At 40.6% G+C, this 226,091-nt stretch overlaps 11 protein-coding genes and 1 long non-coding RNA gene across 44 annotated transcripts; 6 read left to right on the forward strand and 6 right to left on the reverse strand.

The window, feature by feature from the left end:
* Positions 1 to 3,199: 3,199 nt before the first annotated feature.
* Positions 3,200 to 14,414, reverse strand: LOC101474736 (phosphatidylinositol 5-phosphate 4-kinase type-2 gamma). Its single transcript, XM_004544985.2, has 10 exons — positions 13,918 to 14,414; positions 13,732 to 13,829; positions 12,909 to 13,005; positions 12,234 to 12,383; positions 6,890 to 7,036; positions 6,545 to 6,583; positions 3,986 to 4,099; positions 3,654 to 3,909; positions 3,437 to 3,540; positions 3,200 to 3,358 (listed from the first exon to the last, which is right to left on the reverse strand). Exons 1-10 carry the CDS (start codon positions 14,065 to 14,067, stop codon positions 3,278 to 3,280), a joined length of 1,236 nt encoding a protein of 411 aa, XP_004545042.1. The 5' UTR covers positions 14,068 to 14,414; the 3' UTR covers positions 3,200 to 3,277.
* Positions 14,415 to 16,427: 2,013 nt separating this feature from the next.
* Positions 16,428 to 18,875, reverse strand: LOC101472896 (insulin-like growth factor-binding protein 6). Its single transcript, XM_004545359.2, has 4 exons — positions 18,376 to 18,875; positions 18,002 to 18,030; positions 17,755 to 17,874; positions 16,428 to 17,640 (listed from the first exon to the last, which is right to left on the reverse strand). The coding sequence occupies exons 1-4, from the start codon at positions 18,683 to 18,685 to the stop codon at positions 17,533 to 17,535; spliced, it is 567 nt and encodes a 188-aa protein (XP_004545416.1). The 5' UTR covers positions 18,686 to 18,875; the 3' UTR covers positions 16,428 to 17,532.
* A 1,982-nt stretch (positions 18,876 to 20,857) lies between these two features.
* LOC101474273 (SPRY domain-containing protein 3) lies at positions 20,858 to 42,310 on the forward strand. 2 transcript variants are annotated; one of them, XM_004544983.4, is made up of 11 exons: positions 20,858 to 20,965; positions 22,387 to 22,533; positions 22,631 to 22,706; positions 27,669 to 27,793; positions 30,548 to 30,680; positions 30,779 to 30,967; positions 35,980 to 36,129; positions 37,922 to 37,979; positions 38,604 to 38,723; positions 38,810 to 38,934; positions 40,034 to 42,310. In XM_004544983.4, the coding sequence occupies exons 2-11, from the start codon at positions 22,406 to 22,408 to the stop codon at positions 40,166 to 40,168; spliced, it is 1,239 nt and encodes a 412-aa protein (XP_004545040.2). In that variant the 5' UTR covers positions 20,858 to 20,965; positions 22,387 to 22,405; the 3' UTR covers positions 40,169 to 42,310. The 2 variants fall into 2 exon arrangements, with proteins under 2 accessions (XP_004545040.2, XP_004545041.2); XM_004544984.4 differs by having other exon boundaries at positions 20,867 to 21,003.
* A 1,779-nt stretch (positions 42,311 to 44,089) lies between these two features.
* Positions 44,090 to 59,658, reverse strand: LOC101473194 (LIM domain and actin-binding protein 1). Of its 5 annotated transcripts, XM_076883960.1 has the most exons (11): positions 59,586 to 59,612; positions 59,533 to 59,543; positions 55,051 to 55,193; positions 53,888 to 53,933; positions 49,836 to 50,252; positions 48,182 to 48,236; positions 47,991 to 48,079; positions 47,013 to 47,088; positions 46,844 to 46,875; positions 46,603 to 46,736; positions 44,090 to 46,526 (listed from the first exon to the last, which is right to left on the reverse strand). In XM_076883960.1, exons 3-11 carry the CDS (start codon positions 55,170 to 55,172, stop codon positions 45,449 to 45,451), a joined length of 2,049 nt encoding a protein of 682 aa, XP_076740075.1. In that variant the 5' UTR covers positions 55,173 to 55,193; positions 59,533 to 59,543; positions 59,586 to 59,612; the 3' UTR covers positions 44,090 to 45,448. The 5 variants fall into 5 exon arrangements, with proteins under 5 accessions (XP_076740075.1, XP_014264440.3, XP_076740076.1 ...); XM_014408954.3 differs by having other exon boundaries at positions 46,603 to 46,733; positions 59,533 to 59,658; XM_076883961.1 differs by lacking the exon at positions 59,533 to 59,543 and having other exon boundaries at positions 59,589 to 59,610.
* Positions 59,659 to 63,439: 3,781 nt separating this feature from the next.
* Positions 63,440 to 87,557, forward strand: znf740a (zinc finger protein 740a). 20 transcript variants are annotated; one of them, XM_004544963.5, is made up of 21 exons: positions 63,441 to 63,819; positions 66,221 to 66,383; positions 66,594 to 66,776; positions 67,384 to 67,530; positions 68,162 to 68,282; positions 68,524 to 68,607; positions 70,689 to 70,772; positions 72,572 to 72,655; positions 73,140 to 73,223; positions 73,698 to 73,781; positions 74,207 to 74,290; positions 74,941 to 75,024; positions 77,499 to 77,582; positions 77,955 to 78,038; positions 78,432 to 78,515; positions 78,921 to 79,004; positions 80,185 to 80,268; positions 80,670 to 80,753; positions 82,955 to 83,038; positions 83,519 to 83,637; positions 84,382 to 87,557. In XM_004544963.5, exons 2-21 carry the CDS (start codon positions 66,339 to 66,341, stop codon positions 84,553 to 84,555), a joined length of 1,965 nt encoding a protein of 654 aa, XP_004545020.1. In that variant the 5' UTR covers positions 63,441 to 63,819; positions 66,221 to 66,338; the 3' UTR covers positions 84,556 to 87,557. The 20 variants fall into 20 exon arrangements, with proteins under 20 accessions (XP_004545021.1, XP_004545020.1, XP_004545027.1 ...); XM_023152966.3 differs by having other exon boundaries at positions 63,442 to 63,815; XM_004544962.6 differs by lacking the exon at positions 63,441 to 63,819 and adding an exon at positions 63,880 to 64,180.
* A 1,134-nt stretch (positions 87,558 to 88,691) lies between these two features.
* Positions 88,692 to 91,772, forward strand: LOC101469528 (single-strand selective monofunctional uracil DNA glycosylase). Its single transcript, XM_004544960.4, has 2 exons — positions 88,692 to 89,193; positions 90,399 to 91,772. Exons 1-2 carry the CDS (start codon positions 88,870 to 88,872, stop codon positions 90,942 to 90,944), a joined length of 870 nt encoding a protein of 289 aa, XP_004545017.3. The 5' UTR covers positions 88,692 to 88,869; the 3' UTR covers positions 90,945 to 91,772.
* Positions 91,773 to 91,912: 140 nt separating this feature from the next.
* On the forward strand, positions 91,913 to 99,228 carry calcoco1b (calcium binding and coiled-coil domain 1b). The gene is made up of 14 exons (XM_076883967.1): positions 91,913 to 93,068; positions 93,593 to 93,741; positions 93,835 to 93,937; positions 95,210 to 95,412; positions 95,512 to 95,712; positions 95,814 to 95,962; positions 96,046 to 96,115; positions 96,259 to 96,513; positions 96,610 to 96,735; positions 96,994 to 97,089; positions 97,356 to 97,443; positions 97,519 to 97,703; positions 98,412 to 98,494; positions 98,663 to 99,228. Exons 2-14 carry the CDS (start codon positions 93,610 to 93,612, stop codon positions 98,688 to 98,690), a joined length of 1,719 nt encoding a protein of 572 aa, XP_076740082.1. The 5' UTR covers positions 91,913 to 93,068; positions 93,593 to 93,609; the 3' UTR covers positions 98,691 to 99,228.
* A 910-nt stretch (positions 99,229 to 100,138) lies between these two features.
* On the reverse strand, positions 100,139 to 154,105 carry LOC101468354 (retinoic acid receptor gamma-A). 5 transcript variants are annotated; one of them, XM_076883969.1, is made up of 11 exons: positions 153,954 to 154,105; positions 147,941 to 148,100; positions 147,550 to 147,682; positions 126,394 to 126,755; positions 105,547 to 105,695; positions 104,211 to 104,352; positions 103,946 to 104,109; positions 103,618 to 103,794; positions 103,232 to 103,436; positions 102,884 to 103,042; positions 100,139 to 102,500 (listed from the first exon to the last, which is right to left on the reverse strand). In XM_076883969.1, the coding sequence occupies exons 4-11, from the start codon at positions 126,560 to 126,562 to the stop codon at positions 102,181 to 102,183; spliced, it is 1,485 nt and encodes a 494-aa protein (XP_076740084.1). In that variant the 5' UTR covers positions 126,563 to 126,755; positions 147,550 to 147,682; positions 147,941 to 148,100; positions 153,954 to 154,105; the 3' UTR covers positions 100,139 to 102,180. The 5 variants fall into 5 exon arrangements, with proteins under 5 accessions (XP_076740084.1, XP_012773018.3, XP_004545012.3 ...); XM_012917564.5 differs by lacking the exons at positions 147,550 to 147,682; positions 147,941 to 148,100; positions 153,954 to 154,105 and adding exons at positions 128,072 to 128,143; positions 138,582 to 138,834; XM_004544955.5 differs by lacking the exons at positions 147,550 to 147,682; positions 147,941 to 148,100; positions 153,954 to 154,105 and adding an exon at positions 138,582 to 138,834.
* Positions 154,106 to 158,931: 4,826 nt separating this feature from the next.
* LOC101468050 (nuclear receptor subfamily 1 group D member 1) lies at positions 158,932 to 170,038 on the forward strand. Its single transcript, XM_004544954.3, has 8 exons — positions 158,932 to 159,735; positions 165,331 to 165,642; positions 165,752 to 165,840; positions 165,958 to 166,102; positions 167,496 to 168,061; positions 168,155 to 168,340; positions 168,434 to 168,644; positions 168,746 to 170,038. Exons 1-8 carry the CDS (start codon positions 159,717 to 159,719, stop codon positions 168,940 to 168,942), a joined length of 1,725 nt encoding a protein of 574 aa, XP_004545011.2. The 5' UTR covers positions 158,932 to 159,716; the 3' UTR covers positions 168,943 to 170,038.
* Positions 170,039 to 173,852: 3,814 nt separating this feature from the next.
* LOC101467849 (uncharacterized) lies at positions 173,853 to 174,972 on the reverse strand. Its single transcript, XR_001167446.3, has 2 exons — positions 174,096 to 174,972; positions 173,853 to 174,015 (listed from the first exon to the last, which is right to left on the reverse strand). It is a non-coding gene; the product is annotated as an uncharacterized LOC101467849 (long non-coding RNA).
* Positions 174,973 to 177,060: 2,088 nt separating this feature from the next.
* On the forward strand, positions 177,061 to 182,263 carry faim2b (Fas apoptotic inhibitory molecule 2b). The gene is made up of 12 exons (XM_014408919.3): positions 177,061 to 177,313; positions 177,744 to 177,792; positions 178,058 to 178,125; positions 178,226 to 178,290; positions 178,962 to 179,015; positions 179,128 to 179,178; positions 180,309 to 180,348; positions 180,446 to 180,483; positions 180,565 to 180,652; positions 180,736 to 180,831; positions 181,036 to 181,089; positions 181,202 to 182,263. Exons 1-12 carry the CDS (start codon positions 177,299 to 177,301, stop codon positions 181,349 to 181,351), a joined length of 768 nt encoding a protein of 255 aa, XP_014264405.2. The 5' UTR covers positions 177,061 to 177,298; the 3' UTR covers positions 181,352 to 182,263.
* A 735-nt stretch (positions 182,264 to 182,998) lies between these two features.
* On the reverse strand, positions 182,999 to 213,325 carry LOC101467052 (RNA-binding motif, single-stranded-interacting protein 2). Of its 5 annotated transcripts, none has more exons than XM_012917549.4 (14): positions 213,164 to 213,325; positions 202,820 to 202,983; positions 197,499 to 197,557; positions 195,725 to 195,816; positions 192,550 to 192,707; positions 192,318 to 192,397; positions 192,083 to 192,192; positions 191,867 to 191,910; positions 191,578 to 191,671; positions 191,219 to 191,269; positions 190,403 to 190,513; positions 190,198 to 190,278; positions 188,956 to 189,043; positions 182,999 to 187,236 (listed from the first exon to the last, which is right to left on the reverse strand). In XM_012917549.4, exons 1-13 carry the CDS (start codon positions 213,233 to 213,235, stop codon positions 188,963 to 188,965), a joined length of 1,197 nt encoding a protein of 398 aa, XP_012773003.1. In that variant the 5' UTR covers positions 213,236 to 213,325; the 3' UTR covers positions 182,999 to 187,236; positions 188,956 to 188,962. The 5 variants fall into 5 exon arrangements, with proteins under 5 accessions (XP_012773003.1, XP_004545008.1, XP_012773004.1 ...); XM_004544951.4 differs by having other exon boundaries at positions 202,820 to 202,986; positions 213,164 to 213,324; XM_012917550.5 differs by lacking the exon at positions 213,164 to 213,325 and adding an exon at positions 212,916 to 213,026 and having other exon boundaries at positions 202,820 to 202,986.
* Positions 213,326 to 226,091: the final 12,766 nt, after the last annotated feature.

Genomic DNA, 226,091 nt, shown 5'->3' on the forward strand with positions numbered 1-226,091 from the left:
GCATGCTGTTGAAGTCTTTAAGTTTTCCTTGGCAGTTTCCCACATGGAATAGCCTTCACTTCTTAGAACAAGAACACTCTAACGAGCTTCAGAGGAAAGTTTTTTATTTTTAAATGGGGCAATTTGAAACTATCATTGAACCCACAAGGCTGATGCTCCAGACACAGAACTAACCAATTCTCTACTAATCAGAAGAGTGCCAACCTAACTGTAAAAAGGTCTTGGTAATGATCAGTCAGCTTTACAATAAGTGACACAGCGTATCAACGGAGGACTAAAAGTAGCTGAAAATTAACCTCTGGAGCTATTCTAGTAAATATAATTAGTGATTGCGATGATTAATGATACTACATGCCATTATCTAAAATTTCGAAACAATTAAAAAGTTATTTTATGAGAATACAACGGTACACTACAGGGCCTCCTACACATTACACCTACAGGACCTGCTCAGCCATGGAAAACCATGCTATGAAGCTCCCAGTGCACAGTTTTTGTGCTGATGTTAATACCAGAGGAGGTTTGGAGCTCTGCAGTAACTGAGTTAACAGAGCTTTGATAGCACTGTGTGCCTCAGCACTCAGCAACCCAGATGTGGAACTTTATGTGATCCGGCATTTTGCTGTACCAAACATCCACTTTGCATTAATATCATTTACATTTGATGGTGGAATTTCACAACTCATCGTTGCAACGGCGGAAACCTATTACAGTACCACTCTCTTCAGAGCAACCCACTGTTTCAAAAATATTTGTAAAGGCAGGCTGCATGGCTACACCAATTTGCATTTAATCACTAATTATTATGAAGTTATTATTAAGCTCTCACAGAGTGTCTTTTGTCCTGTCTCCCTCCCCGGCCCCTCTGAGCATGGCTCTGCCAGAGGTTTCTTCCTGTTAAAAGGGAGTTTTTCATGTGATTTTTAGGGTTTTCTCTCTATTATTATATTAACTTTCAATATAAAGCACCTTGAGGAAACTGTTATTGTGATTTGGTGCCATATAAATAAAACTGAATTGAACTGGATCCTCTGTGTTTCTGTTTATACACCTGTGACGAGGAGACTGAAATCACATGAATTCAAAGATTAAGAAATGTGGCCCAACACTTTTGTCCATATCGTGTATCATCGTTAAAAACAGGGACATTTGTCAGCGACTACAAACTTTTGTAGTACATGGTCAGACACAAGGTTCCTGTTTTCAAACAAGCTGAGAGCCTTTTTTTCCTGACAGCCAGAGTCTTTTGGCATTCAGCAGAATCATTCAACACGCAACTACCATAAGATCTTATGGCGCAACAAAGTCCTCGTTAAAGGCCTCTACTGAGTCTGCCCTACTTCTTTGTAGGTCATGGGCTTATTTATATATCCATCTCTGATTCAGTTTCTTGGATGCATGATATACCAAATCCCATTTTTTTCCCAGAAAACATTTGGAGACAAAAATAAAAATGACCACTATGAGACTTCTCTATAAGTTAGGGTCTCTCTAAAAAAGATAAGAGAGATCTGTGTAGCACGCTATCAAGATCTCCTGGTTTATAGATTCAAGAGTAGATATGCACAGTCTTTAGCACAGGTATAATTAATATATGTTCACATGACAATGAAATCATAACAGATGGACCCAGACTTAAGCTCTGGAACATAGTACATGTAAACAAACCTATAGTGTGTTTTGCAAATGCTGAAAGAAAAATATCCAAAAAGTAAGTAGCATAAAATAATTAATATACTTCTTTTTGTTTTAGGTTAAAAGACAAAAATAAAAAAATAAATTTAAAAAAACATTTAATGTCTTTTCCTCTTATTTCTCATCTTTCTGTCCCTCCTGTTTGTCCACACAGCTGCTATTCCAAAGTGAAACCCTGCTGAAGGATTTTCAGGAATGTGTGCCAGGAGGACTGGGACAACTAAATAAAGACAAAAATTAATGCTGTACCACTGAGAATACAATTTAAAGGAACACATGTACAGCTAGGATCACATCAGTTTGCTTCAGCTTGCAGTAACTAATGACACTTAGATCCATCCTAAGTGGTTCCTACTTTACTCAATAGGATGTTGGCAAAGAAAAATGTAACAATATAAGAAGCAGTTAGGCCATTAAAGAACTTTGGTACAGTTGGTACATATGGCACACCTTGAACTTACCATGGTTACTATAGCCCAGACGTTAAACTAAGGTGACTGTTGGTTGTTGGTGCCAGTGGGCTGGACTCAATATTATTACACAACCTCTAAGCTATGCAGACGAGCATCTCCAACAACACTTCAAACCTTGACGCAGATGGGCTTCAGCAGCAGAAAACTCCACCCGGTGCCACTCCTGTCAGCTAAGAATGGGAAACTGAGATTACAAAAAGCAAAATCACCAAAATTAGACAATAGCAGATTGGAAAAAGTGTTGCCTGGTCCGATGGGATGGTAGGATCAAAATGTTGCGTAAACAGCATGAAAGCATGGATCCATCCTCCATTGTGTTAACAGTTCAGCCTGATGATGGTGGTGTAATGGTTGGAGATCTTTTCTTGGCGCACTTTGGTTCCCTTAGCCCCAACTGAGCATCATTTTAATGCCACAGTCTGAGTCCTGTTACTATGTCCATCCCTTTATGACCACAGTGTACCCACCTTCTGATGGTTGCTTCAGCAGGATAACACACCATGTCACAAAGTTCAAATCATCTCAGGCTGTTTTTTTGAACATGACTGCATTCAAATGCCCTCCACACTCACCAGATTGGGTATGGTAGAACAGAAGATTCAAATCATGGATGTTCTGAGTGATGCTATCACATCAACATTGACCAAAATCTTTGTTTTCTTTGTTGAATCTACACCATGAAGAGTTAAGGCAGTCCAAGCGAATACAAGCAAGATGTACCTAATAATGTGGCTGGTGTAAAGCTTATTTTATCATCTTTGGCCAGTAAAACAAATACCTTCATATTAGTGATGTTTACAGGTGTAAACTTGAAAGATGTCTTTCAGGAATCTTTTATTTCTTGCTGTCACTTAGACTCAACAGTAGTGTTGCCAAAACTTTACGTCAAAAGAAAATAAACCCATTAACAACATTGAGCTGCCAAGAAGTCCTTTTCGCAAATTCTTCACTTGGAATAAATGCACAGCTGTGTAGAATCCCATGAATAGTAAAGATGTTTTTTAAAAAGGAAGGGAAACAAAAGGATGCTATTAAATTATTAGTGCTTTATTGGTGATGCTTTGATGACTGCAAAGCTGAATTCTTCATGTATTAAATGAATCCCTGAACTAGGCAAAGATTTTGGCGATGAACTCTTTGAAGCGTTTAGCGTACTGCTCTGGATGAACAGTTGAGATCTCAGCTCCTGCCTACAAAACACAGACACACAGTCGATCAGAAATAAGTAGAAGCAGCCCTTTACACTTTGCAGAGCACTGATCTCTCACCCCGTGTTTGACAGCCTTGGCAGCGTGAGCGGCTTTCTTCTTGGTGTCGTACTGCGTCAGCACGTCAATCAGACCCATAAAATACACCTCCCTACGGGGCGCACCTACAAGGGAGCGATTCACAGTGTTTGGCGAGCGATATTGATCAGCACAGTGTGAGAGGAAGTTTCGGTGGGTGAAAAAGCGCAGGGCTCCTATCTCGGCTGTCGGGACTCACCCACAGCGCTCTGAATAGCGTACACATCCACATAAGGGTCGAAATCCCCGGGACCCATGGGTTTGAAGGAGTTCATGTAGCCGGTAATGCCTTCAGGGGAGGTGGAGTGGGGAGCAGGAGCAAGGCCATTTTCATCATCCTCTTCCTCCTCATCGGACAGCTCCATCTCCTCCTCCTCCTCCTCCATCTCGGCTCTTTCGACATCGTGGATACCGAGCAGCAGGCTGTAGTCCATGATCCTCATACGTACAAGAAACTGCAGTGAGAGAAATAATTACACACCAGAGACAAGAAACACAAAAATCCCCCACAAAAAGCAACGCCTCTCTTACCTCAGTGTCTCTGTTGAGCTTGTCCATTATTTTCTCCTTCTCTTCATCACTCACATAAACTTTCTGCATGTTATTCATAAAGTCCACATCCTTATAAGTGGGCAATTCCTTGACCTGAAAATATAGAAAGAATTACAACATTCATTCAACAGCATTTTTCTTTTCATCAAAACATTTATAGCTTCTCCATTTTCATATGATTAAAGCCAAATAACATTTTCATAATTTTGTTTTCTGAATCAGTACAGATGGAAATATCAAAGGTTCCCGCAGCTCTGCAGCTAGTCAAACTTCCTCTATTAAACCAGATATTTCTTCATCTTTTTCTTTTTTATCTAGGTCAGCGTCGCTGGAGGCCAAACAGAGGGCTTCTGATGTTTAAAACAGCCTGTTGCTAAGTGATTTTTCTGTGGGAAGATTCAAGAAAGTCTAATCTTAAAATCACATTTGTCACAATGCGCAAACAATAACAGTTACACATAGGAAAATAATTCCACACTCTGCCCTCAGGCGCACATTTCAAAGAGAAAAAAAATACATTTTTGGTTTGCAGTCTTAGATGTAGCCTGTCAAACCGGGGAGAGCAGCCAGAATACTAAACACGTCCACATCTTCAGACAGACTGTGGGGGCAGTAGCACACGTGCAGCCACTTCAGGTATGCTAAGTTTTTCTTTCTCACTTCAGCTTTTATCATTTTACTTGCAGTCGGTGATTGATGTAGCTATCAGTCCAAACGTCAGACAATGTTAGGCAATAATCAGATGGGTTTTTTTCACAGAAATGTTGCCTTTTAGTGGCGTATCATTATCATTATCATTATCATTACGCCAAGTACTGAACAATTGTTTGTTAATTTCAGGTTACACAAGTCTCAGTGAGCTAAAATCAAAGTTTAGGCTGAAAGACTCACAGTTTTTCAGGTAAAAGCTTTTTTGGAATCACCTTGTTGGTGCAGAAATGCTATATTATGCCTGTCTCTGTTATTGTTTTCATAGATTCAACTAAAGAAATGGGAAGAAATTATATGTTTTTGTGACAGACTGCTATTAACAAAGATGTGTATTATGTGTAGACACAACACTGGATCATCCCTTGGGTTAGGTGCATTTTTATGCTTGAATGATTCACAGGTCAATGTTAAGTAGCTTAACAAACAACAACAATATTCCTTTGAAAATGGGCAGGTACAAGGATTGGACTGAAAATGAATGAAAAAGCAGCCAATGTTCATAGAAAAATTTAAAAAGACCTTCAGAAAGCCTGGGCTGCTCAAGACTATTTCAAAGATCACAACAAAATCTGGTCCAGGAAACAAAACGTGACAAAATCGAGGGCTTGAAACTTTTGCACAGTACCATATAAATAGGTTGTTGTATCCTGCTCATTATGGCAGATAATCATGTGAGCTGACTACAAGATAAATAAATAAATGAACCATATCAAAGATGCATACCTAAATAAACCGATGATACATTGTAATCTGCACACCAGCTATGAATTCAATCGCTGTGCAACAGGCAAAGCGCTTATTTTAATGGCTTACAAAGTCAACCTGGCACTATTAATTAATGGACTTGATGAACCCTAAAACTTTACTGTGTTTGGTCTTCAGGCAGTTTGAGCTATTTACTGAACCTCTTTTCTGGACCCCAACAGTTTTTCTTTTTGCCTCACTGAGATATTTCTACCATTTTTATTGTAGTGTCTCTTTTCTGAAAAAGAAAAGAGCAAAATATTGTAGAAAAATATTGTAGAAAATGTTAATGATTAAAAAAAAGCATTTTCAAAAGTTTCTGTGACTCAATATATGTCTTTCATTTAAACATATTAAAAAAGGACACCCGCAGTTTTACAAGGGAAGCACTGGTAAGGAGAAATTAGAAAGAAATTCTGAAAATGAATCCTATGGAAATATAGCTGCGTAATGGCTTCGACTGCTGTGGAGATGCTTTTTTTAAACGCAAAGGCCTCTCCAAGCTTGACGCGTGGAGTTGAAAGACGAGTGTTTATCAGTCAGGGTCAGCTGCTGTTTTTGACGTTTCGTGTTTATCTCTCTCTCTCTCACGAGTCTCCCAGCTTGATGTGAGCACAGAACTAAATCACTTCAAAAACTAAAGACCAGAAAGGCACTTGACTGGTTTTGGAAATAACCACCTCATAGATTATATATTTTTCCTTTTAGTGCAACACGCTGTGTTGCACTAAAAGGAAAACACTTTGGTCCTTCATTTGAACAGGTACAAAAAAGAAACCAAACACATCAGACATCGCAATAAAGCTATTTGCCAAATAAAGGTATAATAATCGAGTGGAGCCGAGCTTTTTTTGACCATTTTCTTACTGGAGATGTTAGTGCAATAATTAAAATTAACAAGCTCAAATGTATTCAGCCACTCTTTCATTGAGCCTGAGTCAGAAGACGTAAAAATAACCATCTGTAATAGATCACTGCCTCTTAAACACTCCACGGCCACACGTGTGCTTTATTTCCAGTAAAGACAAACGTCACTGGAACTCTTGTGGACAACAGACTGACTTTACCTGAATCTGATCTCACCTTTTCTTTAAAACTGGCTTCACGAGACACCAGCGAGCCCTGATGAAAGAGAAGAAAGCGACCGGTGTTACTGTTGAGCCAAAGATCCATATTTGCTCATTACTTTCAAAGCTAGAATAGTCATTATCACTCATGTGTTCTCAGAGATGATACACGTGTGGCCATAAATCCAACAGTCTACTATTAATAAATGGTTTGGGGTGAAGCATAACTTTAATTCACAAGCATTTAACACTCTGTTTTTTAAACTATTGTCTTTAAATGTTTTGGTAAGTTAAGCATTTCAATAGCTGATAAAAGTAATAAGACACTATCATATGAGATACACTGCCTCTGGAGGATTACCTTGAGGTCATACTTCCTGTGTACGTGAAGTCGGTGGCTGAACATGTTCCTCATTACTAACAGGTAGGTGTCCTCACTCTCCACAGTGACTCTGTACATGGCCAGGAACTGAGGGAGGAGCGTACTGCCGTGGCAGGTGACAATATGCTGGAAGAGACCATCAGTACATGGATTTTCAGTCATGAAGAATAAACATCTGCACGTGAATATAATAAGTTGTGGTTAATGCTCTTCCTGAAGATCCTCCTGTGGCATCTGATCAGCACCGCAGATGTAATTTAGACTTGGAATAATTTACAGGACGAACTCCATTTGAAAACACTGCCTGCATTTCAAACAGATGGCTTCATTGTTATATGACTCTACAGCGTCGTTAAGACATTGCATAAGAGGTAAAGTATGATAACATAAAAGAGTTCCTAGTAAGATAAGGTTTTCCTTGTAACAGATATGATTCAACGCACGGGTAATATAAAGTCATTTCATAGCATCATAGCAAGAAATGTCAAGAAAGGCAGGGAGGATGTACAGTCCCAGCAAGTAAACGTGGATTTACACAATGCTCGACTTCATTTTTTAATCAGCTTTGTATTTTGAGACGTCTGTTATACCTCAAGTATGAAAACAGTTCATTGTGATGAGCAACAATAAGTGTCAAAGCCACTGAGCACAGCATTGTCTGCATTGCATTTGTGCACTGGAGCATCTACAAGTGAAACTGAGCTAATTCTGATGGACTTGGAGTTGGTAATATACTGAATGACATTTGTGTCAAACCTTTAATTAGGATGAAACAAATGGAGAATTAAAACTAAATTCATTTAATAAAATACTCTGTTAAAATCCATCAGATTCTCCTGTGTCCTATTGTTAGAGTTGTCATATTGGTAAATCTATCACCTTACAAAGCTAGTTAACTGCTGTGAGATTTTCAGTCTGTATTGCGTGTTTAACCTCTTTGTATGAACAGTCTGATGTCATTAACTTATTAATAAATGTGGCTGATTCTGCCAACAACACCCCTTTCACGTGAACATGGAATGAAAGCCCTGGAGGAAACCGGCTTATCTTGAGTGCCAGTGTTACAGTAAGTGAATCGACCCCCGGGTACGCTGAGGGAGCAAGGCATACCTGAATGCACTTAACATATGTCAGAACAATCAGACATCAAGTAAAAATGAAAGAAAACGAAAGTTAGGAAGATATGCTAAATATGGAGGCAAGAAGACTCAAATTAAATATGAAAACAGACTCATGGGGACATTGGAGGACAAAAACACAAGCACAGAAACTGAGGGAGGAAAAGATAAGGAGACAGCGAGGGAACAAAACACACAAGAAATATCCAACTCAAAATAAGTTGGGGTTCTAAGCAAGAGCCCCAAACTCCAAAGAAACTGAACTGGGAACCAGAAGAAAGTTCAAGCTCTCATAAAAAGGCGTGTTTCACATGTCAAGTGATTCTTCTCACACAAATGATCCCTGTGACTGTTGCCTGCTCCAGTTAGAGCCATTATCAGATGATCATGATGTAAAGTGGTCATAAAACCTATAAAGAAATGAAAAAATATAACGGCGAAATGCAAAGTCATTTATCTTGGGATTTGGCAGAGTGGTGAAGTAAACGTTTTAATTTGAGTTAATATATTTATGTTACCACTAAGTGTGCGCTCAGCGCTGCTGTTGATGTCTAATATGGTGGCTGCACATTAGACCTCTGAAACTTTAAACTGGCAAGTGCAAATCACTTTAGTTTGTCAGCAGACCAACGTGAATCTGATTTAACTGATTGATAGGTGTTCATGGTGTGTGTTCAGTCTTCCTGCAGCTGCGGTTCAAACAGTGTAAAAGAGGCAGCAGATTAGAATCGGGCATAACAACATTTAAACATTTTCTGCATCACCAGAATAATATATACACACTCTAGTGGCACCGTTTTCACAGCTGTACATTTATAGACCCCATTATTAAGAGGTTTTAGTAAAGTAATAGTAGTAGGCTTAACAAGCTGCATATGAAACATATAGCTCCGGCAGAAAATCTATATCACACCTTAAAATGTTGTAAATTAAGCAATCATTAAAAAACATGCTGTTTTCAAACAGTGACCTGTTATCATGATGACTTATCCTGGTAAAAAGAGAGCCGCTTTCATGACACTGAAAACTCTGACTTTAAGGTCAAGACAGCTCACTAACCCCATAATCTTGCTTCACAGAACACCTCTATGAGCTCATATAGCACAACAAAAACAAACCCCTCCAAATTACTAGAATGATAAGAATGACCGGCTGAGTTTATGCACAGCGTGTCTGAGCTGTCGATTATATACCTACACTGGCAGAGTACTGGCTCACATTAGCGTTGTGAACAAGCTAGAAACAATTCTAGTTTGTTTAACAGTAGCACTACACCTGTCCTAATCTACTGTGCTCACACAGCATACACAACTCTTGTGGTCAGCATCACTACAACATTTAGATTTTAAATAGCATCTAAATTTTTCATCTTTCCCTGATGACTATCAGTAACAATCTTATTGCTCTATAAGCATTTATATATGATCTTAAACAGAGCCCCGCACTGTACCTGCTGACCTTATTCTAAGGTCTGTTGGACATAGACTAAGCCTCCGTTTGAATTGAGTTTTTATATGAATTATTTATTCTCAGATCATGAAACATCACAGGGACTGCAGATGAGAGAATAAGAATGAAAAATGCCCTTTAAACATTAATTTAATGAAATACTCAATTAATATCAATATCTTCTTGCATTTTGATATGATAAATCTGTTAACCTACACAGTCAGTATGTTGCTGGCTTTCTTTTCAGGCTTCAGAAAGGCTAAGCGTTATTATTAACCAAAGTCCTTAACACATACAATTTTAATACGATATTACTCTTAAGCGCTTTTTCTCTTACATACCCTGATACTGCTTTGTCTGCAGCAGCTATGTTGCTTTCAGGCATATTACCTGTTTAACTTCTTCATATTTTTCCCATAGTATTCTCTCACCTTCCTGTGTAACATCAGCTGCTCTACTGCTAATGCCACCACTTTCATGTGACCACAAAGGGGAAACCCTGGGTTAACTTAGCAAGATGATTACCAGCTACACGTGACCGCTTATCCTGATTGCCAGTGTTAGGGTAAGTGAATCCAGATAGCGCAAAGATATCCTGGGTCTGTGCAACTGGGTCTGTAGTATAAATCTCTGATGGTGGTGCGTATTTGATTCTCTCTTGGTGATTTATGAGAAGGAAACATTTTGACAGGTCTGCGAAAAATCGTTATGCCTCAGAAGTAATATCTGTAGGAAGGAAATCATGTTGCACAGAATCTGTGGTCTACATCTGTGAGTCATCAGTGAATTTTTTTTTTTTTGGTAACCCCTCCTATATCAATTGATACCAGTGGTGCCAACTTCGGGCATTTTTATTGATTTTTTGGCACCAGGGCCAGTGTCTTTTCAGTGGAAATGCATTAAAGTGATCTGAGATTAGGGAGTGATGTTCACTGACTGTCACGGCGAGTGAGAGGAGCCGTGTGGAGGAGGAAAAGGAGGATCCACACGCAGGCAGTCGTGAAGGTGTAAAAGGTGATTTATTGAACACAAAAGGAGAGGCAAACGGCAACACGGAGAACTAAACTATACTGGGAAACAACTAAAACTACAAAGCACAAACCTGAATGAGCAGAGGAGACTGATGATGGACAGCAGGGAGAACACACAGGTGAGACATGGTAGAAACACAGATGAGGCAGGGTGGAATACACAGACGGACCAGCAACTACAACAACGGAGGACATGACTTAAATACACCCAGAGAAACACAGGGGAATTACACACAGGTGGTGGACACAGCTGGGAATGATCAACAAGACGAGACAGAGGTAAAACTGAACACACTCACATGAGACCCAGACCTTCACAATAAAACAGGAAATGAGAACACCACACCAAGACGCAGACCTGACACTGAGAGACAGACAGAATGACACATGGAACCTGAACTAAACTAAACGTGAGATACAACCGAGAACAAATCCTTAAACATGAAACTCAAATAATAAACATCATAATCATCATCATAAACACAACAAGAGAACAAGAAAACAATCCCTGATGCAAACTAAAACCAAAACATAATAACCTCAAACATGGAATAACAAAAACATGAAACTCCACATACTGGGTCCAACGGACCCAGACCCGTGACACTGACAGGCTCATGCAACAGTATCATGGCTTACTGCAAGCCCTTTTAAATGTCATTGGTAACATCAGTGCTCTTTCAACAACAACACCAACAACAAAAAGCTGTGTGAAGGCCTTTTGTGGCACTACAGAAAAGAAATACAGTACAAGCAAACAAACATCATGCTACTTGTTAATATGTCATGTGACTTAGCTTTCTCTGTTTGGTGTGTTATTTTTTTTTGTATCTGTATAACCAGAAAAAGCTCTGACAGAATCATTCTTCAATGTGAATTATTTAATATGCTTCAATTTAAATGTAAAACTGGAGCCATGAAATTCTAACACTCGTGTCTCAGCTTTGATGCTGTAAAACCTTTACCATGGCAACCATGGTTAATGTAAAAAGGGCACATTTTTTTCTTGTATAAAAACGACACAAGGAAAGAGAAAAGACTGGTAGATGTGTGCATGTACAAAAGGATTGCAACCATGCACACACTAGAAATACTATGTTCTTAGTTCAGTTCAATTCAATTCATTTTATTTAGCTCCAAATCGCAGCAACAGTCACATCAAGGCACTTCATACTAAAAGGTAAAAGAGTAAAAGAGAGAAAACCACAACAATCAGATGACCCCACGTGAGCAAGCATATGGTGACAGTGGGAAGGAAAAACTCCCTTTTAACAGGAAAAAACTTGCAGCAGAACCAGGAGAGGCAGCCATCAGCTGCAACCGGTTAGGGGTGAGGAGAGGGAGACACAACAAAAGACACACTGTGTAAGAGAGCCAGGGATTAATAATAACTAATGATTAAATGCAAAGTGGTGAACAACCACAGACAGTGAAAAGAGGTGAAGAAGAAACACTCAGTGCACTATGGGAAGAGCCCAGCAGCTTAGCCCTAAATGCAGGGTAACTAAGGGAGGATTCTGGGTCACCTGATCCAGCCCTAACTATAACCTTTATCAGAAAGTATAGTTTTGAGCCTTATTGTAAAAGCAGAGAGAGTGCCTCTCTCCAGTATCCAAACTGGGAGCTGGTTCCACAGAAAAGGGGCCTGAAAGCTGGAGTCTCCAATTTTAAAATTGAACCTACTCTCTGACCTTTAAAGGACATATAAACTTGTGTCAGTCCTACCTGGTGATATGCAGAGAGCGCATTATGCATTTCTGCAACCTCCTCACTGGAAATTTCTTTTATAACCAAAGTGCGGTCGTACGACGTCAGCAGCAGGCCCGCATATTTCCCTTCGTCGTGTCTGAGAGGAGGACTCCGAGCCAGAGAAACCTGCCGGTGAGTGAGAGAACAGCATCATGAGATCAGAAGGAGAAGCCTCCTGCCCTGGGAAACCTTTCACATTTTAAAGTGTTGAAACAAATGCAAATATCTTACATATACCAGAAATGTAATGCTGCGCAGCATCGGTCCATAAAAAGCTTTGTTTTAACATGCTTCTTACATTGATCTGAATGCAGGTCTGCAGTAAGCTAATGTGACTTTTATCAGCAACAATATGTTTCCCGTAATTGTGTGCTAAGCAAATGTGCACTTCCCAGACTGGAGGATGGCTGTGTGCCACCTGGCGCATGCAAAATACGACACAAAGAAATGCAAATGTAGAAGCGAGCAGATCAATATGCACATAAAAGTTCATGGTTTCGATCAAAGGAAAACACACAGAGCCTTGGATGTTCTCTGCTTGTGCGAGTCTATGTTTTTTTCTAATGGCCTCTACATTTTTGTGAAACGATAGATTTTATCCAAATTTATATTTTAGTGCACAATGAAACGCAGACTTGCTGTGAATCATACCTGGAAATCTTGATCCTCAATGCCAAAGCGCTCTCGCAGGTTTCTGAACACTTGAGGACAGTACTCTTTGAATTTAAACTGTCCTGGAAGAGTCTCCCTGAGGAATAATGACAATAACGCATAGATTTAGTGTGCAGCAACATTTTACAAAAGATCTATGCTCGTGACTATTAGCTGACTGAATTATATTAGGGATCCTGCTGCTTAACAGCTTCCAGATCAAAACAAGTTCAGAGAAATCTCACTACAGTAACGGCACTTTAACCTTGGGAAAATATTTTATTGGTCCTCAAACCTCTGTTCATAAGTCTTTACTGAACCCGGATTCCTGAACGGATTAAAGGATTATTGAAAGCCTTTCACTTTTCTAGACTCAGTGCTTATAGAAACCGAACCTAACAACAGACACTGTATAGGACAGCTTTTATAAATGATTATTATACTGTAGCACACTCTGACTGACACTCTTCCACCACTATTTCAGATAAATCCATCAAGCTAACCTTTTTTTGCCTTTTAAATTATGTTGCACAGCAAGTAAAAAAAACACAAGTTAATGCTGCACTTCTAACTTTAGCCCATAACATCATTCTTTCTCTTTCGAGACAATATTGCACTGCGCTCATTACTGTAGCTATAGTGTTGGTGAAGAAAAACACCGTTGCTCTCTAAAGGGGTCTGGATATTCTGATAAGCAGAGACAATAACACCGAGAAATAAATCCTGAGAGGAACAAAAATCTGTGCAGTTTACAGGAAGCAAAACGAGGCTCCTGCAATCATGCAGACAGAGCTGAGTAGAGCCTATGAGCAGAGCACAGTACTTATTGAAGAGGTGGTTGTTGACTTTGATCTTGGTGCTGGCTTTGAAGTCGTCTGGGAGCAGCATGACAGGTACGGGCACCTGGCTCAGGTCATTAATCTGCGCATGATCAGTGGATAAATAGTTAATAATGAACATTTTCATACCCAGGCAGACAGAAGTGCACATTAAACGGCCTTATAGCTACCGAATGATTGACTCCCCACATCAGCACGCTCAACACGGGGTCACTCGCTCGGAAAACCTTCACTTTCTGTTGAACAAAGTGTTTCTTCTTCGTCTTCCTTTTTGGCGCCAGAGTGTTCAGAGGGTTGGAGGTAGCACTGGGAGAAGACATTTTCAGGCAGGTATCCGCGTCTCCGTCTGTGGACAGGCGTTTTGTTGTCTCTGTATGTAAAGTAGGCTAAAGTCCGCCCTGCAGCAGCCTATTAGCGCTTTGATCCAACACCCTGCGAGCCCAGCGCCTTTTGGTCCTTCAGTCCAGCAACGAACAGGTGCAGAGCCTCCCCCAACACGGGCTGAGCCTTCATCATCTTATTTTGTGGCTCATTTTTAAGCTTTGTTAATTTGACATGCTGTCACATTAATGATCATTTTCGTGCAGGCTTGCTTACAGGCAGAACTGCAGTAATTACATCTAAATTACCAGTGCTGTACGATTCTGCAAAGTTTGGTATCCATCCGATACCAAGTAAATAAAGGGCTAGTATTGCCGATACCAATGTCGATACTGAAACTTTTAACTTGTATGTAGGGGAGAGAAGTGTATTTTTTAATGTGGTTTCTTCTGGAGACCTGGAATCTATAGAAACAAAGTATCCATCATATTCTGCTGGCCCACCTCTATTATTACAGCTCTTAGTGGTGATTTGTTAATTATAGTTAATTTTATAATTATATATATATATATATATATATTTGTTTGTTTGTGACCTTTAAAATGTAGCAATTTATGTTTATAATAGCACATGCTGTGAGGGAAATGTGTTTTGTTTCCGTTTACTTAAATAATTTTAAATTGCATCAGTTTTTTGTTTGTTTGTTTTTTTTATTCAAAAATACTCTAAAGAAGAATATATGCATTTTGTATTCACGTGTTGATGTCATTCATCTATCTTACTCAGTGCGGTGTGGTCAGGCTCATCAGAATATTTTATCATAAATAAATACAATAGTGAGAAACTGATGTAGAATTCAGTGGGTCATGCTGAGCCTGTGCCACTTTGTTAGGTACACCTGTACGTGCAAATATGTCATGGCATTACCATGGCATTTGAGCGTGTAGACATGGCCTGTATGACCTGCAGAAGTTCAAACTGAGCAGAATGGGGAAGAAAGATGATTTAAGGGACTTGACCATTTGCATGGTTGCTGGTGCCGGACAGGCTAGTCTGGTTATTTCAGAACCTGCTGATCTACTGATATTTTCCCAAACAAGGTTTACAGAGAATAGTTTTGAATGGCTGTTATCTGGGTGAAAATGCTTTATCTACTTCAGAGGTCAGAGGAGAATGGCCATACTCCCTTTAGGACGTCAGGGCAGATGGCATGGATACCCAACTTTGTGAACACGATAACTCGAGAACGAAGTGATGGTACTTTCAGATTGGTACAATATGTGGGTCTACTAAAAATCTTGGACAAGTTTGAATATTAGTGACCTCAGCTTCAGTGATCTCTGCTGTGACATTCAGGTGATAGTGTCAGAATAAACAACATGAAAGCACGTATCCACGATGCCGTGGATCAGCACTTCAGGCTGCTGGTGGTGTAATGGTGTAAGGGATATTTTCTTGGCACACTTTAGGCCCATTAGGCCCAATGGAGCATTGTTTAAATGCCACAGTCTGATTATTGTCGCTGACCATGCCCATCCATTTATGACCACAAAGCCATCTTCTGATTCCTGCTTACAGCAGCATAGTGCATCATGTCATTGAACATGACAATGAGTTCACAGTTGCTCAAATGGCCTCCTCCACATTCACCAGATTTGAAGCCAATAGAGCACCTTTGGGATGTTGTGGACCAGGAGAGTTTCATCATGTGCAGCTGACAATTCTGCAAAAACTGTGTGATGCTGTCACATCAATATAGACCAAAATATCTGAGAAATGTTCAACATAGAAATTACAGAATTAAGGCAGTCCTGAACTCAAAAGGGGACCCAACCCAGTACCAAAGAAGTGTACCTAATAAAGTGGCCAGTTTGTGTGGATGATATTATTTGAACTGCATAAGAGGTTAAATGTTGGTTTGTGATGAACAATTTTTAAGTAAATTAATTATCCTGATAGTAGTTATACTCATGATGCACATGCAGAAGTGCCCTGTTCACAGTCATACACTGTCTCATTCATGCATAAGCATTGTGGGGCCAGTGCAACCCTATGCTTCCTGCTTGGTTGTTAACCACTAAGACTTGTAACACAGTACTTTCTGGTGCAAATTACAGTGGGAGCTGTAATTTTTACACTTCACAAAACCACCAGGTGGACCGTATTGGACCATTCCACGGGCCAGTTCGGGCCTCCAGACCACATGTTTGACACCCTTGTTGCAGCAAATCATAATATTCTTTCTATTGTGGTTGCAGGAACCACTAGACTAAAGAGCTGAGACTTCCTGTTTAAAGGGCCAGATAAATTTAAAAACTAAAACATGTTTTATTTTAAAAAATCTTTAATATAATAACCAATAAAAATCTTACATTTATTTTTGTAATACTGTGTTTCGCCGTATATCAGTCTTGAAAATTAAAAATGCCCCCAAGTCCTTAATCACTAATGGCGCTATCAGTGTTAACATAAATAGAATATCATATCCGAAGTAACATAAATAGGATTACATGTTGAGATATTTTACAGCATTGATAGTTGTACAATTACAGTGGTTTCAAAGTTTAAAAAAAATATGGAAAATATATATAAATACACTGAAAAGATACAAAAACAAATTAAAAAAAAAAAGACAGACCATATTTTCTAAACTTATTGTTTGGATTGAGAAATTTATGAAGTTAAATGACCTTAAATAACTGCTTTTGTGGGTTCGACTGGGTGTCAAAATGGGGGGGAAAAGACTTTCTCCTGAGCTGATTAGAGAGGAAGAGGAGAAAAAGGGACTAAAAGCTGGCATACACCAGTGTGCAGGACTCATTCCTAATAACAAAGTGTTTCGGGATAAAATTATTTTGTTTTTCTCCACTTTGAGAATATAATTGAACCCACTGAGGCTGATTCCTCAGACACTCACCTAACCAAATTTATTGCTTCTTTAATCAGCCCTGGAGGTTTTAGCTATAATTGGAAAAGAGTTTTTTTCTAGTGATCAGTCAGTCTATAAAATTCTAAACTTGCATTAATAACACGATGTGCCACTGGTGGATGCCGAAAATGTGCCTCTCTATGCTTACATAGATATTCTTTTCAAGAAAAAAATCATAACTGATTTATGGTTAATCAATCCAATAATCAATAGCTGTCATTTACAATACTTAGAATCAGTTTCATGTTAGAACAAATGGGGTTTCCCTTCAAAAGCAAACAGCATTTTTAAATGGCCGCGTGTTATGAGGGTTAACATGAAAGGACATCAAACCAATAAAGTTTTAATGTGTTCAGCAGAGGGCGCATGGACACTAAAGTTTCACCTGATTGTTAAACAGCCTTGTAATAGCGATGTCCTTCTCTCTGCTGGCGCACAGTCACATAAGAGGCACTGTGTTCGGTCCCTTTACTGGTCTGGTGTGCCTTCATCGTAATCTCACACAGGGACTGAAGCTTCAGCCTCCTCGTTGCATTTAACAGCTCAGACCACCCTTCTGTTTAGTGTTTGTAGACAGGGGCATGCCGTTCTTGTCAACGCACCAACACTTTCCTCGCCGCCGCCCACCTCGAGATGACCAACACTGCCGAAAACACAACAGACATAGTAAAGAGTTAAATGCAAAGATGTCTGGTCTCTATAGAATCAATGTGAGATCAGCCCTTTTTCCTATAAATCATCTAATTTGGAGACTCACCTGCTTCTTTCTGAAGAAACCACGCTTGTCACAGTTGGGCATGTAGATATCATGGTTTGACGTAAATAAATGGGCATTAAGACCTTCGATGATTGTCGTTAGCAGCTGACGGCATGGAGCCTGAGAGAAGGAACAGAGTTAACCAGATATATGTAATGCCTACTTTAATTCACTGTCAGGAATGTGCTCTTTTTGTTTTGTTTTGTTTTTTAAACATAGATATACAGTACAGGATGAGCGTTTTTACCTCATCTGGATTCTCAGTAGGTGTACTTTCTAGTGTATGAAAGCAAATAAAAACAAACAAGAACATCAGTTTTTAAAATTTTAGCGTTTATGCCATTCAATTGAGGAAGATTTCACACATTTTGAGATCTTTTGCTTGGTAACACATGTTGATTTCTCTAGTCATACTCCAATTTCCATTATAACATGATAATAACCTGAAAAGCAGTGAGTTAAAAGCATTTAACTTTCGAGATAAATGTGATATTTAAGATTGTATCTCAGCCAACAACAGCAAAATAATAATAATAAGTATTCAATTACTCCTAAATCCATAATGTTTCTCTCTCACTGATTAAATCATAGCTTCTCCCAAAAAAGTAAGCTGAAACTTACCAGCAACATGGACCGGTTTAGTCGGGCTGGTGCTACTGGCATTACTGCAGACTCCTCTGCCTTCCAGCAGGGCACGCAGGGGCTTTGGCTCATCGTCTGGAGGTGCACAACGCAGACCGTGGGCGCAGCTCAGAGTGTAGACGCCACACGGCTCTCCAAGAGCCAAAGTTGTGGCATTTACCTCTACAGACGGCTGCCTCTGTGAGTGCTTTCCTCTGCAGGTAGGACATCCTCTGGACGGTGTGGTCAGTGGGCTTGAACAAGCCAGCTGCAGGAGGACCAGCACCAGGATGTTTAAACACAGCAACATCTTACACTAAAAGTTGTCTGCTAATAAATGGTTCCAGTGCAGCCTCGTAGCAGTAATAAACGGTTCCAAGATTCCCTTTTCTAACTCTGTTCCCAGTTTTGGATAATTTGCTCCAGCTGAGAGCAGCAAGTGATAATGCAGCTGACAGACGCCACTGACAGCAGCTTTTAAAGAGGAAAGGTATGGGAGGGATACGTGATGGAGAATGTTAGCTTTCCTCTCATTTCCACACAGCTGAGCACACCCCATTTGACTTGTCTCTGACACATACACGTGCTCACGCACGCTCATGCCATTTGTTGCCTGTCATGCCACTGGATAGCTATGTTTCCTACATTGACATAAATCACAAGTGATGCTGCGTTTGCTACACCATTGCTCTGCCTTTTCCCCACTTAGAGGATCATTTATCATCGTCATATTTTTACGGAGGTGCTGCTTTATTATGGCCAGTCAATCATGGTAGGGCTAAAAGATGAAAAAGACACTTTATTTTCTGCAGCATAAATTTAGTTTCATTACACCACGGTTTTCAATGGCATTCAAATCTCTAGCAGAATTTAATATTAAAATGATTTGAATATAAAAAAATAATAAAAAATAAGTAAAAATAGTTAAAACAAGGAATAAATCTGGCTTTATAGCCTCAAAAAACACTCCAAATAATAGAAGTTTTTCTCTGTTAACAACAGTAAAAGCATTTTGGCACTCCAACACCTCCAACCTTTTTATTGATATTGTCACTACTTTTTTTTTTAAACGCTATCTGCTAAATCGACAGTGTGTTCTCAGAGTGTGTTTACAGATTCTCAGGGCTGAAGCTGACACTGATTGACACCGGAAGGTTGAAGGAGTGCCGCTGAAGGCAAGATGACTAAGACATCAATAGCCACAAGCTAAAAGTCCCGCCCTGTAAATTCCGCATTTGTGAATCACAAACACATGAAATTAAAGGACAGGATCAAAGTATTTTGCCATAAAATTGATACGTTTAATATCTCATGGTTGCTAGGACTTGTAGGTTTCTGCTTTCATTTTCCCCACCAGAAGCAAACTTACTCTTAAGTTCAGTGTTTATGTCAATTTTTTTCCATGCCGGTTTATACAATTGTAAACCAGCTCGCAAACTGACGTTCAACTTCATAAGAAGCTGTGAGGGGGATGCAGTGTTTTGCTTGAAATTTCAAAATCAAGAAAATAATCCAAAAAAGAGATAAATAAGGTACTTTCAGCTGCTCCCTTATTTCCCAAAGGGTTGCCAAAGCGGATGGATCCACATGTTTGATTTGGCACGGATTTTATGCCAGAGGAACTTCCTAATACAACCCTCCTATTTATCCAGCCTTGGGACTACTAGGAGCTTTTGAACCCCTGAGGTTCGAATGGATTGGGAATCTTGGTGAATGTGTTGACTATTACACCACAGAGCCACTAATCCACTAGATTAAAATATTAAAATATCTGTTACAAAGTGAAAATGAAATATGTATAACTAAATTCATAAACACGTGGAATAAAAATAAATTCAATTTAAAACTAAGAATTACCAGGGTCCCGGACCCTCTTAGGTACACTCCCAATAGGGCTTAAAAATCTGGGATTCTCCACCAATTGCTCTTAGATCTGAAGAAGCTTCTCAGACGAGAAGTTTCAAGAAACTAAAAGAGGTCCAGATGCTTTTCTTTCCAAGCTCCTTAGACAATAATATATATGGTATTTTGATTTATATATATATATATATATATATATATATATATATATATATATATATATATATATATATATATATATATATATCAAGGACCACTTGTATCTGCAGGGGAATGTTCAGCAGGGTACCCAGCCTACATCCCAACATCGTTTTGTATGCTCTAAAACCAGTACTTCAGAGTCCGTTCCTAGGAGCAAAATAATTACCTACCTGGTCAAATAAAGCAAAACCAACCATTTATAAAGTAAAACATATATTTTATTTTATTTTTAAAGTATTGTTGAGTCGGTCACGCTACTTCTTTTCTTATCATATGCAAAGAGAGTTGGATGTAGACGTAAAAAACGCAAACTGTAAAATCAAAAGGGGGAAAATAAAAAAAACTACAAACGGCATCGCTGTCTCACGGCACTGCGCAGGTTAAATATTTCTCTCCGTATTCATCCTCACGTTTGATTGGTCGAGGAGGCGGAACTTCCGACAGCGCTGGCTTTGTATAAAGTGGCATAGTTCACCTCCTTAAAATTGGAAGAAAAGCCGAAGAACGACGCGTTACAAGTTATAAAACAGTAAGGAATCATTATAAGACAGGAGGACTTTGAATAGTGTGGGTATAAACTCTATTGTATCCATGTTTACGTCATATAATCAGCCACAAAGCGACATAATGTTGTGGCGCTGAAGCAGCTAGCCGGCCAACAGAGTCCTGTCTGTAGTTTGGGAAATGCAGTGTCGTGTTTGGGGAAGGCTCGTAAATTAGTAAATCGTAGTGGTTAAAAGGCAGGAAACAAAGTGATAGTACGACCTTACGGCTTTCATATTTATTTTCTTTGGCAAAACAAAAAAACGCACGCATATATATTATATGCATGATAGTGACTCGTATTTTACAAAGGTTTCAGTAGTGTATGGCAGCATTTTTAGACTTTTTCAACTCTGCGCATGTCTGTATAATGACCCACCTCTGACTCAGTGAAAAGAAAATATCCACATCACCGTTCACGACAAATATACCTCTATAGTAAAGGGTGAATTTGAATTTCAAAAAAGAAAAATATAACTTTGTGTGTAATGTCACGTGAGTCGGCACGGCTTTGATTATAGACTTGATATTATTACTTTCTTATTATATTCTTATAATATTAGAAAGTAGTATCACCGAGGTAGACCTGAGACATCAGCCGATTGGGTAACTAACAGGTGAAGTGCAAATCTATTTGTCATTTATAATACAAAACTTTCTGTTTCAACTCCTGCTTTTTAAGCTTTTCAGTTTCAGTTTTTTGTCTTGTTTGATAGTAATCTGAATATTATAAGAATAAAGTATAGTTTAGGAAAAAATATGTGTACTCGCATCCTTTTACTAGTAAGTGATTTGCCTTTATATTATCAGCACGTAATAAAGAAAAGTGAGCAAGAGACAAAGTGAATCTGGGAGTCATGTATTCATGGGAATCTTGAGATGAGACAGTCTATTCTTGAGTCAGCCCCAGTTCGGTTAGCGTGTAGGTCGCCAACGGGAAAAACCTGTCCGTCACGGGCCAACACAATGGGGGGGCTCACGTTCGTGCCTGTTGGCAGGGTGAAGTCCCTGTCCAGGCCTTTGCTTGTCTTTGGAAAGTAGGATTAAATGTGAACGGAAAAACAGAGTCTCCTCACAGGAAGGGTTTGGCCTGAGGATCAAACCCAAGTCCTTCGTATTGTTTGATTGCACAATATTGTGGTCAGAAATCATTACTGTTTTATTAAGGAGGTCCTGTGCTGCCCCTGAATTTCCCAAACTTATACTTTTGGTGACTGCATTTATATTTATTTTTTCCTCATAAACTCATGTCAGTTATATAGTAACTAAACCTCTGTGCCTTGTAAACTATAGAGTCAGCATAACAACACTTCTTGTTCATAATTTGGTGGAGTGGTCCACTTTTACAGTAACTTTTGGTGTTTTAAAACCAAGTATTTTATCTCAGATGTGCTCTTTGTGTTCTAGATTGTGATGGTTTTCAGACATGGACGACATAAACCTTCATTATCGCTTTCTAAACTGGAGGAGGCGAATACGAGAAATTCGTGAGGTGCGAGCTGTGCGTTACCGGGAGAGACTCAAAAGGATGTTGAGAGATGGTGACATACTCAGGTAAAAGCAATGCCACTTTGGGAGATGGAAGAGAACCTTTCTACTGATTTGGCATCCGATTTCACTTAAGTGCTGATTATTACGGATCTCTTTGTAGGTATCATGGGAATTCAGATGAAGTTGGCTGCTTTGTGGCGGCCAGGCCACTGTCGAAAAGAAACCGCTACTTTGAAGTAAGTGCACCAACTTATGCGTTTACTTAAAACACCATTGTGATCATTTTTGTAACCTCGCTGATGTTTGTGTTTTCACTTGTCTTGCCTATTCTGCAACACAATGTACGTGTCCATAACCATGATATCTTGGATTGATTGCCACATTAAAGAACTGAAATTGGGACCAGCTATATGGTTTTAATGGCCACAGTTGGGAACCATTCTTGGGTGTATTCACATCAGGCATCATTTCATGGATTTCCCCTCTCGTCTGCTGTCATACACTCACACTACACCTAAAGAAACGGGTGTGTGTACGCTTCAATTTGTCTCAGAAACTTGCTCTCTCTCTCTCTAATTGACTTTTGAAAGTGGTCACACACTGTCCTCTCACCTTACCTGTACATCTGTTAATTAGAAATTAACAAGCTCTTTGTAATAAAACTATTATTCCCATGCTCATACACTAATTCCCTGCCAACTGAACTGTACCTGTGCCCAGTTTTTCTCACACTCACACTGGCCAAACACACTGATCTTAGGGGGGTTAAACATGCTCAGGCACAGTGTGGATTGCCTGCTGTGAGTTCACTCTTACTGCTGTGAGTTCACTCTTACTGTTGATTAGTTGATGATGTAATGTTGGAAAGTCCAACAAGTTTTCTGCCACCCTCTTCATTTCTGAGCTGGACTGTTTTCACTGTTTGTTTTTTTTAAATCGAAGACTTCTGTAGACTTTCTCTAGTGTAGGCTTCTCTCAGTTATGACCTCTGTGAATGGAGGTTTTCACATTTCACAAAACCCAATTGGGTATTGAACAAAAAATGTTTTAAATGTATTTTTACTGCGCTGTCATTGTAGTTCAGCGTTAATAAAAAAGCCGTGGGCCTGTTTCCACATGACAGTGCAATTTTAGAAGACTTGAATATATTATGTGTTCATTCCGTAGTATGCAGTTTAATTGATGTGGAAGTTACGTTCAAGTAATGAAAGTGATTGTGCACAGAAGAACTTCTTTTGTGTGGTGTTAAGGAACAGAAATGGTGGTCCCGTCTGAGCCTGAAAGTAACTGAATCTAATCATCAGGCACTTGTAAAATATTCAGCAGTATATTTAAAACTCTCAGTATTCATACAGAGTCTGTCTGTGTTCAGGCCACTCAATCAATATGAATGCACAAAAATACATTGACAACAGTACAAATTAATAATAATTTCTGTTTAATTTTTAATTGTTTCGATTTGGTTGTTGCTACAGTAATTTATTCTTATTTTTTCAAATATGTAAAAAAAAAAAGTAAAAAATATTCTCCTCTCCTCTTCCATGCTTTGCACCTGTTGTTGGACTGTTAGCGCCAGAGGGAGTTTACAGCCAGCAAGGCTTTCTCTCACTCACTATATAGTAACATGCAGTGTTTCTGGGAATGCAAGAAGTTATCAGCACATTTTATAAACTGCTCATTTATACACTGAGCCTACAACTGCACAATTGTGTAATTGTACACATTAAACAAAGAGTAGCTAGAAGAAATAAAACCTTGTAATTGTCATAGGATTTTATTAAGTATTACTTACATACAGTATGAGGTTGCCTGTGATTGTAATCTGATAGCTTTATTGTAAATAGTGTAGTCATGTGGCTAGGTGCTTTACCAGGTATCGACTCTCTCAAGTGTTAATGCTACAAGATGACACTAAAAGCTCAAAGCACAATGATGCAGAGTTTCAACAATGAGTCGTTTTTTAATATATATATATGAAAAGATTATGAGTTCACGAGTGACGCATGAACTGTTAAACAGAATAGACAGACTCCTAAAGGTGAGAAAAAATTGATTATCAATTGTGTGTTATTATGAGTGTAAAGGTGAGGCTGTGTTTTACCCATCGGTTAGCGTTAGATTCCTACCATCACCTATTGTCTGGGTAGTGACTGAAAGAATGAGGTTATGGATATTAGCAGCGGGAATGAGTTCCCTTTAAGGGTGGCTGGACTGTATAGAGTTTCTATAGCTTCTATGAGGAGCTTGGTCGTTGGTCACCATGAGTGGCTTGGAGTAGGATGTCTCTTAGGTGAGGTGTTTCGAGCACAACCTACTGGAAGGAGCCCACAGTGCAGTCTGAGGACTCGCTGACGAGATTATATCTCTTTGCCTGCTTGGGAACACCTATGGGTGTCCCCACCCGGATGAGCTGGAAGACATGGCTGGGGAAAGGGAAATCTGGGCTTCTCTGTTTATAATGCTGCCCCCACAACCCGAACCCAGAAAATCAGCAGAAGATAGATAGACGATTGGATGGATGATTCATTTTGGTGGTTGTCAAAGGATCAAACATCCACAGTCACTGTGTGGCTGAAAAATACAAACATTAATTTCTTGTACATTTAATTTTGAAACTGTGTAATAGGAAGTTCAGTCTTGGCACTCCCTCTTTATTTTGTGTGACACAAGAAGACTTGGCAGGTCCCTTTCGTTTTTGGAGTCATGATGAGAGATGAATCATGAAACTTCATGGAAAAATGATGCCTTTGAGAAACGAAGATGTTTCAGCTTGCAGTGGTGATTTGTGGAATCACTTGGCAGGTTTTTCCTTTGTTTTGTTTTTTTACATTCTGTGCTGTTGAAGCCAAATTCTCAAAGTCATACCTGCATGTTTTTGAAACAACACTGTACATATTTCCAGTAGCTGTAATTTTCAGCCACAGCTCATTCAGTTTACCAGGTTTCACTTGAGGGTTCATTTTTTCTTTTGAACCTATGTTTTTGAATCAAGGGAGGACCTTGAAAGATCCCATGGTTCAAAATATTTGTTCTTGAAGCTTCAGTACATGATAGCAATCACATTTAATCATAATTCATGCTACAAAGAAGAAAACGCACTTTATCTAAAGGTAGCTAGTGTCATTTCATTTAATTAAAAAACTGATTTTTTAAATTATTGTGAGTATTCTAGAAAAATATTTGCAAAATCAAACTTCACATTTCTAGCAAATGATTGTCAATTTTGCCAGCTAACTACGTAGGCTAGTATTTGCCATCTTCAGCATGCAGTTTTTTAAGGATATGTTTGTTTACTCGAAGGCTACAAAATGCCTCTTTCTTCGTAGGGCTGCCAGATTTTACTGTCAGCATCAATAGATTCTGATTCTGATCGTTTACTTGAAAACTTCTTTAATCAGCACCAGCAAAAGTACCCATTTGGGTCTCCATTATACTTGTTTTGTAATTTAAAAAAAGAAAAACAGATACTCAGTGTTTAAGTTTCGGTGGTAACTTTTGAGCTGTTGAGTCTGATGATTCAGTCACTTAATCCCTGACAAATCAGTTCATAGTTCAAATAGTCACAGCTCATTTCAAGTCATGCACCCTGTATTTATTTTACATTTTCTGGTAATCTACATACTGTACAACATAAAAATCCCAGGACAGTGAATGTATCAGAATCTGCCATGTTCAAACTTGCCAACACACACACATCCTGCTTGCTCTGACGTAGAGTGAAAAAGTAACCAGCCCTCAAGACTGATACTTTCATGTGCTTCACCCTAGTGACTCACTCCCATACAGGGAGTTACCTTGGAGGAGGAAGAAGAATACAATTTGCACAAATGGGCTTTTCAACTGATTAATGATTAAGTGGATGCTAATTGTTGGCCTGATTGCAGATTTTAGGGTTCACCCACATGTTTTCCAGTAGAACAAAAAAAGAAATAAATATTGCTTCTTACTCTCAGGAGATGAGTGCTGAGGTCATGGGAAAAACTTAAAAAGTTTCCTTTTCTCTTTGTCCTGGATTTGCCAGCAGTGCTTCAGTTGCATTGTGTCCTTTAAGAGTTCCCCGGGGATGATGACATATGGTCACCATTTAGTTATCATAACAGTGGTGCAGCCCAGCTCGTTACTTAAGAGTATTCACTTTGAACCATCGTGTGGGGTTGTACAAAGATCTGGGATCAAGTTGGTTTGGAAACGTTATGAAGTGAAAAGACGAAGAGTGCAAGTCCAAAATAAAACATGTAACAGCATGTAAAAAATCTGCAGTAGAGGCAAACAAACCTGCAGGACCCTAGCAGTTGGTTTTTCAGATCAGTTTCTGTGCTGTGATAAAATACTTAAAAACTCTTAACTAGTAGGTAAAACCACGTTGAATAAAATGTATTAATAACAACAGGATATACATGATCAGATATCCATCAGCATTTGTTTTAGTGCTGTTCTTTACTTTATGACTCAATAAGGACTCATAAACAAAAGATGTTTATGTTGGCGCAAAAGTACTAACGTTCCATTAGAACCAGGTTCATATTGGTTCTAAATACAATATTTTACATGTATTATATTATACAAATATTAACATGCTAAACATGCTAGTCATTAACATCTCTTTTAGTCATCAGCATTATAATACATTATGCAAGAATTAGCTTAAATCCTGGTTATTTCTGAACATGTGTCTTTTTCTTAGTGATTAAATTGGCCTTGTCCTCCAACTGCCACCATAAGACAAGATATGCATATGCATCCTTTAACCTCCCTGCTTGGTCTCATACTGCAGCTCTTCTAAACACTGTCTCACTTTTTTTTATAAAAGCATCTTTACATTTCAAAGTATAATAACTTTGTTTCTATATCACATTTGAAAATGGAATTGAAAATTCAAAAGGCAAAAAAAGACAAAACTAAAAAATATAAGTCACATTTAAGATAAAGTTTAAAGATAAGAACATAGGACACAAAAATGCAAAGCTCAACAAGTTAATATGAAATATAGTACAAGATGAGTAATGATAATAATTCTCAGTTAAAAAAAGACAAGATCATTGTGTTGCAGGAAGCAGTTTAACAAAAGTCACTGATTCTGTTGCAGGTTGTTTCAAAGCTTTTGGATTTAGGAGCAGCTAGAAGGACCACACACTTTCTTCTTATTGCCATTAAAAAGTGATTTTAATAGATGGTAAAAGTGCTTTTGGTCTTTTCAGGTGACTATAATCGAAACAGGAGTGAGGGGAATGATTGCTGTCGGTTTGGTGCCTCAGTTTTACAAACTGGATCATCAACCAGGCTGGCTACCAAATTCTGTGGCTTTCCATGCTGATGATGGCAAGTATGTGACAATTATTTTCTTTACAGTTACATTCATGATATGGATATGCTCCACATTAAAGCACTTTTAGCAGTGTGTGCTCATGTGTCAGTCATGATTGAGGAACCAGAAACATAGCACTTTCGTTTGAATACTTTTGGGAACAGCCTGAAGGAGCAGAATAAAATGCTTTCAGCAACTGGACGAAGAATAGTCGATCTGTACATCAGGATTTATTGAGCAGGTGTGGTTATGTACTTTGTGAAGGTTTCCTGTATGTTCCCTTCAAAAGAATGAAGTGCAAAGTGATGAAAACTTACCAAGGGCACACTGACCTGGAACTGAAAGCCATCAGCTGTACACAAGCATGTTTTAGTTTTTTTGGATCATTAGTTTTCAGTTTTATATCGTGTGTTTTTGTTTGAGCTTTGACAGTAAATGATTGGAAAGAGAAAGAGAGCGAGACATAGATTATGACAGCGGTCCCCAACCTTTTTTGTGCCACGGACCGGTTTATGCTCGACAATATTTTCACGGACCGGCCTTTAAGGTGTCGCGGATAAATACAACAAAATAAAACTATTACCGGTTGTTACGTTTCGGTGTGTCAGTGTTTTGTTTTTGCGTGACTGTTATGTATTTCCTGCTTTACTTTGAAAGTCTGTGTTATCTTAGTGTGTTCAGTTTACGTTTTCCCTGTCTCGTCAGTTCTAATTTGCCCCAGCTGTGTTTCCCTCCTGTGGTCCATTCCCTGATTGCTCCTTCTATGTATTTAAGCCTTGTGTTTCAGTATGTCATGGTCGCGATCTCCCCCGTGTTGTAAATAGTTTGGTGTTTTTGTTGTAAATAAATAGTCTGTTGTAAATAGTTGTGAACACTTTCGTCATGGGATATTTTCGTTTTGGGATTTTGGTGGAGAGCCTTCGTGGTTTTTATTTTCCTTATTTTTATTTTCCTGCGTTGCACCCCGGTTGCCTAGGCCGGGGTGTAACATATGGGGGCTCGTCCAATCGCTGGAGGGTCCGAGGGAGGGGCCGCTTCAGCCTCCGTCTGTCTTCGCTGGGGGGCCCGGGGACCGCTTCAGCCGTCCGCCGTCGCTGGGGGGTCCGAGGGAGGGGCCGCTTCAGCCGTCTGCCTTCGCTGGAGGGTCCGGGATCGCTGGAGGGTCCGAAGGAGGGACAGCTTCGGCCTTCTGTCTTCGCTGGAGGGTCCGAGGACCGCTTCAGCCTCCGTCTGTCTTCGCTGGAGGGCCCGGGGACCGCTCCAGCCTTCATCCGTCTTCGCTGGAGGGTCCGTGGGACCGCTCCACACTTCATCCGCCTTCGCTGGAGGGTCCGTGGGACCGCTCCAGCCTTCATCTGCCTTCGCTGGAGAGTCCGAGGGACCGCTCCGGCCTTCGTCTGCTGGAGGGTCAGTGGGACCGCTCCAGCCTTCGTCAGCCTTTGTTTGTCTTCGCTGGAGGGTCCGAGGGACCGCTCCAGCCTTCGTCGTCTGCTGGAGGGTCAGTGGGACCGCTCCAGCCTTCATCAGCCTTCGTCCGTCTTCGCTGGAGGGTCCGTTGGAGGGACCGCTTCAGCCTTCGTCCGCCTTCGCTGGAGGGTCCGAGGCACCGCTCCAGCCTTCGTCTGCCTTTGCTGGAGGGTCCGAGGCACCGCTTCAGTCTTCGTTTGTCTTCGCTGGAGGGTCCGAGGCACCGCTCCAGCCTTCGTCTGCCTTCGTTGGAGGGCCCGGGGACCGCTCCAGCCTTCATCCGCCTTCGTTGGAGGGTCCGTGGGACCACTCCAGCCTTCGTCGTCTGCTGGAGGGTCAGGGGGACCGCTCCAGCCTCCATCAGTTTCATCTGCCTCCGCTGGAGGGTCCGTGGGACCGCTCCAGACTTCATCCGTCTTCGCTGGAGGGTCCGTGGGACCGCTCCAGCCTCCACCAGCCTTCATCCGGTTTTGATCAAACATTTCACTTGGGGTTACATGTTTGATTTTTGGGTAGGGGGAAATGTTACGTTTCGGTGTGTCAGTGTTTTGTTTTTGCGTGACTGTTATGTATTTCCTGCTTTACTTTGAAAGTCTGTGTTATCTTAGTGTGTTCAGTTTACGTTTTCCCTGTCTCGTCAGTTCTAATTTGCCCCAGCTGTGTTTCCCTCCTGTGGTCCATTCCCTGATTGCTCCTTCTATGTATTTAAGCCTTGTGTTTCAGTATGTCATGGTCGCGATCTCCCCCGTGTTGTAAATAGTTTGGTGTTTTTGTTGTAAATAAATAGTCTGTTGTAAATAGTTGTGAATGGGTTTGTTAATATTTTCGTTTGAGACACCTTCGTTTTGGGATTTTGGTGGAGGGCCTTCGTGGTTTTATTTTCCTTATTTTTGTTTTTCTACGTTGCACCCCGGTTGCCTAGGCCGGGGTGTAACACCGGTACCGAAAAAAATAAAATTTATTCATAACACACGTGAAAAGACCCAGGAAAACAGAGTAAACGATAAAAACGATAACAAAATAATGCTGAAAACCGATAAAAACCCTGAAAACTATACATTTCACACCTGAGCCTCAACGCTCACGGCCTGGTACCAAACGACTCACGGACCGGTACTGGTCCGAGGCCCGGGGGTTGGGGACCGCTGGATTATGACACAACTTCTTACTTTTACAGTTGCACATAATGCAGTACCTTAGATCAATGACTTAAGGCGTTTTCATCTGATTTTTTTTATTTTTTTGTAAAGATAGAAACAGTGACTGTAGCGAGGTAAATGGCCTCTCCTTTTTGTCTCTCTGCAGGCTGTATAATGGCAACACTGTAGGACAGCAGTTTGGTCCAAAATGCTGCAGAGGTGACAGAATCGGTTGTGGAATATCACTAGATGGTGAAGATGGACAGTTAACAGTGTTTTTCACCAAGAATGGTCACGAAGTAAGTAGTGCACCCCATAAGTGCCTTTGTATCACTTTACACAGATTTCATATATTCTCGCTGCTAATCTCTTAAAAACTGTCTGATTGTGTGCTCAGGTTGGCAATGTGGAGATCCCAGCATCTCCCGATGGTCTCTACCCTGCAGTGGGGATGCACTCCTTAGGTGAAGAAGTGCTGCTGGACCTGAATGCTGAATGGGGAATGGAGGAGGATGATGGACAGATGATAGTTGACAGTCACGAAGAGGACTGGGCTCGTCTCCATGATGTCAAGGTCACTGGCACGGTAAGTCCTTTGGAACAGGTTGGCCTTGAGGATGTGATGCTAAATTGCCTAACATGAGCCACTTCACTGAGCAACAAAGCAGCGTAGATAATGAAAAATATCAGGTGGTGTGGAATAGAAAATGAACGGAGCTTCATATGTCTCTTGAGGATAGCAGCTTGGAGCTATATTGGCAGCTAATGGCATAATACACTAAAATAGTGTATAATAGACTGTCAGAGCTGTATTGTAAGTAATGTAGGAAAAAGAAAATGTAGATCAAACATACAGTGTTGTCTGGTTCTGCTGAACTGGATGTGGTAATCTTTTCAAACTGTCCATCATGTTATTGCTAAATCAGGAAGAATCATGACTCTAACCCTAACTAACCCTTGCGAGATCCAGCATGTTCAGACACCATCTGAGTCTTCTTAAAGTGATTTAAAGTAAGAGAATCAATTAAAAAATATAACATAATGTTATGTGGTGTAAGCCTTTATCTAAGTATTAATTAATTATCATGAATAGAGGCAAACAGGATAATATATAATTTTATAGCAGTACAGTAACTGTTTGTAACTATTACGATGGCTCAGTGGTTACCAAATAGTCACCTGGGCTTGTGCTGGTTTTCTCTAGGATCTCTGGTTTCTTCTGTCATCATAAAACAAGTTAATGCTCTTAACCCAGGACACTTTCACAAAACAGATTCTAAATCAAAAGACTTTCACTTTGTGGTTAAATACTGGCTCTAAACCTTTAAGAAGCTGTAGCAACTGGTGACAAATACTATACGTTTATGCCCATGTGGCTGGGTACAGCTAAACTATACTGTGCTATAAACCATTTATTCAGTGCATGTATATTCCTTTAAAAGAGGGCTTTGAATTAAAGAGTTAACATAAGAAATGTGCTCACATGTATAATATCATTGATGGAATTAGTGCATCATCACCCACATTACAACCAAAACGTTGATGTTGTGACAGAAATTGTGACTGCAATACTCAAGATTGTAAAGACAAGAAGTACTAAAGTGAAACAAAGCAATAGAAAAATAAGCAACATTTTCTCCAAGCTGTTCAATGACAACTCTGGCTTTCTACATTTGCCACCCCCCCCCCCCCCCCCCCCCCCCCCCCCGACTGCTTGGCTGCAATGTTTTTGTTTGACTCAGCAGTTGATACACACAAAAACTGCACTCTTAGAGTAACCTCCATGCCACCCGCACATTTGTTTATCCATTATTTCTAAAAACATGGCCCTCTCCTGTGTAAGTGCAGGGCCTGCAAGCTGCAGCATGAACAGCCAGCCTGACCTTCAGGAACACAAGTTAAGGATAGCACTAGGATGCCAAAAGCACAATGAGTTTTAAAGTTCTTTTTTAATTTATTTAACCAGACAGGTCTTTAAGAAAAAAAATGTTATGGTCCTTTGGCAAAAGGCTAAGCCTCTTGAGGATTTCACACACAGCATTGCAAGGATTCATCGTTTTGATTATGCATCCTAGCTCTATAGCAATACTTTTTAGCTTTATAGAGTCTGACTATAATATATGTTTGTGAACTTCTCTTACACAATCAATAGTTGAGCAATCAGAATCAGCACACAGGCACAGCTTAGGTCCCTAAATATTCTTATCTATATCAGATGTTATCAAAGAGCCTAGCAACCATCTGTCAGTGTGATAAAGTGACCCATTTGTAGCATTTATGTACTTACAACACCTTCTAAAAGCATCATATCATTTTTATTTAGTGACAGTAATTTCTCATTTTAGCCACAAAAATCAAAATATGAACAATATCTTGCGATGTCTTCATGTTGCTTAGCAAATACCTAAATGGGTTAACATGCGCATGCATTAGTCAGACTAACTATAAAAGACTGAGATGATCAACCTTTATCTTAAATTAAAGCCATTCTATGTGAATCTCCATATACAGATGGGCAGTTATCAAGCTTCCCTAGTGCTGCAGTTACATTATGTTTAAGCACATGGCATTATCTCAGAATCGAGTAACTAAAGTCCTGCCAGATTTCCAACGTAACTTCTGTTCTGCTAATCTCAAAAACACAGTGAGGTCCATATGTTTTTTAAACAAAGGCACAATGTTGGTGCAGACATTTAGATTTGATTCAACAAAAGTTGAATGGCTGTGTGTGGGCACGCAGACAGACATCCGCTGTGGCACATGTCTGTCTGCTGCTGGGTCTTGCTTTTGCTTTACTGCAGTAGGTATGGAGTTGTTGGTATTATGTGTCACGTTAGTATCATTCTGTTACTCACTTTATTTTGTTGCTACTGACAACAGCAACAGTAGATCATTGCCAGTGGTATCAGTAAGAACGCCGCAGGACTTTTAAGATTGTATTCAATCAGAACTAATTCCTCAGATGTTTGGGTTTCTTTATCTACTTGAATCTCATTTTCGTTTTTCACAACAATATTATATCATCAAGTTCAATATTGTCATGAGCTGAAATCGGCACAGGTATTTATAGGTTACTGAATGATTAACTAGCAGCTGTAATCCAGATGATAGCTGTGAGGGAAAAAAAGAAGAACAAAAAAAATTCAACTTCTCCAGAACTTAATCAGGGGTAAATACTGATTTAACAAATAATAAATTAGATAAGATTTAAGAATGCAAAATGGCATCATAATAAAAATTTAATCCCACTTGTTCGTTGTGACAAAAAAAAAAAAGGAGTTCACTGGGTAACTGTTTTATTTTTAATGAGATTTTAGGCAGAGCACTTCTGGCTTTTTTAACTAATGAAGGTATCTTCAGATGGTCATATTATGTGCACATGTCCTCATCTGCTCTGATGACATTTTAATGGGTCCTGTGGAGAGAGAATGAAATTAGTAGGGCTGAGTTTCTTGGCTGCATGTACGAAACAGGGCAGCCCCTGTTTCGTACCCAGACAGTTAAATGCAGAGATGACAAATTAATTTCTGTCATAGAAAGAAAGATACGCACAGCGTTGCAGCCTGGGTTTTACCAGCGACAACCGAAGCGTTAAGTTTTCAGCTCGTCCATCAGCCAGCTCTGAATACCCTTTGGGAATTTCATGAAGTTTGGTATAGATGTTCACTTGGCCTCAGTAATTCTAACAAAATTTCCAAGATAAAATAAGTGGTAGTGTTTCATATCCAAAAGGTCAAAGGTCTTAGATATGGATATGAACTTTAGCTTGACTGGTTCGTGTAACACTGGTTTCTTCTTGCATTAATGTTAGATGGAAACATGCTCTCTCTTTAGCGAATGTTTATAGCAACCTGAAACAGAAGCTGTAATCAAGCTGGTGCAGAATCAGACATGCTTGCACTAGCAGTCAAATATAATGTAGTGGTTATAATCATTCGGATAAACTTTCTTTCTCCAGTTTTGTCTTTTAAGCTGTCAGAGTTACACATGCAATTTGACTGACCACCCACTTGACTAAAGCAACGCTGTTTAAATTCAACTATTGGAGAAATTATTTTGGAACGTCTCAGTAATCTCTGTAGGCTTCCAAAGTTTTTGCAATAAATTCTGAAAGTAGTGATTCATGTAAAGGTAGGTCCATGTTTTTGGACAGTAACACGTTTTTGTTATGTAATTTTGGTCTTTGTAACAAACAACTGTTATAAACAAAACAACCAAGATGTTGTGAAGTGCAGATTTTCAGATTTAATTCAAGGGGTTTAGCAAAAATGTGGCATTAACCATACCATTTTCTACATGGTCCCTCATTTACAGAGGCACAAAAGTAATTGGACTGATAAACCGTTTTATGGCCGGGTGAAGTCTGTTCACTCAATATTCAAAATATATAACGCAGATGAATTTGCATTTTGTATCTGTTCTCTGAAATTCTTAATACAAGGTCCAGGGACATGGCAGCACAAGTGAGGGAGACCATTGTTGGGTTGAAAATCCAAAATAGATGGCAGAGAAATGGGAAAAAAAACTTCAGGAGAGGCCAAAATCAACAGTACATTCTTAAAAAGAAGGAATGACCAGCTCAGCAACACCAGAAAGCCTGAAAGGCCACCAAAGATAACTAAAGTACATGATGACAGAATTATATCCATGTTTAAGAAAAACAACAACAACATCTAGCCAAGTGAAGAACACTTTCGAGGACGTAAGTCTACAGTCAGGAGACACTTGAATGTAAATAGAGAGGGTTTATTGATGATCTGACTGCTGATAGAAGTAAAAGGATCAATTCTGAAGGATACGGATAATGACCATACTGCAGAAGTAACCCAAAAGTTTCATAAGGCAAAGAAATGTATTAACTTAATGCAGAGACAACAAGCAGCAACTGGAGGCGGCTGCAGTTCAGGCCTGGCAGAGCATTTCAAGAAAGGAAACGGCATTTGGTCCATGGCTTCTAGACTTCTGGCAGTCCAAGACTGCAAAGAGGTTTCATTCTCGAAAAAAAAATCCTTGTATTCATAATTGTGTTGCTTTGATATGCTAAATTAATATTTATCATCTTAAAGTGAGGGACTGTGTATTAAAATGGCTGTTTCCCAAACAGCCATTCAACTTTTGTTGAATTAAATCTAAATGTCTGCACCAACATTGTGCCTTTGTTTAAAAAACATATGGACCTCACTGTGTTTTTGAGATTAGCAGAACAGAAGTTACGTTGGAAATCTGGCAGGACTTTAGTTACTCGATTCTGAGATAATGCCATGTGCTTAAACATAATGTAACTGCAGCACTAGGGAAGCTTGATAATGTAACTCGCCTCTAGTCAGCTGTAGCACCAAATCCTGAATGTGGTGAATTGACAGAAATTGTGTTTAGGTGCTTGGGGATTTATGTATAAGAGTGAAATACAACTTCATGTTTATTTTATCCTTTAAAATTACCTATAGACACATTTTTCATATTTAAAGGTATAAAGTACCTTGCTACCTAATCAGATTCATCTTGATACTGTTTTCAAAGTAATGTCTGCATGTAATATTATATGACTTCTCCTACTAGCTGTGCATGTTTAACATGTCTGATGGGTCATGTCTGCAGCTGCTGGAGTACGTAGGGAAAGGGAAGAGCATCGTGGATGTGGGCTTGGCTCAAGCCCGTCGGCCTCTGAACACACGCTTCCACTACTATGAGCTGGAGATCACAGATGCTGGAGAGAAGTGTTATATTGCACTGGGGCTGGCACGCAGGGTAAGAGGCTCCTCGTTACAGTCATCACGATAATGATCACATGTCACTGACATTGATACAAGGGTTAATTTACTATACACACACCGTGGTTATCTGTCAGTAAAGAAAACTTCTCTTTGCCCCTCTAACACCTCGTCATCGCTCTCCCTCATTTGCCCCACTGCTCTCACTGTTTCCAGTCTAAGTGATGGATGACCGAAAGAGGAAAAGCTAACAACAGAATAAATATTGTCTCATTTTACCGCTACATCTGGTTTTCCATAGAAGGTTGTTCCATATGCATGCTAACATGTTTACTGACTGCCCTCCTGAATAGGAAAGTTAGTCCTACTTCTTCTATATTTCCAAATAGTCAATCATTGTAGATTAGCAAAAAATGATTGCACAAGTTCCTCTGGCTTATCTATCTATCTATCTATCTATCTATCTATCTATCTATCTATCTATCTATCTATCTATCTATCTATCTATCTATCTATCTATCTATCTATCTATCTATCTATCCATCCATCCATCCATCCATCCATCCATCCATCCATCCATCCATCCATCCATCCATCCATCCATCCATCCATCCATCCATCCATCCATCCATCCATCCAGGATCATTTATGTGGAGTAAATCCTACATAAGTGGAAAATGATGTCCTGTGTTTTGAAACTAAATTAGATCTGTTAAATATTTACACATCAGAGATAAAACAAACTGCCTCTGGCCTCATGTGAACTCTGTGCACATCCTGTTTAATACAAATAAAACACTGTAATAATTGCTCAGGCTGCAGCGATTGCATCATTTGAATGAGCGATATGAAATGAAGTTTGGCTCAGATGTCGTTGTTCTCCGCCAGCTCGCTCGTGCTCGCTGTTCTTAGTTATTGGACGCTAATTGATTGAGCGTCACTCTTCATAATCGCACCACTGCTTTGCCAGCTGGGATAGTGCTCTCAGCTTGGGAGGTAATGGATTGCTGTTGCAGACACCCTTGACATTAAGCTCCCCCTCACTCCTCTGCTGTTAGTTACTGTGTGTGGGCACGCCGTGCCCTCGGGTCAGACGTCGTGGAGAATAGAGCTCTGTCATTGTGCTGATTGTTTTCCAGGAATTGTTTTTCTCAGTGTGTCTGCGGTTTTAGTGGAGCATTATAAATCCATCAAACGGTCATTCCTGAGGTTAAGTTCCATCCCCCGTCATCTCCTGCGAGATGCATCAGTCTGCTGATGGGAAGTATTACCTCTTGCTGCAAAAATCTAAACAAGGGTCTCTCTTTCTCTCTCTCTCTCTCTCTCTATCTCAAGGTAACAAATGCTTAAGTTACTAGTTGCTCAATCATTGCTTATGTTGGATAAAGGAACACTTGTTTATAGTGCATTCCTTTTGGTGTCACTGTCTGCTATTTACTTGCCTGTGGTATTGTTCCAGTCTTATCTTCTTCACTGCAACGTGCGATTTCTCTACCTGTGACTGTGCACACAATCACTCCAGTGCTCTGTGTACGTGGCTTTGTGCGGATACTTTAACCACCTAAATTTAGGCTAAACATAGACCTATAAAATCAGCGTCAGGCAGGTTTTATTTCAGGTAAAAGAATCCCTCGCAGCTTTGAATAATTGTAAACAGTACAAGAGTTCTGCTGGGCATCTCTGAACAGCACCTTTAGGACGTCTATTATGTCTAAAAAAGTCATGATAAGCATCCCATCTTAGAGAAATAAATGTATATAATAAAACAATCAGCCTAGCAGTAATTTATTCCATCATCAGCCACAGCTAATTTCTTTTTTGATTTTCAGGACTATCCAAAAAACAGACATCCGGGTTGGAGCAGAGGGTCCATAGCTTATCATGCAGGTGAGAGTGCTCAGTCTGATCCTGATGGTGGATGATTAGGTGTCACTGTCTGAACTCCAATCAAGCCCATGTTTGAGTCCCATTGTCACAATGTTTTTTGTAGTGGACACAATCATTGTGTTGCCATCAGTGACACAGAAAATGGCACCAAACAAATGTTTCCAGCGATCTTAAAAAGGGCTGAATGGTTATTATTCCTGATCATTGCTTTAAGTTGTATTAACGTAATGTTTCTGATTGATTCCTGAGTAGCTCTATTTTACTCCCAGCACTTGGAAAAAGATGTAAACTTCAGAGTGATATTGTTTCAGTGTAATTGGTGCATGGTCTCCCTTATGTCTATGTCTGTTTCCTCTGGTTGCTCTGATTTCCTCCCACAGTCTAAATCATGCAGATCAGGTCAAATGGAAACTCTAAATTGCTTGCTGGAGTGGCCGTGTGTTTGTCCAGAATCACTTCTTTGGAAAATGAACGATGGATATTTCTTTACACTGTTCACTGTTACATGTTGGCAGATGAGAGATGTTGTTTTATATCTTGATATCGGCATTTGTTTCTTTATTATGTAATACTCCTGTTAATGTGGAATAAAGTTGTAATCAGATCCCTTGTTGTTCTTCATAGATGATGGGAAGTTGTTCCACGGCAGTGGGGTCGGGGACCCGTTTGGGCCGCGTTGCCTTGAAGGGGACATCATGGGCTGCGGCATCATGTTTCCGCGTGACTTCAGCATTGATGGCGGAGGTGAACGTGTTTATATTGTTCGCACGTTTTTCAAAGTGCCTTCACACGTGCAGCCTCTGACTTGCTTTCTTACTGGGTACTTTCAGATGAGATCGACGACTGGGACTTCGATGGGGTTGCTAAGCCCTTTGAGGTTCACAATGATTCTTATGCAAACAATGAAGATGAGGATGAGGATGAGGGAGAAGGTTTAGAGGGGAGGAAGGTCATGGTGAGATCCTTTCACAGTGTGAAAATTCGAATCATTTCTTTACGTTTTGATAGGAAAATGGGAAACAGGTGCAGCAGTTTATTAAAACAATAAAGCCATAAATGAATTTACAGTATATAAGGAAAAAACAGAATTTATACAGTTTTGATGAGTTTGAAAGTCAGTATTTGGTATGATCCCCTTTTACTGCACTCTTTCTTATCACAGTGTGATAAGATGGCAGTGTGTTTGGGATCATTATCATGCTGAAAAATGATCTGGATTCATCACTCCTTCAGACCTGTTGCCACCGATTTTCAGTCCAGTTCTTGTGTAATTTGGCATACCCCAGCCTTTTCCCTTCCTTAAGAATGGCTTCTTGACAGCGACCCTTCCACTGAGACTGTTTCTGTTGAGGTTTCAGTGAACAGTAGATGGATCAGTTGAAGGGTCAGATGCATCTCTCAGGTCCTGTGTCAGGTCTTTACTGGATTTCTTCCTCCTATTTCTTAAGGATTTGACTTTCATACACTGGTCATCTGCTGTAGATATTTTTTAGACCTGCTATTTCCTTTTTAATCCTCTACAATCTGCTCATTTTTTTAAGTAAACACTACACACAGTGCATATGCCACGTTTTCAGCTAATGGCACTTTGGGAACACCACTGTAGGTACAAAAATGCAAATATACAATTTTATGTCTGTTAGACTGTGTTATCTTTGGCATTTTTATGTAGATTCAACTAAAATGGGAGCAAAAGTTGTGTTTTTGTGAGAGTTTTCTTGTGCAAAAGGATACCATTTGAAACTATTTATTTTCTAAGCTATCTGTTATGTGTAGGCACAACCCTGGTTCATCCCTTGAGTTAGGGTCACTTTTTTATTGCTTGAACTTGTCTGAAAATGGTGAGGTGCGAGGACTAGAGTGAATAAGAGTAGAAAAAGAAAAACTTTGAAAGACTCTGGAAAGCCTGGAGAGCACTTTAAGAAACTGCAGTAAAGTCTGGCTCATATGGAAGCAAAATATAAAAAAATAAGGGGTGGCTCAAAACTTTTGCACAGTACTGTATATGCCATCTTCCCAGCAGATAGTCTTAATATATTTTCTTTGTTGTTCAGGTGTTCTTCACCCGGAATGGAAAAGTGGTGGGCCGGAGGGAAGTGGCCTTACCTGTAGGAGGCTTCTATCCTACCATTGGCATGATGAGCACTGGGGAGAAGGTCAGAGTGGACCTGCACCCCCTCAGTGGATGAGCAGGGTGGAGGAAATGAGAGCTGAATGGTGAGATTAGAGCAAGGACAAGGGAATGAGCTTGTGTGCATTTTGGAGATCCGATGGTAAAAATCAACAAATTCCAGAATGTTCCCGGAAAAGTCATTCCAGTGTAGAAGCTGAGTGTGGCTCCCTCGTGCTGGAAGAATAAGTTAATATGCTGGCAAAAACTTTTATAAGAATTATGAGTTAATATTAAATATGTGCCTAAAAAATAGCTTTTTTAAAAATTGTATATCTTAAAAAATTGTTAAAATAATCTGAGATTTTTTAAGAATATGGAGTAATGCTGTAGCAATAATACATAAACATCTTAAAGTTAAAAAAGGGCATAAAATGTCAAAAAGAGGCTCAACAGAATAATGAATGTGAAAGTCCAGAAAGAGCATGAGCTAACAAATGAACCCTATTACTTATCAGCAATAATGCATGTCAGCAAATGGCACTCTCACAGCCTGCAGCCATCCTGAGTTTATCCTCACAGCTCTGCTGCTTCTTCCTACTTACAGTGAATTACTGACACTCAGTGGTGAGAGTCGTAGTTTAGAAAGAAAATCCTCAGAAAGTCTTCCAAAGAAACAGCTGTGCACTAAATGAACAGTGAGTTTACAGGAAAAACTAGCTGCTCCATTCCTTGTAGGTATGTGTGCTTGTTCTGACATGGAGACATTACAGCCTATTTTGTGGAAACGGTTCAAGCCACATGCTTTGACAGTTATGAGATAATTAAATTTAATAGCAATTTGTTGAAATTACATCAAAACTGTTTAATGGCCTTTAATTGCTGTGTTTTTGAAAGCTGTTTAAATAAGCAGAAATTTTCTGTAACTCTCTGTGCTGTTTACCTTTTTTGAAAATCTGCTATGATTAAAATCAAAACCATGTGAGAGGAAGAAGCTCAAATAGATTTGGGTGACAGTATGAGGTTCATAGTCCTGTTTATTCACTTCCCTTGAATGCTTGAGTGCTTGGTGTCAAAGTGTAACTACATACATGTTCTTTACTTTTTTCCATCAACCAACCAAGAAAATCACAGATGTTTATATCAATGAAAAGAAATGCCAAACTCATTGGAGACTTCTGATGTTTTCAGGGGGGAAAAAAATTATGTAATCCTCATATTGAGTGTGTTTTCTATGGATCATCATTAAGTGTTTTAGAAATGCATATCAAATGTCTCCAAAGGAAAACTCTGAAGAGCAATTCTCAGTTATCAAACTCTGTCAGGGCAAGAATTAAGGCCTTATATTTGCATAAAGTGAATTTCTCACTAGTTGGACTGTTGGCCTATAGATCTGAATGTGTAAAAAGAAGCCATACTGTAATACTACTTGCTGCTCTCAGGTATATTTGAAAATCAAATTTGAAAATGATATGTTGTCTTTTTTTTCTGCAGTGATGTTATCTTGGGCTGTACTTTGAATTCAGCCAAACGTTTTCATGTTCACCCTTTTTTTTCTTGCGTCACATTATTTTCCACTATAATCTATTACAAAAGTCTTTTGTTAAGAAATCTCTACATTTCCTCTGCCGATAGTTAAGTTGTAGCAGAAGACGGTGCATTTGTGTTACAGGTTGTGAGATGTTCATAAAAATATGGCAGTGGGTCTTCATTTGCTGATAACGCCACCATTTAAAGTTTTTAATTTTATGTCCAGTTCTGTAAATTAGGTCTTTTTATCAGCTGCAGTTGCACCGTCAATCAGTGAAGTCAAAACACCTTACAGTAGAATATTGATCACATTTAGATATCAAACAAGTGCCTCCATGCGGGTGTTGGAATTGATTCATGTAGATGTTTTTAGGCAGAAACTTCTTATGGATCTTGTGCATCCCAGATGTTTTTGTTTCTTTTTGGTCAGCAAATATTTAATTATGCTCCATTGCTGCTACTTGTGGGCTGACATAACGTTTAGCATACTGTCACATCAGCCTGTACTGTAAACCATTTTGGTGACCATGTCTAGCAGGAGCTGTTGCAACAGACCTATCCTGCCCTCACATCCCTTCTTATATATGTTCTTCTTTCATATCAAATTCACTTTTTTGTATTTTCTTGTCGTCTCTTAAAGCAATCAGATAAATATGCCAAAAATGTTAATAAAATATTTAAAGTCATCACACTACTGACTACATTCTTCTCTTTCCTCTTCCCTTCAGGTTTAATTTTAATGAGCATTCTGGCTGCTAACTTTAAATCTTAAGACTAACTTCACTTTTTTAATGCCAGCAAAAAAAAGTTGTTTCTTCATGTAGATGAAATGTTTGTCTGGTTTAAAAAAAATTTATTCAGCTTTTTTTTTTTTTTTTTTTTTTAAATGGAGATCATATTAATAGGTTTTTCAGATAAGCACAACATTTACGGGATGATTAAGGTAAATATCTTTCTAAGCACACTGGTTAGATAACAGCAAAGCTGTAAGATGACAGTAAACACTGGATGTTATTCATTCAGTATAAAGGGATAAAGTTCATATTTATCACAAATTAGAGCTTTCTTTGCCTCACTGTGAATCACAGATTGTCAGTTCTCAAATGGAAATCAATGACCTTGCCAGCATCAATAGCACTCATTTCGAGATAAATTAAGAACGATGATGTATTCTGACTGGTCTGCAACAGAATAAAATTAAAGACCATGACACAACGGTCAGGTCGGCAACCTGCGGCTCCGGAGCGCATGCCGCTCTTTAATCCTTTTAGTGCGGCTCCGCGTGGTTTGGGAAAATAAATTATTTTTTTAATTAGCTGAAGTGTATTTTATTTATGTTAGTTCTTTTTTAACTTGTAGTTCTAAATTGGAAGATTACTGTGATATTGAAATATAAATATAAAATTATATTCTATTAGTTTTTGATCGCTCAAAATAAGCGTCACACTTGCGGAAGCCGATATACCCGCCGAAACGCCGTGCATTTATCGAGACTTTCAACCCCAGGTAGGCTAATTATCGATCTTCGGATCCACATTATGTCAGCAGCTGTTCTCCACCGTGAACTATGTTCAAAACAAACGCCGCTCACGCCTCACAGATGACAGCTTACAGTCCTGTGTAAAGATGAAAGTGACTTCGTACAACTCCGATTTGCAGACGCTGTGCGCAGAGGTTCAGGAGCAGAAGTCCCATTGTAAACATATCACGGCAGACCCGACGATGTTTGCATGAAAACGCTTTTCAGCATCTCTTTATTGACCACTTTTCACACACGGTTGCTGTACGCATACAGCCGGTGTTAAAGCTCACAGCCCGACACATACCAACACAACAGCAGAGATAGCACAGACGTTAAGGCGGCGAGGCGTGATCGCGGGTGCCGCTCAGGCGCGTCCGCCTCCCGGCCACGCCCCGCCACACACATTAACCTGGTAAAATACATATTTAGGCAGACTTTTGCAAATATCTATTTTTCATCTTTTAGCAGCATAGTGCTTTTTTTCCAATTATTTTTTTAAAAGTCAGGTCAAGGCTCCAAAAGCCCAAAGGTGATATAAGTTTTTGTTTGCTACATGGATCATTTTAGTTCAGCTGGGTGTCTTTCCTTTGGTTATATTTCTTTAAGAGTTCAAAATGTGTTAATTACATAAATAAAATGCAATTCTCTCTGTAGCACTTCATGGATTTAAGCAACACACCTTAGTTGTTCACACAAAGCATAAAGGTAAAAAAAAAAACCAAAAAAAAAAAAACCCCCTCAATATATACAGTGTTCTCTTCATTTTAGATGTCAAAAAGTATTTGCGGCTCCCAGTGATTTCTTTTGCGTGGAAATCGCGTCCAAATGGCTCTTTGGGTGTTAAAGGTTGCTGACCCCTGGTCTAGATGAACCTTTGTGTTCGTGTGTAGTTTATACATTAAAAGAGTCCATTTTGCTCAAATCCTCCATTGAACGGACAGCTTAGACTGTGGTACCCAAGGTTTATTGTTCAATTTATTAAAAACATACATCCCACCAATATAAAATACAAAGAGTGAACATACAGTATAAACCGGATTACATTTGAGAAGAATGAAACAAAACAAAAAAAAATCTGAAGGCCCCAAGGGTATGCAACTGAAAAGTTTCCTACCAGAAAAAGTTCTGTACTGTGACAATGGTGATTAATAATAAAAATATTCTAACATGTAACATCACAATCAAAAAGCTCTAAATAAATAACATATCAAAGCTTTTTCAGCTATGATTGAGACTAAGGGAAGCCTTTTCTGATGTATCACTGTATCGCTAATTGTACTTCTATCAAAGCAAAAATCCCCCAGCAGCATGGTGTTGGACTTCACTCGCTTGTTTGTCTGTATACCTAAATATCTAGTTACTTTAACCAAGTAAAAGCAGCTGGCCTTGTGATAGTTGAATGTTCAGATGCACGCTAATCATAGTGAGATGTGGAGCCCTGCGTCAGGCTGGCAACCTGTCCAGGTGTACCCTGCCTCTCGCCCTATGGTAGCTGAGATAGGCTACAGCTAGCATAGTACGATTGATTGATTGATTGATTGATTGAGAAAATTAAGTGATTTCAATATGCCTGACGCTTGCAGAGAGGGGAAAAAAAAAAAAAATCAGAGTAATTACATAACAAAGGGACGGCTATTAGGGAGTACTGACACTAATGGACAGTATTTTCATCCTTGAGAGAAGACAAGGCTTTTGTTGTTGTATGGAGATAAGGTAAATTCTTAGCAAGCACATAATTGTTCAACTTCTGTTTAATTTTTTCTCTTTAATTTACTATTGAAATTAAATCAAAGTGTAAAACCTAAACTGTAATATCTGTGCTTTCTGACATCTTAGCAGTGCAGATATTTAGACTGTTTCTTGCACGTTGTGACTGTTTGGCTGCATGCAGTCTGGTACTCCCCGTAGTTAAAGAGTACTATTAAGTGCCACATAAATTATAATAGATTGTGGATACACCTCCTGCACATAATATGCTGCTCACGCTGCACATAATGACCACAGTCAATGATTCAATTTAACAGAGGCCAGCCTTCCAGTAATATCATCAGTCATAAACAAGATACATCAGATATGTTTAAACTATATAATGAAAATAAGTATGCGAAAATTTTGCATTTTTAAGTTATTAACTGTTAACATAAGGCAGTATTCAATATATAAATATGCATGAATGCGCATACTCTATTACACACTTTTGCATCACTATAAAATCTGGCAAAGCTAAAATTATAATCTACGTAGAAGCTGAGAATATGAAAAGGGGTTTTAAGGTGTAAGGAAGTGACAGTAAAATTGTAAGGTACTCTATGACTCAGTGTCCTCCTCCTCTTCATAACAGCGGTTCTTCTTGATTATATCCTCTGCACTCAGATCCTCTGCATCACTTCCTTCTTTGTCCTCTTCCCAGAAGCCCACATCCTGGGAGGTGCGGTTCTGGTTTGGCTTTGATGGTGGAGAAAGGTTGATTGGCATCTCAGGAGATAAGCTTCTCAAAGAGCCCTCATCCCCAGCCGCCTTGTCTCCTTTTGTATTTCTTTTTACTCCCTCATCTCTTTCTTTCTTTTTCTCAACCTGACTCGCCACGTCCCCCTCAGAGATGGTCTCTTTATCTTCACTTTGCATCTGAGACATCTTCTCTTTCTTTTTCTGCTTTTTCTCCTGCTGGACTTCTGGCTTATTTTCCTTGGTTGATTCTTCAGAAGATGTTTTTTCCTCAAAAGATGCTCTCCAATCCTGCAGAGATTTGAGATTACGACGAGGCTCGCGAGGACCTGTGGGGTTTGTGGACTTGGGTTTGGCTGCTATTGTAAAAGGCCGAATCCGCTCCTTAAGAGAAGTGCTCCTCCTCAGGCTCTTCAATTCAGCACGCTCTGAGCTCTGGAAAGTTGAAGGCGCTTCATCATCTGGAGGCCACTTGGCTCTCCAGGGTCGGCTTGAACCAATGTCCTCTGTGACTGGACTAAGGGATTCTGTCCCGGTGTGCTGCTCACCCGTCCGGGGAGGCCAGTCGATCTTCAGTTTGCGTTTCTCAGTTGGCTTTTCTGACTGAGCTTTCTCATCAGAGATCACATTTGTCTGCTTGCGACTCTGCTTTTCCAGTAAGGCGGTCAGATCTGTAACCTTAACATGTGGAGACGTTTCCACATCTGGGACAGGCTGCATGTCTGAGGCACTCTCAGCTGGACGATTCACTGTTGCAGTTTTCTCTTCTTCTTTTTGCTTCACCGCTTCAACATCTTCATCTCCGTCAACTCGCGGCTCCCACATCTCCTTATGAGGCCGATGACCAAAGCCTTCATCATAGTTGCCTTTGGCTTTGAAGAGCTGGTTGAAATGGGCCTTGCAGTAGATGTTTCCATGCAGAGAAGCATAATTTGCAAGACTATAAAACAGACAGGAATATTTACATGAGAGGAGATTATGATATAGAAGTGGAAGCATCTGGTGTGAATGCTTACCTAAGCTTTGTGCTGCAATGAATACAGCGGAAGCAGCTTTTGTGGTAGACATGCTGATGGGCCACAAGTCTCTCCAGTGGATACACTTGCTTTGTACAAGCGATGCACGTCTCCTTCTCTGGTGGGCGAAACTTCTAAAAACATAAATAGTGTCAGCTTTATTGACAATTAACACTGGCTGATTTTTTTTTTTTTTAAGTTAATGATATGTGCATGTCTACTGTTCACTGTGATGACTCACCCGTGGTGATTTTGGTTGCTCTGTGCTGTCCCCTAAAACAGACAGAACATAAACGAGCTCAGTTGCTACTCAATTATTAAGACTGGTAAAGCAGACTAGTAGCACAATATGCACAGTAAAAATGAAATTTGCACATGACTGTATTCTCCAAGTATCCTTTAAGACCAACCATTGCATTCAGGCACAGGCGTTACTTTCTCATTTTCAGATGCAGATGCTTTTGGAGCAGACTGTGGGGCCGAAACCTGGAGGAAAAAGAGAGAAACATTGATTGTTATATAATAAACAATGAGATGTTCACCTGTTTCTGGTACAGAAAGGTAAACATCTCAGAGAAGCATGAGTTACAAAAGCAAGGTAGAACAAATGGTCTGTGCTGAATGATAAAATTCATTTTCTGTGTGGGAAAGATTAGTTGAGTTGCTGGCAATAACAGCACCTGGATGTATTTATGCATGTAAACATGGCCACGATGACCTGCTGAAGTACAAACTGAGCAGAGACTGGAGAAATGTTGCATGGTCTCTATTTCTGCTGCAGCATTCAGATGGTGGGGTAAACAACATAAAAGCATGGATCAAGCCTGCCTTGTATAAACAGCTCAGGCTGCTGGTGGTGGTGTAATGTTGTGGGGGATATTTTCTTGGGAAACCTTGGGCTCCTTAGTACTAAGGGAGCATCATTAAAACATCACAGCACCTGAGTAGTGTTACTAACAATGGCCATGCCTTTATAACCACAGTGTACCCATCTTCTGACGGCTGCAGTATAACACTCCATGTAACAAAACTCAATCTCAAACTGGTTTCTTGAACATGACAATGAGCTCATATATCCACACAGTTAATATCCATTAACTGTGTGATCCTGTCGCGCCAACATGGACCAAAAATCTCGGAGGAACTTTTCCAGCAGCTTGTTGTCACTAACAAATAATGCAGCTCTGAAAGCGAAAGGAGCTCGAACTCAGTACGGGTAAGATGTAACTAACATATGTAATGAATAATGTTGGACTTTGATTGTTGTTTTGATCACTTTGAATCATGTTCATTAAAATTCTCTTAAAATCTCCAAAATACGAGGTAATCTTTTAATTACTGGGATTTTCACTGTTTTTGTTGTGAACCTCTTTATTACATGAACTCACAGAATGTGTCTGTTCTTGTTTAGCAACAGCAAACTGGTACTTGGCCATCTTTTCCTTCAGAGATGATGATCGCCTCAGCACAGGGCGACCTGAAGCAGAAGAGAGGATCAAATTAAGTGCCTTGCCTGACGTTGTTTTGCATTAAACCCAAATCTTTCTGCATTTCATTAATGCTACTGATATTTGCTTACTGCTTGGCTGCTCCACGTCATCTGATGAAGTACTACGAAGTGCTTCTCTGCCACCCTGGAAGAATAAAACAACTGATGGGTTCCGAAGATCAGTTTATGAAGGTGAAGTTATGAACTTTTAAGCATAAATTTGTTTTCTGCTCCTCCCCTGCCTTTAATTGTGGCCTAAATCAGTTCATTTATCTTTTTATTCATAGCATTGTCACTGGCAAGTGATCAAAAGTCACACTGCCTGTAGGACTGGATCAAACCCAAACAAGCTGCAAGTTTTGAGCAGCAGATATTGAACTCAGCAGTAAAAAAATGCACAAAATCAAGCTCATGTGCTTTTCAGGCATCCAGTGAATACCTGGCAGTAACCAGAGCGGTATCTGCAGAGACAGCCATGCAGCATGTGGTTAAAAAGAACCAAACACACGTTTGCACGTGGGCAAAGAACCAAAATTATTCCACTCTACTAAAGAGTGAGCTCTGTGCGTTGGTCTGCCAATATGCCTGTTTTACTCAAACAAATGAGAAAACCACACAGTTTCTCGCACCACCTATCCTTTACACACATGAGCTGGTTTGGACCAATTAAAATAGCCCATTTCTACAGACTGCTTCACTGGAACTTTGGAGTCCTGTTGTCTCGCAGACCGCCCCTGCCATGCAAATCAAACACCGACTAGAACATTAAAATATTGAAAGCTGCAGCCAGACAGGGGCAAAGGGTGCACTGCACTATATTTGATTATAAGGTTATATAACCATTTCAGTTATAAAGGCTCCAGTCTAATTTTTAAATGTTAGTAATGTAAATTTCACTTCTTCTTTACTAGCAGTGAAAAACACTACGACTTAGTTCATTTTATAGGTTGTTTCATGACTGCAGTACATGGTGTATACAGAGCTGCACAACAAAATACAATAAAAAAAATTAAATATGATTCCCAGGACTGGGAAAATCCCAGTAGAGCAGGGTACACACTGCAGCTAATAAAACGTGAGATAAAGACAACTGCTCCTCAGAAGGGATCCTGTGAGGAATGAGACGGCCCCAGGTCAGGAATGCTTCTGCATTCCTCTGTTACAGAAGATAAAGAGTGGCATACTTGTTGTTTTGGGCTGAATGAATGAAAGATAGAGATGAGTGGGTGGTGCTGAGGAGAACAAGGGTAAATTCACACGGACAAGCGCTCCTTCAGAAAACAGAAGAAACTGGGTAAAAATGGGTAATGCATTTAAAACAATCTAAATATGAAGGATGTTGAAAATCTGCAGAAACTACACTAAGCACTGAGTACTTCTGCACGTACAGGATGGTCACAGGTTTTTATCAATCATTAATATGTGACTCAGAGCTTCTTATCTCTGTTTATGAACTACGAGTCACTAGTATACTGTTGGACAGAGATTGTAGCAGCAAAGCAATTAGCATGTAAGATAGTTAATTAGTACATTTAAAACAATGGTCACAAAGGCAACATGGAGCTCACTACATGTGGGAAACATTGTGCCATCAGTCTTTTTTCTAATATTGCACAAGACTGGTCTGACTCAGCATTATGGTTACAATTATTTTACCCAAAAGTACAAAATCCTTACCCTCAGATCCTCATGTTGAAGATACAGTGACCACAGCTACAGGGATATCAAAAGCAAAATATTTTACCTTTTCTGTGGGCTTTTCTCCTTTCTCAAACTTCATCTTTAGGTTGTTCAAAGGCACTCTGGGCTTTTCATAAGAGGCACACGGGCTGGTTGGAACGTGCTGTTCAAGCTTTTCATTCATCATCTCTTCCTTCTCCAACCCTCTCTGGTCTTCAATCTCTGGAGCTGCTGAGGCCTGCTGAACACTATTGGCTGCGTGTTGACCTCCCTGATCTGTCAGTGGGCCAGGACTCTTTACCGGAGGCTCAGTAACGGAAGGAGGCCTGTTCAAGGTACGAGGCCTGTGGCGTGAGATGGGCTGGTGTGGAGGTGGAACCGAAGACGGCTTGTCCTGATCACCGGTTCCTCCTTGCTCCCAGCGCTTCTTCAGAACACTGAGGTTGCCAGATCGCAGGGCTACTGTTCCGCTCTCAAAAGACTGCAAGAAAGAAAAGAAAAGAAAATTTTATGTTGAGCATGTTATGCTTACCATAAAATCACTGTGTATAAGCTAAACTATACACGCATGCACTATTAGGACATACAGCTTTATCCACAGTCCCGTATAATGGAATATAGGAAATGCCTGAATCTGAACTTGGCTTCACCCAAGGATTAGGTGAACAGCTGTTCAAAGTTGGTCCAGGAAATAAATATTATGCTGTAGCTGCTGAATTTTAACAGCTGGCTCAAGATGGAGATATCTGAGACAGATCCTTCAGTTGCATTCCTTTCCACATGACAATTTCTACCTTACCCGAAGACACTGACAGCAACTCTTTTCACTACTTATCTGCTGCCACCAGTGACAGGAAGACAGCAGCAAGCAGCATGGCACAATAATAGAAGGCATGAACTTCCTTAATTATGAAAGTGTTGGAAAAAAAAGAGGATGTGAGAATGGCAAGATATCAACTTGTAACATGAACTTTTCTATCAAAGCTTCCTGTGTGAACATTTAAACAAGTTATGCTATTACTAAATTAAATTTAACTTAATTAAATCTCCTTGAATATAAGAAAGCAAAGTAGAGATTACAAGTGAATGAAAACCAAACCCAAAAAAAGAGCGCCAAAACCCCATCCACTACTAGACACCACTACCTCGGCCATAGTGAATAAAATGAATCTGGTACATCTGAAAAAGAGTTGAATTAACATTCGGACAGACAAAAGAAGAAATCTGTAAAAAAAAACAAAAAAGCAGCAAGGACAAAATAACAAAAGGCACAATGACAGTCTTTGTCAGGCAAGACCACAAGGAATATAAATAACTGAAAAGTAGTGGAGCTGGCCCTTGATTTTCAAGCCAAAAGGAAGAAAGTAAACCTTGAATGCGATGAAATGGCCGAACGAGGTGTAACCACAACTAGACAGCAAAAGATGTGGGAGTCCTTTGATTGGTCCTCTACAGGTCACAGTGCAGACAGATAGTGGGAGGCAGAGCCCTCCCGGATGCTAGCAGCAAGACAAGATCTACTTGTAAGAGCTAGTCCAGCCCCTTTAACAGCAGGAAAGTGAAAGAGAGAGAGTCAGAATACCCAGGAAACCAGAGCAGGAAATGATTCAAACAGGGAAAAGTTAACTCTTTGTTAACTGTGACGACTTGGACAGCCTTTCAATCCCAAACGATTTATCAAGATAATGTGACTGAAAACCGTATCTATGGGATTTATGATACCAGCCAAATAATACAAGTCTTAGGACAAAGACAAAATTTAAAAACATGGACACAGCCATTCAAATAAATAGTTATTAGAAAACAGCAATGGTTGTACAAGAATTAATCGTCAACAAATTCTTAGTAAAAAATGAAAATAGCTTAACAATGAATTGTGATGTTGTGGTGGAACATTTTTGTCATACTTTTCATATCATACTGGAGACTGTGTACATTTTTAGGAGTTTTGAGATTCATCGGTAGTACTCAGTGGAGACTTAATGGAAAATTCGTTTTGTAGTTTTTTTTTGTTTTTTTTGTTTGTTTTTTTTTTTTTAAACACAGGCAGTAATTATATACTGCTGAACAGGTTTTTTTTTTTTTTTTTTTTTTTAAATGTTACGCTTGACATGTAATAATTTACATCAGTCTGAACATTGACACCCTATTTATACTATATTTATACTATAAATATAAATAAATAAATATAATAAATATCACAACATTAAATGTCATGATTCAAACTGGAACTCACTCATACTCGTAGACTCACTGGATTAAAATAGTTTTTTTATTTCCCCTCTGCCATGATGAATCACAGTATCAGAGCTCCACAAATTAAAGGGTTTTTTATGGCTGCTGTGGATGAACTTCAACCAGGTTCAAGCTACTCAGAGCTGCCTTGGCTAATTATCCAGCTGCTCTGGAACTGGAACTACACTTCAAAAGTTCAGATTAAAGATTCATGTTTTGTTAAACCTGCTTTCTCCCATCAGAACACTGTCAGAAGAACCACATCACAGAGTATTACACCGTTGCCTTGATGGCCACTGATTTCTGAATTTAAAGGTACTTGCCGAATATTTTGCACTAATTATAGCATAGTATTAAACTAGCTGAGACTGCAAGACCCTATATCCAGTGCATTTCTTTTTTCTTCCCTAGTTTTTCCTGCTTAAGCTACAAGGACTGTGTAGAGTTATCAGAACAACTGAATTTGACTCACTTCATCAATATTTTGTGAACAGCTACACCATCAGATACCACAAAGACCCTTTTGACAGGCTTTGTTTGCAGATTCCCTGGTTGCAGGAGGAAAATACATGTTGGATAGATGATCCTGCCAAGCAATAATCCCCCTCACACAAAAAATTACAACATATAAAATATAATAATAAGTTGCTCTTATACTGAATTGTTACATCACATAAAAGGATAAAAACTGTGAGGAAAAAAATTGATTTCTCAGTTTCTTATTGTAACCATTTGTTGTTGAATCTGTGAATATTAACATAATATCACATCGTTTACTCTTTGCAGTTTAATCGTTTGGTCCCTCATAACTATGCAACAAAATTGTTATCAATTTTTAATGTAATTTATCTTGACAGATTATTCATTTCCCCCTTCCCCCACCTCTCACACACACACACACACACACACACACACACACACACACACACACACACAGACAGCCAGATGGCGTTTTTACGCTGCTCATTCAAACTTGTCTCAGACACACGTGGAGATGACTATTATCCTCTGATACTGTAACTAGACCTTTGTGGTACATGAGCTGTACACCTACCTCATAGACATACAAGTAAACCAGAATGATTCAGTCTAAAGCATGAGTTAGAGAAAACAGTGGTTAATCCAACTATTTACACTAGCAGTGTTTCATTACAGTTATGTTACAACAAAATAACACAGGGTAGTGTCTGTCTAATGCAGTCACATCATGTTTCTATGGGAGAGGAAGAAAGGCTGATGTCATCCTCATTACCAGTCATATCATTAAACACAGAAAAAAGAAGCTAACTACCCTTACTGGTAAACAATAACGATATTATACACAACCATGGCTACAATACCTCATATTTCTTCATGGTATTAGCTGGTGGGTTATTGGTTTAATCCCAGTCCAGGTTTTTGCCAGTCTTTCTGACAAGGCAGCTAACCTACAGTTGGAAACATTGCACGGGGATTACACTAAAGTAGGATTATGGGCTTGATAGCCTGCCCATCGCAACAAGTGGCCAATGAGATGTAAGCCAGGACAAGACATTTGGCCCAGACAGTGTGTTGGCATGGTGAGTGTGTGTGTTTGCATGTGCACTCTTCATACTGTAATTAGTTGAACACCATTACTAGGGGATGCTGAGCAAATGAAGCAAGACGTGCTGCATAGAAAAACATCATTTAATCATGCCGTTCATTATGACAGGATTATCAGAATGCTGTAAACAAGACGTGATGATCTTTATGTGAGAACTCTTTCTATTTTTTCATGTATTAAATTCAGGAACAGCTGCACAAAACTATTTAACTCATGGTAAAATAGAAATTACTCTAAACTGATGTCACTGGAAAATGAAATGTTGCTACTATCCATCTGTTCAGAGAAGTACTTACTCCTTTTTTCTTTTCTGCACTCAAATCTTCAGCAGCTTTCTGGTACCTGAGAGAGAAAGAAACAACACTGACATCTAGTGATTCAAAACAATAACAAGCAGATACACATAATTTTCTAAAAGGCCCATTTGTTCCTTCAAGAACCTTGAAAAAAAATGTAAACTCAATAAGTGATAGACTTGAATTTAATTTAATGTTGTTTTTTTTGTCTGATTTTGTTGTGTTTATATAAAGTTTTAATTTAGTTTATTTTATATTTTTATACCTTTAACAGAAAATATATAGTATTTTTTGTCATTTTTTAGCACTGTGTAACACAAACAATAAATCATAAAATATTAAGAGGTCTTATCCATACATCATCAACTAGTTGGTAAGTGCTTTAGATCACTGATCACTAGTCTTTAACTGCAAAAATGTTTAACATGTAATGCACTCCGCGACAATTAAAGTTTGACTTGAATAGTAGGGGCGATCGTGGCTCAAGAGGCTCTAAGAAATGTTTTCAGGACCTTGTTGAATCTAGGCCATGATGAATTAAGGCAGTTTTAAAAGCAAAATGGGTCTAAACCAATGCTAGCAAGGTATAACTTGCTAGCATTGGTTTAGACCCAATGCTAGCAAGGGGCGATCGTGGCTCAAGAGTTGGGAGTTCGCCTTGTAATCGGAAGGTTGCCGGTTTGCGCCCCAGCTCCGACAGTCTCGATTGTTGTGTCCTTGGGCAAGACACTTCACCCGTTGCCTACTGGTGGTGGTCAGAGGGCCCGGTGGCGCCAGTGTCCAGCAGCCCCAGGGTGGCTGTGGCTACAATGTAGCTTGCCATCACCAGTGTGTGAATGTGTGTGTGAATGGGTGGGTGACTGGATGTGTAAAGTGCTTTGGGGTCCTTAGGGACTAGTAAAGCGCTATACAAATACAGGCCATTTACCATTTAAAACTCAAATATAAGTCATTTTAGTCCCAATTATTTTTGATGTATTACACACAAAATACTGAAATTGTGACTGAGATCAAGAGACCACAAGAGCAAATCACATGGGTCTGTAGTGGGCTGTCGTCTACGTGGATTCAGTTTTCAGTACATAAGTGTATATTTAAGCTTTTACTATTAGGGTCATTTTAAAAGTACAAGCAAATATTACTGACAACACAGTGTTACTCACTTGGAGAAGCGCTCTGCAATGGCATTGGTTTTCCCTCGGGTGGTGACCAGAGACAGCTCCTTCGCAGTGATACGCATGGACTGTGCCGCCCAGTTCCTTCGACTGAATGGATTACTTTCCATGTCGGCCAATTACCCAAATACCTAAAAGAAACAAAACACAAATACTCCTAATGTAAGAAATATGTATTAGAATACAGACTGCATTTCTTAGCTTCTGACACTAATACTCAAACAATTTCAGGCATCTCAACACTACAGTTCATGTATCTGTTTTACGCAATGGCAATATGGTCCCTTGTGCATATAGTTAAGGGATGTCTTTAGTGGGCAACTGACTATTCTGCTGCACTGATTTACTGATGTTTCTGTTGTCTCCTATTTTCTCCATCTTCGGGGAAAAGTCACAAATACAGGGAGTGCAGAATTATTAGGCAAATGAGTATTTTGTCCACATCATCCTCTTCATGCATGTTGTCTTACTCCAAGCTGTATGGGCTCGAAAGCCTACTACCAATTAAGCATATTAGGTGATGTGCATCTCTGTAATGAGAAGGGGTGTGGTCTAATGACATCAACACCCTATATCAGGTGTGCATAATTATTAGGCAACGTCCTTTCCTTTGGCAAAATGGGTCAAAAGAAGGACTTGACAGGCTCAGAAAAGTCAAAAATAGTGAGATATCTTGCAGAGGGATGCAGCAGTCTCAAAATTGCAAAGCTTCTGAAGCGTGATCATCGAACAATCAAGCGTTTCATTCAAAATAGTCAACAGGGTCGCAAGAAGCGTGTGGAAAAACCAAGGCGCAAAATAACTGCCCGTGAACTGAGAAAAGTCAAGCGTGCAGCTACCAAGATGCCACTTGCCACCAGTTTGGCCATATTTCAGAGCTGCAACATCACTGGAGTGCCCAAAAGCACAAGGTGTGCAATACTCAGAGACATGGCCAAGGTAAGAAAGGCTGAAAGACGACCACCACTGAACAAGACACACAAGCTGAAACGTCAAGACTGGGCCAAGAAATATCTCAAGACTGGTTTTTCTAAGGTTTTATGGACTGATGAAATGAGAGTGAGTCTTGATGGGCCAGATGGATGGGCCCGTGGCTGGATGGTAAAGGGCAGAGAGCTCCAGTCCGACTCAGACGCCAGCAAGGTGGAGGTGGAGTACTGGTTTGGGCTGGTATCATCAAAGATGAGCTTGTGGGGCCTTTTCGGGTTGAGGATGGAGTCAAGCTCAACTCCCAGTCCTACTGCCAGTTTCTGGAAGACACCTTCTTCAAGCAGTGGTACAGGAAGAAGTCTGCATCCTTCAAGAAAAACATGATTTTCATGCAGGACAATGCTCCATCACACACGTCCAAGTACTCCACAGCGTGGCTGGCAAGAAAGGGTATAAAAGAAGAAAAACTAATGACATGGCCTCCTTGTTCACCTGATCTGAACCCCATTGAGAACCTGTGGTCCATCATCAAATATGAGATTTACAAGGAGGGAAAACAGTACACCTCTCTGAACAGTGTCTGGGAGGCTGTGGTTGCTGCTGCACGCAATGTTGATGGTGAACAGATCAAAACACTGACAGAATCCATGGATGGCAGGCTTTTGAGTGTCCTTGCAAAGAAAGGTGGCTATATTGGTCGCTGATTTGTTTTTGTTTTGTTTTTGAATGTCAGAAATGTATATTTGTGAATGTGGAGATGTTATATTGGTTTCACTGGTAAAAATAAATAATTGTAATGGGTATATATTTGTTTTTTGTTAAGTAGCCTAATAATTATGCACAGTAATAGTCACCTGCACACACAGATATCCCCCTAAAATAGCTAAAACTAAAAACTACTTCCAAAAACATTCAGCTTTGATATTAATGAGTTTTTTGGGTTCATTGAGAACATGGTTGTTGTTCAATAATAAAATTATTCCTCAAAAATACAACTTGCCTAATAATTCTGCACTCCCTGTAAGAAAAAGTTTTTTTTTTTTAAACAGCAAGGCCAGTCCTCTAGTTGCCTCTATTAGACACTTGAATGAAGAATTCTTGCTTTTCATGGAAATAAAGTGACAGACTCCCTCTTCCAATCTGCATTTGCTATCAGTCCACCAAGTTATCTGACAGCAACACCACTTTCTTGGCATATGCAACCTCTTGAGAAGATTTATGCCAGAGTGAAACTTTGCACTCGAAATACATGTGCAGGCCTATGACATGCACTCTGACAGATATCTGTTCTTGCTCCTGACATACATACGACGGAGAACAAGCACATGAAGTGTGGGATGCAAACACACAAGTCAACATGTTCAAACTTGCTCTCCAGCTTGTGCCACTTGATTGCAAGACAGCAACACAAACTGATAACAGCAGAGCGTGAGCCCATTGTCCTTACAAAACCAACATTCATAAAAAGGTCCAACAACCACATTCCCGGCAAACAGAAATGTCTTCTTTGTCATGAATAATGTCCTGACAAACCCATGCTTTATTGGTACAGTTTTCCAAGTCAGCAAGGATGGATTAGCTGAATGTTAGCCCATGAAACCCTGGTTTAGTGCTCAGACAGTAGGTTGTAAAGCCATAAATTGGAAATCACTGCACAGTCAGTAATCATTTATCATCCTAGCTGGACCTTTTCACTCAGGCGTCCCTATTACATCATAATCATAATTGGGACAAGCATAGTGTAAGGACTTTGGACTGAATTTCGCCATAGGACTGACTACATAGATTTCATAGTCCAATACAACTGGTGCTCATGAAATCACTTTTGGATAAACGTGATTAAACATGACTGCACATATTACATATTTATAAGATGTATTTCTAGTCAGTTATATATAATTAATTTCATTTAGTCTGAGGTTAGTGTTAGAGTTTTTAGGAGAGACACAGATTAACAACAGAATAACTTTTTATGAGGTTCTTACATCCGAGAGGCTACTCATTACTGCTACAATGTTTAAACCTGGCAGGAAAGTCAGTTTATCAATTGATTAATTGTATATTTTGCTGTAGCCAGTTACTTCTTCATTCAAATTTGATAGCTGTGCTGAAAAATGTACTATTCATCCTTTTAAACTGCAGATTCTTTTGCAGGTTATCCAGGGGCTGCAGTCCATACCTGCATGCACTGCGATTGAAAGGTAGGGACACACCCTAGACAAGCTACCAATCTGCCACAAGGATAATACAGGTCATTTCAGTTTAAAGTTGCCTATCTGCTCTTTTGCATATCCTTAAACACTACACGCCCGAAGAAACCAAAGAAAACACAAAGGACGTCTACGACTCAAAAGCAAACACAAATCCCTACTATTAGAAAGAGAGATTTTCTACTTGTACGTGTTCATTCACTCATCGACAGGCAGCAAAAATTGTACACTAATACAAAGGAAAGAATGAAATGCTTCATAGGTATGCAAAACAAATGCTCAGAATTCTGACTTCCTGTTTAGCAACCTTATATGGAAACCTGAAAGGGGAAAAAATTGCATTTACTGTTTAAGCACTTAATAAAACATAATGCAAGTCAGTTTAATGGCTTTTTAGTATGACAACAAATAATCTAATCTTTCAAAAACTGTCACTCTCTCATCTCTGGATTATATTATTAACTCTTAGCTGTCGTTTTCCAACTGATCCACAATTCTGACAGTTACTATTTGTGTTACTTGTGCAGGTTTTCAACAGGAACATCGACTGAATCAGAGGTAACTTGGATAATACATCTTAAACAAAGCCTGAAAAGAACTGAAGCTAAGATTTGGTGTGTGCGCTGTGATAAAAATACAGAAATTAGAATCTTTATAAATTTATCAAAAACCCGTTTATATACTGACCTTTATCCCTTATTTAAAGTAAAGTTCTCCGTGACAACAAGTAACCACAACACGGTAACAACTAAGGAGGAGTCCGCATTGTTTGACACATTAATGAGCTATGATGCAACTATTCTTAAAACCAAAACCACAAAATCAGCTGTTCAGACGAAAATAACCGAGTCTAAAGTGAAGACTCAGCACAGAGGCGAGCAACAGACGCGACTTTAAGAACGGCAGCCCTGTTCAGGGGGCATCGCGTCTTTTTGAATTTAAAAAAAAAAAAACTTTCATTACAGGTGCAACAGTAAGATGGTGGTTATAACTGCGAGCTAATGTAGTTAGCCTATAGACCTGCACTTTAACAAAGATTTAAACGCTCAAAATTTTATTCAAAGTAAGTTTCACTTAAGTTTTACACGAAAGAGCTCAGTGACTACGCTTAAGAGTACAAGCTTAGCTGCTGGGCTGGTTTGGCATTTTCCCTGGAAGACAGCGAGGAGGAGGAAGAAGTATGTGCACGTGCTTGACAATAAAATTCTAAATCTCGACCTAAACAGTCACCGGCTGCCTCAGTGTTTTCAAAATAGGCGTTATTATTTTGATAGTAGCTACAACGTATATTAAACCCCGTTTTATGCTATTATTTTAGGTTTCGTCTTACCTGTGCGAACTTCCGTTGAGTCACTTCTTTTTTCTTTTTTTCTTTTTTTGTGAAACCTGTGCGACACCTGACACTGCTGCCGCCACTGCGTCACCGCCCGGTGTGGCTCGAGCAGAAAGGTGCAGTGGAAGTACGCGAGACAAACGTCACGTGATTTTATGCACCAATGACCTTAGGTGTTAAATTACTCCTACCTGGTATGTTTGCGTTTGTGCTTGTTTGCAGGGTGAGCTGTTGTTCCCATCTAGAAATTCCAGAGAAAGACCGTTTCTGGCGACGGGAAAGCTCAGGGAAGAAAAACATGAAGGAAATAGGTTTGGGTGGTTTCTGTGCTTTGTCTTTTGACAGTTTTCAGCAACTGTTCCTCAACTTGCTAACATAATAGCTTGATTGTTAGTGTAGTACTAGTGTTATAAAATGCAATGTTTCATCCACAGAATGCAGTAAAATGCTTAAAATAGAAAAAACAGAAGTGAGACATACCATCAGTAATCAAGGCTCCAAAGTCAAACATAGCATTGTGCCAGCTCAACAACATTACTAAAGCCACTATTTAAGACCTGCCTGTGGAAAATAGCCTATTAAATGTAATGGGTGTCAAAACAGGTTGTGTCAGGGAAGGGACATTGAATGTTTGCATGATATTTGCCTTCTAAATAAGAGCAGCTGGATGAGCTACAAGAAAGGAAGATCACAGCTTTAATTTTTATTTTCCACCATTTTGCTCAAGTGTATGAGTCCTTGAGCAAAGTACTATCTGTTCTCTGTGCCAAGGCTGTTACGGGGAACTGAACTCATCTCAAATGGGGCCAAGTGAAATATTTAAGTTAGTGGCGGTTTTTCAGTTGAATAATTTGTGTTCTCTACCAAAGAAATGCATATTTGCTCACTCTTCTACTAATGAGAGGAATTTTTAGTCAGTTTCGTTATCTAATGAGGATCTGTTGCTATTTTGAAAACATTTAAAAATAGATTGCTTGCAACTTAAAAGAAGTAACTGGTATCACATTTTCGTAGTGAAACTATTAGAATTATAATAACACACTTCAAAAAGGCTGAGACAGGAGCACACAAGCCTCTTTTCTTTTAAGAACATGGGGGACATATTTATTTAAGTTCTACTTGTTGTTGATTATGTTGTGTCTGTGTTTGGGTTATTTATATAAAGTTTTGATTATGTGTTTCTAAACTAAACATTCCCAGTTTAGCTTCACGATTTTTACAGTTTACTTGGTAGTTTGTTTGTTTGTTTTTTGTTTATTTGTTTGGTTAAGTCTCGGTCTCTCTGTTTGGTGTTGTCATCTTTTTGTTCCTGTTTTATTTTGTGTGCATGGTGTTTCCCATCTCCCTGATTTCCTCATGTGTCTGTTTAAAGTCTCAGTTTGTCTTAGTTCTCTGTTGTATCATACTGTAATACTATTGCCATGCCCGGGCTGCATTTCTGTTTGTTTTACCTGGACTTTGTTTTCTGCTGGTGTCTTTGTTTACATGCTATGCCTAAATAAAAGGTCAGACATTTTTTGTTCCCTCAACTTATTTGACAGTCTGCATTTTGGGTCCTTTATCCACACAGGTCTGATTTGCAGACAGAATGCACCGTGCATCACACCACCGCAAGTGCCAACAATTGATACATGGGCGTCAGAACTTGACCAGACAGCAGTGGAAGAATGTGGCCTGGTGCTCTTCAATCACATGGATGGCTGAGTGTGTGTGTATTGCTTGCAGTATGGGAAGAATCAAGCAGGTTCAGCCAGTGTAATGCTTTGGGCAATGCTGGGAAACCTTGGGTCCTGATGTTACTTCGACTCGTATACCTACCTAAGCATTACTATAGGCCTGCCTGTTCTCATGAAAGCCCGCCTTTTCATGGGAACGGTATTCCCTGATGTCTGTGGCCTCTGTCAGTGTGATAACACAGCCTGCCACAAAGCAAAAATGGTTCAAGAATGGTTTACGGAGCACAACAACAGGTTTGAGGTGCTGACTTCAAATGTTGACCTCCAGTCCAGCATCTGTGTACAAACAGTTCCCATCCATGGAGGCCGCACCTCGCAGCTTACAAGACTTAAGCTTGATTTAGACTTCTGCAGGAAATTTATGTCCTAACTTACATAGTAACCGGAAACTCCTTTTATTCCTACAGCGCAACCATTGAAGTCATTGTGATATGAATTGACCTGACATGTAGTTAAATTCCTTGGGAGGCGCATGTCAAATTACGTATAAGGTTGCAGTGTAGGGTTAAAATGGAGTTACAGTTGTGACACAAGTTATGATATAGATCTGATGAAAAACTCTAATTCACATGTTACAATTAAATCTGTTGCTAACATCTTGGTGTCAGATACCACGGCACACCTTCAGGTGTCTAGTGGAGCCAATGCCTAGATGAGTTAGGGCTGTTTTATCAGCAAAAAGGGGGACCAACACAATATATGGCAGGTGGTCATAATGTTATGCCTGATTGGTGTATAAACTGATGTCTTCTACCTGTGATGTAAGGTAATCCAATTACATTTACATATTTCTATTTTTATATGGCATCAGTTCACAACAACTGCCTCAGTGTGCTTTACATTGTAAGGTAAAAACCCTACAGCATTAGAAAAAAAACAACAGTCACATGAGCCTCAGGCTATTACCTGATATGAGCACCACAGCCTGCTCTGCACCACTCCAACGATAGTGCATTACTGTAAACTTTACCACAAATGTGCAAACTAACCAGATTAGCCTGCACTAAATTGCACTAAACTGTCTAGTAAACTACTTTCACGAAACCTTGTCTTTAAATACCACCAAATTAGCATTCATAACACATCATATAAAAACCACTATCTTTAAAAACACAAAAATTTAAATAGATCATTACAAGCATGAGACTGTCCCCGTGTATATACTGTATGTATAGTAACTAGCTATTCATCCTTATTTATTCCACAATTTATCCCAACATCTTTGGGTCACCGTCACCATTAAACATATAAATATCCCATACATGCTGTTAATGTTTGTGTCATGCTGCTGTGTTGCTGTAGTCTCCACTGTTTGTCTATTCTGTTTACACTGAGAGCAAAGGGGGGAAAGGAGCTCAATTCCTTGAATGTGTACACAGTCTTGGCCTGTTGCTGATTTTAAATTTCCGCTTCACTAAAAGTTCACTTGCTGAACAGTCCTTTCTTTTGAAAGTAACACTCATCTTCCTCTCGTCTTGTCTTGCGTGCATATTAATTTCTAAAATGTATCACGTTAACGTTTTTGTTTGGGGTTTTTTCTCTCTCCCTGGGAAATACAGCGAGGAGAGGAGGAGCTACAGAGGAGGGGTTTGTGTTTGCTCCTCCTCTGTAGCCAGCTACTGTAGATGCTGAAACACCGCGACCGCTACCTTACATCTGCACCATGAACACATCACAGGGATGAGAAAGAAAATATCCTAGGTGTTGTGCCAAAATAAGTTAACAAATTAATAAAAGGTAATAATTTTCCAAAAAATTTCCTGCCTACACTAGCCTACATTACCAGTAAGGCTAGTTTTATGACACAAGCTACAAGATGCGATAAACTATAAAAGCCAATAAGTAATCAATGATATCCAGCATTATATTATTAATGAAAAATAAAATAATCATAGCCTATTCTAATCACCGATTGATATAGATTAATTAGAGGAAATGTGTTTAATTCAGGCTAATGTGTAAAGCAAATACAAAAGGAAGACTCAAAGTGCAGAATGAAACTGACTAAAAGAAATCAGTGATCCTTACACTACTGACAATGACGTCACCAAATCTAATATTGCTATAGGAATAAAAGCTGCAGGGTCCACAATAATAATAGTAATGAGCTAGTGATGGTTATTAATTTGGCCCCATGTGCACTTCAGCCAAGCATGTGCAAAGCGGCAGCAGACTGAGCTACTACTATAACCCTCCGGTGTTTGTGTGCACGTCCCTGTTTTCTGTCATTTTAAGCGCTCGCTCCTTTTCGTCTGCGTCTCTTCAGTCGTAGTCTGTATCTGCTGCAAACTCAGAGACCAGCAGCACCACAACAGTGTGGAGTGGGCGTCAAAATCCCCACGCCACTTATGAAAATGGACTGAGTTTTTGTCCGCCCTTTCGAGCCAAGGCTCTCTTGTTCACGGGGAGCTGATAGAAGATGACCCTTTTCTCTTCGCTTGAGGAGGCTTTGCTGCTGTGTGGGGGAGTGGGTTACATCCTGTGGCGTTTCCTGTGTTTGTAAACTAGACGGTACAGAAAACGTCGGGCGAGTGAAGCAGAAAGGTAGGTAAATATATTCTCATTTCTTCTCAGATGCTCCGCGGATTCCAAATGTGCATTACGCGGTCTGGTAGCTTTATCTGCAAAATCCACCGTGTGGTAGTAGAGCAAATGGGGGTTTGCACAAAATTACGGCGTCAATGTTAGCTCTCGCTAGGCCGCTAACAAATGTTAGCTTATTCGTCGGGAGGGGGAGGCACTCGCTGCGACGGCCATCACGAATGCCTTTATTACTCAGTCTTGTCTTGAACCGCTTTAGCTTATATCGTAAGAAGCGTCGTTTTGTAAAAATAATAATATTATTATTATTACATAAATCTAGCAAGATATATACTCTCGCTTTGCAGCTGTGTTACATCGGTGACCAGGTGGGCTTCAAAATTTGCTCGATTACTGGCAGTAACATTAGAGTGGGCGAGGGCGCCCGCGAGCAGCTAGCTGATGTTAGCTAGGTTGTTCCAGCATCAGCAGAACTAATGATGGGTTGGGTGGTAGTTTGAAGGCCACTCGTCGGTAAAGCTAATAAATTATATTATAGTCAGTATAATATAATAATATTGGCTCATTTAATTTTCTCCGCCATCACAAAACACAGCTACTAAAAACTGAAAATAACTATGCGACGTGTTCGTGTAGTGTTTTAATCAGTGTTGGCTGATGTTAGCATTTCGCTAGCTGTCTGTTTTCCTAGCAACGTTAGCCCTTTTTAGTTAACCCACGCCGATGGCGAAAACCTGTTATAAAAAATATTGTTGGCCACGGTTAACCTTTATAGTGTTGCACAAGCGTAGCATTTAATCCGTATAATGGTGAGTATAACAACGATCCTTCAAACTAACACAAAACCCCATGAGAACCCCTTTACAAGACCGAGCAGTGTTTCTTTCGGTAATTTAATGGCCTCCTCGTAACATTCGAGTTAACAAACCTCGTGTTTAAAAATACAAAACGCACGTTTAAATGCAAACGATCAGCGTGGGTGCAGTGGGAGAACTTTACGTGCTTTTTTTTTACTTTATTTAGGCTTATAATTTATTGCATTGCAAGCACTTTTGCATTAGTCTCCAGCAGCACACTAATAATCACCCTCGCTCATATATATTCCACAACAGCTAAGGTTTTCTCCATGATATCACCCCAAGTTGTACTTTACAAGGGGATTCATGTAATCTGAGTTATTTCCTTCAAAATAATAATAACCTCCCCTGATAGACTCGCACCCACGCAGCTGCTTCTTTTGTGCTATTAAATGTTGAATTCTGGTTTGTATTTTACATGTTTTTTTTTTCTTTTGTTACCTTTCGTACTTAACATATGTCCTGCACTACCTGCACTATAAATGATACATGGTTTTTTGTTTTTTGTTTTTTAAAGAACTTCCCATGTTTAAGTGTTTGGACATGCTAATTGTCTCATCAGTCATCCTGGTATTTTAAAATGTGATTTGTCTGACTCTCCTGTAGTTTCTCTGCAGTATGCCAATCTTCACACGTTTCTGTTTTTGCACAAATATATACTTAATTCTGAAGACCTGAAGGTTTTACACAAATTGAAACCAGCTAGACTAAAAATGACCTTTCATGATGCCTTACAAGAGTTTCGTATTTATTACCTAGAGCAAAGTGGACCTTTTTAGATTGTTGGCGCAGAGCTTGTTTTTTTTTTTAAACTACTGGGGAAATTTTCATAACCAAACTTCATCCAAATACATACACCAAAAATTATCATTTGATGTGCACTAGGCTTACAGTATTTAGTAGATTAACAGAAATGGTTCTCAAAACACGGAGCTTTACGATCCTTACAACCTATGCAGCATATACTGCATCTATATGCTGCACATAAATGAAGTGATGCTAACTTAAAATGTGTAAGAATATTTAGTTGTTATAAATTTGCATGCATTGTACTTAAAGCTACTGTAAAATCGATGCTATATGCATATCACTTAAATTCACCTCCACACTAATGTCTCAACACAGACAAATCTAATATGCAGAACTGGGAACAAAACAGATTCGAATTGTAAATTTTTGCACCCATATTAATGATCTCTTGCAGTCATAATCATCTCTGTCTGAGTTTTTGTATTTTTACTTTTTATCATAATGCTTTTTATTATAATGCATACTCATCTCATCTTTATGAGATGAGTATGATATCTGATCATGATTTGGCGTGTTTATTATAAAATGGGGAAAAAACATAGGTGTAAGGTAAAAATATAGCACGATTAAGTAAATCTTAGCCACAGTTAGTAAACCCTTTATGCAAATCGTCCAATCATTTGTCCAAATGAGACACATTTCTGTATTATATTTCTTTGGCATATGTAACGGTAAAGACAGCAGGTGCTGCTGTTGTAATTTAATGTTTGTCTGTTTCATCCACATCCTCCTCTTCCTCAGTTTTAATGCTTGATGAGTGAGGTGGGTGTGGCTTCCCACCAGCCCGACCATCCTGACTGACGGATCTCTGGATGACCTTGTCCCCACCCCTGCCCCTGCGCTCACATATACAACAGCAATGTCACATCTGCCCAGCAGCTCAGTCCGCGACCATATGAAATGGGTTTGTTTTAAGAACACCAAAGTGGTGACAAATAACTTTACTTGCAGTCTTGTGTCACTCAGGATGTTGTCGTTGATGACTGCCAAAGCACATTGCGTGCTACTCGCAGTATTGTCTTAGATGCAGATCATTTGAAATTGCAGACTGCTGATTTGTTGAAATGCTTGATGTGTTTGGTAAAGTGTTGTTGTTAACTCTCTTTCTTTGCAGGCGGGGCTGCTTGGCTGCGAAGCGGTCCTGTCCAGTATGGCCCTGATGCAGGCCAGCTCCATGGCCGCTCCACCCAAAAAAATGATGGCTCCACTTGGCCATGCACCACCGCAGAGAGAGGGACCTGACCGCGCTCCTCAGAGCCATATGATCCTCCCATCTGGAATGAGCTGTCCACCCCTGGTTAGGACCCACGTGGGAAATGTGGAGTGGAAATTGGGCTGTTTTGTTGTGTTACTGATATTCTGAAGGGTGTAAACACTTGGCACAATAGGTCATCCTATTGTGATTTCTCCCAGTTTAAAACAACTTTTGCTTTCTGTTTAGCATTTTAACTTATAATTTAGATTGGATATAGATTGAAATTGTGATGGAAAAGGGAATTAACCTAAGCACTAACAAGTTATACTCAAGGGTGCGTAGTTAGTTCCCTTTTTAGCCCATTTTCCTTTGTTTTCCACAACTTAGAAGTTTTTTTGTTTTGGCAAACGAAACTTGCAATTACCAGAAAATTAAAGAGCACTTATCAGTTCTCCATCAGAAGGTGTGCCAAATGGTTTTAAAGTATGTAATGGTTTAACTAAAATTAGAAAATACAAACCTCAACTGTTATATGTGACCAACCTCTGCTTCCAGCGTTGGCAGAAATGGACATAATGGCTAAACTGCATCATTTCAGCTCAGTAATGTCCATACTGTTTTGTCTCAGAGAGCACTTTTAACACATTCTTAAAAATAGGAAATAATTAACTTTTTTCTTCTTTTTTTTTTTTTTTGTCTGGCTTGGTAGCTTATCCGGAAGGAAGGTGAATTCCAAGCTCCCCGCCTGCTGGATGAGAAAGAGATGAGGGCCAACGAGGACATGCAGCAGAAAAAAAAGAACAGGAAATCAGTAACGCCCTGTAAAGTGAGAGAACAAGAAGGAAGGGGAGGGAAGGTCAGTGGCTCTGATTGCTAAATAGGGAATTGTCTCTGTTGCGTCTGTTAATTTTTGCTCACTGCAGAAAATGCGCCCAAGCCGCTTTGTACATATTTTGTAGTTAAAGCATTTAACTTTATTCGAGTGTGCCTGACTTGGATCTCTTGTGTGCACATTTTGTTTGTGTGGGGGTGGGGGGAGGAGCTCAGGGAAGATGTGGAGGGGGTGGAGGATCTCTGGAGAGGAAAGAGGGGGAGGGGAGCAGAGTGAAGCAGAGCACAATAACTGCAGTTGTGTGCATAACAGGGGGAGCAGTAACATGAGGGCATTAGGCCATTGGAAGGGGTTGTGGGGTATTTTGTCAATTCAGATGTAAATGACGTAGTTTGAAAAACAAAACAACCTTTTATGTTGTCTTCATTCATACTGCTGATTTTAAGGATTAGTGGTTATAAATAACTCTCATTTTATATCTTAGGAGAGTAATAGCTATAGGACTGCACTTGCTGACATTTCACAAAAATTAGAATATCATCCAGTTCTGATCAGTTGGACGGTGCTTTTTTTGGGGGTATAACTGAAATGTTACTACACAATGAAGGTGTAGGATTTAAACTGTTTAACCACTGTTCTTGACCATTCTCCGTAGGGCGCAGGTGGCGATGAGAATGGTCCATCATCCAAAGTGCAGAAAAACTTTATTTGTGATCACTGTTACGGAGCGTTTAGGAGTGGATACCACCTCAAAAGACACATCCTCATTCATACAGGTATGGTTTGTGTTTGGAACAGCTCAAGTGCAGTTAGGCCAGGACAGCCTTTATTGCCTAAATATGTGAATGACTTGTTAAAAGAGGCTTTGAAAGCTTGAGTTATACTGAGTCTAGGAGTGTGCAGCGACTGTGAAGTTTTGCAATGGCCTGCTTAAAACATTGTTTGGTAATAGCTTTTGCCTCACAGCCACTCGGTATCTGTGGGGACTTTAACTAAAACTGGTGCTCTTCGGTTTAGGGGAGAAGCCGTATGCTTGTGCCGTATGTGACATGAGGTTTATTCAGCGTTACCACCTGGAGAGACACAGCCTCATTCACACGGGTATGCGTCTTTTAACCGTACCCATATTACATAAGTCTGACTACTTATGTAGTCTGTCACTTAAGTCAATGGACAGATGCTCAGGATTCATTTTGTCAGTGGACAGTAATTTCCAACAAAGCCACTCCCAAAATCTGTTCACCTCAAAATGTTCAGTCTGATAATTATGTGTTCCCAATAACTGGAAAGTTTACAGTGGGAAATTGAATACTGTGTGGTCCAATAACCCCGAGTCCACTATTAAAAACTCTTACTTTTTCAGCATTTATAACAAGTTTTCTTCCCTCTGGATTATATTTTGATCAGCATCAGTTGTAGAAGTATTTGCAAAATTTTAGCATGTATATTAATTTAGTCTAACAGAAATGATGATACAAATTTCTCTGTGCTCAGTGTTAGATTTAGTGTTTAGAGTGGGTTTTTTTTCGTTGTCTTTAGTTGCACTTTTTTCCTTTATTTTTGTGTGTAAATATTAAGATACATTTTAGTAGTTTTCTGTTTTAACATTACAACTGTAAACATAATACAGTCCATTTCAGTCAATAAACTTGCACAGCAGAATCTTTCTTGCTTGTTTACAAATTTGACCAAATTACAAAGACTAAAATTAAACGCCTGTGTATATTAGTCAGTTTTGTAACACCGTATTGCTGTTAAACAATTCATTTTTGTCTAAAATCCAGGTTATGTTATTCTAATAAAGTAAAATGTGTTTTTGTTTTTAGTTTATTTTGGCTAACTCTACCGTAACCCTGAAGCAGAGTTCAGCTGTAGGTCTTGTGGAGGCTGAAATTACTACCAAAGCTCTGAAGCTTAGCGAATAATTACCACCACTGCTCAACCCATTAAAACAGCAAAGAAACAGAGGAAAAAAGGACATAGCAGTAGTAAGGTGAAGTCAAGGTGTGTAAAATGAGATGGCTTATCTAACAGATGAATAGCCAAACAATTGCATACAGCATCTATATTTTGGTACAGCTCAGGAAATTAGTCTGTGTTGTGACTTTGTGCAAATTCAAACTGATTTGTTGGGTCTTGTTTCCAACTTGTTGGCTCTTTGCTTAGACTTTGGCTGTGTTTCCTTTTTAATTAGCAAGATAAGCATTTCTGATCTGGACTTTTGTTTGTGCAGTGCTGTTTGATCCTCCCAAGATGTCTGTCTGACACACTTGTCTTAACATAGTTTGGGGTTTTTTTTTGGTTTTTTTTAATTTAAACTTCTTCATGGCAGATATACCCATGTTTTCTGATGTTACCTTATGCAGTACAGCATGTTACAGTGCAAAATGATGGAACACAAGTACAACAGACCACATTTGACTACCCTTTCTTCTACACCATCCTTTTTTTTTTCTTTTTCCCAAATATCTGCCAAGACTTTCTTGCATGCAGTTCCTATACAAGTTTCAATTCAGAAGCAGATATATGTTGGTAAACGTTCTCTAAACGGTTGTTTAGAAACCAGCAGTATCGGTACATAGATGAATGATTTATTGTTTTTCCTCCCCAATATTCTTAAATTTCTAAATGACAACACCCACAGTTCTCTTAAGACTTTTTGATAGTGGACTTAAAAGTGGAGTTAGACCTGTGGACCTGTTTCTGTGAATTTGAATACCTGAAAGCACAGACTGCAAAACATGCAATGAATAGTTATTTGTGCATGTTTAAAATCATTTAAATAATTTTTGTATGTAATTCTTTTTTTATATGTAGTAAAAATGACTGCATGGACATCAAAGGACTATGTTCTTAGTTTTTTTTTGTTGTGTTTTTTGTTTTGTTTTTAATTATATAAAATATAAACTGAGGATTTTATTTAAAAAAATACTTGGATTTTTTTAAAAACCTCATTGTTTTATACTATGCACTATGTGCAGGTCAGAGCTGCTGCCCCATTATTCCCCCCGTTTTATAAATGTAATTAAAAATTCACTAATAATCTTTAAGAGTAACCACTTGCACTTTGTGGCAAAATTGCATCTGTTCTTTGTTTTCTACATTATATATTATATAATTTTTTATATAATCGCTTATTTATTAGAATGAATAGCTAATAATTTTATGCTCTGTGTGTGTAGGGGTGAAGCCGTACGCTTGTTCCATGTGTGACATGAGATTTTTCCAGCGTTACCACCTGGAGAGACACAGACTCACTCATACGGGTATGCGTCCATTTACCGTACCCAGTTTAACTTTTAAAATCAGTTCTCTGAAATCAAAATTTATGCATTTAAAATCAGACACAAACAGCTTACAGGTAAACATGCAGCTGGGAAACGGCCTTTTATAGTTTTGCTTTTGTTTTGTTTTTTGTAAAAGGAGAACATTTTTTTGTGGGATTGAACTTTTGAGTAAGTGTTGAACACATTGTTTAAAGAGCCCTTTAGGGTATTTGTTGTACCATGAAAGGACTGAATTTTAATATATTCAGAAGAGAGGAAAGGGAAAGTATATCATGGTACAAAAATGCATCAGCATTTGATTTGCTTTATTTCAATCATTTAACGCTTGAAAAAGACACTTCAGTATACATCAGAATGTTAAATTACATGCACACAGCGACAAATATTAGCATTTAGCATTGCCCAAAGTGGTGGACTTGTCAAAGTACATAATCCCTCTTGTACCATTGCTGTGCACAAAAATCTTCATTCATGCAATTTTTAGCCAAGGGACAAGACTTTTGTACCAAAAAAAAGTTGTCCAAACATTTGAAGTTTCCAAATGTGCTCCAAGGGTTTGATCTGTCATGTTTGAACTTTAGCTGTATTTGGGTAAGTGCTCGTTGTGAAGAGCAAAATAGACAACACCTTTGTTGAAATGAAATTTAAAAATAATTGACTGTCATCTGAGAATAATTTCACTTTATTAACATTTTTAAATTGTATGTACATTTTTTATTTTTATTTTTTGTGGTGAATCTCTAAAGAACAACTAGTGTACGAAACAGGAAGTGTTGACTCAAACAACTGGGGGCTCTATTGGGGTTACCTGAAGCCACAAAATATTGGCCGTCCCTTAGAGGTCAAGTCATCACACACAGCCAGTGTAATCCCGGATTGATACTCTTTCTGCGGCTTCACTTCGGGCAAAATGAGTAAAGCTTGCCATCAGCTGTTGTTTATAGCTGCATAGTTGTGTACCAAGTAATCATGAAAAAAACAGACTTTTACTTATTGATAATTGACTTAGTTGATCTACAAACGAAGATTGAAGAGTTCAATTAGTATTTTTTTTGTTCTTCTTTGAAAAGTGACATTTCAGTAATGTGAAAATATTGTTGTCTAAATTTCACATTTCTGTTAACTGTATGAGAAAAGTCATATTTAAGTAGTTGCTTTGATTTGGCCATGGTATATTATGGGAATAGTCCTTTGATGTCCACATTTTAAATGTAAACTAATGGCTGAGGGCTTCATGTTTCTAAGCTGTAACTGCCTTGCTTTTTAATTAACATTCATACAGTTACTCAGTTGCGTCTCTTGTAACTTTATGGTAGAAAGCAGATTGTAAGCTTTTGCAGGCCATCATTTTGGTGTGCAAGAAAGAAGCACGCATCTAGCAACGTGTTTTCTTAATTTTGCTGTAAATGGAATCAATGTACACTGTGTGAGGAAAAACCATTTGCTAAAAAATGCTTTGTTTCCACGAGTGATGGTTAACTTTGGAGAATGTTTGTGCTTCGGCTGGCCGGTGTAATCGCGCTCACTAGTTGTCTCGTTGCTGACATGTATGGCTTATGCCCTGTTGCTGCTTTTTTTTTTTTTTCTTCCCCTCATAGTGCTATTCAGTTTATTTGAAAATGAGCTGCCCCCCTTTCTTTCATTGATGGAATGTAAAACAAATCGCTGTTTGCATGAAGCCTGGTTAGAATATAAAATGCCTGCTAAAGTCTTGAGTAACTTGATACCTTCCTTTGAAGGAAGGTCTTAGCTAATATGTTGATACTTTGTGTATGTAGGGGTGAAGCCGTACGCTTGCTCCATGTGTGACATGAGGTTCTTCCAACGTTATCATCTGGCAAGACACAGCCTCACTCATACTGGTATGCGTCTGCTTACCGTAGTTCATTAGGTAGACGTGTTTTAAGTGTCTTAGCTTTCTACCTTCATGCATCGTGAATAGGATTCCAGCCCCCCAAAAAATAAATAACATGTTGAAGAGCATGAGGATGTATCCAGACATGTAATAGGAGGATGGAAAAAGTGGTAAACCTTTAGTTGAAATCTTGCATACATAGTAGGGGTATGCAAACAACCTCAGCTTTTCCCCTGCTGAAAGCTCTACTTTATCTGTACATTTATACCGTTTTTGTTTATCTTGTTTTTTTTCAAAATTTCACTGAAATAAGTCGAGTGTTATCATAGTTCCTATAACCACTGCTAAATCTAAATTGTGCGTTGGCTTCTCAGGCCGATTGGTATAATATGTGAAACAAAAAGAAGAGCTATTGTAAGGGAAGAGTTGTGGTCATGTGTTAAAAATTGATGCCGTTTCTAGCTGATATTTACAAACTTTTATGTGTGTAGGGGTGAAGCCATACGCTTGCTCCATGTGTGATATGAGATTTTTCCAACGCTACCACTTGGCAAGACACAGCCTCACTCACACGGGTATGGGTCTGCTTTTTTTTTTCACCCTGTCTTGGTGCCCAAATACCCAATTTTAAGTTTGCAGGCCACTCCTTTTTATAGGACCAAATACTCATAAACATCAAGCATTTTTAACTGTTGAGGCATATAAGGAGTGCATTTCAGTTTTCTACCTCAGTGTTACAATAACAGTCATCTTGATGAGTACTTTGAGTCAATTTTGGCTCTCAAAAAGCTTGTTGGCATGAAAAGTTTTAAGTTTGGCAAAAGACATTTTTGTTTGCTTGTTTTTTTTCCCCCCCACCACCCACCCTATTTACAGACATGTTAACAGATTATGAAATGTTAGACATGTGCATTTAGTGTGGCACTGTACTGATGCCACTGCTTTTGGCATGTCTGGATACATTATATAAGTGAGTCCTTGAATTCATTGTGCTTATTTTATTATTGTTATTACTATTATTTTCAAAGGATTTTGCTCTGTGTGTGCAGGGGTGAAGCCATATGCTTGCTCTATGTGTGACATGAGATTTTTCCAGAGATACCACCTGGCAAGACACACTCTCACCCATACGGGTACTAAGTTTTACTTGTCCCTCTCACTTAACACCATTAGGGCTTGTTGATATTTGTTTGTATGTGTGTGAATCACCTACCCGACAGACACAAAGCAAGCTGTGATTTATTTTTATTTATTTTTTTATTTTTTTTGTTAGTTCATTTTCTTGACTGTTAGACGCTAAGAATTAATAGTTTTGTCTTTTCTGTTGTGTACGTTGTATTTGCTAACTGCTGTTAGGGTTTATGTGACACGTTTTTCTGTCTTGTATGTTTAGAATTAGCTGGTCATGAAAGTACTTGCTCTTGTTATTATGTAATATTGACTAGTTTATGTAGATTGACAAATTTTGTGCACATAGTTCATGAGAACCTTTTTTTTTTTTTAATTTTTATTATTATTATTTTTGTCCCCCCTAAAATTTCACACTGTATGCGTTTAGGGGTGAAGCCATACGCTTGCTCCATGTGTGACATGAGGTTCTTCCAGCGTTACCATTTGGCAAGACACAGCCTCACTCATACTGGTATGCTTGATTAATTGTTCCCCTTTCACTGTGAAACCTGATATATTTATAAACCATATACTCATTTGTTTTATGTTGATTTCACCGTCTTATATGATACTATAATTATCACATTGTTGGTAAATTAATTCCCCCTCATAAAAAAAAAAACAATGTTTAATAGAGCTTTTAGGCTTTGTTGGAAAACTGTCCACAGAAAAAGTGACTCTGTCAGTTACCTTGTTTTGTGATTAACACTGTAATGGCACTATTGCATGGTTATTCTTGACTATTGTATATTGAATGAAAGATACACTACACTAAAAAGCCTTTAAATTGCAGACATTGGTAGTATAAAATGTCGTTTGCAAGTACCTGTTTCCCCACATCTGGAGAAACTAAATGTTGGTGATTTTTCTTTTTTAATTTTTTTTTTTTTAGTGGGTAATCGTTAAGTTTCAACCAAACTTTAAGATGTAAAAATCGGTTTCTTTGATTATTTTTGATTTCTTAATACGCCTTTTAATGTCTGTATATTGTTAGTCTTTTCAGTGTAATGTGTTGTCAGTAAAAAAGCATGCTACAATAGTTAATCTGTCATTTATTTAAGTGGTGTTCATCACTTTCACCAGTGTGTTGAAATACATCTGATGTTGTTGTGCTGTCTTTAGGAGTGAAGCCATATGCTTGCACCATGTGTGACATGAGGTTTATACAACGTTACCAACTGGAGAGACACAGTCTCACTCATACAGGTATGCCTCACTTTTTAAATCTTGCCCCCCTCTCACCCTGACTTTCCCTTGCATGTGCCCACAAATAATGTTTACATGGCTGCTTCAAACTCGAGTTTGTGTTGCTTTCTATCACTTTTCTGACAAATGCTAATTTGTCATGATCTACCTGTAAGGATCTTCTGTAAGAATTTGTGTAGTAATATTTCCCCCATACTTTGTATATGAAATGACATGATGACTATAAAGTGAAAACTCAGTACCTCTCTAGTGTTTATTTAGCTATTAAAGTCATAATTATGTGTACTTTTTTTTTTTTTTTTTTTTTTAACCTAACAATTATTGTGGTAACTCTGTTTGATGCTTCGGCAGAGATGGGTAGTAACGCATTACTGTAATCTGATTATGGGTTTCAAGTAATGAGTAAAGTAAGGGATTACTATTGCAAAAAGTAATTAGAGTACTGTTACTTTCCCGTAAGCAGCCTGCGTTACTAAACTGTGATTTTGTTTGTGAGAGTGTCTGATGACAATGATAAGCATACGACGTCCGTGGCAGCAACAGACATGTGTAGATCAACAATGGATAATATGGAGAGAGTACGACCATGCAGCGTTTAAAGCTCCGAAGTACTGACATTACGTTGAGTTTGATTCCGTAAAAGTGACAAAAACATTAGCGTCCGCTGTACACTCTACATGCGAAGAAAACTTCTTTCAACAGTGAAGTATTAAACTTTAAATCTGAGCAAGCACATAGCACGCTGCCATGGGAATGTGAACTTCACAGAGAAACCCCTGGATACCCCCTACTGACATGACCGCTGCGTCACCGAGCAAACCTTCACTGGCCCCACTCACTGGAATATGCAGAAAATAGGTTTAAATGTTAAACAAATTTCTTCCAGTCAGAGACAGTTGCATATAATTGAATTTTTGCTTGATGCAATGTGCATAAAGTTAAAACACTTTTTCATTTGATTCAAATTTATATGATGGATAATGCAGAAAAAGTAGAATTAGGCTGAAAGGTCTATTGCTTTATCATATATTCAGGTTGTGTATCGTGTGGGGGGTTTTTTTGGTGGGGGGGGGTATTTGTTTTTTTGGGTTTTTTTTTTTTAAAGTAACTAAGTAATAAAGTAACTAATTACTTTTGAAAAATAAGTAATCACTAAAGTAACTGGATTACTTACAGGGAGAAGTAATCAGTGATTGGTAACTAATTACTGTTTTCAAGTAACTTGACCAACACTGCATTTCTAAATGAAACATTTGTGAAAAAAAGTAATGCTAGTTTATTTCAACTGTTTATTTTATTTTGTGGAATTAAACTCAAAATGAAAGAGCATGAAGGTGGTGAGTCTGCAACTAATGTTTTTATTCAAAAGTACAAAAGATGATATTGACAGCTATGACATTGTCATATTTGCATCATTTACAGTATGTATCAACTTTTTATATTAAACCTTGTAAACTGTGTGTGTATGGGGAAGAACAGAAAAAGGAGTTGTATTACTTGCAGCTTTGAATATTACAGTTAGCCAATTATCTTGATATAATGAAAACATTTCTTTTTTTTAATTAAAAGATGAGTGGGCTTTTTTGTTTTTTACATGTTGATACTGAATTTAAGATTTGTTCATTGGGAATTGTTGTGCAAATTTACAAACTGAATTAAGGGGTGTAGGTTTTGTGGCCTTGTTGGAAGAAGTGGGAGGGGACTTTAAGGGAAACATTATCTTTTCAGTTGATGGGAATGTCACTTAGATCGGGACTGCCACTATCCAGGCCAGTGTTTGTTTGTCCCCCCCCACATAATCGTGTCATTTCACATTCAAAGTGATGGTCAGGAACTAACACAAGCTTCTCTCTTTTAAAAAAAAGCTGTATATTTCCAAACTACAGATTTCTCTTATGGAAGATAAAGTTAATTTGTGCTTCGGTGCTAGGATAGGTTCTGTATGATGATTTTCAGAGCAGTTTCCTGTTAATTCTTGCTCCGCAAATGAATGTGCAAACTTAATGTCTTGTGCAGAGTTGTTTGCCAACTGCCTAAAATTGTCACACCTTCTGTGATCAGCGTGAACAAATCTATTCCAGAAAACCTGTATGTGGTATGTTGAAATTACACGATTAGAAGCACCCATTGACATAGTGTGAAAAACTTTTTGTTGTGCTAGTTGGAATGTGGACTTCAATTTTCAACCCAATTTTTTATTTCTATATATTTTTTTTGTCATTTTGATAGGTTTGGTTTTTTTGGTTAGGAAAATTTTAATTCTACTTTCTGCACAGAGGGCATTGTCCTTATTATTCAGAGATGCAAATGTTTTCAATTGGAATGACAGATTATTAAAGCACGCTGGAATTTCCAGTTTAAACAAAGCGCTGATAAGTGCAGCCAAACTTTACTAAGGAATTAGTAAAGTTTAACATGGATCAATTTTGGCAGTTGAGTGTTTTTATGCTAAAGCTGGTACTTTGTGTGTATAGGGGTGAAGCCGTACGCTTGCACCATGTGTGACAAGAGGTTTTTTCAGCGCTACCACCTGGCGAGACACAGCCTCACTCATATGGGTATGCGTCTGCCAATCTTAAAGCTGTCACAAAATTAGGATGCTGCTACATGTGTATGCTTGAGCTAGTCTTGTAAATCTGTATTCAGACACAGTTTATGATAAGATTCATTCAAAGTATAATTTCAGCTAGATGACATTATCAGCTCATGTTTAAGTGAACTTAATAGCCCCTCTGGGAAGTTTGTAATTTGAAACAAGCATCTTAGATTGTACCCCTGTAAGTTACTTCAGGGGTATGACATTGGTTATTAACCACAGATATCAATTTAATCCACACTGGCACATTTAATTTATCAGGCATAATTATAGATACTTTTTTTTTCTCTGTTGTAGAGAATCAAAAATAATTCTCTTGATGCTCTGCGTTTAGGTGTGAAACCTTACGCTTGTACCATGTGTGACATGAAGTTTTTTCAGCGTTACCACCTGGCGAGACACAGCCTCATTCATACGGGTATGGGTCCGTGCACCGTGCCCATGACATGTGTTGTTAGCAAGTGTGCACATTTAATTTAGTTAGTTTGTCTTATTACTTATATTTAGGAAACATGTCATGTATAAATATTATAAACATTTTCTTGTCTTTTGTTAGCTGTCAGCAGTCAGAATCAACAGGATAACCATAATTCAGTATTTTGCTGCTTTGATTTTTGTTGGCAATTATAATCTAAATTTATTCGGGGGGAAAAGTTCTGGTTTTGCATGAATTGGCCACTGTGTGGTTAATAACCAATAGCTTAAATATTTTTTTCTAAATTAAAAAAAAAAAAAGGAAAGAAAGAAAATAAAGGAAAAAGAGCGAGAGACCGTGAGGCAAAGTAATATAATATTGCTACTCTGCGTTTAGGTGTGAAACCTTATGCTTGCACCATGTGTGACAAGAGGTTTTTTCAGCGCTACCACCTGGCGAGACACAGCCTCACTCATATGGGTATGCGTTCACCCACCTTACCCATTTCACTGAAATCAGACTGTATGTGCATTTTGTTACGAGTAAGCTGTTTATGCTAGTTACTTTAAAGTGGCCAGAAGAATGATGTTGATGAAGCCTACCCTACATTATGTTCATAATTGTAACGTTTTATGTGACTGTGAGGAAATACAGGACTGCAACATCATCAGCTCATGTAATGTGTTAAGCTGTGGATTTGAGAATTGGTTCAGTTTGTATTCTTTACTGGAATTGGATGAACAACAAGTTATAGCTTTAAAAAAAGGAAATTAATAATAGTGGTTAACAACCCATCAATTCTGAATAAATTAAGTAATTTGCTTATTGATGGATTGTGAACACAAAAACGAGTCTGAAAATAATACCTTAATGCTTTGCATTTAGGTGTGAAACCTTACGCTTGTACCATGTGTGACATGAAGTTTTTTCAACGTTACCACCTGGCAAGACACAGCCTCACACATACGGGTATGCGTCAGTGCACCTGCCCATAACACTTTATATTGGTCACTGTCACACAGCTTTTATTGTACCAATATCAAGTATTACCAAGTACCACCAGTTTACATCTTGCATAGCTATATAGGGAAATTATAGAGATGCACCGATTGCAATTTTTCTTGGAGAATCCGGTTGCTGTACACACCTACCAAACAAATCAGGTTCAACAGATTTGTATAACAAGACAAATGTCAGGGCCTGCATCATTTTCCATTATCCTTGTAACTTCACCACATAACGGGTCATTGACTTTTTGTGTTTTTCACTTATCTCCATAATTTCCCTTGATATTAACCTCTAAAAATTGTTGCTTATACCGAGGCTCCTGGTTTGCAGATGGCTCTGAGATCTGGCTAGCTTTAGTCACTGGGATCAAAGTGATTTAAGTCTCAAACATTTTTGTGGTGATCCTCCCCAGTTTAGTTTGCCAAACTTTGTGCCTTGACTCACAGTGAGGAACTTAGATGCTAATGACATGTTAACGTGTGGCTGTGACCATGGATGTGAATTGATTAAGCATGCATGAAACTCATTAGTAACCCAACGTATGGGAGCCAGTCTGGGCAGACAATGTTGGAAAAAGGACGATTCTGCTCCTTCATGAGTCAATCGGTGCATCTCTAGTAATCTAATTAAAATAATAGACACCCTTTTGAGCACATAGCATCTTTTGAAACAAAATTAACTGTAGAACTCTGGACTGTAGAGACATTTGGCTAATTAGAAAAATCAGAGAATCTTATTTCTTGTGAAATCCTATTTCATTACTTGCCTAAAAGGAGAGATCAAAATGCTTAGTTAGTATTAAGACTAAACAGGGGTCCTGGGTCCACCACACACATCTCCGCACGGTCTGTCTCCACAAACTGTGACAGTACGACCATGCTTTTATAGAAAGTGATGGTCTTTATTAAAGTTTACCCCGAGCTTCAGTTGTAACACTTTGGAGTACTAATATCTTGATTTATATAGATAAAATGGTCCATTAACTGATTTTTGTGGGTATCTAGTGTTTCATGAAGAAAACATTTGGCATCTTTGTTTTGCATGCATTGGCAAATGTGTGGTTAATGAATAATAGCCTAGATTTTTATTGGTAACATGGAAACTGAGGTAAAGTAATATAATATTGCTACTTTGCGTTTAGGTGTGAAACCTTATGCTTGCACCATGTGTGACAAGAGGTTTTTTCAGCGCTACCACCTGGCGAGACACAGCCTCACTCATATGGGTATGCGTCCACCCACCTTACCCGTACTACAGTACTTTCATTATGTTAAATATAGGGACAGTTACTATTATTCTTACTAAGTAGTGCACTTATCTTAATCAAGGCTATCCTGTATTATCTGTGAAAGGAAACATTATTACAAATCTTGGCATGTACGTAAATCTTGGACTATGATATCATCAGCTCATGAGATGTGTTTAGCTGTGGATTTGAAATTTGAACAACAGTTTTAATGTATTCTTAATTGGATTTAGAGCGTAATCTTTGGCTAGATTAAACAAGTGAAGCATGGTTAACAACCCATCAATTGTAAATTGATGTTAAAAGTACAATATTGATTGATGGATTGTAAAACAGAAGCTCAAAGACCTGAAATTAACATATTGATGCTTTGCATTTAGGTGTGAAACCTTTTGCTTGTACCATGTGTGACATGAGGTTTGTTCAGCGTTACCACCTGGCGAGACACAGCCTCACTCATACGGGTATGCGTCCGCGCACCTGCCCTTATCACATTTCATACAGTACTGTGCAAAGGTTTTGGACAGTCAAAATAAAGCAAGGCTATTTTAAAAGATGATGCCACGAATAGTTCATTTTAAGTAACTCCATATAAAGACTTCATATTCTGCCTGTTAGTTATAGGAGAACGTGCCACAATTTTCTTGTCTGTATCGACTGTTTCAGCGCGTTCTCTCCATGTAATCCCAGACCATCTCCATGATGTTATGGTCATGTAGAGGGCATCTGTTGTAGAATATGATGTTCATTTTGTCACTGATCTTAAGTTCTTTGTAACTGTATTTATTTAGGGTTGTTTTACTAAAGAATGAATTGGGCCAATCAGACACCTTAATCATAATATTGTTTGATGTAAAAAAGATATTAAGAACTCGAGTTTCTAAACTTTTTCACAGTACTGTAGATGACTTTTATTGTGTAATATAAAGGGTACTTCTGTGTAGTTATAAAGTAGGCACATTGTTTAGCACTTCTTAGGGAGAATACTTTTGGATCTAAAACAGTATTTTATTCCCCTAGGGGTTTGGTTAGTTGCTCCGAATGTTTGAATTGCCATTGTTCACACTTTTTTTTTTTTTTTTTTTTTTTTTTTTTTTTGTAGTGTGTTTGGTTAATCTAATATATGAACTGCAGAATATCTGACCAACACCCTCACCCCATTTAAACCTGGTTGTGATGTGTATCTGGATACATTATCTAGATCAAGAAAACCCTGTGTATTATAATTGGATGCCAAAGGACCCTGAGGGGTTTCCAAGGCTGCCAAGACATCTAATTTTCCCAGTGTGTCTTCAGTCTTCCCCTGGGTCTCCTCATGCATTGAAAAGTCTGAAATTCTTGGCCTACAGTGTCCTGGAGGCCCTGAATCACCTCAGCTGGGTTCTCTTGGTTGAGATAAGGACTCTGCTCTGAGCAGCTCCCAAATGGCTGGCTCTTTGTCTAAGGCTGAGCCCTGACGTATGTTGGAGGCTTATTCCCATCATTTGTATCTGTACTTTTTTGTTCACTACACACAGAACTTGTGTCAACGAGTAAAATCTGATATTTCAACTTTAGAGCATCAACATTGATGAAAACAGAAACACACACGTACTCAGTAGCTGGGTTGGTATTAATACCAGGAGATTTAAACAGACCCTGGAACCAGCACTTAATCATGTTTTCCCGATTAAGAGCAGTACTGATCATTTAGTTTATCTGTTGAAAATGCAATTAATCTAAAATGTTAATCCAAAGGTCTATGGATCAGATTTCATTAGACAGATAATGTGTCCAGATTGCATACATTTAAAGTTGTAATACCAGGTGTTACTCTGGGTTTGTTGTTGAGAAGGCTTAAAGCTTTTTGAAAGAATCTCCTTATAGGTAGGGTTTGGTCATAATCATTTCAAACCCCGTTCCAAATCCAATACCTGAGATTGCCAACAATCAAATGTTTAGAACACGAAACACATTTTGTGTACATTTTAGTAATTTGTCCTTAAAGTCTTTTGATTCTTTTTAATCAAAGGTATGAAATGGCAATTCTGATACTTCTGTGTCCCAGTAATGGGTGCATTAGCTCTCACCCATAGCCTAAACCACAAAAAAAGTCAAATTATTTTTTTTATATTAGCTCAATGTTGCAAAATCCAATTGTCACTGACAAACCAGTGTAAAACAACTAGGTTAAACATAGTCCCAGTTACCAGTTCTACCTTAACTACCCTCATTTTATTTTTACATTTATGATTGTAGTAATTTAATCTGTAATCTATTAAAGTATTTGTTACACTACATATTGACAAAAGCCTCAAACATGAGTAACTTAGTTAAATATCTATAATATTAGTAAAGAGGGGATATGGTCCAACATCAAATTTGTAAACCTCAAAGGGAATAAATACTATGATTTCTATTTATTATTGATGCACAATGACTTTAATCTTATACAGCACACAGGACAGGCTTTGGTGATATTGTTTCAAAATGTGTATCTCCTGTATTATGTTAAAATCTAACTGAAGTCTATTAGTTTATCCAATGGTCGGAGCTGTGTAGTTGCAGTGTCTAAACATTTTGGCGTTATGTCTGAAAAATAAAGTACAGAGTGCATAGTTAGGTTGAAAGTTGTGTTTGTTGGACTTGTGAGTGGTAGGGCTAATATATTGCTCTGTGTGTGTAGGGGTGAAGCCGTATGCTTGTTCCATGTGTGACATGAGGTTTATTCAGCGTAACCACCTGGAGAGACACAGCCTCACTCATACGGGTATGCGTTCCTCTACCGTACCCTTATTTCGGAGAAAGGCACTGGCGCTTGAAACATAACTGGGTCACAACAAACTCGAGTTTGGATTGTCAAGTCATTTGATGGGATGTTGAACCAGTCTCCAAAAAAAAAAGAGAAAAAAAAAAAGTTGCCCCAATTTGTGGGCCCTCCATCATGTGTACATCCGGGCCACAAAAACATGAAATTCCACTTTGATCTACACATAATGAGTTGATGACGAGGCCTTTTTAGAACATCAGTTATCAGATGCTGAAAATTCACTGTTGAAACTTACTAATAAGGGAGTTGTTTTTTGTTTTTGTTTTTTTCCTGACGTTTTTCTTTTTAAATTTGTTTTGTTTTTTTTAAGTGTTGGAAATTTAGTCTGCAAAGAAAGATTTAGTAAGTAAAAATCTGCCTGCAGTTTGGTACAAGACGCTAAAATTGATGCATTGACTTTGTATTTGTGTGCTCTTTTAGGAGAGAAGCCATTTGCTTGTGACATGTGTGATATGAGGTTTATTCAGCGCTACCACCTTGAGAGACACAAGCGTGTCCATAGTGGAGAGAAGCCTTACCAGTGTGAACGGTGCCAGCAGGTATGTATGAATAAACACGGCGTACACGCGTGAGGTGTCTTACGTGCTGAATTTCAAATTTGGACTTGAGTGGGTCGTATCAGCACCACCAGACTTTTCAGTTCCTTTAGACATCAGGCTGTTATGTTATTTTTCTTAAGAGGTAAGATTCTCATACTGCAGATGAGCTCCAGCTCCACCGCCTTTGACTGCACCTAGCAACAGTAGTCCTTGTTTTGCTCTGTGGCGAGCTAACTGAAGCAGCACGTGCTGTGGGTTATGGTTTGAGTGAAGATGGAACTAGATATATACGTTAATACAGAAATAAATACAATTATCAGTGAAAGCCACAGTGGGTCTAGCTCATCAGCACAGACTGAATTCTTAGAAAAAAAGAAGAGGGGTTCTCCACTAGTGATTTGATCTTTGCCACTATCGATGCACTAAAACTAGAAATGCTAAAATATGCTGCCATATAAATACTTGGATGGATTGATGGCACTGCATCTGGATAAAGTCTATATATAGGGAACAACTGTTTTTCCACATTGTTAGTCACTTTTTTGAAATATTAGGGACTTCTCTGCATTTCCCACTCTTTGTTTGCCCTCTGACACGCCTGAGTTTAGAGTAATCATGTATGGTTTAAATTCCTTCCTTCATAGTTCCATTTTACTCTGACATTTTTAATTTTATCATATTTTTTAAAATGATGACCTTGAAATTGACCTGAATTTGACCGTGTCTAATATTTATCTTTTGAAGAACTTTTCGCGCACAGACCGACTGTTGCGACATCGGCGGTTGTGCCAGGGGCGCGGCGTAGCCAAAGTAGAGAACCAGCCCTGTTGCGAACCACGCCCATATCCCCAAGAACCCCCACCGGCACCCCCAACCTGGAGCCCCCTGCATCCACCTCCGGGTCGACTGGCGGTCTGACATTCAATCTTCTCTGGATCCACAACACCTCCAGAGACGGGACAAGCCACAGGGTTTCTTCTCAGCTCTGTGCAGAGTGCCATCACATTCTAGCACAGACTGATCTTGCAGCTCGAGTCTTGGGATTAATAACGACAGCGGGACATTTGTGGGTTTTTTTGTTGACTTTTTACTGTGTTTCTGTTTCTTCCCATTTTTTAAGATGAGACTTTTCTGTGATAAACGGTGGTCCTGTTTTGTACTTAATCTATTTGATTTTTGCAAAAAAAAAAAGTTTATTGTTCAAAAAAAAAAATTTGCATTTGGTGGTACTCGGACAGGAAACGGTTGACTGTGTGATGAGGTGGAGAAGAAGAGTATTTGAGCTTCTTTCTAATTTTTTGTTGTTGTTTATTCTCTTTGGCCTGGAAAGGATCATAAAAGCATTTTAGGTTAAAGTTATTAAAACTGAACTTTTCTTCCAGGTAAAGTGAGGAAACTATGTTGGCATTTCATGTACAGACCGGAGTTTACTTGCCTTGTATCAGACAGTGTTAAGCATAAAGACAGGTCATTGAAAGCATCATCATTATTATTATTATTATTATTATTATTATTACTGTGTAAATCTGATGTGATGCATAAAGTGTTTCCTGGCTTTTTCAGCTCGGAAGGTCCAGTTTTAATGATTATTTTGTAAGAAAAACAAGGTGTTGACGTAAATTGGAATTTGGCTCAAATGCAGTCTTTGGCCACCGTCACCATCGTATCCTGAGAAAACCCGAGTAACTTTGTGTGACATAAAACTAATATCAATAACTGTAAAACCAGGACTTCCAAGAAACGAAAGTGCGACCTGCAGTCGACGAGATGCGCACTTAACGTGTGTCGGGTCCCAGAGCGTCACACACAGGACGGCAGACTTGGCGAGCCCTCCTTCATGTGTACTGAGGGCGTGTGGTGGTGTTCAGCTGTAAATATACAGAACATGTATAGAGATCTGCAGCACTAAAGCAGGACATTTCCTCTGCTCGCTCATGCTGCATAGATCCTGGTGTATAATGATGCAGGTTAGCCACTTTTGAAGTCCAGTGATGTTTGTACAGATCACTTTGTGAGATTAGTGGGCGTATACAAAATCTTGTGGCCTTAGTATGTTTCTGTTGTTTTCTTTTCTTTTCTCATCTGCCTTTTTCTTGGCCGTTTATTATTGTGGATCAGATGTATTTACTAGCCTTTCGTCATCATCATCATATTATTATTATTTTTAATCCTTAAGCTGTCGTGGTTACTGAATGTGGATGGATTCAGTGGCGCTGAACCAGACTAATGTGCTCTTCTGTTTAGAAGTCATGTTTATGGTGATAACTGAATATTTTGGGTCATAGCTACTGGTGATGGTGTAACACAGAATATAATCCTTAAAAAAAAAAAAGGAGGCCCTTGCGCGTGGCGGTCCGTGTGAGAAGACAGTCGTGCTACATTGTTTTCCACGCGGCGGTGCTTTGGCTGGTCGCAGGCCACGGCAGGATCAACACCTGCTTGACTCTGCCGCACACCTAACAACTGCTTTTTCATCCAGACATTACTATACAGTTGGTGTGGAATAACGGTCACGTCTTTGGGTTTAGCCTTAAGTTGCGGATACACAAATAGTCATTGTAGTACTAAATGATAGCGTTACAAGCGATTTCTTTTACCTTTTGAACTTTTGAAAGTACTCGGTACAGCAAGGAGTGGCCCCACGGGGCCCGCTTTGCTGCTTTTTAATGACTTTCTCAAACACGCTCCTTTCTGTGACTGGTAAACTTGTGATCACGTCGTCCTGTTGTTTAACCCAGAAATGTCAGTGCAGACTGGGGCGAATAATCTGTTGGTAACTACGGTCTTATTCGGATAAATAGTGAGTGGTCCAGATGACACTTGTGGAGATGGGAGTCCCGCCACGCTTTCTATGGTCTGTGAATTGTAGGATGAAGAGATGTTTGTGTTCGATACAGAGAAGTGGAAGACTGAGTCGAGTGATGTTTTACCAAAAGTATTAATGAGAAGCTTTCTTTAAATGGTCCATTGATTATCAAATCTGTGTGCACAAAGATGGGATTCTGTTATCAGCGGCTTGGCCTTTTAAAGAGCAGAGGAGCCAAGTTTGAGAAATGAAATCCTCTGCTGTGGAAACACTATTCCCAATCTGTGGAAGGGACACTTCTGGTGTGAGCACATACTGAAAACGGCAAAAGGGCAATACAATATATAGTAGACGTCACTTGTTAATACGTTTTTGTCATTCACTGTTTTTAGTATTCTCATTGTTAAATGCAATAGAACCCTGTTGTAAGATTGAGGTTTTATTTTCTTCTTTTTACAGACAGATCAAAGGAGGCTTTTATTTTCTGTTTTTTTTGTCTGCGAGTTTGTCATCACATTTTTGATGATTGTTTCAAGGACCTTTTTTATTCTGATGAAATTGTAAACACTGGAGTGTAAGGAAAAAAGACAAAAAAAGAGATGGATATTTTTGTCCTTCAATCTGTACTAGATTTTAGGTTTTAGACAAAGCCTATTTCTCCTGAACTTGACACGAAAGGCGGACAGAACAATTTGGATCAGTACAGTTGAGAGCCCAGGATGTTCGGTGATTTTTGACACTAGAGGCAGTAGTACTGCAAGAAAATGTTTTCTTTCTTATACAAAGTCCCTGGTATTTGTAGTAAATTATATTGACAATGGTATTAGATGAACAACAGCATAACAGTAGCTATCACAGATTAGTTGTTTTCTTTATTAGTCTTGCATGCAGAGTTATGGTCCTCAGTTAAGATAGGATCTTGATATTGATTATTTTGTGTAGGAAAATGAGTGCATAAGAATAACTTCCTAAAAAAATGTTACAATGATTAATGTAAAATGGGCTAACTAATATGTACCCTTGTGATCCAATTAGTTTCAACTGTATGAAAATCAGAGGAGAGGCTTCTTACTATTATGCTGAAATAATAAAAAAAAAAGAATTTGTAAAGGAATATGATTTTTTTTTTTTTTAATTTGTGTGTTTTTGATCTCAGGTAAGTTAAAAAAAACACTTCAATGATATGTCACTTGTATTTGATTTAACATCAAGGTGGCTCCATGTTTTGTTTATTTTAATGTAACTTCTACTTAATACATTTTTATTTATTGTCCTTTTGACAGAGATGATTTCCTCTGGTGTTTATGTGAGCTTATTATGACAAAGGTTGTAACCCATAGTGAAGAGTATCAGGACAGTCACAAAAAAGAGGTTATTGTGATTTGTTCATGCTCACATTGTAACTGGTGTTCAAAAGGTAGAGCATGTTATTGACCTCTGTTCCTACCACCTGAATGTTGCAGTGGCAACTGAGAATCATCAGTCCAGGCAATGTTTTCAGTCTTCTGTTGTCCGGTTTTAGTGAGCCCGTGTGAACTGTTCCCTGTTTCCTGTTGTTAGCTAACAGGAGTTGTATCCCATCTGCAGGGCGTGTTGTGCATTTAGAGATGGTCTTCTGTAAATGCTTCTGATGGTGGTGTGGTAAAATCCCAGTATAATAGCAGTTTCCGGAATCCGCAGACCAGCCTGTCTGGCACCAAAAACCATGCCACTCTCAAAGTCACGCTTCTTCCTCATTCTAATGCTCACTTTGAACTTCAACAGGTCATCTCGACCATATCTATATGCCTAAATGTACTGAGTTGCTGACATTTGATTTTGCAGATTATATATTTGCATTAACGCACAGTGAAACAGTTGTGCCTAATGAAGTTGGCGTGTGTGTATATAAATTTAATATACACTTGTTCAGTTAAATGTATTTGTGTTAATCAGTCCACGGTGTGTTCTGCCATCTTTTAAACACTTCTGGGCATTTATTTTGAACTAGCATTCAAACTAACTTCCTTCTCAATAATTAGCTTTATATATTGAACTTTTTTTTTTTTTTTTTTTTTTTTTTAAGGGGGCGGTTTAAAAAGTTGGATGTTGCCACAAAGTACTTTGTAAAGTATTTTTATACTTCTGCCACCATGTTTGCTGCTGTGGTAGTCTTCTATAGATTTTATTCTTTGAGTTTCATCTCATAATAATCTCTCCGTCATAACTCTGCTTGTCTTTTTTTGGTGGCTGTAATAACACCATTGTTACTGTAGGTGGCAGCAGCCGACTCGAATCAAGTGACTGAAAGACGCAGAGGAAGAAAATAGTCTCGCTTAAAGACCCCGAACAACAACAAAAACCTGGGTTCAGTACTTTACCGGTTTGAAAACGCAAAGTTATTGCTGCTTTTTTTTTAATGGGAGCATATATAATAATTTTAAAAAATGTTCAATGAAAACTCTTCTGCGAGTGAAGCCGGTGAAGTCGCTTGTGGAGACGGAGAAGAGAATGTGCCCGTCTGTGAATCAAAGGAGCGGGGCTTTAATGCTGCTCATGAGACCCCCTCTGCCAGGTTTCTGCGGGCTGAACTGGAGCTGAACGCTCACCTCCGTGGCCTCCGCTTCAGCGACCCTGTCCGGTACATCTACAACCCGCTGGAGTACGCCTGGGACACCCACCGCTGCTATGTGGAGAAGTACTGTCAGGCCGGACAAAAGATCCTGTTTTTGGGGATGAATCCCGGACCTTTCGGAATGGCTCAGACAGGGGTGAGCACACATTTTGAGGCATAGTACAGTTTCCAAATCGCCGTGACCGTAACAGGAGCACAGCAGTGGTAAAAGGTTTTAAAGGGCTGTGAATGCGGAAGCTAACGCAAACAAAGGAGACAGCCTGCCAGGGGCGCTCCTATCATGTTTTCAGCGGGGTGTCGCAGCAGAGACCTGCAACATGGTGTATACTGCCTATTAAATGCAGCACACACCAGGATGAATGATTTAAGATTTAATTAAACAGTGTCACAGGACAGGAACTTGAACATTGCTTTGTATGGAATAACTGTTTTGCAAAGTGATGAAACAAGACTAATATGTAGCAATATTAACAGTTTTAACACCAAAATATACACTAGCTAGCCACTTTATTAGGTACGCATTGCTAGTACTAGGTCGGACCCCCCATTTGGCTTCAGAGCTGCCTTAATTCTTCGTGTCACAGATTCAACAAGATGCTGGAAACAATCGAGATTTTGGTCCATATTGACATGAGAGCATCACACTGGAGGATGGGTACACTGCAGTCATTAAAGCAACAATGCAAACTGAAGACTTGACAGGACTGGTGCCCAGTGTGGTCTTCTGCAGCTTCAAGCTTCAGCCTATTCAGAGATACTCTTGCGCATACCTTCAATTAATTAACACGCTGTCATTTTACAGCATGTTAATTAAATGTGTTGTTTAGCACAGCTGCATTGTCAGTCCACTGTTTTATTACGGCCTCATGCTGGATTTGAGGGTCTTACATGTTTATAACAGTAATTACCACAACCCTTATTTAGCGCTACTTTTAATTAAAATTCCCAGTGTAGCACTTTGACATTTTGTTATTGCACACACAACAGTGAGGGGGCAGAAAGTTTGATGAGAAGAGCTGATCATCTTAAATAACTGAACCAACTGACAATTAGTAGTCGTCTTCCTGTATGATGAGGATATTAAACTGCTGTGGCATCTGTAAAGGATACAGCTCTTCATCCTCTATTATAGCTCCTATCTCTCTCCATCCTGTTTCCTCCACATGTATTTAAGGAATTGAGACATCATGTAGAGAAAGCATGCAGGGTCACTGCAAGGGACAGAGAAAATGAGGAGCCACAAAATGGAGAGATGATAAAACCCCTCTGTTGCATCATGAAGACTCCCAGGCTCCCTCTGACCTCAGAGCTGCTTTAAATAATCTGTTTCTCTTTGCGCAGGTCCCGTTTGGTGAGGTGAAGTCAGTTGTCGACTGGCTGAAGATCACGGGGGAGGTCGGCCGCCCACAAAATGAGCACCCAAAGAGACGAATCACGGGGCTCTCCTGCGCTCAGAGCGAAGTGAGCGGCGCTCGTTTTTGGGGCTTCTTCAGAAAATTGTGCGGTGACCCGGAGGTCTTCTTCCAGCACTGCTTTGTGCACAACCTGTGCCCGTTAATCTTCATGAGCGACAGCGGGAAGAATTTAACACCCCCCGAGCTGCCCGCAGCTGAACGGGAGGCCCTGCTGCGCCTGTGTGACATTGCACTGTGCCAGGTGGTGGAGGCACTGAACGTTTCCATGGTGATTGGTGTAGGAAAGGTGGCAGAGCAACGGGCACGGCGGGCCCTGTCTGCTGCAGGTGTCAGTGTGCGTGTTGAGGGCATCATGCATCCATCGCCCAGGAACCCGCTGGCTAATAAGGGCTGGGAGGAAGTAGCTAAAGCCAAACTGCAGGAACTTGGTGTTCTATCCCTTCTAATTAAAACTTGCGCCAATAAGTCATGATTAATCTATTCACTCCAACACCAGATGAAGATGTGTGGCATTCCTGTGTATCTTTCAGTTCACAGATGGTTTGGTGCACTGTTGAGAAGGGCACACTCACTCACCTCTTCATGGCTCCATCTGTGTGTCCAAACACATGCTGGTAGCTCCAAGGAGAACCTGTAACACTACTGCTTTTCCACATCTGTTACCACAAATGCTGTAAACACATCTGCTCTGCAACTGCTTTTTCTTCTCTAAAGGTCTGTCTGCATTACTTCAAGACGAGACTCCTGCTGTGATCAGAGGCTGCAGCATGACTTTAAAATACGGAGCCAGAAATATTTCTACACTAATGACTGTACGGTGCTCAGGGTGTATGTGTATATTCCATATTGTATTTTTCTTTGTGCGTATGACAAGTGCTACATCTACAACTGAACCCTACAATTAAAGTTCATGTGGCCTTATATTAATCAGCTAATTAAGATGTGACCGATGACTTTCCTATAAAAGGACAGTGTTGCTGTGTTAATATCAACGAGGGTCACAAAATTAGATCGGAATAGAAAAGACCAGAATTTAGTGAAAGTCTAAATAATTTTAGCTGGCTGCACAGACAGCTTATTGTCATGTTGCACAAAAAATATATTCATACAGTGATAATTACATGAGCAGAATCGATCTGTGATGCTCTTTATGACATGTTTTATGGCTCTATTTTAAATTTTCGTTTAGCTTGGTATTTTATGGGTGTGCACACTGACTTTCCAGTTTCAGTTTTGTTTTTATTTTACTATTTTTTATTTTATTTTATTTTACTGTTGAAATAAATACTGGCTGATCAAATCTGATGCTGCAAACATGAAGTTATACTGCCAGTTAAGGCATATGTTTAGCAGGGAGCAGGTTGTTGAAACATATGCCAGTTGTGAAAGTAATCTGTCATTAACTGAAATACTGAGTTAATGAAAGTTCTCTGCTTTTATGGCCACAGAGAAATATAGAGGAAAACTGGGAAAACCCAGGTATAAATCATAAAAAGAGTAATTGTTGAAAGCACTATTATCAGTATGACCACACTGACATGTAAAATATAGCTCTGAAAAAAATCAGATGACCCCGCCCCCCATGAGCAAGCACTTTGGTGACAGTGAGAAGGAAAACTCCCCTTTAACAGGAAGAAACCTTTGGCAGAGCTGAACCTGAATTACATGAAAGAGACGAGATGGCCTTTTTTCTTTTTCAACCTAAATGCAAATTTATGAACTGCAGCTTTCTTTTTTTTTTTAGAAGAATAAATCATACCTACAGGTATGCTGACTCAGCAGGGATAATATTAAAAATTAAAATCAAATTATTTGACGGCAATAGGAAAACATCCCACAAGAGCCTCCCTGCGTTATATAGTTTTTCTTTACATAAAGACTTTTCCACCATGAGAAAGTGTGTGAATTAAGTGCTCACATGAAACCTACTCAGTTAGTACTTTGTGTTAACAAATGCAACTCTCTTGGCTTTGTGCCGAAGCTACACTGCCATCAAGTGTTCAGAGTGGGGACATGATTCTTACACAATCACAGGGGGGGGAAAGGTACACGATATTAGATTTGCAGTCTTTGCTTAAAAAAAACAAACTTGGATACGATGTGTTTATCACTGGTTCGGGATTATCAGATCAGATTCAAATAAGTGCAGAATATCCTCATTTTCCATATTAAAAACAAAACAAAAAAAGAATCTCTTTGCTGTGATACTCCTGGTTTTATGCTTCTTGCTGGTTTCTGGCTGGTGGGTGCGCTGAAGTTGTTATTAACATAAATGTGAAGCTCTGATGATTTCCTCACCCCCACCCGTGCCACTACTGAGAACTGCAATCAGCAGTAACACCAGGCAGAGGATCTCGTGTCCTGTGATTGTAATGGGAGTTGAAGTCCGCAGCTCCACCGTGTCAGTTGAGAAGCTGTGTACTCATGAACTGCATCTCCCGCGACTCAGCGAGTGTCACTAATTTTACTCTGGTTGCACATGGTTCAAGAGATGTTGTGAAAGTCTTGCACCTTCTCATCAGTATCGACAGACTGATGCACAGCTCCTGTCCCGCATGAGGTAGCAGAGCCATCGAGTTCATTTCAGAAGACTCAGGTAAGATTAACACCACTGAGTTTCAGCATTTAGGCCAAGATTGACCTGTTGACTTGTTAACAATGGGAACGAGTTGAGTTGTTAGCTGAATGTCTCGCCTGCAGACATGAGGGAAGATTGATTATAATTTGTTTGTTTTTTACATTTCTGTAAAAGCTTTATTTGTTATGTTATTATGTGTACCATTATTATATGATATTTATGTTTTTTTGGAATTAAATATATTAAAAAATGTTTTAGTATAAAGCTATTAGCTAACTTTGACTTTTTATAAATAAAAACAAATTTGAAAGACTTTCCATTAGTCTTTAAATAGAGTGGTCATTCTTATATGTGACGACAAAGAGATACAACCAGATCTCTCCGTCTCTGTTTATTTTGTAGGCTATATGGCATAATGTTACTCCTCAGTAGGTAAACAAGCTGATGAGCCGTAGGTCACTCCTGTTATGACCATGCTGCATTCCTGGACCGATGCTGCTATCGTCTTTCATCAGCTGTTCGCATGTTTTCTTCTTTAACAGCAAAGCTTCCTACCGTCATGGACAAACAGCCCAGGGTGGTGTTTCGAAATGTGGGGCAAGTGTACTTCCCCCAAACCAGGGTGGAGTGCCACTACAGTCTGACCTCAGACCATCAGTGGAGCAATAGTGACTGGATAGGAATTTTTGAGGTACGGTCATCAACTACAGCACCGTCCCATGTGTTGCATCGTGGTAGTCACATTGTGTGCTTTATGACATAGAGTGTGTTTATCCTATTATAGATGGGATGGACTTCAGTCAAACAGTATTACACATACACATGGGCTACTGTTCCTGAAGGCTACACAGAGGGAACCAGTGTTGACTTCTGTGCAGTTTTCCAGGGTAAGAACTGTAATAAACGCTCCTGATGGTTAATTGTCTGTTTTGTTGTTGTTGTTATTTGTTTGTCTGGCTGAAATTGCCCTGTCCTCCCTGGTTGCACATTTGATAAATACTGTGTGTTTGTTTGTTCCTGTAAGCATAGATTCATATTTCATAATAAACTTTATTGATGTTAGACCTGGCTCTGATGCAGCACCTCAGTTCAGCATCTGTCTGAAATAAGCCTTTTTAGCTCCTTTTCATTGGCTGCCCCTCATGAGCACAACGACTAAACTCCAAAACTGTGCCTCAAAAAATGAATACGATAGATATCCCTTCACTTTGACATCATTTCATCTCAGAGTGATTACTATACAACCACAGACATAAAAATCTGAAACTTTAATATCCACCACTGTTTATGTATGACAGAGAACGAGGAAAAGCATAACGGGTCCTCTTTAAACCTGCATTCTTTCTAATAGCCAGCAGGGGGAGACTTTGGATTCACCAAAGAAAAACTATTTTGTAGACGTCTCAGTATGCAGTATCCAGATAGGTTTATATTCTTAATTGTAACACAGGATGGTGAATATTTTGACAATTGTGGCCCCATTCGGGGAAAAAAGATCATTTAGGGTGTAGTTGAAAAGTTATGTCTGAAATATCAGTTTCTAAATCAGTCGCACCCTTTGCTTGTTGTCTACCTATAGACAAACAAATAAATAAACAGACAGATAAAACCCAAAATGTGGACGTCAAAGTGGTTATGTCCACCTCTCATATGCAGTCTGTCTCTGTGTCGCACCCAGCAGTGATATCTTAAACTACAGTCAACTACGCCCGTCAGTGGTCCCTGACACCCTGGGGGAAAACAACCTGCTTTCCCTGTAGCCAGCTATGTAGAGAATGAAAGTTTTAATTTCAGTTGTTCAGCAGTTGCTGGAAGGATTTGGGGTTTCCAGGCAGTCTGCTGACCGAGCTCTAGGCCTGTGTAACAGACACACCTCAGAGTGCACTGCTGCATCACCACAGCAAAGTGGTACCAGGGCGGTAAACAAAGATGCTGCTGTGCACTTTCATAGAAGATTAGCTGTTGTTTTTAATGTTTTCACTGTGATCAAATAAAACTAATTTATGCAAAGCATTAGGAGCTTATAATGAGATTGTACTGCACTAGTTTTAGTTTTTTTGTATTTGGGCCTTATTTTGCATTATCGTAACTGTAACTGACAGTAACTGACAGCTAATTTTAGGCACTAGAGGATAATAAGAAATGTCTTCTTGATACAGCATCATACCTGCCCCGCCCCGGTACTGTAGAGTACCAATTTGTGTATGTGGACAAGATAGGAGAGGTGTGTGCCCGTAGTCGTCCCTTCACTTTCTGTGCACCCAAGCCGCTGGAGGAGCTTGAGACCCTGAAAGAAGAAGAAGATGCAGAGGATGGAGAAGAAGAGCTGCTCTTAGTCATTCCCAGAGCTCAGCTGCTGCAGGTTGGAAGAGAAAATGTTTATTTCTTTTTATTATCTTTGACACAGGAATTAGAAATATGCCTGAAAATGCTTCATCATTTCTTTCTGTGTTGTCCACAGAGTCGGCTGGAGGAGTGCTTAAAAACGCAAGGAGGTCTGCAGCAAGCGTTGGATGTAGCGAAAAAGGAAACAGAGAATGAGAAAGAAAACAGCAGAGAAGCAAGAAGTGAATGGGAATATGAAAGAGAAGCAATGAAGGAGGAGATCATGGAGCTCAGAGACAACCTGAGACACAGCCGCGAGATGCTGAAGACAATTGAGGTAAAACACGAGGTGCACACTGATCACCAGTGTGCACTGATAGCTGATCATTGAAAATTGATGAAAAGATATATTCTCTTTTCTCTCCATGCAACTGAAAGGATGCGAAATACAGTCAAGAAAGTCTGGCCTCTGAGCTGAGTAAACTTGCGACTGAAAAAGCTGAAAGAGAGCAGCGCATCAAAGACCTGGAGGAGGATGTCGAGATTCTGGCTGAGCGAGAGAAAGAGCAAAACAGGGAACTGGAAAGGCAAGCCCTCGCAACACATGTCAGCTGAGTCATTCTCCAGCCACTTTGGCCTGAAAAGTGAATTTATTTAGTTTTTACCACAGGCTGAAAGAAAGAGTGAAGAAAATGTCCTGTCAAATGAAGCACGATGAGGAGAAGAGGAAGTCTCTGCAGGTTAACTGCTGTGAAGCTTGTCACTCTATAACACAATAACCTGTCATCTCACTAAAAACAGACAAGAATCAGATATTTTCCTGTCTTTTCTTCTGGCATATTCTCCCACATTGTTTCTCTTCATGCTCCTTGACTAACCGAAGATGGAAAATGAGGATGCTCTTGCCGAGGCACGACTGCTCCAGGAACGTCTCGAGGCCAGCGACCACGTGGCAGAAGGCCTGCGTAGGGAGCTGAGGGACCTGAGCACCCGACAGGGTCACACCCACACTGACCTGCACCAAGCCCGACTCCAAGTGGCCCAGCTCACTCTGCAGCTGTCTGAGGAGAACCTCCTCCTGAGGGAGGAGAGGGCCAACTGGGCTTTGGAGAGAGAGGCATACAGACACGCAGCAGAAGTGAGGATGCAGAATATGCATCAAAGTAAAAAACAACAACAAAAAAACCCAGAAGAAACAACAAAAAAACTAAACTGTTTTCATGTTTTTGTGCAGACTGACAAAAAGAAGCTGCAAGATCTTGCCTGCGAGGTGCAGAAGAAGGAAGAGTGGCTCCAGGAGGAGAGGATGGAGAGGGAGAAACTAGAAGTGCAGCTCGGGAGAGAGAAAGACTACAATAAAGTAAGAAACTCAAAGCACATCGCAATCGCCGTTCAGCTCTAAATATAACTGCTTATGTGCCGCAATTCTGCATCATGAGATGCTCAACTTACAGTACAGAAAGCTGTGCCAGACTTCTTTCATTACTCACATACTGGCACAAATAGAAAAGCTTCCATGAACACGACAACATGTGATGAACAGCAGGGAAGACAAGAAGACCCTTCAGATTGGTGGGCGTTCAGGCGGTCTGAGTATAAATGTTGCTGCCCCCTGTAGGTGCTGCTGGGTGAGGCGAAGCGTGAGCTGCAGGAGCTGAGGGCCAGTTTGAGAAAGGTCCAGAAAGAAAGGGAGGAGGAACAGCTTCAAAACCAGGCAAGGATTCAACACCGGATCAACAGCACAGCTCACGATTCTTTAATCTACCACAAGAAACAGTATAGGGACGCTAAGCCCTGCGCTTTGGCTCTGCTCTTCACAGGATAGGCATGAATTAAACTGCAACAGAACACAGCAAAATGTGTTTTTCCCCCAAGCTCAGTTACACATTTTAGAGAGCGACTGCTGATTAGTTTAGGTATTTATTCTCATCACCTTCATTTCCCGATCAAATCTGTGTTTTTGTAATTTGAACCTTGCAGGATTTGGTGAACTGCATCCATCAGTTAGAGCAGAGATTAGGGATTGTGTCAGTAGATGAAGCAAGCAGTACAGCTCCCACGTGCATATGTAAGTAAAAAGATCTTTTTGCATGCCACGCTGCTATTTCATTGAACTGTAATGAAAACTAAGGTAAAGACTCAGTGCTGGTTCGTACAGCTCCTGGCTCTACCCCTGCGAGTGATGAGAGTGCTTCCTCAGCTTCCTCCAGGTCAGTCTGTGCACCTGTTTCCTCGTCCAATGACCTGAAGCAGCCCGACAGAGCTGAGATCCCTCCTGAGATACAGATCCAGAGCGAGGAAGAAGACACACCAGCCTCTGACACACAGGTAAACCCAGGACTGATACACCTAGGTAGGGAAATATTTGACTAGTTGGCCAAATTAGTCTGCAATTTCTGTTTCACAGGTGAGTGCTGCCTGTTGGAAACCAACTACTAAAGTCTTAGACTTTAGACAAAGTCTAATGTGTCTAAAGTCACATTAGACAAAAGCACCAGATGTATCATCTGAGAGCCCCCATCGTCACAACATGTCTCCTAACTAATCCATTTAATCATTTTTGGCTTGTGTAGTGAGCTTATTTCAATTCCTTATAGACAACTTCCTCATATTTGAAGTGGTTTCCAACAAATAACTGCATTTTGCAGTATAATGTAGATGATATTTGATACGGATTATTAGTACAGCGCAAACGTTTGAGGCCTTTCAGTTGTTGCATACAGTCAGAGTCATGAAGAACTATTTTCTCCTGCACCAGATTATTTGACCCTCACTAAATCCTAAACTAGCGGTTTTAAAAAGGCAAATGATGATCTCTTCGAATGCTGATTCGATTTATTTCATCTACTGCGCTCTACTGGGTACTAATTGCTCATTAAAGACTATTTCTCAGAGCTCTTTTACACCACAGAAAATAAGATGAAAGTAAAATGAGTACCACACTATATTTCCGTTTTGAAACCCAAGTGTCCAAGTGTTCTGGGTGGATACATACCCACAGTTCACCTGCATTTCTGCCTCTGTCTGTTGAACCAGGATGAGGAAAGGGAGCAGCGTGAACCCTCCGCTGCTGAAAGAAAGAAACTGATCCTACCAGAGCTCATCAACCCCGTCTTCAGGTGACACGGCTGGCTTTCCAGCAGTTACACTTCACACGCCCTATTTTCTCCGCCACAGCTGAAAATAAGACTGAATAAAATAATAGGACGGTCATGCTAAGCGAGAAGGAGAACTGTGGAATTATTTTTACCTTTGCTTAAAACTTTCAACTCTCTTTGCCTCTGCAGTGAGCTGGCTGACTCCCCCATGTGGTAACACAGGGATGGATGGCAGGTTTCCCGTGTACCACTGCGGTATTATTTTATATGGGTCATAAGAACACTTGAGACCTATATAAAGTCCCCGTCACAAAGGGTATTGTGCTTTTACCTCAAGAGTGTCTTTTAGGAATTTGCAAGTCTTAAGTGGGCTAATTTTCGCCGTTGTTTTATGCTGTTTGTGGTTTTAATTCTGATTCAAACTTAGTGACACTCAGGATGAATCTTAAGTGCAAATTGAATTTTTGCTTTCCGAACTTTCAGATGAAGATTCATATTTTTGAACTTTTATTTCATTATTAGGTGTCTGTTTCACAGCTGTTATGAGATATCAGTTGCACACATAGCCTCCCCCCCCACCCCCCCACCCCCGGGCTCTGCATGTGAGTGCGACTGCACAAAGTGTGTCAAGTGTGTGGGTGTGGGTCACAGTCAAGTGTGAAATGCTTTGCTCCTGGCTCGTTTGGTGCAGTTCAGGTAAAAGTTTGTTATTCAATGGTGCTCTTTAATAAAACATAATAATGAATACCAGGTGAGTGCTGTGCCTAAACGTCATTATTTCACCGTGACATTTGATGATTTTTCCTAAAGTGACCCAGAAATGTGCAAAAATGTTCTTTGAAAATGTAATACCATTGTTCAGAAATGGTTGTACACCGATGCTGTTCCAGGTCATGTTTGACCGGCATCTCTTCAGATAGATTTCAAGGTAGCACTTTATAATAGTGTCACAGTATTAAGTATAAGTAAGCACTTAATTCATCATTTATCATTACTTCTCCTTAGTATGTCTTTGATAAATACAGATGTTTATCCATGTGTTACTGTTACACCATGTACAGCAATGATAGTTGTGTAGCTATATACAGCCTTCATTGCTACCACATCACTGCTAATAATAATCATAATAATTATATATTATAATGCCATGGAAATGACAACTTAAGCACTTCCTAATACCTTAATAAAACTTAGTAGTTTCTGAGGTAGTATTCTGAGGTGAGATTAAAGTGAAAGCCAAACTAGATTAAAAGAGGAGTTGTGGGAAGTCATCAGGTCATTAAAGAGCCTGAACTGCCACTTCAGTGTGTGCAGGAAAAACATATACCAGTCCTGCAGATGCAACATTTCCTACCGCTGCTTTCAATGCACAGACTAGTTTATGACAAGCATTTTTTTAAATGTTGTATTAATCTTGACAATAACAGATTAGAACATACTTAAATCACTGTGGCTGTTATGTTTTCATGTCTCAAGCGAAACAGGACATGATATTGTGCGATAGCATGCGGAAAAATAGTCGTCCATTTATTAATGTCAGACACTTATTATCAGGGAATTCTTGGCCTGGGTCACACTGAAGTATGTGAGTGTTAAAAGATGAGTGGCTGCTTGGTTCAAAGATGTGTAAAGGGATTTCAAAGAAGATGACAAGTGGAGACGCTATAAGGTCTGAGAACAAAAAGAGCATTTATCAAAATACAAGAAACAACAAATAACAAATCACGAGCCCCCAAACAGCAAAATATAGTATTGGCTTCTCATAAAAATGTAAAAACAAGAACATATCAACCCAGTTTTTGGATTTCCGTGTGTGTGAGTGCATGGATGTCAGAGCCATCAAAGCTATTTTGATACAAGTCAAGTTGAATTAAAACTCATGAGGAACCTGAATCCCTGAATACGATAGAGACAACGACCTTAATAAAAGCGGTAAGCATTGTAAATGTTTTGTCCAAATGTAACGTAAAATCCATATTTGATCTTTTTTAAATGCCGTACGCGTGTGTAGAGCTCTTTTTAAACTGCACCAGCTCAAATCCAGAAAAAACTAACAAGGTTTTAAAACAAATAAAGGAAGGAAAAAACCTGTTCCAAACTATCATGGTTATATGAAATACTTTTAAATACTGAACAGTTTGAGTCGGGCTGATCGTGTCCAAGGTGTGTTCTGTCCTTTCCCACGGTTGTTTGGTTCTAAGGTTTTCACAATAAAACAGCAAAATTACCAAATTTAGGAGCAAACTTGGTGGGCCTTTCTTATTTAACACGCCTTCTGTCTTTATCAACATAGCGCACACGAGAGCCCCACTCAGTCACTCAGTGCCTGTTTGTGTCGGACGGTTGTTGGCCAGAACTCGAGCAGTCCCAAAACAAGTGTACGTGCGAGGGATTTCTCCAACCTAAAGAAAAAAAGATCTAATATTTGTATGGTTTTTTTTTTTTTTCATTTTTAGTTGCAAAATCCATTTTATACACATTTACAGATGCTGATAATTGGACACTCACTCATGTGGATGATGGCAGTGATGTAACGTGTCTATTACAGCACCCTGTTTACTGGGACACGCTCACGCACACACACATCTGAGGTTTCTGTGATGTAAACGGCTTTTAATGGTTGTGTTTGCTTGGTGGAGTCTTTGCTTGCCTTAAAACAACAGGAAGAAAATCTTATGGCTTAACTTTACCTGGTTGTTTGAACGAGTGCATGTACTGAAAGTTTTAATGATTCCTAACCTGTGTGAAAGAAGAACGTCTGATGGAAAAGAAAAGAAATACTGTAAAAACAGCTGAAGCGTGGCCCTGATCAACTGGAGATATGTTTTCCCGCATTTCTCTGACATTTTTATTATTTGGCCCACAAGCACCCGGGTTTGAATTAAAGCTGAAGTCCTCTTGCATTTCTTTCAGATTAGCCAATCACCAATCCTGAATGATCACACTTTGAGTTTGAGTCCTGCTCATGACTCCCATGACTCTTTAGCTATTGCTCTTTTTCCTTTTTGTTTTCCTCTTTTCTTCTGCTATTGCTTCACTGTGTCCGATAAAACTAACGCATACGATAAAAAGCACAAATGTCCAGTCAGATGCGAGCACTGAGTGTGAAAATATACACAAGAAAAAAAAGCAACACGAGGTCCCACAAACAAACAAAAGACAAAACAGTAATGTGTACATGCTTATAAAAACCATACAATGAAAAAATAAGTAGCATATCTCTGAATAGTAATAAAAGTAATTCTGAGAAGACATCTGTGGCATCTGGACGCCACATAAGAGTTCTGTCGCTGCAATGTACTCTTACCATCAATTTTATACAAAGCATAGCCCTTAATAGATAGCAGAGGAGTGCTTTTTTTGTCTCTCAACAACTGTTTTTCCTGTCTTTGTGCGGACAAAACCTTTTTTTTTTAATATATATATATCTTTTAAACATTCTGGCACTGATTTTCTTTTTTAACTGTGCCCTCATCAATCCACTGAAATGTAGTGCTTTTGCGTCTCCAAATTCCTCACTTGCTACTATGAATTGAACACATTTTCCTTTCAGTCAGTATGTACAGTATACACGGATATGTGCTGTGCGAAACGCCGTTTTAACAGCTTTAATCTGTGAGGTTTCTACGAGCTGACGTTGCTCGGCGGCGGCGCTCGGCGAATCCGTGCGAGGCAGCGGTGTCGTCTTGTGTCTCTCTTCCTCTGTCTCACTGCGTCTTCCCTGTCACGCCTTTCTTTTGCGCGCCCGCTGCCGCCTCCCCCCGCGCCTCTCCGTCGCTTTCTGCCCCTCGCTCTTTCTCCTCGTCCCAATAGTCGTCCTCTTCCTCCTCCTCTTCTTCCTCGAAGGCTGACTCGTACGTGGCCTTGTCCTCTTGCTTGATGGCTTGAATGGCAGGGGGAGCAGCTGCGCCGCTGTCGCCCGAGTCGCTGCTGTCCTCGAAGGAGTCCGGGTTCTCCAGCATCTCCCTGATCAGGGGAGGCATGGGGCCGGGGATCTCTGTCTTTAGCGTGATGGCTCTTTCTGCACCTGCACACACATGGACATTTATTTACTCGTAGGTATGAAGAAACAAAGAACGTCACATGCTAACAGACAGGAGTCATGTAATTTAAAATATGCTGTCTGGCAGACCTTTCTTCCAAGCATGAATTTACAGTAATGTCTGTTAAATGTTACGAAATTGCTTTGAGGCAACATTTATTTTATTTAAGCGGTTGCCTAACAAGCAATAGGAGCGTAGTTTGAGACCAGCATCATCAGTCTTTTCCTAACCGCTAACTGCTTTGAGCCTGAGCTAATCGGAGCAAAAAATACAAATCTGAAAAGATATTTCAGTACTTATGCGTGTTGAGCTTTGACACTGAGATCTATTCCAAACTGTGGTTGTGCTATGAAAAAAACAAGCTAACCTTTGGTGCTGATTCCCCTGAGGTCTGTGACTTTCATCAGCATTCGGGGAAACATGTGAGGCTTGTTCGGGCGTCTGCGTCGGGTGTAGATCTTCAGGGCCTCTAGCAGCGGTTCCTGCAGCTTGTCCACCTTCTCCGGCTCTTCCAAGTCCATACGGTCTAGTAGTGAAGTGAAGAGAGCGGACACGGCAAAACAATGACAAGAAGCGAGACACTGTTACAGCCTTTATGCTACCGACTGACTGCTAAACTGTGACCGTACACTGATGTCTCTTTCTTTCCATCAATAATTCCACGACTGCAAGCGGACACGATGCAAACAGACGCCGAACAATGACCCAAGTTTACCTCCGCAGATGAGACAGATGGCGCTGAGCAGCCCCGTCTCGGTGTCGTCCATCTCCAAAGGCAGCAGCTGACCGGCAAAAGCAAACACCAGGTCTGTGAGCGGGCCAAAGCCGGCGTTATGCATCTGGGTCCTGTTTAGAGTCAGGCCATCTGAGAAGGTCATCGTGTCCTGCTCTGGTGTGTAGCGAGTGCATATCCTCAGCATCTAAGCAGGGGAAGAATATGATGAGGCATAAACATGAAATTTCTAGACGGAAGTTCACGTTGAAATTTTTTCACGGGAGCTGTTCAGAATCACAAAGCAGCGTGACAAATAGAGAATAGCTTAGGGATGTGGAGGTGTAGTCGATTAAAGGGGAGGAGTAATAGGAACGTGGCGCTAGTACCAGGATGTCCAGACATGCAGATTTGAGGAGGGTGATCTGGTCAGCGATGGTGAGCGTAGTGAAGCCTGGTAGCCGCTTGGCAAACTCCACAATCTTTATAATGCACTTAGTGGAGAGCTCACTGAACTTATCCCATAGGCCCAAGTCCAGCTGCACTCTGTGGTCAGCACTTGAATTCTGGGAGAGAGAAAGAGGGACACTTTTTTCTTTCTTTCTGTGTGACTGTGCAAACTCCACATAGTGTTTGTCCTTCCTGCAAAGCGGTGAGCTTAAGTGGAGCGCGAGTGTCGAGAAGTGGGTGCAATTATGTGCTAAAAAAAAGACTCACTGTGGTGTATTTTCCTAGTTGGCACAGAGACGGGAAGGTCTCTTGGTGAGCTTTGCTGACTTTGTTGACCAGCTCCTCCAGTTCTCCACTTAGTTCGTAGTTCTCGGGCAGCACCACTTCCTCCTTCACGTCCTTCTTCTTTTTGTTCCTGTCGTTACGCACCGCTACCGGGACACACGTGCACGAGATGAGGAAAAGACACAACTCCTTTTGCTTTTTCCTCGATAGCGACACACCGGCAGCCCGTAATATCTGAGACGCTTACCTTCTTTGGACATGCCGACCTCAAAGCACTTCTGCAGCCGACAGTACTGGCAGCGGTTGCGGGTAACTTTGTTGATCTGACAGTTCTTGTCTCTGTGGCACGTATACACCATGTTCTTTTGAATGCTGCGCCTGAAAAAACCCTAAAACAGACACAGGAAAATGTCTTGGACATGGATGCCACACGATAAATACATAAAAAACTTTAAAAAGCTACTGTTGTTAGTCAGGATTTGGTACTATTTAGTGGATCAGTGGAAAGACTGTCTAAATAATTTAATCTTCTGATGTCACAGAACTATAGCAGATATCGATCCCAAGTAGACGCTGAAAGAAAAACTGGCACATGTATTTTTCATGATTGCTTTTTTGCTAAAGCCCATCGGAAGTTACAAAATCCCACGACAAATGAAAACCGTGTCACAGCAGCCAGCCGCGTTAAAAGTACTTTGGATTAAAAAGCAGGAGAGCCTAAAGCATTAACCAGCCAACTTCATACTGTAGGTGGCTACATGAGTTAGCTGATACAACAGGGAGGTGGGCAGTGGAGCGGTGCATCAGTCATCTCACATCAACAAGGCTCTAGGTCGGTGAACTGAGTTGAGGTGATTCTGGATGTGTTAGTGTGACGGTAAGTGTTTAACCTGCGATAGCTGGTTAAAAAATAAGCAGTGATTACAGGGTGTGAAACCGTGAGAGGTAGCCAAGGGTAAAGAAATAAATTGTCCAAATGTAGTTGCATGTGACATAGTGCTATGGGACCTGGACTGGTTTTCTACTCTATTTGAGCGCTCAAAGCTCTTTAAACAACATGTTTCATTCCCACAAGCACTTTTTTGTTCTGACTCTAAGTTCTTTCACACTCTGGTTAACACATTGGGAACAACTTGGGATTCAGTATCTTGCCAAAAACACTTAGGCAAGCAGTCTGGAGCAGCCAGGGATCAAACTACCAACTGTCCAGTTAGTGGATGACTTGTTCTACCTCCTGAGCCACAGCTACCACAAGAGTAATGGCTCAAACAGCACAGCACTGTGGAGCAGCAATTGTTATCAGACCACTGGAGCAGATATCTTGTTTCACTTGAAACAAACAAGTTCTGAAGACATTTTTAGGTTTTATTTACTTATAGCCAAAAGAAGCCATTTGCTTGTCACAAACAGCAGCACACTGTTCATTTGTAGCTTTAATCATGTGCAGTTACGTATGGATACACTAGAGGGCAGCTCAGCGACAGCAAGCACATCTCTGCGCACATCTGTCTGCCTCTCTTTTCAGGGGACCTCAGCTGTTCACATTAGCTGTAAACTCCTCGTGTATCTCCAACTTCATTTACCTTGCAGCCCTCACAGGAGCTCACTCCATAGTGATAACCAGATGACTTGTCCTGGCACACAAAGCACGGCTTATAAACACGAGGAGGAGGAGGCGGCGAAGGAGAGCTTGGCACCATCTCCTCCGAACTGGTGCTCTGGGTCTCCACGGCTGCGGAAAAAGCACAGAATGGAGAAACAGTTGAGTACTCTTATGAATTCAGAGCATCTTGTTTATATTTATTCTTAAAGTCTTTGAAACTTTGATGAAAGCTAATACAAAGTGATTAACAGAAAGAGTGGTCAGCAAACAACCCCCCCAACCCCACGCAGGCCACCCCTCGGAGCCAGAAGGCAAGCTCAAAGGCAGACATTTTTAAGAGAAAAGGGAGGAGGGGTGGCACTGCTGACTGACAGGGACTTAAAAGAGACACAATTAGCTGATGGCCAGATGGCCCTGCTGATAAAAATCTGATTGGCAGCTGAGATTTGATTGGCTTTTCCATTTACTGGTGAGTGTGGGGGGAGGTGAGATACCGCTGTTGAATTTTTGACTGGCATCTGAATTTTTTGTGTGTTTGTGTGTGTGTACGAGTGTGTGTAAGCTCCCATTTTTATTTGAAAGGTCGTCCCTAGCCCCATGTGAACAAACAGAGATGAGATGTTTATGAGACTCTGCTGTCTCCTTATGTTCCTTCTCACTGTCGCGCTAAAGAAAACTGCACACTGTATAACACCATATGCTGACCCCAGGCAATGCCATTCCTCTGCCGCATGTGAAAACGCTCAAACCAAATGATACAAAATGGATACAATGACGCGTTTAATCAGCCGCGCCTCCTCGCGCTGCAGTCAGAGAGCAAAAACCGCAACACGCCTGGTACGCATTTAAAGGCGACGACTACGAAACAAGCAGATTCCTTTCGAACGTGCCTTTCAACTTTCACCTTCACTCACCCCAACTTCACCTCTCTCTGCCCATTCCCACCCCCACTCTCTTGTTTCCTGGCCCTAAATTCCTCAGTGCAGGCCGGACAGGGTTTAATAGTAGCCCAGGCTCATAAGCAGGCCTATAAACGTTGTGTCTCGGATGGGAAGGAGGCCCCCAGCCAGGGTGACGGCCTCTTTATTGGGATCCAGTCACCTTGGGCAGCTATTCACATCAACAGCTCCATCCTTGGATCCCTTCCTAGTAAAAATAAAGAATCTGGGGTCAAAAACCCAAAGTCACAGCCCCTCCTGTCACCTTCAATGGGTAGCACAGGACTGAACCAAATGTCTTGCCCCAACCCCAAACACTGCAACCCCAACCTGAACCCCCGCTCTGTCATTAACAAGAGCGGTAAGGTTTCAAAAAACAGAGGGGCAAAGGCACAAAAGGAATAATCTAATAAAAGTAGAGGGAAAAAATGAAAAGAGAAAGAAAGAGGAGGGGGAAAGGAGGTGAGCTTCAGGACAGAAACTTCCCAGTGGCCGAGTGGTTAAATGAAATCCTGACTATTTAACTTTGACCTTGACTGAAGAAAGTATTGCTAACAAGAGGAGCTCACGAATGTGTTCGACACGGTGTTATTTAAAAAGTGACCACTCAGCGTGCCTAGCCCATTAATCACTGGTGAATTTGGAGCGGTGGTGTGATGTTCTGCATTGGTTTTGCCACTGTTATATGGAAGTGTGTCATCAGTCAGTAGACGAGTGTGTACGAGTCTCTTTCAGTAACACAATGAATCTGACGTGGAAATACAAAGCACACCAACCAGAATCACTGCACACTACCAGCATCTCATCGTTCAACATTATTACTGTTATTACTGTTAACTTGTTTATAAGTACAGGTTTGCAGGTCTCTTTAACACACTGTATCGTCACACAATGCTGTGACTCGTTAGTCCCTTTTCTTAAAAAAGAAAAGATCACAAATGATGCAAGCAGTATTTTTTTCCACCTCTGTGTGTTGCTCTGATGTGTCGGATTTTTTATTGTTTACTAAAAAAAAAAAAAGATTCAATGACTTTTTCTCAGCTTTGTACTCAGTGATCTTGACTTCTTTTATGTGAAGAGATTGTGAAAACATATTTTCTTTGAGCACACTCTGCACATCTCCCTGCACATTTGTATTCACTGCACTCACGGCTGATAGACTTGTGGGAATTGTAAATGAAAGAATGAAAGGTTTGCTGTGTACTTTCTGTGTGTGTTCCCAACCTGCTTTAAACTCTTAGTGTGTGAAACTACACATAGATTTTGGACCCAACGAGAGGAAAACACAGCATAAAATGCAATAGATGCAATAACGGCACGAATGATTTTCTCTCCGGTGTTGATTGAAAGAAATCGTTTAACTTTAGTTGGAGGTTATGATTGAAAAAACTTTCTTTGGGATATAATATCAGCTCGATGTTAAAGAGGCGTGAGAAGTGAATCACGTCAGGTTTTTTTTGCATAGTTTAAGAAATGAGATCGATTGTATTGGATGTACTGGTGAGCACAGCGGTATTACCAGAACCATCCGAAATACACAAGTGGTTATCAAAAACTTACAAGAGCAGATTCTCTGTTGTGACGGAGTTTAAAGCCAGAAATGAAAAACCTCACCAATATCGTGGAAAACCTCTTTCTCCAAAACTAACAGAGAGGTATAGGCAGAGACTGATCTAAAGTTTGACGAATAAGGAAGGTCAAGATTTCTTTTCTTAATGAGAAGGCATACAATTGCATGTTTAAAGTAGGCTGGCACCCTCTATGAGACTAAACAAGTATTTAGAGTCGTTAAAATGAATGGACCATTTACAGACGAGGGGGGATGATAACATGTTGTTGGGGTGGTAAGTGAAACGGGCTCACAGTTATGAAAAACAGCCGTTAAGAGTGGGTGACTCATTATTGTTCATTGTAGCATTAGTTCTGAGAAGTGAGATCTTATCAAGAGGAATAATTAGAAAGCTGTCACAGTGCAGGAGAGATACTTGGAAAGACAAAGGTAATGGGGTTAAGAATCAGTTGTCCGGAAGAAGTCTTGTTTTGATTTGATGCTGTATCTAGTAATGTAGTGTAAGAAAAATTGTGTATGTTTCTGTTCCGTGTCCTGTTTGTATATGTGTCTTTTTGGCTGCTGTTACAACCAAATTTCCCCTTGTGGGACAATTAAAGGATTATTCTATTCTATTCTATTCTATTCTATGCTATATTAATAAAACCGAATTGAACTGAAGACGATTCTACTGGCACGAGTAGAAATCAGGTCTTGAGGTCTCGGTAGTCTCCTGATATTTGTTTGGAAAATGTCTTAAAATTTCATAAAACACTTGCAGTTTGTTCTTTTTCCACTTCCTTTCTGCTCTCCTGTTGTCTGAGTGCCCAAGTAGACTCAACTACCATTTTCCTTCTTTCTAAATTTTTCCATTCAACGATAAATAGCGACGAAACATAAACCAGCGGAGACAAAAAGTTAAAAAAAAAATGTAACAAATTATAGGCTTACTAAAGTCTGCAAGTGTTTTTTAAAGAAACTGTTACGGTTGTATTGTCTTTAAAACCCAGTGATGTTGTGGGTTCAGCAGACCCACAAACAATGGGGTAGGTACCAAAAACTCGAACGCTTACAAGCAGGATTTTTTGTGCTGTCGACTTCTTTGTTCTGTAATACATAAATTAACTAAAATGAATGAAACATTGTATTATGTTTACACTGCAAAACAGTAAGTCAGAAATAAAACAGGACGTATAAATTACTGATTGTTTGTATGTCTTACTCACTAAACAAGGGTTTTAAAAATTATGTTTAAATTAGCAGCCAATAGTTGTTAATGGTTGGATTCTGATATGTGATGAATAAGTTCCTAGTTCCTGCTTTTTATGGGCAGATAAATAAAGGATAAATATATCAAATATGAATGTATCCGGAGACACAAGGATTTTGAGATAAAAAAAAAAGACGGGTGCTTTGCACTACTGCATACAGTAACAATGAATAAACATGAGGATTCACTTTGCATTGTCTTCTGTGTGACTTTAAGAACGTCTCAACGTGCAGCTTCCAGCTTTTTCATCTGCATGGATTTGCTGCTTCTCTTCTTCCGATGCAAAACTAAATGGAAAATCTAGAAAAAGAGCAACTTGGGATTTGGGGTGATTGTGACAGACACACAATAGCAGCTATTGTATTTGTAAAAAATGATTTCATATGTATTCACCCAGGTCAGAAAACCAGACTAGTGACAATAGTCTCTTTCTACTTGCTTTCCTCTCAAAAGAAAAGGCTGCAGATAATTACTTCTAAAGCAACAGATGCAAGAATTTGAGTTTCTGGGTGTTTTTTGTAATAGTGTGCGTTCAATTTTGGGTTATTAGAGCAAAGGTGTGAGAGGTGGAAGTGAAGGAGTCGGCGCTGGATGAGTGGTGCTGCAACCCGATCGCTGTTTTCTGTTTATATAGTAACACTGTCGATGTAAAAGTGGCCCTGAGAGAACCAGTGGAAAAACAGCTCCCATTGAAACGGAGAAGCTGCATATGGCGCCAGGAGAGAGGTAGTGACTGACAGTGTCTGAAGGTGGTGAGAGCAGGTGAGGAGGGACGTGACTCAGAGACACATGACGGAGGGAGACAGGGCGAGAGACGCTCGGCTGAAGGCGGCGAGAGAGGGAGGGGGAGTGGGGGTTTTACCTGGCGTGGAGAAAGAGGGAGAGGAGCCAAAAACTGTCGGCAGCTGTCATCACCCTGAACTGAGCTCAGCCTCAGAGCTTCGGCTTGGGAAAACGAAAAAAAAAATCCCTCTCTCTTCTTAACCTGCAACTCACCCCCAAGTATGTCACAACATCAATCAGCACTCCGCTCCGCTGCTGGACTCAAAAGGCACGACACGCCTCGTGTGGATCAGCTTAATCAGCTGCTGTAACGCAACTACTACACAGAAATTCACATGCAACAAAAACGATAAATATAACCTGTCATATGACATATTTCACACTGTAGCTCAAGCCTATTCACGGGCCAAATGCGGCCCAGAAGCAACCTGCGAGTGGCCCTGCCTGTGGTCCTGGCAGAAACACAGAGAAAACGCAAAAAATGAATTCATTAATTAATTTTTAAAAAAATTAAAAATTCCTACAGCGTAGTGTAGACTGTGAATGCAACACTCCTAGTAGCCTAGCAATATTTAACCCACAATACACCGTGATGTAAACATATTAAAAAATCATCGTAATATATGATGCGACAACAGCATGTCTTTCTCACTCCAAAAGCGCAAAATTGACAATGAAAACTGTCGGTTTAACCCTGCCCGGACTGACAAATACTTATTCATTTTACCGAGTTTAATAATCTTACAACCGGAGTTGTACTACCATGGTGAGGGTCCTGTACAGCCCAAGAGAGAGCTGCAGCATCTTCCCTTTGTGTTTGCTTCTTGGCAAAGAAGAAAAGGCCTTTCACAGATTCTGAAGCAATGAAATACTGCATGCTGGCCGTGGTGGATGCGGTGAAAAGTGAGTGTGACATCTGCTATTAAAAACGTACCCCTGTAGGACAGTTCAAATATTCGTAGAATTGAAGTTCTGGCGTCAGACGAGTTTGAAATGCTGTTAGATGACCTGAAGAAAACTGATGTAATGTCCATAGCAGGAGATCACAGACAGAACTGATAATGCACAGTTGTGCGTATATGTCCGTTTTTTGGATGGGAAATTGCTCGGTTTGCTACCGTTAGAGGGACACACAGCTGGCGAAATGATGTTTGAGAAGATTTAAGCTCTTTTTGAGGAAAATGGTCTGGATATGAAGCGTGTCTGTATACTTGTGACCGATGGGGCTCCATCCATGGCAGGAAAAGTGAGTGGTCAGCGAAATATTTATTTTAATTTGAAAGGGAATTATCAAAATGTTTTTTGTTATTATTATTTCAAATGTGCAAAAAATAGTTTAGTTATAGCTCCCTTTTTTTTTAAATGGACCTTTTGGTGTGCATTTGTGAGAGGTCACCACCAGATTTACAGGAGAAAAGGGATAAAAAAAAATACTTGTTTTTCAGTACAGTTGTGTGGGTTTGAAATTGATCATGATCTGCTGCTTGCTGGCTTCAAAAAAAATATCTGGCCCAGATAAATTCCTCGGTTTGAAAATCTGGCCCAACTAACTTCGTAGTTGAATAGGCATGCTGTAGCTTATCGTCATGAACCGGAGAGCCATTAAACTAAACTTCATCTACTCACAGCCAGGCTACAACACAATTCGACTCCTGTCTTCTGCAGACGGCGTCACACTACAATATTCCTCCTTCACATGTCTTTTCCATCTTCCTCCTTTCCTGTTTCCTCAGTGTTTGTTGTCAGATCAGCACATCTCTGTTTAGACAACAGCAGCCGCTCTTCTTTATCAGCTCTGATGCCTGAGAGTCAGAGCTCAGGAATCAACATATCACTCCTGAGAAGTTTACTAGAGCTACACTGTCAAACTATCTTCTGACCAGCATGGCTTTAAAAACACAGGGGAAAAAGGAAAAGAAAGGCTTAATCGGGTTTTAGCTGTTTGTGAACAGATTTGACAGCAGGAAGTGATAAAATCCTTCAGATGTCAGTTAAACTGCAACAATAGCAACTGCTTTGTTTGTGGAATTTCTTTTTCACCACTCATAATTAGCTTTTTACTTATTTGTGTGTATGTGTGTGTATGTGTGTGTGTGTGTGTGGGGGGGGGGGTTCCTGCTTTTCCTCTGTGCACTCAATTTTTTGGAAAACATAAAAAAATGCGCCAACTGGCTGAATTTTAAGGGGATCAATTTTCTTGTAACAGATTATTGTAGACTGTTCTATTTTGCAGTTTGCCCTGCTGTACCACAATAATTTCCTTTGTGGGGTCAATAAAGTATTTATGCATGTATTTATTTTATTTCTGCCCTAACCATTCTGTATTAACAGCTACATGTAAATGAAAACAAAGTAACCACATGCTGAAGCAGCTTAAATAAAAACAATCGCACATAAAGAGTAAAAGTGACACTGCAGCCGTTCCTTGTGTGTGGTACATGCCCTGTAGGACCTGCAGCCTGGCTCAGCCGGCCTCCATCACACGTCTCATTGAACCCGACTTTGTCCTGAGGGCTCCGGCGAGCCTCGCATCTTTCTTGAAATGGGAGGTAAAGCAAAGCATGTGTAAACTTTAATAATTCCTATACTGTTGTTTGTGAGCCAAATCGGAATTCAGCGAAACAGTGACTCAGTTTACAGGAGATTCAAATTCGTAACCTAACCAAACCAATTTTTTTCTCCTCTAGCCGTTGAAATTTTTAATTTCGATAACAAATGTAGCTTTTACATAACTTCTCGCCAAACAAAATGTTCAGCAGCGTGCTGTGGAATGTGCATGTACACGCGAATGTGTGTGCGTGTGTGGGCTGCTGCACAAGTCCAGGGGTCAGTTGGACAGTGAGCGATGGTTTTCCGTGTGACTTGGAGTGCAACAACACTCGCAAACATGGCGAGAGGAGGGAGCGAGGGAGGAAACGCTGCCATAAATGTCCTTTATTATTAAATAGTTGCAACGCAGTCCATAAAAAACTCACAAAACTGATGACTTTTTTTTTTTATCTGTATTAATACATACTAAACTGTATTAAGAGCAGCAACAGAGGTGGTGGTGGGGAGATTTGGGGGAGGGGGGTTCAACCGCAAATATGCTGAGCAAGTAATTACCACGACAGCAGGGAGGAGACGGGGGAGATCTCAGTGACAATCCCTTTCATCAGCTGTTCTAAGTTCAATACCATTGCCCCCCTCCTCCTCTTCCCGAGGCCCTCACTAATAACCCTCTTCCCCCCTGTGTCCTCTCCTGCCTTCCTGCCCTGGCAGGAGGAGGAGTCCTTCCTGTCACTGGCAGTGCCTTTTTAAAGGAAGGGCTGTGAAAACCAGGCTACTGTCCAGGAGATGGCTCCATAAAAACTGCACCAAACACTAAAAAGGAGGCACACAAGCAAACACAGAGGCAACGGTGCACAAAGGCACACACACACATTTGCACAAACTCGCTTACAAAAACAGAAACCAAACCCTCCATCCTCGCGAACCCTTGCACTGTTGTAAAGCGTGCCAGAGCCTCAGTACAAACATGGCCCCGAAAGAAGATAATCTGCACTTCTCACACTTCACGCCAACAAAGTAATAACGCAAGGGAAGGTTTCAGAACAAAACCTGGAAAACAGCAGTCTTGTAATCATTTGTTGTTCTTGTGTTCACGGTCAAGGAGTTTGTCTTTGTCGCCACGGCGTGTGAGTGTGTGTGTGTGTGTGTGTGGGGGGGGGGGGGGGTGCATTTACGGGGCAGGTTGTTAAATTCAAGTTTGTCCCTTTTGTCCCTCCCTTCCTTTTTTTTTTTTTTTAAATAACACCCAATAAACCAAGCTTTATATTTTCCCACCTCCCCTGCTTTTGGATCTCACTCCACAGTCGGCTTCCACCGTTGGGCACCTTAAATGCAAAACTGAGACCAGCACAGTTTCTCAAACACATTCTCTTTTGCTAATCTTAGCACGCACATGCATGTGTGGTAGTTAAAACTGCATGACCCTATGGCAATGTGGTAAGATTTTGTATTCTTATAATATAAAATATAAGATCTGAGTCTTATCTTAATCTGATTTGCTAAGTTTTAATGTCCTGAAAACGTTCTGCTGCTATACAAAGACCTAATGATGCGGTGATACCGTTCAACCTGATTTACTTCTGAATGTTACACCCACCAGTAAAACAAGTGATTTGCACTAGGTAGTGTGAATGTAAATGATGTAAAAGAATGTAAATGAAATGAAATACTGTAGTACATTAATAATTCTGAATCATTTAGGCACGGAGATAATGGGGTGAAAGCTGGAACGCCACGACTGGAGACAAGTTTGAGCATGACTCCGCTGGACCTCACAAGAAGCTGGCCTCGAGCTGGAACAATCAGTAATCAGAAGAACTGGATTCAAAGCTTTCATTAAACTACAGCAAAAATAATAAGCCTTCCCCACATGAATCACGCCTAACATTTGCCACGTCTGGAGGTTTCAAAATCAAAAGCAATGACACTAAATTTGCATGCAAACTGTTGCCTAATTACTCAAAGTAATCAGACTGGAGATATAATCTTATTAGGGCACTTACACAAGTCAAAGCAATGAAATAATCTGTCAGGATACATTGATTTTATTTCACCAGAGAAAGCGATGGGAGAGGCAACTCTGTTAAAGGAAGGAAAGTTGGCATATTGTTTTACTAGCTGGGAAAGTAATCTGAACCTAACCCACTAGTAGCCACTCCATTCTACACAAAAATGTGTGGTCATATTAAAAAAAAATCTGAAACACAATAATATCGCCTAAAGCAGGAATGTCACACTCATTTTACATCATGGGTCACATACAAGCCCGATCTTAAGTGGGGATGAGTAACACTTTCTGTCATTAAACCAAATATTTAATATCTGAAATTCTATCTTAAAATGTCTTTTAAACCAAGAGAAAGCAGTGCACTTTCAACTGCACATCTCAGTTTTTTTCTGCAATTTAGCAAATGCAAAAGCACACTGCCCATACTGTCGCATATTTATCAAACAAGAAGTTTTGGTTGATTCATTTTTTTATAACTAAGATTTTTATAGTAAACAGTGAAAATCAGGAACTTTTCTGTCATTAAACTCTTTATATGATAATTTGACTACTTTGGTGTAACATAAATGGCTCTTTAGCTTTAGCTGTAAAAAAAAATACTAAAAACAGCTACAATTTAAAATAAAGTTTAAAGTCCCTTATTTATACCGTCCTTCATATTTTCCAAAGCTGTCCAGCCGCCTGGATTAGAGTTTTTTGCCAGACCGACTGTGGCCCCTGGGCCATATGTTTGACACCCCCGACTTAAAGTAAGAACTGACAAATATTAGATAACAATCAGCTATATATAAACACAACACATGTAGCTGATGTAGTCAGGTTATTATTAAACTGCAGCACACGTTCATCACAATTAAAAGAATCCGTTTTCTTCCAGCGGATATACATATACACACATATACTGAACTTGTGTTTACACATCAGCTGCTCTGTTTCCTGCTAAAAGCAACAGTGGAGACAGAACGCGGAGCTCCAGAGAAAAAGACTACTTCACACACACTACCAAACTGTATGAGAAACAAGTGACACTGCTGTGAGTACAGCCAACATAAATATCTAAGTCCTTCTACTCCAATAAAGACAACACACAATAAAAACTTTTTTATCTCGTGATTTAAGCACAATTCTTGTCTGTCTATAACAGCATCTTCCAGCTGTATCATAGTTAGCTTTGCTTCTTCAGTGTGATGATACGATGGCCCGTTGTTAAAGCAGCTTTGAAGAGCCTGATCTCAAAGAGGAGAAGATGCCGAGCAAAAACGGGGATTACTACTGAATGAAGAGAAGACCGTTTCCCCTCAAGGCTCTAAACACCAGGACACAAAGGGCAGCGGTGGGTTTAATCCCAACATCTAACTTCATCCTGCCACTCCTCTCTCACCCCGCTTCGCTTTTAAGTCCCCATGCCCCTTACACACCACCTAATCTCTTAATTGGGCCTTTTATAATTGTAATTGAATCATTAAAAGCTCTTGGTTACACAACACGAGGCCCGTAAGCTGATCCGTGTATGGGCAAAAGAATAAACACACTTTACTGCTGGGAAGAACACGCAACTACTGGAAGAAAAAGGAGATCTTCAAAAGAGGAGGAAAAAAAAAAGCAAATGTCACACCGCACAAGAGGCAGTGACAGAGAGAGCAGACAGACTCAGGCATGTCCCCGCTCCATTTAATGCCTCCTGACGTTGAAACAAAGGAAGGCAAAGAGGTGCTGAACTGCCTCGCAAAAAAACGCAGGAAAAGATGACCCCCCCTTACACACACACACACACACACACACACACACACACACACACACACACCAGAGAGAAGACAGAGGCCAAAATGCCCTGAGGAATTTAGCGCCATAATGTCCAACAGAACATGTTCACCCAAAGAAATGCTGAAAAAGAAAAAGTATTCACTTGTTCTCTTTCTAATCAGCTCTAAAGATATGCCATGCACCAGTTTATAGAAAAGTAGGAAAAAAATATCAAAATCATGTCAGACTCACAATAGATCCTGAGATGTTGAAATGAGCCATGGCTTTGGAAAATAGTAAAATAAAACCCAAACTCAGGTTCCTGAACCTATTTTTGCAACTGAGATGATACAAAATGTAAAATCTTGCAGAAAAAAACAAGAAATGCAAAAAACAGCAAAACCTACAATTTATTCAATAATAAGCAAGTGAGCATAAATATGACACTTTATGAGATACATGCAATCACTTTCTCTGTGAGTCAAAACATTAATCAGTCAAAGAAACTGTCAATCATTTTCTCTCGATTAATGAATCAATCAGTTAGTGATGCTGAAGTGAGCACTCTTCTAGTTCTTTCACACTGTTTTTACCAGACGATTTGGCTGATGCTAGTTGGAGCAGCCTGTATAACTTAAAAAAAAGAAAGAAAAAGAAACTAAAAATACATTGTATGCAGTTAAATAACAATGATTAATGAACATTTGCGGACATTTGTCTTTCAGTGTGGCATCTGGCAAAGCTCCGCGGCGAGTTGAAACAGGCCCTGCTGTGGTGTTTGTCATCCTGACTGCTCATCCATCATCATTAGCGAGCACTGCGGGCTCGACAGGGTTTGATGCGCTGGTATCTAAATAATTACTGAAGATAAATAGGCTCAAGGTGCTCGGTGGGGACATCTCAAATCGCGTCAGAAAAGTTTCAGCTCGGCGACGCGCCCGACTGCACCTCAAGTCGAGCTCCTATAAACGTTTGTTTTTTTCCAAGTCACCCAGCCAAGTGTAATCTGAGAGTCTGAAAATGGGCTCCGCGACAGTTACAAAAGGTGGCCTCGTTATTTTATGAGATAAAGCAAATTTTTTCCGCATTTGTATAACTGTGTAACTGTGTGGTGAGTGCATTGTACCTCAATGTGTGATGCAATTTTTGGTCAAACGTCAAAAGAATGTGTAGCCTGTGGAGTTGAGAAACAGTGACTGATAGCATGTCAAGCCATCCAACATCTATCTTTTAATAACTGTGCTTCTCATTTCTGCAGAACGCTGCTAAAATTCACATTTTTCTTTAACTGCTCCTGCATCAGTGCTCGCTCAGATCAAATCTTTTTAAAAGTGAAAAAGCTCCCCTCTCTGATAAAATATGTCTCCCTACTTATCTTTATTTATCTTCTGTAAATGATCCGTTTCTAACTAACTGAGGCTCTGTGTTTGGGTTTGTTCGCCTGATTGCAACCATGTGATTTCGAGGCCCATTTGCCTTCGATCTGTCAGTGCAGCGTTCGGCTCAGACGTTGGCGCTTGTTGTTTTCTGGACACATCGGCGGGTTAAGTCCCTGCATTGTTTGAAAGAGCTGTCAATCATGTGAAGTCATTCATAAGGAAAACAAACACCCTGATGTATAAATACACTCCCCAACTCACTCGCTCACACTCACAAAGCACGCTAAGCACATAAACAAACACACTGCAGGGTGAGAATGGGTACACATAATCGAAAGGAATCTGACTCTTCCTGTGGAGAGAGCTCCGTGATAACAAAACCAGGGCTCTGATAAGAACACACACACACACACACACACACACACACACACACACACACACACACACACACAGCTGCTCTTTTTTACAGTCTGACGGACAGGACAGAGTACTCACACTGAACACTGCTTGTCCCAGCCCAGGCAAAAGGGTCCAGCCCGGAGAAGTAAGGGGTGGCCTTGCTGAGCATGCAGGAGCCTTGCCTGGACACATCGAAGAGGGGCCGAGGGGCCAGCCCCAGAGCCTCCATGCAGTCGAACATGTTTCTTTGCTATTGAGGAAATCTCAAAGTAACTTAATGCCCTGAGTGGTCCAGGTGTTCCCTGTCTGTCTGTCTATCTGTCTATCTGCCTGTCTTTGACCCTGCCACTGCCCCCCCCCTCCTCTGCCTGGCTGTCCTGTCTTTCCAAAGTCCTCTACATGGACAAACTCCCCTCTTTCTGTTTTAGTTTTTTCCCCCTCTTCACCTTATCACCGTTCTACAAGTCGAGCTGCTTCTACCCCCTCTGCTCCCAGATCACTTGCTCGCCTCCCCTGCTGTAACTGATCTCAGTTCCCCTCTTGCTGGCTCTCTGGGCCTCTCACACTCCGCTGCAGTCACGACCAACTATCTGAGCGGCTCTCCCAGTACTGAGAAAAAAGGGGGGTGTGGTTAAGGAAGAAGAAAGAGGAGGGACAAAACAACACGAGGAGGCGTGTACCTGCTTTCCCCAACTGGCCACACAACAGTCCCTCTCTCCTGGGCTCTTTTCTTCTTCAACTTTTCAAACTCACCTCTTTATAATTCATATGCAACGAATGAAAACAAACACTCCTCTCCTCCCCCTTCCCCCTCCTCCCCCCCCCCTGCTCCTTTCTCCGCATTAACTTTGTTTTTGTTTCACCACAGCAGGGAAGAAATAGCCTCTCTCGCAAACATCTCGGTCAACTTTAGCAAAAACTTTAAAAAACAAAAATCTTCTCCTACTTGGCAGAGTGTGAAGCACAGTGTTGTTGTTTGCTTGTTTTCACGGCGCTCTCAAACCCCACAGCAACACAGGGACGTGGCCCCAGACACACACTTAATGCCTGTAATATCCCTAAAATTAAAAACCTATTACAAAAGGTTGCTTTGGGAATATTTACTGTGATTTTTTTTTAAAGAATGCAGCAGAAAAGAAACCTACTAAATCAAATGCCAATATTTTTTTTAAGTTACACGGACATAACTGTGTAATTACATATGGAGGAACAAAAATAGAATCCAAGACATGAGTGAGTCATTATTAAAAGGAATTTCATATGTGCAGATGGTCTGCTGTGTACCGACGACCGGCAGTTGCAACTAATCACAATTAATTAAACAAAAATAAACATCGTGTCACTTTTGCCAACAGCTGGTGCCAAATCATGTCATTCTTTCCAGAAAGCCTGTATAAGAACTCACGATCAGCCGATCATGTGTAATTTATGGATTTATGAAATACTGCCTCACAGACAACAAAGAGCGACTTTTCACCCGAAAGTTTATGAATAATCCATCCGTGGTCGGCAACCTGATGGGCTCTTTTTTTTTTGGTTCAAATGGTTCAATACATAAATAATTCACTTTTTTTCTCCCCAACTTTCTCATGCTGCACAAAGTTTTGACCGCCTTTTTAAGGTTTCTCTTTCGCCACTAATTCATTGCACGTGCAGCCGCAATTAAAATCTTCTGCGTTGATTCAAATGGATTCAGTCATCCTCCCTCCCCGAGCGTGCTGGATGCTTGAAGTGCGGCGAAGTGCGGCTCAGCTGCAGGCGAACCGCGCTGGCCCAAAGTCTAGATAGTTTGTATACGAGACACACTCACCCTCCTCCCTCCTCTCGCTCTCCTCCTCCCTTTCCTTCCCTCGTTCAAGAGGGATGAACTCTGGAAGAAACCCCCACTGGGGCTCTAACACCCCCCACACACACTTCATACACACACACGCATGTGCACATGCAGGGGTACACGCCTGCACACTGACTTTCCAACAGCCTGTGGCTTTGAACACTTCATATTCCTCTCGCGTATTACAATTCTCTTCTTTCTTTGTTTTCCCCCTGCTTTTTTGTTTATTTTGCTCTCAACATCCTGAACCCATTCTTCCTCATTTTTTTAACTTTATATAATATTTTGAAAACACCATACACAATCTCTGCCGGTTTTAGCAGATTAACTTTTATATTCATCTCGCCCCTTATCCCTCTAGCCATCCCCTCGGTCTTGGCCAAGCTGTGCACACAAGCGCACACCCGCTCACTACGATGCACTGTGGGGAGCGTAGCTGCACAAGCCCGCTGAACTCTCTCCACACCTTGAGACAATTACCCTCCCTGCCTTGCAGCACCCTGCCCCCTGTTGCTGCTTTGAGGAGAGAAGCACACAAATGAACGAGGGGGGGATGCGAAAGAGGGAGGGAAAAAGAAGACGAAGAAGTTGTATCATTTTCCTTCTATTTTACCAAAACACGGGCTCACGCCTGCTCTTTAGGCTCGGCAAATTGCCCCTCTTTGCCTTTGAAGCTTAAAACACAGGACTCCCCGCTCAGCTCTGTCCCTGCTCTTTTTCTCTCACTCACACACAACTTGTAGGAGGACCGAGTCGCATTACAGCTATTCACAATCAGGTTCTTCGGCTATTCATCCTGTCGTCATGTCTGACACAAACACACAGCGCCGAACAATGGCCCCTCTCTCCCTCTCTCTCTCTGTCTATTTCTCCACAGGCACCTCCTCCTGCTTGAACCACAGTTATTTGCACAAAGTCTCACTGCGGTCATCTGTAAGCGCACCAATACAGTCACAAATGTGAGGCAAGGAGCACAAGACTGCTGTTTGTGATATTCATGGGTGTTGGAATGTGCAGCCTACAGAGTGGCAGTGGAAATGTGTGTGTGTGTGTGTGTGTTCTGACACACAGACAATTATGTGTGTATGTGCTTAAACAGAGTGCTTGTGATGACAGACACAAAAGAAAAACACACAAGCCTCACTCTGAGCCATTAGGTTCATATTACTAATATCACACACGCGCGCACGTGTGCACACACACACACACACATTCAAAACATTACAAAGAACAAGATGTTACTAGTAGAGAAATTACGAAGGTACATTGTGTTCACCACTTCCCTGCGAGACTTTCATAACCAATTTTGTGTCCAGAAAACAAAAGGAGGCGTCAATCGATATTCAACGTGAAATCCAGATACCGTGCAATGTATTTACAGAACTTCTAGGAAACCCGGAGCAGGAGGAGCAGGAAAGGCTCAGACAAAATCAGTCGCATGTGTGTTTTGCCAAATTTGTCCAGCTATTAGGGGAAGAAGAGAGAACTCAGAGCATGATTAAACACACAGCAGGGGTCTTTTGATGTGGATATCCGCTAATTTCAACTCCAGGGATGTTCCGAGTTTCATCTCATTAGGAAACAAAGTCCAGTTTTCCACTCACACTGATTAGGGCATGGATTGAATTAATTTGCAAATCCCGCTCAAACTTCCACAGAAATTTTTTTATAAACTTTTGATTCACTTACTACACTACCGGGAGATAAGTAATTTATTGTAGCCTCACTTGAGGGTTATTCTTCCTATTGAAACCCTTCTTGGCAGGCAGCCACAGTAAACTCTGTTTATATACGGGATACCTGCAGAGTTAAAGCAATTAGTTTTCAATTTATTCACTTGGTGGAGAAACGTGTCAACGCCTTTCCCAAATTATAATGATGATAACTGAATTCCTTCTGCGATACCAAGCACACGCTTGCTTTGTATACCAAACACAGACGAGGAATAACCATGATAACGCTGGACAAATATAATCAGTGGCCACTTTATTAGTTACACGTTGTTAGTACTGGGGTAGGTCCCCCCCTTTTTAAGACTTGCCTTAATTCTTCATGACACAGATTCAACAAGGTGCTGGAAACATTCCTCAGAGATTTTGGTCCGTGTAATAACATTTATTGGCTGCGGATCTATGATGTGAATCTCCCATTTCCCATTGTATTCTGTTGGATTGAGATCCGGCGACTGTGGAGGCTATTCGAGTACAGTGAACTCATATGTCATATTCAAGAAACCAGTTTGAGATGATCGGAGCTTTGTGACGTGGCAGTTATCCTGTTGGAAGCAGCCACCAGAAGATGGGAACTCTGTGGTTATAAAGGGACAAACGTGGTCAGCAAGAATACTCGTGTAGGCTGTGGAAGTGCGAACTGATCCAAAAGTATGACAAGAAAATACATGTTTTTCCGATCTTCTGCTGTCCAGTTTTGGTGAACCTCAGTTTTCTGTTTTTTGCTGACCCTTGTGTGGTCTTCTGCTTCTGTAGCCATTCTGCTTCAAGGTTTGACATAGTGTGCATTCAGACATGGTCTTCTGTATACCTTGGTTGTAACTAACACTTACTTAAGTTACTGTTGCCTCCCTATCAGCTCAAAGCAGTTACCATTCTCCTGTGACCGCTGACATCAACAAGGCCCTTTAACAAACTGCTACTCACTGGATATTTTTTCTTTTTTAGACCATTCTCTGTAAACCCCAGAGATGCTCATGTGGGAAGATTCCAGTACCTCGGCAGTTTCTGAAACACTCAGACCAGCCAGTCTGGCACTAACAACCACGGCACGGCTAAATGAATTGCGTTGCCGTCATGTGTTTGGCTGATTAGATATTTGCATTAATGAGCAACTAAAAACACGTATCTAACAAAATGACCATTAAGTGTAAGTATTTGACTTCTACTCATCTTAATATTTGTGGTCAGCACACTGAACATAGAATATAAGGCATAGATAACATGAAGCACAAACAAACCTGAAATTTCCCACGAGTGAAACTCTGTGAAGCACAAAAGTTTACAGAATGGATTTGTATTTTTTGTGTCCTTCTAAAACTGACTTACATGATGAAACTCACGCACTTTACAGTGTTTGTTCGTCTGCATTTTATCTTTTGTGGAAACGTTAAATTTACATTTCAACACTGTTTTGCCCGTGGCCCCAAGACACCGATTTGTTTGTAATACAATACAGAGAGGAGACGATACCAGAGTGAGAGCTTCACAAAGACTTGGAGCGAACTCAAGCACAACTCTTTTTGCTGCCTTTAAAATAAATGTTGCGTACCAAGAATTTCCTCGACATGGCCAACAGCATTTCTGACTTTTGAGAGAATAGAGAGCCAAACTTGAGGCCATTAGCTTATCAGCTGAGTTCTTCTATTTCTCGTGCTTTTATAAAAATATAAAGTCTGCTCCACAAAAACCCAAATGATGTGCATATGGTTAGGAAAAGGGGAGTAGGTGGTGACTGAACAGGTGATCTCTTTATTTTCCTCACCTCCTTTGAATTATACTACTTCCTAAGTTTTGCCTCAAATTGAATCATGACTGCGCTGATGATGCTCCGCTCTGTAAATACATGTTTTATATCTCGGGGTTGAATGTGTTAAAGACACAAACACCAGTAATTCCTGAATCTTTGGTGCTGACCCACAACCTACAGTACAGTTTTAGGTCTCTGCCATCTATTAATAAGAGAAAACAGTAGAGACAAAAGCAGATTTTCTGACTAAAATGATTCTGTGTTACTTTGTTGCGCCATTACTAAACACTTTGATTCAATACTTTTGGACACTGTGTGTCAAAACAAATCAAAGTTACAGTTATAGCAAATATAGGCTTAAAGAGCACAAGCTCTGCTTTAATTTGAGGGGTTGGACAACAATATCACTATACCAGTTGCAGATTAATTACAGCCATTTTTTAAAAATTCTGTATTTTCAAGTACTGACATGTACAGTACTGCGAAAAAGTCACGTGTCATTCATTTCTTCACATTTTGCTTCCACGGAGCCAGACTTTATTGTCATTTTTAAGTGATCTTGAGGAATAGCTCTCCAGGCTTTCTCAAGGTGTTTTAAAGTTTTTTCGTGGACATTTGCTGCTAATTCTTTCTCCAGATCTTGTAACTGAACATTTCAGAGGAATTTTTATTGTCTGCTTGTTAAGATACTTAACACTGGCCAATGATGTATTCAAGCATTGAAAAGACACATAACTTAAACGTACAAAGCAGAAACTTAGAAGCAATTTTAATCTGTATCTTAAGGCACTTTGATACTAGCAGCCTGTCACAAAAACACATCATTTATTCACATTTCCTTAGTTGAAACCGTGAAAATGCCAGCAATAACATAAACCTTGGGAAATTTGGCATATTGCAATGTGGTGTCTCCTTAAAAATGGATAAACCTACCTAAAGAAAATGAACAGAATCTGAAACTCATGTCCTTAAGAAATAGAAAAAAATCCAGCAAAGACATTACACGGGATCTGAGAGATGCACGTGACCTTTCAGCTGATCCATCTTCTGTTCACTGAAGCCTCATCAGAGATGGTCTCAGTGGAAGGACGGCTTTCAAGAAGACATTTCATTAAGGAAATGTCCTTCAAAAAGCCTGGAGAACTATTCCTGAAGGTTTCTTAAAGAAACCACATGAAAGCTGGACTAAGAGCATTCATGTTGAAGAATAAAGGTGGTCATACCAAATATTGACTTTGAACCCTGTCAGAACTGTGCAAACTGTTTTTCCTTATATATCCTTATATCCCTTTCACATTTTCCAAGCAAAATATAAAGAGATGAGGGATAAGTCAAGATTTTTGCAACACAACACAACACTGTATTTGAACAATGTAATATTATATATCATAATATTAATCTTCACTTTGCACACAGAGGCTGAAGTAGTAAATTATACAGAAGTTAAAATGACCACAGATATGTGCACGTAACTCTAATCTAAGGAATGACATATAGAGTCCTGATAATGCCACATAACTGTAATCCTAGATTTTATTCAGGATCTTTCTCACACCTTTTCTTCTCTGTCTTTTCTACACTAGCAAACAAATTTGAAATACCAATATATCAAAAACGATTTGACTGATTTACATACAGTGTGCATACCTGGCAGTCTGTCTGAGCTTCATGCGACGCTAATCATCTATCTGGAATATTTCATGCTGTCCCTTAAATCTTTCTGTCTCTGTCTGTGTATCTGTTACAGTCCCAGAGGCGACATCTCAAAGATGTAATCACAGCCTGAGTGCCATTAGCCTGAAGATCTCCCTCTTGTAGAGAGAGGCTCCAGAAAATGACTAAAGATCAGCAGATAACTCAGTGAACACATCATCTGTGCACACACTGACACAAACTCACACTGATTGACAAGTGTGCTCAGCAGGGTTTTATAAACCTGATGTCAGCCTGACAGGGCATTTGAGACTGTAACTATAAATGCTTTCCAGTGTTGAAACAGAGGGATAGAGCAGCGTGCTCTGCAGACAATTAGAGATCAAACTAAGGTAAGACATTTTTTTTTGTGTATTGTAAAGGTTAGTTTTCTAATCAACAAAAACACAGATTTAGTATTTGTGGCTTGTTAATGTGTGACTAATAACAAAAGTGGATATAACAAAAGTCCTTTTCAACAAAAAGTATGTTGCAGAAGAAGCAGATTAAGTGCTTTGCATCCTTTAAGTCAACGGTTAGCATCTGTCTTTGTTCAAACCTTACATTTCAGCGTTTCGAGCGACTTTCTGTGTCATCGAGTCACAGTGAAGTGCAATAGCACCCCCTGTGACTCAAAAAGTGAACTTTTTCTCGATCTAGCACCGCTTACTCTGGGATCAAGTAAGAAACTCTTTTCCCTTTTTCCAGCCTGCCCTCATCTGCCTGGTTTACCACATGGAAGTTTTTTTTTTTTTAAAAACAAAACAAGAAAAAACTCTCTTCTCTTCGCTTCAGCAGTGCATGATCTAAAGCCTTATTATAACCTCAAATTTGCCCTAAAGACTTTTTTACAAAACTGTGGAGTCTCTAATGTCTTACACTGAAAAGCAGTGGTCAGGAGACAGACATTGGACACACTGTCTTGTCATGTGTAGGGGTGTGAGATTCTGATTTCTTGCCTCCTGACTGAACTTTACACTAGTTTAAACCGTTGTTATTATGTGACACTGTGGCATTTTTAAGACAGTTAAATATGATGTGGTGCTTTAAGGATAAGTGAAGTAACCGGTTACATCACGGTTCTCATACAAACAATTTTAAAAAATGCTTAAAGAAACATAATGGACACATGAACTGCTTCAAACTGCCAATAATACACATCTTCAGAGCAACATATAACAATTATAGTAAACTTTAATACTTACACAATGCAGCCATCTCTTTGGGGAGGTCTGCGCCAAAACGGCCAAAAAGGTGACTACTGGCCAGCAGGTCAAAGGGGGAGTGGCTCCGCATGGAGTTAAAGGTGAAGGGGTACATGGCACGAGGGTAACCCGTCATGTGATGCACTTGGTGCTCTCTGTTGGCCGCCATCGTGACAAGTACAGTGGTGGTTTAGATGACGTTTCTCAGAATTTCTTGCCGTTTCTTCTTCCTCGTCAGGAGCCTCTGCTGAGCTTGAAACAGACTAGTGCCATTCAGCCCCTCAAAGCTGCGGGCCCGTCTGCACTCACAGAGAGGTAAGAGGGATGAAAGCAAGCAACCAAAACCTGGCCGGGTCCAGACTCTGTAGAGAAGGAGAGAAGAGAAGAAAGAATGGCTAAATATGCCTATTAACTTTAAACTCACCTAACGTTTTAACAATCCCATCAATTCATTCAAAAATCTTTAACTTTGAGCACAAACCTGAGATACCTAAAAAAGCAAACTCCAACCACGAAGCCAAATTAGAGAAAGACGTAGAAAAGGAAACAGAAGTGTCGAAGAAGCAGTTGCGAGAGCTGAAGCAGAGGGGAGTACAAAACTTTCATCCTTCTTTTTGTCTGTCTTCCAAGTAGTGCAATAATTTTAGGCAATGCCATATGATTTAAATCAGCAGAACTGTACTATAAAGGGTCTCTCTGTTTCCCCTGCCAGCCTGACTCCTGCCAGCCTGCCCGAGAGCGGCCAGCTACAACATGGGTAAAGTTAACCCTTTACAGGAACACACACACACATGCACACACAAAATTACTCATTCACATTTTAACGGAAAAAAGCAAAAGAAAGTCACTTTTCCTCCACTGCCTTAAAGGTGCTCAATGAGTGCAACTTTTCTCACCTTTAACCGTCTCTCAGGATTAACACTGTGGCCCATCCAAAAAGTTAAATTAGGGCAGCCCTCATATCATCTTACTCTATGACTCCCATCCCCTTCGTGATTTCATGAGTGGGTGGAGCTTAAGTCTTTGTGGTTGGGCTGTGGTAAATACAGCTCGGCCAAAGAATGTCTTGTTGTTTTGGGCCTGCTTCAGCATGGGAATCCAACACCCAGGGTGGGTGAGAGGCACAGTGAGAGAATTATGAATTTACAAATGTCCTACACTGAACTACAACTGTATGACTAACGCTCTGATTCAGCAGATACGCACACTTAGTTCTAAGTAACAACAAAAAACAAAGAGGATGTATCAGCGCTTCGTCTTCAAAAGCAAGTCATGTCTTGATCGATCTATCTGTCTGTATGTCTACAGAGAGAAAGGTGTGAACAAAAGGTTGGTCAGCTAGTGCGCTGTCATCACTAACGATGTTACTTCATGTTAAATTTGGATCAGTTTGAAAGAACGAAAATTGCAGAGTTGCGCGGTGTAAGTGGTCAAGGGGACTTCTCGGGAGCAAGCTAAAAATAGCAGCTGCCATGGAAGCTGTGCGGCACACATCTTTTGGATGTATGCTTTAATCGTTCACAGTACAAAATCCAAGGAACTCTTAAAGGTGTGGAAAGTCATATATGATCAAACTGGTCAAACCAAGTAACTGAGCTAGAAGGCTTCTCTGCCAGAGGTGGCCAGAAAACTAACGGCCTTCAGACGGCCTCTGCAGAGAAGCTGCTGGAAGGACAACCTTTTCAATTGTGCTCCATCAATCATGTCTTTATGGCAGAGAGAAGCCAGCTTGGTATTTGCTAAACAGCATCTATGAGAAAAAAAGAAAAGAAAGCGTGATGAGTGAACACTGACCTCTCTAAACACTATCTGTGTGGTCCTCACCTGGCTCATAGGTGTCAAACATATGGCCAGTGGACCAAAACTAGGTCTAATGATGCCCATTTGAAAGTTTGCAATGTGTTTTTTTATTTTATATATATATATATATATATATATATATATATATATATATATATACTAAGAAGAATGCAACACCTATAGGCCCAGGAGCCATGATGACACAATTCTTTGGTGTTATAATAGAAGTATTTTTTAGTAATGACAGTAGTTGGACAGAAGATGGGAAAGGGGAGCGATTCTTTCCTGCTCAGGTCATCTACAGATCAAAGTGGACTGTACGTGGTCCACCGGTGACCCCTGCCTTTTAGAGGGAAGCATGGTGGTTGTAGCATCATGCTATGAGAGGGTTATTTTCAGCAGCAGGGACATACAGAAAGACACTTGAAGAAAACCCTTTTCCAAGGTGAGATTAGGAAACAGCTCACCTTTCAGTTCAATTTCGACCCAAAGTACACAACCTCAACAACCCTGGAGTCACTTAGAGGTTGGCTGATAGTGTTTGAGTGTCCTTTAGCAGCAGCCCGGCCAAAGCACTCACTGATGCTTCCCAACCAATCTGATGGTGCCTCAGAGGATCTGGCAGGAGGAACGGAACAAACTGCCCAAATTTAGGTGCGCATAGTTTGCAGAAACCAAAAACACTCAAAAGTTGCATCCGCTGCCAAAGGGGCCTCTACAAAGTATTGAATAAAGAGGTACTAAATACTTTTGTAAAAGAAACGTGAAAGGTATTAAAAATATGGTTTAACTTTGTTATTACTGATTATAGATTCACGTGAAGTGGCGGTCTGAATGATTTATCTGACAACTTTAAAAAGGGAAACACAGCGTAGTGCTACTGATTTTAATTCGTGTTACCACTAAAGTGCTTCTCACTGTCACTGACAGTAATAGGGTGGACCAACTATTCAACTAATCTACAGTGTGCGATTACTAGAGGAAAAAGTCTTTTACGTCCACTTTCTCCCACAAACGCACACATACAGTAGACGTTACACGTACACACAAAGCCACAAAGTCAGCGCAGTGAGTGTTGTTTTAAAAGTCATATTTCCCGTATTGACATATTTTCTGTAACTGCTTGGCTCTGCTGTGGTCAGGGAGAGTCCCTGCAACTGTTTTTCACAAAGCCGTTTCGTGTTTGACGATTAAAGAATGTCAAACACAGGTCGGACAAAGTGTGCAGGATTACACGCGCGGTGTGGAATGGCCACGTTTTGTAAAACTTATGCATACGCATGTCTCTCTGAAAGCAGGACACGGCGAGACAGTCAAGAACGGACACGCAGGCTGCCGCGGCGAGTGCGCACAGATGTTCTTTGACTTTAATCATGTTCATGGGCAAGTAATCAGTGGAAAACACACAATGTTCACACATGCCGAAGCGCCATTGAAAGCGGCAATTGACCTTGAAGAATGAAGTAGTAAATATAGGACAGAGAATCCTATCGCAGATGCAGCAACTTCGAGTTGACTCTTTAACCAATCGATTTCAAAGGGTGAAATCAGTACTATGAAAGCCTGAAAGCCAGATGTATAAAAGGATTGGGATGAAGAAGAAAAAATCAAGTGTCGAAAGCCGAGGAAAAAGATGGAAAAAAGAGGGAAACAAAGGAAAAGAGGGAAAGAGAGAGGGGGGGGGGGGGGGGGCATATGAGGGAGTTTCAAGCATCTGGCAGGCCATGTGTAAAAAGTGAGCAGAGTCCTGTTAATTAGAGCCATACTGCAAATGGCATTAATAACAGAATGAGCAGACTGTGGTACGGCAGTATGGGGGGGGGAGAGGAGTGGGCAGAGCGGTTGCAGAAAACATACATAAAAATAAAGAAACTACTTTATTTCCACTAATAAACTATGAAATAATGAGTGCCCAAGCCAAGGACTGGTTTCTTTCTCTCTAATGAGCGACACCCCCGCCCCCTCATTCTGCCTCCGGGGGGAATACACCTTCAGTAGACCAACAAAAGTGGCGCTGTGTCTCCAGGCCTCCTGGCCTAAACGCTGCTTTTATGAGACCTGGCTGGGTCAGGTCAAATTGGGTCATCTGGTCCTGGTCGTGCTGACACACACACACACACACACACACACACACACACACACACACACACACACACACACACACACACATAAAACTGATGCTCTTTTTTTTCTCCCAGATTTTTGAGGATGAAAAAACAGACTTGCTGCAAAGAAAAAAAGGATGGGGGTTTCCAGCAGTGTTATTAGCTTGTTTTCTCTTAACTTCCATCAAACCACACGTACTGGAGCCACATCATTGTCTTTGATGCAGTGTCGCAACACTTTTGTTCAGCTGTAAACAGACGAAAGTCAAAAAACCACTTTCTGAATAGCATGTTTTAAGCTCTTATTAGGAGCATTATCTGGATTCAGTTATCCTGGGTGTAAGTGTTACTGAACTTTATGGGTTTTTCCAACCCAATTCGGCTTGAGGTTATAGTTATGAAACCACACACACACACAAACGCATGCACACACACACACAGACTAGCATTTCAGGAGTTGGCCTCACCAAATCTAACATGTAAGCATCATGCTATTAATGTCTCCCTTTCCCAGGATTAACTAACCAGATGCAACACTTACGCAAGCCATGCGTAGGCATGGTACTACAAATGGTTGGAGGACTTTGCCAACAAAACTTCCAATCATCTGTGAAAGGGGACCCTGTCAATACTTGTGCTCTTTTCAGTTGGCAGCATTTGAAATTTTTTATATTAAACAAGAGTTTACAAACCACCCCCAGGTTGTTTTATGGAGATCTGTGTTCCTGCAAAAACGCCTGAACAAAAGGGCAAGTGCAATATTTTCTTTGGTTTGGAAGCCACAAAACCCCATATAACAGCCACCATTTAATTAAAAGGAAAGTGGGTTCAAACTGCACCCACACTGTGTTTTAAACTACTTTTTCTATTATCCTACGCTTCTAACCAGCCTAGCCTCTGTTTTAAAGTCTCCTGAAGAAAAAGAAGAAACAAAATCAAAGTAAACAAAGCTTAATAGCAGCACTAGTGATTGGCTGTATTCAAATCTAAAAACTGAATAACTGCAGTTTTGTGGCTCAGGAGGTAGAGCAGGTCATCCACTAATTGGAAGATTGGTGGTTCAGGTCCTGGATCCTTGAGCAAGATACTGAACCTCGAGTTGCTCATTCACACTCGTGCATGTTAGACAGAAAGCATGTATGAATGTGTGTGTGTGAATGGGTCAATGATACATGTTGCATAAAGTGCTTTGAGTCCTCAAGGTGAGCAGAAAGGTGCTATATAAGAACACAGAGATACAGCAGAAAGCTGTCCACACACTGACTAAACAGTCCCATTTGTCCACAAAAAAAAACCAAGAGTCATTATTTTAAGAGTTCATTTAGGCAGATAAGTTGTTTTGACAGGTGACAAATGGCCAATATACAGAATCATGCTGACAAAGGGGCATGTTTTTACAATTATCCACCTTAGCATGGAAATAAGCTCGGCTTCCACCATTGCTTTAAAAGAAAATGATTTCTTTGCCAAATTACCAAATGATTTCTTTTTCTCTGTGGCAAGGCGTTTTGTAAAACTGTAAAAACACATTATGCAGGGTGGAGTCGGGCTAACACTGCAGTAGCAGCCTCAGGAAATAGCCTTGGTCTGGTGACAGATCATCAGTCTTTGGCGTATTGACAATTTGGTCACAACTTCAATAAAAGCTCTGTTGGCGCGGAGATAATGTGCCTTAACATTTTCAGTCAGACAGATAAATTAAGACTTTAGTGTCTGAGAAAAGAGTGGTAGCAGAAAATGTTTCTAGCCTAACTCCTCTCTGAATCCTCGCTCAACATTTACTACATCCTCTCCTCTGGCCACAATAGGGACTGGAGGTCTGGTCCCAGCAGAAAGCCACAGTGCCACAGAAATGAAAAAGCACTCACACTAAGAAAGAAAACTAGCATCACTCAGAATCCAAAACTTCTGCTGTGTGCTATTGTGAAACAATACATCAGCATCACACCAGAAAAATAAGCTCCACACAAACCTATGTGCGAAAGCTCGGTGTATCATGCACACGTGTAACATTTATAACATGATTTTTAAATAGGCCAATTACATAAAAGAAAAGAAACTGAAAAAACATCGTTGCCCACATTTATGCTTGTGTGTGCGTTAGTTCCTGTGGTCCTGTTCATATGTGGCGACGGAAAAAAATAAAATGCTGGGACTTTTTTCCCTCCAGGTTCCCGGCTCTTTTTTGTGGCGAGCGTAATTGTCCCTCAGGTTTTTCCACTTCGTACATTCCCTCACATCCATTTCAGTAGTTTCAGCTATCTCCCTCCAGGAATCTGCTGACATTTGTGAGCCCTTATATTTAGACTGTGATTATTATTTTTTATACTGAGATGATGATTTTTATTCTCTCTGATGATGAATGATGTTGTATCTCTATGATGAATTAAAAAATGGAATTCCCAAAAACCTCATATATCAATATGATAGATCAGGCGTTAAAGAGCTAAGGTCGGATCATCAGCCACTCTGAATCCAAGCACAGCTTAGAGTTTGATCCTTCGATTCTTAAATCTCAAAGCCTTACTGCTCTTAGAATATCACCGCATTTAGGGTGAGCTGGGTTTCTCCTTGTAAGGATGATCTGGAATACGGTTAGGCAGTTTTTTGTGTGCCAGTGATGCAGTGTGGAAAGATTGACCACAGAGAGGTTGTTTCCAGTCTCTGTGTACTGTTTTGTTGAACGTTGCTCTTCATGCTTTTAACTACATGAGGTAAACACTGCATTTGTATCTGTGGCAAAACCATCACAGAGCTCTTGTGCCGGGGGGGGGGATTTGATATTGTCTGAGGTTTGAAAAATTCAGGGAACTTTGCATACATGGAAGTTTACTGAATTAAGGAATATATGACCAGTTTTACAAGGTAAATCTTAAGATTTTGTACTAACAGGCTTGGTCATGTAAACGCGTGTTGCTGTCTGGGTGGAGCACAGAGGTGACACAGAGCTCATGCTTGGAGGAGATCCAGCTACTACAAACTGGAGCCGCACACAATGAATGCTCTGCTCCACATCACCGATGCCCCTATCAGTGTTGCCAACTCCTCAGTAAGGAAAATCGCTATCGGTTGTCCTAAAAGTCGCTAGAAGTTGCTAAATGACGTCATCGCCTCATTTGCATAATTGGTCATGCTAATGTACCTGTAACCTATGTTGTTGGAGAGAGAAATAACCTCGTGGAAGAGACAAAGTGAGTAAAAAACGTCCTAAATGCATTTAGAGTTTATTTAGAACTACAAATTAAATTTCTTTTAGCAATTATTGTTTTTTTTAATGTCACAATTCCAACCCTGCTCCTTTACCTGGGCTTGGACCGGCAAAAGTGACCCGAAATAGGCACTCTGGTGGAGTTACATTGTGTGTGTGTGTTTATAAGTAGTTTTAAACCTTGTGATCCACAAAACAGCATAAGAGTAAAAAGAGTAAAAGAAGAACTGACTGCGTTACAGCACCCGCTGCTTGTTGAGAGTAAAAGCGATACGCGCTTTCACGTCTTTTTTTAGCGACTTTTTTTTAGGAAAAAAGTCGCTAAGGGGTCTGAAAACTCGCTAAATATAACGACAAAGTCGCTAAGTTGGCAACACTGGCCCCTATTGTATTTGATCAAGTGGTGAATAAGCGCTCAGTGTTGGCACATTTGATGTATTACACAACAGCGTTTTCTGTTTATTGATTATGCAAAGTGTGACAATGTTTCAAGCGTTTACAAAACATAGTTTATCTGATATTAAACACATAAACGTTGGAAGTTGGAATTTCTGAGTCCTTGGCTGGAATTTTTAACTGAAACGCCCCTTCAAGTCAGAAATCCAACGCAAAAAGTCGAAGCGGCCCCGTCAACCTCGGCTAAACAATCCAAGATGGTGGCAGCACATGTGAACAGCATCGCGGTGCATTTCTAGTGATGCATGGATGGCTATACTTTGCTTAGCAGCAAAGCAAATCCTGTTTTCCTCGCTTTTACGACTACTGGAACGCGCTCCGCTCCGACATCGAGGCCAACGAAATGCTCTGGTCTGTCGGGCTGAGAAAAAGGTCACTCAAACTTAAAACGGCCGTTTCTTCACTTCAATTTTTTTTTGTTTTGGTTTCATTAAGTTCAAAAGATGGTCTCACTCTACCCAACCATTTAGTCATTCTTTTTTTCAAAGCATCAAGTGTAGTTCAATCCAGGGCGATGTGCGTCAGCTGGAAAATAGGCAGGTATTCAATGGTAAAGTGCTACAGGCTTATTCTTGTGTAGTTCTTTTGTGGATCTGAGCTTTGCTTATCTGCATCTGTCCCCCTCTCTCTTTCTGTAATCTACTCGCCATTGTCACTGTAAGATCAAGCAAACAGTATTCTATGTATTCAGCTTCTTTTGGCGTGCAGACTAAAAATGTGCTTACAGGCTAGAGAGGAATTTCTAATGGAAACAAATGCAGAGAAAGGTTTTGTTGAAAGTGAACCATAGATACAGATGTATCTATGGAGACGGTAAGGAAATAAAGAGCCCAAACTCTGCTGAGTGTGAGCGGACACAAAGGTTGAAAAGTCCCCCGAAAAACAGCCAAATGCAAGGAAAAACATGACTTCAGCGGGGACAATTAGCTGTAAACCATAAACCACAAACTAATCTGGCTTAGTGAGTGCAGTCAGTCAGACATGAGCTATGCTGGACGGGGCGAGTAGAAAATGCATACACTGACACACAAACACCATTACAGAGGAGAAAAAACAGGCACCATCACCCATAAACAGCGTAATTAGATTTTCCAACAAATGACCGTACTATATTTTATGTCAAACTGACATATAAAAATGTCTTTTGAGGAGTACAAATACTGCTTTGCCATAAACCATCAGTGTCTGACAGCCATCTTATAATCTGGCTGTGGGGAACACATATTTTCAATTTATGCACGCAATTATGTCGTTCGCTTCGTCGACACTGTACACTCGAATGTAAATATTAGGTATCAAGATACTATTTCATAGCTATTTTTCAAGTATTGTTACTGATAAATATCCTTCCGAATCTTTGCAACACATCCATCTTATTACAGCAGGGGTGTCAAACATAAGGCCCAAGGGCCAGAATCTGCTCGCCAAAGACTCAAATCCGGTTGGCTGCACACTCGCATTGCATAGGATTAACAACCAAGTTGTGGTGAAATTTAGAAAAGACGTTTGGCTTCAAAGTAAAAGTTGTGCTTTACTGCTGAAATCAACAAGTTCTGGAGTGCAAGATTTTCTAAATGGGGAAACATAGTGTGCGATTGCAATCCTCAGATAGCGCTCATAGGTGCGGCTAGTTTTATGGGTGATTTACAAAAGTTGCGCTGTTTTCTAAACACAGGTGCAATTAGCAACAAATTGCAGGTTGCAAATGTTACTAAATCTGATTGCAATCTAGATTTAATCATTCACCTCCCTATATTTATGCCTTGAGAAAGGAACTCCCAGAAATACATATGCAACAGGTCAAACGGTCACGGTTTCTCATTTCCATCACACTCTTTACAGGTTCATGGTGATGACTATGGCAAACTGTTAGCAAACAAAACAAAGAGGAGGAATAGCAAGGTGGTTTTAAGTGCAACAACTTATGCCTCGGCAACTAATTTCACCAATGAGTTGCAGGTTGTTTTTCCCTGCCCACCAGTGGTTGCAAGGTGGTTGCCAACTGATCTCTAGGCCCATGTGAATCGAATTGAATCAAAATAAATCTCAGCAGACAAAACACTGATCCTGTGATGCTACTATGCGAACTTGCCAAAAAATGTGAATTGACTGTAATTCTTAGCTTCACTTTGGTGAACACATTTAAAAGACGAGACGTGGCATGACTTGGAATAACAGGGAGGCAATTCTGTGTTAGCGGCGCTAATTGGGATGATGCTAGTGATAGTAATGTTTCGTAAATGGCACAATGTTGTCATTATGTGAAGGTACCCTGTGGGCTACTGAGGCTCTCCATGTTGGCGCTGGGGTCAGCTCCTGTTGCTTGAGGCTCATCGGCTCAGTCGTGGGTCAGACCTTGCTGAGGCGTTCAGTAGGCAGCTTTTCACTTAGTATTAAAGTCAAATGTGAAACACACAAACACACACATACACATCCTCAGTCTGTTTCTCGCTGTTCCACCACAGAGAGGATTAGAAGAGCGTTTAAAGCCATAGCCTGTGCTGAAGAGCAGCCCTGGGCCATGATTAAAAACACTGAGATGCTCTTTAGGCACAGTGAGACACATTGAGCCTTGTTTGGGGGGAAAAGTGCAGCGAAAGCAACAATGAATGTTACAAGTTACGTCCAAATCTCTGAAGCCAATTGGGAAGGTTAGAGCGAACCACAGCCAGTGCACTCTCACTAAAATCTCTCTAAATAACTCTGTGGACAATATGTAATTCTGAGGAACAAGAAAACATTTGTGTCCTCCACTCTCAAAAGCAAGTAGCAAGCTCTCGCTTCTTTGTTCTGGAAGTTCCAAGTTTCCATTTATATGTAGTAACCAAGAGAGCAACCCATATAAAATGAAACTCAGCTGACATGGATAAGAAAAAAAAAAGATGGAAGCTGTGTAAGGGAGACGAAATAAAGGAGAAAGAAGTCAGTGAGACAGAGGGAATAAAGGAGAGAAAGAGAGAGGAGCCAGACATCCTTCTCAGCCTGAGGGGCTGTCAGTCTTGTACAGAACAATGATGAGATTGCAATGCAGTTAAACGCGTTTTATCTAACACACCCAAACACATGCACAGGCAAGCAAACAAATATCGTCTCTAGCAGCTTTTAAAACAATTAAACAAACAAGGCCTAACCAACTGCAGATGGATCATAAATATTAAACCTCAAATGCTGAAGAGAGCCAACCTGGAGTTAGCGGCGCTCAATAGCCGGCACTCTACAGAGATCTGCCAAGAGAGAAAATGAACAACTGATGAAAAGAAAGGTGAAGAGAAGAGAAGCCATATTCAGTGAGTCTCTCAACCGTTCTCCACCTTGTGATCGCTCTAATATAATATGCATCATTTTACACCCAGTTGTTTATGTCCTATTTGTAGACTCCTGCACTTTTCCTCCGGACATGCTGATGAACATTCCTCCCGACATTAAGGAAAATGAATCTGGAATAGATTTGTCGAGAGTTTGCTAGAGGAGCTCATGGTGAGGCCTCGCATTGCACGGTGCGAGCACTCCCCTAAGTGTAGTGTTAGGAGACAGATGCAGGAAAGCTCAGCTCAGCTGGGAAGAGGCACTCAGCATGCAAATAACATCTTAATCACGATCATCAATCAAGCAATGCATCTGTATTTATATAGCACATGTCGCACAAAGGATGCAATTTGGAATGATTCAGAGTGCACAAAAAGAGCTTGTGTTTCAATATGTGGCCATCACTAAGCTTATTCACACATACATGCACACTTTCTCTCTCTCACACACACAGATAATGCAAAGCAGGAGTGGTGATCAGACGCACACCAGACTGTCTTGTGATATCCGGAGTAACTGATTTCAGTGTTTCCATCCAACTAATATAATTGTGGGGATGGGAACCTGTTTATATAACCTTCAGCAGGGGATGAGTGGCTGTGTGTGTGTACACACTCAGGTAGTCTAGACCTCCTCGGCCATTTGTGATGTTGATGGAATGATCCGTCAACTCTGACAGTCAGGCTGTCGGCTGTAGGGGCCTGCAGGGTGTAGAAGCCACTTCTTCTGTTGCTGGAAGTGCGTCTGATAGTTAGGAAGCTTGTGTAATACCCCCATATCTGATGTATGCAGCACGTAATGCGCTGTATGGGAACTGTGCCATCCTTGAAAATTCTGGGGGAATTTCAACATCCATTTCAGCTGATTTCCTTTCCAAGATCGTGATTTCAACAACCGTGAATCAGAGTTTGGGAAGTCAGGAATTAACCGCAGAGCTGTACACTCATCCGAGAGCAAAAGAAATGAGGACGGACGCACACGGACACAAAGATTTACAGAAGTATTCATCATCTGAAACGGAGAGCACGCGCAAGTGCCGATCAGCTTTCATTCGCTTCCCGAGCTGTTTCTGTTGTTCTTTCTCCTTCTCTCAAAAGCTCTGTTCTCAATTAAAGCTGTCCTCGGGAAACTCAATCTCCCCACTCATGCTGCCCCAGAAACACACACACACTGAGAAAAAGAGGGAGAGAGACAAGAGAAACACGAACACATCTCACTCATGCTCTGACATGTCCTCTGTCTGTCTTCTTTCTCTTGCAAACCGCCAACTTGAATTAACTTATAAGGAAAGTAAGACTGAAAAGCAAACTTACCAGACCGGGGAGAGGGGGGTCAGAGAAGGAAACACCACACAGAAGAGTGGTTTGTAAGTCAGTGGAGAAATGAGCCGAGGTGTAGTTGTTGAGTTTGTCAGAAGTCGCTCTCGCAGCAACGTTTGAGCTCAGCCTGTTGCATTCCTCCTACCTCTCCTTTTCCCGTCTCTCTCGCTCTTTCTCTTTCACCAACATACACCCTCTCTCTCGCTCTCTCTCCTCCTGAAATCATTGTGTACTTTGATTCACAAACCCTGCCTCTGTCACGTGATCCAACACTTCAAATATACAGCACATTTTTTACCAGCCACAGAATGCCCGAAGGCAGGGAAAACAGGGTCTAAAAATCTTAGGTTTCAACTTGCTGAACCCCCACCACCCCCACCAACACCACCGCCACCTCTTACCCCCACCCCTCTCTTTCTTTGTCTCAAAGTCTGTGTCTCTCTCTTTACCTTCACTCCATCTACTGCATACTGTCAGTCAACACTCTTTTTGTTAGACTTCAACTGTGTGGCCGTTTGTTTTGAATTTCTAAATTTGTTCATCCTTTCCTCGTCATCCAAAGATAGACCTAAACCAACACACGTACGTGCGAGAGAGCGGCGCGTATGTGTACGTACAGCCGCCCTTGTGAAACAGTGACTAACTCACAGACATACACAAACACACACACGCCGCAGAGGGCTGCACACCTTTGGGGATATCGGTGTCAGTTTTTGGCATTTGCTCCATGTTTACAATGCCTTGACTTTGGGACTCCGGCCGGCCAATGTGGGAGTCCGGGGGCCTCGAGCCAATCGAGGGCTACTCAGTGGGTTATTGTGACTAAATGTTCCTGATGGGATAGAAATAAACCCTAGCATCCCTGTGACTCAGGGTGATGGGAACAATAGTTTAAAACCGTCAAATGCGATACTAGTAGTGCCAATTCTCAGATTTCCATTCAACATGTCCATTTAAAGTAAAAAGAATGTAACTGATTGCAATTGAGTAATAATACAGATAAACTGTGTACAAGTATGGAAATCAAACCTCAACGCACTAATGAAAATTGCAATTGTGCATTTAAAGTGGTGCAAATATGCAAAATTTGCAAAATTTACCAAGTGTCACGGGAACCCTGGCATACACATCAGTTTTCATTAAATCTCAAAAATGCAAATGCTGTGAGCTGTTTTCCATCTTGCCTAGCTTGAGAAATACAAAGGGCCATTCTCTTAGCAGTTACCACACCTTTAACTCAGTTGAAGTGGAGTCTTTTCCTCCTACAGGATTTTCCTAAGCAAATAAGCCCTGTCGTTTTCGGGTAAGGAAACGTTTAACAGAGATACATTTGATCCATGATGAGATCAAACCTGGCCAGACGGGCCTTGAGGGACAGAGCTAACTGCCTCTCCATGTCAGAGATAAAACTGTCTGCTACCGTCTGCCTGACTGGCCTCAGCGGTGAGCTGGCTCATTACAAGCCCGTCCACAACAGCAACAGCGAGCAGCGCGGCGCAGGTCGACTTCCAGCACAGGAGCTTTACCCTCAGGTTGACTGACCAATTTTAATCAGCCAAGTATTTAAGAAAATTGATTAAACACGAGTAATTCAGTGCCATGCTAAATATCTCTGAATAAGTGTACCTAAGTTTTTACACTTATTATCTATAATATCAGACTAACATAACTCTTTTTTTCATAAAAAATAAATAACTATAAAATTAAATAGTTCCTCCACACTCTGTCTCTGTAGGCGATTATATTTTCTAGTATAAAGGCCAACATGAGAATGACAAACAGTAAAGAACAGTACAATGAAAAGAAATCTAATCGCAGTCCATGTTACTTTAATTTAGTTAATAATCTAAATTTATTTGTAGTCAGACTCTCACTTTTGGTTTATGAAATATTAACATTAATGTAAAACGTGAGAGGAAAAAAGTTGACTTTTTGTTTGAGTACAGAGCAGGTTCAGTTTGGTCAATTACCTGATACCTGTGTGTGTGTCTGCACTGATCGGTTGCCATTAAATAGGTGTGGTTAGATGGAGATCGAGGGTGTCGGTTTTGATTTGTGTGTTTAATCTTTCATCTGCGTTTCCTCCTGGAAGCGTTTGGAAGTCTGGAAAAGACTTTGATGCTAAACAAGTTATATTTCAGTTCAGAATGAAGTGCTTCTATCGCCATGCAGAACTTTATGAACAGTGCGTGTGTCGGTGACTCCCCACCTAACCGGGGACGGCTAAAGAAACATGTTTTGGATTAGTCAGTACATCACGAGCTCTTTTCATACATGATATGAAAACAACAGACCTAAGCCACGGTGAAAAATGAACAACGGAATATGTAAAGAGATCTGTAAAGATATGTTTTGTGTGTTTAAACAGTAGAATGAATGAAATACCTGGAATGGATTTTCTGGGATTTAATGAACAAATAGAGGACGTTTTTTTCGCATGTTGCTGCCCACTCGGTCACACCAACACTTTTATTTTGAACTTAATGTAAAAAACAATAGAAGAGTGTCACACAGATTTTTATGGAACTATTATTATTTTGTTTTTTGGGCATTCATTGAACAAGAGGAGACAGGAAAGTGGAGAGGCAGCAAGGGAAACGGTCCAGGGTGGAATCAATGCATACAGGCTGCCTTCTCCACTAAGTGAGCTGCAGCACCGTATTTATTGAATTTGTGACTATAACGCCAAAAGGTAACAATCTACACGTTTAAAAATAGTCATTTACTGTATTAACTATTATACTTTGTGCCTTTTTTTAAAAAAAATTACTTGAGAAAGAAACAACCTGGAACGGTTAAAATCCAAACTCCAGGTTCACTCCTTTAACTATCAAGTTTCCCGAAACGCTTCCCAGCAACGGTGTCAGTGAGAAGAGGTGAAAGGTTAGTGCTGTTTGTGTTTCTGTGTCAGTGAAATGCACAAAGACGAGGTGAGTGTACAACATCTGAGTGTGGAAGGCACATTTGTGTATTTATGAATTTCAAGCACTTGCACAGAGCATCCTTTCTTGCACATGTATCCACGTGCTGATGCGTACTCACACCAGTGGAGACGGTTAAAGACACATTTTCATTTTCACTTTTGTTCCAGTGCGAGTGGCACTGTTAAAGCAGACTGACTGAGTAAGGGGATTAGAAATGTGAGAAGGGTTTCCTCTGAGGCCTGCAGGTAAAAGTTTTGGGGAAGTTCAGCCTGTGATAAAGAAGGCCTAAAGATGTAAAGCAGAGAAGAGAGAACAAAGAAATGGCCAAAACTGAAAAGGAAAAATGAGGGGAGCTTATAACTTTTTGCAGAGCTGGAAATGGGGCCCTTTTTGGCAGCGGGCAGTGGAGAAACCACAGAATGGTGCGACTCTGGAGTTGAGGGGTGGAAGAAGCAGGAGGGGGGGAGGCAAAGGACAAGGAAGCAGAGGAGAGCGGTGAAGGAGGGGGAAAGAAGAAAAGAAAGGGATAAGGAGGGAAAGGGGAGGGGGGGTTGCAGACGACAGGTTTTAATCAGCAACAGGCTGTTGGTAATGAGATCACTATCCCACTGTGCTCAGATTGATGTCATGTGAAGCACTGTGGCGCAGGGCGAAGCATGCAGAGGATGACAGGCACGCATGACAAGCTCACTCGCTTTCCCCGGGCACACAAACACACACGCACGTATGGAGAATGTCAGAAGACGGCGCAACGCTCGCACCAGCGCTGGCAAGTGCCCACAAACTAATAAACAAGGGCGCAACGGCTCACGCAGAAAATATGCACGCACAACACACAAAGAACCTTTAATACGCCACAACACCCTGCTGTTAATTTTCTTCAAGCGAGTAAAAGAGCTGACACAAATATAATCACACCCACACATACACTATAAACACATTTCGGATCCCAAGGCTCCTTTATGTCTTTTCTGTCTCTCAAACTGCTAAACATGCCTACACACAAAGAACATACTGTACCAGCGGTGAGGGTTGGCTAGACTAGCAGGCAAAAAAGAAAAAAAAGGAAAAAAAGGAAAGGAAAAAAAAAGAGGGAGCATAGGAGGAGAGAAAGCAAGGGCTGCTGGGGGAGAAAAGGTGAAAGGAGTGACATTCTGGGTAGCAGCTGTCAATTCGGCGGACACGAAGTTCAACAACAACGCGAGAAACGAAGGCGCTCTCTCTCGTTCGAACGGAGTCGAGACAGAAATATTCAAATAATATGGTCAAAATTTCATTTTGAACGAGCAAACGTGCATTTTTGATCTTGTTTGCAACAATCTGTGTTAGCGGATAAGCTAAGAGAGAAAAGAAGACGAGGGGGAAAAAAGCGGGGTGTACATGTGCATCCAATAGTTTTTCCTATATAAATGTTCCCCGAAAATTCAACCATGATGTCATCATGAACCTGTTGTGAACCCAACTCTGTCAACTACCATTACCGTCTCATTCCCTCTCCGTTCCCACTTTCCAGCACGGCCTCTCCATCTCCTTCCACTCTGTCCCCATCTTGTTCTTGGACTTCTTTATCTTTCACCATGCAATGTTGTCTGGCTGCATTTTTTCTTTTCTACTCATGCTGCATATGCTGCTACACCCTCCCCCCCTCCCCCCCCCAATCCACTTTTACTCCCTCTCTGAACCCAACCCCCAAATACACCAACACACACAGATACTGCTCACAGACATTTGGAGAGTCTCTGGTATAACAAGGACAGTTTTAATCAGAACAAGCTGGCATATTTTGGCCAAGACCTGCACTTATGGTAATTCAATCAGAAAGAAAGGAGAAGGAGGGAGAGAGAAAAAGTGAACAGGGGCACACAGAGGGTAGTGGAGTGTGAGACAGGGAAATAAGAAAAACAGAGGGAGGAAAAAGGAGACAGTGGGCGGATGGGAGGGTGAGGTAGGGATTGAGTGGTTTGAAGAAGTTTGAGCCACATGTGGAAGTGATTGTCTAATTACAGCAGATATGTATAAGTGTTACTGCCTGCAGGACAAATGCTGATTGGAGGGTGCAGCACCGTGAAAATGAGATGATTGGACGAGGAAGAAATTAAGATGGATAATTGGTGGAGGAGGGGGCAAGAGGAGGAGAACCACACTGGGAGAAGTGCTAGGGTGGCTCCTGCAATATTCTCTGTCCGAGTCTGAATAGAAATCAAATTTTTTTCTTCTAGTTCAGGTGGTGTCAACATAGCAGCTCCCTCAGGAGTGCTGAAGGCAAAAAGCTTCAGCCTGTAGATGGTACTAAAATGAGACAGTACACAGAAACTGAACATACACCTATGCACACCATCAGGCATAACATTAAAACCACTGACAGGCAGGTGATGTAAATAACACTAATCACTTGGTTACAATGTAACATTCTGCTGGGAAATCTTTGGTTATGGTATTTATGTAGGTGGGACATGTAACCCCATTTTAATCACAGTCAGTATAGACCATGGAAGTATGTTCTCAGATCACAGGAGCCTACCACAACAGGTACACACCCCCCCGCTACAGAGCTCTGGGATGGCTTGAGGTACATGACAGAGGCCGTGGTGCTAACCCAGCCTCCATACTCCACAGGTCCCAATTCAACCAACGTCTGTGGGACTGAAACCAGCCAAATCCATGGAGGCTCCACGCAGGACAGCAGAGGACTCTGCCAATATCTGAGACACCACAGGAGACCCCCAGAGGTCCTTGTGCCCTAAAGAGTAAGTATTTTGAAGACACTAGGAGGACCTACACAATATAAAACATGGTTTTAATGTGGCTGATGCACAATGCAAAACAATTTGTTTCAGGTGGAAAAGGCTTTATGGATTGCTTAGCTACAGCAAGACATTATACCGGAGGTAACTGGATTATGTTTTCCCCTGGTTTCAAGTGTTTTGCTAAGATTTTTTACCACAAAGACAAATTAAATTAAAATTAAATTGCAACAAGTTCAACGATACATCATGTGAAAAAGAAAGTGTTCACAGGACTCTGTGCTTCTGTCAAAAAATTACGTACACCCTTACTACTTCCATATGGATGACAAAGGTAAATAGCAACTAAGTGCTGATAATCAGATGGCTTGATTGATTAATTGATCCAGATCCATAGGAGGTTTGACCAAAATATATCTATAAAAAAATCTGGAAATCAGGTCTTTGTTAACACAATGCCACAATCTTCCTAGGAACAGACGTCCCAGCAAATTTACCCCAAGCTCTGATTGCACAGAGAATCATCAGAATTCCAAGGAGCCACATCTATGGTGTGTTTAGAAGAACTACCGAGGACCAGGACGTCTGCATCTAAACAAACGACAACTTCTAAAAGAACGGTCCTCGTCTACTCATATATGTGAGGAAATCTTTTTACCCTGCACAAAATCATATCAGTTTGCACACAAAAATCACCATCAGATTACGAAACATGCGCTCCGGCCTATTTTGTTCTAACCACCCAGCATATGTTAGTGAACCACAGTCATTCTGAACCTAGAGGCTTGTGCGGTCTGTATGCAATCTGCTACACCCCTATTTCTTTATATAAGTAAACATGCCTATCTTATAAGAGACAAGAGAAAGTCCAACTGAAGAAACCTAAACGATTCTGTCCAAAGAGGAACCCAAAACATACACACGGCTTCCTTAAATGTTTCCACCGGAGTGAAGAAAGTTTAGTAAACAAACAAGTAAACAATAACCCCCAAAAAACAACAAGCGAGACTCCAGCTGGAATAATGAAGTTTCGGAATATTGATTTCCCCTGAGATAGTCGCTGTGGCTCAGGTAAAACCCCCATAAATAAATAAAAAAAAGTTTGAATATCAAAGATTATATGAAAAACGACTACAAGAGAATGTAAGAAACAAGTGGAGGGCAAGGATCATGTGATCTGTCAGATGAGAAAACAAATAACACAAAATGTACACGGACCACCCCCCAAACATCCGGATTCTTCAGCATCCATGAGGTTAGGACTAAGAAATTAGGCCGGTATGTGATGACATCCAGCAATGATAAAAGTCATTTGTAATGAAATATAACATATTTTGAAATAAGGTAGATAAAGAATACTGAAATTCAACTATTTAGTAGTTAGTTTGCTTTGCATGCAATTTATTTATTTATTTTTTCATATAATTGTAATTCTGATCATTTTGTGGCTCATTGCATTCTGGAAAACTATAACTAATGATAAAAGGGCAATAATAACAACAACAATAATAATAATAATACTTGTTTTTATTATTATTATTATTATTATCAGTAGTAGTAGTAGTAGTGGTAGCAGTAGCAGCCAGCCAGGCCTTCAATATTTCAGGTAAACAAATTCAGGTATGAAAATATTGACAAACAACTGATTGGTGTGTGAAACGTTTGTACGCACCACTTTTTGAGCAGCATCAAACTTACAACACAATGGTTGAAAAACAGAATCAAGGTGTTGCAATGGCTCAGTCAAAGTCCAGACCTCAACCTGACTGAAATACTGTGTCGGGAGCTTAGGAGAGCTGTGCATAAACAAATGAACCCAGGCAACGCTGTGAAGAGGAGAGGGTCTCCTGATTAAGCCGTACAGATAACGATTACTTCAAGTTATTGCTGCTGACTGTGGTTCTACGAGCTACTGAATCATGGGGTGTACTCAGTTTTTCACAGGACTACACAGAGTCATGTGAAAAACTTTCTTTTTCACATGACTGCAAGTTTCTTGCACAGCCTGTGACAGTTCACTTCAACACATGATGAACAAATGGGAGCTCCAGTACCAGGGTTGGAAGGTACATATTCTTCTGTTAAATATTCCTCAGACCTTCTGTGATAACACTGCCTGCTTACCATTTACACCTTGTCGCTGTCTAAATTATACTGGAGCATGCAATGATCAGTGGCTGACTGTTGTAAACATATATGGATATATGGATCTGACACAGCAACGTAGGATTTCCATTCACTGGAAACTGGATGCTGTAAAAATCTACAGCCGCGGGTCTCATGCTCACATTTTTTTCATAGAGTTTGTGATAAAAGTATAAGTAAATGCTCCACTAGTCTGCAAAGTAATTAACCAATATTACCCTAAAGGTTAAATGAGTTCAGAAGATTCCTTTAGTTTCTTTTTTGGTCTTTTTTTTTGGCCTTATCAGCAGCAGCAGCAGCAGCAATCAACTTTCTTCGCTGTGTACTGAAACAAAGGTAAATGCATTAAACTGCTTGGATACAGTGGCATTGGATGTCCCCCTCAGGATAATTTGGCACCTCTTCACAAGAAGCCGCTTGTCAACAGATCTCCGCAGATCTTGGCTGCCTACTGCCGTGCCTGTCTGCCTGTCACAAAATGTATCCCCTCTGGAGGGTAAACAGGGGCAAGTATCACACATAGACTGTTACTGCTGTCATAATATTAAACTTTGTTTTCCAGGTACTGTTTATTAGTTACCCTGGATGCTGCTTAGAGTGTCCTAAGGACCTATATGGGCCCAAATGAAGCTAACGATCATTCTTCCAGTGTACCGCTGCTCTTTATCGGCATGTTTACTCTCTTTTATTAGCTGTTCCCGAAATTCCTCTCAAATTTTCCACCAGTTGTAGCTAAATATATTTCAGTTTAAATTAAACCACTTCACTGCACAGCACAACCTGATATACAAAACGAGTTTACGTAACTGTTTTTTATTGGCTGATTTAAACTGCCAGACACTTCTTCTTCTGCTGTGCACGTCGGCTACATGAACTGCACTGCCTTCAAACTCTGCCCTTCTTCTGTCCTCAATTTGATATTGACACTTCAGATTAGTAAAGTCTGAACCTGAGAAAACCACTTATTACATCACAAAAAAAATATTATTTTATTTACAATCCATCACACTGTTAATGTTAGCACTGTTGTTTGAAGGTAAAGTTGTTATATACTGCAGTTATTACTTCACTTTCTTCTGAATGGCTTTGTTTACGTTACAAAAAGTATTTCGAAACTCTTTAATTTACAGTGAGTACCTTTAAACTCACCTCTCATCCCCTGCAGGGGAAACAAATCTCCATCACTGATGGCTCTCTTCACTGTGATAGCCATCAAAAAGGAAACTGCTGCAGGACATTTTGGGCCTTAACATGAAAGTCACTGCCACTCACTGCACTTCATCTACAAAGGGAAAGAAAGAGACACAGTGTAAATTTGGATGCATATACTTTGCCTTTAGTTTGTTAGGCTTTATTTGTTCTATCTGTATTGTGCCCGAGAGGCGGGTGGAGGATGATTTTGTTACATAAATAGAGGCATTGATGTCATTTGAAAGGTTTTTCACAGTCCTGTGAAATAATAAGTACATATTTACTGCTTCCATAGGAATTAAGACGTTAAGTAGCAGCTAGATGCTGCTAATCAAATTGCCTTGATTACCTGATCATCATCAGCAAGCATGGGCACCTCTATGAAAGCTGACATTTTGGCAGCTTGTTGGTCTGGAACAGCTGCGTGTTAACATAATGCCACAGTTTTACCGAGAGTGGACGTCCTGGCAAATTCACCCCAAGGTCAGACCCTGTAATGCTCAGAGAAACTGCAAAAACAAACCCAAGAGCTAAATCTCAGACTCTACAGGCCTCAATTATCATCACAAATGTTAAAGTTCATCACAGTACAATTAGAAAAAGACTGGACAAGTTGTTTGAAAGGGATGCAAAGAGAGAGCCTCTTATTAAGTTGAAGAAATCACAAGACTTGTGGAACATTGTCTTCTGGACAGATGAGAGCAAAGGGAAGATGGCTGGCTGTATAGCACAGCACCGTGATTGGATTACATCATGCACTGCACATCGGCACAAACACCTCATAGCAACAGTCAAGCACGGTGGTGGGGGGTTGATGATTTGAGCCTTTACTGCAGACACAGGCAACTTGCAGTCACTGAGTCGCCATGAACTGTATGTCAAAGTATTACAGAGTCAACTGTGAGGTCATCTGTAAAAAAGCTGAAGCTTGGCCAGAACGCAGCCATTACAAAGGAAAATGATCCCAAGAACAGCAGCAAATCTACAACAGAATGGCTGAAAAAGAAAAGACAAACCGTTGCCAGACATCAGGATGATGAATTCTGTGGTGGTACCTTAAGAGAGCTGTGCAGAAACAAATTTTAGAAAACCTCAATGAAATGAAGCAATGCTGCAAAGACTCTGGGCCAAAATGTCTCCACAATGATGTGAGAGACTGAAAATGATCACTTCAAATTATCGCTGCTAAAGACGGTTCTGCAAGCTACTGATCACAGGGTGTACTTTGATTTTCACAAGGCTGCAGAGTCCTGTGAAGACTTTCTTTTTCCTGACTGTACTCACAGCTCCTTGACTTACTACTCAAATCCACACAAAATACATGCAAGAAAGGGGCAACGCTGTAGCATCTCCACAGTGTCGACATGTTGTGTAAACTGGGTAAATTCAGTGGGAAAATAATTCCTGCATTTTCATTCAAGCTTGAAACGTACCTAAATATGACACTATAAGAAAGGGCCAATATAACAGAATGAACTGTCACAGAGGAAGCAGTGGGTGATGGATGACAGCCCCAGGCACAGCTGTATTCATTCCCCCTGGAGTCACCTGCAGCAGTAAAAACATACCACTCAAACTGTAAATGCAGTACTGTCTGTTTTGACAACCCTCTAACACACGGGGCCTCGCCATATGGCATGCAGACAATACAAAGAGATTTACACAGCTTTTTTTTAATTTATTACCCTCTCTATAACTCTAATTAGAGCCCTGATGCTAATGTACTGCATCCCAAATTTAGTTCTTCTTGCATTTCTGCTATATACAAATACATCCAGTACCTCAAGTATGTTCAGTGCAAGGGCAGCTTAGGCTGATAGATAGTATTTCATCAATTTAAAACTTAGAGTTAGAAAGGTGGATAAAATGGCCAGGATTAACTGCTGAAAATACTTTAGTGGACTTACTCACGTAAGCTAGCACTGCCACCTTGAGGGAAACAAATTATATTAAAACATATTTTAAAACCACAGGTCTGACGGGGGAGTTGAGGGGATTTGAGGGTTGTTTTTCTTTTTTTGGTCTGGCATTATTAGACTCTGTATAGCTGATTGACAATTGGGTGACCCAAAAACCCCAAAAGATGAACTAGTTTTCTTTCTAAAGTGCAAGTTTTAAAAATAGAGTCCCTACTAATATACAAACAGCTTTCCCATCTCTGACACATTTTCACTCTTATCATATGCTACATAGCGGTGACCTGATTCTTTGTGGGGACAAAGGCAAGACCCACATTGGTCCACTTCGCCAGAAGGACCTGCCAGGATTTTAACCACACGGTGGCGTTGTTTAATTGCGTATTACACTACTACTACTGCAGGTTTTAAACTCCCTCTCAATAGAAGCAACCCAAGAAATTAGATGCTTATTGTTGTACTATTATTATTATTATTATTGTTGTTGCTTATATATATATATATATATATATATATATATATATAAGCAACAATAATATATATATATATATATATATATATATAAGCAACAATAATATATATATATATATATATAGTAGGGGTGCAACGATACACAAAATTCACGGTTCGGTTCGGTTCGATACTTTGGTGTCACGGTTCGATATTTTTTCGATACAAAAAAATGTTCATGCATTTTTAATTTGTCATTTATTAAAATTATAAATATATATTTTAACTCAAAAGTACAGTTTTTAAATTTAACCCTAACCCTTGTGCGTGTTTTTTATTGTGACAGCGAATGCGCACCTGCGGACCACTTATGTGCAGCCCTGGTTATTTAGCTCATCATATCGCAGCCACAGAAATTCTTTTGTCCATGAAACCATAAAGCTGCACTTTCTTTTTGCCTCATAGTCTGATTTGTCATAACTTCTCCGTTTTGTGGTAAGCTTTTCTTTGGCTGTCACTTCTTCACCCTGACCTGTCTTATTTGGCTCAGCAGAACTGAAATGGTTTTACACACTCACTCACATAAGCTCAGCGATTCTCTGCGCGATCAACCTCTCACATGTTTAAGCTTGCTGCGGGAGATTTCACTTGTCATGTTTGCATAGTAAGCTAACGATTAATAAGACGATGTCAGAGGAATTGGTGCACAAATTATCATCACTCACAGATCAGTGCTGTCGCTCTCTATACACAGTTCGCACGATTGCAAAGTGAAAGCAAAAAAACAAGCGCAAATTCAAACGCGACTTCAATATGTCACATATTGACAGTGGCTCACCGATGCCAATGACATAATTACCCAGCTATATTTTTGAAAGAATGCAAAAGCATTGACATATATTTTTCCTACAATAGCCCGACGGGCAGGGAAGAGAAAGATTTTGGTAGCCCGACTGAAAAAATCGCTAGCTCCGGGACGTCGGGCTAGCGATATTGCAAGCCCTGTATCTGATTGAGGAATCACTCATCTTTGGAAAAGAGAGTTTATTACAGAGAAATGTCTCTTTCCAAAATAAAAGCTATACTATCCGCTTCTTCTGACTGCGGTCAAGTGAGCCCTCACTTACGAAGTCGCAGTCAAGCTAGCCGCCCCGCCAGCTGCACCGAAAATGTGGTTGCACTACTCTTACGTATATTACGGTATGGGTGAAAACCGGCTTAGAAACGCAGACCCCCAATAGCGCAAAAAACTGCACATTCCAGGGTGGCCTTTTGTTGTGGGCAGTCTGAGGTACACCTGTGCACTACTCATGATGTCAGATCAGCATCCTGATGTGGCACACCTGTGAGGTGGGATGGATTATCTCAATATGGCAGATGTGCCCACTACCACACATTTGGACTGATTTGTGACCACTGTTTGGGAGGGATGGTTATATTGTGTATCTGGAATGAATTTTCGGTCTCTATGTCCATCCCATGGGGAATGGGAGCAGTAACAAAGGTGTTGCGTTTATATTTTTGTTGAGTGTATCTAAACTGTGTAGTAGTAATATGAGAAATCAGTAATCTGAGAAATGTAATTTCTCACCCTGACCGGTTGAGGCAGATGGCCGCCCCTCCCTGAGCCTGGTTCTGCCGGAGGTTTCTTCCTGTTAAAAGGGAGTTTTTCCTTCCCACTGTTGCTCATAGGGGGTCATATGATTGTTGGGTTTTTCTCTGTATGTATTATTGTAAGGTTTAACTTATTATGTAAGTGCCTTAAGTTGACTATTGTTGTGATTAAGCACTGAATAAATAATGTCTAAAACTGAAGTTGATACTTGAGGTGGTGTGTGAATGACATTTTGAAAAATTTAAATTGTGTGTGGAAAGACATTTCTTGTAGTTAAGCAAATACTTCAATGAACTCATTTTGTTTGGTAATGGAATAGGATTTAATTTTATCAGAAATCCGTACAGTAATTTTGGCTGTGGATCACAGGGTGCAGAGTGGGGGTCACCCAGAGTCATAATCCAGTGAGATATCTGCGTCACCTCTTATAGTTTTCCTGTAATCTTAGCTCAAAGATGAGAATATTAAAAGTACAGTAGAGTAAATTGTGCAAAGTTTACTATCAATTTTCTCAAAAACCGTACAGTAATTTTTGCTGTGGATCACAGGGTGAAGAGTGGCGACAGCCTAGAGTCATAATCCAGTGAGATATCTGCGTCACCTCTTACAGTTTTCCTGTAATCTGAGCTCAAAGATGTCAATATATAAAGTACAGTAGAGTAAATTGTGCAAAGTTTACTATCAATTTTCTCAAAAACCGTACAGTAATTTTGGCTGTGGATCACAGGGTGAAGAGTGGCGACAGCCTAGAGTCAGAATACAGTGAGATATCTGCGTCACCTCTTATAGTTTTCCTGTAATCTGAGGCCAAAGATGTCAATATGTAGAGTACAGTAAAGCAAAATGGGAAGATTTTGCTATGAATTTTCTCAAAATCCATACAGTAATTTTTGCTGTGGATCACAGGGTGCAGAGTGGGGGTCACCCAGAGTCATAATCCAGTGAAATATCTGCGTCACCTCTTACAGTTTTCCTGTAATCTGAGGTTAAAGACGAGGATATTAAAAGTACAGTAGAGTAAATTGTGCAAAGTTTACTATCAATTTTCTCAAAAACCGTACAGTAATTTTGGCTGTGGATCACAGGGTGAAGAGTGGCGACAGCCTAGATTCATAATCCAGTGAAATATCTGCGTCACCTCTTACAGTTTTCCTGTAATCGGAGCTCAAAGATGTCAATATGTAGAGTACAGTAAAGCAAAATGGGAAGATTTTACCATGACTTTTCTCAAAAACTGTACAGTAATTTTTGCTGTGGATCACAGGGTGCAGAGTGGGGGTCACCCAGAGTCATAATCCAGTGAGATATCTGCGTCACCTCTTACAGTTTTCCTGTAATCTAAGCTCAAAGATGAGAATATATAGAGTACAGTAGAGTAAATTGTGCAAAGTTTACTATCAATTTTCTCAAAATCCGTACAGTAATTTTGGCTGTGGATCACAGGGTGAAGACTGGAGATGGCCTAGATTCATAATCCAGTGAAATATCTGCGTCACCTCTTACAGTTTTCCTGTAATCGGAGATCAAAGATGTCAATATGTAGAGTACAGTAAAGCAAAATGGGAAGATTTTACTATCAATTTTCTCAAAAACCGTACAGTAATTTTGGCTGTGGATCACAGCATGCAGAGTGGGGGTCACCCAGAGTCATAATCCAGTGAGATATCTGCGTCACCTCTTTCAGTTTTCCTGTAATCTGAGCTCAAAGATGAGGACATTAAAAGTATAGTTGAGTAAATTGGGTAAATTTTATTGTTAATTTTCTCTGAATCATACAGTAATTTGGGCTGTGGATCACAGGGGTGAAAGTGGAGATTAACCAAAACTGGGAGTGGATTGTGAAGTAAAATAGTGTCAGGACAGAAAACACTGCGTTTCTAAGCCAGTCGGCACCTATACCGTAATATGCGTAAGAGTAGTGCAACAACATTTTAGGTGCGGCTAGCGGGGCGGCTAGCTTGACTGCGACTTCGTAAGTGAGGGCTCACTTGACCGCAGTTTCTTCTGGGCTATATTCTCAGCAGCATAAGGAGAATCATGTGCTAACAGCTGTCTAAATGACTCGGCTAAAGTTAGTAGCATGCTTGCTTTTTTTTGTCTGCTTCCACTTGTCTTTGCACTAGGATGATGTCGGCGTAAATGTGCAGTCATATTCGTTGTGTTCCCACTAGTGCTTTCAGGTTAATCTCGTTGAAATGACCTTAACGCCACAACACGGCAAATCTCCGTTAACGAGCTACCGCAGATCGCTCCGTGCATGGGGCTAGACGGCCAACACGTTAACAAGCTAACTGCGCTAACACACTAGTTCACACCAATGTAATTGAGCATTGCATGGCACATCCAACATACTGTTTTACTTTAGTCCATGACTCGCTTACCTTCAGGGTCATACGTCACATGAAAACCAAAATAATTCCAAACGCCAGATCTGAATGAGGTTCAATTTGCCTGTTGCAAGTAGAGCTTAACTTCTGTCTCGCTAGCTTGCCCTGCGCTCTTCCTTCTGACTATGCTGTCTGTGTTGAGCGCTCAGTGGATCTGCGCTGGACAGTGCAGCCTAGGCGGAGTAGTCGAACACAGATTCACTGAGCGCTCAACACAGACAGCATCGTCAGAAGGAAAATTGATAAAATAAATTACAAATGTTGTATTGTTCATACATATGCGTACCGAACCGAAAGCACTGTATCGAACGGTTCAATATCGATACGAATATCGTTGCACCCCTAATATATATATATATATATATACACACACATATATACATATATATACACACACATATATATATATATACACACACACACATATATATATATATACACACACACATATACATATATATACACACACACATATACGTATATATACACACACACATATACATATATATACACACACACATATACATATATATACACACACACATATACATATATATATATATATATATATATATGAGCAACAATAATAATAATAATAGTACAACAATAAGCATCTAATTTCTTCTATATATATATATATATAAACACCCAGCACGCCCCTGCGGGCGGTTTATCCTTCAAGCTCGGGTCCTCTACCAGAGGCCTGGGAGCTTGAGGGTCCTGCGCAGTATCTTAGCTGTTCCCAGGACTGCGCTCTTCTGGACAGAGATCTCCGATGTTGTTCCTGGGATCTGCTGGAGCCACTCGCCTAGCTTGGGAGTCACCGCACCTAGTGCTCCGATTACCACGGGGACCACCGTTACCTTCACCCTCCACATCCTCTCGAGCTCTTCTCTGAGCCCTTGGTATTTCTCCAGCTTCTCGTGTTCCTTCTTCCTGATATTGCTGTCATTCGGAACCGCTACATCGATCACTACGGCCGTCTTCTTCTGTTTGTCTACCACCACTATGTCCGGTTGGTTAGCCACCACCATTTTGTCCGTCTGTATCTGGAAGTCCCACAGGATCTTAGCTCGGTCATTCTCCACCACCCTTGGGGGCATCTCCCATTTTGACCTCGGGACTTCCAGGTTATACTCGGCACAGATGTTCCTGTACACTATGCCGGCCACTTGGTTATGGCGTTCCATGTATGCCTTGCCTGCTAGCATCTTGCACCCTGCTGTTATGTGCTGGATTGTCTCTGGGGCATCTTTACACAGCCTGCACCTGGGGTCTTGCCTGGTGTGATAGACCCCAGCCTCTATGGATCTTGTGCTCAGAGCTTGTTCTTGTGCTGCCATGATTAGTGCCTCTGTGCTGTCTTTCAGTCCAGCTTTGTCCAGCCACTGGTAGGATTTCTGGATATCAGCCACCTCCTCTATCTGCCGGTGGTACATACCGTGCAGGGGCCTGTCCTTCCATGATGTATATATATATATAGATATATATATATCTATATATATATATTGAATTCCTTCAAAATTATATTATTATAATATGTTGCAGGCAACGCTTTTAAACATGTTGAGTTTTCAATATAGTCCAAAGGTAGATGTAAGGACGGTATTTTATCTGTTTTTTTTGTTTGTTTGTTTTTTGTTATACAAGAAAATATCTATAGATGTTAAACAAACTGATAAATTAGAGTTACTTCGGACAATGCCTTTCTCACCTTACTGACTCACTTCCGTTTGAGCATTTAGTTGACGCATAACAGCAGACAGAGACAAAGCTCGTGTGTGGATAAAGACGCAAATGGAACCATGATGGGGGGTGAATAACAAGTTAATATAATAACTGAAACCGACACAAGCTGATATCCAAACGACAGGTGATGAGTTTTATATCCCTGTGACCCCATAGCCTAATTCCCCACAAGTACACCGTAGTTTTACGATTCAGCTCACCTTTCTGTAATGAGAAAAGGGTTCTGAATAAGCACATCCCACCCAGCCCCAACCCCGAGCCCAAGCTACGTGACCTAAATTTAATTCGCCGTGTGCCTATCAGCAGCGGCCACACGGCGTCTATCGAGCGCTAGGACACGTCGGTTTTAGTCACATTTGAGCTATTTTGCGTGGCTCGTGTTTGCACAAGCAGCTCCTGACCTACATTCGCTGTGTCCCAGCCAATCTCCGGCGATACTTTGGCTTCTGGCAAACACAATCTGCACAAAGAAAGGAAACGTGACGGGGAGGAGGGGGCGGCAGGCAGAGGGGGAAGGGGGGGCGGCGGGAGTCACGGTGAGCGCCGCCCTTCAAGCACGTGCCGGCGCTTCTCCAGCGAAGATCGTCTATCGCGCGAAGACCTCCACCGCTCGACTGAGAACACGCGGCGCTGTTCTATGGGTAGAAAACGTGCTCTCAGCTCGAGCAGCTTTGACTACACTTAAAAGCACGTGGACTAAAGCTGAATATTGGTTTGGGGTTTATTCTATTATTATTATTTTACTTCTCACCTAATATTTATATTTTAATCTGTTGCAACATGCGGCTGCATTTATAAGCAATTAATACAGCTACATATATAAAAAACGTTATTTATCAGAGCTATTTCTTATATTTTGTAAATTTTGTAATATATTGTATTATTGACTTATTTCAGCCTCTTACTGTTATTGTCATGGAGCAACTGTAACCCACATAATTTTCTTAGGGAATATTAATGTATTCTGATTCTGAAACTAACACGGGCATTAAAGCCACTCAAACGGGTACAAGGACATGAATTTCATGCAAATCAAAAATAATGACAGGTTCATTAATTATCTTAAATGTTACTGACCAAAACAATGAAATGAGGATCACTTTAAAGTAATGTAAAAACTAAGTAATAGTGTTAAATAAATACAAGCATTAACAAAAGCACATTTGCTTCTCCTTTCCATTAAAACTTAAAGTTGTTACCCCAATATTCTATTCTATTTACATTGCATACAGGTGCTGCTGATCCACTTCTACACTGCAGTCATTGAATCTGTCTTGTGCAACTCAATCAGGGTCTTATTCAGTGCAGCCGCAAAACAGTGTAGAAATATACAAAGAAAAAATTACAATTACAGCTAACAGGAAGGAAGTGTGAGCTGCTCCCTTCTCTTCACCCTTTAGGACTTGTACTCAAAAAACCAGGAAGTGGGCAGTGAGCATCATCACATATTCTTCACTTCACATCCTGGAAACAAGCTTTTTAAACTCCTCCACTCCAGCTGGCACTACGGATCTCCCATACCACGGCAACCAAACACAGAAACAGCCTGTTTCCCACTACCACCATCCTTATCAACAGCTTACATTTATTCTTCGTTATTCCAAGATGATTATTGCATTCTGCTTCAAATCCACAATTACTGGATTTTACCCATCCTCAACATCACAGCCAACTCCATGCACATTGTGCTGTTTCACTAGTTTTTTACACTGCACTTCATATAAATTGGTTGTTATATCTGATCTGTGTGAGGTTTGTGTTAACCCTGCTGAACACTGTAATAAGTTTGTTTGTATACATTATGTAATACAATATTCAGTCTGTAATAGATCGTCTTATATGTATATAATCTACCTGCCAGGATTTACTTTGTGCACATTGATAACACCGTATAATATGGCCCATGTGTAAGGGTGTAATTTCACTACAATTATATAATTTCAGTGTATTTCACCTGAAATTGCAATGTAACTATCCATCCATCCATCCATCCATTCGCTTATCCTTTTCAGGGTCGCGGGGGGCGCTGGAGCCTATCCCAGCTGTCATAGGGCGAAAGGCGGGGTACACCCTGGACAGGTCGCCAGTCTGTCGCAAGGCTAACACACAGGGACAGACAACCATTCATACTCACTCGCACATTCACACCTAGTGACAATTTGGATTAATCAATTAACCTATCCCCACAAGCTGCATGTCTTTGGACGGTGGGAGGAAGCCGGAGTACCCGGAGAGAACCCACGCAAACACGGGGAGAACATGCAAACTCCACACAGAAAGACCCCGGCCTGATGTTGGAATTGAACTCAGGACCTTCTTGCTGTGCGGCAACAGTGCTAACCATCGTGCCACCGTGCTGCCCCGCAATGTAACTATATTAACCCAAAAATTCTTAAGTAAAATTAATTATGAACTTTTTAAAATACTCACAGTATATTTTGTCTAGTTTTTATGTAAAATACTTGAAGTTACACCCTGCTTATAATTGCTTGCAGTATGAATTTGAATTGCTATCCCCCTTGTCTACCTGTGAGTAAAATTAGGCACGCACTTCTTAACATTACTTACAATATATTTACTTCTTCTTTCCCGTAAAATACCTAAAAGTTACACCCTACTTCAAATAGCTTGCAGTATAATTACTTCGTCTTTCTTTCCTTTAAAAGTTACTTGGATACTTAATGAACTGTCAGCCCTTGTTCTAATGTATAGAACTGTAAAGTAAAATTACTTGTGCACTACTTAAACTTGCAATATATATACTGGTTTCTTGTAAAATACCTGAAAATTCCATACTACGTAACACTGCGTACAGTATAAATACTTCTTTCCTGTAAAATACTTTAAGTTACACCCTTATTTTAGTGGATCTTCTTGTAAGTATTAGTGGCTAAATATAACTGTATCATAATTTCAAGACTGAGAATCCGTTTAATTCTCAAAGAATTACACAGTGACATCTTCATTTTCTACACTGCACCACCAAATCCCGGAACCAAATCCTTGTGTGTGCGGCAACCTCGGCGAAAACAAATTTGAGTCTCATCCTGAGGTCTGAAGACGATGCCCGAGTGAGACCTCTTCTCCTCTTTCGCCGTCTCTCCCTTGCTTCACCCTCTTATCGCCGAGCCCAGGCAGCTCATTAGCATAAAATGTGTGTCAGTAGGGCAGCGCGAGCTCACATGCAACGCGCACATGCTGCAGAGCTTTAACCTGCATTCCAGTGTCGAACGAGCCCGATGTGCCGTCTCCACGCGGGGCTCTCGGCCAATGAGAAAGTGAGAAAGAGTAAAGAAGAGTGGGGGGTGTGGAGGGAGGAGTGGGGGTGAAATGTTGTCAGAGAGCGTGACACAGAGAGGGAGGAAGAGAAAAGAGAGAGAGAGAGAGAGAGAGAGAGAGAGAGATCCCTGATGCACACCAACAAACAGGAGGGACACACAAAAGGAGAGCAGGGAGGGAAGAAAAAAATGGTCACATTTCTCAAGCACCTGAAAACGTGCTGGTTATTTTCGGACGCGTGTTGCTTATTGATGAGTGTGGGAGTGTTTAAACTACTTCTACTGTGATCATGTTTTCATGGTGACTGTACATGGCAAGCAGCTGAACGCGTTGGGACCACTGTAATTCAGAGAACACCCTTTTACACAGAGATCCGTCTGACATCACACTGTGCAGACAGAGAGTCGAGCTTCCCCGTGCGTCTGTTCACCTCGAGAGAACATCGGGATCAATAAGAGACCTGATCTGAATTGCTTTTAAATAGTTTCTTTATTACTTTTGTTATTTCTTCTTCTTCTTTTGGGCTGGCCGGGTTTTCTCAGGAACCCCAATGCCCTGTGCACGCTGCTTTTGGTCTGAGCTTTGGGATACACTCTACATGCCCTGGCAGTTCATGACTCTTTCACCCGTATCAACAAAACTCTTCGGTGACAAGAAGTGGCAGTCAGTTCAGCAGTAAACGCCTACTGTAATACGGAACAAACGAACAACACCGATCGACTGGGAAACATGGAAAACAGTCCAGGTGGTAAGTAAGCTTTAAATTGTGTGGTCGATGCTGAAAGCTGCTGGCAAGCAGCGCTGTCAGGTTTACTTTGAGGGTAATGGTGCAGGTGAGCACAGATGCCAGTGAGCTGCATTAGATCAAATATTGCTAATATTTAAGTAATATATAAAGTTTTACTGCCATTTAATTATTATAATTTTTATTTTTTTTAAATTGTCTGTTTGAGTCATGTCAGATCACTGCAGTTATTGGACATGTCTGATGCTTTGGGATTTGTATCCAGTTTAATTGCATCTTATGCTCCTTCTATATGAATGTGTGATATCCAGAAAACTATTTAAGCTATAGGCAGTTGGAGTTTCTGTGCACTGTACTCTTGCCTATGACTGTAATTCAGCTGTGCAATCTCTGGCGTGTTGCCAGGTGCTTCTGGGCTGCGCAAGTCTGAGGATTTTGAGTGAGTGAGCTGAGCTCAGAGAGGGAAGTCCTCTCCTCCAGTCTTTGCGGCGGACTTCCGATTCTCTGCATGTAAACAAACTCACGTGAAGCGCGACCCTGAACGCCCTCTGACCGGGCACGTTGTCATCCCACAGCCTTCCCCACGTTTGGTCGCCCCACCATTAGAGGCTTATCTGCAGACAGATAAGGAACAATAACGTGCTGACCCACCCGCGTTGCGTCCGCGTTTTTTTTGGATCTTAAAGTTCTTGCTCCCAAAACCACTTCTGGATGTTTTCATCCAATGGGAGGTTGTCAACTAACAAACATGTGATTCATTAGAAGTTTGCTGGTCACAATCGTGGCACTTTCCCCCAAACACAAGTGAGGAGGCGATGTCAGGGAGGAGTCACGCCCACTGCTCCACAAACATGAAATCTGTGCCAAATTCTCCTTCCACACTGGCTCCAAGAGCCGCGCTTGGAGTAAACATGTAGTTCTGCCAGCCCCTGAATCACGATCTAAATGTAGCGAGAGCTGATGATGAATGAACAGATCATATCTGACTCATGAAATCGATAAGAGTTAAACCGCCTATTTACTCCGTGGCTCACTGGCTGAGAGCGCCATTGTTATAGGCGAACAGATAGATAAAAAAGCAATAAAGCAGTGACGCTCTATTGATATAACGCTTTAAGCCATTACAGCAACTTCACGCTGCACCTAGATCTCACGATATAATTTAAATCTAAACATCAGGGACATAGGTCTTTGGTCGACTGTGGCCATGGCCGTGCACCCTGGGTAAAAAACAACACATAAAAAACCCGTTCGTGATGTTGCGAATCATGCACCTGATTTTAATACGCAGCCACCCCGCCTCGAGCTGACAGCACGTGTACACAGCCTCAGTATCCACGTGCCGCGCATGATTCCAAGTACACTGCTCCTCTCACGGTTGTTCCTCTCTGTCGCGCGCACTGTGCGCGCGCTCAGCTCACACGGGGATTCCTCTTTATTCGTTGGTAGATTGGTCAGTGGGTCAGAGGGGTTTAACCAGCCTTCTGTCTCATATTAGTTACTATAGCTGATTTTAAATGTTCATTAGTAATTAAAAGGAGCGTCCTTTTTTGGGGGGTAGCCTATCACAGGACGTGGGATGTGAAAGAACACATTAACCTACATTTGCCAGCATCAACTAGTTTTTTGGGTGACAAGGCCAAGCCGTTTCAATTACACTCTGGTATTTCTGTTTGGGCGGTGTAATGGAACAAAATAAGACGATAAATACCAGACTGAAGTCATTATCATAGGGGCACTGAGCAGTTGTCACATGAACTAAGGCTAACCTTCACAATGTTGTCAAGGAAATGATAAAAAGGTCACTTCAACATGGACTGTTGATTGTTTTTCTTTTCATTCAGAATAAATAAAGTTGTTTAGATTGGTGCTTTGATGGGGTGTTGTTGGTAATGACAGCACACAAACCCTTTCTGCAATAGAAAGACCAAAGCATGTGAAAGGTTATTTATTTCTAAGGGTTACAGTAAAATCAGATGACACAATAAAACCTGTTCTGACTTCCTTTCACATTGTTTCAATATTATATGGATATTTATTTTAAAGCTGTCTCTATCAATAGTACCTAGTCAACCTTTCTGGATGATTTTCAGTCCATCCATCCATTTTCTTCCGCTTATCCAATTCAGGGTTATGGTTGGGTTGGAGCCTATCCCACCTGTCACACGGAGGGAGGTGAGAGGTGGGGTACAGCCTGCACAGGTTGCCATTCTATAGCAATTCTAACACTCAGAGACAGATAACCATTCATGTTGACAAAATCAGTAAACCTAGACTCTCCAGTTAACCTGACGTACATGTCTTTGCATGGTGGGAGGGAGCTGCAGCACATGTGAGAACCCAAGCAGGCAAGAGGTGAAAATGCAAACTCCACACAGAAAGGCCACAGCTGGCCGGTGGATTCAAATTCAGGGCCTTCTTGCTGTGAGGCAACCATGGCACCACCATGCTGCCCATATTCAGTTTCACAGCAGTCAAATGGAAGATGAGTACTTTAATAAGTGTTCATCGTGTAATTGGGATATAATGTCATGGTATCAACCCGCTTCAGGGTGCCGTGACGTGTTCAACCTCACTCCTTTCAACTGAAAAAGTACCAGAAAGATTGTGGGTGCAGTAGTTGAATGACTAAGCTAATCAGTAGCAGTAAGAATCTGCAATAGGAGTGGTTAATGGTATGACTCTGTGATGAGAATGAATGCAGAGAAACACTGCAGCTGTTCATGACCAGCTCTCATGAACCCTGTAGTCTTCATGGAGTTTTCCTCTCCTTGATCTCAAAGCGTGATTATTGACCAACTTACAAAAAAATGCAACATGTTTAAGCAGATGAATGCATATGTTGGGCACTAGCAGGAAAATGAAACCAGATTCATTGTGTTAGATTAAAAAGATGTCACTCCTGAGAATAAATGCTTTTTTTCTAGGCTACATTTGCATTGCTCAGCCCCGAGGATCTACATGTAATCCTTTGAACTTGAGAACTCCTTAAACAAAGTTCAAATTGGGTCAGCCTCTTCCATTATGTTAATTAAAAAAAATCTTCTCAACTGCTTCTAATGTGAAAAAAAACCTGCCCGCTGTTCCTTCTAAGAACTATCCTCCATGACAAACGCTTCATAAATGAGCAGATGACACGAAGCCAGTAGTTGCACGTGGAGGGAGGCTTACTGCCCATGCACAGAGGTAAACGTTCACATGACAGAGGACAGTCAAGTTGCAAATGGAGCATGATTTCCACATTTTCTACGGGCGTCCGTGCATGCCCAGGGGGAGGGAACACACGAGATGGGAAGTCAGAGAGGACTGGCAAAAAAGAAAGAAAGGAAAAAAAAAAAGGAGGCGGTTGTATTGTTTATTCCGTAGTTCTTGTGGCTCTATGTGTATCCGCAAGTCACATGTTGTAACCTGTGCCTGAGGACAGCGGGGGTGACATTCCCGGAGCTCATTCCGTAGCCCAGTCAAGCCATATTCCAGGAAATCGTTACAAGCGTTCAGAATATGGAATGTTTTTCTACTCGACGAGCGGGGCGGGGTTGTGACTTCTGAGCGTAGAAAGTGGGTGTGGAAGAGCCAGTGTGTCTGCAGCATGTCACCCTGCCCTCCGCAGGTGAGCCACATGCCCAGAAAACTACCTCTCTCACACATCATGCAGAAAAACTTAACAAGCAACATTTGCGTGCGCAGGGAAGTAACCGCCTGCCCAGAGCTGCCACCCCACACACGTCCACACACATACACGCATACCCTGTTGGAGCAGTCAGTGTTGACACGTGTAAGCGGTGGAATTAAGGAGGCACTTAGAGCTAAACAGCAATCCAGCACGTGTTTTCTCAAGAAGAGAAAGCAAAAGAGACAGGGCACACTTTTCTCAAATGATTCCAGGTCCTTGAGAGGAAATGTGCACAGAATTACAGAGCAGACATTCTAATTATATTTACACCGCTTTGGATAATACTGCCACACACAGAGCAGGCATTTTTGACTTTGACTACATTAACCTTTTGGGTGGTATATTCACAGACCTGATACATTACAAGTAGCTTGATACTGACCCACAAGGTATGATCACAATCATAATGTGAGAATATCTGATGCAGTGTCTGGGTGAAGAATTGTGCGTGCAGGAAATGTTACAGTTGGCAGGTCTTCTTGGATACTTGACACAGTGATCTGATAAAAAATGAACAAGTGGTTCAAACTGTGAGCTAAATAGGGGGGGGGGAGGGGTGTACCAAAGTAAGCCTAAATCCATAAATTCTTTAAATTATTTGAAGAGATAATCACTCACTTATATTACCATAAATTAAAACAATTATGGTAGCTTTAAAGGTAGGGAAGATTGCTTGGTGGGTTTTTTCCTCCCTCTAGCCTGATTCATCTGAACACGCACACACAAAAAGCACAATGTCAGCCTTTGAAATTGTGTTAAAGTGTGAAAACAGTGACCGGCAACAACGTGACTGTTGCCCTCTGCGCAGTTTCTAGTGACTCAGTGGAATTCATTAACTTGTTCCGTTCCCCGCTTGCTCTCCTCCGTATCTCTAGCCACAGCATTAAAAGCCTTCTCCACTCCAAACGTGATCTGCCCTAGCGCTTGTTATGGCACTGCTGCTGTTGTTGTCTACACGGGACTGCGCAAAGAGCCTTGTGAGCCAGGCGGGAACTGTGTCAAGAGTCCATGTGAGCTCCTGGTCAGGTGGCTGGCGGATAGATGGGTCTGCAGGCCCGGAGCCGGAAAGGGGAGGGAGGAAGGGAGGAGGATAAGAGAAAAAGGGAGGGGGGAAAGGCGGAGGGAGTGTAGAAAGGACTCAGTTCTGAAAGCAAGCATGCAGGGAGCTGGCTGGCTCAGCCTGCACGTGAGGGGCAGTCTTTCATCTTGCGGGGAGGAACACTGTCTGCAAAGGAAAGGGCGGGGGTGGTGGTGGTGACGGAGGGGTTTGGGTGTTGTGTTTAGAAGTAATAGGGCATTTCCAACTTGATCTGATATCCATAAACAAAGGCCTGTTTGTGAACTCTCTGTGGCTCTCATTGTGAACATACAGTGACTTACTGTCATAATATGATATGATGTATTTAATGGTGTTCCCTATTCCAGAAGGTTTGGTGTGTGTGATGTGATATATCGTAGGCTATTTTATTAGTTTATGATTGTTTGTGACAGTTGAGAGATGTAGATCTTTAACTAGATGGCATGCTGTGTCTATTTCAGTTACTACCTCTCCTATTTTTCCATCACTCATCAGTAAAAGCATTGTCAAGCAGGTTACTTGAAGGTATGATTCGGCAGGACTTGGGCATTTTTTCCCTTATCTCATTCTTATCAGATTAAAAACTGAAAAGACTGCACAAAAATATCCCGGTCAGAGTTGTTGTTCCTCAAGCTGTCACTTTTCTTTCTTTCTTTTTTTTTTCTTCTCTTTTCTAAATTGTTCATCGGATCAAATTTCTGTTGTCCCAACAAGGTCAGGGTTTTGTGTCTGTGTTTGCAAAAGTCTGCCAAGTAAGCTCAGATGAAAGCAGATGATTGCTCAACACTTCAACTCTCTACTAGTTTGTGCCTGTGCACTGAGTTTTGGACCCTCTGTGCTCTTTCAGGTGGTGTTATCTTGTACGCTGGCTCGTCTGGAAGTGCCAGTCCGAGTCCTGGCAGCCCGTCAAGTGGATACCAGACCCAGTCGCCCTCCTCCCACTCGCAGCCTTCATCCCCGGAGGGTGTCTCCTTTCAGGAGATTGGAACCTTGAAGCAAAGAGGGGAGCCAGGGGGAGGAACACCTTCCCCGAAAATGGTCTTTCAGTTTCCCGAAGTTAACAGTGCTCCAGTTGCGCAAATTATGACGGTGTCATCACCGACCTACAACCATCCCACCGTTGCCAAAAGGCCTTGTGGCTTCACTGGCACGTTCACCAGTAAGTACCTACTCGCCACCCTCCTCCCTGTTCTCCTCCTTCCTTGGCCATCAGCAGTTTTTCATTGTGTTTCTTCACCTGACAACCGTTGTGACTTCCTCTTTCACAGAAACCGGAGGTATGGTGCTTCTGTGTAAGGTGTGCGGGGACATCGCATCTGGGTTCCATTATGGCGTGCATGCCTGCGAGGGCTGCAAGGTGAGACCAAAGAAAGGTTATATTATGCCACGTCTTTCCTTTTCATTGTGTACAAAAAACACAATGACACAAAAGACACCCTTCACAGCCTCTATTCTTCCTACCCTCCTTCCGCAGGGTTTCTTCAGGCGCAGCATTCAGCAGAATATCCACTACAAGATGTGTGTGAAGAATGAAAACTGTCTCATCATGCGCATGAACCGTAACCGGTGCCAGCACTGTCGCTTCAAGAAGTGTCTCTCCGTGGGCATGTCCAGAGATGGTGAGAGATCATGTCATTGCATGAAGATATTTAGACATAAGTAAATTCTGATGGATTTATTCCCACCAGTATTTTACACTGGCTTAAACAGTGAATCTCTTTAATCCGCTTTGTACAAGATGCGAAAACAAAGTCCAAATTCATTTCTGTCACAGCTTACAACAAAGGCATAATCCCACTGTCAAAGCCACTTGCCTTACTCCTCATCAAAAAGTTGAATTTTCTACTTATCTCCTTTCCACTATTTCCTCCTCTTGTCTTTGTCCTCCTCTGCCTCCCTTTCTCCTTGCGCTGCTCTCTGATTAATGGCAAGAGGAGCTGGAGAGTCCCAGTAGTCATCAGTCATGTAGAAACTGTGAAAAATACTAGTTTATTTTAGGAAACTGGGGCACAAAGTTGTTGATTACCCTTCCCGTTCGCAGTCACGTACGCTCTTTCCCGACACGGGCATTTCAAATCATTTGAGATTTAATGTTATTCTGTCCAGTTAATCACAAAAACATACACTGCTTCAATTTGAATATTAAACATATGATTGCAGGTAATCAGCTTTTGTGTGTTATTTTCACCTTCAGGAGTTAAATCTCCAGGGGAAGATGGCTAAACTAGGTGATAATAAATCACGTTTTTTTTTTTTTTTTCTTTCTGGTGCAAACATTTTTAGCTGACCCCCCCCAAAAAAGCCAGAAGCGAGAAATCAACTGCTAATTCATCAGATTTGAAACATTTATATTTTGTGAATAAGCACACAAAACACCGTAAATGAAAAATACGATAATAACAACATAACGTTCATGGGAAAGGTAGCTCCACCCACTTTCTGGTTTTCGGCTGATGTCTGCGACTCGCCAGCATGAAATTGATTTTTGATCAGCCGCCTTCGACCCTTTGTCTTTTCGGCTCTCTCACCTGCCTTTCTGTACCTCTGACCTTTCCACTCATCACCCACTGTGTCACTCTGCTAATGACACCACGTTTGGTGGTATTGACCCAGTGACCTACTTCTAGAGGGAAAAAAAGAGAGAGCCTGCGCTTCACTGAAAGGCAGAAAGAGAAGGACTCGTGGGGGAGGAGGAGGTGGTGTAGCATACAGTGTACTATAAATAGGACTGTCAGTGGAGGTAGGGCATCGAGGTGGGGGGAAGGGAGGAATGTAAAGGCTGAAGAGGATGAAAAGATGGAGGCTTCTGGGTCTGTAGTATGGTGTAACAGCTGTGATGGAGAAAGAATAGTCAGAGACAGATGAGAGATCTTGGGATTAGTAATACATCTAGATTAGAGTTTGAGAGCCACATGTAGGATATTTGTTTGAATGTGAACATTTTACGCATACAAGTGTCAGTGCTGTAAGATGCTAACAGAGATGCTCGTTTCTGTCTGCTTTTGTCCTCAGCTGTGCGTTTTGGGCGTATTCCCAAGCGGGAGAAGCAGAGGCTTTTGGATGAGATGCAGAGCTACATGAACAGTCTCAATGAATCGGCTTCCATGGAAATGGAGGTGTCACCTCCTCCCGACGCGCCGTGCAGTCCACAGAACCAGACGAGTGAAGGAGCCGGCTCCATAATGCAGTCTTACCACGGTAACGAGAAACCACTCAAGATGGCTGCTGGCAACGGCAACCTTGGCGCTTCCTCTTTCCAGAACAGCGCGGCGCAGGAGCCTGCCCTGTTGCACGCAACTGCCCAGACGCAGCACGCAGTTCAGGTGGAGCAGGCGAACCTGACAGCTAACTACCACGTCCCCCCTAACTTCCCCGTCCCACCTACAGGCAGCGAAAGCACCACCAACGCAAACGTCGACAACGCCAAGTACACGTTCTCCTCCAATCAGAACCAGTGTCCTGTCAGCGGTAACATGTCGTCTCAGGGCTACACAGCCAATCAGAACAGTTTCCCAGCCAGAGAGTCCTCAAACCAAAACCAGTGTCCCTGGAAGCTGAACGGAGGAGCCAAGGTTCTGGTGAGTCTCCCTCTCCTTTTGACTCTATGAAAGCCTTTTTAAATTCCAGTCAATAAAATGCCCATAATGCTTCTCTTTCTCTGTCTTCTGCAGGCATGCCCACTTAATTCATGTCCTGTGGCTCCGGCCAGTCGCTCCAGTCAGGAGGTGTGGGAGTCTTTCTCCCAGTGCTTCACCCCTGCTGTTAAAGAAGTGGTGGAGTTTGCAAAGAGCATCCCAGGCTTCCAGAATCTCAGCCAGCATGATCAGGTCATGCTGCTCAAATCTGGTACTTTCCAGGTATGCCTCTTTGAATACGATTTGTGTCTTTGGGGCTTTTCTTTTTACGTTTCTTTTTCCCTCGATGCTGAACTGCTCTTGTTTTGCTGACAGGTTCTCATGGTGAGGTTCTGCTCACTGTTTGACCCCAAAGAGAGGACGGTGACCTTCCTCAACGGACATACATACTCACTGGCATCCTTGAGAGCCCTTGGTATGGGCTCATTATTGGATTCCATGTTTGATTTCAGTGAGAAGCTAGGATCTTTGGGTCTGGAACCAGATGAGATGGCACTTTTTATGGCTGTCGTGCTCGTATCTGCTGGTAAGAGTCACGCAGCTATGTGCATACAAGCTCATACTTCTCACACAAACACATTTCTTATGTCTAATGCTACTTTGTTTGCTCCTTTTTTCTTTTTTTAGATCGCTCTGGTATAGTGGAGGTTGGCGCAGTAGAGCAATTGCAGGAGAATCTAATAAAAGCTCTGCGTTCACTCATCACCAGTCGCCGCCCAGACGACAGCACGCTCTTCCCAAAGTTGCTGCTTCGTCTGCCGGACCTGCGCACCCTGAATAACCAACACTCTGACAAGCTTTTAGCTTTCCGCATAGACCCTTAAGTTCAGACAGCTTAATGGGGTAACTGCCTTTGGGAACCGCCTTACTCCATATGCAGGCCTGGCTTGCTACTTTCCCTACACCGGCCGCTGCATGATGGACGGCAATTTTGAGAGATCTCCCAGGTCTGATGTTCCAAGAGAGCCGGGGAAATATGAGTGAAGAACGCAGGCAGAGCAGAAGGTGGTGGAAGCTGATGAACATAAACCGATCTGTGCTCCAGTTGCTTCCAATTGGACTGCTAGAAAACTGTTAAAACTGTAGAGTTCTTCCTTGAGTTTTTCAAGACAAAATCAAACCACCGTCGCTTCTCCCTCTTGGAGTTTGTTTTTGATGTAAAGACCAAAAAAAGAAGGGCGAGCCCGTTGATCCTCACCAGACTTTTTTTTGTTATCTCACAAAGCTAACGGAAAGGAAGCACATACTTTTTTGCCCTGAAGAAGAAAAAAGAAAGGACAGACATTCACCAATAATGATCTCTTACTGTAAATTCCTGCCACAAATGTAAAGGCACTTTTCATACATTGAGAAACCTCTGAAATCAATAAATATATATATATATATATATATAGCAATAGAAATGTTTAACACAGTTTGTGTTTGCCCTGTTGAAATGACATAAGCTATTTTCACATCATGTTATCATGTGAGGAATCTTTATAGAAAAAAAATCACCCATTTGTGATTGAGAGATGTATACCATTTTTACGAAAATGAGACTGAGGTGCAATGTATTTGTACGCGGTGATCAGGGAGAAATTATTGGTCATTTTAGACCATGTCTGATGGCTTATATGATAAGATGTTCTGTTGTAAATTTTGTACAGGGCCGTTATTCTCGGTTTGTACCGGCGTTTGTTTGCAGATTCTTGGATATGTAAATGAAATTAGTATGGAGATTATTGTATGATGTCACACATGATTGATTTCTCTACAGGACGCAGCGTCTGAACGATGTGCTCCGAGTATAAACTTTTTATTTGAATATATAGCGTTGAAATAAATGTATTGTCAACGGACAGCATCGGCCTGTGAATATTTTGTAAATGTTTTATGGTTACGCCATAGATTACCATTATTAAATAATGTTATATAGCATCTTCTCCTTGTTCTCATCTCTTTTCATTTTCCTCCTTAATGCGATGCCGAGACATACCATACAGCCGTAGCCTAGCAACAGATGCAATGAGCCAATCGTGCTTCAGGTCTGAGAGCCACTGGGGGCTTTTATAATAACAAGAAACACCACTTGATTTTTGAGTGTGTGTGTGATAACAAGTGAATGTAATTCCAAAGACTTATGGGAATACTAGGTGTTATTCTTTGCTGAGAGAACACAGCGACCTTTTGCAGAGACGAGATGATAAGCAAACTGAAAGAGATAAACTGGATTCTGGTGAAGGATGAATGCAAATGTAGGACTAACAAGGCAGTTGGATCAAAATGCTCTTCATGAGTAAAGTCTTGTTACCAGACACGAGGAGAAATCATATTGATATAAACATTTAGGAGCAAGTTCCATAAACTGCAGCTCTGCCTTTAATAAGGCTCCATAATGTGCACAGTCACTGGCATTGCTTGTTTTAAAAGGAAATGATTTAGACAAGTGCGTCACACCCAGAATCATGCATCACAATAGCACAGCTTCAATTATATTTCTAGGTCTGACAGGCTTTTGACTGACTCTTGTATTTTTGAAACAAACATACTAAAGAAGCTGTGACTGCTTATAAGAATATAGCAGTCACGGATCCAACAGTAGTTCCACATTATGTGAAAAAAATTAGCAATAGTACACATTTTCCTCGGTGCCAAAAAATGAAAAATGAGTACGAACCAGAAGCTATCTATCTATTTATCTACGAACGCACCTGCACTTTTACTGTCATTGATCCATCAGAAAGAAATACTGGAAGCCTGCAATGAGGAGAGCCTATAGTCCCTAGGGGTGCTTTGTTCCAGTCATGCCCATAAATCATGTTGGTCTACGCCTGCCGCCTACTGGACAGCACAGTAACGGCAGGAGCACGTTTTAGCCTCCCACTACAAGTGTTACAAGTTGTAACACATCTGTCATATGATAATCGTACAAAAATACTGAATGGGCTGCAAGACCATCACCAAAAAGCTTGGTGAGAAGGTGACAACTGTTGGTGTGGTTATTTGGAAATGGAAGAAATATAAATTCGCCCTTCAATCCCCCTCAGTCTGAAGCTCCATTCAAGATCTGGGGTGAGGATGATCAAGAGCAAAGTGGTGCATCAGCCCAAAGGAGGAACGAGGACCTTGCTAAAAATCGGAAAGCAGTTGGGACTGCAGTCACCAAGAATACCATTTGTAACACTACATTTTAATGCATTCAAATCCTGCAGCGTCCGCCAGGTCCCCTCAAGAAGTACAGATCCGTCTTAAGAAAATATAGCGGTCAGATGAAACCAAAATCAAGCTCAACACCATCATACTTTCATTTTTACCAGGCAGATTAATCAAATTGAAAGTGGGCTGTTGTTTTCCTTTCCTTTTTCACTTTGTTATTATGTAATGGAATTAAAGGGCCCACAGAAACCCTTCCACCTACAACTTCACAAAATGATGACTTTAGTCTGCTGATAAAATCGGTGCTTCCTAATCATACTTAGTAAACCCTGCAGGAAAACCGTATTTTCGTTTTACTTCCTTACTGTCAATTTCAATTTACAAACATCTCTGCAAGCAGTAATCACAGCCGAGATTTCCTTTTAAATGTTCCCAGTTGTTTCAGTAATAGCAAATCATGCAAGGCCAACAACATTAGAAGTCTGGAGGTTTAGGTTGAGCCTAGACTAGACTACATCCTCTCACATCACGATTTGAAACAAACGGAACATACTGTCTTACCCCCCTCTCTCTCTTTCTGGTTGACTTTTCTCTGGGGAATAAAAACAGAAAGCTTGTAAAAGTCTGGTATTTACTTTGTCAGTGATGCAGGTCTGGCCGCCACATGGGACATATTTCTCTTGGCTTCTTTCGCCATCTAGTGGTCACAGGAAACTTTGACGTTAGAATTTGTATGGAGTGAATCTGGGATTGTTGCCCCCAAGCGGCGGACAGACTGTCCTCTGTTGTGTCTTTGTAAACGACCATCTCTCTGTCTCTCTCTTTTTTTTTAGCATTGTGTTATTGTGCTCTGCTTTAGGGAATAGCAAAATCAGAACAGTTTTATTATCATGATTTTTTCCCCAAACATTTATGACATTACAATGCAAAAAAATATGAAACAAATTCATCACCATCAATCATCATTGGTTGCAGTCAAATAAGCTCCATCACTCTTAATATATAGTATATAGTGTACCTCCAACCTTTCTATTATTATATGTTTTCAAATGCTCCAGCTACCCATCTCACAGGCCCACCTTCAGACTGATGGCACTCCCTTTCACTTACAAACTGCCGAGAAGAATCTGCCTTGCTCTCATAATACTAGACTGAATCCAACTTCTTTTCTTTTTATTTTTTTTCTTTGTTTTATTTTTGTTGTTGTTCCTGCCTGCTAATGTAGCAATCAGAATTATTGTCTGACGGCCAAAAAAAAAATGCCATCTGAGATGTTCTGAGAGAGGCGGAGGTGGAGACCTGACCTGACACATAGACACGGACACAAACATGCATTCTCACCCTCACGCTCACACTTTCCGAACATGAAGACACACTCACGCTCCCCATACACACACTATACTCCCTGGTGCCGGCACCTACACCCCCAGAGGGGCAATCAACCTCCAGACTCCAGACAAGATGGTCCGCTTTCCTCTAGGGTGGAGACAACAGACCGACCTGGTCCACGCAGCAGCAGAGCAGCCCACCAGCCTGCATGCGTTTGCCATCACCTGTCCAGTTTGACTCGTCTCCCAAAACAAACAATCAGAATTTTAGAAATCTTTCCCCAGAACTCACCTTATCACATGACCATAAACATGAATTCAATTTCTTTGTTTAAACTTGCGTCTCCAACAGTTTGCAGTAGGCCTTGGCGCAAGTCTCAAGAGTCTGGAGGGAGTCCAATAAAACAGATGCGTAATCTGAAACTGAATAACACATGTCCTGACAAAACAAGTTTTACCTTAATGTGACATGACACACTGCTTTGCATAGGTCTTCATTTACCCCTAACTACTTTTGCTAAGAAAATGGGAAGGTGATGCTGTCATATATTGAAACAAATGCAGAAACGCATGGACATTTAGTATATAAGACTAAAACAGAGTTAGCAAAGTACTAATGAGCTTGAAAGTCAATATTTTAGGTCTGTTTTTATTCACAATTTATTCACACAGCCTGAAGTCTCTTAGACAAGCTTTCTAAAATAGGTAGTCTTCAGGAATAATCCCGTGGGCTTCTTGGACAACATTTAAAGCTCTTCTTTAGATGTTTTCTGCTTTCTGTTCTCTGTCAAGATGAACAGAACAGAAGCGGCCTGGTCAAAGGCCCGACTCAAACCTGATAGAAATGCTTTGTAAGACCTTGAACACTTCGTTCATGCTTGAAAAAGATTTAATGTTGCTGAAATTAAACAGTTCTGTAAAGAAGAGTTCTTACTGCCACATGTCTTAATAACAAACAGATATTACGTTTAGGGAGAAATTACTTTTTCCACACAGGGTCAGACTGGTTTGGATAATTTTTAAAAATGAAATCACCATTGAAAAAGTGCATGTTATATTTACTAGGGTTAATTTTGTCTGGCTCCTTATTGATCTTGAAGGAGAGGTCAGAGGTCAAATGTGACATATCTTAAATCTTTAAATAGCACTTTCTATATGTTGACAACACACTTCTAAGAATGATACTTTCTAAGCTATGAGGCTGTCACAGGGCCGAGTGGCCTGTACTGAACAGGACTCAGGTGCAGAAACCCAGAGCAGAGACAGCAGATGATGTAACAATTTATTAGGCTAAAGTGCAAAAAAGAAAACGTAGCAAAGACAAAAAAACAATAAGACGTGGAGTTTGACGAGGCGTGGCCTGGGGAACGTGGCTAGGGCGAGGGAATGAGGCCTGAGATGCGGAGTGGAGCTGAGCAGGGAACAGTCACACTGAAGAGAGAAGATAGAGGAGTTAGGGAGGTAGTGGAGGCAGCTCTGAAGTGGCTAGTTGTAAGAGTAGCAATTCTTACTTGCAGTAGGGGACATGGAGTGTTGAGAGGGGGGTGATGAGAATCCAGGGGAGGCTGAGTGGCGTGGAAAGGCTGGTCTGAGATCCGGGGCTTCAGATGGAGTGTGATGGCAGGAGGGCAGGCAGGTGAGGCACAGAGAGATTTTCAGAAGGATTGCTTGGTATCTTGAGTTCGGAGGTGGAGCGTGAGCCAAGGTGAATACAGCAACTGCAGCACAAGAGAGTCGTGTTAACAAGATAGATCACAGCAAGAACTTGAAGTATAAGGCCTGTTACCAACATGTGTTGATGACAAACTGGCGGTGAATGAACTAGTGATGGGACGTTCTGTATCGAGGCTTCGGAGCGTGTGTCGAGTAATGGAGGGGGCGTTTCCGCGAAGCGCGTATCGAGGCTTGCTTCATTTATGGGAGGAGCTGAAAATGATGACGTCCGAAGCCTCGCTGCCCGGCTGTACCACGTGACTGGTTCATGAAGTGGTTCGAACTTTGCCGCGAGATATGACAGCGATATAAACCCCTCAGACTTCATTCAAAAATGTGGGTGTTTGATGGAGAGTTGCGGTTAGTGAGAGTTTGGAGACCGTATGGAGGTTTATGAGAGTGAGGAAAGTCAGGAGAGAATGGAGCCAGCTAAGAAGAGGAGGATGTCCTCCCCTGTGTGGGAACATTTTGATCTTATTCCTCCCAACAAGGTATGTAAATTTCTACAGAAGATGTATTTTCATGATACTGATGGTGCAATACAATTTATGTTGAGCTGTCTTGACTTTTGTACAAGGTGAAGTGTTTGCTATGTGCCAGGGAGCTGGGATATAACAACAACACCTCATCCATGCTTAGGCACTACAGAGCTTTGCATGAGAATAAGGGGGACACCGATCGTGGAGCAAGACCAGGTGAGCCATCAAATGCAATGATAATATAGGATGCAGTAATGTTACTAAATGATATAACAATATTATACAACTGTTATAAGTTACGTGTGTGATATTTATATTTGTGCTTTGTCTTTATTGTCTTTCCTCAGGAGAACAATCTCAAATAGATGAAGACCTGGTCAGCATGGTGATTGAGGACTCCCAGCCATTTAGCATTGTGGAGGACAAAGGATTCAAAAGATTTGTTAAATCATTAAATCCTAGCTATGTTCTCCCCACTAAAAAGGTCATAAAAGCAGTGAAAATTTAGTTTTTACAGAATAAAATGTGAACAGGCAGGACAAAGCCTCAGTGTGTAGCTGTCCATACCTCAACGTTACAAAAGCACAACCACTGTCCACACCCCAACCACACCTCACCTCACAGTAAATGATCATTTCCATTTCAAGCATTTCCAAATAATCATTTCCCATACTGCCACTATAAATATACACAGTATACTGCCATCACTACAATATACATGTTTTACACACTCCTTTTGTTGTTGACATTTACAGGCTGTGTGCAAAATGCCACACTCTTCAAATTCATGCCAGCTATTATTTTTACGTCCAGTAGGTGTCCTGCTAGAGCAAATGAAGCTTCATGAAGCTTCGCGTTGGGGTGAACCAATTGGATGAAAAGCTTCAGTGCTTCATGGGGCTTCATCTGCCCATCACTAGAATGAATATCAACGTGTGGTTTAAATCCCTCTGGCTTGATTGTCTGCAATAGGCTCCAGGTGTGCAGGAGCTGGAGTTGGCCCTGCCCAGGGGCGGATCCCAGGTCAGTTCAGGAGCCTTATGAAAATTCCAGCCACCCACCGCAGACCATGACAGAGGTATCATTAAGTTGACCTTGGCAACGTTGGTGTAAGACAGATTTTAATGGGTTGTCAAAATGACCCCCTCTACACCCGACAAAGTGTTCTCAGAATTCATTCAAAACTTTCTGAGCTGTTGTGTTTACAGGCAGAATGACATCTACACAAAGCAGACACCAAAAACCAGTTCTTGGAAGCACGTTATAAAATCTTGCCAAGAGCAGTTCAAAGTATTGTAGAGAGGCCTTGAGGTAACAGTTTTTTAAATTTTAATATTTATCTATTTATTTTTATAAAGATCTGTATTTATTTAAAGTGTACACATTCAGGGACTTGTTGTTGCAGCATTTTCTAGATCCTGCATGATTTCCTCCTTATGGGAGACAAAGTAATCTCATCCTACTGACTGACGATATTTAGTTTGTGGCTGGAAACAAACTTCCAGTTGTGCATTTGAGAAAATATTGAATATCAACATAAACATTTTAATAAAGTATAAATGATTACCCACACAACTGTGCTTATTAAAGAGGGGAACAGTACAATACATCTGAGTAAAAGCAGATTAGAGGTGATCACTTGCCGGTAAATCTCAGTGTATTCTCCATAATGTTCTTAACTCCATGCTAATTAGTGCCGTGTGTCTGTTACTAAAGCAGTGTCTTACATAAAAACATGATGTCATTTGTTTACCCAACCTGTTTGCTAAAAATAAGCAAAGAAAGAAAAGCTACTTCCAACTGTACCCTACTGTACTTTTACACCCACGCAGACAAAGATGTCACCAGACTGATGGACCCACATTAATTGATTGGTAGTTTTTGATGGGTATAATATATCTCAATTTTCCAAAAAATCTGTAAATATGTGTTTTTTAAAAATACATTTTTCTGTCATATCAACATTGCTGCACTGTTCTCTTTGTATTTTTTATACCTCAAAATGGATTAAAATAATAATGTAATATCATCTGTAGCTCAGACATGTAAATCCCTCTGCTTGCTTTACACAATTATGAGTAATTGACCCTGAATACTGTTCAGAACAATTGTGTCCACCCCCCCTGTTAAGCAACAGCAGTGGCACACTCTGGTGGGATCTGAGGGTTATGGGCCTACCTGGACGTTGCTAGAACGACCTCTTTAGGGCTGGGACAGGGGTGGTGTGGGATCAGGGTTAGAGGCAGATTAACTACATGGCAGCCTATAAAGCTCCAGTGTAATCCGCACACTGCAGACAAAATCAGAGCAAAAACTACTGCGCAAACAACCTTTTTTTCCCCCACTCACAACAGCTTTTGGAGCCACAGAAGCGACATCGAACGAAAGAAGAAGCCTAGGAACTGTACATATTTGGGATTTAACAGCTTCACATCATTAAATAAACAAACAAACCCATTTCACCAAGGATTTCAGAAGAGTGTTCCTTCATCAGAACCATAAAGGCGAAAAAAGGGAAAAACATGAAAAAGGGAAAGGTATGTTTTCATCTTTCCTGATTTAAAATAAAGCTGTAACAAAATGCCTTCATTAAAGTGACAGATTTGTTTACATATGAGACGTGTTATTGTGAAAGATTGTTAGAATTATTCATATTTTTTTAGAGGTATGCTCTAAAAAAGCTTACAAACTCGATCAAAATCCAACAAGATCAGAGAAACAGTTTAACAGTATGTCTATGAACATACATACATACAGTTTATGTATATAATCCTTTGAGTTAATCAAACGTGGGGGCTTTTATAGTCAGATCTGCAATGAAAAGTATCTCCTGTACTATTTTGTTTTTTATTTAAATGTGCATATAAAGCAATAGCTTTAGAATAGCTGGCACATGTGTCTAACACTGTACTGTGGCTGTAAACGCAGTTATTGTTCATTCATATACTAATTATGATTGCGTACCAGCAGGTGAGCAATGACAATGAGCCTCCCAGCTATCAAGAGGCAACAGCAGGTGAGTAAAGTATCCTGCTGGTTACAGATATGCGAACACTGGCTGTCCTCTAGTTTAGACCTGTAGTAGTCAAAGCTGCGTGGTAACAAGTGAAACAATGTGAATGAAAAATAATGTTAGTTTTTGTTTAGCTTCATTTTAAATGCAAATAATAATATTTTCATGACATTGCACTTAGTTATTAAAAATGATGTAGGTAATCAGAGCAATGCTACAATGTGATGTCATGAAGTTCAGCTTTGAAACGCCTCCACCCCTTTTTCAGGCTATGCTGAGATGGAGGCCCAGTTCGCCTGGGATGATAAGACCATCCGGCGGACTTTCATCAGGAAGGTACTGGAAGCAAAATAAACCCCAAACAAAACCCCATGAAAACATAAATTAATAAAAGGAAATGCCACATCGCTCTGACACAGCGTTTGTCCACCTGCAGGTCTACGCCATTCTCATGGTTCAGCTGTTTGTGACCGTGGGCGTTGTTGGTCTCTTCACATTTTGGTAAGTACGTCTGTATTTATTTGCTCAACTTTACTGTCATTTTCTAATAAAGCTTTTTCTACTTTATTCTATGAAGCACCAGTTTACTTGAACAATGCCAGACATCCTCTGCACACGGCCATAAACAACCAGAAGAGTCTGTTCAGTGACAGGTTGCTTCTCCCAAAGACAAGAACTAACAGACTTAAAAACTCCTTTGTCCCACACGCCATCAGACTGTTTAACTCCTCCCTGGAGGGGAGAGGGAGGGGAAACAGGAGGACAAAGGAGGGGGGAACAACTAAGCTGTAGTGCCTCTTCACCTCACTGTGCAGTACCTTTTGTGCAATACTTTTGTAAATAGTCAACGGTGCAATAGACTCAATACTTGAAATGTGCAATTCACTTGTATTTTTATTTTTATTCCTATTTATTCTATTTATCCCCTTCGTATATTTTATTTATATTGTCTCTGTATTTATATATATATATATATGTGTGTGTGTGTGTGTGTGTATTATATATATATATATATATATAATATTCTGTAACTCTGTAACTTCTGTCGGTGCTGTGCTTTTTTGGAAATCGAATTTCCCAGAGGAACCCACCCGAGGGATTAATAAAGTTCTATCTAATCTAATCTAATCTAATCTAATCTACTTTCTTTTTGGTTGCTGTTTTGATTTCAGTGAACCAGTGAGGTTTTTTATTCAGACTCATCCTGGCTTGTACTCGGCATCCTAGTAAGTAAAAAAACAAAACAAAAACGAAAACAACACAGATGAAAACTCATCTCACACTCACATAAATTTCATGTACATTTTGAAATTGTCTCTGATCCTTTTTTTCTTTTAGTCTCATGTTTTTTGCCACCTACATTGCACTGTCCTGCTGTGGAGACCTGAGGTAAACCGTCTTTGTAGAAATAAACAGCACAAAATGTCATTGTTACGCTGATGACCTGCAGCTCTATGTTCCTTTAACCATTGGAAATTGTGCTGAAGTCTCTAAACTAGAATGTTGTTTATGTGCAATTAAGGGCTGGTTATCGGATAATTTCTTGCTCCTAAATATTGATAAGACAGAGTTGACGGTCATTGGGCCACACAAATTTCAGCACTTGTCCCAAAATTTCATCTTGAAAATTGATGACAGTGCCATAAATTGCAGGAACAAGGTAAAAAACTTGGGTGTGTGGTTCGACATGGTGCTTTCCTTTGAATCTCATGTGAAAGAGATAACAAAGATCGCCTTTTATTATTTGAGGAACATCGCCAGAATCAGACAAGTTTTGTCAAGTGACACTGCAGAAGTTCTTGTCCCTGCATTTGTGTCTTCCCCTATTGATTATTGCAATGCTCTTTCTGGCCTACCAAAGAAAAGTTTTAGAGGTCTACAGATGGTGCAAAATGCAGCTGCTCGCATTTTAACAAGAACTGGGAAATTTGAGCACATTAGCCCTGTTCTGAGATCTCTGCATTGGCTACCTTGTCAGGTTCGAGCAGATTTTAAGGTCCTGCTGCTCACCTACAAGGCTTTAAACGGATTGGCACCTTCATACCTCTCCGACCTTTTACACCTTTATGTTCTATCTCGTGCTCTCCGATCTCAGGACTCTGGCCTTCTGAAGGTTCCTAGAGCCAGAAAAAAGACTATTGGAGAGCGTGCTTTTTCTTTTCGTGCCCCGTTTCTGTGGAACAACCTCCCTCAAGATATTCAGCAGGCATGCTCTGTGGTTGTTGAAGACACATTTGTTCACCTTATCCTACATGTCTTAATTCTATGGCTTTTAGTTTTTAATTTTTTTATTGTTTTTAACTTGTATTGTGTCTCTTACCTGTATTGCTATGTATCACTTTTATTTTATTTATCCCTTTAGTTGTACAGCACTTTGTTTGAAAACGCTTTATAAATAAAGTTATTACTATTATTAAAAATTCAAGAAACAACTGAAAAGATGCTCTTTTGCAAAAACTCTATAAAATGTGTCTCTGTGTGCATAAATAACAAATCTACTGTCTTTTCTGTCATAACAGGAGGCAGTTTCCTTGGAATATAATTCTTTTAGTTCTCTTTGTGAGTAACATGCAGTGTAAAATACAAACCTTATACAATAATAAAGCCGTCACTCAGCCTCAGCCTCTAAGCTATTTTTATCAACTTTTCCCTACAGACTCTGAGCATGGCCTTCATGATGGGATTTCTGTCAAGGTAAATACACCTGCGGATGTAAGAACCATCCGTGTCTTTTCAAGCTGAAAGAGAAAATGTATATGTTTGTGCTTCCTCCAGCTTTTACAACACCAAGTCGGTGGTGCTGTGCCTGGGAATCACAGCTCTGGTGTGTCTTTCTGTCACCATCTTCAGCTTCCAGAGCAAGGTGCGAACTGCTTCAAACTAGAACTTCAAACTGCTTTGAACAAAAAAAGACAATAAAAGACACATCTTCTTCTTCTCTTGCAGATTGATGTCACCTCTTGTCAGGGAGTCCTGTTTTCATTGTGTATGGTCATGCTCATCTGTGCCATCGCCATCTCTGTTGTCGTCCCTTTTGGATACGTGAGTTTAAACATGTACATCCTTCTAGAAGGAAACCAAATTAGCTGCAATTAATGAGTTAAACAAAAGTACTTGGGTTAATGCATCAGGTACTGCATTAATGGAAGAAGGATTAGCCTCAGATAATCTTGCACTGTGTCTTGCTTAAATTAGCATCCCTGCTAGCCTTCTTAAAAGTGTTTTGTAATGCATTTTATCTCACAGGTACCTTGGTTACATGCCACCTATGCTGTAATAGGAGCCATCCTCTTTACTCTGGTGAGAATCACACAGCCTACCCCCGTCTTAGTTTCCAGCTAAGTTTTCAAATGATTACCTCGTGCTCACCTGCTCTGCTTGTTTTCTCCATTTGTGCCTTTCTCTGCCACAGTTCTTGGCGTTCGACACTCAGATGCTCTTAGGAAACAAGCGCTACGCCATCAGTCCAGAGGAATACATCTTTGCCACGCTCAGCCTCTACCTGGACATTATCTACCTCTTCAGCTTCCTGTTACAGCTCACGGGAGAAGGCCGGGAGTGAAGCCTGTTTTACACGTTTCTCCTGCATACTAAAGATGTTTATCAGCTGAACTATTTGAACACTTGACTTGGATTTACCTCTCGACAGAACGACATGACTTCAAGGCTCATTGCAGCAACCTGTTTGCTCTTTCTTTAAGTGATGTGTTATCGATCTAACCTTTGTTTAACCTTCAAGTCTCTTCAGTTCATAATCTTCTTATCAATGGAGACCCTGAAATCCCAGCTTGAAATCCCATAGACTACACCGTCCAACTACTGCTAGGTGTTACCTTGGGAATCTATAAGTGTGTGTGTGTGTTTTGAATGGCACTTTGGACTCTTAAGTGGATAAAAGCAGGTACAAACAGAGTTGGATGCATCACTCTGTTTATTCAGCCTTGAGCCAATAATGGAGTTGAGTTTATTTTAATCATTTGTTTCACATCCAATATGTAGATGCACTTTTATACTTGTTTTTATTTTTATTCATTTCATTATATATGATAGGTTTAGTGTATTATCAGTATGTACTGTATGTGTGTAAGCTCAGACTGGGCATTGGTATTTCGGAAGTAGCAGCTACTGTATGAGTCAACAGACTTTAAGATGTAAAGAAAGCAAACAGCAACCACAAAGGGAAAATGTATTTAGAGTAAGTCAGAGTAAGAGAGTACATTTGGCTGTTAGAGATCTGTTTACACTGGTGTTGAGAATTTACCGTGGCCTTTCAGCTGTTATAGAAAATAGTTTTAGATTAATAAGTTATTAATGGGAATGCTGGAAACTGTGTGTAATGAATAAAAAACACTATACATTTCTTTGCAAAGAACACGGGCTATGGACTTGTAAGTGGCAATGTAATTAAAGTAACACATGAAACCTATAAAAATTGTTAATTTTAATGTTACAGAATTAAACAATAATAACATTTCTTTGTATTGTATGTTTCTACAGAGCAAACTACACCATCCTTGTGGGGTTTGGAGTTGTGTGTACACTGACCAGTATTAGATACACCAAGCTAATGGCACAGATTCAACAAGGTGGAGGAAACATTCCTCAGAGATTTTAGTTCATACTGGCATCAATGGTCTCTGATCAGTGGTTGTTCATCAATGGTCATAACATGCATATTAATGATCAAGAAACTGACCTTACAGCCCATTTTTCATCAGTGGTGCTAGTTTCAGTCATTGTGTAAAGGTTAGGGAACCCTGCAGTCAGCTGAGCCTGAAGAAGTCACTTGGACTGAGTGATGTGGTGACTATTCAGGCCATCTGAGTACAGTGAACTTATTGTCACTTGAGATGATCTGTGCTTCGTGGCATACTGCACTAACCCTCTTGGATCAGCCATCAAGATTGGCACACTGCTCATAAAGAGATGGAAATGGAAATTGCTATCCTATTAAACCAACTTTCTTTTCCATGTGTCAGAACATCAGGAGGTTGACTCGACCATATCTACGTTCCTAAATGCAGTTGTTGCCATGTTATTGGTTAAGTACTTATTTAAGCAGGTGGACTTTAGCTTCCTGCAAAAACTAATTCAATTTAAAGATTAAGAAAATAAGACTAATGATACTGCAAGATCAGGCATCCATAATATGTAATATACACCCCTAATTTAGCAAAAATTTAACAGCCAATAATAAATCACTCACAAAAACATTGAAACAAGACTTTTATTAAAAAAGAAAACTGACATATTCAAATTCAAAGAGAAAACCAAGAAAGAAGTAAAATCTCAATCAATTAAAAAACAAACAACAACAACAAAAGAAAAACAAAAACACAAGTTACAGACAATTTAGCAACTCTGGCACAGGAAGACAAAAGTAGCCAAATGGCATTTGCAAAATAACCAAATATCAAAACCTCTTTCCTCTAACAAAACTGTACAAAATGAGTTCTTGTATAAATAAGAAAACTATTCACAAACAGATAGTGAAATGCGCCAATCTGAATTTTCAAAAAGCTTGTGATCCACACAATACAGTTTATACAGTGTAGAGCTGTGTTTGTGGATCAAAAATGTTACTTTAAGACAGCATTTCTTGCTAAAATGATCGAATATTTATCTAGTTAAACTGCTCACTACTGCAACATATAGTAAACTGTAGTATTACACAACAGTATGACTCAATTGTTTAAAAAGAAAAAAATTGAGACACTGGTATTAACCAAACTGAAATAAAATGAAACATTTTGAAAATCCAGATGTGACGTTATTAAACCAGCTGTTTGGAAATCCTGTTTTAGCAGCAAAATGTTTTGAAACTATGAAATAAGCTGTCAAATTGACATTAGGATGGATACAAATAGCATTTACAAATCTATGCGGACTAAAAATGCAAGTGCAATGAGTATTTTTTATTTTATTTCAAATATTGTGTACTTTCCATGTAGTCTTAGTATTCCTATATTTGTTATGTCATTTAAAAGGCCAGTTCCTTTAGTTTCCTGTCCTGTCATCTCTGCTTTAAAAAAATAAATAAACACTGCATTGTAACAAGTGGTCATTTCATAGTTTCAAAATCTTGTTTTGTATTAAAAGTGATGGCTAATATATGGAATAGCATTTCTCAGAACATTTTCCTTCATGGTGCGCTGAATCTGAAAACTTGCAAGTCACTGTGTTTTCTGGACAGGTTATAATTCATACTAAAAAATTAAAAATCACAAAAACACACAAGAAGAAAGGGAAAAAAACGGTGAAAGAAGTGCAAGGAAAGACAGGCTATTTACAAAATCTGCTTGTGTCTGAAAATGTTCGTGTTTGCACCAATCGTAAAATCTGTGCTCCGTTTTTCTTAATGTCCATTGAGTCAAGAGCCCGACCGATATAGGATTCTAAGACCGATACTAGTACCGATAGCTGGTGATTCAAATATCGGCTGATACTTTTTTTTCTTTCAACATAAATTTTTTGGTTTGTAGATTTGTTTTTGTGTCCTTACTAAGACAATATGACAATGCTATCTAAAAATAATGTTTTCTTATCACAAGTTGTGGATTCCTTGTTTATGCTGCTCGGATCAGCCGGTTGTTGTTTTGCAGAATTCCAAACATGTGCCCTCTGGTGGACAAACCATGCAGTGTCAACACATAACATGGTGGAAAGGTGTTTCTCTCGTCTCATCTTCGCTTAGCGGGCTTTATAAATGTTGACACCGACATCGGCAATCAGCTAATAATATCGGCAGGCGATATATCGGTCGGGCTGTAGCTGAGTTCGGTAAAGTCTGCTCGCATGCTGTCCTGCACTCATTATGTAAGCTAAGGGGAACTAGGGTTAAGCAGCTGGATTTGTTCTTTTCAAAAACACTTTCTAAGACAGAGCTGAAAAAGTCCTCAAACTGTAGTCATAATTTGGAATATTGAGTGTACGTTAACACTCTTATTGCCATCTTTCTCTTTCTTAGAGTCAATAAAAGGCATTTTATACCATTACACAAAACATACGAGCATCTTGGGAGATTGGAGACAGCGGTGGGTGGCTAAAACATCTTTGGTTGCAGAAATGTACAACAGAAAAATTGCAAAAAAACAATGTAAGCCTTGGGGAAGATGTTATCTCGTTCGTCTTTTCACTGGATTCAAACATGAATGGTTAAAGAACAGGAAGAAAAGCTCCTGGTAATTCTACGTCTAACTCAACTGACTCAAAGTTCAAACAACCCTGCTGCCATTTCCACAGTATATACAAACTCATGTCAAATCTATGTGAAACCGGGCAGTTCGTCCAGAGGAAAAACATTAAGGCTTAGCTAGAAAGAGTTTTTGCAGACTTTTTTTTTTTTTTATCACTCACAAAGTCATTCAGACTTGCTGTCTCACTAAAGGCTGTAAGAATCATCTTTAATGGCACTTCCATGGTCTAGTGAGCACTCCTTTGTAAAACCATTATTTCTATTATCTACATATGTACAGTTTTTGATATCCGTATAAATTAAAGTTCAACATGTTTGGATGTACGTGGTGACAGCTTAACTCGGTGTGCTGACTTAAAAAGCTGAAAACAGCCCAGGTTTGTGTGTTTATGAGCTTGTCCGAGCCCGATGCAGCAGCATCAGTAGAAGTGATTTGGATCAGCACTAAGTAAAGTCACTGTTTGGTTCAGCTCTCCATTCTGGAAGGCTTTCTGCTAAAGAGGCCAGACGCAATGTCGGGACAGACGACGCGAGGTTTGGAACGGAAATTCATGTGAAAAGAAAACAACGCGCACAAGAAAACAGCGTCAACAAAACAAACAAAAAAAAAAACGACTCCATAAAAAGCTAAAAATCTACAGCTAAAATCTAATCTACTTGTAAGATTAACTCATCAAAAAATAAGGCAAATTAGCTCAAAGACTTTCAAGTGAAAGACAAAAGAGAGAGAGAGAAAAAACAGAAGACACTTAACTTTCTACAAACTAAAAAACAAAAATCACTGACAAAGAATCAAACTCAGGTGACAGCAGCATTGAAAAAAAAAAAAAAAGACTTACAGCTCCCTTTCCTCTCAAACTAATTATTCTCAGGGATTTTGTTAGTCTTCCATTCGATATCCCTCATTGCTTTCACTAAGCTACGTCTTAATTTAGTCACTGCATTTGCTCTTTGTTTTCACATAATCTCTCCTTTGTAATGCGTGCACACGTCACCACTTCAGGCAGAGGATGAATTCAATGATACCTGATGGTTCGCCACCACAAAACCGCTTAAAACCACTTCTCATGGACGAGGATGTAGTAAAGTATTAACTATTAACAGTAGGTGCAGGTTTTTTTTGTAAGCATATGTGGACTGAGAGTGATCCAATCATAAAAAAATAATTAAAAATTAAATTCATGAGCCAAACACTGGAGCTCAGCTAGGGGGGAGGGGGGGGGGGGAGCTCTTTCATGTTTTCATTGACTACAGTATTAAATAACTCCTTTTGTATAAACGTATGCCTCGCTGATCTAGAACCTCTAAAAAATAGAACTATAATTCAAATATAAATATAAATAATTGATTGTCTTTTGTTCTCTTATGAAAGAATGATTTAAAGTTAAACGAAAAAACAAGAAAGAGAAGAATTAATTTGACTAAACTATAAACAGTCGATGTTTGTCATCATCTGTGCGTGATGAGAAATCTCTGCAGCAGTTACAGGAAGAAGTAGCTTTAAACGGTTTGCCTCCCACAGTCAGAGCGACTCGACACACCAGACCAGCGGAAGTGTTTGTAAGTTTTTTTTTTGCTTTTTTTAAAATCTGTACAAATTGCCCCCCTCCCCGCACACCCCCGAACCCCAACCCGTCCCGCTGCTGCAAATAGAATGTCAAACAACAACAGACATCAGGAAATAAAAATAAACCTTTGCATATTTTACAAAAAAAACAAAAAATCAAAAAGACACATTGTGTTTCAACTCTTCCTTGAATCACTCTGAAACATCCAGAATGCTCAGTTAAAAATAAGAATTTGCTATATTACGTACACAAAAATAATGCTCTGTCTTTTCCTCCTCTTTTAATTTTTTTTTTTCCAAAGAGTTTTTTAAACTTCTTTTTTTGTTACGTTCCTTTTTTTTTCAGTTATCAAAATAGATCAAAGCTTCTCTTGAAGAAGATTCCCACCTTTGGTTGATCAGCTCTTGAGGATGTGAGCTGAAAAGTCTGATGATGTTAAGTGTTGTCCTTTTTCTTTAAACCCCCCCAAAAAAGAACAAAACAAAAAACACAGAAATAGACAAACAACAGACAAACACACACACGCACGCACACAAACAAACACACTCACAGGCATACACGTGTTCCTTTTGTCATCCATGTTCAAGTCGGGTTGCTTGGTGATGGTATGGAGCACAGATCTCTTCCAGCTGAATCCTGTTCGGTTGGATTCATTTCGCAGCCTCGGCCCCACCCTGCCGGGAGCTGCAAAACACACGACTCAGCGTTGACACTCTAAACCCACTCGCGCACTTGCACTGATCATAGTTTAGAAAACATTGCATGAGATGCTTTTAGACCATAGCAGACATAATTAGCTAAAGTCTTCCTCTTAAAATCATATTATGCAATATCAAAGCATTCCTTCCTACTCCTTATTTTAGTTTTTTCAGCCGATGGATACACACGGCGTGACCGTCTACCTCTACGATCACTGAAAGCACGAACCACACCTGATTCCGGTTTGGCTGCTATTGAGTTTAAGGTTGCGTCACTGTGCATACCTGGACCGCTTCCAGCACTGCAGCGACCTTTAGATGCCTGACTGGAAGTCTGTGCTTAGCAACCGCTGACCTCAAACTTACCTCAGAGCAAACATAAACTTGGTGTCAGATAAAGCCGATGGTGATGACAGTTGGCTCCCGCTGAGGCAGTTTTCAAACCTTGGAGTGATTTATCACCTCGGGAAAATGATCTGTCATCTGTTTTCTCCTTTTCTTTCTTTTCACAATCACCGGTTGATGCACCAATGAAGTACCCCAGAGTGAGACGACCACTCGGTGCAAACAGCCTCAGCCGTGCTGCGGCCTGGCGTGAAAATGTTTTTTAGTCACAGCAGCACAATCTTCACTCACCGCATGCCCTGTGTTTTCAACCTCTTTACCATGAGGGTTGCAATTTTGACGCAGCAGAGAAGATCTGGTAACCACTGCGGATAGTTTAAAGTGGGAAGAATGGGGACTTCCAGGGTGGGATCTAAACATGGCAGCAGCAGCCCTGGATGTGGTGCACATGTCCAGGCAAGGATATGACAAACAGCATACAGGCTTATAGCTCATGAAAGTTAGAAATCCAGTATCTAATATCAGATTATAATCTTTCATAAGAGCAACTAAAAAAAAGGATTTACAATAAAATAATGTCCAGCTTCGGAAAAGCATGTTCATTTATACACTCTGTGCTTAGTTCAGGCTCCTTCCCCTCGGCTTACTGCATCAACGCGATGTGGCATAGAGGCGATCAGCTTGTAGCACTGCCACAAACAATTACATTTAAAATATTTGATATTTTGCTCTTCAAAGGCTCAATAACTGAGAAACGTTTAACCACATATGTAGGTGGAGTGTACAGAGAATTTCTCAGTTTTAAAGTCCCTATACAAAGAACCCCCATCCAGAAGCCACAATGACCATCATGTCTTTATTGTGACCGTGGTTCAGAGGGCTGGGAAGTTCATCTTGCAACCGGAAAGTTGCCGGTTCGATCCCTAGCTCTGTCTGTCTTGGTTGTTGTGTCCTTGGGCAAGATACTTCACCTACCGCCTACTGGTGATGGCCAGAGGGGCCGATGGCGCGATATGGCAGCCTCGCCCCAGGGCAGCTGTGGCTACAACTGTAACTTGCCTCCACCAGTGTGTGAATGTGAGAATGAATGAATAGTGGAATTGTACAGCGCTTTGAGAGTCTCAAAAAGCGCTATATAAATGTAATCCATTATTATTATTATTTTTCTAGAGTTTTTGATTTGTGGAAACCTCCTTAAAAAAAGTTATTTTAACTTAGTAATATTTTCACCATTGTAATCATCTGTGTCCCTTTTAACCACGACTTGTGTTTTCATTCATGCTCATTACAATTTTGCTAATTAAGCAATTTACAAACGTCTACATATTTGTAATTTGCAGGAAGGAGCGACCTTATCTACCTTAGCTTTACTTGGTGTGTTGGTATGAGTAGTTTGTGTGTTCTGTAGGAGTCTCCATTGCAACCTGCTGCTGCTGGCCACCGTTTTCCTGGGGTAAAAGAAAAGAAAAGAAAAGTCAGGTTTAGCAACTTAATAATTCATGACAACCACACAGATGTTAGCATAAAGGAGACAGACGATATTTTAAAACTCCCTTCCTAATCACATTAAATGCATCTTATCCTTTTGTGTGCATGCACAAAGAGCAAATATTGGATTTAAACTCACAGCCTCCCCCTTTCATGTGCTTTCTGTTGTACTTCATTCATAAATCATCCATTTTCTCATTCACAAGGTCACCTAAGAGGCCACCACTGCTATCACTGAGCTCCATTCAGCAAATGGCTTAAAAACACCCCACAGGTTCAGAGGCCCTACTGCAGAGCACTCTGCCTGGATCTGCCACAATACAGCCCTGGAACACACAGACTGCGCAGTGATGGCCAAAGTAAATAAAGAAAGACATAAAGAAATTGCCAAAGCTTGCCCGGTTAGGTAATAGTCTTAAATCTGAGGTTCGCATATGGCTGCATTCAGGTTATCAAAGGTTACACATGGACTCAGCCCAATGTTGGGCGGAAACAGAAGCAGACACTCCATTTATACAGGTTCTCCCAGCTGGAAATATTCTCTTTGGTTCAAGCAGCAAACACATGTGCTGACCTGGAATAATCAGTCATTCAACAGATAATCAACACGATGGAAGAATTTTTGCTGCTTCTTAAAAGCACTTTTAAGTGGTGCTGTTTACCTAATAAAGCAACAAAATGACAGATGCTTTTCAATATTTCATTATTTGACAATTTTTAATGAATCAAATATCTGGCAGATTTATGAATGAATAAGGAAAATGAGCAGTTGCAACCTAAACTAGGCACATTTGTTTCACAGATTAAAAAGAAGGCAGGACAGCACTGCTAAGTCATTTTGATCTCAAAAACATCAACAAAATGACTTCACAGACACAGGGACGTACGCCGCAGTTAAAGGTTTAGCTGGTAAATTCGTGATCACTTTAAAAGGGCTCTCGGGATATCGAGTGAATTCAATCAGCCAGCTGGCACCTTTGAACAACCACCTCCATTTCTTTAGCCACGTTCAATTATTAGTTACACAGCATGTCCCACAAAGGAGTTTTCATTTTGAGCCAGCCACCTCATGGAAAAACAAAACATCATTAAGACATTAGGAAACGTTTCATACCTCTACTGGGACGCTGGAAGGAGGCACTGGGGTGTACTGGGGGATGTAGGTCCCCTGCATAGTTGTATTGGCCGGAATATACTGTAGGGAAGACAGGGAGGAAAACGAAATCTGTGACTGTGTGTTTAGTATTTCACGCAAATAATTACACTTGTAAATGTCGTTAGTGACGGGGACAGTTGTTTGTGTGTCTGTTGGTACTGACTGTGCCTGTGCTGCCCAGAGACAGGTGGCTTAGTTGCTGGGTGAGAGGTCCCATCATGGATGTGGGCTGGATGGACATGGCATGTTCCATTGTTGGGGTAATAACTGTACCCTGCGAACGCACAGAGACACACACCTAAATGCAGTCCCAGAGTGTGACATGTATGACCTAGAAACTACATTTTGTTAAAATGCAGAGGTTAATATTCATCATATTTTATTAATAACACTGGTACACGTTTAATTTTTTTTTTTTAAACTGTAGATATCTACTGATGAAACAAAAGCCCTTTCAGGTGTGCATTCCTCTTTAAGCTTTCCACATGGCTTCGGCACGCACCCTGATCCCTTTTCCATAAAAGCTGACCCAGCAGAAGATATTTTTCCTGTCATTTGGTTCATGCAAATCATAGCTGCCACTGGTCAAGTTCAGATAGTGGCAGCAATGCAGCTGATGCTGGGCAGCTACAGATACACTGTCCAGTTTAACATGCAGCGTAATTACAACCACAAAAAAGTATTGAGACTAATTCATGAATGGCGTTCCCTAAAGCAGGTCAATGCTTAAAGCGTACGCTTAAAGATCACAACTATCAGGGATCCAATAAATATTACAGCTTCCTGTGTGACCACTGAGGCCGCTTGTTCCTGTTGATTTCCATGTAACAGAAAGAACTATGTTCTTTTTCATTGCTGTGACACTTTGATTTGTATATCCTGCTTCAAGCGCTTTTTGCATTTACACTTTTGTTTATGCTTTTTTGCCCTGTGGGCCAAGTGAAAAGACCAGAAAGCATTGACCAGAAGGGATACTCACAGCTGGCTGCATGAGGTATGACTGATGGTGCATCCAGGACGGGTTGTGTACCTGTAGAGGCGGGAGTACATCGCAAAATTACTTTTCGATATTTTTCATCTGGTGCTGTCACAGTCCCCTCAGAGCCCTTAATGTGTAAGCTGGCACAAAAAGGTCACAAGAACAGAGACAGGACCTGGATGAAAGCAGCCGTTCTGCATGTTAACTTACATAACGTGACCTTAATGAGGGATTCGGTACAGAAAAGCAACAGAAAAATACATGATTCACTTTCATGCAGATTTTAAAAGCCAGCAGGGCTAAAAATGAACAAACAAAACTACTAATAATTTGAATATAAACAGAGTGAAAAGTCCCACCTGGTATGATGAGACAGGAGAATGCATGTAGGGAGAGAGGGAAGTCTGAGCAATCATTCGATTTGGAGCCAGACTGTAAGGTGAGGAGTAGAAGCTGCCAAACACACAGAGCAACAAGAAGAAAACATGAAGGAAACTGCAACATGTCCACAATTTCCAGCTAATTTAGCAACATATCTGAGTTCCTGCAATGTCCAGCAGAGGGCAGCCTTTTACCAGTCTCTGATTGCTATGTTTATTTTCCTGGAGGGCTGGGACTGTTTTTAGTCAGTCCGTGCATACCACTCACCCATTTTGTAAGGCTGTGGGGTCATATGCAAGCGTCATTCCTCCCTGGGAAAACAAAAAAGGGATTCAGAACCAGTGAGGTCATGCAAACACCGGTGCAGTACGTACTAAAACAGTCTGCTAGCACAGAGTGTGGACGATTAAATTCAAAACTTTCCAGTATGTACTTGATGTGATTTTTCTCCAGAATTTTAGAGGAGAGAAAAAAAGACGTTACCGTATCTCCGTCTCTAGCCCAAGGTCTTCCATTTTGGAGATATTTGCTCTGGTTCTGCCTCTTCTTCTGACCTCCGTCTGCAAACTTACATAATAAGGGCTCTGTGGGCACTGAGAAAGCAACAGGTCAAACAAGAGAGTGAATTCACTGATCACAGTGGGGAAGAAAACACACTCAGCTCCAGCACTTACAACAGTATCAGGTTTCTATAATACAAAAAAAACATTCCACGCACCGGGTATTCCTGGTGGAGTCTTGATGAATTTGCCATTGAAATGCTGAATTATGGCCTCGCACTTCTCCGTGGATTCCATCCTGAAAAACCAGACAGAGTTCAAATTAATCCCTCTCGAGAAGCGCTGTTTGCATTCGGTTGGTCCGTGCCAGAGCTGCACAAATTACACGTAATTGATAACAGAAAATGTGCTCAAGACACGATGGGCCACCATGCGAGGCCACAGTCTGACCTGGCAAATCCGACGCCGCGGCTGGTCCCATTAGCATCTCGGAGGATGCGGGTGGAAATGACCTGGCCAAAAGACTTGAGCATGCTCTCCAGCTCTTGCTCATCCATAGACACGGGCAGGTTGGAGATGTAGAGGTTGGTGGGGTCCTGCTCCTGTTGCTATACAGAAAGTGAGAAATGAGAATCCATTCGCTCGTGCATCTTCTTAAGCTTTGAATGAGGAAACGCGGCGCCGACTTTTTATTATTTAGCACACTTTCCTGGCACTCTTGCAAATAGAAAAATGTTGTCACTTTCAAAAATCTTTTTTTCCACACGGCACAAATTTTTGTGTAGGCAGCAGTGCGACCCGTCTTTCCATCAACACCTGCCACTGCACTTGGCAAATTGATTAAATTACATTTGCGTGTCAAGCATAATTTAGTAACAGAACCTGCTGAAATGTTTTTAAGCAATTAGTGACAGACCAATAAAGGGAAACCCTGAATAATCTCTCACCACTTTCTATGTGTCACTGCCACAGCTGAGGAGGATTTGAAAAACCTTGCGTGCACGCTAAAAAAAAAAAAAAAACACTCTGACATTTGCAAAGCATTAATTTGTGCACAGGGGTAGCGAGTCGTGCTTTTTTTTTATAATTTTGACTAATGAAGAGATCTTGATCTGTGAGTAAATTAAGAGGAGAGATCATTTGGTGGCACTACTTGAAAGCGAAACCTTGTGTGACTATGCAGAAGCAGACAGGAAGCCAGGCATGAAGTTAAAGAGTTCACAGAGCAACAGGCGCCTGGCAACCATGAAAAAAAAAGAGGCTGGGCTAAAAAACAGGGGAAGGAAAAAAAAACGGAGAGCGAAGAAAGAGGGAGGAAATTAATAACTCAAAAGGCTGATATTTTGTTACGGAAGGAGGAAACTTGCAGGGTAGGACCTACCCAGGCCTCTGCAGTCATTTGGGCAATTAGAAAGGAGAATGACAGAAAAAGAGTGAAACTAGAAAAGAAGACAGATGGGTGTCTTCTGACTAGCAGGCTGCTCTCTATACCATTTTATCTCCTCTTTTCAGTGCCTGCTGCATGCAATCAAACAGCTCTGCACACCACAAATAATAAAAGCTTTTTAAATTTGGATGGAGAAGAAGCTGTCAGAAGCTGTCAGCGAGCGAGGCAAATCGAGTTACAACTGTTTAGACTGGACTGATCCAAGCAACAACCAGGAGAGGACAGCCAGTACCTCAGATACTTGCCAAGCTGTTCGGGCACATTTGACAGAGGTGGCGATCTGACAATGAAGAATTCCTGAGAACATTTATGGAATTAAAGTATGTCAACAGCTATCTTAAATGTTTTATAGCCTACATGAGTATCTCCTACTCTCAGCCATCTGGTGGAGAGATAACCTATTTTCTGTGATTGCCGTCATTCCTGCTAACACAGCTATTATGCAACAGAGGAGCAAACCGCAGGGGTCATAGGCCAGCTGACAGTAATGGAATTCAAAGCCATATGACAAAACAAACACAAACAAAAAACTCCACCCCTTTTCCCTTTTTTTGTTTTCCTTTTAGCTCGGCCGGCGCACGCGGCAGACGGTTTGATATTCTAACAATTTTCCTCCTGCTGTATTAAAATGTTGCCGCGCGCAGCTCAGGCGCATGAATGGGATTTGCTGAGGTGTCACCGTGTATTGTCTGTGCCAGGCCTTCACCGAGCCGTGTCTGTTAAGGTGTGTCTGCGCGTTAGCTCGCTTGGGTGTTTGTGTGTCGAGCAGCGTGTGGGTGATGACGTCTGAGTTCAAACAGGGAGGTGCTGAGAAGTAAAAAAGAAAAAAAAACAAAAAAAACAAACAGAGGGGGTGGGGTGGAGGGGGCTCTATTTTTAACTTTGCCATTGTTTCGCTGCCCCTACACACGCAGCTCCTCTGGGCTTGCAGCCTGGAGGCTGGGGTGGCCCGTTCAGGGACTTAGCACACACTCTAAGGACATCTAGTTCAAGGTGTGGTTCATTGTGTTTGTGAATAACACTGCAGCAGCCATGGTGAAGCTGCTGGCAGGTGAACCTGCCCTTGATATTGATAATACCATTGACTATAGCTCTTTTTTTTTTTGCTGACCTGAAATACCCACTGACTCTGAGACGGCGGTGTATATTTAGGTTTATAGAGTGGTTATCAACACCTCTCACTGAGCACATGCTGTCTGGGTGAGTCAGGTTATGGTGTCCAGTTGCACTTGTCAAGTACAAAGATACGCAGGATTGTATGGCACTCTTACAGAAGCAGCTCAGTGAACTTAGACTCAGGTTTTAGTTGCACTGGACTGTTTCAGGTCAGCTGGCAGTGTGTATCCGTTACAGTTCTCCAGCGCTGCTCTGAGGGAGACCCTGGTGTTACATTGCTGCAGGTCTGTTTGGGTGCAAGATAGAGGGAGGAGGTAGGGACGCCGGCGTGGAGTGTACTAAGTGCTGGTGTCTGCCCCAGGCCCAGGCCCAGGCGATGGACAATGCCAGTCCATTGTGCCTGTCCCATTGACAGCGGGTGTAGTGGCACCCTCCCCCCCGGGTTCCTTCAATGGGGAGCCTCAGAGCCAGAGGGATCAGCTTAATGGGCCGACAAGAGTAGCTTTGACTTCAGACACTTGGACAAAGAGTTCAGAACAAGTGCTACAACAGAGTTCAGAACAAGTGCTACAACAGGAGCAGGTTTGTAACATACACAGCACAGAAATGAAGTACGTGAGGGGGAAGGAGACAGGAGGTAGTGCGGAGGACAGTGAAGAAAGAGGCAAAATGAGGATTTGAGAGGAGACCGAACAGAGCGGAGGAACAAGCAATAAAAAATATGATCAGCAAACTGTTTCTGCAGGTCTGGGCTGTGCATCACTGGGACATCTCAGTACACACACACCTCCCTATAGACAAGAGTTTACTTTGAACCCTTTCCAACAGCACAGTCGCTGCCAATTAGGCCACTGCATGTAACAGTTTTTAACCTTTTACATGATAGTGTGTGTATGTGCGCAGCAATGGGGCCATGACTCTTGAGCTGATGGCTCTCTGAAGATCAATACGGGTACAAGACGGGGTGATGGGCTAAACAAGGCATGTTTAAATCTAATGGTGGCTGGTAAACTTGGAAGCAACAAGTGGTAGATGGATACAAGATAGTTGGCTAATTCTTACCTTAGCCATCTGAGCCTGGACCCCAGTGGATTTCAGAGTTGTAACAGCTTTCTGTGCTGCTGCTGGACTGTCAAAATCCACAAAGCCATAGCCTGTAAAACAGACAAACTGATAGTAAAAATGCTGTAGCATCAGGAAGTACATGAAAAGATGCCATGCGCTTGCTGAATACAGCACTCTACAAAAGTGTTGAGCCACATTTCTTTACATTTTGCTGGAAAAATGGGAAATGAGTGCAGTGATTCATTGAAATGTGCAAGCAATTCTAACAAGCTTGAAAGTCAGTATTTGGTTTGACCACGTTTATTCTTACAAGCTGAATCTGATACGCAAGCTTAAGTAATCTTCTGTAATAGTTCTTCAGGCTTCTTGAAGGACATCTTCTTTGGATGTCGGCTGCCTTTTGCTTCATTCTCTGTCAAGATCATCCCACAGTGGTTTAATAACGCTGAGGTGTGGGCTCTGGGGAGGCCAATCCATGACTGATAGTGTTCCACTGAGTGTTTTCCATCTAGGCGCGCTTCTACTGCTTTTACAGCGTGTTTGAGATCATTGTCATTAAAACTGAAGCCGTTGCCAATCAGTTGCTTTTCAGATGGTATTGCATGGTGGTTCATAATATGTCTGTACATTCCTGCATTCACAATTCCATCAATATTGACAAGGTCCCCAAGACTACTGGCCTAAAAGCAGCTGCAAACCACGACAGAGCCTCCACCGTGTTTTACAGTGGGCTCCAAAAACTCACTGTTGTACCTCTTTCCTGACCTTGTCTGTACATTATGATGACAATTTGAACCAAACATTTCAAATTTGGATTTATCGTTCCATGAAACTGGTTTGCACTGATTTTCAGTCCAGTTCTGTGTAATGTGGCATACCTCAGCCTTTCCTCCATGTTTCCCTTCCTTAAGAATGGAAGCTTTTCGATAGCCATCCTTCCATTGAGAACATTTGTCTTCAAACTAAAAGATGCACTTTTTGAAACATGTTGGTAGCAGTGTTTTTTATTTGTAAGGTGAACATTCTCCATTTGTGGTTTACATTGCACTTTTTCAAGTTTCGCTACATCTCCAAGAGCAAAGGGTTTGCAGCCAAGTACATGCCTTCTGTGCAAACTATTGGTGACTGTGGCAGTCTGCTACTGACCAAAGCAATCCGGTGAGGTTTTAGGTGGAGCATCCTCTTTGCAACAGATTTTGCTTGTCAGCAGTCAGCAAACTCCAGCAAGCACATGTCAACTGATCTGGAGTCTTTAGAGCTATGTGACTGAGGCCTTATGAGCGATCGTGGCTCAAGAGTTGGGAGTTCGCCTTGTAATCGGAAGGTTGCCGGTTCGAGCCCCGGCTTGGACAGTCTCGGTCGTTGTGTCCTTGGGCAAGACACTTCACCCGTTGCCTACTGGTGGTGGTCAGAGGGCCCGGTGGCGCCAGTGTCCGGCAGCCTCGCCTCTGTCAGTGCGCCCCAGGGTGGCTGTGGCTACAATGTAGCTTGCCATCACCAGTGTGTGAATGGATATGCAAAGCGCTTTGGGGTCCTTAGGGACTAGTAAAGCGCTATATAAATACAGGCCATTTACCATTTACATGGATGTTCCATCTAATTCTGGGCCATACAGGAAAACAGTGTTTTCCTAACCCTTTGACAAATGGCATGCTTCGCCACAGCCAAAGAATGACTGAAAATGACATTCAAAAAAATATGTATATATAATAATAATAAAAATTAAAAAAAACATGACAACCCAGTCTTTGAAAAGATTATTAGAGTTTACCTTTACATTTGTTGGTAGTTTTGTCCAAGATGGCCTTGGTCGACACAATTTTGCCATACCTTCAGGGAAGAGACAAGAACACAGAATACAGGATGAATGAGTGGACAAGGTTACAACAAGAGGAATCTGCTCCTACCACATGCATGCCAATATTTATAAATTTCCCCTGGCTGCCAGACTACAGGTGTAAACACGAATACAAAATCCTTTGTGCAACCATTTGTGTGCATTTAATGATCTTAAGAGGCACTGAAAACTTCGTCTGACTCCTCCCTCGTGTCTTTGTTCAGGCCGCCATACAGTAACTCTGTTCCCCGACTTTGTTTTCGAAGACAGGGGACGGCACCCCAGGGCCAAAAACAATTTGTTCCCGGCCTGTCTTTACCAGACACACACACACACACACACACAGACTAACACACTAACACCTCTTTTCTAAATACAGCTCTGCTTTAGGGTATTTTTGACTTAAATACAGCTTAAACGTCTTGTCACTTGCAACATCAGACTCTCAAACTGGGATATTAATTTTCAGGAAAATGCATTCTCATCCACCCATCTACAAACAAAAGAAGGAAGCGCGCGAAACACAAGTTCATGTCTTAACCTGTCATTTCGGTTCACAGCTGTCAACGGAGACGTACAACAAAGGTCAGTCAGTAAAAGATGAAAATCAGTTTCTGCATACATCCAGCCACATAAATATTGATAGTAGGAAAATCACCTTAAAGGCAGCAAATGAGAAGTGTTATGCAACATGCTGAGACTAATGGAATGCAGTGTTGTAAGACGGTGCATCAGCACTACAGTATAATAGACCTGCCCTTGTCTGGTGAATTTACCCAGTGAGAGAGGCTGGTGCTCCTCTGTTTGGGCAACATGGCGTCTGAGCGGAATGTACACTGTAACCTGATGCTTCACCCCTCCAGTTCGCCTTCCTTCCTTCCCACCACGTCCCGCTCTCTCTCTCTGTTTTTCCACCCTCACATGGTAGCACACTGCTGGGTCCTACACTCCGGCCTTGTTTCAGTGCACGTTTAACCACATGACTCAGACCAAGTTTGATGGTCACAACAGAGACGTGGGTAATGACTGGCAATTCAATTTAAAGACATCGCTACTCCTCCACTTTTGTCCTAAATGCAAAGACCAGAAGTTATATAGGAGCAACGTTTATGGCTCCACTCCAGTTACCGCGGTGGGGCATGACTGAATGTTTGCATTGACCTTATTAGCTTATGTCTGTGTGTTAAGTTTGATATTCAAATAAACGTATATATTCATTTCGATTATGATGAATTAAAATAATCTAGAAGCTCCGCTGCACAGTTTATAGTGGTAGAAAAGCTCCTTATTGCAGGCATTAATAATTCATCAGCCATTACCAAATAAACACAGGCTATGTTTATACTGTCCCAGTGTCATCTAACAGCTGCAAAGTGGTTGTTAGGCATGAATGTACACACACCCCTGATATAATGTAACCCATTCAAGCCCAAATGAAGTTTTACAGTTGGACCTCTGGCTTTCACATATGGACACAGTTGATTTTATGGTGGATTTTTGTTAGTATACAAAGCTGAACTGGTGCTGTGCTGTTTACAGCCATTCGAGAAACTGCAGAACGTGTCCAGTGACATTTTCATGTAATTATACTTCAAGTATTTCTATGTTGTGCTGTGTTTTACCTCTACATCACTTTATTCTGAATGCAAATGCCGTACTCTGTACTACAGGACGCTTTGGTTACTTTGAGGCTCCTGTGCAGTTCAACATTTCATTCCTGAACAAATATTCTGATTGCATGGATAATCACGTTAAGGTAAAGCACCCTTCTGCCATGAAAGCAGCAACCCCACCCACCTGGAGTTCAACCCTTGTGTTTATGAGAGGCAGCCAGTCAAAGGAAGTTGACCTACTGTAATAGGAGGGTGGCCAGCCCAAATCAGCTGATGGCTCAACTTCTGCAAAACACTTTGCAACCCACCTCCGCCTAATCTCCTCCTTTTCATGTTATTCATGCTCTTGCTGACTTAATCAATGTCACGTGCATTGTCAGTGAAGCCTGCTATGTTACGTGAAGCATTTGTGGTGGTGCTGCTGCTTTCCCTGCATTACACAGAACAGTCCCACACCGCCAAATAAAAGAAAAATGGCTGCAGAAGTCATAATAATCCTATTTTGACAAACACGGACCTAACAGAACTGCAAGTTTCAGACAGCGGACAACCTCAGGGACTGCGCTAAGGATTTCTTTGAAATTTGAATCACACCAGGCTAATCTAGCAAGGTCCATGAATAGAAACAAGGAGCTGGAAATTTGAAATAACCAGTCACCTTTAACTAAAACAGACTTGAAAGCCACTGGTTTCTTTTTATAGCGGTGTCTTTTCACTGATATAAAGCCTCGGAAGTAAAGATGCCGTACACACATGCACGCACATCCTTCTGAGACAAATTTCATTAAGTTTATCCACTACTCTTTTTACAGAAAGCACTTTGTCACCTGTCACCTGATTATGTCAGAACAGTAAGCGTCTGATTATTTAGGAAAAAGCAAAAATGTTTGGCATTTACAAGCAAAGAGCAAAATTTAGATGAGAGATATAAGTGAAGTCTAGGTGAGAATCAAGTCTAAATATTTTTTATTATCAATGTGGATTATATGTCGGTACTCGAGGTATGAATATTGTCCGACTGAAACAACTTTAAGGTGAAATAAATGTGAGTTTGATCTTGAATTGTACTTAACTATCATTTATCTAGAAACCAAAGGTCTTTAGTGGCATTGCTGTGAGTTCATTAGGCACAATGAAACTACTATGTTTGTTGTATGGACAATAGAAATGTGCTTAAAAAAAACTGGTTGACCTGATGTTAGGTATCTCTATTTTTTCTGGTTTCGATCTGATGCCTTTAAACTAAAGAAATCTAAAAAACTCACTTAAGACTTACTGATCACTGAGTTATAATTAGAACCAAAGATAAAAATAAAAGCTGTCATTTATGACTTCCCCAACAACAATGCTATGAGTTTAAAAGGTCAACGGGCACTGACTGTGTGACCCTGCGCTTACCTCGGCTCCTTTGCAGGAGAACACCAACCAAGCACACTATGGAGCCCAAAGGGGCCTAAAAGACAGCCCTAACCCATATATGGTCATCTGACATTCTTTCCCAGCAGGCCATGCTACTTTTTTCCCCGCTCATTTAAGTTTCTCCTTCAACAGTAGCCCTCCCACCCTCCTCTAAAGTCTCCGTCCTCTTTCCACTTCTCTGCCAATCCACAATGGCTTCTCTGTAAATCTCTTTAACACTCAAACTTCCTGTGTTTCACATCTGCACATTTCTGATCTTCTTAGATTGCTCACACACACGACAATTCATGAGTGTGTGTATGTGTGGTCACAAGCCAAGTAAATTCTCCCTGTGGATTTTAATACTTCTGATACTTTTCTCTGTATGGGCAGGATGATTAAAATCAAAGTTTTAAAGATGGATGGTCTGTGATGTTGGAAATATTACCGGGCATTTTTAAATTAGAAGTTGTGTAAGCTTCTTCACAGGGATATGCTTTTACTGTGAAAGAGCCCTGATGGATGTGGGGCTGAAGTTCACTTCTGTGACGTACAGCACTCACTTGCAGCAGCCAAAAACCAGTTTGGGTGTTTAACTGCATGCTTGTCTGTAAAGCTAACTACACTGGCTAGGCTGTTTGTTTCCAGGTGTACAAGTCTGGCTTCACTGAGTTTAAATGAGGAAATATTGTAAGTTTCTTTTCTTTATCTCAGCACCTATCCCATCAAGATTAATTCAACTGACTTTAGTTGTGATAAGACTCACCCCTATCACAACTAACATAAGACAGGCATTTTTAAGTGCTTCATAGACCCAAACTAAGGTTACACCTTGGTATATATGAGCGCACCACCATAACTCCAACAGTCAGAATATGTTGGTTTAGGTTAGGATAAACTTAGCTTAGCAGCTAACCTGATTCTGTTTAAAGGCCAGAAGTAGCAGCACCTCAAAGGCCCCAATCAGCATTCAATACACATGTGTGTCCACTAGCACCGACAGATAAGTCTCGGTTTCTTCATTGTTATGAGAGGAACATGTGCAATGAAGAAAATTCAACCTGAAAGGTGTGCACCACGCATTCACTGTCAGCACGCACACACGTGGCCAATGGGACGGACTGTTACATACATGAGATTAAGTCTGGGGCTTCATCTACCACTGCAAGACTTAGATGCAAACACAGCATGTCAGCTAAAGGAATCAGAGAAACGTTGCAGGATGTTCTCTAATGTGTTTGCAGCTTCTTATCTCACACAAAGCAGCAAAAGTCCTTTATCACTGCACCCGTTCAAACACAGCATCTACACCTAATGTAAGCCCCACACCAACCTAAGGAAAACTCTCAACTGAACTGTGTAGACGTTGTATTGCAAGTCATACTGTCATCTAATCATCACACAGTAGAACAGTGTTATTGCATATCACAGATTGTAGTAGGTCTTCTGTCTACATACAGAAACAAACAAGAATTTGCATAGTGCATCTAGTTTACGATGGCTACAGTGAAAATTAGACTCTGGAAAAAATGTGAAGTTGTTTGCCAAAAAGTCTCCATTGTGTAACCATTTTTAGTTCTCTGTGTGTGTAAAATCAAAGGCTGTATTTAAAAGATGGAGGTAGCCTCCACATCTGGAAAAGGAAGCCAGTGAAGAAGTGCTTTCTTTCTAAGGTCCAGCAGGTGGCTGCAAAAAGAAGTCTGGTTGTTTAACACCCCGTGGCTGTCAAATAGCACTTTCCTGATGGGCTTATGGTCTCCGTCAGTAGTTTCCATTTATACTGAAAACAGCACAATGTTCCTTTTGTCTTTTTTTTTGGTCAACAGTAGGATTGTGAAGGTGGTTTTAGTGCCTCAGCTTCACAGTCAGATCTATCTAGGACTCGTGATCTATCTAGGACTCGTGACTGGTTACAAAAAGCTAGAACAGCACACTCGGCTCGAAACTTGAAACAGAACTTAGCTTATCAATCAGTGATGTCACTGTGGTCACGTCTAATCCTTTATATACAGTGTTTTTGGTAGGCGAGGATTTCATAGATGGAATAAAGGCAAGCTAGATTGTTCCTTCATCCAGTGTTCATGTTTTCCAAAGCTAACCCCAGCCGACCTATAGTTTTATGTTCCACTTGACGATAGATAGATGGTAACTCAAAAAATGAGAAAGAGGATGATTTTATAACTTTATAAAAATTCGACTTGCTGTGCTACGTACAAAATAACCAAAAGTTTAAAAATGACTTACGGTTGGCAGAGCTTGACCAGATCTTGGTCCGTGGTCCCCGGATGGAGGCCGCGAATATACAGATTGGTTTTGCTCAGCTGTTCCCCTCCACCGCCACTGCTGTTGCTACTACTGTTGGTGTTGGGACTGGGGGGTGCCATCTGGTGGCCGGAGGACACATAGGTCTGCTGCAGCAAGAAAGAAACATACCGATTATTTTACTGTGCACAAACATTTATAGGAAAAAACATCGCTGATATTCTCAAACGCCAGCAGAAACTACACAAGTACGCTGAAGTTTTTATTAAAAGTGTGAAAATTCAAAGGCGTGTTTAGAGATGTGGAGAAATGGAAAGTAATCCTGCATGAAACAGATGATTATGTGGGAGCTGCGAAAAGTGATATCACACAGCCCTCATGTCAACACTCACCAATAGCGCTTTCTGAGGGGAATGTGGGGCCTCTTGGCCGACTGCTCCACACATAGGGAAAAGGGGCCTCTTATGCTTTCTCAATGTTGGGTAACCTTTTTTTTTTAACTTCTAGAACCACACAAAACAATCCTGTGGTGCAAAAACCAAAGACCTAAAGATCTCAGACCAACATTTAGTTAGTCTCATGATGCAGAAATAAATAATAGCCTTGATGTTAACAATGTCTACTTTGTAGTGCGACTCGCTGCCTCGTGTTACCTCAAATGAAAAAAAGCAGATACGTCAAAAACGAGACACTGACAACGCTGCATTTATTTTCGCTCCCGAAACTCGCTGAAGTCTTCACTTTAACAGTGTAATCTTTTCCCCTCTCAAACAGTCATTAAGGTTAAAGGGTTAACAAGATCCCGAGCGGCTAGATGCAAAAACAGGGATCAGCTTAATCCACGATAATTATGAGTCTGAGAACCCCATCGGCTGATGTCTGATGACAGATATGTGGTTACAGAAATGACTCGAATCTAAACAGAAACAAGGAGAATTTAAAGAGATTAATAAACTTGGAGTTTATCACTTTATTAAAAAATATGAACAAACATGCTCATGAGCCAAACATTTGACATTTACTTCCGCTATTATCTTATTTTGGTTTGTTTTCTACAAGGATGCAGTGGCAGTGAATTCTGCTTGTAAACTAATGGATGACTCACAGCTAGGACCATGAAACGGATGTTGCGCAACAAAAAGTGCATCATCTAATCTCTCTGTGGGACCGTGGCTCTCCTTGGAGATATCAAACAAAAAGATTGTGTAACTGTGCAGATGCTTTCATTTTAATGGAATAAATATGATGTTATTATCGCTTTGCCAGTGAAGAAAGAAAAGAAAAAACTTCTCCTTTCGGGAATAGATCTGGTAGCTTTTTTCCAAACATGACTGGGGAAATAAACACAGAGCGCACCAGCTTCACCAGAACAGGCGAAACTGGCTGTCTGCAGTGAGAAAATGACTTCAATCGCATTCATTTAACAGTCCAATTTCTTTAACTTGCTGTTGTATAGGAACGAATTAGATCAAGCATGCTTTCTAAATAAGCTTAGCAGGGTGCTTCTGTGAAGCTGGGCAGGAGGACAATGGGTTTATTTCACGACAGAGGAATAAAAAGGGCTCGCCGATCAATCTGGTCGTGTTTAAAAAAGGCCCAGCAGGACGACACGGTCGCACCGGGATCACCGACAGCATCGCTCAATTCTGCTAATTAGACAGTATCCATAAGGGCGTGAGGTCCCTTTAAGACAGGCTTTCTGACCTGTGACCCCCTACTCCACCACCAACTTAAGCTTGAATGTAGACTTTTTTCATGACAGGTAGATGAGATGGAAGCACAGCCTCCCTTTTGTCCATTTTCGTTGTATCTTTTATTCCAGGGATATTCAAACATGTTCACAAGTGTGTTAGACTTCTGCCTACAGGAGTCGTCCTATATCATCACAGTGAAATTCTTGATGAATATGTTTTGCAGGCAGCTAATTTGTGAATGAAAGAAGAGGACAGCAGAGGCCTATAATCTCATTCAAACTCTCTTTACCAAAAAGCCAAGTCTCATTCAGTGAGCTCACTGCAACAACACCCCTTAAATCACCGGTCTGCAGTCACACGGCTAACTACGCACACATACCGCTGAAGCGTTGTTAAGGCTAAAAATGTGCACAGAGAGCTGCATAAAAGTTCATATTAACAATTGGACAGAGACGACTGACGCTCAGAAGCAAATCTCTGTCAGGCTTTCAGAAATTTCTCTTTATTGCAAAAAGCTTTAAATTCACGGTGCTGTAACTATGCGGTTGATGCTCGGTCACGTTATAGTGGTGACGTGTAATCTTTCTCTCGGGTCCTACATTAAAGTGTGCGGGTACATTGTTATAGAAGCAAAAAATATTAAACTGAAAAATAAAAAAGTTTAAAAAAAAGTCTCCACCCCCAACGGTTGGTAATTAGCTTTCACGTTATTGCAGTAATCATATTTTGTAGTCCTGACGCTGCATTTCTCCTTCTCTGTGAGACTGGAAATATAAATAGATTATTTTAAGGACCAAAGATAAAAATCAAGAACATTTCTATAAATAAAACCATTTCCTCTATTTTTATGCAAACCTGTATGAAGACTCTGACGCTGGAAGGAAGTGTCTATTTTAAATATAGCATACTGCAAGCATTTAACCCTGCCTTTAATCTTTCACAATATCAAAGACGTACCCCCGCATTTTATGTGTTGTATTAAACTCTCAGAGGCGATTCACGCACAGGAACAGCTCACTGGCTTAAGTGAGACATCTTACCTAATTGAATCGCATGTCTAACGGTTTAATTGTATCAGAAATATCCTCCACCAACACCCTGAAGACATTTGACACGAGGTGTCACATGAGTGCACCTTCTTCAACCGTCCTTTAAGTCTCACGCCACCTCTGCTTTTATTTTATTTTTTAAAATCTCAGCCTCTCAAGCTGACTCACACAAGTCCATGGACTTCCTGGTTGTGGGGGGGGTTGCCCACCTCCCCATGTCCTGCTGGCAAGAAAGAGCCATGACTGCCTGTGTATGGCAGCCGACTTCTATGCTAATGCACAGATTAACTAAATGAGGACACAGCTTCCAGCGTGTATAGAATTACACTGCTGAGCTGCCGCTTTACATCCGCCTCTCTTTAGGACCGACCAGAGCAATGAGTCATGGGAATTCAAAACCTACGATCCTTCTGAAGCATTAACAAACCTTCCGGAAGAGTTATCCGATGTGTGTAACCACATCTTTTCTTCTTTGCCATGTTGATAAAAACCATACAACCAAAAATGTAACACTTCATTATACACCCAACGGAACGCTCCGTCCCAGAAAACAAAAGTGCTAATAATCATAAAAACATAAAGCAGGTATCTTTAAAAAGGTTAAACAGTCTGTACGTGTTAGCGGAGGATAAGAACAGGACTGTACGTCTCATAAAGTGGTGAGTGACAGTATGGCAGTAGGCAGGAAATGCTGTGTGTCTGCTCCTGATCTTATCACACAGCCTTCTAAATGAGGCGCTCTGCATTCCAACCAGGTGACAGGGACACCAAACTCACGTCCAGACTCGTTCCTGAATCCTCCTTCCTTTCAGTCTGCAACGCTCCCCTTCCTTTTGTCTCTTTGTAGGCACCTATTAATCTTGGAATTGTCTGTCTCTTATTGTCGCTGATCACACCTATGTGCGCACGCACAGGCCAAATGCACATGCCTGCGTGGCTTTCAAGCCGGGTCAGGTGGCAAAGGATGGAGAGCTTGCAAACGGATACTCTCAAACACTGGGCCAGAGCTCAGCTAGAGATCTAACAAAATGTGAGACAGAGAGAGAGCGTCTGGCATCGGCGCAGGCCTCGGCATTGGATTTCTGACAGCTGTGCTTTCTCCAAGGACTCTGTCTCCCTCTCTACCTGTTCACCTTGGCCGGTTCATGCGGCTGGCACTCTGGCCAGGGACTGATCCAAAACATCTGACACATTAAACAAAGAGACAGATAAACATATACCTGGCATGCGACCAGGAGGACAAAGGTGGCTGTACAGAAAAGTTCAAAGAAAAAAAAACAAAACTCGCTGCAGCAAAACAGCTGGTTTTTTTACGCACAACCGTGTGGAGTCGTTTCTGATACCTTTTTCAGTAGTGTCTGATATAAAGGATTGGCTGATTTCAATACAATATAAATAATCCTGATTCATATTCCTCAATCTGCGTCAGAACACACGTGCATTCCTGTTTAAATAAAAAGGTTTCCAGTTGAAACGCATTCATTTAATTGATTATTGGTACCCACTAAAATCGTGGTATCGTGACATCCCTAATCCCTGCCAATATTTACTTTAATCTTTGTCTTTATCCTTCATTTAGGGATGGGCAAGTCATATACTGTGGGTTTTTAAGAGATTATTTGCCTGAAAACAGCTGCCTACTGCTTGCTGAAAATAGGATTAATGAAAGCAACAAGACTCCACAACAAAGTAAATGTGTGGGCTGTAAAAAGTACCCAAATAATAATAAGTATCATTTTAAAAAACCAGCCACCCAATATGTTTTTTCCCCTCATTCAGACTTCAAAAAACAATTGATCAATGGAAACTAAAGCCTTTGGGTGTAGCTATTTTCTAGCATTAGCATGTCGGTGTTTGAGCAGCAACGATGTTAAAGTTAATATGCATTAAAGTGTTTGTGTCGGGGCACACAGTGTAGAACTTTGTGTCAGTGAGACGGTTACACAGATGACTGGCAGCCAAGCAAACCGCAGTTTTCAGGCCCTCATTTAATGTGATTGCATGGAACGTATTTATGAAGCAGCGAGACATGTACCCAAAAAATTTAAATACAAATTGAGCCATGTTTGTGTGCGATGAAACTGTGAATTAAGCTTGAGACAGCCACCTGCTTTCTACCTCCTAGACATCAGCTGTTTTCAGTTCCTGTCACAGTGACAGGAAAATATGACATGAACGAGGACATGAATCATGTTTGACACAGCGCACAGTTGTAATGTATCAAAATGAATCCTAATGAACATTTAGTTCGCTCTACCTTCTTTCTAGTAAAAAAGAAAAGAAAACCCCAACACAGCTGTGTGGCAAAAATATTTCTTTGCACTGTGATTTCACGCTCTCAGTCCAGGTGTGCACAGTTGTGGCTAGCAAAATCTTCACAGTGGTTCTGCTCACTGCTGAGATCACCCATGTTTATTAAGATAACAGCTAATCCACCTTAAAGAGAAAAAAAAAGCTTGTATCACCTCTTTTTCATACTACATGCTATAAATAGTCAGGTCATTCCTTAAGCTGCAAATTAAAACAAATGAGGTGTGTAAGGCATATATTATTCTAATTTTATTTTCTAAATTACCTTGCCTGCAGTATAGGGGGGCAAACACTGCTCATTTACAATAAAATAAACAGTGAACAGTGTATATGGGTGCTATAAAGTGCTTGACTCAATAAGCTAAACACAAGCTCGCTATGCTGCACCAATTAACTTACTGTTTAAAGATGTTCTAATTATCATATGAAAGCATGATTACATGTCACTTTGTTATCCCGACTAACCCCAATCACTGTTTCCTTTATTTCTCCCAGAGTTACTGAGGCTTTCCATTTATTCTTTAACTCTAAGGCATTATTTTTATTTACTTTTTTACAATTACACTGTACAACAGCCATCAAACAAAGAGCTCGCTTAATGGAAAGGACTTTTTATTCACTATAATACACAAATACAGTTTAACAATTTAGTTTGGCTTAGATTTTTTAAATATTTTAGAAATCTTTCAATAAAAAATGTAAAACTAGATATTTTATTTAATTTATTACGCAAATAATAAACTGAAGTCATGTTGTTATAGCCACATTTGAGCTAGCGTACTGGAGTCAGTCAGAAATTAATGAAGTGTAACATTCAACCACTAAAACTAATTCTTCTGTTTAGGAATGTAAGTAAATAAATGTAATACGTCATCCTAATATAACAATAATAATGATCTTTACATTTTTTTCTGCTCTTTGCTTGTAAAACAGTACATGGATCCATGGATAACAGCAATAATTAGATTTTAGCATTGAAAAAAATAATTTTATTTCAAAGAACTTGGAGATATTGGTGCATTAAATATTACAGCAATGTAAAAATGGCAGCTGTGGCATAAACCTTCCATCGGATGCTGGTCTGCATATGTTTTATTGCTTTAGTGCATTTAGTGCAATCATTTGGGGAATTTTGAGCAGGTCAACTATTTTCCGCGTGCGACTAAAACCTCCACAGTCACGTTAAGGAGAGAACACGCCGTACCAAACAAAATCAAACTTCTTAAATGACCCAGTTTACTCTGAGCACGATGTTACAGTGAGAGAGGTTTTCTTTAAACATCAGTGCTGCAAAGTAAAATCAGTTGCCAGCACAGGCATTTAATAAACATCTGTCTGGAAGTCTTAGCATAACTTTCTGACATCAACTCTTATCAAGGAGTAACGTGACAAAACTAAACATGCCCACTTAAATGTTGCTGGTTTACATAATGCTTGAATTCAGGAATGAATACTTGTGAAAGCGTTTGGAGTTCATGTGTAAAAGGATCAAACTACCGAGTCAGAAATGGATTCGAGACTTCACATCTGCTTATTTTCCATCAATGGCCTTTTTAGAGCAAACCTTTCTATCTGTGTGTGAATTTAATGCTCCAGTCAATGTGCTTTATTGATTTCTTTGATTTCTTTTCATATACATAGCTGTGCTTTGACTTAGCAGAGTCAATGTTGAGGCATCCACAGCTTTAAATCACAGCACTAAGCTGACATCTGTTGAAAAGGTCTCCAGCCAAGAGGGAAACAAAAATGTGAATGACAAGTACAAAGAAAAAAAAACCCACGCCATTCGATGCCGCCCTGACTGAGTCTCACGATACCTTAAGAAGCGACGAGCCGCCTCCTGTTATGTTTCCATGCAGGAAGCTTTACACGGAAACCGACCAAATTTGATTTGAGAACATTAATTCTATTTATTTGAAGGAGGAAATGAGGTGCTGAGTCAGGGGAGGAGCAGCAGCCTTTAAGCACGACAGTAACCGAATGGCATTTAGCAGTCGCTAAGTCAGTCTCAGTAATCACCGTGCTCACACAAAGAGCGCTTTTCTCACCCCTGTGAATGGGTTTATTTCTCATTCTGTTTTTTATTCGATGCACTTGTATAGCTCAGGTACGGCAAAATGTGAGCAAGGGACCAAAAGAATGAAAGGAGGTGCGCGGAAACAAAACACAGGAACTTGACCCCTCTGTGAACTTTGGCTCCCCAACATAGAGGAGCTTGATACTACTAAAGCAACTGAGGGGTAAATGTTTTGCCTATGCCTTAAGCTTCTTTTACATGTTGCTTTATGCCTTTTCACCTTAATTATTCCTTTGAGAAGTCTGAAACTAATCATTATGCACTGAAAACACAGATAAGCAAATTCAAATCAACTGAGTATCACACGTTTAATTCAGATGCAAATATATTAACTAAAAGAAGTGCTGATACTTATATTTGAAAACAAATTTGACTAATATTTAATGCTGATGTGTATTTTATGTGTATTTCATGAAAATCTAAGTAGAGATGAGAGCAACACTCGTGAAGCGTGCTAGGACTGTACATGTCGCATGAGTTGACCACAGGAGAACATTTCCCTGTTGTCAGCACACGTTTCATCTGAGTCAGGCACAACTAGTAAATAAATAACTACACATAACAAAATTTTATACAATTATTTAATGGTGCAAGCGTCAGAAAGAAAAAAAATATCATCAATCAATCAATTTACGAGACTAATGGATGTTTAATATCATCAGTTATCGGTGTCCGTCTTAAAAAGCCAACATGGGTTGGACTTCTCCAGAGTATTCCAGCTCTTTATCAAATCATCTTTGCACCCTTTTTTTGAAAACAACACTTAATGCAACAGATAAACAAAGGCACCCGGCAAAGGCAGATGTCATATTTAGCTTTCATTATACTCGGACACGGTCAGCAAGTAGAGACCCGACAACCAAACAGACAAGCCTGTGTGTCACAAAAAATTGGTGGACATGCAGGCATCCACATGGACTTTCGCACCCACTGTCTGATGATGAAATTTAAGTCACTTTGAGCCAAGTGGACCGTAGCGGACTCGCAGAAGCAAAAGATATAATCAAGGCCTTTTATTTGGAGTCTGCAAGGGAAAATCAGCTGACATTTATGATCTGGTGAAAGCTTGTGTTAAACTTATCGAACGCAACAATTTCCTGATTACCAGCATTGTAAGTGATGTGGGGGGTTTGTGGCTCAAGAGTTGGGAGTTCGCCTTGTAATCGGAAGGTTGCCGGTTCGAGCCCCGGCTTGGACAGTCTCGGTCGTTGTGTCCTTGAGCAAGACACTTCACCCGTTGCCTACTGGTGGTGGTCAGAGGGCCCGGTGGCGCCAGTGTCCGGCAGCCTCGCCTCTGTCAGTGCGCCCCAGGGTGGCTGTGGCTACAATGTAGCTTGCCATCACCAGTGTGTGAATGGATATGTAAAGCGCTTTGGGGTCCTTAGGGACTATTAAAGCGCTATATAAATACAGGCCATTTACCAATAAAATTAAGAAAATCAGATTAAAAAACACCAATCATATAGTTTTTGAAACATCAACACACATGAGAAAATTTAGTCTTAATTTGCCAGTGCACATTTTGAAACATCTGAATTCTTTTGAGAAAGAAAGTGGAAAATCTAAATAGTGTTGGCAATTCCCACAAGAATTTAGCACATCACCAAAATATCTGCTTATGCACGCAATGAATTAAATACTGCCACATGATCTGTTGTGTACATGTATGTCACTAGAAGACCAAATTAAATAAATGAAACTGAAAGTGCTGACATGCACACACTCCACTGCTCACACTTGTGTACTTCCTTAAAAAAAATTTGACAGTATCTCTTAGTCCCCAGTGGTGTTAAAAAAATGTAAAAAATAAAGTGGGTGTTGATAGTTTAGAGAATGAACCATTTGTCAGAAACAATATAAAACCCAACCTAGTAACAGCAGTGAATTTAAAAGTCTATTCAGTAACAACCCAGTGCCACTGCATCAAAAACAAATCGCTAATTGAGTTTGAGCCTGCACAACCCAAACATTTTAAGCTATTTGCCCCAGACAAGCGCAAGTGTTGACATCAGATCTGGTAGGATGAGCAGTCCGCGATCACAGAGAGACAATATGTCAATACACATTTTCAAAATGCCATTCGGGGTTCAGGAGCTCACAGCAACACGCTAAGTGAAATGCAGGAATATCAGCAGGAGATGAAAAACCACTGTTACTCTACTGGATGGAGAGAAAAAAAATCACAACACGATGCCTTCACGTTCAAAGGAAAAGCTTTTACCGTCACTTAGAAGTCATTAGGGTCCACAGGGAGAGGTCTGCGTGACTAAACAAAAACACCACTCTGGAATATGGATTATAGGAAGCGAAAAGTTCTCGAAAAGTAGCTTTGCTACTTCACTGTATCGAGACACTTTTGCTCATTTTTAAATGGCTTCTGTTACGGTGTATAGTGTACTACTCGAAGCAGAGTAGTCAGGCTACATTTGCCCTCACGTAGTGGTTACAAAAAGTGACAATGTCAACAGTGAACGCAACAGAGAGAGCGCGATTCATAATTCTGGGAATGTAGTCATCGGGGTCTGGTGGGATTTTTCAAGGGGTGGGGCATATTCCGCTTTCTGATGGGAAACGAGGGAAAGAGGGGGAAAAAAACTTTGCTAACTTACGCGGCGGCGGAGACAATGAAGACCTGATTTAACACCAGATACTTGTGTCCGGAGCTCTCTCACGGAGGAAGAGGCAGAATTCATTTTGTAACATGTTCCCTCTCAGCCTGCGTTTCTCCCTACCCCCACTTCCACAAACACCATCCAGGCACTGACGCGCTATCCCAGCACCGTACAGTAAACCACAAAAGTTGCTCCCCACCACTGACTTTTCTCAAATGAGTGAGCAGAGCCATAATCGACATCCCCCGCTTGTAGTACCCGCACACAAATACTACTAAATAAAACAGCCAGGCGTCCAGCGTGACAGGGACCGAGCGGTAGAAGGAAATTTCCCACCTTGACACACACCACGGAGCGGGCCTGCTCTTTAAGCTGAATATTTGACTCCACGAAGTCTGAAGTTAAATTCAGCTCGTTTAGCTTCTCAAGGACACTGCAGCTCACTGTCACAAACCCTCTCTCTCTCTCTCTCTATCTCGCTCTCTCTCTCTCTCTCTCTCTCTTTTTTGGTCGCGACAGACGCAGGCGTGTTGCCCTGCAGGGCGAACAAGCCGAAAATTGGGGAAAATCCCGAAAGCGTTTACCTTTTTGCTGTTTCTGCTGTTATAGCCGTTGTATGGGTTGATTCCTGCCCTTGGCGATACGGAGAGCAGCATTTTTCTCGGCGCTATGTCCGGAGCGGCGAGCACAGCCCAGGCTGCCAGCTGACGTCAGCAGCTGGGGAAGTGAGAGCCTGGAGTCCCGCTGCTCGACGGCGAGTGGTGCTGCTGCTGCGGCAGGACAGCCCCCCCTCACCTCCCCCGACCTCCCCCACCTGCCCCTCACTGCTGGCCCCTGAGATCCTTCGGGGGTCCTTCACGCGCGCCTTTAGGGGTCCGCACAGAAGAAGGGCTTTACCTCAGATTCATTCACTCAGCAGGGGGATTTCGAGTAAAAATCACCAGACAAGAAGAGTCTCAAAAAATTAGCTTTGTCGGAGCAGAACACTTAAACAAAAAACCCATCAAAGTTACAGTGTGCTTTTGTCTGAAGGTCCTCGATTCACTCTTGACTTCACAGGCATTCACCTTCTTCAGAATTCTCATTCACTTTTAAAAGCATTGACTTATAATAAGGGTTCTCGATCTTTTGATGACTGGGTGGTAATTAAGGAAGCCAGCAAATGACTGAGGCCAGATAGGAAATGCACTATGCATCTTTCATCTGTGAATTATTGACAAAGTTAAAAACATCCTGTCTCAGAGTGATCCTGACAAACTAGTCCATGCATGTGTTAGCCATCACTTGATCCAAAACCCTAAGTGGGACTATGAGAGAGCACATTTCTGCTACATTAGTTTCTTCTCATGGACTCCTTGTTAAATCCAGGACTGAATTTAAAATGAATCCTGAATGATAATATCCCAATGATAGCTTTAAGACCTTGCAAAACCATGTCATCCCAACAGAGCACTTCTCGCTCAGTCTGCAGCCTTACCTAGACTTTCTGAAAGTAGAATGGGAGGCAGAGTCTTCAGCTATCGGGGCCCTCTCCCGTGCAACAGCTCCCAGTTTGGTATCAGGAGAGAGACACCCTCTCTGCTTTTAAGTGTTGGCTTCAAGTTTTCCTCTTTTGATGATGCTTATAGTTAGGACTGGATCAGGTGACGTTTAACCAGGCTGCAGAGGGGCACACATGGTGCACTGAGCATTTCTTGTTCTCATCTCACCTCTTTTCCCTCTGTGTTTTTATATTATTATCTTTTGTCTACCCTCTCCTTTAGTTTGTAGTTTTTCTGTTACACACATCTTCCAGAAATATCTACTTTCACCTATTTTTAGCCTATATATAATTTATACTACATTATTCTCCTCATTTTAACAACAGAGACAAAAATCTAAACTTTAAGTTTTGCGAGAGGTGCCATACAGAAGACAATAAAAGCGTAGTAGAAAAGCAGATGCCATCATTTATTTATCTTAGATGTAAGAAATTCATAACACCTCCACATCCTTTTAACCCACCTGAAGGGTTGGCTATTTCCCGTGGGTGTTTTTTGTGCTGTCTCTCTGTGCTCTCTTTTCCCTCACCCCCTTAACCAATTGTGGACGATGGCTGACCCTGATTCTGGTTCTGCTGGAGGTTTCTTCCTGTTTAAAGGGAGTTTTTTCTTCCCACTGTCACCAAGTGCTTGGTCATATGGGGACATCTGATTTTTGAGGTTTTCTCTTTAATATTGTCGGGTCTTTTTCTTTCACTATAAAGCACCTTGTGGTGTGATTTGGCACTATAAACATGAAACTAAATTGAACTGAACTGAAGCATATTTAATTTGCTGCTCCTCTTTCCTTTGTATGTGTGGCTTTCTCTCTCTATTTGTTTTTTGTTGTTGTTGTTGTTGTTTACTGATAACAAATGCATTTTAAACTTTCTTAAGTACATTTGCAGTACAGCAACTCCTATGAACTGAGAATGGTTAATATTTCCTCATTAAATACTGAATGCAAACAATCAGCCAGTTCACATAAGTCAGTCTTTTCTGGATATCATTATAAAGATGACAAGACATACTGTTTTATAGTTACAGCTCTCTGCTTTCCATTAACATGTTCTCATCACTCCAATCAGTTTTATCCGTGCCGTTCTCCTGCTGCATGCCTTCAGATGCCATTTATTATTATCTTACTTTGCCCAAGAAGGAAAGAACCATTTGTGATAACTCCAGACTGCTGATGCTTATAACACAGATCCCCCAGAGTAGCTGGAGCTTCGAGGATCATTGCATGATTTAACATGCCCCCATTTAGAGCATCTTGTTTGAAAATGTCTAAACGTGTAAAATCTGCTCCTAAAAACCATTTTTAAAAAAGTGTATCTGTCTTTTTTCCCCTATGATTAATATCCAAGCAACATGTCTTTTGAAGACATACAGAGCCTTAAAACCTTCAGTCTGGCACAAGAGAAAAATAAATGAATACATTTTATAAACCCAGACTTATAATGTCATTACTAAGGTTCTCCTTCGCTAGTGCCACCTCCATTGTAGTCATTAGTTCATCAGAAGCAAGATGAAAATAATTTCATGGGCCAGGGAAGCAAAAAATAATCAAGTATGTTGTGTACAACTTGAGACCTTCCTGTTTTGGTCATCTGGAGGGAAAGAGACATATTTAGACATATAGTCAGTTTCTTGCTTGTGCCGTCACTGACCCAATGACTTGTGACCAAACAGAAACAAAGCTATTGTTTGTATTGTTTGTGTAACTCAATTAAGGATCTAGGACTCACCACTAGTAGAAACTATTGTGCAACACTTAAATTGTGCTGCTTAGAACTTTTAGTTCTGGTGTTTTAAATGGTCGGAAATAAACTTTTGTGCGAGGCAATGATGTGGTTTTGTCACAGTGAAATGGGTCAAATGCAACACTGTGTTGTTTGTTCTGAAGGTCACAGACAAATACTATCAAAGAGCAGACACACATGAGGTGCTAACCCTAAAAATTTGACATCAGAGTGTGAATGAGCATTGTCCTAAAGTTACCTTTAACATGTTATCCATAGCTGCCTAGTCACTGACTCTGGTTTCTTATCTACTACTACTATATTTGAATGGCTTTTCACTTTCTCTTGTTGCCAGCAATTGGCTGGAAGACATATTCCAACACAGATGGCAATTGAAACCTGATTCCTAAATTGCAGTGGCATTCAGTATAACCAGCACTGACACAAAAAACCCAGCCCTGCTGCTACTTTTAATCTCACACTGCAGCCATCAATTATGAAATTAGCAATCTATTAGTTTCATTTCAGTGTTTTGGACAGTACATCAATATCGAGTCATGAATGATTTATGAGTCAATGTATTTTTTCAAGCATGGGGACTCTTTGCAAAATCTCTCACCAGAAGAAGAGTGATTTGTGTTTTTTCCAGCATGTACACACCAAAGCACAATTTCTGCTGCTGATACAAACACCAGAGATGACTTTTAAGAGCAATGCATGTGTTCGACATATAAAACAGGCTACAACTGGTAGGCAGAACTGACTTTCCCTTAGGATTGTGTGCCTTCTGTTCAATAAAGCTGTAGCTGTTAGTCTCCAAATTCTCTGTGTATTTTGCTTATAATTAGCTTTGTTTAAGGTAAAGTTAAAAACCACAAAAAAGTTTCCTCTGCTATCAATTTGCCTTTTGTAGATTTTACAAAATAGCTCTACAGATTGCAGACTTTGTAGAAATGGCACATCCCTGTATAGTCTAGTGAGCAAAAGGCTTTCCTTCCTCCACAGACGGCCCACTCTGCCAGCTGTGAGCACTGCATGTCCTCTGTGTGGACAATAAAATGACAAGTGCAGCGGTATGGTCAATATTTCTAAGAAATGAACCATAAGCACTTTGTGTTAGTCCGTGTATCTCTGGCTTCAGCAGCCTGTGTGTGTCTGTTCATTCATTTCCCTTTAGGAACACACCAGCAAGACTGCTGCACCAGCAGCAGAACCTCAGTCTGTTACAACCAGCCGCTTTGACGACATGAACATTGTTTGGACATCAACAGGCTAGTTGCTAAGTAACCCAGCCCCCTCCACCCCAAGTGTTATAGCCTGTGAATCCATACTTATTACCTCAAGAGTAGCTAAGCGGTTCACATGTGCACACGGGCATGTGTTTATGCTTATGTGTGCATGCAGGCGTATGTGTGGGATAACCGTAATGCTTTATATTAGAGACAAAAAAAAGAAAGAAAGAGGTGGTGCATTGCCTGTTTCTTTTCCTTAAAAAAAACCTTTAATTTATCGTGGCCTCAAAGTGGGAGTGAAACTATGTTTTGAAGCATGGGTCAGAGTTCTTTTCATAAAATGAAAGCTGCATCTGGTACAGACTTGCATTAAAAATGTTCTCATTTTTTTTAATTTGTCTTCTAAAATAAATCAGCCTTAGCAGATACTTTTTATTTGCAAGTTTATTATGAAATGCAGCCATATAGCCACAGCTATTTTGCAGTGTGGAAGCCATTCAGGACAAAGGCAACTGTTTAGGAAATTCCACCCTGTGGTTTGCTATAGAGAGCATGAATGCAGTGGGGGTGAACCCCTGTCATCAAAGTGGGTTGTTGTTTGGGAGGAAGGGAGCCTGTGTGTGGTGGAAAGTGGATATGAATGCTGTGAAAGGGTTCAGGTAGTTCATGTGTGAGGAAGGGTCTGGGTCACTGAGATTGTCAATGTGGGGTTCAAGGTCAAAATGGCTGAGAGTGGTAGAAAGGCAGAAAGTCACTGCAGAATTTCTAGAAGTGGGCAAAAAGAAGAAAAAGACAAAGGTGTCATTCGAAAATGACCAATGAGCACTATGTGGTTAAGGGTGAAAATGAGAAGCAGCCAGTCTTTCTTTCTTTAAAATCTTCACCTCTGACAGAGCAATCCCTTCACCCAACACCTGCTCCACACAAAGAAACAGCTTACTGCATATTGAAGCAATCTCTGCAGATATGTGCAGCTCGAGTTTCATAAGCTATGGCTTTTATTATTTATGTTAATTCATGTGTTTGGTTTTCATGTAACATAAACCATTCACACAGCAGCAGCAGCAGCGAGAGAAATACACTGGTAGTCACGAAATAAACTCTTTTTAATTACAGTAAACAATAAAAAGTGCACTATCTCACAAAATAGCTTTTTGCCATTTTAATTAAAACCTTAATGAATTTAATTACACATGTGCGTGTTGCTTGTTCTCAGTGCGGGTTAAGCAGCGAATGAATGGCTACAGCTCTGTTGTAGTGAATAAAAGCCATAAAAAAGATGCATTATCAGAGGCACAGACAAACAAATGGATGCATTCGCTTGCTTCACGTGAGAGTAGCTACTTAACACGTCTGCCGAACAGACCACACACACACACCCCTAACACTCATCAAACAATCAGTCAGGCATTCCCTGTGGCTGGAATGTGTTTTTGAGGGAGAGTGTGAAAAAGGAAGTTTTGAGGGGCGAGGCGGCTTGAGGGGAATGGATGATGACTTTTAGGTTTCAGCGTAAGATATTGTTTGTGTGCACATGTCCATTAATTATCTTTTTATAATGATAATTAATCTATTAGCACAGTGAGTAAAATTGTGCAAGCATCCCGGACATCCTGATTCTTCTGAGACACTATTTCAGATTGTATTTGAGACAAACGGGAGCAGTTTACAGCTCCTATTTCATTAATTCAAATAGGAAATGAGAAAACTATTAAGACAACTGACCTCAACAATCTTCACCCTAATGTCAACTCTATCACTGACCTAATATTAGCATAAAACCTACCTGTTTAGGACCAAAAAGCTCTCCAGAGAGTGATCCGTACAGCAGAACGCTGCTGCAGGATTGCTCTCCCCCTGCTTCAGGACACCTACACCAGGAGATGCCGGACTAGAACAGCGCAGATACTGAAGGACCCGTCCCATCCTGGCAACAAACTGTTCCAACTTCTGCAATCTGGTAGAAGGTTCCGCATCTTCCGGACAAGGACAGAGAGACTCAAGAGGAGCTTCTATCCCCAAGCCATCCGTGCCCTAAACACACACACCCGCCCTCTCACATCATCTATAATTGACTGAGACAGGACTCTTCCAGACACTAAACCAAGGCACAATGTACATTTCAATTCCTTTAATTTTAAATATGTTTATATTGTCTATCCTGTAAAATAGTCAGATGTCTATTCATATTAATGTACAGAATTCACCTGCTTGCTGCTATTACTGCACATTCACCCAATGTATATACTACATATATAAAAAAACACCCAGCACGCCCCTGCGGGCGGTTTATCCTTCAAGCTCGGGTCCTCTACCAGAGGCCTGGGAGCTTGAGGGTCCTGCGCAGTATCTTAGCTGTTCCCAGGACTGCGCTCTTCTGGACAGAGATCTCCGATGTTATTCCCGGGATCTGCTGGAGCCACTCGCCTATATATATATATATATATATATATATATATATATATATATATATATATATATATATATATATATATATATATACATATATATATACACGTCTATATTTTTTTTAATTCTGGATTCCTTTTCCTCTCGAGTTCATGATTACTTGTTTTGTTTTGCTGATTGTTGTTGTGAAAGACTTTCTGAGCCTTATCTAAAAAGGTACTATATAAAAAATGTACTTACTTGCTTACTTACTTAATACAAATAAAAAGTATAGATTTTTTAATAATTAGCCATATTGCTTGATTGGTACACATCAGTTTAACAACATTTCAAAACTCACCATCTGAGGATGTAATTAACAGATTATCACTGAGAACCTATTTGGTGTTAACATGCATAAACATTGGGCTCACTGTCATGACACCACAATCTAAATGTTGCACGATTTATTTTTGTTTCTCTTGATTAGATTTTTTTTTTTAACCCCAAGTCCCAGCTGCAAGTAATGTGAACAGATTCTGAGTGTAAAGAGGCAGAAAGAAAGCCTGATGATGGAGTGGGAGGAAAGGAGAGAAGGGGATGAGGGAAGGGGGAAGGGGAGAGATTGAGCTAAGCGGATGGGGGAAGGGCTGTTTGTGCATGCCTCAAATTCCTTAGGTGTTATCAGCGTTGCCCGCTCCATAATTGTTTCTTTCGAGGAGGGGAAAAAAAATACACAGACTGTACAACATTGTAGAACTTCCTCTCGTAGGTTAGAGGACATAAAACAAGGGGTAGTTTTTGACTTAGCTACACTTGTATCACTGTAGACTAACATTAAAAGGGCGGGTCTGACTTTTAATGCATAGCACGGAATAGAAAGGGGAAATGGGCTAGATTCTTCTAATCAAGTTAATTGCATTTTGATTGTGTATTGCAAAAATCTTCACAGTTTTGAAGTATTTAAAACTTAAAAATACATTCAAATAATACTGCATAATCTTGTCTTCTCTGGTTGTTTACAGAAATCAGGCCATATTTCACTGCTCAGCTTTGGAATTCTACGTACACTTGTCAAATTAAAAGCCCTTGTCCCACCTACAAACAAGAGCACTCACATTATTTTGATTGTGTCATTTTGTCAGCTCAAACAGGCTTTCATGCATGAAGAAAATGAGCTGCTCCCTGTGTATAAGCAGATGAAGTGAATGAGACAGAAAATTTCTTTAAATATCTTTTTTCTCTCGCTCTTCCTTAAAATGAAGACACTGTAGTGTTGGGACACATCCGCATGCACGCGCACACACAAACATGCACAGACGCACACATGCACAAGATGTGATTCTAGGAACTTTGATTGATGAGGTAATCCATCTGGCTCCAAGGCAAGGGAGGGGAGGGAGAGAGCATCAGTGAAGGGAGGAGGGATGGGTGAGTAGAAGATAAGTGATGATCTACTTCAGAGACTGATGCATCCCCGTCTCCATTTGCGTGTGCGCGTATGAAGGAAAGTTAAAAAACGCTCCAAGTTTTAAAAAACACAAAACAGATATTGACGTGAAATCCTAAAATCAATCCATACTTTATTCATCAGTTTTGGAAAAAATAATAATCCAACATCTTAACATTAACATGCTGGAGGGGAGCAAGTACAGACTGCCTCCTCCGCTCTGCGCTTCACCCTGGCTTTCACCACAGCTGCAGTAAACTGGGCGTAGGTGCACCAAGAGCCTTAGTTTGAGGATGAAAGAATGACGCACAAAATCCTTGTTCCTTGCTCATGACACAGAGCAGATGAATGGCGTTTTCACTTACTTCATCAATAAAATGTGCAACGGAAAAAGACATACCAGAAGCCCAGCACAGCTCTCAGAGAGTTCTCCACAGGTTAGTGTTTCCATTAATACGGTAATTCAGTGTCACTCACATCAGATACATTTTGTAAGGAGAAGAGATGTTTTCCCACTGCACAGTGTGGACACTTTACTTCACATGCACAGTTGCAGTTGCTTCATCCATCCAACTATCCTTTGAAGGGTGGCTGGGAAATTAAAGCATGTCAAAAACATCAACCAAGAAAAGCTACAGGCTATGATGGCTTTACTGGCAACTAGACCAAGAGAAACAAGTGCTTCCAATCCTGATATAGCCTATCATGTGCAGGACTCAGAAGCATGGTGTTTTACAATATGATGGTGGTAATGGTAAATGGTAAATGGCCTGTATTTGTATAGCGCTTTTACTAGTCCCCCCTAGGGACCCCAAAGCACTTTACACATCCAGTCATCCACCCATTCACACACTGGTGGAGGCCAGTTGTAGCCACGGCTGCTCTGGGGCAGACTGACAGAGGCGAGGCTGCCATATCAAATTCAAATTCAAATTCAAATTCAAATTCAAATTTTATTTGTCACGTACACAGTCATACACAGTACGATATGTAGTGAAATGCTTGGACAACTGCTCGTGACCTAAAGAGAACAAAAAAGGAAAAGGCTATGAATAAGATAGGAAATAAATGTGAAAAATTAAAAAGGGTAAATTTAACTAGGAAGGAATAAAATATAAATTAAGGTTAAAAATGAAATAACTGTACAACACAAATTAGAATGAAGGGTAAATTTAACTGGGAAGAATAAGATAAAGATAAATATATAAATTAAAGTTGAAAATAAAATAACTGTACAACAAAATACACAATACACAATATAGAACTATATAAGAATGTATGAAGAAATCTAAATATAAATAAATATATACACAATAACAGCAGCTGTACAAGTATTAACCGGAAATGAAGAATATAGTGACCAGTGTTGTGCAAAACCAAAGTCCAGAAAGTCCAGTGTGTGTGTAAGAACCATATGTGTGAACCATCGGCCCTTCTGGCCAACACCAGTAGGCGGTAGGTGAAGGACACAATGATCGAGACTGTCCGAGCCGAACCTTCCGATTACAAGGCAAACTCCCAACTCTTGAGCCACGATCACACGATCGGTGCAGAGATACAGAATATACTGGAGCTACAGGTAGAAAGGGAAGTGCTGAGCAAAATGTCATTATGGTGAAAGATGTGTGGGTGTATATATGCACAGCATCGGAGTCACTTTAGGATTGCTGCAGGGATAAATATTACTGTTAGCTGTTAGAGCAGATCTCTAATGTGTTTCTCCATTTGTTTCGCTGTCACACATATAATGCATTAAAACTGATTAGAGGAGAAAAAGTGAAGATCCCCAGAGATGGATCTAAATCTGACAAGTAACACATGAGACTTCTACAAGGTCAAGAGAAGGGTTAGAGGGAATTATGGAAAGAAATCATGAGCGATGTGTTAATAGCAGCATATTCTTGATTACTTTTTCCTATTTTACTGTTGTTTTTAGATTTCATTCATTAATTCCTGCTCAAAAATAGTTAAACCAAAAACAGTAATTTAGTCTAGTCGTTGCTTTTACCACACACAGGGCTGAGGGTAACATGAAAGTGATGTCTGTGAGCGCTGTGGACTCTACAGGCAAGCATGCCACCTGTGTTATGCTTCCATCTGCTGGTATAAATTGAAAAACAGCAACTGATACCTCAACATTTCCCCCATAAAGAGCCTTTTTGAGAGCAAAGGAAGCAGTGTTACGGGTCAACACGCTTGCTATAATTTTGCAATGTGTGGGTTATATGTTTACATGCACAAACAATGCTGCAAGTAGGTGATGTGACAGCTCACTCCAAGACTGATTTTCCCTTGTTTCATTAGTTTCACTTGAGTATGTTTTCCAGAGCTGATTAACAAGAAAGAGCAAAAAAAGAAGAGAAAAGGGAAACACAAAAGTGAATTAAAACATGATCACCTTTTAGAGAACTTTAGAAAACTGAACAAAATCATTACACAGCAACTAATATCTCAAGAGTTTAAGTATAGTCTAATTAAAAATGAGGACAAAATCATCTTTTTGCTGCGCCCTTTCCCTCTCACCCCATCAATCCTCCTCTGTCACACTAACTCTGCACGTCGTCCTTCACTATATCCAGGAATCTCTGTGGTTTTTCTCTTTTCTTTCTGCTTGGCAGATCCATATATATCTACTCCAAAATATCCACTATCCCTACTCTCTACATCTCCAAAGCATCCCAACCTCACCTTGATGCACTCATTTCTTTCTTTCTTTCTTTCTTTCTTTCTTTCTTTCTTTCTTTCTTTCTTTCTTTCTTTCTTTCTTTCTTTCTTTCTTTCTTTCTTTCGTCCGGGGAGCCCAGTGGCTGTGAAAATACATTCACAAAAAAAAATTCAAAAAGGGTTCAGACAAACATTTGCACTGTTACTAAGCTCCATAAACTGGGAAAAATGTGCCATCGTGGGACAAGGTGGTCGCAGAATGATGTAAAATGGCTGTATTTATCACACGTACATGTCTGAGGTTTGTGTGTGTGAATTTTCTAAAGACTACATGTTTTTTTTGTAACTATATCTCAAGTCTTTTTCCCTCTCTGTCCTTCCATGCTTTTTCAGTGAATATCTGGTTTTAGTTATGTAAGCACTGCACAAAAGCATTTGGTATGAGGACATCTTTGGACTCAAACACAGCATTAGATAAGGTAAGAACTGGTATGTGGCGCTGTTATACTGTTAGCTATGCTGCATGCACTAAATAAAGCATTTAAACAGCTATAAGAGGACGATCTGGGTGAAAAATGTGGAATTCCTGATTGAATTAACACCAAATAATAGCTTGTTTAACACTAACTGTAAATGAAAATTTCAGTTTTATTTAAAAACAAACCTCGTTGCTCATAACTCTTCCTGAAAGGTTTGGCTTCAGCAAATATAATGACCCTGAAATCAAGAAAAGACTGAGGTTAAAAGCACAAGTGGTATTAACATTCTCTCTTTCAGAAACATCTCGGTCAAGTGTTTTGCTGGATATTCTTTGTGGTCACGCTTGCAACTCATTTATTTTCTTATCCTTGTAAGAGTCTTGGGGGGACTGCTGACACAGAACAGAATACTTAAAGCTATGCGTCACTTTGGTAGTATTTTAAATACAGTCTTCTTCTCTCTTTTTTTTTTTCCACTGACACAAAAGACCTTTTGTTCTTTGGCTTTAGATAACCTTGCACTGTAGACCCTCTAGGTGTCAGTGCTGCACAGCATTTCACAGATAGATTCTAGAGGTCACTTGATATTGTTGCTCTAAACTGGTGCACACACACTGGGGATGCCTAAGTAAAAGCCAGATTCATTTGTGCTGTCAGGAGCATGCACAACCTATAAAAACATAGTTATTATTAAGGCTCAGTCTAAAGACTCCACACCTGGTCTTGTGTTTCTTCCAATTCTGCGTGACTGTGCCACTTTTTTTTGTAAATGAATTTTACACTGTAGTTGGGATTAAATTAAATATGTAAAAAGTCACAGAATTTAAAACCAAAATACAGTCACAACAAACATAATCAGGGTTAACGAGAATAAAACTTTGACTCATCAGATATCAGCATCAGTAGGACTGTGACCACGAATGATTTGTTTTAATAAAGAGGAAGTAAACCATTAACATATAGCCAGTGTCTTACAAGCTGTTTGCATGATTTTTTTTTTTTAAAAACAATGAAGTTAGAAGGGTTCTTAATAGAGGCTGCAGGCCTTACTTTATATATTTTAAAGAGCAGTTCAACATATGTCAGACAATAATCCCAGCAATCTGTTTGTAAATGAAGAACGTTTGTGTTAAGACAAAGTCTGCTCTCTGCTGAGCCACAAATGTTGAAATGATTCACTGCTTAAGTCTAAATTAATCTAAGCCATCTATAATTCACCTTATACAGTCACACTGCCATTTATTGTATGTAGTCTTTCTGTGTATTCATCAGATGTTATCATCGACGATTATATAAACCAGGTAATCTAATCCCAAACCTTTATCTTAGGCTTTTTCTCTGGCATTATAGTCCCAGCTCCCCGGAGTGCTCTTCAGTAAAATAAAATATGTGTTTCAGGGTGTTGCTTTTGTTAAATGATCCAAGTAAACCTATTGCCTAACATGTTCAAGTAAGCAGTTTGTACTTGATGAATGTAAAGCGATGGTAATGATCCAAAATATCATCAGTTCTCCGAACATTTCTCGATGTGCTGGAGTATCAGTGGAGAAAGCAGCAGCCTCAAAATAGACAGGATGAGCTTCTCCATATCTTGAAAACCTTAAATTAAGACAAAGCCAAGGAAACCCTCGTGTCCGCCGCCTGGCTGTCGTTTTGGATAGAGGTTCTTGTAGGCTGGTTTAGCATCCCAACAACATCAGCTGTCATCATTCAGGGTAAAAAAAAAAAATCCCCACACATTTTTTGATGTACAGATGGGTGTTTCCCTCCATACTAGGCAGTTCACAGCTTACAAAACCGTTAGTGTGTCAGCTTTGTCTACGATTGGTTACTTTTTGGTTACCTTTTTTAAATAGTAAAATGGTTGCTGTGGTAATTATGCCTCTGCACACTATTTTCTAACACATTACGTGACTTTCTCCTCATTATCACAGTAAGAAGCTTTTTCATGGGTACTGTTGAACCCTGTTGAAGGCAGAAAGCAAGCATCAGATACCAGTCATGGCCACACACATCACTAAAAAGTATGGCTCTGAT

Source organism: Maylandia zebra, linkage group LG5 (genome assembly GCF_041146795.1).
Source record: "Maylandia zebra isolate NMK-2024a linkage group LG5, Mzebra_GT3a, whole genome shotgun sequence".
Classification (NCBI taxonomy): domain Eukaryota; kingdom Metazoa; phylum Chordata; class Actinopteri; order Cichliformes; family Cichlidae; genus Maylandia; species Maylandia zebra.

What these genes read in the sequence shown, in the direction of transcription:
- LOC101468050 (XM_004544954.3), top strand. An exon ending in TCAAATCTGGTACTTTCCAG is followed by an intron (nt 168,341 to 168,433) that starts GTATGCCTCTTT and finishes TTTTGCTGACAG; the next exon opens with GTTCTCATGGTGAGGTTCTG. An exon ending in TGTCGTGCTCGTATCTGCTG is followed by an intron (nt 168,645 to 168,745) that starts GTAAGAGTCACG and finishes TTCTTTTTTTAG; the next exon opens with ATCGCTCTGGTATAGTGGAG.
- LOC101467052 (XM_004544951.4), bottom strand. Translation starts at nt 213,235, where the DNA reads ATGCTGCTCTCCGTATCGCCAAGGGCAGGAATCAACCCATACAACGGC. An exon ending in TCCAGGCTCAGATGGCTAAG is followed by an intron (nt 192,708 to 195,724) that starts GTAAGAATTAGC and finishes CTTTCTGTATAG; the next exon opens with CAACAGGAGCAGGACCCCAC. An exon ending in CGCGGCGTCGGATTTGCCAG is followed by an intron (nt 192,398 to 192,549) that starts GTCAGACTGTGG and finishes CTGGTTTTTCAG; the next exon opens with GATGGAATCCACGGAGAAGT.
- znf740a (XM_004544963.5), top strand. Translation starts at nt 66,339, where the DNA reads ATGTCACATCTGCCCAGCAGCTCAGTCCGCGACCATATGAAATGG. An exon ending in ACACAGCCTCACTCATACTG is followed by an intron (nt 72,656 to 73,139) that starts GTATGCGTCTGC and finishes TTATGTGTGTAG; the next exon opens with GGGTGAAGCCATACGCTTGC. An exon ending in AGTGTGAACGGTGCCAGCAG is followed by an intron (nt 83,638 to 84,381) that starts GTATGTATGAAT and finishes TATCTTTTGAAG; the next exon opens with AACTTTTCGCGCACAGACCG.
- calcoco1b (XM_076883967.1), top strand. Translation starts at nt 93,610, where the DNA reads ATGGACAAACAGCCCAGGGTGGTGTTTCGAAATGTGGGGCAAGTGTAC. An exon ending in AGATGCTGAAGACAATTGAG is followed by an intron (nt 95,713 to 95,813) that starts GTAAAACACGAG and finishes TGCAACTGAAAG; the next exon opens with GATGCGAAATACAGTCAAGA. An exon ending in CATACAGACACGCAGCAGAA is followed by an intron (nt 96,514 to 96,609) that starts GTGAGGATGCAG and finishes GTTTTTGTGCAG; the next exon opens with ACTGACAAAAAGAAGCTGCA.
- LOC101469528 (XM_004544960.4), top strand. Translation starts at nt 88,870, where the DNA reads ATGTTCAATGAAAACTCTTCTGCGAGTGAAGCCGGTGAAGTCGCTTGT. An exon ending in TCGGAATGGCTCAGACAGGG is followed by an intron (nt 89,194 to 90,398) that starts GTGAGCACACAT and finishes CTCTTTGCGCAG; the next exon opens with GTCCCGTTTGGTGAGGTGAA.
- LOC101472896 (XM_004545359.2), bottom strand. Translation starts at nt 18,685, where the DNA reads ATGTTGCTGTGTTTAAACATCCTGGTGCTGGTCCTCCTGCAGCTGGCT. An exon ending in TAAACCGGTCCATGTTGCTG is followed by an intron (nt 18,031 to 18,375) that starts GTAAGTTTCAGC and finishes TTCATACACTAG; the next exon opens with AAAGTACACCTACTGAGAAT. An exon ending in CTACTGAGAATCCAGATGAG is followed by an intron (nt 17,875 to 18,001) that starts GTAAAAACGCTC and finishes TCCTTCTCTCAG; the next exon opens with GCTCCATGCCGTCAGCTGCT.
- faim2b (XM_014408919.3), top strand. An exon ending in CTATCAAGAGGCAACAGCAG is followed by an intron (nt 177,793 to 178,057) that starts GTGAGTAAAGTA and finishes CCCCTTTTTCAG; the next exon opens with GCTATGCTGAGATGGAGGCC. An exon ending in TCTTCAGCTTCCAGAGCAAG is followed by an intron (nt 180,653 to 180,735) that starts GTGCGAACTGCT and finishes CTTCTCTTGCAG; the next exon opens with ATTGATGTCACCTCTTGTCA.
- LOC101474736 (XM_004544985.2), bottom strand. Translation starts at nt 14,067, where the DNA reads ATGTCTTCTCCCAGTGCTACCTCCAACCCTCTGAACACTCTGGCGCCA. An exon ending in TGTGGGGAGTCAATCATTCG is followed by an intron (nt 13,830 to 13,917) that starts GTAGCTATAAGG and finishes GATCATGCGCAG; the next exon opens with ATTAATGACCTGAGCCAGGT. An exon ending in ACAGGAAGTATGACCTCAAG is followed by an intron (nt 6,584 to 6,889) that starts GTAATCCTCCAG and finishes CTCTTTCATCAG; the next exon opens with GGCTCGCTGGTGTCTCGTGA.
- LOC101474273 (XM_004544983.4), top strand. Translation starts at nt 22,406, where the DNA reads ATGGACGACATAAACCTTCATTATCGCTTTCTAAACTGGAGGAGGCGA. An exon ending in TTCCATGCTGATGATGGCAA is followed by an intron (nt 27,794 to 30,547) that starts GTATGTGACAAT and finishes GTCTCTCTGCAG; the next exon opens with GCTGTATAATGGCAACACTG. An exon ending in ATGTCAAGGTCACTGGCACG is followed by an intron (nt 30,968 to 35,979) that starts GTAAGTCCTTTG and finishes TCATGTCTGCAG; the next exon opens with CTGCTGGAGTACGTAGGGAA.
- LOC101468354 (XM_076883969.1), bottom strand. Translation starts at nt 126,562, where the DNA reads ATGGCGGCCAACAGAGAGCACCAAGTGCATCACATGACGGGTTACCCT. An exon ending in CAAAGAGATGGCTGCATTGT is followed by an intron (nt 105,696 to 126,393) that starts GTAAGTATTAAA and finishes CTTTTTCCGCAG; the next exon opens with CCGTGGAGACCCAGAGCACC. An exon ending in CAGGGGAATCAGCACCAAAG is followed by an intron (nt 102,501 to 102,883) that starts GTTAGCTTGTTT and finishes ATGTGTGTGCAG; the next exon opens with GTGCAGAAAGAGCCATCACG.
- LOC101473194 (XM_076883960.1), bottom strand. Translation starts at nt 55,172, where the DNA reads ATGGAAAGTAATCCATTCAGTCGAAGGAACTGGGCGGCACAGTCCATG. An exon ending in GTGCAGAAAAGAAAAAAGGA is followed by an intron (nt 50,253 to 53,887) that starts GTAAGTACTTCT and finishes TCTTTCTTGCAG; the next exon opens with TCTTTTGAGAGCGGAACAGT. An exon ending in GCCTGTGCCTGAATGCAATG is followed by an intron (nt 46,876 to 47,012) that starts GTTGGTCTTAAA and finishes TGTCTGTTTTAG; the next exon opens with GGGACAGCACAGAGCAACCA.